The sequence below is a fragment of the Siphateles boraxobius genome, unplaced genomic scaffold, assembly GCF_051911475.1.
Source record: "Siphateles boraxobius isolate OS27281-9 unplaced genomic scaffold, OSU_SipBor_1 65, whole genome shotgun sequence".
NCBI classification, from domain to species: domain Eukaryota; kingdom Metazoa; phylum Chordata; class Actinopteri; order Cypriniformes; family Leuciscidae; genus Siphateles; species Siphateles boraxobius.
In genome coordinates this window covers 8,621,426-8,909,783 of record NW_027509192.1, presented here as the reverse complement: position 1 = coordinate 8,909,783, position 288,358 = coordinate 8,621,426, and the positions used below count along the sequence as shown (strand labels likewise).

The window sequence follows — 288,358 nt, the reverse complement described above, 5'->3', positions numbered from 1 at the left end:
AGCATTTAAAGTACTGCATGTTCAATGTTTTCTGCTTAAATTATCGTTAAAAAAATTTTTTTAGTAACGATTTATAATGTTTTTGTAGAAATATCTTATGCTCAAGAAACACTTCTTATTATCAATATATGTTTCCATCCTGAGTTGCAAATTTAACATGCAAATTTGGAATATTGCATAAAACATTTGCGAATAAAGCATAGTTTTCATCCGATGTGTTCAAGAGAACAAAATCGTCACTTCCTGGGAAATTGGCACATAATATGCATAATAAAAATGGAAGTTGCTGCAATCAGGGAAGCCAGTGTGGCTCTTTTGTCTACATCATATATGACTTGCAACTCAGATCACGCAGACAAAATTTAATAAAAAATGTCATGTTATCTTCTGTTCGGATGCTAGTGTTTGAATGAACAAACTAATATTTGAGATGCTGTGCGATGAGATCGATTCGCTGGTTAGTCCAGTTATCACATTTACTTTTAAGGCAGTCACGTGAGTTTTTTGTTGCGCATTGAGGGATTTATTCTTTAAATTCGGTTTCTATTGTAGTTATGCGCGTCTTCTTATCGTAAAAAAAAAAAAAAATTATCTGCCATATACTAGGGGTGGGCGATATAGCCTCAAAATTTTATCAAGATATTTCAAGAATATTTGCGATAATGATATTTGAGATGATATAAAAAAAAAAATTGTTGTTGAAATTTTTTTTATGTTTATCTCGCCTAAATGTTTGCTCACTCATTGCGTTTTTACAATGTGGTAATTTTGTTGTTAAGAGTTTACACAACACAAGGGAGCTTGATTTCAATCTTTGAATTAAATGTTAAATGTGTGTAGGTCTAACACCAGTATTCAGAAATACTACAGAAACCTAATAAAGTAATCAAATGTAAAATAACACATAGTCTTTTAGTTCTGTTTCCTGATTAAATTAAATACATAGGCTAATAATTCTCATTCATTACAATTAAAGCTATCTTTTGTTGTTTTGACGACACCATTAATGACAGACGCATAGCCTATGGCGGCTGTCACTTTTACAGCTAGTGCACGGATCCATTGCTGTTTCCATTAGACTGTCTGTCACACTGTCACATGCGTTTTATACATAACCGACTGTGTTTATGAGTATACTTACCAAGACCGGAAGTTTAACACAATTTTGTATTTTTCTCCCCATTAAAGCGATATAATCCGCGAAAAATAACTTAAGTTTCTCGCGAGCTGTACTCTATGTATGCACGCAGTGCAGCTCTCTCAGAGAGTGCACGAGTAGCTTACTGGATAGTTTAAAACCGCTTGAATGTTTAAACTGATAAGAATTAAGAAGACTTGAATAAACTTTAGTTACGATGCACTAATGGCCCGATTGTGCAAGAGACCATTCAGTCATGTCCCGACTCCTAAACGCGCGCGCGAGAGAAGACGCGCGTTGGCAGCCCCGCTGAACACTCAAGCTGTTTGTGAAATTGCTAAATCGTCATCGGAGGCTGACAGGCTGCTCTCGCACTCAGACAGGTGTTGTTGTTGTGCGTGCTAGGGAACGTAAATGTGCCATAGCCTACGTCATCGCGTCCCTATATCATTGATATCGCGATATGACACTTTTTTATCATGTAAAAATGTATACCGGTATTATCGTGGACGGTATGATATATCATACCCCTATACACTATCATTCAAAAGTTTGGCATCAGTAAAAATGTTTTTTAAAGAATACTTTTTTTCAGCAAGTATGAATAAATTTGAAAAGTGACAGTAAAAATATTAATAACGTTACTATTTCAAATAAATGCAGTTCTTTTAAACTGTTTTTCATCAAAGAATACTGAAAAATCTATCATGGTTAAGCTGCAAAAAATTAATGGGCACAACTGTTTTCAACATTATCTATGTTTCCATCCACCTATTTTTATGTGAATTTTGGGATATCGCATAAAAACGCTGCATGGAAATGCCAGCACGTGCATAAATTCTATAAATGCTAATTAAACGTATTTTGAATTCAAAATGAAAAATATTGCCAAATGGGAATGAGTTTGCAGCAGCGAAAGATTGTAAGTACATGTAAGTAATGGTATTACTTGAATCATAAATGTTACATCAAAATATAAAATTGTTTGACTTTAGAAAACTTCAAAAATATAATTTGTGTTTCATAAAATAAAGTAAAAACCATAGCACTTATTTTTTTAAAGACACGAGGTAGAGTAAATAGTGACTGAATATTCATTCAGTGATGAACTATTCCTTTCGAAGGTCACCAGATAAAACCCACATGAACAACACCATACATTTGTTCTGTTTTGTAAGGTGGTAAGAAAGCTTACCTGCATCAGCCAGTTTAGTGTTACAAAACTCCCATTTTGATTTCACTGGCATATAATAATAGAAATAAACAAACACTTAATTTACAAATAAGTACTTTCCAAAATAATTATTACAAATATTGTTTTTGCTCAGGCTTGAGTCAAGTCACCTTCATTTATACAGCGCTTTTAACAGTATGGATTGTTTCAAAGCAGCTTTACATTGATAATAGAAATTACTTTAAATACACTTCTGCTGTTGGTAAGAAGGTGTCTTGTTATTTTAAAGGGATACTGTAGATAAAGTCCTCCTGTGATGAAAATAAAGCTTTTAATGTTGATTATATGTCTATGTGGTGTTTTTAATGTGCTTTAAGACAAACCATGTACAAATGCATGTCAACACCATGTCAACTGGTGTTTCTGAAGTCACAAACTACATTGTCAACGTCTGATCGTCAACGAGTGTATCTCTGCACTGGCGTGAGTGCATATTAATAGAGCCGCATATACTAAATGAGGCAAGGGTGTAGAGTTACATTCAAGCAATTTTAAGGCATGAAGGTTTTTTTTCCAAGGAAAACGTTTTTTTCTTCATGTTTTAAGGGATACAATTATTGACTACAGAGGGACTTAAAAAAAGAAAGAAAAGCAAACATTGATTTATCCCTAATCCTGTACAATAACTATGTTTTGAAGAGATACGAGAAAATAATCAAGCACTGGATTATGTGTCTCTCATTACCATGGCTTACATCGAAAAACTGTTACTCCAGGACAATTGGGTGCATTGCATCTGTCGTTAAAAGAGCTGTGGCTTACAACTTATCGGCAGACGAATACAGACTTGCTTTGTTCAAAGATATTTTTTAAGTTAACAAATGTACTGTATTTCTATATAAATTATATAAACGTATTTCCTCTTAATAACAACCTCTCTTATGTAAAAAACATTTAATTGCTAACAGAAATTAAATATATTTAGGTCTCATAGATCAGACTCAAGACACATTTTTCTTTATTAAAAGTGTACATATGGAAACTGTCCATATGGAAAGAGTCACTGTTACAAAACTTAATCTCACTTCCATGATGCATTGATTTCACATGTTGGTTTCTTTCTCACTTATTTGATATCTTCAATTTGGAAAAACAAATTAGTTTAAACACTTAAACAGTTCTTAATGATCTTAGAAAAAATCTGTTAAACTACACAATTTAATAACTAAATGTAATGATTAAACATAATGAATCTAAATATTACACTATGTGCCTGGGGGGCCTGATAAACCCATGTTTGCCAGTATACTTCCTATTTGAAAAAGAGAGAGAAATAAACGCTATTCAACTATATCTAATTATTCTGAATACAAAGGCAGTGACTCATTTAAGCTGACACATGTGTGAAGTATTTAATTTAACTCTGATTCATAGGCTTACATTGTTCAACTGACATTTGTGAGAAATTAAGAAAATAGAACAAAACGACCAAGTTGCAATAATCACATTATAAAAAGTAAAACATAAAAGCAAGTTGTGACTAAATGGGTTGTGTCGTCAGACTGGTGTTGTGAGCAAAAAAAAGTGCAGGATCACTCCTAACTTTTAGGACGCTGATGCCCCTGGGGTAGGTGGTTCTTTACCACAAGGTGACAAGCTGACAAACTATGTTCACAAAATGCCTTTCATTTTGTAAAGACAACTAATCTTGTATTGACAAGTGACATGATCCAACCATTCATTGTCAATATGCTTCACTAAAAGTATTTTCATTCCCATTTTATTTTCCAAAAAAATGTTTCCTTTGACAACCTCGATTGTGCATTACGATGGCTATCACAACATCCCTGTATATATAAGACCCATTCAGTATTAGCAGGAGCTTTATTGCATTGTTCAGGAGATAATTACCCTCCTCCATCCCCAGCTCCTCTCGTCTAGTCAGCCTTCTGATCCTCTTCGAATCAGACTTATTGAATTTGTGAATTATATTGTACATTAAATTATTGAACATTGCGGCACGGTGTGTATCAGTGGGGATTTCTTTAAGACTGCAAGGGAAGCTTGGCTTCCCCTATAATGTCAAAAAATGAATTGTCAAAGTACTATTGTGATAACATTTTATTGATTAAAAATGCATTTGAACAAGTTCATCTCGAAGACGAGTTCGTTCAGAATCAGCTACATATAGCAGGTTGGCTGACTCGATTTTTCTTCTCATTCATTCCCGGAGCGTCACAGTGGATTTCCCTGTTGAAGCCAAGCATCCATTGACTTCAATGGGGCTGCTTTGAGCAGTTTTTTTCAGTGCTTCAAAACTAGACTGTCATTGGATAAATGCTGCGATTATGTCCCGCCCACGACACTCAGCTTCTCTGGGGTGAATGGAGGAGTGGGCGGTCCTGGACTCCGGGCTTCTGCGTGATGATTGGAGGGTCTGTCGAAAGACTGCATCTCCTTTTGATTGACAGCGATTTTGTACTATAAAAAGTCGCTGACGCTGAAGCTATTCGAGCTCTGTCCCATCGCGGATTTTGCAAGGGTAGTCGAAAGACAAACTGCTGCAACCTATTTCTTGGTATTTGCTTGGTGAAATTGCTAGCCAAGTTTCATCATACATATCACACAATTATACACCACATTCCTTGTTTAAGTTTAACCTAATTCCCACATTTCCTCCGTCGAGTTTAATACATTTTTTAGATAGTTTGTTCTATTGTGAAGGTTATTTGGTGAAGGTCAACTGAAGGTCTTCAGATTCTAAATATTTTTTTTTTGTTGATTTTTTTTTTATCTGCAGTCCTAGCTCTTCCAGTTTCCCTATTTGAATTCAATTACATACTACTGCCACCTGCTAGTATGGAGACTTATTTCCTCGCACACAGAAGCAGAATAAATGTGCCAGTTGGTTGTAGTCTTTGCGTTGTGATCAAACACAACGTTTTGGCCCAGATGTGACGCCACAGTTTTGTGCACACACACACACACACACACACACACACACACACACACACACACACACACACACACACACACACACACACACACACACACACACACACACACACACACACACACACACACGTCCCACCCACTATGCCACTGAGCAACTTATATCACAGGGAAACGCTGCGTGAAACTTTGCGCGTTAAGTTCATATTCTGAGTCCATCTGCTTGTCTGTAGCAATATAGTAGCCTGCAGCCTTCTCAATAAGGTGCAAGCTTTTTATATCACTGTATTAGTCCATTAAGCTACGTTAGGCACTCTATATTCCAGCAATCCAGAAGTATTGAGGGAAACCCTTGTACTGAAGCAAATCGCCGCGATATAAAGTTAACAAATACACTTACATTTCTATAAATTAGTTTTCATCATAGACAATAAAAGAAATGGACACAGCGACCCCCTTGGTTTTTATGAATGAATGGCTTGCTCTAAATGGTATTCGTCAACAACACAGCTTGGATCCCCTGCTGGTGAGGTGGACTAACAGCAGATGGAGATTATGATCGGTAATCTACTGCTTTTCCTGCAGTTCCTGGATGTCAATGTTGAATTTACCGTCGAATTTGAACCACTGAATTTGTGGAAGCGAAATTGTAAAGCGAAATAAAATGGACCGAAAATTGCCTGTTGAGTATTATAGGTTGTATTTTTAAAACGTTTGAATATTTTGGAAGTGAAATATGAAGGGTGAATATGGATTATTGCTTTTTTTAATAATGAAAATGTGTTTGAAATGTTTTGAATTGAAATATTCACAGCTTAAATATTCAATCATGTCAAATTTGAGCCAAAAAAAAAAATGCAAGTCCTAAAAATACAATGCATTAAAATGCAAGCATGGTTAAGGCAATGCATATTTTTTTCAAGTAGTGCAATTCAACAGGCTTTTTGTTTCAAAAACATTTGGCATTATTTTACTTGCATATAAACACCACAGCCTACCTGAGTATTGTTGCTGACCATGTCCATCCTTTATGACCAGTTTACCCATCTTCTGATGGCTACTTTCGGCAGGATAACATGCATGCCACAAAGCTTAAACTGGTTTCTTGAACATGACAGTGAGTTCACTGTACTCTAATGACCTCCACCCTCACCAGATCTCAATCCACTAGAGCACCTTTGGCATGTAGTGGAACAGGAGATTTGCATCATGGATGTGCAGCTGACATCTGCACCAACTGTGTGATGCTATCATGTCAATATGGACCAATATTCTCTGAAGAATGTTTTCAGCACATTGTTGAATCTATGCCACGAAGATTTAAGGCAGTTCTGAAGGTACTGGTAGTTTAGCTAGTAAAGTGTATATGTTTGTTTATATATAGATCATTGGTAAAACTTTAGTTTGGGGTCCAATACTCACTAGTAAAGTTGCTTATTAGCATGCATATTATTAGGATATTGGCTGTTTATTAGTACATATTAATGCCTTATTCTACATGACCCTATTCTACGTCCCTGAATCCTACTCAAAACCTAAACTTAGCAACTACCTTACTAACTAGTAATAAACAGTAATCAGGAGTTTGGGGCAAAAGTTGTAGTTAATAGATAGTTAATAGTGAGGATTGGACCCTAATATAAAGTGTGACCAGATACATTTTCTATTCTTTTAATATTAAAGAAAAGTTTTTTTTAAAAAGTGCACAACATTAGGTCAACCTATGACCCATGCAATAATGAGCTAAAATAAATCATGTTAATTACAATAAACACTGTGAAATTTTTATAAAATTGCAAATGCTTAACAATAACAAACTCATCAAGGACTTATTCTGACCATCTTCCATAGTTTATCATCTCCAACAGAGATCGTTCCTCCTCCATTAGGGAATGGTCCAGTTCATGAATTCTCAAACCAGAGACATGGCCATTTAAAATGTAATCAGGCATTTCCACTACAAAAGAGTCATTGAGCCTTTAATCCAATAATATAAATTGTGCTCTCACATGGACTAAAAGCATAATCTTATTAGACATCTTGTGTGATCAAATGTCAATGTGATGACAATCTTGTTTTTTTAAACTGGGAGCTCTGCAGACGATTTAAAGCTCAAGTTCCTGTGGTTTAGTCTCTGCCTGCCAGATTCTGTGCATAATTACGTTTGCGACGGATCTCACGGTTTTTCAACAAATCCTAGTTACGGGCCTTCCACTCTTAGCATAAGCCTATTTCCACAAAAAGCTGGCTGCTTGAGTTAATGGGTTACACAAAGATTTGTTAATTACCAAGATCAATATCATGCCAAATTGTTCAACAAATGCAACAAAGTACCACTTGTTTGCAGCGCACTTCATTGCACACATATCACATTACAGCAAGCACTATTGCAACACAAGCTCAATGCTGAAACCTGAGGCCTTCACAACAAGTAAAATGACAGTTACAGCCTTTGGGTAGCACACGAGTCAAAGGCGTTGGGGAGTCATTTTGGACCGTGTGGATTTTGCAAATCGAAAAAATTGATCAGGACTCTGCGTTGACTTGTCTGCAGCTGCCAGAATGCATAAAAAGTGGAATTTATGAGGCATTCCTGATGTAAGTTGTTTTTATTGGAAAACCATAGGTCCCACCACCACTCATAAGTCAAAACATTAGTCCAAGTAAAAAAGCAAGTACTATAAATCAAGATGTAAGGAATGGGATTTGGTGTAAAAGGACAGCATGAGTAAACATGAGGAAAAGGTCCTAAAACATCATTAGGACTCAAGCTGAGCCGAGGGAAACTTGAAATATGACATATCACATACAGCTGAATGAGAGTTGAGTGAGATGATTTAGTGGGAAATGAACCTCTTAAAGAAGTGAACTCCTAACACTAAATATTTTAAAATTAACATGATACAACCATGTAAATCTGTCCTTATAGACTATCAAACTTACAATAAAATAAAATAAAAGATTTAGATGCACAAGTTGCCAAAAGAAAGAGCAAACAGGTGTAGTTATCAGGTTTCTCGCTTGTTTTATGCTTCTGCCATTTGATCTCAAATGGCAAAACAGGTGATAATAATGTGAACTAGGCCTACATGAGTCCACTACTTAATCGGATAAGGGCGACAGTTATGCTACTTTAAGTGCCTTTATTTAATGCAACAAAATAACACCTCAGAATTTTCGTATGTGCCTTGCCTTGACAAATCAGTGAGCTCTCAGGTAGCTTTTTTTTTCCTGTGAAAATCTTCAAAAAGGTCAAAGGAGATAGAAGATATTTCAGGGCCTGCCTTCAAAGTAAACAGTAAAAAGACGACAGGATTCCAGTGAGAGCGCATGGTTGTTTCAGCTCCACAGGACACAATATGACCAACTTGACTGAACACAACATTTATTATTATTTGAAGTTCATCTGCAGCACATTAAATACTGAAGTAACACAGTGGCGTATAATCTTAGCTTTAAAATCATGATTCATTCTTTAAGAACCCGAAAAATGTTGGGCTACACAGTGATGTTCGCCATACAGTTCACCCAAAAATGACTATTCTGTCATCAATTTTTTCATAAATTAACCTTTATGAATTTCTTTATTCTGTGGAATAAAAAAGACAACATTTTCAAGAACTGTACTGTTTGTTCATGTCAGTGTAATTGCAATGAACGGAGACTGGAGTTTCAAAAAAGTAACCTTATAGTTTTTATGGTCCAATGACTACATATGCACCATATGTGAAGTCTTTTGAAGTCATATGATAACTGTATGAGGAACAGACCAACATTTTTGTAATTCATGGAAAATCTTCTCTTCCAGTGAGCTGTAAACTGCTTTGAGTGTATCGTTGGATCAGCGAATCAAACAAATCACTCACAGAACTAGATTGAATGCTAAATTGGAAAGATCAGATTCAAAATGATGCGTCAATCTGACATGAGATTCTCTTATGAATTTGCCTAGGTGAGCTTAAGTCGGGATTTTCATTGAATAATTTATTTAAATTTAAACCAAATAATTAAATTTGTTTTTGTTAGTCGAACAAAGCTATTACACAGCTCAGAAGTCATATGATGCTTTTGCATAATTTATAACATTAGAAGGTATATAAAAAAAAATTATGTAGCAGAGAAGAAAGTAAGTTATAAAAGTTTGAAATCACATGAGGTTAAGCAAAGGATGACAAGTTTAATTTGGGGGGAATTAATCCTTTAGGGTTTTAAGCTTTTTCTGCTGAATGATTGATTTTAATGTTATGTCTTAATCTTTGTGGGGAAAACAAGAAACAGAGCTAAAAGCAACAGAAAACGTTAAAAAGTAAAGCAAAATATCCAAATAAAAAGTCTGTCTCTGCATGACCAATCTGTGAAATCAGTAATAGCCCAAAGAGAATGCAAGCCATATTGAAAAATCCCAAAAGCCTTCAAAAAGAGGGCTGGCGAAGGGAGGTGACCCTAATTCAGAATTAGATTATGTCAAAGGATTTAATTAAACACTGACACCATTCAGCGTCGAGACTAAAATAACAACAACAATAATGACACGTCAACAAACAGCAGCTGAGAATTGGAGGAAATCGGTGATGTCATGCAAAGAAGGGGAGGGGTTTAATGATTTAAAACCCAACAGCCAAGTGACAGGCCACTCAGAGGCCCTGATTTAAAATGGGCTGGCTAATATACCAACATTTTATTTGTGATTTTGAGTAATACTTGCCAGTGGTAAGTTAAATCAATATACAAAAGTGACAAAAACTAATCCAGTGACTCAAATATAGACCATCATAAATAAACAATATGGTAAAATAAGATTTTTTTTTTTTGCAGGGTTTCTTTAAAAAAGTACCTAATTTTGTGTTTTTTCAGTGCATGTTGTGAATGCACAGCTGGTTTCCTTTCTCAGCCAAACAGCTTTACATAATTAAAGCTGTGGGAAAAGGAGGTATACCGCACCTTATATAAAAGAAAACAATCAAACAAAAGCGCCACAAGACATGCATAAACAAAGGCTCAATTTGTGGAGGAAAAACATAGGAGTCTCTTGCGCTTTAAATAGTTAAATATAAAAATAGTGTGGTGGTTGATAAACAAGGTTAATCGCTGCTTAATATGCGTTCAATCTCCTCCAGTCTCTTCAAGGCAGCCGCCCTTTTCTTTTCTATATCTTTAATCTCTTTTGTGGATTTGCTGTTAGTCCTCTTGTCAGGCTGGCCTGCATCCAAATTCTTTGATTGGCCGTGGCCATGGCCACTGACGCCTTCAGTGGGGGAGGATTTCCTCAAATTCTTCTCTTTCCTGGCCCCCTCCCCTGCTCCTGAAGCAACTCCTCGCCCTTCCTCCTCCTCTTCCTTTTTGTCCTGTTGATGTTGATCTTGCTCTTTGTCTGCCACACCACTGCCTTCTGTCTGCACAATCGGCTGCCCCGCGGCACTCATGGCAGCCATTTTGTTGCGTACAATGGCGAGGTGCCGTCGAATGTACTCTTCGTGTGGGGCCATAGCGAGTGTCTCTACCAGACAGCGTTCGGCACGCTGGAGCTCCCGTTCTTCAAAGTACACCACGCAGAGGTTGTGCTTGGCCTGCACGTTGCTGGGGTCCATGTTTAAGATCCGTTCGAAACAAGCCTTTGCACCACGTGTATCCTTGCGGTGGTTCATAAGGATGTCTCCCTTGAGGATCAGGCCTTTGACGTGCTCCGGGTGGTACCGAAGCAGCTCGTCAAGCACTGGGAGAGCATCCAGTTCACGTTGTGACTGAGAGTAGAGCAGAGCCAAGTTAAACAAAGCACTGCGGAAGCCGGCTTGCAGTCGAATGGCGTCCCGCATCCAGCGCTCGGCCTCTTCATTTTCGTTAGCGTCCATCGCCAGCATGCCCAGGTTGAAGTAGCCGTTAGCATCATCCGGCTCCTCTTTCACATAGGTGAGAAAGCGACGGTTTGCCTCTGGACGAAATTTTGCCTCACCTAAAAAGAAGAAAATTAAGACAGACATAGGATTGGTGCAAATGTTACAGATTAACCGTTGGATTTAATTTTGGATTCAGTCTAATCGCTAAACTAAAGTAGAGTACAGTTTAAGTAGATTTCTGTTTTGCTACTTATATTGTGGAGGAAAAAAAGTGTCAAGGACAAGAAACTAGGGATGTCAAATGTACCAGTATTTCAGTACCAAGTTGAGACCAAAATAGTTGGAAGAAAACAACAACAAAATTATGCCAAAATGCCCTTTTTGTTGAGTATCCTTGCAGGCTCAATGTCTTAAATGAACGTAAAGAGAATGTGTAACAGATCCACGTCATCTGCATAAGGTCTTAAAGTGACAACAGCCTAACAAACCCGCTTTTGTCTGTCATTAAGGATAATTAAAGAACAAAAGAAAAAGAGAAAAATCATTCGCTGCTCATGACTGGATTTTTGTAGCTTTAATAAGAATTAATCCATATTTAATTTATAATTTATGCAGTGAAGAGTTTGATGAGTTTGAACTTTATTCAATATCTGTATATATCCTACCTGTTAGCAAATGCAAGGTTTAAACTTTGGTGGCAATGCAGCACAGCCCTGTCAACTGTCCCAAGCAGGGTTTCCGTTGTCCGGTAAAAAAATGAAATGTCAGACAAAATTAAATCTCTCCTGTCAAATTGTTCGATTAAAATTGCCTAATAATCCCGCCCCCCTAACATAATCTGAATTTGAGAATAAGCCTAAAATGTATAAAGCAAAAATACAACGATCTTTGGCTATGTTATAAATATAAAGGTAGAGGCTCTACCGTTTGAAAGTTATGAAACAACATCGCATGCTGCATTTCAAATAAAGCGCACGCCTAAAACGGCTGTAATATAGGCCTAAACAACCAACGATTGAGTTAGACGTTTAAAATATGGCCAGGCCCAGGAAGACTAGCCTTAAAAGCTTTTTTCCAGAGGCCAGACGATGGTGAATCAGGAACATCTCATTATAGCCAGTGGTTCTAATCCGCGCACTCGTACAGTTTTTTTTTCTTTTTTTCTCTCTCATCAAAACTGAATAGCCTAAGCCTATGTTCACCAGTGGTTACAGTCTATATCAAGCAGGGACACGTTTGTGTGCATTTTATTTTGTGATTTCACCGGAATGAATAGAGAGTCTCCGCAACGGCGATAGATTGAAACGCGCGTCCGAGTGAAGATTGTGCAACCTGCGCAGCACGTCGTCCATGCAACTGATAGCAGCGGACACGAGCGCTTAGCTTGATTTCAAAAACAACAGATTTTAGCGCTAGATCTCTTATTTAATAGCGAACTAAAGAAATGATCTGCTAGTTAACTTGAGATGTTTTATTTATTTGTATTAGGTACATCCGTGCCTCAATGTTTCAAAAAGTGAATGTGTATGAAACCATAGTAAAAAACGTTCATGTTCATGTTCCGGTCTATTTGAAAGTTAAGCTAATAATAACATGCTACATTCTATACGGTCTGATTATGCAATTTTTTAAGTTACATAGACTGCCTCCAGTTTCCCTCAACTTGACTAATTAAGAGGCGATATTTGACCGGCATATCATCAAAAAGTCCGTAAAACGAAACCTCTGCCGGTCACTATGACCGGCACCATTTTTTTCTAGCTAAAACTCTGGTCCCAAGCATTATTCACATTTGTTCACATTCACAGAAATATGCATTCATAATTCATACTAATGCTACCGGCCAGCTGGCGATTGATAACGTTTCATTTACTCGCCAACACTGATTTTTACCCGCATTTGGCACTTGCAGAGTGTTCATTTTAGGCCCATATACATATATATATATATATATATATATATATATATATTAGGGGTGTAATGGTACAGGTATTCGCCCCGAACCATCACGGTTCAGTGCATACAGTCAGACGACGAATACAGTCAGTCACAGGCGATCCACACTCCAGAAGGGGGGCATGTGCACCACAAGAGGAAAAAGAGCAGAAGAACAACAGTGCATGTGCAAATGACTTGAGTGCTTGAAAACAAGTCCTCTAGTGTGCATGGGTCAAATGCGTCTCTGCGCTCTCTGACAAAGGAGTAGGGCTATACTTTGAAAGGTTTGCGCACTCTATTGTGTGCGAAACGAAACAGAACGTGGAAAATAAAGTATAGGAGGGTTAGGCTTAAGCTTTGAATGTTTTTAATATAGTTTAAGTGGAGCAAATTGTAAAACTCCTAATGCACAAGTTTTATTTTTTTATTTTGTACTTTTAGAACATGAGATGCTGTTCAGTTTTGTAGCCGATTGTGACCAAATACCTTTGTTTTTTTATCAGCACTGCAAAATGTTATGACCTATGTAATTCTCTTTACTGTTTTGTGCTTAATAAACTAAAGGAGGCTGTACTGTACCAACTACCTCAGGGAAACGAAATGCCACTAGGTGGAACAAACTGTAATTAGCCGTACTGTCATGTCAAAATAAAATAAAATAAACCTGGCATTGTGGATTTTCTGCTTTTTCCAGTTACACTTTAGTTTAGGGTTAAATTCTCCCTATTAGTTGCTTATTACTAGTTGCTTATTAGCATGCATATTATTAGGATATTGCCTGTTTATTAGTACTTTATTAAGTAGGCACATATTAATGCCTTATTCCGCATGACCTTATTCTACATCCCTTAATCCTACCCCACTACCTAAACTTAATAGCCATACTAACTAAAAAGCAGTAATTAGGGGTTTGAGGCAAAAGTCATAGTTAATAGTTAGTTAATGGTGAGAATTGGACCCTAAACTAAAGTGTGACCATTTTTAATGCAATAAATTATCAGTATAATAATGATAATAATCGCATCTTTAAAAAGAATGACTAATTATTAATATTTTATTTTAAATTATAAGTCATGTCTTAAGAGACTGTAAAAAGGTGGGACAAAATTAAATATAATTATAAATAACAATCATTGTAAAGGCAATTATAATTATAAATATATTAGAAATTATAAGTCTTAAGTGACTGTAAACAGGTGGGAAAATGTTTTATTATAATTAAGAACTTTATCATTGTAAAGGTAATTATAATTATTAAAAATATTGTAACTTATGTTGTCTTATGTGGATGTAAAAAAAACAACTGATTCTGTCATAATTGAATCATGTTGTTTCAATCCATATGATTTTCCATTATGAAAGTTATTCATAACAGAATGTACAAACTTTTCCACAAAATGAAAGTGATGTGGGCAAGGAGGTTTCTTTTTTGGTTTCCTTTAACGTTTTAATTACATTAAAGAGTGTTCAATAGCATATTGGGTTTTGCCATGTTATCATAAATGGTATTGAGTATCATGACGATTTACTGGTATCAAGTGATAAGTTAAAATGGAAGAAAAAAAATTTGTAATATAACAACCCAAAAAATCATATTTTTTTTGGAAGAGAGTAATGTTACCAGATGTCCCTGATTCTGCAAATCTTGTGAGCAACTAAAGTAAATTATATTCAAACATCGCTAATCCAAAACATAGGTTATTTAGATTAAGTAAAACCCCATTAACTAGGTTTAAGCATTAAGTCATGACATGGTCATCATTTTTAATAAAGTCTTATTAAATCAGTGTCCTGTCCGAATTATAAAGCTTTCTTTTTTTTGTTTGGAGTAATATGCCAAAAAGCCTGACACTGCTATCTGTGGTATTTTGGCTCTGTTTTTTTACAAGATCTACCTTGTGCACAATCCTATGTTGCAACAATAAGGTCAGAATGAGGGTAAGAAGTGTCGGTCAGCTTTTTATTACCCCATGAAGACTGTTCAAAATAACTACTGTAGGGCAAAAGTGGGCAAACTGTGGAAAGCGGTTTAGATTTAAATCAAATTTATTTGAAAACCAATATGGATGGGCATAACTACAAAACCAAATGAAAGAATAACAGTTGTGTCAAGCAGGCCTGTGAATTGATCGCAACATGCTTCCTCAGTCACATAATTAAAGAGTCTGAACAAGAGGCCTAAAACCATGTGCAAATAGAGCCGTTGTATTCGTCGTATTTACATTTCTGCAGCGTAGGTGTGCTAATCTCCGAAAAATGACAAACTAATGCCTCGCTCGAACTGCACAAATCCATCAGTCTTTTCCTGCTATTCAAAGTTAAGAGTGAAAAAATGGCATAAAACTCAAAGTTAGGGTCAATGAGTCAAATTCAATTTAAACTTATAGCTGCTGGATCAAACGCTAACATTTTCAGGCATGAGAACATGACCAAATTAGGTGAGAGGTTGCTGCCTTCCCTTGAGGTGGCACTCAAAGAATCCATAGGCTAATAACTTGGCTTGTCTAACCTCATGTGAATCAGAAACTGTCGCTTTCACAGAGATTATTATTGAGCACCTTAACGTTTCTTGTAATGGACCCAATGTTTTTTTTAAAGCTCAGGTCCGATTAATAAAAAATTAAGGATTGTATTTTGCAACTTTATTTCTTCAGAACCTAGAGAGCTTTCTAAACATTCTGACGCAAATGCTGTTTCAAAAGGTGGGTCTCATAGCCAAAGATGCATAGTCAAATTCAAAGGCGTCATAGCATGTAGGGATGCATGATATATTGGCCACCATATTGGTATCGGCTGATATATGTCCATTTTTAATGTTATCGTCCCAATAATAAAAGTTGGCCGATATATTAAAGCCCATAAATTAATTATGTAATAAATTATGGTTTATTTCAGCTAAGACACTTTAAATGTGCGCTGTTCATCATGATGGTTTTGAATTTCTTGAAATATGATTGGAATCATTTTTAAAAATATGAGCAGCGCAAGTCTGTCATATAAGCTTCATAAAATTATAATGAGAATATTATAATTGTGTGCTTGGGACATGGCTTTTAATGGTGAGACTTTTGTTTCGTAATCAGGTTCTCAAATTATAAAAAAAAATTGGATATAGATTTATCGGCCAATATATATCGGTTATCGGCTTACAAATATAAAGAATAAACATTTTTTTTAAAGTCACAAAGTCCTGAAACGTATCAATAAAAAATAGCTTAGAAGGCAGCTCACTACGTGATGGGACAGAGCTAATTTCATTGGTTTAAATGGCCTTGGCCCACACACCTGACTCTTGCATGAGAAGTGCGGAGTTGAATAGCGCCAGTTTGTGCCGTGGATTCAGGTCCAACGCGTGATTAAAGTTTCTCAGAGCCTCTGAGGGGTCCTTCATCTCGATATTGACAATAGCCAGATTGTACCAGAGGTCTGCATTGGTATGGTCCAGCTCCAGTGCTCGTAGGTAGGCGTCCTTCGCCTCACTGGGCTTGTTCATTTTTAGAAGAAGCTCCCCTCTGAGTTTTGAGAGAAACAAAAAGACATTTTTGGAATACCTCACAGGACACCTGAAAATCTAATACACATGTACAACAAGAAAGATCAGTTTCTTTAAGCGATATTTTCTGAGCAAATAGTTTGAGTAATTCAAAGGTTTAGGTTTTTATTTTTTCTTGGGTTAGCTTTGTTATTTCGTGAGAACCAAGGCATTCCAGTAAATCCACTTTCAATAGCTTATCTGATGAACTTTTCATTTACAGGATGAGACATGTAGAGAGAAATCACAAAGTGTGAAGGCTAACTACATTTTCACTTTATGCAAAATGTAACAAAAACAGCAAACTCCGATACTGTTTTACTATGGCATGCAACATCAGCTCATATCTATGATAAATGTTTTCTTAAGGATAACAAAAAAAATCCAGGATGGGTGTGAAATCATAAGACACAAATGCTCAATTCTTTTACAAGATCGTATCTCTTGAACATCCTCCAGTGTACACATGGGCTAAAAAACAACACTACTACAACACATTCAGTTTAATTTGGCCCTGTCAGTAAGTTAGCAAATTTACAAACACATTTTTGACCCCCACAGCATGAACGGAGACTTGCCGACTGATGTAGGCTTGCTTGAAGTCCGGTCTCATGCTGATGGCCTGTCTATAGAGTTGGTCGGCTTCCTCCAGGCGAGAGTCATTCGCCCGAATTAGGTTAGCCAGGTTAATGTAGACGTTCAGATGGTTGGGGGCCACACGGGTTGCATACTTCTTCCCTGGAATGATCTGCAAATGTGTTTTGGAAAGATCAGCCAAGGTTGTAAGCATTTACATATACATACATTTGACTCAAAGTATAACAATAATATATTCCAGTATGTTCTTTCTACATTCCAACATGAAATATAGACTAGACCCATGTGAAGTTAAAGGCCATAAGATCGGGTTCAAGAAAACTGGTCAAGACATGGATGGAGCATTTTTAAATAGCCAATATGCTTTAGGTATATCACAGCAATGAACCATAATTTGCTACAATACAATCTGGGCAAATTATATTGAGGGGCATTCTCTTTCCATAGAGCATCTGATTGGACAAAAATATGTGCAGGTCAGGATGAGTCATCAATATGTTCAGCCCATTTTCCTAGTACAAAAACACAGTACATTTTGAATGCGTACAGTGTTCAAAAGTTTGGGGTCAGTAGGGTTTTTTTTCCAGTAAGATTCATAACTTTATTCAGGAATAGGGTAACCACCGGGACAATCCCAAAATAGGGAGCTTTGTCCCTTGTACTGCAAGACGTAAGCAATGTCCCGCATTTTACTTGTCTGTATTATTATTTTTTAATAATAATAAAAAATGGGATTGCCGTTTAAAAATCCATTTGTACAGCTGTTATGTTCTAGCTAGAGCCTACTTTTTACCTACTAGCCTGTTATTTAGTTTACATTTAGTAGACTGAATAGGTCCTATAGAGTAAAACACATTGTATCACTCGAACCTGGGCAAATTGAGTGATGGTCACAGAGACGGTCACAATTAAAGTTATCATCCAATGTGATGGCACATAGACTTTTAAACTAATGTAAATCAATATTACATAGTATAATAGTAGTAGATTTATGTTTCAACAAAAATATTTCGCAGCACAAACGTTTTCAACATTGATAAAATTTAGGAGTACATGGGCATATAGATGAATGCAAATACACATGGAGTGAAAGCCAGAAACTATTAGTTATTCATCATTTTTTTGCCTTCTATTTGTAGAAATGAGAGAAAGGTGGACTGAGATCACACCTTTTAACAGTCCCTGTGAGTCAATAACTCACAGGCCAAAAATTACCTTAAATTATGATCATCTTCAAAATTACAGATGAGCTTGTTGGGTTTTGTAACATTCAGGCAGTGATAGTTTATCACTTCTTGCAGTAGGAGAAGAAACCAGGAAAGGAGGAAACAGGTTCTCTTGTGACAAGACTAAGTCATTTCTGAACTGCAATGAAAACTACTAATAAACACAGAAGACTACTTAGAAGATTATTATGGTTGGGCGATATATCTAGCTTGATATAGCTAGGCAGTCAACCAATAACATGGTCATGTTATTTTATTTTTTTAAATCAACATTTTATACAAATTTATAGGTCATTTCTGTACCACTGAGCAGAATTGCTAAAATTATTGAAAAGTAAAAGTATTTTATCGTTCATATTAAAGTTTGTTGACTATCTAAATATAACAAAATCTCTCCTTTCTTTCCTTATATGGGAATTTCATACCTGTGGCATAAGAGATTTTGCGATCAGATATGCCTCCTCTGCCTCTCTGGACCTGTTTAGGTTCTTGTAGGTTCTCCCAACATTCATGTGGGCCCCAATGTCATCTTAGAAGAGGACACAATGTTTAATATAAGTCATAAATCAAGAAAATAGTACAGACTAAACATCAAAGACAGAGTACATAGTGGAACATGAACTATATGGCTCGAGTGCAACAAATTATAACAGTTACAGGCAGCTGACCAGTTTAATACACATTTGGGACGAGAAATCGGCAGGAAACACTGGGAGGAGAAAAAGCACCTCCTGTGAAAGCTCTCCCTTTACAAGCTTTTATAGCCATATGGCCCACGTAACCTCGAACAACACAGAGCTAACCTTTAGCGTTGGTAGGTTTCGATGTGTTAAACTGATAATGCTACCAGCATTTTCTGAGAAACGTCTGATCACGCGGAAGCGGTACAGAATTTTTGTTATGAAAAGTAAACTGACACGTATAGATAGCCAGCCCAGGATTTCCTCATCCATTAATGTGCTTACAGAGGTAATCTTGGAAAAACACATCTTGGGTGGTGGATCTCTGAAGTCATGTTAGCTCAATAAACCAACATAACTTAAACAATTAAAGTCAATAGTTTAATGACTCTGGCAGCCACGGTTGACTTTCTCAAAGGTAGCCTGAGAACGATACAGCAGAGCCAATACAAAACCTAAATCCACATCTTCTCACATCAAATCCTTAAATCCACATATTCTCAAGACAATAAAGTGTGAAAGCAGTTTTATAGGCCAATGTTTTCATACAGTCCCATGAAATACTACATAAACTGCTTCTTGTTAGCTTATACACAATTTGAAATTGTCCTTACCAAAATGCAACCTAACTTAGATAATACATAATAAGGCAGAATTTCCCACACCTCCCTAAAACAATATATCCGATGGAGAGTTTTGTTTAAAATAGGCTCAATGTTAACTTCCTCTGCCAACATTTTTGAAAGAACTGTTGGAAATATTATGAATTGAAGTCTGTTTAGTATTTTGTGTCTGTGGAAAACAATTTGGTGCAAAATCCTTCCCAAAGACAAACTGTCACTTATCATTAGCACTTTTGTCTAGAATGACTCCTTAAAAACAACTTCAAGTCTACATGAAAATATAATTGACCATTTACTTTCTTAATGGTCTTACTGTCGATGATTCATTGGTGCATGTTATCCCCCCCCCCCCTCTGTCCTAAAAAGTTTTTTTCATGATCTTAAATTAAAATGCAACAACTTGCTCTTCCTCAAAAATTGACTTTCTTTTCTGCTGATGTCATTAATTACTCACCCTCATGTCGTTCCAAACCCTTAAGACTTACATTCATCTTCGGAACACAAATGAATATCTTTTTGATGAAATCTGAGAGTTTTCTGTCCCTCCAATGACAGCAAACAACTGAAACTTTGACGCTTCAAAAAGTTCATAAAGAGATCGTAAAACTAATCCATATGAATTGAGTGGTTTAGTCCAAAATTTTCTGAAGAGACTCGATTGCTTTATATGATGAACAGATCTCATTTAGAATTTTTTTCACATATAAACATTGATTTACGAACATAAACAGAAGCTCAACTGAACCTGCTTGACACGCAAGAACAAACCTCTTGCGGAAGCTGAAACAACCTGTGTAACACGAGAATGAACCACATTGGTTCTTGAGGAAGCTCAACCATGCTGCGTAACACACAAGAATTAACCTCATTGGTTCTTGCTGAAGCTCAAACGTGATGCGTGACAAGAGAATGAACCTCATTGTTTCTTGAGGAAGCTCAAACGTGCTGCATAACACGAGTGTGAACCTCATTGGTTCTTGGAGGTCAAGCGAACATGCTTGAGCTTCTGTTAAACTGATAACTGATGTGTGAGTTGATGAATGTTTCTATGTGAATAAAAGTCTAAAGTCTGAAATCCCTCTATGGAGGGACAGAAAGCTCTCAGATTTCATCCAAAAAGATCTTCATTTGTGTTCCAAAGATGAACGAAAGTCTTTCAGGTTTGGAATGACAAGAGGACGAGTAATTAATGAAAGAATTAAATTTTTTTTCATATTGAATATTCTGTTTCATGCAGAATTACGCGAGTGAAATGATCATGTTTACTTTGAAGATGCTTAGGTAACCTTAAAATCATTACCTGGTTGAGTCAATTACCTGGTTGCACTTTTGTGGCCTGAAGAAAGTATCTCAACGCTCTCTCATAACTGTTCTGATTCTCCAAGGCATGTCCGACATTGTTCCAGAGTTTAGCATTGTTTCTGTTCACCTGGAGGAAAGCAATTTTAAAATGTTTCATGCATACCAGGCTGAGATTACAAATCATATTTTCTAGACATCATTTCATTGTACTCTTGTTAACGTCTGGACTCGTCCTTTGATATAAGGCAGTGAGCTGGATTTATTCAAAGTAATGGCCTCAAAATACAAGAATATAATATGTATGAGTCTGTGGCCAGATGTGCATCTATAAATGAATAATGTGTCCTTGGATGTGTTCATACTTTCAGTGCAGATGTAAAAAGCGTGTATTCAGACTCCCAGTCCCAGTTTCTGTTGAAGGTCTTCAAGGCGTGTGTTGTGAGAAGAAATCCCACGAGCAACCAAGACATTTTCTTTAGGCCTCTGGATAACATCACAAAAACAAGAGAATTCGTCTCTGAACAAGTCACTCAAAAGGAATAAAGTATAAGGATTTGTTCAGAGGACCTTTACCCTCTTTGGGACAGGAGTTTGAATCCATGGGCCACCAAAATACAAAATCCCATGCTGGGCACATACAGGACCCTTTCGGCAATAACAAAGCCCACAGGGAAAAACAGGTTGGATGCAGGGATGAAAGGAAGGACGATCAGAGACAATGCCTAAAGGAGACAAAAAGACCAGATAAATAATTAAAAATATTTGTATTAAAGGAATATATCAATTGCATACACATTTCTTGCTTTCAAAGGAAGTGAATTAATAAGTTAATAAAAAAGAAAATATTACTGTGCCATTTTCCACCCTTTCGCAAACTGAAAACACAGCTCCTATCATAGAATTTAAAACTAAAATTAGATTAATTGTTTATTGATAATCTTGTAATCATTGAGTTGACCAAAACTTAAACCAGTGCATTAGCAAGGGAGCAAAAGAAGCATTCAGTACTTTATTAACAATTATTCCTGTGTTCCACAGAAGAACGTTACGTTATTTTTATATCAGTCAGGTTTGATACAACATAAAACATAATTTCTTTGTAAACTTGCATTAAGATGTCAAGGTATAAAAGTTGATGTCTAAAAGTCTCACTGACATTTGAGGTCTGTGCAAGCTTTGAGATTTTTTTATTTAACTAATCAAGACTATCAGGCCTTTAAACACAGTCCATATCTCCATACAGGAAAGTGTTCATTGACCATTCAACAATGAAATGGACTGTTTTTTCCTCTCTCTTTGAAATCTAATGAAAGGAAGTAGAAACGCCAGTTGCTCTGGCATCCAGTCAGGGATTTGTCTAAGTGGCAACCCTGAGTGGGCACAAAAATGGCCCAGTAAACCAAGAAATTCCGTGAGCAAAAAAATCTTGGATTTAAATGTTCTCATTGTTTGGTTCAGACAAGCATGTGCAGGTCTGAATGCTAATCACTCTGGTTTCATAAAGCTTTGTCTGAAACCAAGACCTTAAGTTTGATTAATCTGGAAGTAAACCCAATTATACACGATTGACCTGTAGAACAAGTGCAAGAAATCTACCGAGCTACGAAATCACGATGGTCCAATTTCTCTGAATGGTGATAATGTTCTTAACAGATATGATTGATTAAACAAAAATGAGAACATGTAAATGCAGTGCTCCTCAAACATGGTCCTTCTCATCAAAACCACATGCAAACACGCCTGTCTTGCACAATGCATGCCAGGCCGCAAGATGTAAGGTTGGGATTATAGGTTTTATTTACGAAAAGCACCTTATGACAAGGTGATGGATCAGGATTTTTTGAAACACTACTTTTTTGAAAAACCGCTGCAAGGGCACAGCCCTTGGACACCCTGTTTTGAAGAACAAACTAATTTTGTTTTGTCTAGCTACGCCTAATCTCCCCCTTTTTATAAGCAGAAAAGTGACTTTTCAAAGCGTGCTCAAATGTATTAGTTTTATCTTCAAGAAAACCACAGGGTGTAATTTAGAGAAGCCTTTTTTAAATCGCACCGTCCCAAAAAACAGAGGCGTTTATCTTGCACTGTGCGGTCTTGAAAGTGAATTGCAGAAATTGGTTTTGGCAGCCGCTTCTGAGTACGTCAAGAATAAAACCGTCAGGTGTTGCTTACGTAGGGGTGGATTTAACAGAGCCGAAAGCAGCAATACAGGGAACATCATATTTATCCAATTTGCTTGATGCTTCAGATGCCAAAATCAATCATGATGAAAGAAGTTTCTGCACAAACAAAAGCTTTGTCTGTGGTTTTCCTCAGCTTCAGCGCTGTGTGCTGTTTGGTTGCTTTGGAACATGCAAAAGTCAAAAAAAAAACTTCACAGTCAAATTAGCCAAACTTTCACAACAAAAGTGTTTCCTGTTTGCTCAGAGTAAGTGTCGAGGGTCTGCACACAGGGAATCATTAAAATAACTAACCATGGCCAAATAAAACAGATTCGGACCAATATCCTCATGCAACCTGTTCTCTGTCTCTTGACCACAGTGTCTTTGCGCATTGTCTGCTAATGATTTGCCCCCCCCCCCCCCAGTCTCAAAGGTCGGCCTCTGCCAACAGAGCGAGGAAGTTCACCAAACTCTGTTGACAGCGCGCAGAGACGCGAATGAAGGATTCTTGCCACTGTTACACAACAAATGAGTGGAGAGCTGAACACACAAGACAAGGGGATTTCAACTGTGACATTGTGAACACTTTTGAGTGTGGAATCAGTCAGTGATTGAACACATGTAGACATCAGAGCTGCAGTCCCAGACTATAAGACGATAACATCTTTTATGGCGGATGGAAAAAACGCAGCTCTTTTGGGCTGTAAAATGAGAAGAAAATGTTGTGTGAGACTAAACGTTTAAAAACATGAAATAGTTGCAAAGTTCAGTGAGGGGGAAATCTGTGTTCAGACAGATGACATTAATCATTCACTGAGAGTTGAGACAGTTTCCAGGAGTGGTAAAAAAATGGTCCAAAACGTACTGCACTGTGGGTATGAAACAGTGTGAACAATTTTTAAGTGCAGCTTTTAGACTTAAACTCAATGATTAATACCCTGCCCCATAAATGTACCATTTTGGGTTATAATTACCATCTGTTTATAATGAAAGTTTGTGATGTACATGTATTTCTAGACATCAAGTGCCTTCTTTAACTTCCATCTAGTTAAAACAGTCAATCGCCTTTTCGACTGAGGCATAAGCAATTTTTAGTGTTCACCAAATTACGCATAAGCTGAACCAGGCTGAAAAAATACATCTCTTTAGAGTGATTTGAGCTTAAACAGCAAAAATTATGTTGTCAGATTGTATTACTGATTTGATGTGATTGAAACGTAATCCTAACACACAGGATCCAAAATTAATTTACACGCCAAGCACCAAATTAGAGTAAAAAAAGGCTTTGAGAAGAACGTAAAATGGAGAAGTGCACCAGTTGGGCTGAAACTTAAGGAACTGCAATATAATACTTTGTCTAAAATGAAATAAGAACAATAGTGCTTATTGATGAAGTGACACAATCAATTCCAATCCAAACAATACATTTGTACTTGAGTTGAAAAAAAAAGGGAAATTTATCTAGGATGACTAAAGTTCATTTTCACATACATAGAAAATTCCTCAAATTTAGGGACTAAAGTAACCTGGCTAAAGACAGACCTAGTCTCATTGAGACGTGGGTCTGGGAACCACATGTTCATTTTCTAGTATTTGAGGCTTGGTTTACGAATGCCCATTTATTGAGCCGTTTATTGGGTGCTACGAATGTCTATCAAATGCGCCTGTACGTAGCTCATAGCCAATCGTTTCAATTATACCAGATGACGTATGTAGATCGACAGAAATTAGACAAGGAAGAAGACGATGGGTCAGAGATTTATGTGTACACGATGGCATTCAGCGACTATTGCTGTTTGTGCTGCACCAAAAGGTAACTTCACGTCTGCTGCCATGTTGGATCCATAGGTATAAACAAACTGCTTCGGTGTGTTGCATAGACGACGTCATCGTCTTGCCGCTCCCTCCCCGTTCCGTGATTGGTCCCCTCGCTGAGGCGAAAATCTGGTCCATGGAATCCAGACTGCCTAGCAGCGTGAATAAAATCGCGCTGCTCGCAAGGCAGCATTGGGAAACCCAGGCTAGGACTAAAGTGAAAATATGAGAAACATCCACAATGGGCTTTAAACTTTTTTTTTTTGTGCTACTCTCAAAAATAAAGCTTCTTTATTGGCATCTATGGTTCCATGAAGAACCTTAAAATTTTCATGGTTACATGGATGTTCATGTTAAAAAAAAAAGTGGTTAATCTGTGACCAGTTTTGGAGATTCAAGTGTATAGAGGCGGTTCTGCCAATTGCCAACATGGAAAATAGCTGTGTGTGACTTTGAGTGGAGTGACTTGCATGAAAGGGACTTCAAGGGATACCCAGCAAGTTTCTAATAATTTGTAATCACCATCATCATGTTCAAATCCTGTCATTAGTGTGATGCCATTGAAGCAGATACGTCTCACATCACTAGTTCTTTGATTTTGATTATATGAATAATGATCGTTTTAACTTACACGATACCATGATGCATATTTAATTCAGTATTGGGTTTACTTGGATTCTGGATATGCATGGGTCATCCAGTATGGATGAAAAAAACCCTAAATTGTTTCTGACAGACTGTATTAGACAGGTCAGTATTATTTCAAAATGTTTTTGAATAAACAATTTCCTCTGTTTTTTTCTCATGTGTTTATATAGACAACCGTTAAAATCCCCCCTGAAAGAATAAGCATCTTCTCATTCATTTTGTGGTTACATACATGCATCTTCACTTAACAAAAAGTTCAAAATAGATCTTCTTGTTCTTTCAAGTCAAACATACTCAAATTTTCCATTAGCCCCACCCACAAACGTACCATCATGACGATCTTGGCAGAACTGTGGCCGTACCAAAGGCTGTGAAAAGCAAGGAAGCTCAGCAGACCATAGAATACCAACGTGGCAAGGTTGCGGGGGTCCAGTAGGGACTCCACGAGGGGAATAGTGCCCATTGTCCAGTCACAACACAGCTCAGAGGGGTTGAGCAGCAGCCAGGCGTTTACTGGCAGGAGGTAGTTGAAAGTCAGCTGCCTGGTCGGGGTGGAGCTGACAGCAGCTGGATTATCAAACCTGATGACAGATGGAAAATAATTAATGAGTTATTCCTCTCCACTAAGACATACCGCACCAATAGACATTATTCATTCGGAAAAGGTTGCATTGATAAAAGGAATACAGATAAGAAAATGCTGGTTTTATGTTTCACCAAATCAATTAATCAACTAGCTAAAAAAAACTGTTCTGCTGGCTTAACATATTTTCAGATATTTAGGTGGAGATTAGTGCAAAAACCTTTATGTTTCATACTACTAATAAAAAGTTTAAGGCAATATTAATAAGATTTTACAGGATATTTTTAAATATTTTTTATTTTCCCTTCAGATATCCAGAATGGCTGGTGAAATACTCTAATAATACTAGTTTATTACTGTGCAAGTACTGTGAACCATTAACCAATATCATAAATATAATTTCATGGGTCTACGTTCAATAGATCACAACTGTACCACATTGTCTGAAGATCTGAACGCCTGAAGAGAACTGCACACAACTTGAATTCTTGGGAAGTATTGGGAAAAGTTTATAGTTTAAATATAAACACTGTTCTCAAATTACAGTGATCAAAAAGTGATCAAGTTACAGTAAATCACCTTTTGAAAGTAGCTTGAAATAAAGATTGTATCAATTACATCGTTACACCAATAGATGGCGAGTCTGGCAATAAGTGACTGTTAGACAATAGCCGTGTTAGACGCCAATTTTTGGCTCTGTGCAGACCAATCGGTGCATGACATCAAAGTATCGCGAGAGCGATTTGAAAGCATACGAGGCTTCATACACCAATCGTCTGCACAGCGCCGCTTAAAGACGAAACACACCTAGACTACGTCCAAAAGCTTAAAAATGCTGACTTCGGAGAACGCATTCCAAGGTAAGAAGGCATCAAGGCACGTCCAAATCCAATGTTAGCTTCACTTCCTGTCTCCTGAGATACCTTCATCTGATCGATTTTTGCAGGCAGCACAGATTCTTTGCTGCCTTAGATATCCCACAATCCTGTGCTTTCCATTCTGTGGCATTTGAGCTAAAAAATGAAGATGGCGTCTGATGTACGCTTTTGACCAACGTTTTCCACTACTGATGTAATTTCTAGCGAGAAATTACAATTGTAGTAGTATTAAATATTTTCTTAGTTATCACCAAAGCTCGCTCTATTTAACTGTATATCAATAAACCATTACGTTGCCACAGAAGTCTGTCCGAAATCAGTTTCGTGAGGTACCCAAATGTATTTGTCATTGAATCACTTATTCAAGAGATTCATTTCAAAATGTTGATTCATCCAGTAATGAAACCAGTGAAGTATTTATGAGTGAGTCATTGAATCATTCACTCAAACCGATTAAAAAATAATTCAAATGAATAAAATATATTTTTGAAATAGACAGCAGCATTGAAATGAAAATGCTCTTTACATTCCAGTTCAATTTCTGAATTCGAATTTAGGTTGCAAACAGAAATTCTAATTCAAGGAAGAACTAAAAAAAAAATACATTTTTAAATAAAATATGTTATCTGAACAGCCTTGTTTTAAAGGTTAAAAAAGTTTTGAAAGTCTTGAAAATGGAAATTACAATTTTGGAATTGAAAGAAATCCCATTATTAAATTCCGCAACATACTTCCCTTAGAGTACGTGTTCAGATCATGATACTGCAAGATAAACATTTCGAAGCAAATAAAAACTTTTTTCTTTAGTGCATTCATTTAGAGCATTTTTTGTTGAATTCAGCCCATGGCGATTATTCTGCAATGCATAAAACCACAGAGAGATTTAAAAGGGTCCAAGACAAAACAACCAGACTGAATGATAGGCATCAGACAGCTAAAAAAAAAAAAAAAAAAAAATTACCAGAACAACAATGCTGTCAAGTTGGCAACGCTGATCTGTGGCAACAGGCCATTAACTGGTATAAGACTCACAAAACGGATTAAATAAAGTGTTGATGTTCTTTGAATCACAAGCATTCAAAGACGGTGGCCTTTACCGCATTAAACAACAACACTCTCTGGTTAATAATGATTATAAACACCCTATAACAGGAAATGAAAGCATCCTGATTGAATTAAAAACAGGTTTCAAATTGTACATTTTTTTTTTTGGCAGCACATTTAAAATATACACATCAGTATACAATGTCCATGGGATTTTAACCTATGACCTTGCCGTTGATAGTGCCATGCGCTACTAGTCAAGTTACAGCAAAAAAAAAAAAAAACACTTATAAAAATAAGAAGTGCAGAACACTGATATGGGCTTTCAGTCTTCACTAAAAAAAAACACTTGCTATGTTAATGTTACTCCTTTTAAGCTCGAAGCTAATATTTTCCAAAGGCAAAATATTTCTGCTGTTTGAAATGGACACAAACCGAAGTTTATCACTTTGGCTTTCATAGAAGGGTGTGTTTTGGGAGAGAGGTTTGAAGGGTGCGAGAGCCAACTTCAAGTATTAAAACCCAATAAAATCCTTTGCACAACCCTGTCATAAATCCAAAATCTTGGAAGAAGAATGTTTTTGTTTTGGCTGGGGCATTCCAATATTATCACAATATTCCAAAATACAACACAGGGACAAAATAAACTTCGAAAGTATGTTAATCCAGTGTATTATGTCTCTAGAGAGCTGTGCGATAACACTAATTCAGACGGTCGGAGACAGTCGATGGATTATGTCTTGGGATTAGCGATCGCTTCCGTGACAAATCCAAAAGGATTTTTACTCAGATCCCAATCAACTTCCCCGGGGATGACGATCAGAGGACAGGAGTATGTCAAGGCATTTTACACAGAGCTCTTGGAATCAGCGAGATGCTTCTCTTGTTTAAGGGTGGGCAGAGTGATCACTATCTAAGGACTCTATAGGGGTGGTTCCAGATCAGATGATATATAGATCAGTTTCAGTTCAGGGCCAGGCTGTTGATGGTTATAAAAGCATCATGACGTCCCTCATTATTTTAAAAGCTTAATATATACAATTAAGAATGATTTTCCCATAATATGATACCATATTTACATTCATTAGTCACATCGTTCCCTTGCTATTTGATGCTGGTGCTATTTTTGCTTGGCCAATGAAACCATTGCCATTTCCTTTTTAAAACCAAATGTGCAGTAATAAATCTTTTTATTAAGGCAATAAGCCACTCGGGATTGTGCATTACTCCATGCTTGATGTGACAAGTTTCCAGTGACAAACCATTTGTCCACGCTGGATACAATACTGCTGAGCATTGTAGGGCTGCATGATTAATTAAAATAGAACCGAAATCACAATATGGTTTAGTGCGATTATTATCAAATCAAAGGCTGTGATTTAATAAAATAAATATATGCACTGCATGTTTATTAGGGGCCAAACACCAAAGATTCTTTCTTAAGAAAAGTCTTGATAGATTCCTCGGGTCATGCAGGGAACATAGATACCAATTTGGCCATAGTCAGCCAAACTTCCTGTCCACCATATTGATTTTCTTTAAAACCCTAGTTTTTCCGAACTCCTCCTAGACGTCAGATCATCTTCAGACTGTGCCAACAAAAAGTTACAGATTTTGTTTCGATACGACAAAACCGTTTTCATATACCACAGCAACAAAGCATGATCCCAAAATGACTGAGCCTTAATGCTTTGGCAAATTGACACCAGACTTAACATGTGTCATTGTCACCCCACTCTGACCCCACTACATCAATTTGGTCAGAGCACCACCTATTGGTCGAAAGTGATGAATCATTAAATCATTACTAGTGACAGCATTTAGGATTTTTCAGCCATTTTGCCTAAAATCATCTTAAAATGCTCGTTGTTGAAATTGGTCTGATGCTTATACCTATTTTGGTTGTGCTTGGCCCCAATAATTGCTGCTTGCAGCTATATTTATTATAATTTTCATTATAATAATTACAATTTGGCAATGAATTTTTTCGTTTGAACTTTCTATTCATCAAAGACTCCTGAAAAAGTATCACGGTTTTCACAAAAATATTAAGCAGCTCAACAGTTTTCAACATTGATAATAATAAGAAATGTTTCTTTAGCAGCAAATCAGTATATTAGAATATTAGAATGATTTCTGAAGGTTAATGTGACACTGAAGACTGGAGTAATGATGCTGAAAATTCAGTTTCACTTTTAATGTAAAGTGATTGTACAGAATTGAGGTTTCACTGGTCTCACCTGGTGAACACTGGCAACTGGGACTGAATGACCTGCACCCTGACGATGACCAGCAAAAGTGTGCTGATGATCAGGACAATGAGCTTCAGAAGGGTCTGGAGGACAGCGTAGGGAAAACCATCTTTTCCTCTCACCACCTGAAGTAGGGTGTCAATCAGCATGGGCAGAGTGAACTGTATTTATAAAAAGTAAAAAAAAAAAAAGGAGAAAATGACTGACATGATTAAGGAAATAAAATATAAATAAATATATTTAGAACAAATGACATAGAAATACATATTTAATGATTATATGTGCACTTTATTTATTATAACCATCAAATAAATGTAACGTTTTTACAATTTAATTTTCATGTATACACAACCATTCAAAAGTGTGGGGTCGGTAAGATTTTTTTCATGTTTTTGAAAGTCGTCTCATACTCAAGGCTGCATTTATTTGATAAAAAATACAATCAATTTTTGCAACTGAAAATAACTTTTCTTGGTCAACATGAAACATTTCTTATGCAACAGTTTTGCTGCCTAATATTTCAGTGGATATTTTTTTTTAGGATTCTTTGATGAATAGAAAGTTTAAAATAACAATTTATTTGAAATAGAAATCTTTAGTTACATTATAAATGATTACTATCAATTTTGATGATTTTTTAGTAAAAGTATTAATTTCTATGAAAAAAATCATATTGACCCAACTTTTGAATAGTCATGTAGCCTATATAAAATTGTTTAAACTATTAAGTAAAAAGTTTAAAGTATTATTTAGTAATAATTAAATAAGAATAAATTAAATACAGTTTGTAATAAATTAAATCTAAAATAAAGAACATACATTAAACATACAAGTATTTAATTACATAATTTTATATTTTCAATTATTTAACTAGTAATAATTATATATCTTTCAATAACTCTTATATAATGCTTAGGGCTTTTTCCATTTTTGTTGACAAAATTGTAGAGAAGACAAGACAAGAAGAGACACAATACATGCTGTATTGAAACCCATACCTCCCATTTGACCACGACAGCTTAATCTGTCTGCCAGCAGGTTAACCACTAGACCACAGTCCCGACTATTTCACAGCGATAAATGCTACGTTAGAGGTCGCTGCAACGAAACTTTCACACGCCACATTGGCTCTGCTCCGGATACATTAGCTTAACATTACATTTAATACATTATCGTTTAAACGCTGTACCTCTAACGACTTAGGCCGATTAGATTAATGACTTAAGCTACATGTATTTCAGCGAAACATCAAAGTCAATGGGCTACTCGTGCATATGGGTTGAATTAGAAGGATAGCTGAGGGCTGCGTACGGGGTGAACGGAGCATAGATTTGTCCAAGGCAAAGAGCCACAGACCTCAAGTTCCTGTCAGAAACAACAGCTGCTTACATTCATTCAGTTGCGAGCTCACATAAGACGGTTATGCCACAGTCCATTATGTAAAAATGTAATTGCATGATGCAAAGCGAATGGAAGGCTGTCAAAAGACCAAAGACCCCGGAGAACTTCCGAACACTAATGGACAGAATGAACGCAATGTCGCTGAGTGGCTTTCACTTGATATTCAAATACAGATGCTAATCGGCTGCTAGCTGGTAACAATAGATATACAATTAAAATGGAACATTGGTAAAGACTCTTTGAAGGGACACTGCATCCTTAATGCCTGTGACATGCAATGTGTACAGCATCTAACTCACGTCAGTGCGTCAAAAAAATTCGATTTTTAAAATCCTGCAGCTTGTTTCAAACTGTATAGGCAACAGGGTGTTTTCACATCTGGTAAGACTTGTGGTTAACAAAACTATGAGACTTTGCCGTTTTGTTTCACTGCTATTAGAAATGAGAGATGTTGCCCTGAAGTTATTTACTCAACTGTCACTTACAAAATAGTTATGTCTTGAATAGCCTTTTCCGGGCAGAAGGTACTAAATGTCGTATCAGATAAGAAACCTGTATAAGCTGTTGGTTATCAATTGGCTGATGCCTCAGTGTTGATTTTCACACTCTTCTTCGAAAAACTCAACACAGACATGCCCTCTGGGTTTTTTAAACGTATTTTATATTCACACCAAAATAACTAGTGACTGTCAAAACGCCAATGAAGTATATAGGGCAAGTTGTTGAGTGATTTTCACTGCGAGAGATGGATTTAGAGCCTTAAACCCAATATGTTTTACACTACTACAAAAACGGCACAGGAAATTGCTCCCACTGATACAGCAAACTGTTTTATTTGCTTTACGTTTAATTTTTGAATTTCTTCCACCGCAACGATATGCCCATTTTGTTTCAAGGTTTTTGTTGGTATTAAACTGTCAAGATAGTGACAGCAACAGACAAAAGGGTGCAAATATTTCTGTAGTCATAGTGTGAGGTTGCAGCCCCATGAGGACATGTTAAGTCTTTCCATCTGGGTAGCGGTTTCACTCTCCCTCTGTCTTTCTGCCAACAAAATAGGGCTTTTTATATAATATCAAAAAGATAAGGATGTTTTATGACTTCCCTTAAAAGCAAAATAGTTGTATTTTTTTTGTGTGTACTTTCTAACAAATAAGCTTTTGATCCTAAGACCCCATAGCAGATCATATTGGCTTTAACCATGCAAATCACACGTCCTTTATTTACGAGAAGACAAATAAATGTAATTCTTACCCCTTGGGCAACAAAGACCTCGTAAATACAGCATATCCCAATTACAGTAATTCCCTGCTCCTTGCATAGCGTGGCAACGGCAACCAGGAATACGGTTGAAATGATGGGAGTCCACACTGAAAGAGAAAGTTGAAGACACAGGAAAGTGATATGACTTAAGTCTACATCTCATGTGAGCGTGCTTCATTTTTAACATGTCGGATGTGCTTTTGAGTAACTTTATGCATCTTTCAAACATCATTCAGATGAAAGAAAGTGGAAGAAAGATCAGCAAAGGAAAAGAGCCTGGTGTTGTTCTTCATTGGGAAATTGGGGAATCTCGTCCCCCAATTCTTTTCAAGAGAATCAGAGAAAAAAACTAAACAAACAGAGATGTCAATTTAACATGTTAATTTAGCATGATTAATTATCACAATGTGGTATGCCAAACCACTCCCAACATCAAAAGCAGTTACATGACTGTGTTCTTGTGTTTGAAAACAGATGAATGGAGTGCAACGGAATGGAATAGAACAGACCATGGGGATCTAGAAATTGTTTTTAAATGTATATGGTGTCTTAAATTGTGGCACTCGTGCTGTAAGATGTGATGCAACAGTCAAAGACATGAACAAAAATAAGAAATAAGACTTAAAGTAATTTAGAATATAATATATTGTTCACTTTATCTATTCAGTGTTTTTGCCTGTAATAATATGGTAGCTTAATATATGCAATTATTTGCAATTCATCAAATTTAATGATTGGCATATCATATAATTAATTTGATTATTTTTATTATTGTTCATTGATTTTAATATAAAAATAAATATATAGTTCAGAAGCAGCAACAGTGGTGGCTTAGTACTGTGCCAACTGAGACATTAATGATGCGGATTATAGTTCAAATTATGACCTATAATATGTAAAGAACATTGGCTTAGAATACAATACAACACTTTCATGCACTATTCAATTATGCAATTTCTTTTAAAATAAAGGCAACGGCTTATTTAAGATGAACAAAAGAAATGAAAATGAAATAAAATAAGAAAATAATCACTTGTCTTCACACCTTGGACAAGGTAAAAACAAAAGTATTGTGACGGATTAACATTCTTGTTAAAAAAAATATCAAGAATCACAGTGGGAGGTTGACAGTATAATATAATAATTGTTGTGTAGTACATCAAGTCAGAAACAACATGCCAGTTTGATCGATCTGTGAAAGTGGAGCTGTGTACTCAAGACTTCTGGGTGGGGAGCTCGGTGAGCTTTTGAATGGGAGGCGAGTCACAGCTTGCGCGTCATGTACTAGAAATGAACTTGTTGCAACGTGAATGTATGCATGGATTATGAGGTTATGCCATGGCAACACTTACCGATGGAGTGATCGGCTCCTTTTGATTTGGTGTACGCCAGGAAAGCAGCCAGCAGGAAAATGGATGACAGCAACTCAGCCCTGCCAACAACACCTGTTACCTGCACATACCGAAGGAACACGGTTAAACATTTCAACAGCTCGATGTGCAAATCTCTCAACACTCGTCACGGGGGGTTTCATTTGATCAAAATGTGCTAAACTCAAGACTGCAACATTAAATCTCTTAAAACTTAAGCAGGTTTTTGCAGTAGTGCTTCTTGATATGCAATGTATGAGATTGGACGGGGATATTTACGCCATGAAGAGTCATGTGACCGGTGCAAGAGGAACCAGTTTTAAGCAATCAATCATAGGTGTAAAGCAGTAATAATTTTTCCCTTTCATTCATCCTGTGAGAACCTTTGCTAAAAATACTACAAGCAGTTATATAAGATAATCATGTTATAATTAACAGTTATATAATGTTATAAACAATCAGTGGGGAGTAAAAAATTGGGACCAAAAGTGCAAAAGCTCTTAACTTTAATGTATTTTTTTATTACAAATAATAGTGTACACTAGAGCTGCATGATTAATCGTTAAACGATCGCAATCTTGATTTAAACACCCACGCAATCTCATTCCTTAAAGAAAATCAATTTGGTAATGAAAGTATTCATTGAATCATTGATTTGAACTATGAGTTATGCATATAACTACTGTTTCCAGAAGGAGTGAAACGAGGTACAACACATGACTATGGGATATCATGCTGTTGCCCCATTTGCTGAAGACCCTTATTCGCACCTGAAAGGCCGATGACGCATGGGGATGTGGGCGGGGTTACCTGCCCTCAGCATATAAATGCAGTAACATGGGACATATATTCACACCCCGCAAAGTCGCTGAACTAAATTGTAAGGGACCAGCATTGCCACATACCCCTTTTCCAAGAAGCGGCGGCATCTTGGGAAAAAAATTTAATAAAAATAAAAAAAACCTGCGGTGAGCAAGAGTGAGCTATCGTCGCTGCAGTGACATGTAGTCGGTAATGCAGCTGCACAAACATCTTAAACCATGCCCATGACGTTTCCCTGCCCCTCCTAGAATGTGCACACACCCCTGCAGGCAAAACCAACTCCTTATATGCTATAAACATAACCATGCTTTCTACAATCCAATGCGAAAGACATCGCTTAGATAGCGGGTTCCCACTGGCCAAGTTGGAAAAGATGACAAAAAGCTGGTCAGATGAGCGCACAGCCAGCTTCTGCTCAATTTACCTGCGTACAACTAGCACAGGGCACAGAGCAAGTCTCCTGTCTTCCTCTTGAGTCAGAGATTTTACAGGGCAGGCAGCTCGAATGAGAGCACACTCCCGACATGACTTTAGGAGTACCCGCCGCATCCAGACTCAACACCACCATACGCAAATTGGATGCAAAATGAACAGCACATGAAATTACCAACATGCTTCGCTGATGCCAGTACCAACGACAGGGTAGCATCCTTAGATTCAAGGATTCTAAAGGCTCAAATGGAGGTTCACACATAGCCTCCAGACCTACCATAAGGGCACCTACCATGTGCGCTGTCTGCATGACATAATTTTGGTGAGCAGGAAGGTTCGTGGTGGACTTCTGCGCACCCTGTCCGCATCCAGCCCAGTATTTCCCGTGTATACGGTGCACGTACTACAGCGCATGTGCGAGTGACTTGATCGCTTGGAAACAAAGTCCACTAGCAAGTGTGCACTCGCCAAACGTGTCTTTCTGCACTAAGGGCCAAAGGAGTATACCTGGAAAGGCTCGCACACTCAACTGTGCGTGATACAGACCGCAATGCAGAAGTTCCACGACGGTCCACACACTGTCCGTGTGACGTAATCATCATCATGAGAATCCACAGGTGTCTGCGCACAGAGTCCGCATGCAGCCCAATTTTTGTGATTGCGCGGACAACAGCGCATGTTTGAGTGACTTGAAAACCAAATGCACTAGATAGTCTGCATGCACCAAGCGCGTCTTTCCACGCACACGGCCATGGGAGTATACTTTGAAAGGCTTGCCCTCTCTCTCTCTCATGGAAAATGAAGTATACTCGGGCCTTTAAGGAACCGAAAGGCAAGCAGGTGTACACTTTGCCACAGCAACCTTAATCCCCTCATGAGAAGTCGAATCGACCATCCAAAAAACTTCCAGCGTGGAACAGGAGTGACCTTCCTTCGGATAAAAAAATCAGGTCGATAAAGGTCTTCCCTCGCACCAAGCTTCAAATATGCACAACGCATTTCAAAATCCAAGCACTCTGTAATGTATGCACTTACCTAAAGGATTATTAGGAACACCTGTTCTATTTCTCATTAATGCAATTATCTAATCAACCAATCACATGGCAGTTGCTTCAATGCATTTAGGGGTGTGGTCCTGGTCAAGACAATCTCCTGAACTCCAAACTGAATGTTAGAATGGGAAAGAAAGGTGATTTAAGCAATTTTGAGCGTGGCATGTTTGTTGGTGCCAGATGGGCCGGTCTGAGTATTTCACAATCTGCTCAGTTACTGGGATTTTCACACACAACCATTTCTAGGGTTTACAAAGAATGGTGTGAAAAGGGAAAAACATCTAGTATGCGGCAGTCCTTTGGGCGAAAATGCCTTGTTGATGTTAGAGGTAAGAGGAGAATGGGCCGACTGATTCAAGCTGATAGAAGAGCAACTTTGACTGAAATAACCTCTCATTAAAACCGAGGTATGCAGCAAAGCATTTGTGAAGCCACAACACGCACAACCTTGAGGCGGATGGGCTACAACAGCAGAAGACCCCACCGGGTACCACTCATCTCCACTTCAAATAGGAAAAAGAGGCTACAATTTGCAATAGCTCACCAGAATTGGACAGTTGAAGACTGGAAAAATGTTGCCTGGTCTGTAGGGGTCGACCGATTATCGGCGACGATATTGAGCATTTTCATGGTTATCGGTATCGGCCATTTTCAAAACCGATTTGCCGAGAAAATAATTTAATTTTGAAATGCGCTATATTTGGCTCTGACGCAGCCACCTCTGTCGGAACTCACCACTCTGTAGACTAGACCAATGCAAAATTTACTGTATAAAGCGGAATGTCACGGAATTTGTCAACTTCTTGATGAATTCATAAAAATCAGGTCAGTACAAATGAAATCGAATTTCAAACCACAAAAAGACTATTTAAATATGAATCCTGCGTGTCTCTAAATGAATGGTGCAGACGCGTGATTTCTTTTAGCCTGGATTGAGTGCCAATTTCAGCTCGAATGCCAACGGAGAGTTGCTAGACCACACTTTGCTGCAAAATATTTTTTTCTGCCGCTAGGGTGCGTCTAGATTTCTAGGCTAGGTGAAAGGTGCATTTAATATTATTATCCACGTGGAGACATTTCCCCGCAATGTATGGAATACCATCAGGGCATGCACATGGGGGTGGCCCGGTGGCTAAAGCCACTGCCCCTCTGCCCTCATCGACTGAGGTGCCCCTCTTCCCCACCCCCACCCCCACCGCTCAAAGCATTCCGCTAATCCGCTCCAGGTTTTCTCGCTCGCTCTGCAGCATCACTCACAGTGTCTGCGACGCTCTCTTGAAACTGAGAGTGAACACGACAATTCACGAAAGCTGTCGCATTAACAGGTAGGCTATGCAAGACAGTGGTTGAATGTGAAATTAATATTTTTTTTAGTTTTGTTTTTATTTATGTCGGTAATGTTTTGCTTTTGGTCTTCTACTAGTGCTGACAACTTGTACAACATATCTACCGTTACGTTCATAGAATTACCTGCTTGTCTAATCAAATTATTGTACTCTCGAACCCCCCACAAAAAAAAAATGCATTCACAAAAAAGAAGACAGAGACAGAGAGAGAAAGAGCGAAGGCTGCTAAAGGCAGTTCAACACTGCAAACATGAATTGAAAGCTCCAGCAAGCCAGCAGTTAAATAATCATATAGAACAGTTAGCAGACAGTTTGTCAGTTTAATTCTTGTAAGTATATTTCCCATTATAATCACTTGTCTTAGTTGAGACTAACACATCATAGGCTCTAAATGAGTTGTATGTTAGCATATTATATAGATTTATGCTGTATGCTAATATGAAATTAAATGTCTATTGCTTATTACTCCAATGAAGAAGAGGTAGAGGCAGGCTCAGAGAGTGAGGGAGAGCCCATTGAGCATCAGCCAAATCAGACACTTACAGGTCAGTGTTGTTAAACTGGCTGACAGTAAAGGATTCTAAGTATGCTAGAGTTTGATAAGAAAGATAGACATTAAATTATTTGAATGGAAGAGTAATTATATTAGACGAACATAAATTGAATTAGCACTAAGCCTAACAATTGTATTTAAAATATGATTGTAACAGGTTTGTTATTCATTCTCTATATTAAGATGAAAACTGCCTCAGAATCAACTCAACAGAGTAAAAGTCTCTGTACTGAGACAGAAAAAATTCTATCAAAACATCTAGCGTGTTCGAGCTCCCTTTCAAATCCATCAGCCAAGGATATAAGCAGGAAAATGCTCGCCTTGTGCTGGAACTAAAGAACTCCGCAGAATCGCTCAAAAGGAGTGCGAATGTCCCCATCCGCACAGTCCGCTAATGGAAGGCGCAAGCAGAAGTGGAGCGTGCCATCGCCAATCTGCAACACCGAGAAGTGATGGGGGCGGTCCAGACCAGTCGTGCTGGGCTGGGCTGGGGAGCAGCGCAGCAATTCTGGTCCAAAGCCACCAAGAGTCAGCAGAAGACAATGGTGGTGGACGAAATCACCAGACTAGAGAAGGAGCGCTTCCATCTTTAGGCAATATCCCAGGGCACGCAAGGAGCCTGGACGAGATGGGATGCTACCATCAACAGGCGTATTACCTGGGCGGATATCTGGAGGACGCCTCAATCCAGGCTCAGTTTCCTGTTAAGGGCAACCTACGACACCCTTCCATGCCCTAGGAACCTCACACTGTGGTATGGTGTTGAAGTGGGCTGTCGTCTGTGCGGGAGCGCCAAGGCAAGTCTCCGACACACTTTGTCGGGATTCAGAGTGGCACTAACCCAGGGACGCTTCAGGTGGCGCCATGATGCAATCCTGACGAAACTGGCCGAGATTCTGGAGGGCGATAGGGTGGCAGCAAACCAGTCACCGGCAACAGAAGAGCATGCCCTGACAGGATTTGTAAAGCCTGGCGGTATACACCTATTGCCTGCTCAGAAGAAGTCCAGCATGCTCGCACCTAGTAAAGAGTGGCAGATGCTGGCAGACCTTAGGAAACAGCTGGTCTTTCCAAGAGAGATCATGACTACCACTCTCCGACCAGACATAGTCATGTGGTCCACAGTGGCGAAGCGAGCCCTCCTCATCGAGCTAACCATCCCCTGGGAGGAGAATATGGCAGCAGCCCACGAAAGGAAGCATCAGAAGTACGCAGAGTTAGCAGCGGAGTGCAAAGACGGAGGAAAGAAATGGGGTGGGGATCATCACCCCAGTAAAGGGCAGCCGCAGGGGGTGGCGGGGAGACGTCCCCAGCATGCCACCGGCCCCCCACCTGGAGATGTACTGGTCGTGGGGGCGAAACATCTATGAACGGCGGTGTCCAGCTGATGACCCTGCAGCTGTCCCAATCGGCACCGGAGGTGGTGCATCAGGCTTGAAAGCCAGAGCATCTGAACTTTGGACGAGTTCACATGCTCAATGTCACAAATTTTCCTATTTAATTAGTGACCATGAAATATTACTCATTCACTGAACGTCAAAGCGTTATCAAATTTTCCTCCTAAACTTTATTTACATTTTCCACATTTAAATTAGATTATGATGAGCCGTTTTATAGTGTGTCTGATTTATACCTCAGTTTGTGCAAATCGACTCATAACTTTGAAACAAAAGATTTGTTTGCTCAGATCATCACTTCATATGTTCATGAAAGATTCCTCGTGGTAAATTTCAACTTTTTATACAAAGCAATGTACTATATATGATTTCAATAGACAGTCTAAAGAGAAGCACAAAGGCAGATGGTATAACAGTTTAGAGAAAGACTAAGATCAGATTATCACTACAGTTCTTATGTCACCCGCACAGGGACTGATCCCCAACCATTTCACTAGCATCACAGATTTTTAACTGATAAACAACCCCTAGTTCTATAGTAATGCACTCTATTCAGATAGTACTGCACACTGTACTCTGCTTTATACGGTAATTTATTCCTCCTCTCCAAGAATTTTGACCTTATGAACTTCAAACGAGTGATATCTCATGCTTAAAAAGAAAGGACAGCATACAAAATAGTAAACAAATATTGACTGAAATGAAAAGGGCTCAATTTTAAACAGTGTTTGATGGTAATGTACAATTGTTTACATGCAATGCACACTAGGACATTAAGCTCTATCTATTACTGCCATCATGAGGCGGCATCTGCAGAGTCGCTTCATTCATGTTGAAGTGTTTGTTCTTCAACTTTGTGCCAAAGTTCATTTCCTCAAGCAACAAAGGCAAAATGACCAAGGAGGAAACTTCAACATTATAACAAAAGGTCAACCAGAAGCATCATGATCAATAAAGCAACTTTACATGAAAGTATCAAAAACTAACTGGAATCCATTCACATGTCAGATACATAAAACATGTTGATAAATCTGTTAGAGTGACCCTATTATTTTATTGGAATGATTCCTAATTTTGCTTTGAAGGTCTCCTTCAATAGGTTTAAATGCATCCAAGGTCAAAAAACAGATACATTTTCTCATAAAATAGCAGCATTACCTCTTTTCTCAGTGTCTGAAACAGTTCAATCAGGGATATGGTCTTTCTCAACTCCTTTCTGAGAGCCTACTCTGCTCTGATTAAAGGCCTAAAGGTTAAAAGGCCCAGTCTGTTGTGATTGGTCTATTCTCCTCTGCTCTGATTGGTCAGATGACCAAGTCTGTTGTGTTTGATCCACCACTTACAAAGCATTTCGGAAATGGCTATTACTATATCTAAATTTCAGCTCCAGATTTTCCTCAGCACTTGATACACATTGGTATGAACAGTGATGATGGCGTCCATATCAATTTGTACCGGAGTCCTCATCCTTTGGAAGTGCATGCAAAGTGCATAAAACAGCATCTTCTCAACATACCAACAACACGAACCAGACTTTTCCAGGCCTCAGCTACAGAATTTGATAGCGAGTCAAAGTAGTCGTTCGTGTGCAGCCAATGAAGACCATAGACTGGCATTTGCACATTTGTTACAAACCTACATAGATTCAAGCAGGAAGTAAGATTGGAATTACTGACGACTCGTTTCAGCCAGTTCAGGAATGCTTCTTTCTTTTGGGAGACAATAACTCCATTTATAACGCACTTTGATCTTTGAAACTTTGCCGACCTTTCACATTCACAAACAGCATTATTACACTACATGAAAGGTAATATCTGAAAAAGCATAATAGCGGTACTTTAAAATGACATAATAGCAGTTACTTACAGCCTCTGTGTGAATGGGATGGACAGCAAACAGCAGGGCCGCTATGAGGCTCGTGCTTCGGTCCAGGAGCAGACGGCAGAAGTGGAGAAAGAGGACACACACCACGGCATGAAGAACCACATTGAGGAGGTGGTATGATGAGGAGCTCAATTCGCTGAACAGGTAATTGAGGCGGAAGGTGAGAACAGTAAGCGGCCGATAGGACTTATGGCTCCTCTCCTGGAGAAAAAGACAAGGTTGGATACGACGAGCCTCCAAAACAAAAACATATCGCCTTGAGAAAGCAAGCTTAAGTTCTTCACTATGCAAAAGAAAGATGTACTACCTCTGACATAGGTGTGCCCCAGAAGTCATTGAGGAAGAGGTTCTTCAGCGGTGTGGTGGGACGAAGGTCTTTGTTATCCAAGATAGCAGAGACATCATCGAACACAAAACCACAGAACAGGCTGTTCCAGTAGCAGCCCACCACCAGTCCAGTCAGAAGACAGATCTCCTTCCACGACACTACAGCCATCGCTGATGTGAGACCTCATTGAGCACTGCAAAGGCAGACAAGTAACAACTGGGCCTCCTGACACGATTACAAAATCATTTGAATTCAGGCAATGTTGCAATAAATCATTCAGTCCTTTGTGTCAACTTGTTGTTTCATTTCATAAATCTGATTGCTGATGCCAGGCATTTTAAAACTGGCTTCATATATTCACATGGGAGCTTGGTGAAAAATATGGTATACAATATGTCAAGCCAAACACACCAAGGATCTCATAATGAGAGCAATTTTTAATTTTAATGATTTTATAGCTCCATCAATAGGCTGAGACGAGTCAGATTTATGTAGCCTCCCTAGAGTAACGTACTACATAAATTTACGAATTTTTTTTACTTATTCGATCTAGAAATTATAGCCTTTTTAGTAAACTAAGCCACACCCTACATTCTTCATTGCTTCAGGTAGTAAAAAATGTTTTTGATGACTGTTGACAATGACAATTTCTATTTATGTGCTCTACAGTGCCATTTACAATCTAATTTATTTTTAATTGCAAAGAAGGTGTCAACATTTTTACAAATTTTGTTACTGCCATTTACGGTTTGGTTGATATCTTATATTGTAGGGCAGAGGAATATGTTACTATTATTTAATATTTTAAAACTTAATTTAAACAAACTCAGCAACTCAAATAAGTTTAAGAAGTATTAGAATTACTACAAATGAAATAAAAATAAAGCTAAATAAAAACATTTTTAAAAAAACTCAATATAATAAAATTTTAAAAATCCACAAAACAAACCACCAAAACTTAAATTAAAATTAATTTTACATTTATTTAAAAATAATTGTACTAATATTTTAGAGCAGAGCAGAAACAAACAAATATGTAATCACTGTAAAAATCCCAATCCTTTTACATTTTAATTTATTTTGATGACCTTTCCATGCCAGGAAAACCATTTTAAAATCCCCTTAAATTCCCATGACCTTTAAATCCCTTTTTAAATCAAACTACTGCATTGCGAGTTGCGACCTTTTTGCAACCATCTTGCAACCCTAAATACACTCTCACTGATAAATCAGTAGAATGAATGATCGTAATAATAGAATAATTCGTGCGGATTGAACGGAGCAGAGAAAGGCGCACCCCCATTAATCATGACCAGCCCATCTAGCTATCAGTTAGCATGTGTTTTCATTGAGATGAATCGGATAATGCATACATTACTTTATCAAAACATCAAAGCAACATCCATCCCTAATAAATAACATGAATGTACTGATGATTATTTTTTTTAAAAAGGTTTAAATTTACAAGACACTGGTCTGATCAAAGATCAAGTCTGACTTAAACTGTTCCATTAGCAGTCAATGACTTAAATCATTTAAAAAATCAATCTCAATCTGTCATTAGTGATCGTCAGGATTTAAATAGATCGACAACTCACCTTGTCATGTCTGGTAAAAAACTAAATGAAAACAGAATGTGTGTGTGTTTATTTTGGCTGAAGCAGCAAGTTCGATCTAAAGCATTGAATTAACAGGGACAAAATCGCTTCCGGGTCAGAATTATTGGCAGAATACAAGTAATGAATAACAAATCGTTAGTTATAGTACTTTATGTTTCGGCAATATCAGTTCAATGAAAATATATCTACTAATAAATATTTTCCATATTATATCCCTAGAAAATTAATGTACAGTATAATATAATATTTTATGAGCGTCACATGGCGTAAAATCAAGAACCCACGGAGACGAGTTTACGACATTCCGCTTTACGACTGTTTTGCTGGTTGCTTAGAAGCAGTAGAGAAAGGGGAACAGAAGATGGATAGGCTGTTTTATCAATAAGGTCTGAATGCGTTATTTACAGTGTCTTTTATATGAATGTATACAAAATGTGCATGTGTGACATTAACAAACGCATTTTCATAATGTAGCTAACAAACAAAACAAAATGTGACCAGTTGCACAGTGCTAATCTTGTGTTTCCTGAGGTCTGTATTTCTTGCTAATATCTAGCTTGTCTTTTGACCCTTTGTTTAGTATTATACTATTATTCTGCGTCTTTATATGAGGGTGTATTCATTGTGTCCTGTGAGAAGCTTTTGTGGATGGATAAGATTAGAATATTTTACATTAGCATGACATTTCTCTGTAGAAAATCTGACCTCACACTGACATTTACCAGGTTCAACTGTTGTTGAGTCCAGCACTGCAGGACATTTGCACAGGAGCTGAAAGATGCCTGCAGCCGCAGACTGGAAGCTGCTCATGGGAGTAGACCCAGAGGATCTGGGAGATGATGATGAGAAAATCTGTCATTTGATTTTAAAGGTATGTGTATCTAATGATCAGGAAATGATAACAATATTATTGAATTATGTCTTATGTATTTAAAAATGTTCTGTATTGGAAATTATATTGCTGGTAAAAAAGTATTTTAATAATTGTAATAGTATTTCCTATATTTTAATTTATATATATATATGTATGTATACATATATATACTCTCTCTCTCTCTCTCTCTCTCTCTATATATATATATATATACTCTTTATATATATATATATTCTGTCTATATTTACATATATGTGTGTGTATGTATGTATATATATATATATACTGCATATATATATATATACTGTATATATATATATTATATGTAAAAAAAATGGATCTGGATATATAGCAAACATTTAATGTATCCTAAATCATAAATCCACATTATATTATTATATTTTTTATATATATTTTCCCAAACTTTTGAACGGCAGTATATATATATATATATATATATATATATATATATATTAGTATGCTTACCAAGGCTGTATTTATTTGATGAAAAATGCAAAACAAACCGTAATATTGAAATATTACAGTACATTATAATACAGTATAATATTATTTGATTTTTATTGTAATATATATTAAAATATAATTTATTCCTGTAATGCAAAGCTGATTTTTCATCATCATTACTTCAGTCTTCATTGTCACATGATCCTTCAGAAATCATTCAAATATGCTGATTTGCTGCTCAAGGAACATTTATTATTATTATTATCAATGTTGAAAACAGTTGTGTAAAAAAATAATCAGGATTCTTTGATGAAAAGAAAGTTCAAAAGAACAGCATTTATTTGAAATAGAATCTTTTGTAACATTATAAATATATTTACTGTCGCTTTTGATCAATTTAATGCATCCTTGCTATCTAAAAGTATTAATTTTTAATGATAAGAATTATTACTGACCCCAAACTTTTGAACGGTAGTGTATAATGTTACAAAAGCGTTATATTTCAGATAAATGCTGTTCTTTTCAACTTTCTTTTCATCGAAGAATTCTGAAAAAAAAAATGTACACAACTGTTTTCAACATTGATAATAATAAGAAATGTTTCTTCAGCACCAAATCAGCATATTAGAATGATTTCTGAAGGATCATGTGACACTGTAATGATGTAATGATGCTGAAAATTCAGCTTTACATCACAGGAATAAATTACATTTTAAAATATATTCAAACAGAAAATATTTAAATTGTATATATTTTACAATATTACAGTTTTTTTTTTTTTAGTTTTTTTTTTATTAAATAAATGCAGCCTTGGTGAGCAGAAGAGACTTATTTTAAAAACATAAAAAATCGTATTGATTCTAAACTTTTGCACGGCTGTGTATACACTGTATATTTAGTGTAAAATTGTTGGTAGGTTGTTGGAAATTATGCCAAAACTGAGGGACGGTTGTCATTTGTGTAAAAAATAAAGATAGGTTTATGTTCATTTTACTGTTTACACATTAAAAACTGTGAACAATTTTCAGTGTTACTATGTGCAAATGCAAAGTTACAATGCTTGGGTATTGTTTTTATGTAAGGTTGCATGTTAAAAAATAATTCTACCTTTCCAGCTAAACTAGAAAAAATGTTGAACATCTCTATCCTGGGCTTTGCTTCCAGACTAACATCTGCTTATTGGAAGGTGCTAGGGACAAAAACATTCTTCCTGCAAATTCATCTGACAATCATGCTTTTCCTTCCCATGTAGGTCAAACCACGGGACCTGAAAGCAGATGATTCAGAGAAAATGATTCAGCTCTTTAGAATCTCACGAACACTCCTGAGGGTAAGACTAATGCACCGTCACCACACATCTGCTGTTTCATTTGGAAACCTTTGAATTTCTTTCAATTCAATTATCTGGTCATTGAAGTCTTGCCATCTGCAGTTGCTGTTATGTTAGATGTCTTTCTGACCCTCAGATGAAACTTGATGAAATTAAATGTGCCTATGAAGTTGTAGACAGTGCCGGTGTGGACCAAGCAAGAATTGGTATGTACGGTCATTATTAGATTTGCATTTCCTACTGAAAATAAAAGTGCTAGCAAAGAAACAAAAGAATAGTGTGATTAAAAAATGTATACATTAAAATAACATTTCCATTCATAAATCTTGCATTCAAACCTAAGGCTGAAATGATTTAACAAAGCTTGAATGGAGTGAATGAATGTGAATGTGCATTAAGCACTAGAGCTTTGCAAGCACTGTTTTAATTCTATCAAACAACATAATCATATTTTGTGATTTATTGTAATAGCATGTTGGTTCAATTTATTTAGTAATATATTGATGCTTGCATATTGACTGATTGCAGAAAATGAGCTGAAAGCTAAAGTTCTAAAACTGGAAGGTGAGCTGGAGGTAAGGGAGGAATTTGACTAATAATTGCATACGAATGTGCGTATGTGCGGTTTGTGAACAGTCCGTGTTCAAGTACTTAAGAGGATTACTGGCTTAATTCCCTGTGTGTTGCTTTCTGGTATAACCATAATTGTTCCACAAATCACATTTCCTTTAATATGTTTATTGTTGTGAAAAGAAGAGAGATGTCATTGAGCTGCACATCTCACCAGTGTCACAGATATACACAGATGGAGAGTTTTGTTCTTGAGCTTTATTCAGATCCGTCTCACTTCCTGTCCAGATGGCCCAGCACGTGGTGGGAGGGGGGGACACACGTTTCCTCCGGGATGAGATCCACCAACTGGAGAGTCACCTGGAGCGCAAGGAGAGAGAGGTGACCCAGCTGGAGAAAGAAATGGGCAAGGAAAGGAAAGTCAATGAGGAGGTAGGCAGCGCTTTCCACGAATAGGGTACTGAATATTGCCAGAAACACTTATTTTTCGTTAACACTTTATTACAGTGTCCCTGTTACACATCACATGTATTGTCTTTAGTAATAACAGTAAATTATGCATAATTGCAAGCAACTAACCCTGACCCTAATTATCTAGGAAGTACATGTTGTTCATTATTATTACTCAGTTTATATACTTATTTGTATAATTACACTGTAGCCTAAAATACGTCAAACATTTAGAGCTATTCAATTTCCTATCAGTTAAAGTAAAGAAAAAATATCTATTTTTACAGTAACTAGAGTTGATGAACGCTAAAATTTGTGTAAAAATTTAGAAAATGGAATGAGAGATTATTCATTGTCTTCCTTCTATGCTGTAGAAAAGGTTCAAGTGATGATTTTAAGGAATCATACTTTTTTCATAATAAAGAAAAAAATTAAGTGTGCATTCAAAAAATGGGGCACTGTTTAATGTAATGTTTTAGGTATTAAAATATAAAATTATTAATTGAATGAATTGGTTAATAATCAAACCGAAGATGTCCTTTTTATTAAAAGGAATAGACCATAAAAAGTAAAAATATAGAATAATAATAGAACAATACTGTAGCTGCAGGTGTAGGATTGATAACAGACTGATGCATGTTTTCACACAGCTGGCTGTCCGTGCTGAAGAGGCAGAGGAGAAGAACAGGAAATTAAAAAGAGAGGTATGTCCAATCCTTTTCTGGGCCTGCAAAAATGCTTAAATCTTACTCTTTCTGTTACTTCCAATTATCCATTCCATTATATCTCTTACATCACCTTCTCTTCTCAGCTATTTCCCTGACTGACCATTTCGTTTTTTTTTTTTATGCATGCCTGTTATTGTTTTCTTTTTTTATCCTTTTCGTTCCTTGCTGTCATGTCTTGTCACTGCCCCTAAAGATAAAGCAGCTTACAAAGAAGGTAAGACCCCAGATTAGGCAGAATTAGAGTAGCCAATCTATTTATCAGAAACATGTTCATGTCAAATGGAACTGCACCTCCAGTCTGATCTGGTCTGGTAACCAAAAGGTGGCCTTGAAGAAATTCAAATCACCATCTGGTTTGGAATATGATAAACTGTTCCATTAAGTTCCATTCATTTAAAACTAACATTTTTCCCAAGGAGTCATTTTTACTTGCCCGCCTTAAAACTGTTTAATTTTAGTGATGTATTTGTATATATACATTTGTCTTTACAATACAGTTTTCTTTACAATTTACAATACAAATTTATTTATTTATTTTTAAAAACAGCTTAGAACAAGTAATTGTTATCGCCGTTGTTAAGTTATTCATTTGGAATACTATTTTAAAATGATTTAGCTATAACTTCATTAACATTCTTTTGCTGGAAAACAGTATATGGCATATAATGCAGCATATTACTGATTTGTTGATCATACTTTCATTCTTGCAATTTCAATAAAACCTCACCTGCATTAGCCGGTTAGATAATTTTATCTTGTATTTAAGTCAGGGTAGCTAGCATAGCATAAAATCAGATGTACATGATCAATATTACACTCTCTCCTCGATAGAGCAAGCTATAACTGTCCTGAATCTGGTCCATCGGGACATTATTATTCCTAAGCCCTTAGAGACTGTTCCACCACTGTGTAGTTAAAGAAAATGAATCAATGCAAGTCTAATGATTGGAATGAGTAATTCAAAAGTCCTGCTATAATTTGCAACCTTGTAATGTTATATGATATCCAGTAGTATTAGTAGTAAATCATGTTAGACAGCAGGATGAGTAATGATTTGTTCATTATTGCAGAACGAACAGCTGCAACAGGATGTTGAATTCTACAGAAAGGAAGTAGAACAGAGAGATACTCTTCAGACCAAAGAGGAGAGCAATGAGATTCAGAGGAGACTTACTAAAGCCAACCAACAGCTCTACCAGTGCATGGAGGACCTGCAGGTAATTCCCACATGACCTTCAGGTTGCCACATAACGCCATCATAACATGACAGGATCAAGCTACACCTCTAATGCTTTTGGCAATATTTTACACATTTTTACACCTAAACTGGAGGGTGAAAATAAATTCAAGGTGAATTTTTATTTATTTAATATAATTTATATATATATATATATATATATATATATATATATATATATATATATATATATATATATAATACACACTATTACTTTAGTAGCATTTACATTTTTTTATGTTTTAAGTATTTAAGGTTTATTTTAATTTTAAAAAGTAACCGCTATCGAAGAAAGTCGACTTATAAAAAAATATACAACATATAGCCTATACATGTATATGTTTTTGGAATAGTTTATCAGTTTACGCTTTTGTTTATCAGATTATATCAATATTGATATGTAAATGTAGCATCAGTACCGAAATGTTTGCAGGTTATTTTACATTAAGTGTTTTGTTTTCAATCTTGGTGGTCTGATGAGGAACCCCTGCCTTGTGAACCTTAAAACGTATTGACATTGTACATCAAACTCAAAAGTAGCAAAAGTAGGAGAAACATGTATGTGTCACCTTTTAAAGTACATTTCAAATGCAATCTCCTGTTATGTGACATCTTTGTGATCAACATATTCTCCCTATTCCCAGCATGCCGAAGACATGGCTGCCAACCTGAAGAGCGAGAATGAGCACCTGCAGATGAATTTGGAGGAGTCTGTGAAGGAGATGGAGAAGATGACGGATGAGTACAACAAGATGAAGATCGCGGTCCAGCAGACGGATAGCATCATGGATCAGCTGAGAAAAGAGAGAGATCATGCCAAGCTTCAGGTGCTTTAATCACGTTTATAAGATGGTTAAGGCCAGTCCTAGATGCTGATTGGTCAATTAAGTGTTCCAGTCCCATGAAAACATAGATTCTACTAGCTACATTTGGCAGAAATAAATACCTGCGATTGAACGACAGAGTGGTTTATGATGAATGTGCATAAATGGGTCTCTCTCTTTTATGATTAAAAAATATAATTATTGCTATTATTATTGTAAAAGGATGTCTTTTCACAGGTCAGAGAGCTAAGTGAACAGATCCAGACTCGAGTTGAAGAGGACGACCCAGTTATGGCTGCTGTTAATGCAAAAGTGGAGGAGTGGAAGGTGAGTCAATGAACAGTTTGTATGCAAATATGGCAAAGTTTCTTGGTAGTACACTGTTATTGTTTTCTTGTGTTATGTGGTTTTACCTGTCTGAAATTGGAGACATTTTCTGAAGTTCTGAAGAATACGTTAAATAGGTGCCTTTGTGCCCTACTCTTTCAACCAACAACTTCTGAGTTAATGATCCAAGAAAAACATTTTTTATTTTTTTAAACATTGTGCTGTCACGCATCTACAATGGAATTTAGCTTGTATGTATTCTAAGGAATATAGATGAAAAAATACATGGGCTTTTAAAATGTTTTTAAAAAAAATTATAACAGTGTATATCGATATTTTATGTCAAAAACTCCCAAATGAACCCAAACGAACATAACTTTTGTTAAATCTTTGCGGCAGACGAGTAAATCATTGAATAGACATTACAAAAAGTGAAAGATGTTCCTGGAAAATACATGAGAATATTTTCTAAAGGCTAGTTCACACTGCCCCAAAATAAAGAATAAACTCCAGACACAAATAAAGATCACATAATCTCATTGGTAAAGCAAAAACACTCAAAAGCACTTATGCTTTTAATATTTATGTTGCATAACAAATTAAATTATAGCATAATGATACTATTATGACTCTGAACAAGTTGACACAAATCAACAATAAAAAAAATTTGTTAAGAATGTTTTCACAAAGCCTATGATCATTTACTTTGGAACTACTTTTTCTTTGAATAGATGTGTTACCTGATGGAAAAGATCCAAAAAGTTGAATAGCTTGTAATTAGAGTTGCTCAAGTTTCTGTCTGGTTTGAAACTCAATGACTTCAGTGAAAATCAGTGCCTAATGTCTAACCCGCAGAAGGTATCATACATCCTAGCAGGGCCGTCCCTAGAGGGGCGAAAGGTAGTGACAATTCTAGCGGCCCCCGCAATTTCAACTGAGGGGTTCCCATAGCAACATTCCGCACCGGGGGCCCTGGATACCCTAACTACGGCCCTGCATCCTTGCAACATATAAACCAGCAATGTCCCTAAACAGTCAAATACAAAATACACAATGAGTCTAATGAGGGAATAAAAAGGTCTATTCTTTTGGTAGTTTAGGAAGTTCTACATGCTGTAACTGTAATGTGTTTGTGTCGGTTTCAGAGTGTTCTATCAGTGAAAGATATGGAAATTTTGGAGTATCAACAGATGATCAGAGATTTGAGGGAGAAACTTCGAGCTGCTCAGATGGACTCCGACAAAAGCAACATTATTGCACTGCAGCAGGTCAGTCATATATCATATATCACAGCTCTCTATCCTGAAAAAGGGTGAACACTAGGGGAGTCAATATGTACTTCTCAAATGTTCAATTTGTCATTTATAATATGTAATTATATGTTTGTTGTCAATAAGATAAATAGATTAAAAATGTCAGTAAAGATGTCAAAAGATTTGTATTTTAATCAATGCTGTTCTTTTGAGCTTTCTATTCATCAAAGAATCTTGAGAAAATGTATCACTGAAATATTAACCAGCACAACTGTTTTCAATATCGATATTAAGAAATGTTTCTTGAGCAGCAAATTAGCATTAGAATGATTTTTGAAGGATCATGTGTCACTGAAGACTGGAGTAATGGTGCTGGAAATTCAGCTTTGCCATTACATGAATAATTTTCAAATATTTTCAAATAGAAAACAGTTATTCTCATTTTTAACAATATCTCACAATATCACTGTTTTTACTGTATTTCTGATCAAATAAATGCAGCCTTGGTGAGCATGAGAGACTTCTTTCAAATACAGTACATAAAAAGTCTTAATCCCGGCCCCAAACTTTAATTCTTTATTTAGTTATTTGTTGAATTGAATATTATATTTGTAATATGTAAGCATACATATTACATTTGTGTTTTGATAAAAAAAAAAAAATGAAATTATCGACCAAGATTAATTTCATTAATCAGCTGATGGCATTGTAATACTCACTTAGTCATTGTTTTATATAACATTAATAAAATGAGTATTAGAAGTTGGCCATTGATAATTGTAACAAACTTGTTTATTGTGAAATTGAATTTACGTGAGTAAGACGTGAATGAATTTATAAGGAATGGAACAAAAACCCCAAAGTGTAGCTATAAACTGCTCAAATCATCTGGATTCAGTCAGATTTGCTATATAGAAAGTGTTTATGTGTTTGTCATGTGGAACGTAGCCCGTCAGATGTATTGATTTAAACAATGTGTCCCACTTTTATTTTCTGTTTTCTTCATAATAGCCTGTATTGCAAAAGATTGTGTTGATTACACCGGTCTAGATAGAAGTTTGAGTACATGACACATGCCAGAAATATTTTCAGTGGCAGAACTTGCCACTGTGATGCTTCTATGAACACAGCATGAATGCTGTAACCTGTTAATATGAGCGCTGAAACTAGCCGCAGATGTGAGATGTGTGAAACAGGCCTCAGATCTATACTAATGCATTGTCAATTTGTCTTAGTTTGTGTGCTTTATTATGTCTGTCTCTCTATTTGTGTGGTTTTTTTTGATGCACGGTCCTTTTAATCGTTACTGCTTCCTTTAAAATGCTTCATTGGCTTGCAAATGTTTCCTCTCTCCTTTATGACTCGGCCGAGTCAGGTCATTTATGAACTGTGTGCTGTGAGTATCTCTGTTTCTCATTTCCTTTGCTTTATGTGTCATTCATCTGTCTTCATTCATTGTTTCTGTCATATTGGTTCATCTCATTCTGTCCCAGTTCAAAGACGTCACTGACTTTGTGTTTGACTTCAAAAGGCTGTGCAAGAGAGGGACAACCAGATCAAGATGCTGTCAGAGCAAGTTCAGCAGTACACGACGGAAATGGAAAAAAACGCTCTGCTCGTCGAGGAGCTGAAAAAACCGTTGACGAAAGAAAAAGGTCATGTCAGTAGGTTGGAGGACTTGAGCAGTAAACTGCTAGTGGCTGAGAGGAGAGCTCTGGAGGCCGAGCGGGCCGCCCAACTGGCTGAACGTGACGCCAGGGACAAAGACAAAGAACTCAGTGACACCCTCAGTCGAATCCGTCTCTATGAGTCTGTGAGTTTACACCTTGGGACTTACCTTCAGTATTGTAAAATTCACTGCCGTTACAAAGTCAAAATACTTTTTGGGGTGGCTATAAATAGTCTGAGGTTTGGTTGAGAATTAGTTACTCTAATTTTCAATAGCATCTTCAACTCAATTAGGTCACAAAGCATCTTAACAAGATATTTTTCTTGAATCTACAAGTAGAAGTCGCACTATGCATTTAGGAACAATATGAGCCAAAGGATCTGTTCCTTATTAGCTCACTTGTACGTTTTTATTTTTTTTTATTTTGATGGAATCTTCAAAAAAAAAGAAAAGAGGAAAAAAAGGTCAATAAATGTACATAAATTTAAATGTAAATATGAATTAACTCGTATAATTAATTGCTCCAGCAGCTTCAAAAAAGTTTCAATTAATATGATCATCAACAGTTTTATTCACACTTTGATCTGTCACACTTACCTTTGTTACACAACTCATATTTAACGAAAACAATATGTGTGGATAAATGTCATATTTATACTTTTTAATTAAATTTTAAATTGAAATATAAACATTTTACATTTAATGAGTATAATAATATATGTGTGAATATGGTTATCAACAGTTTAATAATTTTTCTTGTTCTGTTGCATCTATCTTTGTTACCACTAGCTAAAGATAATGATATTTATGTTTATATAATTAGGTTGTATCTGAGTTAATAATGTAATTAAAAAATGTATCACACTATATTCTAGCAATACAATTTTGGGTGGCTTCTCAAATAGAAAAGTTTTCGTGCAACTTTTACAACGTCTGACATAAGTATCAACACTTGATCACTAATAATTGAAGAGTTAAACATTTAGAAAACAACAAGGGGACACTTTAGCTTATAGAAAGTTATTTTATGCCTACATAGATGTATGTCTTGAAGAACTTCACTGTCTTTCAGGGGACGGATGGTTTGGAAGCTGCGATCACTGAGATCAAAGAATGTAAAAATCAAATCCGAGTGAGAGACCGGGAGATAGAAGCCATGATAAAAGAGATTAACCAGCTGGAGATCAAAATCAACAATTTACTAGACGAGAACGAAGACCTAAGAGAACGGCTGGGTAATTTTCTACAACCTGCTTATTATTTTAAGATTGCCATCATGTATCTGTCTCAATTACTGTATCTCTGTTTTTATCTACACCTAGACATAAAGACTGTTTTCATATCCCATACTGATTTTGCTAAGATTATAATCAGCTTTGACCCCCATTGGAATCATATTCCCTCACCAGGATTAAATCCAAAGGAAGAACTGGATTTGAGTGAATTTCAGAGATCAAAGGTTTTGAAGCAGAGACAGTACAAAGCAGAGAACCAGGTTCTGCTGAAAGAGGTAAAACTTTATCTCTATGGTCTGACTTCGGCCCGTTATCCCATTCTTTTGACTTTTAACGGGACTCTCCTTAGATTGAGCGCCTTGAGGAGGAAAGGCTCGAGCTGAAACAACGCATTCGTGCGCTGGTTAAGGACAAAGGTGAGATCTTAACTCCAAGATGCTGAATATCAGTCATAGACTCATGTTCTATTCACATAAGATCATTTGTTTGCATTGTAACTTTATATAATAAAACCTGACAGCACATTTCCTTTTTTTAAGGCATATCGGTAGTCAGTAGCTCACTGCTTGATGACAGTGTTGAAGAAAAGCCCAGCAGATCTCTTAGAGAGAGGCCTGTCTCTGGATCTACCGATGAAGAGATCAAACGCACAGTAAGCCTTTTTAGAGAACGATGAGTTTTGAACATCTTAAGCTTTAAAGCTAAACTAACAACCTGTTCGTTTCTCAGAACGAGCGTCTACAGAAAGAGCTGAGCAACAAAGAGAAAGAACTGGAGCTGAAGAGAACGGAATCTGCCCAGTTCAAGGCCAAACGTGAGAAGCATCACTGTGACCTTCCAACACTTGCAGTGTCAGGTGGTTTCTGTGACTATAAGGTTTCTCTCTCTCCTGCAGTGAATGAAATGCTGAATGAGAATAAACAGCTGGAGCAGGGAATGAAGGAGATCCTACAGGCCATCCAGGACGCTCAGAAGAAAACACCCACACCCACTGGCGTCAATATTCCCAGCCTGGAGAGACTCGTCAGTGTACGTTCACCAACGTTTAGTGGGCCCACACTGAATCTGTGTAGTATTGCATTATTTCTTTGTAATATTTAATATTATAATATAAAATAAATAATATTCTTTATAATTCACACATATAAATATAAATTAAGTAAATATTAATAATAATAATGTTCTCATTTTTAAAAAATAAATAATAAATATTATAACTATCCATGTGAATTCATAAATTTAAATATAAAAGTATACATTTAATAAGTGATATAATAATTGAGGAAACAAGAAATTTATGTGTGAAAGATATAATAAATAATGCTTTTAATTTAAAATAATATACATGTACAGTGTATATATTAGTGCTGTCAAATCAATTATCTAACATAAATGTTTTTGTTTATGTAATATATGTGCGTATATATGTGTGTGTGTGTGTGTGTGCATATATATATATATATATATATATATAATAAAATAAAATGCATATACACATTATATAAGCAAAACTTTTATGTTAGATGCGATTAATCGCGATTAATTAGAATGGACAGCACTAATTTATATATATACCGTATATATATACTGTATATAAAATTATGCATTTAATGAGTAATGGAATATTTAATTGAAAAAAATATAGGTTTGAAAAATAATAGTAAATAATAACATAAATAATAAATGTCATATTTATGTAGTTGTAAATTTTATATAATAAATAAAAAAATATATATAATTATATAAATTGTAACTTATATGTAACATTTCATTTTTAATTTATAAATAAACAATACATGTCATAATTATGCATTTAAAACAATACATTTAAATATAAAATTATACATGTAATTGTCTGTAGTCAAATGTGTTTAACTGAGCTTAGAGTGATACACTCTTATTGGGTGCTGTAACGATTATCAAATTAGCTTAAATTTGACCTTTTATTCAAAATATTTAATGAAAGCCATTACAAAATGTAATTAAAGTGAGGGGAAAATAGATGAAAATGCAAGGGGAGACAGGCACTCAAATTTTGCGGAAATCTGCAGAGCTTTCATCATGATAGTATCCTGTCACAACATATATGAGTGATAATTGTGTTTATCTTAAGGTGTTGGAGATGAAGTACTCAGAGGGAAAGTTTGATGCAAGCCTCCACCTGAGAACGCAGGTAGATCAGCTGACCGGCCGCAATGAGGAGCTACGCCAGGAGTTGAAGTCTGCGAGAGAGGAGGCAGCAAACACTCTCTATCTGTTAACGAAAGCTAATGAGAAGGTATTTACTTCAAATACCAACTCAAGCATTTACTGGATTAAAAAATGGTTTTAAATTCACTGGCACACCCTCTTTTTCATGTCTTTTTTGTAGGTTGCTCACTTGGAAAGTGAGGTTGAATCGATGAGCAAATCAACCGGCACTTCCATCCCTTACAAGACATTAGCTCTGCCTGAAGAGATGACGCCAACTAGTGTCGAGGTCATCAACGCTCTCAATGAATACATAGTACAACTCCTACAGGTGTGTGTCAGTCCGGTAACTGTATTGTGTTGTAATAGAAACCAAATGTAAGGTACATAATATTAAGACTCCCAACTGTGGATGTTCAGGAGATCAAAAACAAAGAAGATTCCATTGAGCCGCTCACTTCAGCTCTGGAAGAGTATAAAAGGAAATTTGCGGTGATGCGCCATCAACAAGGACTTCTATATAAGGAGCATCAAAGGTATGCCAAGCTATAAAGATCATTTATATTGTAAAATATCATATATATAAAAGGTATGCAGAGCCAAAAATATTGTTTATATTGTAAAGTAAAATATAATGTAATATACTGTAATTGCTACTCTGTATCATTCATACATATGAATGGTAATCAATAAAGGATTTTTTTTAATTCACGGTGTCTGTCTGCTCCAGTGAGAGGGAGTCTTGGCAAAAAGAGAAGGACTTTTTTGCAGGACTGAAATCCAAACTTGAGGAGCAAAGAGAGGTGGATTTAGTGAAAATCAAAGAGTACAATGTAAGTCTCTAAAAGACAAAGTCATTAAGTTTCTAATTTGTCCTTTTAATAATTTCCATTATCTGTTTGACTCATTTCCAGCACTGGCTAGAGGCTCTTGAAAAGGACCCAAATGAGATCAGACAGGAGCTGGCTGAGACGGCTCGGAAAATTATGGTTCTCAGGGTCAACGAGAAGTGTCTGACACGGCGTTACACGACTCTGCTTGAGCTCGAGCAACACTTGAGGAAGGAGAACGGCAAACTGAAGGATGATTTCAGACACATGGAGGCCGTGGTAACTGAAAGAGTCGGCTACCTGCAGAGGTTCAAGGTATCAGGCAACACTCTTACAGATGAAAAAGAAACTTATGAATGATGGGATTTATTAGAGGCCGACTGATTTCCGACTGTCTCAGGTGCACGCCCCCCCCTCCCCTGGGCTCTGCCCACTTTTACAGCATTTTTCAAATATTGCCTGTGGGTGGAGTCAGGCTCTGACCAGGGGTTTAGTTACCTTTTAACATGCTATATAAAAATATCTGTGGGGGGACTCTGGGGACATCAGAGATTTATTTTACATCTTGTGAAAAGGGCATTATACAATCCCTTTAATTGAATTTGTAGGGCCATGAAAAACAAATCTCCCCTCCAGACATCACTTTTGGCCACTACTGTATATGAATTGTAAAACTTAATGTCAGCGAGAATTACTGAAATGAAATAAACACTTTATGAACTCTCAATACAATATTGACAAATAATAAACATTTATAAAAATAATGATTGTATTTTTAATGACAAATTTTGTTGTTTTAGTATTGTTTTGTTGTTTTTCCAAGTAGTCATCTTCGCTGAGAGCTGTAACTGACCTCTGCTGACCTCTGTAAACTTGTTTTGCCCTCAGGAAATGGCAGCGTTTAAAATAGCCGCATTGCAGAAATCCCTTGATGGTAGTGTTTCAACATCAGAGCTGGAGAGAGCCAACAAACAATACACTGAGCTCACCATCAAGTACAGAAACCTCCTACAGAAAGACAATCACCTTGTTCAGAAGACAAACACACTGGAGCACCTAGAGGTACATCTTTTGGCAAATTATGTAAAGCAATGGAGGTCTTTCTTCATTTTTATTATAGCACTCTCCTTCACTTTCAGAGGGAGAATGTGTCTTTACACGAACGCATTAACTCCATCAATAAAGAGCTTGAGATCAGCAAGGAAAAGCTTCACACATTGGAGCAGGCCTGGGAAAACTTCAGCACGACTGGTAAACGTCACTGCTAATTGATAAGACAAAAGCAATGTTGAGGCATTGTGAAATATGTCATTGAATAAAAAAAGTTTTCTCTTCATTATCCTAAAGTTGACATATTTCCCATGATTTCGGGTGTTCACAGGTGGTGAGAACAGCATGGACAAGGCAGCCAAAGCCCTGGCCAACAGCGAGATTGTATCTGTGTCCAGACGCATCACCATGCTGGAGATGAAGGAGCTAAATGAAAGACAGCGAGCCGAACATGCTCAGAAGATGTACGAGCACCTGAGGAACTCCCTCAAACAAGTGGAAGAGCGCAACTTTGAGCTAGAGACCAAGTTTGCTGAGGTGGGTCTGATTTATCTCTTGCATCCATTCCGAATACAACCATATAGAAACATGCCAAAAAACCACTTTCAACACCTTAGCATGAACATTTTATTTTATTTTGTATAAAACAATATGTTGAACATTTAATAAGCTTTTAGGTTATTTTAATAAAGTTGAATATTAAATGTTGAATAATTTTATTTTATTTTTTAATGTGTTTAATTTTAACACAATATGTTTAACATTAAAAACGCTTTTATATTAATAAAACAGTATGTTGAACATTAAATATGCTTTTATATTAATAAAACAATATGTTGTACATTAAATGTGCTTCTATTTTATTTGAATAAAACAAATAAAATATTTGGTAAAACGTTTAATACGTTTTTGTTTTATTTTAGTTAAACAACTTTTTTTTTAAACAGTATGTTGTTTTATAATCTCATTTTATTTTATTTTGTAAAACACATTGGCCCTCATTTATCAAAAGTGCGTACACCAAATTTCCAGCGTACACCCAAAACCACGGTGACTTTGAGATTTATCAATATGGACGTTGGCGTACGGCACGCTCAAATCCTACGACAGCTCAGGAGGTGGTGTACGCACGTTTTGAGTTAGTGCGGAAATGCGCCGAAAAACCTAACTCAACAAAACGCACTGACAAACTAAAAGATATGATATATTATGACCCACTGTAAAAAAAAACAACAACAACAAAGTAATTATAAACTTCAGTGTTTATTTTTGTGCAACATGGACTTCAATGTTTCATTTGTGTGACTTTACCAAAGCATTTGATTTGTAGGCATATGTATTCCTTCAGTTGCGAGCCTGTGCGCTTGACCTGACGTTTCAGGGTTAGGTGGTGCGCACGGACTGGGTTCAGTAATGAAAGGCTTTCAATGACCAAAAAATAATTCAGAATGACAAAATAATAAAAATTATATTCTTCTTCTGTTAAATAATAATAATAATAACGACATTCTTCTTCTAAATAACAATAAGCGTCAATAATAATAAAAAAAATCATATAAATAATAAAATCTTCAGTGCCAAGACGCGCCTCTTTGTGGCGATCTTTAGATCTGACCACTTTTTTTTCACCTACAATAAACAAGAAAACTCATGCTTAACTTGATCACTTTTGTTCTATATTAAGCAATAAAACATTCTTAACTCTGCTGGAGTGCGCTTCTCAACCCCCACACTATTAACAGAACTCGTAATTTAGGTTGAATTAATCCCACTTTAACCTTTAATCCCATTCTTTAAACTCCCAAATAAAACAATTTTGTTTCTTTCCTTTTCCCTGGTGATGGTCTCGATCTCCACGTCGGAGAAGTTTCTCTTTTTTGACGTCTTCCGTGTGTCCATGGCGTAAAATGAAGGAGTGGGGGAAGCGGAGACTTGAATATATAGGGTGTGTTATTCTAATCACGATCGTTTTCAGCCGTGCCATTTATCAAGGGCAGGTATTGCGTACACCTAGATTTCAAAGGTACGCACAGCTTCATAAATCAGGTGGTGAGAGGAGTGTAAGCATAATCTTTCGCCAACATATACTCCCGTTTCTACGCAAGAATGATAAATGAGGGCCATTATGTTGAACATTTAATAAGCTTTTATTTTATTTTATAAAGCAGAATGTTGAACATTAAATATATTGTAAAAACAATATGTTGTACATTAAATGTGCTTCTATTTTATTTGAATAAAACACAAATAAAAATTTAATAAAACATTTAATAAGCTTTTGTTTTATTTTAGTAAAACAACTTTTAAATTTTTTTAACAGTATGTTGTTCTTTTAATAATCTTTTATTTTATTTTTATAAAACAGTTTGTCGAACATTAAATAAGCTTTTATTTTATTTTGTTTCCTTTTTATAGCTTTTATTTGATTTGATTTGATTTTTTAAAACTGTGTGAACATTTAATACGCTAAATTTTGCATACTTTTCTGTATGGCGGTGTAGCTCACAAAACTAAACCTGGAGGCTCAGCGGATAGAGCGGGAGCTCAGGGACGAGCTGGCGGACAGCGTAAGCAAACACATCAGCGACGCCGATCGCAAGCGAATCACCGAACTGGAGAAAACAGAGGCAGAGCTGCGGATTGAAGTGTCCAAGTAAGCACATGCTTGCTATTACAACAGTATCATGAGAAAATGTACACAAACATCTGTTTTAAGAAGTTTAAAACGTTTGCAGATTGAGGGAGGTGTCAGATGTCGCTAAAATGCAGGTGTCCGCTCTGGAGGCCAGACAGCAGTCGAGAGAGAAGGAAGTAGAAAGCCTGAGGAGACAAGTGTTGGACTACCAGGTATGTTTTTCTCTTTTCAGCTGTGCACCCTTTTGATCACGCCACTACATGCACATCTCCTCTTCAGGCTCAGTCCGATGAAAAGGCCCTTATCGCCAAACTCCACCAGCACATTGTAGCTCTCCAGTTGAGCGAGACCACAGCAATCAGCCGGCTGGAGGCCGCCAACACGCGCCTGAAGAAACTCGAAGCGCAAAAGCTCAGAGTCGAACAGCAGCTGGATGCCCAGCAGCAGACGCTGTGGCACGCAAGGCAGGAGGGGCATCAGCGGGCCAGACACCTGCGCCACACCATTCAGGCCCTCCGCAGACAGTTCTCAGGAGCCTTGCCGCTAGCCCAACAGGAGAAGTTTTCCAACACCATGCTCCACCTGCAGGAGGACAGGGCACGGGCCAAGGAGGAGGCGCAAATGGCGGCGGAGGAAAGGAGGAAAGCAGAAGGGAAGGCACAAGAACTGGAGCTAAAGCTGAAGGGGTTGGAGGAGCTCATAGCAACACTGAAAGATGCTAAAGGAGCTCAGAAAGTAGGTTGATTGAGTTGTAATGTGATTCTTAAAAACATGCTTTCTTTGTTATATTGAGTCATTTCTTATTATGTATTATTTATAATAATTTTTCATATTTATTTATTAGATATATTTATATCTTGTATCTTTTCACTTATATCTATTCACATGAGTTAAGTTACTCATATTAATAAAGGAAATTGTTCCCATAAACAGTAATTTCCACTTAGCTGCATAATTTACAGCTTAATATCAACCCCTACAGGTGATTGAGTGGCATAAGAAACTGGAGGAAGCCCGTCTGTTGGAAATGAGGCAGAGCAGAGAGCTTAATACCCAGCGGGAAGAGATCAAATATTTTAAGAACATTATGGCGGAGCAGGAACGCACCATCAGCAGCCAGGAAGAGGAGCTGGTGCAGCAGAATAATGTCAGTATTGTATTTAAACAGGTTTCTTCTCTATTTTTACACTGTATAGAGCATACTTCAATCAGGATTTCTAATAATATTTGTTATCCTTGTATCAGCTTCTTGAGGAGCGGCAACTGATCTGGGATCAGAGAGAGGTGCAACTGGAGCGCCAGCTCGACTCCTATGAGAAACAGCAGAATGAAATCCTAAGCACAGCTCAGAAGGTGGCAGACTTGACAAACGTTTGTTACTGTATTGTGGTAAGGTGTTTACTGAACTACACTTTAATTTACACTTAACTTGTCCTGTTGGAGTTTAGTTTGAGGAAGCCACAGGCTCTCTGCCGGATCCAAATCAGCCTTTAGCGCACCAATTAGACTACGCTCTTGGAAAAATCAAAGAGCATGTTCGTACCATCCTTGAGACAAAAGCCACCTGCAAAATTTTGGAAGAGGTACTTTTTTATTCATCAAGTGATTGTGGAAATTTTACCAATTGCAAATCTTGTTATTGAAGATTATCTTACAAGGAGTTTCTCTGAGCAGAAGCTGAAGGAAAAAGAAGCTGCTTTGTGGACATCAGAACAGAACGTTTTATCTCGAGACAAAGTGATCAATGAACTGAGGCTTCGCCTACCAGCCGCTGCTGAAAGAGAGAAGCTTCTGGCTGACCTGAGCAAACAAGAGGACTCTGAGAGCCAGCCCGCCTTAAAAGTCGCACACCAGACCATAAATAACCTTCAAGGGCGTCTGGATCAGAAAGAAGAGGTTCTCAAGAAGTACCAGAACATGTTAGCAAAGGCTCGTCAGGTGCCCATTTAAGTTAAAAACTGAGGCTTCATAAACTGGTGATCTTTATTGCACAATAAAACGCATAAAAGCTCATATATCTTGATTTTATATTTTCCCAGGAGCAGGAAGAGATTGGAAAAAGACATGAGGAAGAGGTCTGGGCTCTGCATCAGAAACTGGACGTGTATATGGACACATCTCTGGATCGTTTCAAACAGACAGCTCTGGTACCTAGAGTATTCATCATAAAGCTCAATTTGGGATAGCGGGCCAGAAAGTAGAATTAATGCACATAATAAATATAGTAATGTCATAATAAATCATGCCTGCTGTCAACTTTAGTAGGCTATACTCAGTTTTATTCTTCTCTAGGAGCTAATGAAGAAACCCACCATCACCGTACCGACCAATAAGCACTTGGTGCGGTTGGCAGAAATGGAGCAGACGGTGGCTGAGCAGGACAATTCGCTCTCCTCACTGACACACAAGCTGAGGGGTGTCATTGCAGAGCTGGACCAACAGAGGCAGCTGGCAGCAGCACAAGCCATGGAACACGCTGCAGAAACAGCCAGGTGAGACATTAAAACAAGGGGCCCTATTTTAACTATCTAAGCGCATGGTCTAAAGCGCACAGCACAAGTGCACTTCAGGGCATGTCCGAATCCACTTTTCCTAGTTTAACGATGGGAAAAATGGTTGAGCGCCCAGCACATGGTCTAAAACGGTTGTCCCTATTCTCTTAATGAGTATAATGGGTGTGTTTTGGGCGTAACGTGCAATAAACCGATCAGAGTCTCATCTCTCATTCCCTTTAAAAGCCAGTTGGGTTTGCGCCATGGCGGAATTTGCAAGCGGAAAGAGGAAACGTATCTGCTTGTGCGCACAACCATCTACGGGACAAGCTGGATTCCACCATATCTTTATGTACACAATATTAATATTTTACATTGTAATCCTTTTATTTTTAATATTTGGCTAGTTTGTGTGCTGCTGCACGTCTCAGTGTGTGTAATAAGCAGAATTCACGCGTGTTGTGCTCCCGCCTATAGGCGTATATTACTAATGCGCCCTTTAAATAACAAAAATAAATACTGCGCCATTGACTTTAGACCAGGTTTTTGTTGGTCAATGGCACAGTCTATTTCAGTTGCCTCAAAATAGCAATGCGTCAACAATGTGCCCAAACACACCTCGTTTTCAGGCCAGCACGCCCATGGTTGCAAATGCATTTGCTATTTATGCTATTAATGCTATTTAAAAAAGGTGGCACAGGACGTGAAAATAACTGCGTCGGGCTGAAACTAACAAAAAACACTTGTGTCACGCCTGGTGCTGTTTTGCACCCGGGTGTATGATAGGGCCCAAGGCCAGAAACAACCCCACTTTTTCGATATTGATTAATATCAAGATGTTTATCTCGTGCCACTTTTAATGGTCTTTCATTTCCAAGACTGGAGGAGAGACATGTTGCCCAAATGAAGGGTCTGTCCCAGGAGGCAGAAGAGCTGAGAGCTCAGCTCGTTCAGATGGAGAAAGAGCTGCATTACCTCCGTACGGAACTAGAGGCCCAGAAAGAGGCCAATGTCAGATCACCATCCAACACCATGAAGAACCTTGTGGAGCGGTTGAAGACACAGCTGGCACTCAAGGAGAAACAGCTGAAGGTACCACACAGTGGACAGACAACTAGTGTAAATGTGAAACCATTGATTGGTTAATTTCATGGGTGATATAGTCATTTCAATTGAAATCCACGCTGTTAGGAATGTTTCTTGAGATGCCTATGAAACAGCGCCACAATTTTGCTAATGTGATATCACCTTAATTCTTCTGGATAAGTTTTTCCGCTGTGATGTTTGAAAAGTGACTAAGATAAGAATTCGGTCCCTCATCTGCAGGCTCTCAGTAAAGCTCTCTTGGAACTTCGTGGAGAGTTGACATTTCAAGCAGAACAGCAGATCATCGCCAGTGCTGCTCAGAAGGAAGACACCCTCAATGTTCAACAGATCGTTGACAAGCAGACCAAGGAGCTAAGGGTAAAAATAATTCCTACCAGCTTTTAAAGTGGAAAAGAAAATTATTCCCTTATCTGTTGTCTCTATACTTTAACTGGCACAAATACGTCTGTCATTTTGTAGAAGCTCACCAAATTGCAAGGTACAAATAAAATAAAATATATAGGTTTCATGGAAGATTAGGAGGGTGACTTAAACATTGAATGAATATATTATCACTTCATTAAAAATACAAATTGATCTGAATAAATCACTTTCAAAAACCAATTAAATAATTTATTTAGTTAATGATTAAAAAGTTTGCTAAATGTAACAAATAAATATATTATTTAGAACTCCGTTGCTTTTATTAATCATTTGTCAATCAAGTTGAATTGATGGGAGCAACCAACAGACTTTCAACTTTCTGGTTTTTAAGACACCCTTAAAATTTTAAGATACTGAATTGCACCCCAACCAAGCAATTATATATCCCCGTGTTCCTCATCAGGCATGTGTGAGGGACCTTAATGAGGAGCTCCAGCTGGCTAAGGATGGCGTACGAGCGGCAAAAGCCAGAGAAAACTCGCTGAAAGAGGAGCTGGAGAACTTGAACATGGATCTTCAGAGGAGCCAAAAATCACATAACAAGCTGCAAAATGAGAAAGAGGCCCTGGAAGATCAGCTGAATGAGCAGAAGAAGAAGGTCCAGAGGCTCAGCAGCGGCCTACAGGTCAGACTGCATGTTTTTCCAATCCAGAAAGGTTCTTTACCCTTGTGCACTTGTACCATAAATATTCACAGTCACAAAATTCCTGTCTCGCTGATCTTGAGTAATCCTACCAGCAGCAACAAGCACTTGGACAGTGAGTCATCGGCCCTCTTTTCTCTGCAAATGAAGAGCTTCTGCTCAATGTCTGGTTGAATAGAGCACTTCTTTGACAGCAGTGAATACGTCTAGACACCATTGTGTTGCTCCTCGCTTTTACTCCTACCGGAGTTTGTGGTCCCTGGGAAGAAAAATAACAGGGGATTTGTATGTATAATCATAGTCCTATAAAGTAAATAAAGTTAAACATTATTATATAGTACCTTTGAACTGTTTACAAAGTGCTTAAAGGGACAGTTCACCAAAAAATGAAATTTCTGTCATCATTTACTCGCCGTTATGTTGTTCCAAACCTGTTTGAGTTTCTTTCTTCTGTTAAACACAAAAGAAGATATTTTAAAGAATGTTGGTAACCAGACAGTTGACAGTAGACTTTGACTACCATAGTACAAAATACTATGGAAGTCAATGACTATTGTCAACAGTCTCTTCGAAAATATTAAGTGTTCAACATCGATAATTATAAGAAATGTTTCTTAAGCACCAAATCAGCATATTGGAATGATTTCTGAAGGATCATGTGACACTGAAGACTGGAGTAATAATCCTGAAAATGTAGCTCTGCCATCACAGGAATAAATTACATTTTGAAATGCATTAAATTAGAAAACTGTTATTTTAAATTGTAATAATATTTCACAGTATTACTGTTTTACTGTATTTTTGATCAAATTAATGCAGCCTTATGCCAAAAACATTTAAAAGTCTTACATACATATGAAAGGAGAGAAAGAAAATACAATTGTCACAATTCCACGACTGTAAATCAGAGCTGATGATTTGTGTGTGCAGGCTCAGGCTGAGAGTGATGGACCCACAGTAGAGGCTCTTCAGAAGAAGATTCGTAAGTTAGAGCTGGACAGGAAGTATATCTCAGACCCCGCAGACAAGAGGAGCATACTGAAGGAGGACAAGGTGAACTAGAACTGCAAATATAGTTAGTTAGGCAGTTAAAGATGAATTAATGGCAGAAAAATTTGTGGAAGAATCCTAAAGAAACCTTTATATCTTTCAATGGTAAAAAACAGTAGTCAACATTTGAAGTGGATCAAAACCTTTCATCAAAGTTATTCATGAATTTTGAACAATACCCGTTCTTGTCTTATGACAACTTTTTTTTGATCCACTTCAAATGTTGACTACTGTATTTTATTTGATGTTACATGTTTGTTTAAGCTCTTATTCTTTCATACCCACGTTTAATTTAATATTTTTTGGTCACAGTCTAGCTTTGTGACTAAAATTGGTTATATTTGAAAAAATATATATATTTAAATCATCATATGTAATCCTGGGTGATTTATTAACATATTAATCATGTATGAATTATTTCTATATTTGCAGTCTTCTAAAGAAGAAATTGTGAGGTGGGAGGAAGGTAAAAAGTGGCAGGCCAGGGTGGAGAAAGTGCGGAACGTTCTCAAGGAGAAGGAGAAAGAAGTGGATTCTCTGTCTAAACAATTATCAACGATCAAGGAACTTTACAGCAGGTCTGTGCCATGACACTAATCCATCCACATAGTGGACAATTTCAAATGATGCATTAATAGTTTGAGAAATCTTAAATAAATATGACCTACATTTATGCAATAGATGCAAGCTTAACTTTACCATTTATTAAAAGCAAGAACCAAAGTTGAAGATTTCCACATGTTTATGTTGGGTGATGTCCATGAAGGTTGGAGCAGGAGAAGTTGGGTCTGCAGAGGAAACTAAAGGGCAGAGGAGTGACCGCAGATCAGGTCGTTGGTGCACGGACCCTTGAAGCTGATAGAGAGACTGAGGAACTACATAAAAGAAACGCTGAACTGGAGCAGCAAATCAAAGCCATAAAGTGTGTTCCAAATCGTTCCCCTTTGTATCAAAGCAGTATGTGCAATTTTTTGTATGTTGTCTTGATGAATGTTAATATGTATGGTTGGTTATGAAGGCAGCAGCAGGCTTTACCCCGTGATGCTGCAATGGAGGATATTACCATCAGGAACCAATATCTTGAGGAGAGGATTCACTCCCTGGAAAGTCAACAATCTAAAGAGTCTCCATCCAGACCATCTGTAGGTGCAACTCTTTCCATCTTGCCATCTTTTAACACTTTTTCATTAATTTCACTCCACTAATATCACTCTCATGCTTCCTCTCAAACCCGTTTCCTTCTCCATACCTCTATTTTATCAATGATAATGAAGGACAAACATCTGGCATCACAATCTCAGCTCAGTTCTTTATCAAAAGTTTGTTCTATGACTTTTGATATCAGTGAAGCTGAGCAAACTCAGTCTCCATTATTAAATGACACAATCCCTGGATCAACTGAAATTGAAAAGGAAGTAGCAACTCAAACTTGCTTCACAAGTCCAGCAGAAGTGAGTCGAGATGAACAGAACAAGGAAAATTGTGTTGTTGATTTAGAACCAGAAGATGTGGTGAATGAAATTGAAAAAGAGGAATCTGTCGAGAAAGTAAAAAACGAACCAGATGAGGCTCAAGGAGGACAAGATTTAGTACTTTCGGAACATGCACAGGAAGAACTGAAGACTAATAGAGAGACAGAAGAGATAAAGTCAGGGCTGACACATCAAGAAAATGCTTTGGAAGAAGATCAGCTGGAAGATAAACCAACTGATAATGGAAATACAAATGCAGAAGAAATGTTGGACAACATTAGGATTCGCACAGAGCCAGAGACTTCAAAGGTACAAAAGGAGGATGATCCACAAGACAGAGGTAATGAACAAGAGCCTGAAGAACAACATATTAAGATCACAGAGTCTTTAAAATCTGAAGGTGATCCAATACATTTGAAAACATCTGCAGGGTCTAAAGAGGTTGAGGAAGAAGAAACTGTGCTCAGCAGTTCAACCACATTTGATGCCAAACTAGTGCCTGAAGAACCAACAATGGAGGAGACCATGTCCACCTGTGGACCACCTTTGGAAGATGTGGACCCTATTTTAAGTGAGGATGTTAAAGGTTCCCCCACTAAGGTGCTGAACGCTGATGTTGTTGGAAGTAAACTTGATGTCTTGGATATTCTTCGACCTGTAGAATCAGACTTTACCGTCTTTCATGACAAAGAGCAGACAATGAAAAGCAGAGTGAAAGCTCGAAAGGTACTTGACGCATAGGAGTTCCCACTGAAGTGCTAGCACAAAGCTTCCAGTTGTCCGCCCTATAGCAGTGTTGGCTTTGAGCTTGTGACTTTGCCTTTCCAGACCTGAAGTGTCTGCTTTTGTCCCATAGCAACTTTTTCTTTTGTATTGCACCCTCTCCATCTTGCATCTAAAATGTTTTTGTTGTTTGGTAGTTGTTTAGCTGTGTTTTCTATAGCATCAACATCTTTGTTGTTTCTGTAGACGTCTGGCCGTGGTACTGGTACCCCATCTCAAAGAGAACATGAATTCCAAAAAGAGAACCTCAGGTTGTCCACTGAGAATCTGGAACTTCGTTTCCAACTGGAGCAAGCAAACAAGGACCTGCCTCGATTAAAAGTACAGTAAAATCAAAATTATTTATAGTATGTAAAAAAAAAAAAAAACATTTAAACAACCTACCAACTGCATAACATAATTTAACCTGAATTATTATTCAATCTGTTGTACGTACTTCCTTTCCCTGTAATGAAAGGATCAGGTGTCTGACCTGAAAGAGATGTGCAGTGTTTTGAAGAAGGAGAAAGCTGAAGTGGAGAAGAGACTCAGCCATATTCGTGGGGTTGGTAGCAGCATGTCGGAGCTCTTAAAACACTGATCCTCTCATCTCCCTTATTCATGATATTTGCTCCTCTCATACAGTCTGGCCGCAGCGGGAAAACCGTACCTGAGCTGGAGAAGACTATCGCACTGATGAAGAAGGTAGTGGAGAAAGTTCAGAGAGAGAATGAGAGCTTGAAGAAGACATCAGAGGCCAATGTAAGGGAGCAGCTTGCAAAACTGGAACAGGACCATGTGAAACTTAAGGTACATTTTGTGAACATGTTCAAAGACACACTACCGTTTACAAGTTGGAAGTTGCTAAGATTTTTCAAATGATTTTGAAAGAAGTCTCTTATGACCACCAAGACTGAATCAAAAATACATTTATATTTTTTTTAAATTTAAGATAACTGTTTTATACTTCAATATATATTTTAAATGTAATTTATTCCTATTATCAAAGTTGAAAACAGTTGTGCTGCTTAAAGGGATAGTTCACCCAAAAATTAAAATTAGCTGTTAATTTAGTAATTGTTTCTTCGGTAGAAATGTCAAGAAGATTTTTAGCTGAAACCTTGGTCCTTGGTGGTTTATATAAAGTCAATGGCTACCATCACTTTTGGATTAAAAAAAAACATACAGGCGAAACCAAATTAATACCCGTGGCTCCTGATGATACTTTGAGGTCTTATGATGCGAAACGATGAAAATTTTGCTTCAACCGTTTAATTTGTGGGAACAATACAAGATTGTGATAGTTTCGTTAAAGTACATCATTCTTTTCTACATTCTGTAATAATGTGCAACCCATTTTTTTTTTTTTGTTACAGTCAGAATATGTAAAGCTGAAAGGAAAACAAGAGGAACAGCTAAACGCAAGACTTGAGTCAAAAACCAAGGGCATTGAGAAAATCATGATGGAAAATGAACGCTTGCGAAAAGATATTAAAAAGGTTTTTTTGTTTTTTTTTATAATTTCCATTACCTTCATGTATGTGCCCTTAATACATCACATGTCTAAGATACATGATTTTTTGCTAAATTGCAGGAAGCAGAAGCTGCAGAAAAGCTGAGGGTCGCAAAGGCCAGCCTTGAAGTAACCAACGAGAGACTAAAGGCGGAGCTTGAGGAGACCAATCAGAGTCTGTTATTAGCACAGTCAAAGGGGTCATCTTTAGAGGGGGGAGACAGCAAAACCTGGAAATCTTCAGTTGTGACTAGGTAGTAGATTTACTTGAGTACTACTTTATCAATTTCGTATCCATGTAAGGTCATTATTCATTTTTCCCATCACAGGTTATTTGAAAACAAGATGAAAGGTCTTGAGAGCGAAATCGCTAAGAAAAGCGCCAGCATATCAGAACTGAAGGTGCAGCTAAAAGAGGCTAATGAGAAACAGCATGCCACAAAAATCACTGTCAGCCAGCTGAAGGAACAAGTGAGACGCCGATCTGTATAATAAAACACTATAATACAAGCTGAAATACACTAAAGGTCTTTTGCACAGGTTTTGACCTGATTTGAGGGCAAAAGGGGGCTTTGAAGGTGTTAAAGTGTTTTTTTGTGTTCGGAACGACTTGAAAGTCTGGTAGTGTGTCTGGAAGTCGTCAAATGGATTTTCGAGTGTTTTATAACCTGTTCTGTTTTTAAAAGCTGTGTAGTGTATTCCAGCTTTAACATGCGCACATTGCCTTTTATCCAGAGATCTTATAACCTAATGTGTATCAACAGGTGGAACTTCTTAAAAATATCCCAGTGGGATCGACCACCGACAAAGGGCTTGCCAGAGAGTTTCAGTCAGTGAGGTGAAGCACTCAACAGGCAGAATATCCATAGACTTCAAAGTACATAAAACAACTCAAAACTCATTAATTGCCAAATATCCCATTTAGATTGGCCAATAAACAACTTGAGAGAGAGAAAGCTCAACTTCTTCACCAGATCCAGAGGTACGATGAGCAGCTTGGGACCAGCAAAGTAGGACCAGGTAAGATCACCATTGAATTTTTGAAGAATTTCATATCATTGTACAAGACGACATGAATGCATATATCATCAGCCTGGGTCCCGTTTTGTAGGATTCAATGAGCTCCAGGAACAAATTAAGGCGGCAAATACTGAAAAGAAGAAATTACAGGTATTCCTAAAAAAAAAAATCTCTCTAAATAATCTGCTGTTTTTAAACCGTCGCATTCTAAATGCTTTCATTTTAGGATGAAGTAAGAAAACTGACCCAAGAGCTGAAAAGCTTTGACCCGACATTTTTCGAGGAACTTGAGGATCTTAAATTTAATTACAATGAGGAGGTGAAGAAAAACATCATCCTAGAGGAACAGCTGAAGAAGCTGTCGCATAAGTTTGGTGTGGCGATTCCTGTAGACGTGTCTATCAGCTAACAGACATCAGATCATTTTTCAGGTCATCACATTGTATTGCTACTGCTTATTTAGAGCTAAATATGTACATGTAACAATATTATTTCACTTAATTCTACTTGAATATAAAGTTGAAATGTTTTATAAGTAGACATAGGAGATTTTTTTTTGTGTCAAATATTAAAAAATGTTCATACAAAGTTAGGTTTTACAATATTTGTGATTTAAGGCCTTACCAGCAAGCAATGAAACATGTATAATTATCAATCACTGCCTCATTTTTGAGACCCCTTAGATGTAATAAACATCAGTTTGCTTTGTTTATTTATATACATATTCCTGAACGTCCTCTGAAACCTATTTAAACAAACGGGAAAAAAAGAAAAAACTATCATTCTCTAAAAGAAATGAAAAAGTGCAGAATATAAAGTAATCACAGCATTCACATATATCTAATACCCAAGTGCATATATGAGCAAGGTGTCAATGGGAATTCAGAACAGGCAGTTTTGGCTAATATTGAGTGTTGGGAAACCAGTCTTCACTCTGGTTGAAATCAGATGTAGTAGGAATGTTTGGTAGTTATATTTTATGAGATTAGGGTTCAAACTGAATGTCCTGTATGCAGCTGAAGAGTTGTCCATTTATGTTGGAGAATGATTTGAATAAGTCCTTCCCGGAAGCATCTGGATCCCATGTTGTTGCATCAACGTGGACGACCACTGGTCTGGTGTTCAGGAAGGTGTCACCAACAGGCCATTTCAGACCGAGATGATGGCGGTGTATCTGAAGATAAGATTAACATGATTTATTCAGAAGAACATGTGGATAATGGCAACAGCAGCAGAATTATGTTTACTTGGGACTTGTCCACACTAATACGTTTTTGTTTGAAGACTTTTTACGTTTTGGCCTTCCGTCCACACTGAGGGGCTGTTTACGTGACACTGTTTTCAACTAAAAACATAAAACTTTTTATGCGTTTTGGCTTTAAGTTTACATGATAATGATGTTTTGGGTGCCTAAAAACGCAAACTTTTGAAAACGGTTTTCAAAGTGCACGTTTTTGAAAACGGTCTCCGTGTAAACAACAAAAAACATGATTCTCTGAAAACAATGACGTCATGCACGTGTATTACGTGTTCAGTCTATAGTTTTTCATCGCCATCTAATGGCCTGGCAGCAAAATACAGGCTTTTTAGTTGTTTTCGCAGATTCGTGTAAATGGGGATCGTTTGACTGGTGTCGTCTGTACGCGGAAAACTAACAGGAAAAATTAAGCATATCGTTGTCGTGTGAACGTACCCAGAGATAGCGTTTTTGTCCTGCGAAAACGGCACTTTTTGAAAACGCTTTCCCAAGTGGATAAATGTATTGTGTGGACAATGAAAACAATGACGCATGTTCCTTTGCACCCACTTCATATGGGGGTCCTTTAAAGATGACAGAAAATGTACTTGCATTTGCTGTCCTGTGACAAAACATCAGAGCAGTCGCATTATAGACCAAACATATGATGGAGAGGGAGTGCAACCTGGACGCATAAGTGAATGGAGAGATATTTTGCTGAATAAAAGGATCCTGTCAGAAGAATAGCAGAACTTTTTCATGTCCGTTCCATCTGTTTCATCTCAGTGAGCTTGTATGGGGTTTCGCGTATGCACAGTAAGGTGAATTCAGAGTTTTCTGACGTTTCAGTGTGGACGTTAAACTTTTGGAAAACGCTAGTGTGGACGGAGGGCGTTTTGAAGCCAAAACTCTGTTTTCAAATATATCCGGATTAATGTAGATGTAGCCTTATAAACCCTTTGTTTACCTTAACCAGTGTCCCGTCATCACAGTGCCAAACAATTCCCTCCACTCGCCCCTCTCTGCATTCCTGAAACCAGGAAAACAGCTGCTGGCATTCCACTGGAGGAGCGTTCCGGATGCGCAGGACCCCGTGAGGCACCAGTACATGGACTGGATGCTTCTTACTTCCCAAACCTACAAAATCCCACAGTCAGTTGCTTCCAAAACCAACAGAAATACAGTTGGTTTCTTACTTCCTAAAACTCTTACACTACCATTCAAAAGGTTTTTGAAAGATATTATTACTTTTATAAAAATTGACAGTTATGACATTAATTGATACAAAACTGATACAGTATTTCTATTTCAAATACTCCTAAAATAAATTGTATCACAGTTTCCGCAAAAATATTAAGCAGTAGAACTATTTTCAATAAGAAATGTTTCTTGAGCAACAAATCATCATATTAGAATGATTTCTGAAGGATCATGTGACACTGAAGACTGGAGTAATGATACTGAAAATTTAGATTAGACATCACAGGAATAAAATACATTTTAAAATATATAACAACAGAAAACATTTATTATAAATGTAAATACTATTTACAATTACTGTTGTATTTTTGATCAAATAAATGCAGCCTTGGTAAACATTAAGAGACTTATTTAAAAAAAAAAATTAACCCCAAACTTTTAAACTTTATACTTGCCATATGGATTTCCGTTAACATTGGTCCCGATAAGTTCAAGGGTTTGCTCCATGAGGTCAGCCAGAGGAACGCTGACAATTTCAAGCAATCCTTCATCATCCCCATGTGTCTTCAGGACAAGGGCAACACCAACATTATAGTTGACCACAGAGGCGTGCCAGCAATACTGCTTGTTGGTTTGATCCACCGGAACCCAACCTTCATAACAAAGAGATATAACTACTGTCATCAGCTGCCTTTATTTTCAAGTACAGTATAACATTGCATCAAGAAGATGAGAAACAAGAGCATGTTTCAGATACACCAACCCACCGGGTATGTGTCCATGTTCGTCAGGCACTGGATGGCCATTCTCATGCTTGACTCTGTGAGCAGCGATCCAGGATACTGGCACTTCTCGTAAATCTTCATCCATGTTCCACACAAATCCTGTTATTTAACAGAGAATCAAAATATCTATACAAGTTAAATAGCGAGACAAGATTAATTTTAAAAAAAAATCTCAAATAAAAATACCTTTACAGGTCTTCTGTGAATACTGATACTTTTTGAATCTCTTGTCCGCCTGCTTGGTGGGTTTCCGATCCAAGCGAGCCCAAATATAAGGTTCCCCTTAATAAAAAAAAGAAATTATTACTTCTATTCAGCAAGGACAAATTAAATTAGTCGAAAGTGACAGCAAAGGCATGTATAATGTTACAAAAGGTTTCTGCTCTTCTTTGAACTTTCTATTCAACAAAGAATCCTGAGGGGGAAAATGTATCACTGTTTCCACAAAAATATTAAACAGCTGTTCCTACTGTTCTTCAACATTGATAATGGTAAGAAATGTTGCCTGAGCACAAAAAACAGCATATTGAAATGATTTCTGAAAGAAGTTAAGATTCAGCATGGCAATCACAGGAATTACATTTTAAAATAGAAACGTTTTTTATAATACTTAGTAGTACTGGATTTACTGTATTTTTGACCAAATAAATGACGCCACAGGTTATGACTCGTTTATGAGCCAAATTCTACCTTTGTATGTGGTGACATAGCAGCATGTCCCATCAATCTTCTCAGTTGCTTCAGCACAGTGAATTCCTGAGGCAAGAGCAGTAGGGTGCACTTTCTCAGTGGCCACCACCTGGAACTGCTGTACGAGAATACGAGAACATGTACAATCTGATAATAATCAATTCAATCTAGGTTACCATATACAATGCATGATGACATTTTATGTGATACGTTTTATGTGATTGTATATCACTTTTAGATCAGCCCGTTGACATGCATATATAGCTTTGGGTGCAGTTTCTCCCTTCAATGCACCGACTAAAATAATAATTAAAATATGTACGAAAAATGATGACGCTGGCAGTAAGCATGCGCCATATTGTAATGTATTTACAATGTTTATAGGGTTTTGGTGATGAGACAACATGTAATGGAACAAAAATGCAGCTGACCTGACCATTTCACCCACCTGAGAGTCGCGTTTTCTGGATGGTTCGTTTCTCACTTCCGTCAGGAAAACACAAGGGATTTTCTGTTGCACTGAACCCAGACGCCGCATTATCACCGCTGTTAATCACCTTTAATAAGGGGTGTGTTGCTTTACAGACTGAATATGGATATGTATGAGATCAACACATTATCTGATCAGCCATTCACAAGCGCCTAGAGCTATTTTGTTGAGATTTCCTCTCATTCTGTAGAATTATGTAAAGTTGATCTTTGTCGCCATCCATTGGAACGGAGAGTAAACGGTTTGTTTTTATATTGTGCAGGAATAAAAGCCCGTTTCTGCCTCGACGCAAAAAAAGCTAATTGCGACTTTTTTAATATTTTATTTTTAAAACCGTTTTACACATAAATAAACGAAAGATGAGATGTCTCATGGGGGCGCCATCTTGAGATTCACTGACTCTAGTCGTTAATCGGTAACCATCGTACGTACTTTCGCACGATGAATAAATCTATCATCGCTGATTGAAGCGAATTTCTGCGTTGTCATTTGATATTTTGAAACAATGTTTTTGTTTTGACTTCATGCTCCATTTCAGTTTTGAACTCAAGATAAATATAGCCATTTAACTAAACATTTAATCTGCATAACTGAGAATTCACATTCGCAACCATTTTTACGATTCTAACATCACATGTTATACAAGTTTTTTTTTAAACTGTCCTCAAAGTATTATTTTTAATAAATCTCTTGTGTAAACAAACTGTATAAACAATTTAATACCAACAACTTTAATGACATGAGTCTATGGACAGCCTCTCAAGAGCATATGCATGACTTCTCATTAAATAACATTTTATATTACAAAGGCAGAATTTTATCTTCTCGTGCCCTTTCAAAGCACACAATTAAGCCTATAAATATATACACATCTTTACTATTTCAGTATAACAGTTTTAAATTTTGTACCAGTTAACTTGTTTTAGGCCAGAAAATACCATATCCAGGCAAAGTTCCATAGGTGGGTCTATAAAGCACAAGTTAATCAGTATGAACCCACTATAAACTATTTTTTCTAACTGATGCCATAATCTATTTGATATCTCTATCAGGCTTCATGCTGAAGGCTTCCAGGCGCTCGCTCTCGGGCAACAGGTTGTTGAGACGCTCCATCAGTGGGATCGTCTGGTCAATGCCCATCTGGATGCGTCTCAGAATCATCGACATCTCATTGACCTTTTGGATCTGTTCGGCGTACTTGGCGTAACGCTTTTGCCTCTCCTGCATAATGCTGAATAGCGCCTCCACTGACAGATCCATCTGAGAGAAAAAAAGTTTAGCATTTACAGATAGCTTGTAAACAGTATAATTCAGTAGACATAATGGTGAATACCTCTTTGATCCTCTTGACCAAAGCATTCTGGTCAAAGGCAACAGCCTCCGCACACTGGTGAAGATGATCCTGATATCGGACGCACAGCTGCAGTACCTGTGCAGAATCCAGCTTTTCTAAACAGACAGTGCTGGGGGAGGTTTGACCACTGAGCACACCTAAGACGATGACACCAACAATTAGGCCTAAACTGTGATTCATAACATTATGAACTAAGGCTGAATTGATACAGATTTCATGAATCGTTTCGATTCCAATTAATTTGAAAATTAAAGAAAGCATGGTTGTTAGCATCAGATTAGTTGGCATTTGGACTGCTGCTTACCTTTTAGAAGAGGCTGAAAGGTGGGAATTTCCTGTAGCTTTATTACATCTGGATCATTATGGATATTCCGTAATGACTGAGTTCCTTGGGTAACAACTACTATGTCATCCATTTTGGCTCTTTGCTTGGCTGGAGAGGGAACAACTGAAACAACAAGACAGAACTTACTGACAGGTAATGCTGGGAGAATATACACAACATAAGAAACATCTCCATTCTAACAGATTTATGTCTATAATTAAAACTGACAAATTACAGATAATGATGTCATTCCCATGTTTAGTACCTGAAGCACTGAAGTCTGAATGTTTATGTTCAGCATCTCCACTCTGTTCAGCACCCATGATGCACTTGGTCTAAGCACTGAAGAAAAAAAGACAACACAATATATATATATATATATATATATATATATATATATATATATATATATATATATATATATATATATATATTAACGAGTATAATACATCTAATAGTCTAATACAGAGGTACGATACAAATATGGTTTTAAAATTGTATTTTGTTTAAATGTTATGATTAATAAACTACATGCTTTACTTACCTTGATGTTGATGTTTTTAGTTGTTTAACAGCTGTCTACGTGTGTCGATTTCATTCGGCTGACCGTTTTATTGAATGAAAGGTTTGCTAATGTGTTACATTGTAGATTACGTAAATTACAGACATCATGAGATGCCAAACCACAATACTGACTACAGAGAACGTGTACGTTGCTATATTTTTTTTAGTAAATAAGGTTACAATCACTGGAGGTACAAATGAAACATCCGGTCTAATAACATGAGACGCGTGATGATGACGTCATGGGTTTGTTTTCATGTGACCATTCAAGCCATAGACATCAGATCTCTACGTATATGATGTCTATGATTCAAGCATTTACGATTTTATTTTATTTTTGTTTCAGTAAAATGAAAAGCACTTTTCACACTTGTATCTCTCTATTCAACTTACAGAGAAAGCGAGAAGAAAAACAGTTACTGGCAGTTTAAACAATTCGCTTAAAATTACCTGATATTTGAAGCAGTATATGCTTATAATGATGATTGACATATGAATTAATTAATATAATTTGTAGAGCCAACTTTATATACACAAAAGTGATAATGTACATCCCAATATATATTTAGAATTATATAAATTATATATTATAATTATTCTTTCTAAAATAGATTTTTTTTAACAGTAAATCGTGTGTAAAGGAAAATGTTTACTTTCTAAATGTATTAACTAGTCAACATGTTTAAATCAGATTTTGTCTACATTAGTTATTTTTAAACATTCATGTGGTGTGAAAAATAAGCTGCATTAATAATACATTTAAAAGAATTTGCCAAATGCTTTTTCAAAACTTTTTGATGGACACCTTTCCCTGATCCTGCTTTTCGCAACACAATAAATTATTAAATAACTAATGTGTAGATTTATTTAAAAAGCCAAATTTGTTATTAAATAATATAAACTATTAAGAATACTGTAATACTGTTACATATTAAATATCTGTGGAATTCCTTAGGAAATCTTCCCCTTTTTGTTTTATTTGTTTATATATCCAGTTGCTGGTCTCCGCTACCTTTGTTTTCATTAGGATGTTTTTTTGTTGTTGTTGTTGTTGTTGTTGTTGTTTTTTACACATTCATATTCAAACTGTTCACTTAATTCTTTAAAATTCGGCTCATTTCTCACAAATAAATCAAAAGCTCTCGATTTTAAGCGTATCTCATCCATCTCAACAATCTCATCCATTTCTCCATTGAGCAAGAACATGAGCATGAACCATAGACTGTAAAAAATAGAAAAGAACATTAGACAATGCAGCAACATGCAATTGAGAACCACCCCTTACTGGGATCATGAGCCATGTCGGTGAATCGCAATAAACCCTGTTTGATTGGCTATTCTGTATGTCAATCATTCTGCCGTGAAACGTAACCTCCATTCTGATTGGCCAAAATAAGTGCAACTATTTATCCAAAGATCTTATTGGTGGAAAATATAGGTTAGTGGTCCGACAGTCACACGAAGGAAAGAAAAGTAGGTCAGAGACTGATTCCGTTTATGTCACAGTTCCTCACGGACCGGACGTCAAATAACCGAAATAAACTGTGATGATCAGCTATTCCTCCGGTAAGTGTGACGTTTTAACAATTATCTCTAAGTATCGCGTAATGCTTATCGATGTATTATGTGCGGTTTTTTGTCCTCTCGAATATTGATTTCAGTAGGAGGGGCGTCTGTGACATTTCTCAGGTTGAATACCTTAGAACCGATGCAGCTGCCACCACAACAAGATCAACCATGGTGTCAGTGATTTAGTTAGAAAGCCATCAATCATAGCAGAACGCAACCACAAAGACACCCGTCATCGATGTGAGGTTAATGATCTGCGTCGCCTTTAAGTCGGTTGAGGAATAGAGGGAATAGAGGGTGTGCTTGAGCCTCCTGTGTGGGTTAGTCACTTCTATAGCTACTTGCATTTACATTATCACTGCTGTATTCGCCTTCTTAATTGGGGCTCTCGGATCCTTCTGGGCTGGCTGTCTATCTAGACAGCATTTTGTGTGGCTTAACGTTAGTAGGCTCTCACAAGTGATGCTTTCTAGTTAACGGTAGGCAGCTCGCTATGGTTTGAGTCCGAGCTAACTTACATGTTAATCAGTAGCGTCATTGTGCTTCCGACTACCCAAGACCGATTTACTGTCGTTGTAAAGATACCAGTTTAAAGGTTGTGAGGTTTGCCACCATCTATCTATATGTGCGTTTTTTTAACCAGTCTGCGTAAGGAATAAGAGCGAGAGACAATTGACTATATATATATATATATATATATATATATATATATATATATATATATATATATATACATTTATTTATTTGCTTACACACACACATAGTGGGGTCCAAAAATCCATAAAAAATCTGTCATTTTAAGGGTGGAATATTTAAAGGGATAGTTCACTGAAAAATGAAAATTGATCTTTTTGATGAAATCTGAGCGATTTCTGTCCCACCGTTGACAGCTACGCATCTACAACTTGTTGACGCTTCAAAAAGACCATAAAGGGATCGTAAAAGCAATCCATATGAATCGAGTGGTTAACTCTAGATTGCTTTAGCAGTTCCGCATCACAATCCGTACACGAAAACTCGCTTCCGGGCACGTAAAAACGTCAGAGCAACCCTTAACGGATTAGACCAATGAACTTTTGATATGTCATTTACTGGGGGAGGGTCTTATCTTCGTTTCTTAGCTTTGATTGGTTCATTTTTGGCCTATGAAATGCTCATAAATGGCGATTTGCTGAGGCGGCGCTGGGTGGGGAACTATGTTACGCGTCACAAGATTCCGTACAGTCATTGTTGGGAGCGTAACATGAAACCGTACAACAATTTGTGGGTGGTTTACATTATAACTATGTATATAAACTTAATAAAATGTGTATAACACTGTTCATTCATGTATTCATTAGCTAGATATTTGAGATCACTGGGTTGAAAAAACAAGATGTTTACATTTGTCCTGGGGGACTTACATTAATTACTGCTATGGGCGGTAAAAAAGCGTTTAGCAAAAGCTGTTTCTAGCGCCCGTCAAAGTGCAGTTTCTTCTGCTTAAGCTGCTAGCTTTAACTTTGTTTATGGACACCCTACCTCATCGTGCAGGGTGTCTTATAGTAGTTAGATTTCATTATGACACAATTTACTTCAGATTTGACTCTTTGGTTGACTTTAACGTCCTTATATCGCTGATCTGCAAAATATTGTTCATTACGAAAAATGGCGCGTTCAGTCACCTCAGGTCGTTTCCAAGACCTCGTGAACATAGTTTTTAAACCGCTGTTTAAAATGGGGTTTTATTAACCTTATAACACACATTTTAGGTTAAAAATGTTCAACACCAATAACCATTACGTTTAACTTCAATACTATAGACCACATGACCAAAACTTCATTCATTTCATTCGCTGACTCTCTTCCCTCCTTCACCGGAGTCTACGCGAGATCCCCGCCCACCGCCATTTTTAAACGTCACTCGGGTGTCCTTGTACTTACCGCTGAAATGTCGTCTTCAAAGGGCGTGGACTTCGACAATGAGTGAAGAAGATCAAATATGAAAAAACACTGTTTCCAAAGGTATATATAACTTTATTTGACCTGGAAGCGATTCATTGTACATTTGATTCAAAAGGTCACTGTACGGATTCATGTTACGGAAGCGCCGCTGTACGGATTGTGATGCGGAACTGCTATTTGAACTGATTGAATTTAGGCTTTTTTCACATTTGAACATTGATCAGTGAACATAAACGGAAGCTCAACCAAACCTGCTTGACACATGAGAACAAACCTCATTGGTTCTTGAGGAAGCTCAAACATGCTGCGTAACACACGAGAATGAACCTCATTGGTTTTCGCACTAGAGTGCGGATCGGGCCGAATTTTTTTGTCCGAGCCCGGCCCGCGTCCGACAGAGCAGTAACCGAACCCGACCCGAGCCCTACAGGCATAAAGATATTTATGTCCGAGACCGACAGTTAAAATCCCATTTTTTTTCTCATACTAATGACACATGTGCATTTGTTTGTGTGGAAAGCCTGCTTTTATTAAGCAACTGTAGGAAGACATTCGGAAATGTCAGCAGGATGAGTGCATCAGCGCGCACGGAGAAACGAGCACACTTAACACAGGCGCGCATGCACGTGTTTCGTTGTCACGGCTACATAAACAAATTTCCGCACACAGGAAGACAGATGTTATGGTAATATTTTACATGTATTTTAATCACAAAAACGAACGTTTGCATCACGTGAAAGCATCAGGCACATTGGCTACCATCATAATAAGCTGTTTTAAATTTAAAATGTTCAATGCCATATCGCGCTGATGTGACCGAGCCGGACCCGAACCCGAACATAATTTCTAAATATCTGTCCGAACCCGGCCCGTCGGGCTCGGGTCCCGTCGGGCTCGGGTCGGGTATCCATCCTCTATTTCGCACGTCAAGCGAACATGCTTGAGCTTCTGTTTACCACAACTGATGTGAGAGTTGATGATTTAATGTTTATATGTGAATAAAAGCCTAAATGCAGTCTGTTCAGTGTATAAAGCGATCGTGTCTCTTCAGAAAATGACCTGTTTGTGACACTGACCTTGTAAACTCATTTTTACAAAAGGTCAGATGTTCTGTGCATCACTCTTAGGTTATGTTGGGTAAAATTCATGTTCATTTTTCAGCTCAGCGTTTTCCTTAAACTTTTATACTTCTAATATAATTTGTAATGTCAAAAAAAGGGAAAAATCCAAAATAGAAGTTGCAAACCGCTGTATAGTGCAGGCAGGGCTAGTTGTTACATTTGTGCTTTAGTGAATATTTCTGAGCATGGGTTTATATTTGAAAGATAATTTCTGTACAGGCACAAACCTTAAACTATTAATTATTTTAAATATTAATATGTATTATTTAAATGTAGTTAATATATTTGTATTTATTATTAATAGAAATATTATTTTTTTACTAGTATATTTTAGTGTAATATTAATGAATTAATATCGACAACAAATAGTACTTAATGAATTTAAAACAAATGTGGCAGCTTGTCCCAACCTGATATTTGTAAAAACTACTATAACTTAAAAGACAGTTTGCTTTCAGTCATGACAAATCGAACAAGTTATTATGTGAAAGTGCTGCTTTCATATTGTAAGATGGGTGTGCTGCATTCCTAAAGTACAGCATCAAACTAACATCATTAGGGCGTTCATCACTATTGACTTCCAGAATTTGTTTTCTTTCCTTTAATCACATCTGGACTTTCTTCCATTCATCCACACGTCACGTTTGTCCTGAATTTGTCTGTAACTGTTACAAAAAATTGAGGCTCATTATTGGGATGAGTAATACAGGTAATAATGCAAGAGAGGTTTAATATGCATAGGCCTAGTTGGCTTTCGTCAAACTGAAATAATCTTGAATTCAAATAAACTGAGATGACCTACTTTTATCTTTTTTGCCCGTCACTTTCTTCCTTTTTTTTTCTCCTTTATTTATGGCAGTCTGAAGTCAATCCCACGCATTCAAGAATAGATCATTTAGAGATGGGTAGAGTGCTGGTGATGCATGTGCTATGCATCTGTATGCTTGAATAAAACCAGTTATATACCCAATAACACTTTTTGTTTAACTATGTGAATTTGAAAAATGACTGATGCGTTGTCGCATGTAAAACTGTGCTCTTGCTCCACAGTGGGCTTTAAAACGGCTGCTGGAAGGGTCTGTGAACACTATTTCAGCAGAAAATCCCGTTTGAACACAGGGGAGTCCTGTTTCATTTACGGAAGGAAAAAATCGGTCTTCTGGTCCTTTCTTTCTGCCAGTTGCGTTTCTGTAATCTAAATGTGGCCTAGATTGCGAGCTTTCCAAGGGTTTCCTGGCAACCAGAGCAGGTCATTGATGAAGCTCAGTCATTCCTCCTGGTGTATGTGTGTGGGAGTATGAGCGAGATTGTTTTTCCTCATTTGTTTGTTAATAATAAGGTAGCGCAAGCTACCTGTTGACAACTTAAAGGGATAGTTCACCCAAAAATGAAAATTCTGCCATAATGTTTTCACCCTCAAACCTGTATGACATTTTATTTTGAGAAATGTCTGTTTTTTTTTTTGTTGTTGTTTTTTTGTTTGTTAGTTTTTTATGGGGTCCAAAACTGTTTGGTCAAAAAACAATGGTTCTCAGACAAAGTGAAGTCAGCTATTTTCTATTAATGAATACTGACTGAACTCATAACCTCAAGTGTGACGTCTATGTGAAACTGAAATATAGTTTTTTGTCGTTCGAAACCATTTGGTAAACGCAGCTATATTTTTTCCACAGGATCTTACCACAGGTGGAATGCCATGTATTGAACACAGCTGATTGACTGAATCTGTACAGTGAGCATCTTTTGTTTTCTATACACGCACATTGATATAATTTATAGCATATTGTCACCGTTTTGAAGAACTGTAATGTTCTTAGAATATTTTTTTTGTCCCTGTTTCTCTTAAGATGATCTAATGGCAGACCAAAGAATGGACATCTCCTCCACCATGAATGAGTTCATATCCCAGAGCTCGGCAGATCTCATCAGCAGTTCCATTGGCACCACGGGCATGGACTACACCCGCAAGAGGAAGGGCAGCACCACCGAATACCAGTGAGTAAACTCCTGATAGTAGATAGTATAGGATATAGTCATAGTAAAAAAAAAACAGTTATTGTACTTTGCAAACTAGGTCTAAGCAGTTCCTTATTTTTTTTAATAAAAATAAAATAGTTACAGAAAACCGTAATGGGGACGTTTTTTAATTATTTAATTTATTTTGCACAAAAAAAAACTGAAATAATTTTAATTATTTAAAAAAAAGTGACCTGTTTTTCAGCACATCTTTTTTCCTCAAATATCAAAAAAAAAAAAATGTTTTTTTTACTCATTGTCTTAATCATAAAGTAATTTATGAAATATGTAAGTTATAAAATAATTTTAGAGTAAAATATTGGAAACACAGTAAGGTTCCATTAATTAAATGGTTAATGCATTAACTAACAATGAGCAAAACATTTGTTATAGTATTTATTAGACTTTAATGAAATAAAATAAAAAGAACAGCTGTTCATTGTTTCTTCATATTAGCTCTGGTCTTTTGATTTTAATAATGTATTAGTACAACTTGAAATTAACATTAACTAAGACTAATAAATGCTAAAAAAGCATTTTTCCTTGTTAGCTCATGATAACTAATGTAGTTAACTAATGTTAACACATGAAACCTTATTGTAAAGTGTTACCAATAGACTTATATTTATATAATAGAATGTTATTTTTAAATATTTATAAATATGTTTTTTTATTTTGTTTTACAGAATTGATGGCTTTTCATTTGAGTGAGTACAATTCTCACATAAACTTTGCCCAACTGAGGTCATTAAAAATAATTTACATAATTTGTTGTAAAAGCTTGTGTCAATGAACTCTGTGGTGCTGTTCATTTTCACAGTGATAGCATGGACACAGACAAAGATAAGACTCTGGGAAGGTAAACATGAATTACATGCTGTTATCTTTAAATTCACAGTTCTAATACATAACGAGATTAATACATAAATTATTAATAAGTAATAAATAAATAAATCTTTTCTCCTAAATCCAGGGATGAACAGCAGGGCCGGATAAAAAATGCCAGGTATGGTGAAGAGGCTTTTCTTTGCTTAGTTAATATGTTATATGTAAATGAGATCTGTTGCTTGTATCTTTTCAGCTGATTTTATTTTCTTTTTTTAGGGAGGCTCACAGTCAAATAGAGAAGAGGCGCAGGGATAAGATGAACAGTTTTATAGACGAGTTGGCATCGTTAGTCCCCACTTGCAATGCCATGTCTCGCAAGTTGGACAAACTCACTGTACTGCGCATGGCAGTCCAACACATGAAGACATTACGAGGTGAGTTTTCTAGCACAGCATGGGCCAAAATGGATCTAAATGAGCTCTTATGATTTTAAAAGCAAACTTTTTCCATATTAATTATGTCTGACTTTTCCCTTTCTTTCTTTTTCTTTTAGGTGCCACCAACCCATACACAGAAGCCAACTATAAACCAGCATTCTTGTCAGATGATGAATTAAAGCACTTGATTTTAAGGGTGTGTTTAAAATATCAACTCCAAGGCTTGCGAGATTTGATTATATGGAAAACTGGTGAGGATCTGTTTTAAAACTCTTCTCTCCCCTCTTTCTACAGGCTGCTGATGGCTTCCTCTTTGTAGTTGGTTGCGATCGTGGAAAGATTCTCTTCGTCTCGGAGTCTGTTTATAAAATTCTCAATTACACTCAGGTATATTTTCTTGACACTGATCTCTTGCTGCAATGCAGTAAAGTTTTTGATGTTAATACAAACTGTTTTGTTTTGAACCATCAGAATGATCTGATTGGCCAGAGTTTGTTCGACTACCTGCATCCAAAAGACATTGCCAAAGTGAAAGAGCAGCTGTCATCGTCAGACACGGCTCCACGGGAACGACTCATCGATGCCAAAAGTAAAGTTTGTTTTATTAAGTGTTTGCAGTCATTTGATTCACAGTTAAGTCAAAGGCACTTGGACTGATGTTCAGTTCTCTCTGAAGCTGGTCTACCAGTGAAGACTGACGTCACTCCCGGCCCCTCCAGACTGTGTTCAGGGGCTCGCCGATCATTCTTTTGTAGAATGAAATGCAACCGTCCTTCTGTCAAGATGGAGGACAAAGACTTTCCCTCAACGTGCTCCAAAAAGAAAGGTATTACTAGCTTTGCTGTTTGTTTGCATGAGTTAAAAAATCGTATGAAATAAAATTCCGATAAACTTCAGTTCATTAGAATGTGGAAGAAATGGGATTTAAGTGACTTTGAACGTGGCATGTTGGTGCCAGACAGGCTGGTCTACTTCCTGGACTTCGGGTTCGGTCCATCTATCACAGTTTCCATGTTTGTGGAGTAAATATGTAGGCTATAACATTGGAAACATTGGCACCTGCTATTTTTAAAAAGCTGTGCAAACACAATCAACGTACACTTGCGTCACTGGTTGATCCTATTGTGTTGGGTTATGCATATGGCACACTTAACTGTCATCATCTGATTGGTTGTATTCTACAGGATGTGCGGGAGGCGTGTGTGTTGCGTTATTTATCGGTCCGCCTGGAAACCAAGATGTTGTGTTGCCAAACTCCCTCATGGAAGAACGCAATCGTGTTTACACCTGTGACAATTAGCGCTTATTAGGATCAACTAAATGCTGTATTTTCTAAAGTTTGCAGCATAAACTCTTTAAAATACGTCCAAGAGATTTGCACGCCGGTCTGTTATTGTAGGGACATCGAACATGACGTATAACAAAACGAACTGTGATTGGATGCTTTACATGCCAGTCAGATGGCCTCTCGGCGGTCCTTGGCCAATGAAAGCTGCTAGATAGAGTCCATTCCTTCTGCCATTAGTCTGAAGGTCCCTACGCGTGACTAGACCCTACTCTTTGCTAATGTAGTTCCCCCAAAAGGTGTTCCTAGAACTAAAATCGTTCCCAGTTCCTGCGGTGCAAACTATGGGAACTATGAAAATGTTCCTCCGCTGTGAAAGCCCCTTTGTTTTAGTCCCCTCTGTCTGTGCGGATGTCTCCACTCTTTTTTGCACAAAACCATAAGAGAGACAGGGTCACTGAGATAATGCCCTTTTAAATTCTGCAGAGGTCACATCTCTGGTTTGAGTTTGGCTGGATCAATGAAAAAGGTGTAATTTCAAGCATTTTCCTGATCCGAGTGGGCTGGCAGTTTTGTGTCCCTTTATACTTTTGATTAATATAACAAGCATACAATGCATGTTATAAGGAGGTGATGTACACCAATGTGCAGAGCGTTTAATATGATACATGCTACCAATAAGGTTTCATTATCTAATAGTTCTATCAAAAGGCAAAAAGGCACGCATATACAGTATGCAAAAACATATGCATGGTGATATGCATGTTCATTCATCGAAGGTTTGTCTATGAATTAGCGGAGAGAAGCCCTTTTATAAATATTGGGTGTCTGTCTTTGCATGTGTCCACCGTACCCGACCTGCAATGTCTCTGAGGTCCACTAGTGACACTGTCTAGTGTCAGCAGGGGGAATAAAAGTTTATAATGATCAGTGGGAGACCAGACTTCTTGGAGCCTGCTTGGACCGGTGTTCTTTTAAATATTTCAAATGCATCGCTCCAAAGACTGATGGGTAAATCTCTTCTCTCTACAGCAGACCGCAAGAGTTTCTGTACCATCCATAGCACTGGCTATCTGAAAAGCTGGCCGCCCACCAAGATGGGTTTGGACGAGGATAACGAACCTGATAATGAGGGCTGCAACCTTAGCTGTCTAGTGGCCATCGGCCGCCTTCATCCGCATATAGTCCCTCAGCCCATGAACAGCGACATCCGCGTTAAACCCACAGAATACGTCTCCCGCCACGCTATCGATGGCAAGTTCGTTTTCGTCGACCAGAGGTGAGAAGATGCCTTTTGCTCTATTTCACATCATCTACAAGTGTGATTCGTTTGTGAGATTTCCTGAATGTTTACTGAATCTCTCTGGGCAAACCACTAAGATTTAATATGCAGTTTAGTATACACTTTTAAGGTGCTTCCACTAATAATGCCTGAGCTGAGCAGATTTGGTTACTCTCTCAAATGAGACTTGAATTGTCACAGAAACCTCAAGGGTCTACAAGTATTGATTTCAGTTCTCACATCAGTGAATTAGCGTCTCATCTAATCTATTAGCTCATCACTACAATTCATTGTTTCCTTTTAGGGCGACAGCCATCCTGGCGTACTTGCCCCAGGAGCTTTTAGGGACGTCGTTTTATGAGTATTTTCACCAGGACGATATCGGTCACCTCGCCGAATGCCACAGACAAGGTTTCGGTTTTATTTACTTGATCCTCTCATTCATACCGTTTTATTTTACTGTTATAATGCCAGTCGGTATCACATTTGTAATAAATGCTCACTTTTTTTATTTCAGTGCTACAGATGAGAGAAAAGATTAATACAAACTGTTACAAGTTCAAGATTAAAGACGGCTCTTTCATCACTCTAAGGAGCCGCTGGTTCAGCTTCATGAACCCCTGGACCAAAGAAGTGGAATATATAGTCTCTACAAACACTGTGGTTTCGTAAGTGTCGCATCACATTTCAGTTGTGAATGTTTGTTTCATTAAGAAGGTGCTAGGCCAAAATGATTAAAACAGCATATACCTTGGACCAAGCAAAGGAAATGTGCTCACAGTTTACATACTTTTTGATCTAATAAATTTGCCTTTCTTAGACTACGAAAAATTAAAGCTGAGCCCATTTACTTTCTTAATAAATCACCCTGGTGTTACTGTACACAAATTAACAGTGCAAGTGATTCTAAAGAATATAAATGTTTATAATGCTTTTTAAAGGTATTTTAAGTTACATTTACCAAAAGATTTCTGATGACATCATGAATAAAAGAATGTATGTAAATAAATCTATATTTATTAAAAACAAAAAATACTAATATCTATGTGTCATATATTTAGTAATATAATTCATATTTAGTAATATTCATATTTTGTAATATTTATCATGAGATATATATGTATATATATTTATATGATAATGTTAATAATACTAATAATAGTGCAGAATAGTTTTGATAAAATCATATATATAAAATAACATTTAATGTCATAAATTTTTATTATTATTAAGAATAAAAAAATATAGTATATAGCATTATTTAATATACTTGTGTGTGTATGTTTGTGTGTGTAAAATATTATATAGTTATGTTATATTTCTGTTAATGGAGTTAGTACTAATACATATTGTTGATATAATATTACATATATGAATTTATGCAATAATGACTTTTTATAAATTTATAATTATTATTATTATTATTATTGTTTTTTTCCTAATAATAATAATGTAATTCATATAATCTGATATTATTTATTAAATAGTACTAAATATATTATGTTATATATATATATATATATATATATATATATATATATATAACATAATATATATAAAATAAATTGAAATCCTGCTAAATATTGTTTTACACAGAAATATCACATTTCGAATGTAAATGGATTTCAAAATCTATTTCTTGTTGACTTTAATGCAGAATAATATTGTTGCTCGTTTCAGGGGCAGCCTGCTTGAAGGAGCAGATCCTAGTTATTCCCAGACAGCCTCGTCCCCTCAGAGCATGGACAGCGTTTTAACGTCAGGAGACGGTGAGATCATTTTCCAGCTGTTGAACTGCAGTTTCTCAAACGCGCCTGTTTTTAACAATTGTGTATGATTATGGCAGGTGGAGGGAAACGCCCTCTTCAGACTGTTCCTGGTATTCCGGGAGGGACAAGAGCGGGCGCTGGCAAGATAGGACGCATGATAGCCGAGGAAGTGATGGAGATTCAGAGGTACTTGCAGCATCTGGCACATTTAGGTTACACTGTCACAAAAATGATATTGATTCTATAAAATGATGTCCCGCCCCCAGGATTCGAGGCTCCTCACCCTCCAGCTGTGGCTCAAGTCCTTTAAATATCACTGCCACTCCCCCACCGGACACCTGCTCTCCAGGGGGCAAAAAGGTGAGGCACTGTCCTCGTAAATATGTCCTTGACCACATAGTATTAACTTCTTTGTAGCTGTGATCGATGCCACCCACCCTGCTGAGAGCCACGTTTAGATGAGTATGTATATATGTGAGAACACAGAAAACATCTGATCATAGTGATGTGGATAGGAGAAGGCGGAGTCTCGGAGCCACACCTTTACATAATCGCCATGGACCACTGGTAGCTCGAAGATTTTTACCAGCCAGAGCGAACTTTCCTGCAATGTTCGCTTTGGCAATCTGTTTCTTCGAATCGGAAACTCTTCTTGTTTTTCTTTAACATTTATCTCCTATGTTATAGATTCAAAATGGTGGAACTCCAGACCTGCCGTCAGCAGGAATTGTGCCTGGACCCGATTCGATAGGATACCCATATTCAAATAATTCATTAATGAGTGAGTACACGAGTCCTTCTCGCTTCAATGAATCGCATATAGTATTCTCATGCAAGTGTACTAAACGAATCTCTCCGCCTGCAGGTGATAACTCGCATCTTAGCATTGACATCATGGAAGAGCCCGGATCCAGCAGCCCCAGTAATGACGAGGCAGCCATGGCTGTTATCATGAGTCTCCTAGAAGCGGACGCTGGCCTTGGTGGACCTGTGGATTTCAGTGACCTACCCTGGCCTTTGTGAAACCGCAGCAGACTCTGGCCACAGGATGCTTGTTGGGTCCAGGGCTAATCAGGTCTAAGCGCAGGTCACCACAGCAGAGGCTCATGGGACAGGAAGTGCACCGCAGATGTGTGCGGAGGCTAAAGAGGCTGTGGTGTTAGAAACAGGACCTCATACTCAAAGCGCACCAAATGGTTCAGCTCCATACTTCCTGCCGAATGAGGATCTGTGCATTTCCCAGCTCACACGGTTTTATTCCCGACCTGGCTGTTCCTCTGTAGATATCGGCCTGGATTATTCCTGCGGTACCCATCAGCAAACATGGATATCTTTCTATACATATATATATATATAAATATATATACCATTTTGTGTTTTAAGGTTTTTACACTACAAAAGTTGTTGAAATGTTAAATATTCTATATGCAGATTGTAACTAATATTGTAATTCTATTATGTAAGATTTCTTTATGCAAAATATATATGGTTAAAGTGTAATGTATCAGCAGTGGATATTTTTAAAATAAAAAAATCTTGTCTTCAAAAGTTATTTTTATTTTTTAGATGGGCACTTTACGACCTACTATTAATATATGATTCATTTTTATCTTTATAAATAATAAATATACTAGCTGGCACAGATTATCGATGTCCTTAGGAAAAGTGCTAGAGATTTTTCCTCATCAATCTCTTCTCGTGCCTGCTTTGGCCAATGTCTCTCTCTCTGCCTTTTGATTGGTCCTTGGCTGGGATATTTTTGTTCTATGTTGCCATCCAGTGGTAAAATCTTTAAGGGAAATGAAATGTGTTGTCAGGGGAAAGAGACTATAGCTTGGCAGTTGAGTTCTGGATTATAAAATAAATTAAAGCCATTTTTAATTATTTTGTAGGTCAAGTAAAAATTATGCGCATGGTTTTGAGCATTCTCAATTTAATTAGCATGGCGTACAATTGATAGAACTTTAATGGGATTTTTAAAGGTGATTCTCACATAAAAATAACATTAAAAAATGTTGGGGTCAGTTAGTTTTTTGGTTTTAAATAATCCTGAAAAAATACCTGTCTCCACTAAAATATGAAGCGGTATGACTTTTCAACATTGATAAGAAATGTTTGAGCAGCAAATCAGCATATTTGAATGATTTCTGAAGGATCATGTGACACTGAAGACTGGAGCAATGATGCTGAAAATTCAGCTCGGCATCACAGAAATAAATTAAATTTTAAAATATATTACAATAGAAAAAGTTACTTTAAATTGTAATAACATTTTACTACAATATTACTGTTTTGAACAGTAGCATATGTATATAAATATTTTTGTTTTAAATATTTCATAATAGATTCAGATTCAAAGTGCATTTCCACGACAATGTTGTACTAAAATGGAAAAGTTTTCCCTTTTCTTTTTTAGTGTACAGGCGACAACGTTTGCCAAAACAATCTCCGTTCACAAGGATCTGCAAAGGACCATAACTATAGTTTTCAAAAACTTGCACTTTGAAACGTTTTCTGGCCCCTAAATTTAAATGACCGGCCAAAACGCATAAAAAGCTTGCAGATTTTAGTCGAAAATGCTGTTGAGTAAAGGACCCTTAATTTTAAAATGTTTGCATGACATTTTCATGACAATTTTTGCATTACATGAGAATATTGGGGGGCAAATGTGCTTAATTGTCAAAAGAATGCATATTTTAAAATGGATTAATTTTGTTTTTGGGTGAAAACATGGGATTCACCTATAAAATTCCTTTAAAATGATAAATGAGTGGCATATAGTAATTTCTATATTTAGAAACAACTCTAATGAACAAAGCATGTTGATTTCATGTTTATTAAAATAACATTTCTCAAGTGGTACTCAAGAACTTCTCTCAATGCACCGCAATGCAGCTACAAATAACAATAAAATAAAAAGTACGGTACAATAAAAACGTGACATCACTTCAGTACTCATTCAGAGGAAATGCATCAAAGTGAGGCTCCACAAGTGCTCCGTTGCATGACATGACAAAACCAGAACGCTTAAAGACTTTACTGAAAGCATTCTGATTTTATCGCGTTATGTCGCTCACTTGCAGCGTGTTCCAGCTGGTTGTGCTCCTTTTTATTGCCAAGTTAAACAGCAGAAGTCTCACAGCACCACAAACATAGTACAATCTATGGAAGCTTGTTTCTGCCACCAAATAAAAAGGTAATTGTGACTTTTTTTCTTGCAATTCAAAGTTGTAAAGATGCTTTCTGTAAGTTTTCTGTACACAATTCAGATTTTTCCCTCAGAATTCCAAGTTTACATCTCACAATTCTGATGTATCTTGCAATTCTGAGTTTATATCTTGCAATTAAGTTTATGTTTTGCAATTTTGAGTTCATCACACAATTCTGACGTTTTCTAAGAATTGCAAGCAAAAAAAGTCAGAGTTGTGAGATTATTTTTCTCGTTGGTATAAATATGCTTCCATAATAATCACTTCAAATACTAATCAAAGGTGTGATTATCAACTTTGAGTTCTTAAATAAAAAAACTCCTTTGGTCAAGTTCTGTGGGAAAGAATGGCATAGTGTCCAAAGGTCATGTGCTGCCGCAGCGATCAGTTTGACACTCGTAAGGCGGGAGAGGACTTGAAAGGCAACGTGGTCTTGGCTGACCTCTCTCTGCAGTGCTGAAGTGGCGGGTGGGTGTGTGCGTGTGTGTGTCTGGGGGTCAGATGGCCGGGGACGAGGCCTCGGGGTCTGGCTCGTAATGGGGGCTGGGCTGAGGGTGGTTGGGGAGGATGTCTAGTTCGTCCACCTGAGGTCCAGGGTGCATGACCACCAGCTGGTCCTGAGGAATGTCTGCAGCGGCTGCAGCGAGGTTTGTGATGGACTTGCTTTTCACGCACTGGAAGTCTACGTGTCGGCTTTTGCCTTCCTCTTTCTCCCAGGACATCCGGATGAAGGGCCGCTGGACGTAGTTGTAAATTACCTCTGGACGCCCGCCGGGTCGCTTCTTTACTTTCTCTTTGTAGGTTGGGTATCCTAAGTGCAAACACGTACGGCATTAACAGGAATGCTAATACAAGGGATAGTCCACCCTAAAATAAAAGTTCTGTCAATTTTTAAGAATGTTGGCGACGATGTTTCGGTTTCACAGACTTCCATTGTATTGGAACCGAAACTGTTTGGTTGCCAACATTCTTCAAAATATCTTTTATTATGTTCCACAGAAGAAAGCCTGGTTTATACTCGCCGCATCCGCACGAGAGTGAAGCATTTAGTGATGCACGACTTCGAGACGATTCTGGCCGAGCAGTTACGTCTGTACCATCTTACCGGCACCCAGTTTGAGCTTGTCTAAATTAATTGCTTACATTTACAAAATGAGCCTACAACAGCAGAAATTTAACTTTTTAATGAAAACAAAGGTCCATGTTTAATAAAAATGTTTTAAATGTTTAATGGAATTAGAAAATAATTAAGAGATTGTTGTTTCATTTAATTTTATTCATAATGTGACGTTAGAACAAAATATGTGGATATGACAACAATTAATAATCTCAAGGTTTACTGGGTTGTTCATGTTTTTTGGGGGTCTTTTGTACTGAGGGTTTGGTGAAGTGTGATAAAAACAAACATCGTCACACGTGTACCTTACTTCTTACCCTCTGCTTCCTGATAGTTTAGAGGACAATTACTCAGAGTCGCCCCCTGTCGTTGCAAAGAAACAGAATGGCGATCAAGTCTAGAATAAACGTCACGTCCGTTTGGAGAGAGGCTTATGCGGCGGTGCCGGGGGAAGTATAAAAAAATAAGTATTAAAGTATAAAAAAGGCTTTAGGATTAGTTAAAGGTACAGTTCACCCAAAAATGAAAATTCTTTCAGTAATTACTCACCCTAATGTTGTTCCAACCATGTAAGTTCGTCTTCTGAACACAAATTAAGATATTTTTGATGGAATCTGAGAGCTGTCTCACTCCTTCATAGGCTTCTAGGCAATTTCATCTGCCGGCCCAGAAAAGTTAGTAAAAACCTTGTTAAAATAGTCCAAGTGACTACAGTGGCTCAACCGACGAGAATACTTACTGTGCGCAAAAACAAAAAAAACACGACTTTATTCAACAAGCTCTCCTCTGCCACTCTTACGCCATTCACTTTGTTGGGCTATTCAAAAAGTACAGCTCTTCCGTGTTTTACAGCAGAACGCTGGTTAACTATTGGCTGAGCACGATCACATGATCACATGCATGCATTATTGCGTGAATTGCGTAGCAGACTAGCATGGAGGAGAGTAGATTGTTGAATTAAGTTGTTATTTTTGTTTGTTTTTGCACACAAAAAGTATTCTCATTGCTTCATAACATTAAGGTTGAACCACTGGAGTCACATGGACTATTTTAAAGGGTAACTAAACACAAACAACTTTTTTTAGTTAATTATCTGTAAGAATGGAGCTTCATAAATGCTGTTCATTGATTCGAGTAAATTTTTTGACATTTGGGTAGAAAGTGTTTTAATTTTCAAATATATGGTGTAAAAGCGTCTGAGTGCTGCCCTCTTCAGGTTAAACGGAAAGCTCCTGCAGTAGGGGTACTCTCTGACGTAGAAAACTCTCTGACGTCACTCTGTCACGCCCTTGGTGCGAGCTCACCACGCTCTTGGTGCGAGCTCACAACGCCCTTGGCAGCCCCTGGTATAAAAGCATCTGGTTCCGTCAAAACTACTGTAGCGAGTCAGGAGTTGGAATTACGAGTATTGAAAACGATCAGGATAGATATATATTAGCATCTAGATAGCATAGCGTTTATATAGTTATAGCTTATATAGCATATATAGCATTTATATAGATTATTCCGTGTAGCCTAGGTAGTTAATCTCGCCTATCGCTCCAGTGTGCAACCTGCATTTTACGTGGGATTGCTTCTCCAATGCAATGGAGGTGGAAATGGGCTTCTCCACACAGCTCGCACTGCCAAACGCTGCTCTTCCTGCATGAACTCCACCACCGTAGCGGCGTCATGATGTGAGTGAGCATATGTTTTTAATCACAATTTATGTTCCTTCTTATTAGGCTAAAGTTAATCCTCTGGTGTCGACAAACGCGCCGGCGCGATTTGCTGATTATTTTTTTTACAAAGCAACAAAATATAATGAACGTAATAGTAATAATAATCCTGGAAAAAAATACCTCAAAATGACTGAATATAAGAATAATCGGATGCCGATCGCGATGCGGGAGTTAAGACCGCAGTTTGAGCTGGTATCCACAGACAATTCACCCTCCTCCACTTCAGGTGACGGTGGGGGAGAAAAGTTCTCGACTTAAAATGACCGCTCCGTTGCAAAGCTACTTGCGTCACTCCATTTTAGCTAGTTTGACAGCAGCTGTCACTGCGGGTCTCAGGTGCACGCCCCCCGCTCAGCCCCGCCCTCGGTTCGTCACCTCTATCTCCGCTGGGCTCTGCCCACTTTTCCAGCATTTTTCAAATATTGCCAGTGGGTGGAGTCAGGCTTTGACCAGGTTACCCTTTAACGATGTCTTTACTAACTTTCTGTCTCGGATTTCATTCAAAATATCTCAATTCGTGTACCGAAGATGAACGAAGCTCTTGAGGGTTGGGAACGACATGAGGGTGAGTAATCAATGAAAGAATTTTCATTTTTGGGGTAACTATTGCTTTAATGTGTAAACGAGCAGAAAGCAGCTGAGTGCATTTTTTTTTTCTCCCACAGTTTCTTACCTTCGATGCCTAATCGAATTTTCTTCAGTCCTCTGTCCTTTAGAACGGACTTGGCAACGTCTCGGTTTTCAATGTATTTGAAGAACCGGTATAGTTTTGTGCTGTATATAACTGCGTTACACAACAGACAAAAAAACATTATGACCTTGAGTGCAAAAATTACACATAATCCTACTAATACATTCCTTACAAAGCTACACTGATCTTTGATAGATCCGGTCTTTTCGGACTAAAGACAAAAAACTCGTTAGCATGTTGCTAGCTTTTGCTTCTGAGTTAATAGCGTGTTGCCATAATCTATATAATGTTGTTATGCAGTGTTCTATGATTGTTGTTATTAGTATTGCAATGCAGATGCTAGAGTGTTCTATACAGCTATCAGTGTTCACCCATTTTATTGTCTACAAGGGCAAAATCATAACTCACAATATATCATTCATGCCTGTACAAACGCACACACCACTAATGACCACGAACAATCAATTCTTATAAATTACCCATAATGCAGTAGCACTGTGATTGACAAATAGGTAATAGTGTGTAATTGAGGTGCAGGTGAAGTAAACTGACTCTGTGAGTATTCCTCTCCCATCTGTGGCGGATACTCTTCATCCCAGTCGACCACGTCGTCATCCGTCAGCACCACCACATGACACTCCCTCTCTCCGCTCTGAGCGCTGGCCACCATCAGGGGCAGCACCATCTCCTCCAGATAGAACTCAAACTGCCGGCGGGCGCCATCATTAGACAGCTCATGCATGAGCGCACCTGCAGTTGACATGTTCCAGAGCGTTATTCAAATCGACTCATTACGATTCGGCAGCTGACTCACTGATTCAATTTAGCCATATAAATCACATGCACATGATACTTCACATAAATAAGCCATAACATAAATGCTTACAATGTAAACAGTTCACACTGACAGCATCTAGTGACCCATATCTGGCAATCACATTGGATACGGCACTGACCTACTTCTGTTCTTTCGCATCTACCATCCTCAGACATCCAAAATGCTCGGAATAATGTCCAGTTTCCCCGTTGCCGTGACAATCAGAGGGTTTTCCAGCACAAAAAGCCGAATCGGTTTAGTTCATTTGTCATGTTAATGAGTACTCACTGAGGTCTCTGCATTTGATGGTGCTGTAGTCGAACGCGATGCAAAGGTAGTCGCATGCCTCTCTCAGCTCCGGGATGGATATCCCATCAGGACAACGGATTATCCCTGATTTGTAGTAATCCTGCCGGTTAAAAGGGAGAGATGCAGAGGAAAAACAAACAGGCGGCCATTACTGAAGCAGCACTTATTCCAAAGATAAGCAAATGGCTCCGATGCCAGAGACACACACACACACCCCCTGCTTTTCCCACTCTTCACACGCACTGATCCATTTAAAGCCAGCCAAACGTGGAAAGAGCTTAGCACACAGACAGCATGAAACCGCTGAACAAAACACTTCACAGAAAAAAGGGAAAGATTCAATATGGCTGTTATTTCTGTAGTGCTGTCCTGATTTTTCCACTGAGCTGAGCCTCATGGTAGAAGCTTAACTCTTTCAAAGCCGCAGAGACGGGCTTGTAACGAATGCCATAGATGTCTAAATAATGCTGGCTGTGACTGTCACCTAAAATCCACCTTATTATTTATTATTATTATTAATATATATATATATATAAACACCATTAAACAATGTAAGATGCTACATATAAAATGTAAATTCTAAATATGTAAATATATTTTGTGTGTATATATGTATATTAAAAATTATTTATAATAAAATCATATTTATATAATAAAATAATTACATAAAATAATTCTACAAAATAAAATGTATATATTATCAATATGGTTATCTTATATTTTATAGAAAATTTATTTTTCTTTAATCTGACAATCCTGAAATCAAGAAACTTTACTATCATAATTATTACAACTATCAATATATTATTCATAAATCACATTTTAAAATATTATACACAGCTCTATGCTTACTTTTAGATAAGGATGCAAGATATATCGGCCACCATATCGGTATTGGCCGATATAGGTTCCTTTTTAATGTTATCGTTATCGGCCTGATGAGAAAATTCGGCCGATGTATTTAAGCCGATAAATAATGGATTATTTCCTTCAGCTGTGACACTTTAGATGGGCGCTGTTCACCATGATGGTTTTGAATTGCTTAAAATATGATGTAATCACTTCAAAAAGGAAAATAATTATAGTTAAGTGCAACATGCAAGTCTGACATATCGGCTACATAAATTATAATGAGAACATTATAATTGTGTGGTTGGGATGTGGCTTTTAATAGTGAGTCTTTTGTTTTTGTAATCAGCTCTCAAAAATTTTGATTTATCAGCCAATATATCAGTTATCGGCTTACAAATATAAAGAATTATCCCTAAAACCCGTATGCCCCAAAAACCTCTGAAAATCTCATGCAAATACCACTTGTGTTTGGGAGATTTCAGGAAAGCGAAAAAGAGTATTTCACAATATTACCCATTTAAATTCATCCCCTTTAGAAACATTGCCCCGCTACAATCTTCGAAAAACCGCTTTGTAACTTTTTTAATAAAAAAAACAATTAAGGCTCACTGTTCAAGCCCTGAATGTTTCTATTATTATGCAGAATACATTTGTAAATTTTTGTGAGGACTGTGCTAGTTTTGTGCAATAAATATTTAAGAATTTCTGTGAGTTAAAAAAGAGCTGCATTTCCTGTCCATCTGTCTAATAGTGGTGAATATAAACAACTTCAGACAACCTACAACTAGTGGATATTGAAAATTTGTAGTTTTGTACATTCATAATATAAAACCCCTGCAATTTTTTCCCAAGATCAATAATCATCCAGGATCAGAACTATTCGTTTTACTAATAAACATGAATAGATTTTGAGGTCAGTAAAGTGACGAGGCCAGAAAGGGGGACTAAACACTTTGAAGATAATAAAAGAAAACAAAGAAACCAGAAATTCTGTTAAGTTGCCATTTCTATATGTGAAATATATCTGCAATAAACAAAACAGTACGCTTTATGCTGAAGTCATGTGAATATTGATACTGCAGTCTAATATGGCACTTAATCAATATGTGATACACTAGGCCAAAGAGATACATTTAAAGCCTCAAAGCTTTTAAAGCATAGTGCACTCACCAAAATGGCTCTGAACATGGTGGAGCTGATTCCCTCAGCAACCTCATACTCTCCCTTTTCATTAGGACGTGTGAAGTTGTGTTCACGTCCAGATCCGAACATCCTTCAAGACAACGCCCACCAGTTAACAACATTGACACAATATGTCAAATTGAATGATTATATTTAAGTAATAACAAGCAGACAAATTGAAAGAGGTGACCGAAGTTCATCCTAACCTGCCAAGCATAGTGTTGGGTTGAGCAGTAAAGATGGCTGGGTCGACCACAAAACGTGTGTTATCTACAATAAGAGTAACTCTCTCTGCAGTCCTCAAACTGCGGGGTCCCTCCTTGACGTTTTCACACACGTAGATCATGTCAGAGCTGTGGGTTTTACTGTGGGAGTCGCCATAAAACAGGATGGAGGTGCATGATTTCTGAGGCCTGGGACTCGTGGAGCGCGATGAGCAGCCAGAATCCCGTTCACGGTCTGAGGTATCAATGTGAGAGATAGACAGGAGTCAAACAATATCAAGTGAACCTTGCCAGTACAGACTTAAGTCGGAGACAGCATGAGTAACAGACGCCGACAATCACTAGATTACAGTATGCCACTTCTCAGACATTCCACAATGCGACAAGTACGGATTCGATATGTTCAATCGACGAAAACAAGCTCTGACAGACTCCAAGAGAACAAGTGGTAACACTGAACCGACAAAACCCAAAGTGTCTGTTGTCGCCTGTCTGCATCTTTCAGTGCAGTGTGAACTGTCCTTTATAATCAGTCATGTATACAAACAAAAAAATAATTCAGTGACAATTTTTCATAGTTGTAGCTAGAGATTTAGATAATCTGATGAATTAACTATTAAATAAATTTAAAAAATGACAACCATTCAAACCTCTTTTGTAGTTGCTAAGATTTTCCTAAATTATAAATGAATACTCAATTAAGCATGGATGCATTAAATTGATCAAAAAGTGACAAAGACATGTAATATGTTACAAAAGTATCCATTTCAAATACTTTCTGGTCTTTTAAACTTTTAAACAATGTAGTATCTGCATTGGAGATTTGATTGACCTTCTCATTGATAATGATAAGATTTTTTTCCTGAGCAGCAAATCAGCATATTAGAATGATTTTTGAAGGATCATAAGGACAGTAATAACGCTGAAAATTCAGCTTTAGCATTTCAAAATATATTTAAACAGAAACAAATCATTTTAAATAGTAAAGACATATTTTTTTAATGTTTTTGATAAAATAAATTCAGCCTTAATTCAGCCTTAAAATACTGAAATGGTGTAGTGTGTAATACATATAGGTTCTGGTCATTTAATTAATAGAATATCATCAAAAAGTTGATTTCAGTAATTCCATTCAAAAAGTGAAATTTGGATATTATATTCATTTCATTAGAGGCGAAGGGAAGGAAAAATGTGGTAGAAAAAAAGTGTACAAGCAATAGGGATAACCACACCCTGGAGAGGATTGTGAAACAAAACCCATTCAAAAATATGGGGGAGATTCACAAAGAGTGGACTGCAGCTGGAGTCGTGCTTTTGAGTGCTTCAGGAACCACCACGCACAGACGTATGCAAGACATGGGTTTCAGCTGTCGCATTCCTTGTGTTAAGCCACTCTTGAACAAGACACAGCGTCAGAAGCGTCTAAAGACAAAAAGGACTGGACTGCTGGTGAGTGGTTCAAAGTTATGTTCTCTAATGAAAGTAAATTTTGCATTTCCTTTGGAAATCAAGGTCCCAAGTCTGGTGGAAGAGAGGAGAGGCACAGAATCCACGTTGCTTGAAGTCCAGTGTAAAGTTTCCACAGTCAGTGATGGTTTGGGGTGCCATGTCATCTGCTGGTGTTGGTCCACTGTGTTTTCTGAGGTCCAAGGTTAACGCGGCCGACTACCAGGAAGTTTTAGAGCACTTCATGCTTCCTGCTGCTGACCAACTTTATGGAGATGCAGATTTAATTTTCCAACAGGACTTGGCACCTGCACACAGTGCCAAAGCTACCAGTACCTGGTTTAAGGACAATGGTATCCCTGTTCTTGATTGGCCAGCAAACTCGCCTAACCTTAACCCTATAGAAAATCTATGGGCTATTGTGAAGAGGAAGATGCGATACGGCAGACCCAACAATGCAGAAGAGCTGAAGGCCACTATCAGAGCAACCTGGGCTCTCATAACACCGGAGCAGTGCCACAGACTGATCGACTCCATGCCACGCCGCATTGCTGCTGTAATTCGCAGAGCCCCAACTAAGTATTGAGTGCTGTACATGCTCATACTTTTCATGTTCATACTTTTCAGTTGGCCAACATTTCTAAAAATCTTTTTTTTGTATTGGTCTTAAGTAATATTCTAATTTTCAGAGATACTGAATTTGGGATTTTCATTAGTTGTCAGTTTTAATCATCACAATTAAATGAAATAAACATTTGAAATATATCAGTCTGTGTGTAATGAATGAATATAATATCCAAATTGCACTTTTTGAATGGAATTACTGAAATAAATCAACTTTTTGATGATATTCTAATTATATGACCAGCACCTGTATATACATACCCTTTATTCTGTTTTAATTCATTTGTATTACAGAGAATTAATTATCTGTCTATAGTGAATATATATATATATATATATATATATATATATATATATATATATATATGATTAATATTAGAATACTAAAATAAATATATTTTGATAGAGTTTGTTATAAAACTCAAATGCATTTAAATTGGTACAGAATGAGGAAGCCAAAACTCACCAGTGAGGTGCTGGCGTATGGGTGAGGTGACGTTCCTGATGCAGGGGGTCAGCTGTCCTTCACCTCTCTCGTGTGAAGAATCCCTGGAGCGATCTCCAGAACGCCGCCTCTCCCTGGGGTGGTCCAGGGGTCCTCCACTGGCTCCGTGCAGGCTCATTTTCACCAGCTCACCCTCCAGCTGAGCTCTACGCGGCTGACCACTGCCAGGAAAAGACAACACACAGTCAGACACACACGTGAGCATTCGACAGCTGAGGGAGGGGTGGCCCGAGTGCATCTCCGCAACGTGAGGAACTCGGCAAGCGCTTACAATAAACTTGGATGAACTCTGAGCTCAAAAAGAGATGCTGAGTGCAGGAAGTGTGATGACAGCAAAGCCACAACTTCTTTAAAACACACTGCATGAAACAAAAAGACAGCAGCGCAGGTTCACTTTCAGTACAGCCTCATCTATCAACAAGCCACTGTATTGACCCGTGTAATCACGGAGGATTCATTCCCATTTGTCTTTATTTTATTCCCCTCACATGCTGTGCTTGTGAGAAAAAGTCACTAGGGTTTAATTTTAACCTAATCCCTTCAGGTGATTTTAAAAATTCAATACTTCATATAACTGAATTTGGAAATCAAGGACAAAAACTGTGCTGAAAATGTAAAATACAAATAAATCCTTTATAAACACAGACTGTATCATCCAGACTGCCTATGCCCAGACCAGGTGCTGTTAATTTTTTCTCATTCCCCAGGGGACTGAAACAGGATCATTACAAGACAAATGCCCTTGAAGCAAGGAGACTGGAGTACAGCATAGACCAAAGCAGAAACACGGTTTTAAAAGATGGTCTTCGCATGGAGCAGATATGCCTCTTTCTTCCCCTGCACTAAAACAAACCATAAGAGTCCACTGAAGCATGCACAGGCAGAATATTCTGTTTGAATAAATGATTAATAGGCTGGAAATAGGTCTTGATTTATCCCAGCAAAAGTGCGGCCCAATATGACAGTACCAGCCAAGAGCTTTGTGACCCCATTAACCAACTCAAGCGTGACCAGTGCCCACAGCACCACCATACTCAACAGCAGCTACAAATTCAATAAGTTGCGCTGCATCTGTTTTGCTGCAAGTTCCATTATCCCACCTGCTTCAGAGCACACATACAATGACCTATAGTATCCCACTGATCAAAATGAATAAAATCAGACTGTTTTTACTATTCAGTGTAAAGTGTAGTCACATTAGTCTTTGAGCATGCAAAATTACTCTAAATTCAACCAAGAGGTCACTATGTAATGTTTAATGGTCAAATGTCTTTTGGGAATCTTTAACGTCTTTGCATGTGCTTGCGTTTCCATAAATATGAATAGAAATTGAATGGACTGCAAATACTAGTGTGTCCTTTACAATCCCTGTCAGACATAGATAATTGCACAGACACTAACACTTCTCTATTTAATCTAAAAACACAGACAAAAAGGTCTCTAAAGACCTGCACACTGTGTTTACAGATATAGTAACTTGTTTCATGTATTGTTTGCATAATTAGTGATAACTATTCTCAAAATAAAAGAATATACTTATGTGAGATATATATATATATATATATATATATATATATATGCATAAATAATATTAAAAATAAGTAGTTATTATAATGACAAAAATAATAATTATAAAATATTACTAATATTGGTAGGTATAATAATGTTACAAAAATGAATGCAATTAGTTTTATTATATACAAGCCCTCTCTTAAACGGAATAAATTAAAAATCAACAATTAAAATAAAAATCATAATAGAACAGTATATAAAATATGAGATGAATCATAATAATTATAGTCTATTAAATAATAATAATATTACTATTACTAATACTGTTATTATAAAATGATTTTTGTATATACACACTGCATTTTTTATTGCTATAGTCTAAAGATTTAAGATTATTTGTGCAAAAAAGAATAAAATAAAAACTCATGAGAAAATACAATGTAGTAAATAAAATAATGGTATAATAATTATTACTATTTTATTATTATAGTATCAATTAATTAATACAATAAAGCTGTATTATAATGGTGATTATTCAATAAGAAAATGATGATGATGATGATTACTAAAATTGTTATTAAAACATTATCATATACAAACCACATTCTTTTATTGTTGTTATAGTCTTACAATTATTTATTTGCGCAAAACAGAAATGGTTAAAATATGGTTTTGGATATGGCTTATGAGACACTTCAAATACAACAAAATCATCTGATTCGTTTGTTAAAAAATAAATAACAGTCTCACTTCTAACTGCTATGCAAACAATGGATCTACCAACACTTCTCAGCAGCTTCCTCAGTCCTGCCATCTGATTGATGTTTTAGCACAGCCATTAATGTGATGCTGAAACCTGAACTTCAGCTGCAATAAGCGTCTGAGCAGTCTGACCATTCCCTAAGCGGTTCACACAGAAATTCATTCAGCTCACAGGCTCGCGTTCATTCAGCTTCTGAGTATTGTGCTGCGTAGAGATCCTTTCATGCATCCACTGCCAATCATATCCACAATTCTCAGCAACATAATTACAAGTCAAAATCTTGTTTTGCTTCTCTATTGCATCAGCCCATAAATGTGCCAGGCAGAAGTAGCCTACAATGAATTTGGATGAAGGCATGTCAGTGGTGTCTCCGGACCCCTTAGGGGACAAGATCTTATTCTTGACAAGCCAAGCCAATTGATGATCTGTCCTTCTTCATGTCAATCAGCATGAATAAAAAGACCAAATAAATGCATTTTAAACTTGACTTTTGTTCCAAGTAACTAACGGTGCACAATCCATACTGTTACTTACAGAGAAAGTAGCATCAATAATTCAGTGCACTGCTGACACCGCTCCTCTAATGTTAAACAGCAAGACAATGCGTTCCTGAAGGGCACGGCATGCAGATATGGTTAAAATGACGCATACAACTAATTTCTAAACGATAGAATATTTGATGAGGGAACTGCATATTCCCTATAAATAAGACTTGTTACGCAGAGGTAACCCTTTCTTATAATCTCACGACTTTCTAAAGGGAAGCGACACTCTTTCGAGATTCATTCACAGAGTCGCGTATACATACCCGCCGGTCTTTAAAACAAAGCAGCAGGGCAGCAGCTGATGAATGAAAGCACAAAGGACGCGCGCTCCTTCGCACAACGAGGGCTTGCCAGGCGACTTAGCATCCTTGGGCATTACTTTTAAACTTCAGCATAATGCGAGCACTACGGTGTAACTTATTCGCTGCGAACACAGCCTGTAAATGCTGTTCTCCGGGAAGAAAGGACGCACTCAGGTAGCATCGGCGCGAGACACGGCAGGACGATAGCATAGTAACCTGACGGAGACGTTCGCGCGAGCATGAATGGCTGGTCGCTTTTTCCGCTACTGTGGCACGCGGAGGCTGCCTCGATGACGTAGCCCGACCCTTATAATATCTCCTGATACTGTAGATTCTCTCACGCACGAAAACACAATAGGCTGATGAAAGAAAAAGCGTGATGGGAAGGAGCACGGCAGTCATGCCAATGCGAAATGAACTCAGTGATCATCTCCGCAAACGCACGAGTGTCAAGGAAGGTAAAAAGTGTTATCCAAGACTTATTATATATTATTATATATACTAAGATAATTTAAAGGTGAAGAAAATGCGGGTGTTGTAAAGCACAATCTGCTATCACGTAGACATAAAATCAATCCAAATAGTACTTTGATATCAAAGTAACCATTTTTAATAACCATTCACATAAATGGTGCTCTTATAAGGAAAATTAGCCATTATATATATATATATATATATATATATATATATATATATATATATATATATACACACACACACACATATACAGGTCCTTCTCAAAAAATTAGCATATTGTGATAAAGTTCATTATTTTCCATAATGTAATGATAAAAATTAAACTTTCATTTTAGATTCATTGCACACCAACTGAAATATTTCAGGTCTTTTATTGTTTTAATACTGATGATTTTGGCATACAGCTCATGAAAACCCAAAATTCCTATCACAAAAAAAAAGCATCATGAAAAGGGTCTCTAAACGTGCTATTAAACTAATCATCTGAATCAACTAATTAACTCTAAACACCTGCGAAAGATTCCTGAGGCTTTTAAAAACTCCCAGCCTGTTTCATTACTCAAAACCGCAATCATGGGTAAGACTGCCGACCTGACTGCTGTCCAGAAGGCCATCATCGACACCCTCAAGCAGGAGGGTAAGACACAGAAAGAAATTTCTGAACAAATAGGCTGTTCCCAGAGTGCTGTATCAAGGCACCTCAGTGGGAAGTCTGTGGGAAGGAAAAAGTGTGGCAAAAAACGCTGCACAACGAGAAGAGGTGACCGGACCCTGAGGAAGATTGTGGAGAAGGACCGATTCCAGACCTTGGGGGACCTGCGGAAGCAGTGGACTGAGTCTGGAGTAGAAACATCCAGAGCCACCGTGCACAGGCCTGTGCAGGAAATGGGCTACAGGTGCCGCATTCCCCAGGTCAAGCCACTTTTGAACCAGAAACAGCGGCAGAAGCGCCTGACCTGGGCTACAGAGAAGCAGCACTGGACTGTTGCTCAGTGGTCCAAAGTACTTTTTTCGGATGAAAGCAAATTTTGCATGTCATTCGGAAATCAAGGTGCCACAGTCTGGAGGAAGACTGGGGAGAAGGAAATGCCAAAATGCCTGAAGTCCAGTGTCAAGTACCCACAGTCAGTGATGGTCTGGGGTGCCATGTCAGCTGCTGTTGTTAGTGCACTGTGTTTTATCAAGGGCAGGGTCAATGCAGCTAGCTATCAGGAGATTTTGGAGCACTTCATGCTTCCATCTGCTGAAAAGCTTTATGGAGATGAAGATTTCATTTTTCAGCACGACCTGGCACCTGCTCACAGTGCCAAAACCACTGGTAAATGGTTTACTGACCATGGTATTACTGTGCTCAATTGGCCAGCCAACTCTCCTGACCTGAACCCCATAGAGAATCTGTGGGATATTGAGAAGAGAAAGTTGAGAGACGCAAGACCCAACACTCTGGATGAGCTTAAGGCCGCTATCGAAGCATCCTGAGCCTCCATAACACCTCAGCAGTGCCACAGGCTGATTGCCTCCATGCCACGCCGCATTGAAGCAGTCATTTCTGCAAAAGGATTCCCGACCAAGTATTGAGTGCATAACTGAACATAATTATTTGAAGGTTGACTTTTTTGTATTAAAAACACTTCTTTTATTGGTCGAATGAAATATGCTAATTTTTTTGAGATTTTTTGAGAATTTTGGGTTTTCATGAGCTGTATGCCAAAATCATCAGTATTAAAACAATAAAAGACCTGAAATATTTCAGTAGGTGTGCAATGAATCTAAAATATATGAAAGTTTAATTTTTATCATTACATTATGGAAAATAATGAACTTTATCACAATATGCTATTTTTTTGAGAAGGACCTATATATATATATATATATATATATATATATTCGTACGTGTATGTATGTGTGTGCATATATATATATATATGCACACACATACATACACGTACGAATATATATATATACACATAAACACACATATATACACATGTACGAATATACAAACTGTGTGTGTGTGTATAGAGAGAGAGAGAGAGAGTTTTATTTATTTTTATATATATGTATATATATATATATGTCCATGCTTCTTTTACCTTTAATTTAATTAATAGACAAAAGCTTTTACGGCCATTGTTTCCAATTACATCTGACAAGCTGTCTATTTCTCAAAGGGCAGCAGGTGGCGCTGACACAAAAACGTGCAAGTTGTACATTATGTACAGAGGTGCTCTCTATCCTTTTTCCTCATTTAAAAAAAGATTTGAATAGTACCTTTGAAAAGTAGTCTGACAAGAAATGAAAAGTTTAAAATCATGTACACTCAGTGCATATCAGTGGTATAATAACAGCCGTTTAACTTTACATGGAGCGGGTCAGCAACACAATGAGAAGAAACCAGATAAATACTCAAGGCAACATTTGCTAGTATGGTGACAGTGAATAGTGTATTTCTCCAATGGCATTGCTAAATTTTTTATTTTGCATGATGCAGTATGAAAGTCACTAACAGGGTCACTAAGAAGATGACCATATCAGACAGCACTGATAAACAAAACATTACTGATTACACTTAAGTAAAATTGTGCAAGTTGTGTTGCCCAGGAGCTAAATTGTACTATAATATACTATAAACAGACCCTCATGATAAATGCACAGCAGATATAATATTAAAGGCTGTGATATTCCTTATAATACATCTCTTAAGATCCCTTATTATACATCATAATGCAAAGTTCCCTATAGAAGTCAATATAAACACTAAAACAACCAGCTTGATGCATTTAATTATAATATAAACTAGGATTTTTTGCTTCAAATTATAGTTTGTAGTGTTGTGACACCTCCTAGCTGGTTGGCTTGGTTCATGGCTTATAATGCTTTAACAAAGTCTTTTTTTGATATCCCTATGGGAAATATGAATGGAAAAAATACTTCCGGAACCAGCGCAGCTGAAAAAAGTGTTACACTTTTACACACCTATGTTTCTACTCCAATTTGTAGTTGAAAAAGTAACATTTAAAAGGTGTCAGTCATGAAAAAGTAACAAAGCTGCAATTATTATATACAACCCCAAATCAGAAAAAGTTGGGACATTTTGTAAAATGCAATAAAATCAAGAATCTGTGATTTGTTCATTCTATTTAACTGTTTATTAACTGACAAAAGTACAAAGAAATGTTTTCCAATGTTTTCACTAACCAACATAATTGTGTTTTGTAAATATGAACAAATTTTGATTTTGATGGCTGCAACACACCCCAAAAAAGTTGGGACAGAGACAAAATAAAAGTGAAAAGATTATCCAAATTAGATTATCCGACTCTTTTGAAACAGTCCACAATGAGCAGGTGAATTGGTAATAGTTGAGGGTATCGTGTTTGGGTGTAAAAGTGCTTCTCAGTCTTTTTAAGCAAAGATGGGTCATGGCTCATCACTTTGTGCCAAATATCATGAGAGAATTGTCAAACAATCAAAAAATCCCATTTCTCAATGCAAGATTGCAAAGCATTTATGCCTTTCATCATCTTCCATACATCATATTGTCACAAGATTCAGGGAATCCAGAGAAATCTCAGTCTGTGTTGGGTAAGGCAGTAGAGCTCTGTTGAATGTGCGTGACCTTTGAGCCCTCAGATGGCATTGCACAAGATACCATCATGCTAATCTGTCAAATACAGCCACATGTGCTCATGAGTAATTTGGAAAACCGTCTTCACTGAACACAGTCTGACTCTGCATTAAGAAATGCCACTTGAATCTCTGTTACGCAAGGAGAAAGCTTTACATCAGTTCTATGTGGAGATGCCGGCGAGTTCTCTGGGCCTGAGCTCATCTCAGATGGTCTAGAAGACAGAGGAAATGTGTGCTGTGGTCAGATGAGTCCATGTTCCAGCTTGTTTTTGGGGAAAAATGGACACCGAGTTCTCAGTCCCAAAGACGAAAGGGACCAACCAGACTTTCACCAGCGACAGGTGCAAAAGCAAACATCTGTGCTGGTATTTATTGAGGTTAGGGATGCTAACCGATGACCGTTTGACCGATGGTTGACCGTCTCAACGTTAACCGATCAAAGTTGTCGGTAGTCGGTTAAAAAGAAAAGTGATCTCTAAATTAGGCTATTATAGACAGTGGACTAAACGCCACTACAGTTAGCCATCTTATTCGAAGATATTTTTGTGTGAAGTGAACAAATCCCTCACACTCAATTTTTCATAACTCGCCTGTTTGTACTTAATAAACCAATAAAAACATTTAGCGCGAGGTCACAGCATTTGGGTTCGCACGCTCACAAGGTTTGCGAAAAGTAAAGGCTACAGGCTAAAACACTGGAGGTTAGAGCAAGGGCAGACGACAGGATGAAGCGTGCAAAGAAACGTAAGGTTAGTGTGTGGGACCATTTAACCAAAAAGAATGACACAGTAAGTTGCAACTTGTATGATACAGTGCTTAAATACAGTAGTAATACATTACATCTACATTTCAATGGTAACAGATGGTGTGATGATCATCATCTTTCTTTATTATTGTTAGCACTAACGTTACCTCAAACTAAGCGGAGTCTCTTCGGAGCGTCATTTTCTTAAATGAGATGCTGCAATGTTTCAAATGAGCTTCTAACGCTAGACTAACGCCTTTATTTTCTACGCGATCGCCTTGTACCCAAACCATTTCAGAACTAAGGAGCCATTTGTCCTCCGATTACATACAAGCTCCTCGGCCCCGCGTTTGCAGGACTCATGTTTCGCGCTGTAGGGGATTTTAAAAAAGTGACGTGAGTGGAAGCGCGGCGCCGGGGCAGTGTGTGTGTGTGTGTGTGTGAGCAGGAGGCAGAGAGAGATGCGACAGAGTTGCGAAATTGCAGGCGCGACTCGAAATGGCTGTTATTTCAAATAGCGTGGCATATTTTTTAAACTAATCGGTTAACCGGTTTCAACCGGCTAATGAGGCTCGGTGGTCGGTCAAGAAAATTTTTAGTTTTCGCCGTCCCTAATTGAGGTGCATCACTGCAAACGGTTTGGGTAACTTGCATTATTGTGAAGGTACCATTGAGGCATATATTTGGATTGTACAGAGACATAAACTGCCATCAAGATGACATCTTTCCTGGGAAGCAAGACAATGCCAGGCCTCATTCTGCACGTGCTAAAACTGAGTGGTTTCTAGACACTCTGCACAATAGAAGGGATGTGCCGACCAGTTTACTGCAGTCCAGATATGTCTCTTATGGAAAATGTATGACCCATCATGAAAAGGAGAATCAGGCAATGATGACCACAGACTGTTGAGCGGCTGTCTTGTATCAGACAAGATTGGGCAAATATTCCACTAGCAAAACTACAACAATTAGTATCCTCAACTCCCAAATGATTAAAAAGTGTAATTAAAAGGAAAGATGAAGTGACACAGTGGTAAACATGTCTCTGTCCCAACTTTTTTGGGGTGTGTTGCAGCCATCAAAATCAAACTTTGTTCATATTTACAAAACACAATTATGTTGGTCAGTGAAAACATTGGAAAACATTTCTTTGTACTTTTGTCAGTTAATAAACAGTTAAATAGAATGAACAAATCACAGATTCTTGATTTTATTGCATTTTACAAAATGTCCCAACTTTTTCTGATTTGGGGTTGTATTTTTGTTCACACATCAACTGTAAGCACCATAGAGGAGACCAAAAGATTGATTTTGGAATTTGAGAACAGACCTCAAAATGAACATCGATTAAATTAAATTAACTGATATAATCATCAACCCAGCCTTAATATGAACTATATAAAAAATGGATTTAAAGGCACAGTGCATAGGTTTCAGCGCTTGAGGTCGCTTATTAAAATCAATAAAGGCGTAGCTTTATGATGCCGTGAATGAGCATGGAATCATGGGAGTTGTCTTCTCCACCTCCACACTCGATGGAAAGCAATTTGATGTGACCCAGGCAGAAACCATGTTCATGGGTAAGCTAATGTATTGAAGTTTTATGATACGTTACTATCGTATGATGCAGGGCGGGTTGAGAGCCAGAGACATTTTTACATTGCTGTCTGCCACTGGCGCTCATTTTGCTTTGTTGTTTGTTTATTTTATGATTTAAGTTAAGTTAACATAAGGGTAACGCGAATATGATGTCATTGACAGGCGACGCAATGACACGGGCCGTTACACTGGTTAAAATTGCTGATTTCTCTGGATTTAAATTTTTTGGGAAACATTTGGGAGAATGGAAGTACACAAGTCAACAAAGTATATAAAATTGTTCTAGAGATTTCTAGTAAAAATCTTACATATTGTGCCTTTAACATTTAAATTAAACCGCAGTGGGTTTAATTGTAGAAGAAATTTCAAATCCACATATTAAACCCCAAATGCACCTATTGATGCTAATGTAGTGGACTAGACAAACTATAGGAAATCCATGCAGCAAGTGGACACTCCTATGACTGGAAATCTTTGTTATTATCCAGTCTTACCTTAAGTGTCTGCAGATTCTCCCAGACCGACACGCTGTCCTTTGATCCCAATTTTCTGAATCGCTAGAGTGGCTGTCATAAGAGATAGGGCATGCTGCCATCTCAAGAGAGTTGATATTACTGGACCTATATGCCTTCAGATCTCATATCCTAACAAAGCAAAAAATTTAAAAAAGTAAAATAATTAGTTTTTGTTCTAACTGTTCCCCAAATTTGCCTTTTCTTTTATTAATTTCTTCCGTCCAAATGCATACTTTATGGACAAACACACACCTTTCGACATTGTTGACACACAAGCTGAGTTTTGACTTAAGATCCTTGAATACATGATCCTTGTCAAATGGATCCTAAAGGAATGTAATAATATAATATAATAAGAAGAAATATAATCATATAAGAGAAAAATCCTCTAAAAATCAAATAAGATCCAACTGGATAAAGTGAGATTGTGGGATTTTAATTTGATTCATTGAGCCCTACTGGATATTGCGTAATGTTTATGAACTCTAACGTTACTTCTGTACTAGAATAATGTTTAGCTGATGGATAGTCGAATGAAATGGGACCTATATAGGCAGTAAAACCAAAAATTGTTTGAGCTAGTATGAATAAAATGTTCCAAAAAAGCCCACAAAACTGACAACGTATTGCAAGTTTGGTAACCTGATTCACTAAGCTAACGTTATCTAGTTAGCTTATCAGTTAGCTTTTAAAAGTGGGCGCTAAACAAACACAGACGATCTCTCACCTGACTCTGCTTAACGCTGAACTTTCTCCTCGATGTGTACGCTTCTGTGTCTCTGACAAAAGTTAATAGCTAGCATGAATTTACTTTAGTTTGATCTTCACCGTTCACGACGGGATACAGTGTTTACATCCTCGGAAGCTACATAGCTAACCAAGGAGAAGAGACTGACTGTGAGTTATCGCGAGAACACACGAGACGTCGCCGTAGAAACCACCTTGCGTCCAATCAACTGGTGAGGAGAATCACGCTGCTTTTAAAACATTTAAATTACTGCCATACAAGGAGCCATACAAAAATAGAATGCAGAGGATGATTATAATAACAAGAATACAACAAAAACGACAAAAGATTACTTTTTACAATTACAAAACATAAATACACATTTAAAAAGCAATTGTTTTACGGTAAATAACCTAAAGGTAAAGTGCATGACAAGAAAAAAAACTAAAACAGGAGGCCAACACAAAGAACAATGATTTTTTTGTTTTTATTTTAATTTTATATTGTCATCAAAAATAGAAAACACATTGAAAAATTACGTTTTCTCTATTTTATCTTAAGATTTGGTCCTCGTTTACATTTTTCTTTTGGGTTCAGTTAATCTATGTTACAATCAAATAACTCATAAATACATAGAAGTGCTTTGAGCTTTAATATTATAGCCTACGGCTTAGCCGCCAAAGAAAACTGGAAAACTACATAAAAAATATAAATAGTTTGTGTATAGAAAAAATAAATATTGTTAATATAATAATAAAAGGTGAACAGAATGGCTTCATTTAAGTCCCTGAGTATAGTCCAGATTAGGTGTCAAATTCTGTTTTTACGATGGGTTCATTAGTTTTTCCAAAACGGCAATGATGTCTTCAGCTTCCCTTGGATTTAGATCCTTGGGGAAAATATCTGGAAGAATTGCTGTTCTCTCTGCGTCAGTGTTCTTGATTGCAGCCGTGTGGATTTCCCGCAGTTTCGTCTGAAGCCAGTCTTGCCTCAGTTCAACGTGTTTATGCACGCCGAGGTTATGCATAAGTTGGACTTCATTGATGGCCCGTTTGCTTTTGAAGAGAGAAAAAGTACATTATAGCTTAATATAATCGAGCAACAAAAAATGGGGGGGGGGGGGGGGGGGGGGTATTCAAGTAGCGGCTAAGTAAGTACCTCAAAGGCTTGCTTTCGGCATTTGTTGAATAGAATAATATACAGATGGAGAAAAATACAGCTGTTTTCTCCAAAAATCCAAGATTGATGCTGGAAACCATTTTATGAACCTGTGAAATAAAAGATAAATGCATTTTATAAATGCAACAAAATTCTATTGATCTAAATATCAGTCAGATTTGAAATGAAGCAACACCGCAATAAAATACTCAACTCACCTTATTGAGTAATAGGTTGCGGGAGTTCGTGCATCAGTCTATCAGTTCATTAGAGTTGGTTCACAGTTGACAGGATGAGCTCGCTTTATACCCCTGCGCCCATTGATGAGACGCCTTCATTATTGGTGATGATGTCACCCCTTGCCCTGATGAAGAATGCGCGTGACAACACCTCTACAACACCACCCATAATTCACTCTTCATTACCTCTCTTGAAATCCCGCCCCTAAAAATTTAACTTCTGTCCGTAAATTAGAGAGGTACAATTTCCTTAACAACAATTAGCCTATACTCAAACAAACACATAAGAAAAAAAGAACAACAAGAAAGTTGTTAATTCCAAAAGACAACCGAACTGTTAATACCAAAAGAAAATCCAAAGAAAGCTTGTTAATAATAAATCAGGTAACAAAAAATTAATGATTATTATATTACATTACATTACTGTACATTATGAATCTCAATTTCAGGAAATGTAATCTGTTAGTTGTGCTTTGTTAGATCAGTTATGTAAAAAAGCTCACAAAGGTTTGAAAGATAATATATACACACACACACACACACACACACACACACACACACACACACACACACACACACACACACACACACATATATATATGTCAGGCAGACAGACAGACAGACAGTTAGATAGATAGATAGATAGATAGATAGATAGATAGATAGATAGATAGATAGATAGATACATAGATTTCAGAAAATAATAATTTAAGAAAAGACTGTTATTGTAAAATAACACTTCTGAAACACTATAGCCTATATATCCATGTATGTGTACATATATATTTTTCAAAATTATTCGGTTGTATTTGTGTTATCATTTTAATTTGTGTGTGAGTATAGGTTATTATATATATATATATATATATATATATATATATATATATATATATATATATATATATTACATGAGAAATTTGCGTTTTATATATATATATATATATATATAAAACGCAAATTATAATAATTGCACTCACCAATAAAAGACCAATAAAAAGATTTCCTCTGAGACTACGCAAAAAAAGAACACATTCTATAAATGTATTTGCAACTATATGTCATAGCAGCTACTCCATGTTTTCTCCATCAGAACGCTCCAGTCACAGGTGTCCAAAGAGGCACCCGGAGAGCCTACTTTTATGGCCACAGATGACAGATTAGGTAACTATGAGCGAAGTTTTCTAAATGTAGCCCATGGCTATGTCATGACACAGAGAGTGCTTTTGAGCACATAAGCAGGTCTGACCCGGATATCTTACCTCGTGGTGTGGTCAGGGTTTCTCCTCAATCTATATGCCTACAGCTTCATGACTTCAGAAAAAATGGGGTATGACGACAGGGAGCAGGCAGTCTGATGACACACGAGGCAATAAGCATCTCCTGAGTCTGTAAATTAGAGAGTACAGGGCAGATCATCACCCAATATCTGTGTTTTAATGCAATAACCAATAAAGTGCATGTAAGCTGAATCCAATACTGCTTATTCTGGAGATGCCCACTGCATCTCATGCATTGCACCTGTCGGTGAGAGTACTGTTTCATCCTCTGCCATTCTGTAAAACAAACTTCACAGGTGGCAAGCAATTAAAGTTGTTTACATACCATATTTGCAAGATTTATGGCTGACAAGGCCCGCGTGTTGGAGATGGTTGACCCGGTCCTGGTCTTTTGCGGGACTGATATGGGCCGAAGTGGGCATGGCCTGTTTAGATGACATCCATCAAACAAATAGACCTTTGACCTTTGCATGGGATCCCTAGCACAGTAATAACAATCCTAAGCAGTATTTAGACCTGTAGTTGTCATTACCTCATGCTTTATCAATGTAGATCATGTAATCGGCAGTGTGTGTTACCACTACAAATGATTATTCAGGAGAATTCAGAGGGAGAATATCAAGTCACCTAAGGACACCCAATGCAATCATGCCACAGGTGTAAAAGCCATGTAGGTCCTCGAGACACAGTGAATTGAATCTATATTAGGTGCCACCATGTGGCTATTTTTGGTTTTTCTCAAGGTTTATTAAGTGGCAAAATGTTTATTACATGGGCTGACTTGAAAACAAATCTCGACTAAAATGAATGGCATCTGACACTAGGGGAAATATTCAAGTCATAAAAGGGTGTATTTGCATGAAATACTAGTTTAAGGTCTTATGTTATTTTATAAAATGTAATTAGGGCCCGAGCACCAATGGTGTGAAGACCCTATTGGAATTGCTCTGTTTTTGTGTAATATGTTTTTATAGTGATTTAACAGTATTCTGATGTAGCACATTAAAAAAATCAAATGCAACAATGTTTTCTTTCCATAGAACAAATTTTAAAATATTTAAAAGACTAGTGTAAGAGCAGAGCAGAACAGAAAATAATAGAACACAGAATAAAACAGAATAGAATAGAAAAGAAAATAATAGAATAGAGACAGGGCTAGCGTGTATTTCTGTATTTGCTATGAAACAGTATACACAGAATGTATCAGACTACAATGTATTATAACCAATGAAAATAAAACCATACTACTCTAAGAATGTGCAGTATGCAATGCAATACTCAGAACAAATTATAAATAGATCATATAAAAATCACAATAAATAAATACATTAAAAAAAGAGAAAATGTATTTTAAACGATTCTGGGAAGAACTGAATCCAAATTTAGGCCTATGTAGTTTCTTATGTGAATAAACCTTGAACTTTGTGACATTTTCTAACGAAGTGACGCTAACTGAATCAAGCTTACGTGCCTAAAGACATCAGTAGCACATTTAATGCACGTTCACATGCGATATTGCCATTGGACCGTAAAAAGACTGGCAGTAAACATCATTTTAGCTGCTGTTTGATGACGCCATAGACCACTGAAGCCATTTCTTACAAGAAAAGCTACAAAAAGCGCCCTTTATGTGAGAAAGGGATTTCTCCAGCAGTGAAAATAGTTGCCTGACAAGCCGAGTGACGCACAGAGAAGTGCTGCTTATTCATGAATGGACTGAAGATATAAAGGTTACGTAGCTCTTCGTCTCACAGCAACGGTGTGATTTATGAAATGGCACATTTTCAGGACACACAACTGTGAACAGTTTTTTTATATGTCTTTCTTCTTCAGTGTCTTCAAGTCGTTTTTACAAAATAATTTTGTTTAATAATAATTTTGTTAAGTTATTTAAATTTATTTAATAAAATTGCAGTTGATAGATACTGTCGATGCTTACTGAGCATGCGCAGTGGCGCACTGCACTGAAGCAGTAATTGGCGGAAAAATATAAGAGCGTATTTTGTTAATTGACAAAACAGGTAAGTACATGACATTTTTCCTGTTGATTTTGTGCCAAAACAAAAAAGTACATTACATACGTTTTGAATTTACTGCAATGTAAAATATTTAGTCGCTAAGGAGGAGCAGTTGAAAAGTTGCTTCCTGTAACAATGTTGCCGAAAATCTGTGGAAAATGACGTCGCTTTACATTGTAGAAGTCAATTTCAGCTACAGTGTTTCTCATGTTTTACAAATGTTTCACAAATGTAAACACAATAATGCCCTTGTACTTTTAAGGTCCATCTCTCTGAGAGAAAAGGTGACCAGCTGAATCCTCAGAAGCCTGTCAGGTAAGAGATATACACGATGTGGCTCATAGGCGCTAGTTGATAAAATTTGATTCCATACATTTGAATTAAATGCATATTATCACATTTATACTATTAACAATTATACTAGAACTTGGTAGAGCATTCATGTTTTTACATCAGGTTACATGGTGGTTTTATAACACTTTACAATCCGTTAATGTTGGTTATTGCATTAACTAACATGAACCAACAATGAAAAATACATTGGTTACAGCATGTACTAATCTGTTAACGTCAGTTGAAAATACAACTGTTCAATTTTCATATTAGCTCAGATCCATTAACTAATATTAACAGATACATCTTTAACAATGTATTGGTAAATGCAGAGGGGTGAATACTACCTGAAAACCATACTTGAGTAAAAAACAGATATCTTACAGCAAAAATTCAAATACTACTTGAGTAAAAGTAAGGATTAAGCCAGGATTAGTTTAGCTTTTAAAAAACAATCCTTAGAAAAAAAAAACATTACTGGTGTGCATCTTGAGACAAAACAATGGCACTGACATATTTTAAGAGATATCAGTGCAAGTTGCTTTCAGTTAAAACAGCTCAAACATGTATTTTAGTCTGGGACTATCAGAAGTTAATGTTTCTGACTTTAACAGTACTTAAGAATTTTACTCATACTGAATGTAGGCTCAAAGATGCACTGCGATATTGCAATAAATCAAGGTCGACACAACAGCTTCTTAAAGGGATTGTTCACACAAAAAATAAAAATGTTTTCATTATTTACTCACTCTCAGGTTGTTCCAAACATGTATGAATTTCTTTCTTTTTTGAACACAAAGGAAGATATTTTAAAGAATGTTAGTAATCGAACAGTTGACGAAAGCCATTGACTACCCATAGTAGGAAAAAAATACTATGGAAGTCAATGGTGAACATCAACTGTCTGGTTACCAACATTCTTCAAAATATCTTCTTTTGTGTTCAACAGAAGAAAGAAACACATATAGGTTTGGAACAAATGTCTACAGAAACTCAAGTCTCAGTCTAGTTCAAGTGCTCAAAAAGGGCATAAGTAAACCAATATTCTTACAAAAGATCTCTTCTATATAATGGATAAATAAAATAATGTTGAGTAAAATTTACTAGTCAAAGCCTACTTGCACTGGACGTGCTGGTTTCAGCCTCATCACCAGCTGCAGCCATGTCCTCATCTCCAATGAAACATCTGTGATTCACATACCTGCTAATGCACTCATATTCATGTAAAGTACTTGCCTTGTTGACGAGTTTGGGTGAGTAAGCGCAAAACGCATATGACGATGTCAGTTCTTTTGCAGCAGAAATAAACTGCTACAGAAAACGTAATGTGGAATGCAAAATGTAACTACTCATCACAAATGTTTTGGAATAAAGAGTGCATATACTTATTCAAAAATGTAGTCAAGTAGAGAGTAAAAGTGGCTAATATCTTTGATACTCAGTAAAACTACAAAGTAGCCAAAAAAGATACTTAAGTACAGTAACAAATTACATTTACTCAAATACTTTAAACTACTGAGTAAATGCTGAAATTAACATTAACTAAGATTAATAAATGCTTTATTAGTATTTTTCATTTGTAAGTTCATGTTAACTAATGCAGTTAATTAATAGTGACAAATGGAACCTCATTGTTAAGTGTTAGCAGTTTATTGCACCAGGCATATTGAGCATGTATGTATATAGAGATAGATATGTATTATGTAATTACATAATTATATTTATACAGTTGCATATACATTCACATCTGTACATAGGGATTCTTTGAAGCCTCTAATGGGACATAGAGGTGGAAAAACGTTCCATCTGTTTTGCCTTCTCTCGCAAAACCTGTTGTGAGCTTGGACAAACACTTCCTGAAAACACCAATGACACCAATTTCCAAACATAGTAACGTAGACAAACAAGCTAGAACCCATTTTTCCTCAAAACAAACTTTATAATATAAATTGATGATCTCTATGAGCAGGCGGCTGAGAGACAAATCTGAAGGGACCGTCTGCAAAGTGTAAAACCCATAAAACGTTACTACAAAAATAGTCATTAACTTCACTGTTACACACTGTAGTGTCACCAAATTCAGTTTACATATCAATGGTCTCCTACTGGCATTACTACTACACTTAGTTTGATAAAATGTGCTTTTGCACATTCTATATTATAAAAAATATTCAATAACTTCACTGTAACACCAAATTCAATTTACACATCACTGCTCTCCTGCTGGGTATACAACAGTTTTGGCAAGTAATAGCACATAAAAAATAAGTAGGCCTATTCTTTACACAAATTATGTTGGTACGCAGCTAACAAACTTGTTACAACCATAGCTTTTGCATGGTAATTTGCTTACTGAATTTGATGGTAGTATGGAAGTTATTTCATATTTTTTCTAATAACAGTGAAGTTATTGATTTTTCATAATAAATAATCATAAAACTTTTTTATCAAACTAAGTGTTGTACTATAACCATCAGGAGAGCAGTGATGTGTGAACTGAATTTGGTGAAAGTTATTGCATATTTTTCATAATATAAAATGAGCAAAAGGGTTTTGCACTTTGCAGACGGCCCCTTATTCGGATTTGTCTCTCAGCCGCCTGCTCATAGAGATCAATTTATATTATAAAGCTTGTTTTGAGGAAAATTGGGTTGTAGCTTGTCATCTACGTTACTATGATTGGAAATAGGTGTCATTTGTGTTTTAACAACGTTTAGCTCACGAGTTATTGATCAGGGAAGTTTGAATCTGTGAATATATTGCCAACTTTACTGAACTCCTTGAGCCAAGCACTGACCGCATTTCTTTATATTTGAGTCCAAGTCCAAACACTATGAAACCCTCCATTGTTAACGTATTATTTGTTAACATTGTATCATTTGTACCAATGTTAACGTACGGAGCTGTCCGAAACACTGCCAGCGGGACATTAAACAGAAAGTATTTGTCCGAGCTCACAACAGATTTGGTGAGAGAACTAAATCTAAATCTAATTCTGATGCATTGCATCTTTCTAAATTTTGGTCAAATAACCTGTTGTTTATTGCTACTCTCTGATTTTGTAGAGGAAATGGCTTCGTTCCCAACAAAGAGGATTTTTCCCATTGTTGAAAATGCTTTTAAAGCATCCAAGAAGCATAAAAACAAGAAAATGAAGAAAGAAAAAAAGGATAAGAGCAAAACCAAGTGTGTGCCCAGCTTCTTGTTGCATGATGGCTGCTGTGAGACAGATTCTACTCAAAAGCAAGAGACTAAGAAAAGAAAAAAGGCAAGGAAGAAAAACAAACGTGAGGAAGACTTCCAGAAACCTAAAATCAAAAAACAGCCCAACAAACCCGAAGATACGCACCAAATTGAGCCTATTATCTTCATCTCCCCTGATCAGGAGACAAAACAACAACATTCAACTGAGAACGATTGTCATAGAAGAGTGAAAGAGATCGGGAAGATTAAAAAGAGAGTCATCTTCAACTTGCCAACGGAGAAAAACCAACCTGCAAGGAAAAATTACAATGAACTTGGAAAGAAGCAGTTTGTGGGCGAAAGCAGCTTGGAATCCAGTACAGCTGAAGAAATGAACAGCCAAGATCTGTTTATCACACAGAAATCATTCTTGGATCCATACGTGGAGATCTCCAGCAGCTCAAGCTGCAATGAAGCCACTATTGTGAAGAGTTCATGTGGGTCAACAGCTGAAGCGAGCACTCAAACCGAGAACTTCTTTACCTTCCCAGCGCTCTCCAGCTCTCTCAGGTTCCAGCAGCAGCAGAACACGTCCATGTGTTCGGAGGAACCGGTGGACCTGAGGTTGCCGAACAGAACGAGACAAATGCACAGGCCAAAACATCCCGCTGTAGAGTCTGCAAATCCACCCAAGCTGAAGATGTCAGACACGTCGAGTGAAGATGGCGATGCAGGATCCAAGAGCAAAGGTGATCTACTCCAGCTGAAAGTCGTTCAGACTCGCTTGAACGAGTCTTTCTTTTTTAAGGTGAAGGGGGAAGATTCACCAAAGCCCATGTGCCCTTTGATGAAGTTCACGGAGAGTGTTGAGAAAAGAGGGAAGAAGTGAAATCGTACCAAGCTAAAATGTTACAGATCCGTGATGGGGGGGAAAAAGTAGAGTTCTGTGCACATTCAAACTAAGACACAAAGCTTTGGTATTTGCGGTTTTATTCTGTATTTTTACATTGTTCGCTTTGATGTTAACATCCAGTTAAATGTTCCTGTATATGAATCTTCGATGTCTATTGTTTACAAGCAAACATTGTTCACAAAAATGCAAAACATTAAAATAGGTCTCATGTTGTGTGGGGAAAAAAAGGAAACTACAGTCTAATTGTGTCTAAATAATTTGATTCCCATCCACTTCCAAAGATGAAAGAAAACATAAACAGGAATAGTTACAGGCAGCAGCAGGCTGTAGAAACACACACTGCTTGCACTCGTGCAGCCTTGTGGGAAATTTTCATCCACTGTCGCGGAGTAAAACAGTCCAGTCAAGGATATCAGCGGCACAAGAACAGTTACAGTAGACAGGGAGAAAAACATTGTGGCAGAAAACTAATATTTGCTTTAAAACTCAAGATTCAGTGGGTTTTTCAGTCGTATGGATCATTCGCGCATCCTGTGGGATCATGTTAGGAATACCATCAATGATAGGATATGCGATGCCAAGATCTTCGTTTATTAATTCATTGCTCCTTTCGTCATACCTTGAAAAAAAGAAAGAAAGAAAAACAACACGAAAATACATGTATTAGTATTACAGATAATGATAATATGAACATCCCTTTTGCAAATATACCACGTTAAACAAAGTTAATGACAAAAAACAGTTAAATAAATAGTTAATACAGCATACTTAATTATGGAATCGCCATATAAAGGAGGATGCTTTCATATATATTAGTTTATAATTCTGTACCACTTTTGTCTCTTTTTTGGAAGCTAATTGAAATGCTAATAAATAATTTTTGAAATTATAAAAGATAAATATTTAATTCTAAGCATCCTACTTTTTAACAAAACAGTCAACAGGCGCAAGGAAAATTAACCACCAGTGGTTACATAACATCAGCACTGCTAATAACTAGCATTACATAATGTAATAATATTATGCATGATAATAAATCATACCTCAAGGGTTTTTTGGACAGTGGACACACAAGAAACTCGAGGAGGGACACGTCAAACGACTGACTCTCACTGCCCTTCACTCCATCACTCCGACTCCTCTGTTGTCCTCGGGACTTCACTGGACGCAAGAGTGTGTGGACGCTCACAGATCTCTGCACGCTAAAAACTCCAGTGGCAAGTGTCCTTAATGCATGAGACATATCCTAAGAGAGATATATGCCTGGAAAACTCAAAACTAAACTTGTTTCACCCGTTTGACAGATGTCAACAGTGAACCGGAAGCGCTACACTTGGCGCGTCTGTATATGTGTCCCCTGTTCTTTTGCATTCGTGAGAGGTTCCGATGACAAAATGTTGCCCAGATTAGTTTAGTTCAAAAATGTCATACATGCAAGATAATAATCGTATATGTGGTTTCATCTGCACTGCACGGGACAAAGAACATCCTTTATTTATTATAATAAATGGATATTATATGGATATTAGTAGTAATAATAATGATACAGTTGGCATTGAGCCATTAATTTAGATTTAGAACAGACATAATTAACAGTAATTGTGAAATAATGCCATCGTTATACAACTTTTTCTTTTGCATCACGTTTATTATTATTATTATTAACTGCACTGATCAAAGTAATAATAAAAAAGTAAAATTTAGCAAATACGATAAATGTAAATTAATAATCTAAACTACTACTAATAATAATAATAATAATAATAATTCAGTTACCAGTGAGGTATTAATTTAGATTTAAGATTATTGACAATTAACAATAATTGTCAATATTATACAATGCCACTATTATACAATTTTATTTATTTTGAAGCACGTGTATTTGACTAATATTACTGTTATTTACATTGATCAAAGTAATTATAAAAAGTAGAAGTAATAATAATATAAATGTAAATTAATAATCTAAACTACTAACAAGTGTAATCATAAAAATCTAATCAAATTTTATGCTAAGAAAAACGATATATATTTTGCAATTAAATTAACTTAAATTAAATTAAATTAAAGGCTCATTGCAGACTGAATTAAATATCAATTATATCAGAAACAAATCTAGAATGATAGAAATAACGTGTTGGTTCCAAGAAATTATTGTGAGAGGGATGAATATCCATTAAAAATAGATTTATTGGATATAATTGTTTGTATGCCTGAAGAAGGTCGTAAGACCGAATGTTTGCAAATAAATTGATCTTGCACAGTCTTTGAGTGTGCGGTTGCTGTATTTTAACAATTTTCCATGATGATTTAATATAGCAGCACTTCTACAAGACTTTTTGACGGATGAGCGGTGGTTCTTTTCTATTTTTTCTATATTGGATAGAATTGTAACATTTTATTTATTGGATAGAATTGACACATTTTATGCCTCGTTAAACAAAATAATTTCATGAAACCAGTTTGTGACGCTCTTGCCTAACACAATTCAAAACAGAACCAGAAAACCCCAACACGTGACACTGAAGAGATTTCTCATGACCAGCAGATGTCGCCAGTGAACCGTTTGTTAAACATCACACACTGTTGCAGCAGCGACGAAACTTGAGTTTTAAGAGCTGTTGTGAAAAGAGCTGAGAGTGCATTTAAAAGTAGGCTGATACAAAATATAGTATATACAAAAATATTGTATATTGGCCATTTGACTGAGCCTGTGATTTTGAGGGGAAGAGAGCTCTCAGAAGCCTTATTCACAAACAACAGACTCAAGCAAAAGTCAAGTGTTTGATCAACCTCCTGATTTCTAGAGGTGACCAGAACCTCCTCAAAACCGCCCTCTTGATTTTATGAGCTACTCTCTTGAAGAGCTGTTTTCTCAAGACTCGACCAGGTTTTTATCAGCCATTCATTTGGCATGTGTTGTTGAGGCAGACCTCTCGAGGTAGATTAGGTTTCCTCGATGATGATGATGATGATGATGGAGGAGGCCCTGTTGACCATGTTTGTGTAACGGGTCAAATATGTGTTTCCACTTGCTACATTTATTTTCATGTATGGCCCCTTTAAATCGCATTCTCCGCCCAGATCTGGTAGTAGGATGAACTGGTTCCGGTAGGATCAATTAGATTCGCGCCAGCCAAGAGAGTGAATGGCTGCGGTGAGTGAGTGCTCCATGAGTAAAGCATATTGTGATAAATGTATAACCATTTTATGGGTTAATACGGAGTTATATGTTTGTTTAGAAGCATGTTATATGATTTGTGTTCGTGCCACTGTTATATGTATTGTAATATCAAGTTTAATGTCCACCTCCAATATAGAATGTGCACGAGGGTGATTTGTGAAGCTGATCACCGCTGTTCTATGTTATTCAACAGGTACAGACCATAAGTTTAAAATTTGTTGATTTATAACTGTTTATGTAGTTTATGTAAAAGGGTCAATTAGATTCGCGCCAGCCAAGAGAGTGAATGGCTGCGAATGTGCACGAGGGTGATTTGTGAAGCTGATCACCGCTGTTCTATGTTATTCAACAGAATAAAAATCCATCAGAAAGCTTGATTTGGTGTCCATCGTAAATGAAAAACAACACAACGCAGAAACTACACTGTTACAATGGTGCCGTGATCGTGACTCTGGAAGCAGCGTGGTGAACGACTGATCGGAGATTTCCGGAGAAGTTCGTGCCGTGGGTGACGAGAGTTATCGCGTCGAAGCTGTTTGGTGCAATACCGATTTTGTCCACAAGGAGGAGCAGAGGAACACGTTTCACTGCTGAAAGCAACAAAGTTCTGGTATTGTGGTATCCATTTGAAAGCAATATTGACTTATTTTACAATAATAACCGTTGAAGATTGAACTGAGGATATTTTTTTTTGTATGAACTAAAAAAAAAAAAAAAAAAAATGATGACTGAGGTTTACTGAAAAATATTATTGGGGAGACTAAAAATTAGCAAAATTCATTTTGACTGGACTTTGAACTCTGAACTCTGATTTTTTTTTCTTCTGAAAGTGCTTTTCTGAAGTTTTGAAACAAGAAACATTTTTTTTTTTTTGTGAGTTATTTATATATATATATATATATATTATATATTATATATATATATATATTTTTTTTTTCTTCATTGCTACTGTCAATATAGGATATGGATTCAGACAACAGTTTTGGAAGAGGTAGAGGTCTATTCATGTTTTCTCCTATGCCGTCAGTTGGGAGAGGCAGACTTGATTATACTCCTGTCACGTCTACTCCAATGTCTGCCTTAGAGGCTGTACAAGATATAAATGACACTTCAAGTCTTCAACCTCCCAAGTTAAGTGAAAGTGGACTGAAACAACCCAGTTTGAGAGGGGATGAGTCGATGGAATTAATAGTGGGGATGGTAGAACGAATGGGACGCTCTATTGGGGAGAGCATCGCTTCCTGTTTAGGGTCTAAAGTGTGCAGTTCAAGTAGTGCAGACTCATCTGTTTTGAGCAGAGTTCTAAAATCTGAAATCAAGGAACCTGTTTGTTTCAGGGGTGATCGGGCTGAGCCATACACTATACATGAGTGGGAAGCCATAGTGCTGTCATATTTGCGCAAAATAGGGATGCCAATCGAAGAACAAGCTGATGAAGTCATTAGTAGGCTTTTGGGGCGGGCTCGTGAAGTTGTGAGGGTGGGCTTGCGTAGTAACCCTTCCATTGATTTGTGCAAAGGCCCGAGTCCTATTTTTGATTTGTTGAAACAACATTTCAGTGACACAGCTTTTTCTAGCATGCCATTAGCTGATTTTTATGGTACACTTCCACACGCTGGTGAGGATCCCTTTGATTATTGGCTGAGGCTGAATAGGGCCATGGATATGGCTGAGGACTGTCTAAAGAGACGGGACAAGAAGATTGACAATCTATCCCATGAGCTCACTGTAATGTTTATCAGACATTGTCCTGACCCTGAGCTTTCCATTATATTTAAATGCAGACCTGTGGAGCAATGGACTGCGGCTGATGTACACGCACGTTTGGAGGAGTATGGTAGGGAGAGACGATGTGGCTCTGTTTCTAGAGCGCCCCCTGCCATTACTCTTTTGAAACAGGAAGTTGCTGTCCAGCCTCATGAATCAAAGGTTAACAAAACTGTTAAACCTGACTCCGTTATATGTCAAGCTCAGCCTAAAGAACCTGTTGAAGCCATGGAACGAATCTTGGCAATGTTGGAACGTGTCTTGGAGCATGGGCAATCAAATCGTCAGGCTGGCACAGAGCGGCATGCGTTTAAGTCACAGAGAAACAGAGTGAGGCCTACCGTACCGTGTGAGGTGTGTGGAGATGTTGGCCACACCACTCATTTTCACTGCAGAGCAAATCATCTGTGTTTTCTTTGTTACAAAGCAGGACATGCACGTGCAGAGTGTCCTAAAGTCAAGGCCTGCACTGCTAATGTGATGCCTGAGACAGATGCTGTTCCACATTCGGGAAACGACTAGGCCTGCATGTGGAGGGGGTGAGTGCAAGGCCAAATGATGACCCCCCATCGTTGTTGGATTACGACCTGGAATCTGTATATAAAAGTGTATGTGAAGAGTATAGTTCTCAATGTACAGTTGTCTTGCAAAATACTCAGAAACTTCAGCCATATGATGATCTTTTCTACACTTCAGTGATTATTGGTGGAAAAGTAGAGGCAAAAGCGATGCTTGACACTGGGTCAATGGCTTGCACCATGAGTTCCAAGATCGTACCTCAATTGCTGAGTACTGGTGTGTTGTCAAACCCTTCACTTGCCCCAACAGATGTTGTTTTGGTTGGATGTGGAGGCACCAGAACGAACCCACTTGGAGTGTGCGAACTAGATATGAATGTGTACGGCTGTCATGTCACTGTTCCAACTTTGGTAGTCAAAGGTCAGGGTGATGATCTAATTCTTGGGAGTAACCTCTTGAAACATTTGATTCTTCAGCTGAGAAGTTCTTCAGAGTTACTAATAAGTGTGTCTGAACGTGAGTGTGATATCAATGAGCAAAACAAGTTTCTTGATCTTCTAGCCAATGTGGAGAGGTGGAAGAATGGTACTGTCCCCGACTTAGTGGGATCGGTAAAGATCAAAAAGGCAGTGTCACTCGAACCCATGACTGAAAACTTAGTTTGGGGCAAACTGCAAAGCACTTATGACATCTCAGCTGGCAGTGCTGTCATTTTGGAGCCCAGTAGAGTAAAATCAAGGCCAAGGACAGTGCTGGTTGGAAAAACAGTTGCTTTGATACGTGAAGATGGATGGGTTCCCCTTAAAGTGATAAACCCTTCAGACAAAGCAGTGACTTTGAAAAGGAATTCTACGCTTGCTGATGCTTTTCCTTGCATGGCCTTGCAGGATTTTGACTGCTCTGAGTTTACTGATGGTTCCTCATTTGATTTAGAGCAAAAAGTTCAGAGAACAGCTGATGTTTTAACTGACAGACAAGATGAGATGAGTGTAACAGATGTTCTGAGTTTGCCAGTCAAATCTGGGCCAAACGTCTTCTGTTCTGCTGATGACACGGCAGTCTTACAGGACTTGGGCTTAGCTGACTTGGATGTGGAGTCTTGTGATGTGTCTGCAGACTGCAAAGTAAAACTGGTGCAGCTTATCTCTCAGTATCATTCTATCTTTTCCAGACACAAGTTGGACTGTGGAAAGGCAACCGGCTTTGTTCATCGTATCCGCCTGAGTGACGAAAAGCCCTTTCGGTTGCCGTATCGACGCCTTGCTCCGAATCAATATGACAAACTTCGGCAAGCTTTGAATGAGATGGAAGAACGTGAGATCATACAAAAATCTAGTAGCGAGTTTGCATCACCTCTTGTTCTAGTCTGGAAAAAGTCAGGAGATTTGAGAATATGCACAGACTTTCGTTGGATTAATGCTCGCACGATCAAAGACGCTCATCCCCTCCCCCATCAAGCAGATGCTCTTGCTGCGTTGGGTGGGAATGCTTATTTTTCAACCATGGACCTCACATCTGGCTACTATAATGTGGAAGTTCATGAAGATGACCGGAAATACACAGCGTTTACATCACCTTTTGGGTTATACGAATATAATCGTTTACCGCAGGGCCTGTGTAACAGTCCGGCCACTTTCATGCGGATGATGTTGACGATATTCGGGGATCAGAATTTCAACAGCCTATTATGTTATCTGGATGACGTCCTGGTGTTTGCACCTAACGAAGAGCTGGCGTTAGAGCGCCTGGAAATGGTGTTTAAGCGTTTGAAGACTCACAATCTCAAGCTTGCTCCGAAGAAATGTCACCTCTTGCGGAGTTCTGTTAAATTTTTAGGTCACATCATCAGTGCGGACGGTATTGCTACCGATCCAGAAAAAGTCACAGCCATTGCTTCTGTCACTGAGGATGATCTCATGATTGAGGGTACCAATGTCCCCTGCCAGCAGAAAATAAGGTCTTTTCTGGGTATGGTAGTGTTTTACCAGCAGTTTATTGAAGACTGTTCGGCCATTGCCAGACCATTGTTCAGTCTCACAACTGGAAGAAAGGCTCCTCGTGGAAAACGGAAGCGTCGAATGTGTCGGAGAGAGTTGTCTGCTTCGGACTGGACTGAGGAATGCAGTCGAGCGTTTCACAAATTAAGGCAGGCTTTGCTTGATCAAGTCTTGTTGGCTCATCCCAATTTCAGTGAGCCCTTCCTCCTCTCAGTGGATGCTTCTAGTAATGGGCTTGGAGCTGTATTGTCACAGGTTCCTAGCAATGGAACGATGGCCAGGCCTATAGCTTTTGCGAGCAAGTCGCTTACCTATGCTCAGTCGAGATATCCTGCACATAGGTTAGAATTTTATGCCATGAAATGGGCAATTTGTGACAAATTCCATCACTGGCTCAGTGGTCAGAAATTTACTGTTTGGACTGACAACAACCCATTAACATATATCCTGTCCAAAGCAAAACTGGATGCTTGTGAACACAGATGGGTTGCTAAACTAGCACCATACCAGTTTGATATTAAGTACATTCCTGGTCCAAAAAACATAGTTGCTGACGCCCTGAGCCGAGAGCCCTTTGTGCACCCTAGTGTACTCCATCGTCTGACAAGAGTTCCTTATGATAAATTGCTGGCTGAAACTGCAGCTGTGCACACAGGCTGTGTCCAAGATGTCTTTCGTTGGTCTACTCACCCCCTTGACAGTTCTTCCGATAAGGGAGGAATGGCCTTTGCCTGTAATACAGTTAAAGTTTCCTTACCTGGCACAATGTCAAAGCAGGAAGTGGAAGCTGTGCTGCACTCATGTAGGCATAGTAATAACTCCAAGTCTCATGCCTTGTTACTGCCTCACCTCCCGCAAGCAATAATGCCATCTGAATCACCAGACGTTGATGTGCTCTCCCATGACTATCTAATGAAGAGACAACAGGAAGATAATGTTTTGAGCAGGATGATTTGTTTTGTCGAGAGAGGACGGAGACCAAATAGGAGGGAACGAATGAATGAACCAACAGCTGTCTTGAAACTTATGAAACACTGGGGAAAGCTGATGATAAAGAATGGTATGTTGTACAGGGTGTCAAAGAATGGTGTCACCAAGAGAAAAACCTACCTGTATGTTGTGCCTGACGCAGTGAAAACCATGGTTCTGAAAGGCATTCACGATCAAGCAGGACATCAAGGTCAGCAGCGGACTCTGTATCTTGCTCGGCAAAGATTCTTTTGGCTTGGCCTGGAGAAGGATGTGAATGAGTATGTAAAGTGCTGTCGTCGATGTGTGATCAGCAAGACACCTGAACCGGAAGGTCGTGCACCGTTGCAGAACATCATTACGACAGAGCCTCTTGAACTCGTCTGCATAGACTTTTGGTCAGCGGAGGACTCTGCCAACCGGTCCCTGGATGTTCTTGTTGTTACAGATCACTTCACAAAAATGGCTAATGCCTTCTTGTGTCCAAATCAGTCTGCCAAAGCAGTGGCGCATCAACTTTGGCATAACTACTTCTGTGTATATGGCTTCCCAGGCAGAATTCACTCTGATCGAGGAGCCAACTTTGAGAGTGCCCTGATTGCGGAGCTGTTGAAGATCGCTGGAGTCCAAAAATCGAGGACAACTCCATATCATCCTATGGGGAATGGAGCTTGTGAGAGGATGAACAGGACGCTGGGCAATATGATACGTGCTCTGCCGGCAAAGACCAAGCACAAATGGCCGCAAGTACTCAAATCTTTGACTTTTGCGTTCAATTGCACCATCCACGAAACCACGGGGTATGCTCCTTTCCTGTTGATGTTTGGGAGGATTCCACGCCTTCCCATTGACCTGGTGTTTGGAACTGTTCTAGACGATCCTGATGTTGTAAACTATGACAAGTACGTCCAGGCTCTTCGGAGAGATATGAAGGAGGCAATGTGCGTCGCACAGGCATCTGCCAAGAAACAGCTTAAGAGACATGCTGACTTGTACAATAGGAGAGTCAAGGGAGGACCAATTGATGTTGGTGATAGAGTTTTGCTTGCCAACAAGGGAGCACGTGGAAAACGGAAGCTTGCTGACCTTTGGGAGGACACGGTGTACACTGTTGTTGGACTTAACGCAGATAGTCATACCTACAGAATCCAGCACAGTGGTACTGGTGTTGTGAAGACTGTACATCGTAACCTTATAATGCCAGTTAACTTTCTTCCACTTCCTGATGATGACTTGGAAGGTGAGCCGTCCGAAAACCACCTAAGTGGCTCAGAGAGGGTTGATTCTGAGGCTGCAGATGTGTCTGTGGATGCTACCAATTACAGGACACGAGAGTGGGTATCACAGCTACCTTCTGATGATGCAGACTTGGACTATGTGGAGGAAACTGCAGATGTTTTTGAACCATCACAGGCTGTGGATGCGACTCAGGCTAATGAATTAGACCATAATGTGATTGACAGCTCTAACACTACCCATCTGGGACCAGAGGGTTATGAGGAAGTTGAGAGTATGGACAGGAGTGTACCTGAATCCGCTGCAGAGCAAGTTGATAAATCTGCTCCTGTTTCTTTGAGTCTTTCAACGCCTATTGGTGGTCGTTTCGAGGGAAACAATTCACTGTCGAATATCAGTGTTCGTAACTTTCCTGCTGGAAGTTCACTAAGTCGTGTGAGATCCAGAGCTGGTAGATTGTTTAAACCAGTGACGAGATTCATTGAGATAATGAACCAGCAAAAAGTTCTGGGGTAAACGTGAATATGTTGTTTGAGTGAATATCTTATCTTTTTCTTTTCTTCTATTCTTTCTGGTATACATTTTGCTATATTGGTTGATGCAAATGTTACTGTAACGTTTATATTGATGTTTTAAGAAGATTGTGATACATTAATTTGAGACTGGAGTGAGGTCTCGCTGCTGAGCAACTTATGTGTTCAAATATATGAATTGTGATAGTTTAGCTAACATGTAACGGGCATGTTTGTCTAAGAGTGCCTAGGGGATTGGCCACCCCTCTTTCCACCTTAATTCCTGTGGGGAATAGTGTCTACACTGAATTGAACTGACAATTTCATGAAATTTTGAACACTTTCTATGTTTTTTTTTCTCTCTTACTAATGTATATGGTTCTTGAGGTTATGTGCCTGATGTTTTGTAGTCTGTAATTTTTTATTTTTTTGGTCATTATTTTGGAGCTATTCTGTGCAGAAGCAAGTGGAATTCAGCAGGGGGGAATGTAACGGGTCAAATATGTGTTTCCACTTGCTACATTTATTTTCATGTATGGCCCCTTTAAATCGCATTCTCCGCCCAGATCTGGTAGTAGGATGAACTGGTTCCGGTAGGATCAATTAGATTCGCGCCAGCCAAGAGAGTGAATGGCTGCGGTGAGTGAGTGCTCCATGAGTAAAGCATATTGTGATAAATGTATAACCATTTTATGGGTTAATACGGAGTTATATGTTTGTTTAGAAGCATGTTATATGATTTGTGTTCGTGCCACTGTTATATGTATTGTAATATCAAGTTTAATGTCCACCTCCAATATAGAATGTGCACGAGGGTGATTTGTGAAGCTGATCACCGCTGTTCTATGTTATTCAACAGGTACAGACCATAAGTTTAAAATTTGTTGATTTATAACTGTTTATGTAGTTTATGTAAAAGGGTCAATTAGATTCGCGCCAGCCAAGAGAGTGAATGGCTGCGAATGTGCACGAGGGTGATTTGTGAAGCTGATCACCGCTGTTCTATGTTATTCAACAGAATAAAAATCCATCAGAAAGCTTGATTTGGTGTCCATCGTAAATGAAAAACAACACAACGCAGAAACTACACTGTTACATTTGCACGGATTTATATGACCACTGTAAACATCAATGGGACACATCCCCCCAATTTCCCTAAATATCAAAGCCGTTTCTTGTCAATATTTCTGCTGTTTTGAGCTGATGGTGAAGTAAGAGGCTCAGGAAGAAGAGCGCTCCAGAGCTCAGTTCACCGACCTGCCAAGCATGTCAAATGAAACAAACCCACCCAAAGACAGACTGGTGTGTTCTTCGCTGCATTGAATGAATCGATTGCCTCTGCTATGTGTAATCTCACTAGGCATTTACTCTCTTTCTCTTTCGAAGATGTTTACTTCTGTGTAGGCTAACAAATACGTTAAATTTACCTGGTTAGATTTGTATGGGTTGGTTATGCTTAAAGTAAATACTCCTTGACAAACATGTCCTCTATGGTTGGGTAAAATGTGTTGAAAGTATGAAAAGAGACAAACCTGAAGTCAGTTATGCAAATGTCTGTGTGAGCCGAAGTCAGTTATGCAAATGTCTGTGTGAGCCGAAGGGTTCTTGCCTTTGGCTGGGATTTTTTTATCTATATTAAACTGTGCCAGTGATGTTTGCTTGTAATTCTCTGGTGAGGCCTTTTCAACTAAAACAGTTTGTTCTTCGTCAACCGATGTCAATTAGACAATTTCGCTAATGCCTTCTGTTATGATTTCCTGCCAGCAACCATTCATATGGTTTCACAGTTGCTAGTGAATCCATTTAATCAAGCTTGAACTCTTTTTTGCTCCATTATCCACCACAGCAGGAACGCTGAGCAACATACGATTGCATGAACTGTCATTATTTCCTTTCTTTTCGGTTTCCGTTAATGCAGATGGTGCCAATAGCGAGATATACAATTGAACAGCAATATGCTTCTCGAAATGTGTGAGTGGGCCAGCACACACCAGATGGGACTGGCTAATTTCTCGCACACAAAATAATTAAAAACCATACGCTTTTACCTCATTTAATTCAGCTGATTTTAAGGATTCTAAATCTCTCTGTTTTTTAAAATGTGTTCAGTATAGGAAACATCTTCATTTATACACATTAATGTTACACATTTAAACACATTTACAACACACATACCTATAATCACACATTAAAAACTCCAGGTAGACTCTGGAAGATATATTAAAAGTTATCTCAATTGTTTTAATATTTTTATGGCATTTGGAATGAAATGAACATTTGCTAATGATCCATTAAGTAACATAAGGTAATAATATTAGCTCATTTTCTTAATTAATCTTAATCTTAATTACAGTGATTATAAAGGGATACTGAGAAAGTCTTGCTTTTTTGGAAAAGCAAAATTTCACGGGCAAAAAAGGTCAGTTGTCCATGGTTAATAGTGTAGCGATGTATGAATCACAACTCACACAGGATTCACTCTCAAACCAAGCAGCTTTCTGTTGATCAATGCCGTGAATCCGCATGACCATCTTGTACACATTTCGAAATCTGTGTGGGGAAATCTTTCATCCTCGTGCAAAATTCCAGATTGTGTAGAATCCTATTCAAATCACTGTATTTTGTTAGTGAAAACTCAATGAAAAGAATTAAATGTGACCGTATCTTACGTTGTTTACCTAGCAACATGACAAACACTGCAAACAACAGAAATATTACTACCCCTGCTAAAAAAAGCTAAAACCAGCCTATGCCGGTTGGCTGGCCTTTGCTGGTTAAAGCTAGACGTAGCTGGTTTAAACTGGTCGAGTTGGTCTCCAAGAATTGGTCAAATGCCTTCTAAAACCAGCCTGCTAAAAAAGCTATGAAAAGGCTGGAAGACCAGCTAAAACCAGTCAACCATCTTATCAGTACCAGTACGTTTACACGACAACTATGTACTAAAAATGGAAATGTTTTTCCTTTGCGGTTTTTGCTTACAGACGGCAATGTTGTCAAAATGATCCCCGTTCACAAGGATACGCGAAAACGATTAAAATCGCTGTATTCTTTATGCCATACCAGTAATTGGCGGTCACTTTGTAAAGAAAAACTATGAGCCTATAGACTGAACACATGAAGTCACCATTTTCACAAATTTTCATTTTTGTAGTTTCGGAGACAATATTGGTATCATTTTCAAAAGTTTCCGTTTTCAAGGCCCCAAAACACTGTTGTCGCGTAAATGAATGGCCAAAAAACGGTGTAAACAGCCCTTTAGGCAATTTTTTTTTCAGGACAGATGCCCTTTGAGGTAATTTTCACTACATTCCATTATCAAGGGTCCACTTACACAAAACCGTTTTCTGACGCATATATCTGAGTAAAGATGCTTCTCAAACAAGAACAAATGTGAGGGATAGACTTCTTACTACTGAATTTTTTTTCCAGTGTTTCGTAAGCAGAACAATCCAAAAACACATTAAATAACAGCACAACCCACTGAAGAATGTCTATCCCTCAGCCTTGCTTTCATTCCCGTAAAAACAAAAAAAGAAGGAAAAAAATTAAAAGATAGCGCTGCTGTGAATAAAGTCTATTGCCGTGATCTCATGCGAGTGAAAGGTTGTCCTGCCATCACGCCAGTACACACTTCTTCAAAGAAGATAAGAGATGTCGCTGTAAGAAGGAGGGCGGATTGCGAAAATAAAGCAGGGCTGAAATCTCTTCAGTGGGTTGTACTGTTTTTGGATTGTCCTGCTGTTCTAGATAGATTTTTTTTCTTGTTTGAGAAGCCATTTCACTCGGATATGCTACGTTACAATAGAGAAGAAAAGTCGATCGCAACTTCCATTTCATGCCTACTGTTTATGTGGTGTGAATAATGTAACTGGCAAAAAAGAAAAAAACAATTCCCTGTTCATTATAATGTTGAGATAAACAAAATTTCTCCATGTTCAGTATTCTTATTGTTTGCCTCATTTGACCAACATTTGTAGAAGAAGCACTATAGCAGATAGTGGAAGTTTCCTTATGGGAGAATAGAGTAGGCCTAATTGAATAAACTCAGAGGGTTTGGCTTCTCACCCTGTGGGATTATGAAGTTCAGAAGTGCTAACCCAACAATTTTAAGGACTGATAACAAGCTCTTGAAATGCTCTGGGGTTCTTACACTTCTAATTCTCTCATCAATGAGACAGTGAAGCGGGGGCAGTTCTGCCTTAATACCTTTGATTAATGATCATGCTCAGAATTTATACTGCTAAATTAATTCTTCTGGTTACTCAGCAGTAAAATACAGCAGGGGAAGGAGAGGGTTTATCATCAAAGCCAAATTTATGGATGTATTACACCATTCACTACAGACTATGATGTTATTACATTAGTTTTACAGTCTAAAAGAATTTGAATAACAGAAATAGCAAATCCTACCTTCCCTACCAAATGTGCTGAAATATTTGTACCAAACTGCATTCACTCAGATATACATTTTTGACATCATCTTCCATTTCTACTCCAGGCCAAACAGATCTTATAAAGAACTTTTGTGTACAGCCATTGTGTTTCCAGACATAAAATACGTTCATTTTACCGCCTCAGAAGGTCAGTCGGAATAGGAGTTTTATCATCTTAGGAGGCAAACTGTATTTCTGACAGGTCTGGAAGTGCAGAGAGAAATAGAAAGACGATGAGAAATTGTTTCATATGATCGTCTCAGTGTTGATGTGTCTTTTTTCCCTTCTTTAAAAAAAAAAAAATCAATACAGACTATTTCAGGGATGGAGGTATATTTGAGACTTCCGGACAAATGCACTTCTAAAACTAGATTACCTATTTCAGGGGATGTAGGAGATTCATTCAAGTTGCTTTACCAAGAGATTGTCAAAAGAATGTTGAGACACTTCTGTGGCTTAAATATAGCAAGCCATGATCTTCAGTTCCAACCCGATCTCATGAGAAGACTATTTTACAAGATCGCAATTTAACATGAAATTGCATGTAAACGTGTGGCTTTTAGAACGAGCATTTTTAGAAAAAGCATGATGGCCCACTCCTAACCACTGTGTCAGTGTCAGTGGGGCGTAAGCAGATGGATATGAATGAGATTGTACAAATTCATGCAAATTAGCCACCAAATCTCCAAAATGTAAAAAAGTCGCATTTTCATATAAATGTGTTCGATTTGTATTGTTTTGTCATCCAGGTTATTTATAATAACCTGGATGACAAAACCAGTCTTATGGGTCATTTTTTTGAAATTGAGATTTATACATCACATGAAAGCTGAATAAATAAGCTTTCCACTGATGTAAGGTTTGTTAGGATAGGACAATATTTGGCCGAGATACAACGATTTGAAAATATGGAATCTGAGGGTGCAAAAAAATCGAAACATTGAGAAAATCGCCTTTAAAGTTGTCTATTTATGTTCGCGATTGTGCTGCATTCACTCACAAATAGCATATAAACGTTTTATACATTTACGGTAGGAAATTTACAAAATATCTTCATGGAACATGATCTTTACTTAACATCCTAATGATTTTTGGCATAAAAGAAAAATTTATAATTTTGACCCATACAATGTATTGTTGGCTATTCCCACAAATATACCCGTGCTACTTAAGACTGGTTTTGTGATCCAGGGTCACATTATACGAAAAAAAATAAGTATGAAGATCCACTGGTAACCTTAACCATCAGTGAAGAAGATCGTACGAAGCCGTGCGGATGAGATTGCCATATGCGTGTTGCCAGTTGTCTTTGGAGTTCCAGCGTTTCCAATGTCATCCCTCCCCCATCCCACTTTTTCTAGTAAACCTTTTTAAACAGAACGACTCGTGAAACTGTTGTTCCTTGTTAAAGCAACGTGTGTGTCTGCACTTTAGAGATTTGAGGGATTTGGATAGCTCAAGTGAGGTTGTCAAGTGTTCCCGACTTTGATTAAATGGGTTTTGTCCCATGGTAGATGGTATGACAGAAAATGCACCATACCAGAGGTTTTTTGAGTTTTTCTCAAAAGCAGAAACTGTGAATGTGGAAATTTAATTTCTGCCAGAACTCTCTTTAAATGAATAGAAAACCATATGAATAGAGATTTCTGCTTAAACCTAAATTAAGTTTTTATACCATTGCATATACCCTTTTTTCACCATTGTTACTTTGATGAAACCTTGTTTTAACCAGCTTTAGGTGGTTAGATGGCCTCCAAGCAGGTTAGACTTGTGTTTTAGAGGTTAAAAACACCAAAACCAGCATAAACCACGAAAAACGTTCATTTCATATGTAAAATTCAAGCATGAAGAGTTAAAAGTTTTTAATATAATTTATAAAGATTATTTGCATTTATAAAATATCCTTTTCTACATCAAATAATCACAACCATCATTCACAAACTTGAGAAAAAGTAAAACACTTTAAATTAGTGCTACACAGTAGCAAAATGACTAAATGCTTAAAGACACAAGAGACAATCATACAGAAGAACATTTGAAGGGACACTTCACTCACAAATGAAAACAAATTTCTGGCATCATTAACTCCTCATTAAACCATCATGTCAATCCAAACCTGTATGCCATTCTTTATTCTGCATAACACAATATTTTAAGCGTTATTTTTGTTTCTCCATACAATGCAAGTCAATGGTCAAAACTGTTGTTAATCAACATGATTCGAAATGTCTCCTTTTTTGGTTTGCAGAAGAAGGAAGTCATGTAACGTTGTAACTCGCTTCTTAACCATCATAGTACGGTACATTGTTGAAGAAAATAACTAGCTAGTCACGACTGTTTCCCGAAACCATATCGTCACAAAATGTGTCCTTCAACCACATTGGTTAATGATGTCACGCAGGTGGTGGAGTAATAACTTCTTTTAATTAATCAGTTTGAGATCGATTTAATGCCCGATTGTTGCCATAAAGTATGGACATGGCATCATGGCAAATGCACACTCTTCAAAAACGCACTTTAAATCTCTTGACAAACTAAAAGACGTAAATTAAATTTGCATATATTTGAAATGAAAGATATAGATTGTATTGAATGTCAGCATGTTTATTTTGCTCAATATAAGGATTTATTAAGCCCACATGTCATGCAAACAAGAAACTATGCTTCTAAACTCAGGCCAACCACACAACTTTGCGATGCTGTTTGTGAATGTTCGTTGGAACTATGGTTTCAGGAAACACAGACTTGCGGAACTATGCTGATAACAACAGAACTTGTGACCATGGTTGGCTAACAACGCTTTTGGGAAATGCGCTCCAGGTTAGGAGCAGCATGAGTATATGATAAAAGAATTTTTATTTTTGGAGAACTAACCCTTTAAGCATCAGTGTTTCTAAACCAACAATCTCTCTGGTCAAAATTAAATTCAGGAGACGTTCCATGAAGTCTTTGAGGTCCGGCACAAGACATGAAGATGTTTACAGTGTTAAATAACAGAGAACAGCACCCTGTCCTCCAGCTGATGACACAGCGATGTGTGTAAGGGGACACAGTATATCCAGTGATATGTCCCTTAAGACGCCATGCCTATAGAACTTTCCCAGGCAATATGTTGGTAATTGTCCATTTTTGATTGCTGCACTTCTGAAGGGCCAGCTGATATCCATGTTCCACTTCCACAATTTCCACCAATTCCAAACATCGCTTCGACTTCCTATTCTGAATGGAGCCTCCCTGTAAGACACAATAAACATCAATATGAGTGAACAATGACAAAGTTGTTCCAGGACCAAACAGGATGTTGATTTAGGAACATTAAGCAGGATACTTCTCAGAAAACCAGGTTATATGATTCATGAATCTTAAAATCCCTCAGAGCTGAATCCAAGAGATTCTTAAAGGGATAGTTCACCCAAAAATGAAAATGCTGTCTGTATTTACTCACCCTCATGTTGTTCCAACCCTGTAAGAACTTCGTTCATCTTCGGAACACGAATTAAGATATTTTTGATGAAATCTGAGAGCTGGATCACTCCTCCATACTAGTCCATAGGCTTCTTGAGGGATTGAACTTGCCGGCCTCGAAAAGTTATTAAAGACATCATTAAAATAGTCAAAGTGACTACAGTGGCTCAATATTAAGTTTATCAAGCGAAGAGAATACTTTTTGCGCGAAAAAAAAAAAATAAATAACGACTTTTTTTCAACTATTCATTTCCTTCTCTCTGGGCCTCGAGTCAGGTTACTAGTTTAACAGCGTATGATCTGTTGTTGTACGTCACACGCATCACCCACATGACCAGCGTCGGCCAATAGTGAGCCTACGTGTGACGTAGCTCTACGCAATTACATTAGTTTAACTAACTAGAGGCCCAAAGAGAAGGAAATGAATAGTTGAAATAAAGTCGTTATTTATGTTTGTTTTTGCGTACAAAATGTATTCTTGTCGCTTGATAAACTTAATATTGAGCCACTGAAGTCACTTGGACTATTTTAATGATGTCTTTAATAACTTTTCGAGGCCGGCAAGTTCAATCCCTCAAGAAGCCTATGGACTGGTATGGAGGAATGATCCAGCTCTCAGATTTCATCAAAAATATCTTAATTCGTGTTCCGAAGATGAACGAAGGTCTTACGGGGTTGCAACAACATGAGGGTGAGTAAATACTGAGAATTTTCATTTTTGGGTGAACTATCCCTTTAAGTGAGAAATCAAAGCTACTTTTACACCTGAAGAAACATTCTTCTTTTAGCCAGTAAACACAGTATGAAATACACCACTAAAGCCCAAAGCCTTTTAGAACAATGTCAAAAGGAAAGTGATGTTCCAAAAGTGGTTGCATTTGAAGAAGAGCCTCAAGGATTCGGAGTCTTACAGTATTGAAGGAGGCTCTGGAGACAGCTGAAACATGAAAGAGGAGGCCGTGGGCGAAGTGTCGACCTCGTCCAATCATCTGCTACCGTATGAAATCCAACTCAGACAAGTTGAATGAAACGCCAAATGTCTCGCTTCACAGGCTAAATCATATTATTGAAGATACACAGTTGGAATATTTGTTACTTTTGTGCCACTTTATTATATTCATGGCTGTAACATTAGCACATGAAAACAAAATGTGATGTGGTATGGCGCATTAAGTTATGGAAGTTTGCCATGGCAAACATTTTGAACAATTTAGATGGTAGAGTACAAAGTGCATAACTATGTCAAACTTTAGACACGCTATAACAAAAAAAACATATACTTTTGAAATCTCTGAAAATATCATTTTTAATTCAAGTAGTATAGCTCCACATAATTTTTCGTGGTCATGTAGATTATAAACCAGGCATTATTAAGACCACTGTAATTATAAAAGAATCTGGCATGCATCATTTCACAGGTGTGTGTCACTGATAGGGACCACTACATCTACTTCAATTATGTCCCTGAAATAATAATATCACTGTTTTCACCCTGACTGCTGGTGGTGCCAAATGCCCTAAAGAGCTAAATAATATATTTCAGCTTGGTACCTGTGTCAGGTAAGCTTAACCGCGCATTCATTCACGACCTGCCAAGCGCTATCCTGGATACAGACAGATTGTCAACAGACAATGTGAGTCGATAAAGACTTAATTAAAGCCATTTCTGATGCTTTCCAATGAGCCAAAAAAGCCAGTTCACTCTTTCACTGGCTTTGTCATCAATTATTCATCACACCTAAAAGGCCACAATGGATTTGGTGCACCTGATTCCATTTTAAGAAACTCCTGAAAAAAAAAGAGGAAGCCGCCATAAAGCCTTTATCCCACGGAGCTCATCTGAGACATAAAACCACGTCCCGAGGGTTTGTGTGAGAATTGATATCGCTCATACTCTTACACCTTTCTCGATAGCGCGTGTTTGTTCATTTACTTCGACATCTCTCCCAAGGGGTTAGCATTACCCTTTCCTAATAACCTGTTCTGACATTTCCACCACACTTCAGCTAAACCTTTTAGATGACACCGCCTGCTGTGACATATATTAATTCATCCACCTTTTAATAGAGACGCATTCATTACGTGGACCGTGTGCAGATGAAATCAAGATGTCTGCTACAATCCAGAACGACGCTTGAATTGAATTAGGAGAGCTTTACAGCACACACACACACACACACACACACACACACACACACACACACACACACACACAACTCACACCTCTGAATTATTAATGCTCAATATCCAGAAAGTGTCCATTGCAGTCACACAGCCGGAGGGCTAACAGATGCTGCAAATTGACAGCGAATTTTAAGGGAAAGTTTTGGACTAGTACTTAAATGTTCACAGAACACAGAACACAGTTCATCAAAATGAACGAGTCTTTTTTCGAGTTATTTCGTTCATTCAACGAACGAAATGACTCGAAAAAAGATTTGTTCATTTTGATGAACGAGTTCGAACAGGAGAGTCACGAACGTGCATCACAGAACAGAGCAAGGCGAGCATTTGTGCTTAAAAAACTTAAACTTTTTTATTTATTTTTGAAATGACCGATCGTTTCGCAAGATAAGACCCTTATGCATCATCTGGTGTCGTTTAAAGCCATTTGAAGCTGCACTGAAACTGTCATTTGGACCTTGGACCGTTTGGTACCCCATGAAGTCCATTATATGGAGAAAAATCCTAGAATGTTTTCATCAAAAACTTTAATTTCTTTTCGACTGAAGAAAGAAAGACATGGACATCTTGGATGACATGGGGGTGAGTAAATTATCAGCAAAAGTTTTTTACAAAGTGAACTACTCCTTTAAAGAGGACATATTATGCTTTTTTACACGTTCAACTTTCTTTAATCTGTATTGTTGCTGTTAAAGTCCCCTCCAAATGGAGTTATTCTCTATATCAGTAAGCATCGTTTCTGAACTCCATGAAACTCTGGTGGAGTTTCGTTAGTAGTGTAGTGTGTTGAAACTCATGGTTAAAGTAAGGGGGAGGCATTTACGAAACACACTGAAAGTGGTTGACCAATTGCAACACACTGGTCCAGCTGACCAATCAGAACACATTGCGCATTTCAGAAGGAGAGGCTTCATAGAGACAGGAACTAAACAGAACGTTACTGACAGACTAGAAAGAGAGGTGCTGCAACAATGTCAAATACGTGAAAAATAATGTTTTCCAGCATGAAAGTCGACTCCAAAACAAACTCAAGACTTAGAAAAGAGGCATAATAGGTCTCCTTTTAATTGAGCTGTGCAGTAAGGTCTACGTGTAATAAGCTTTGTGTAGAATGTAATGGCACACTATGAAAAAGTGAAGCACTTCATTCAAAAACAAACCAGACAGCACAAACTGACCATTCCAATACCATACTTATTTAGACTTATCTAGGCACCAACCTATGCAATAATCATACAATTCATCTAGAATATTACTACTTTACAGAGCATGAGAATAATGAAGTTTTTGAGCATGTGATTCATTGTTCCCTTTGCATGTATACCTGAGTGAAGAGCCAGGAGAGCTTCATGTGCTTGTTGCTGGCGTAGCTGCATTCCAGCAGTCGCGGCCGGCCGTTCACGTCCACCAGGCACTTGTTGTCATCGTCGTCGATGGTCGGACTCAAGCCTCCGATATGCAACTGCTGAGAATTTGAGTAGTACACATTCTGAAACAACAGAAGAGAAAAACAACTTTTAAATTATACATGTATAAAAGTGTATAAAAATATGTATTAAAAATATTCTAGGCTAATGTTAACATAATAAAAAGTGTAATAATTAAGCAAGAGCAGGTGTGGTATATATATAGGCAAAAATTTCCATGTAAAATTTAATGGAAAAGTAAAATACAATGCTTTAGATTAACAGAAAATATAATCCACAAATGGAAAGTACAGGAATTATACAATTGTCAAAAGTTTGGGGTCAACTTTTGAAGAAGATTGGATATTTTAAAGAAATTTATTTATTTTAAAGAAATGTAAAAATATTTAAGAAAATATAAATTTCTTTAAAATATCCATTTTCACAAAGATTTCTATTTCAAATAAATGCTGTTCTTTTGAGCTTTCTGTTCATCGAATCCTGAAAAATCACAAAAATATTAAGAAGCACAACTGTTTTCAACATTGCTAGCGTTACATGATCCTTCAGAAATCATTCTAATATTAACAATGTTTTCATCCACCTATTTTTATGTGCATTTTGGGATTTCACATAAAATAACTGGATGGAAACGCCAAGTTGCACATAAATTCTATTGAGGGGGATCGATTTTTTATCCAATGAGAATATATGCGCATAAACTACGATAGAGACTAAATAAATCCCTCGATGCGCAACAAAACAAACTCATGACATTTGTATTACAGAAACTTTGCACCAATTTCCTAGGCAGTGACGGTTTTGTCCACATGGGATGGAAATGTGATATTCCAATTTTGCGCACAAGTTAAATTCACAACTGTGGACGGAAACATAGCTATTGAAGACTGGAGTAATGGCAACTGAAAAAATGGTAGTCATATTTCACAAAATTGCTGTTTTTACTATATATTTGACCAAATAAATGCAATCTTGGTCAGCATATAGGACTTCATTATAAAATCACACCAATCCCAAACTTTTAAAAGGTAGTGTATGACCATCAGTTTCAATTGTTTGTACAATTAACATTTCATAAAAGAAAGTTTTGAAAAGAAATTTGTACATGAACACTTTTGTCAACAAATTTTAAAAATGTTATTTTATTAAAAGCATAGGCCTGAATTGCAATAACAAGAAAGTTGTAATGCCATGACATGTTTCATCATTCCGATTAATTCATTTGGGCCGTCTGAATGTCTGTTTATAAATCGTGCGTTATTCAGCTCTGTATTACATAGGCAATAGAATGAATTATTCATGTTTGTTAATGGTGTCTTTCCTGTGACATCTCTAAGACGATGTGGCTCAGTTCCAAATCCCAGGGTTGATACCTAGTATTGCATCTTAATGGGCTCAATAGGGAAGAATAACTTTTTTTAATCAAAAGACTCTCATTTGTTAATTTCATACACCGTTCAAACATGGGATGAATGCCAAATGGCCACTTCTACAAAGCATTTAAAGTGTGTGTACATCACTGGTGATGGGAAAGTACATACTTTTAAGAACGTAGAAAGAAAATCTGCAAGTAATGTGACATTTTACTATTGCGCCTTGATAGCACAAACCTCTTTGTCATGTTCTTTTTGCATTTCTATGCAAGTATCAACACCTAGATAAATACATTTCTTAACTAAATTTAACTGTTACTTTTGGGTTTATACATTTAAAACTCCTCTTCAGTAGTGCTAGGGTTTCTGGGTAATATTAGCAAACATTAGCAACATTAGAAAAAAGCATGCTGCACCGGCACATTCTTCACAAGTGCACTGGAAATAATACTCCACCTTTAGCAAACTATTTTCATCATAAGATGATTTGGCATCCACTATTCTCAATACTACATACTATAAAATATGGAAATTATTCAGCCCTGATTTTCGCTTTTCACTCTATAGCTTATTTTCATTTATTTTTACCTACAGCAGGTAACTGACGTTCTGACGTATTGTGAAATTAAATGTTCTACTTACAGAAGCATTGCATTCACAATTTTTTTTAATACATTTATTCACATTTTCATCACTGTTTGATGGCATGTGGGGCAAATGGAAAGAACTCAGACAAGGAAAGTCTCTGATATTCAACATTTGCTTTGAATCACTAATGCACATTTTGTTGGAGCACGTCCTAAATCAATAGCCCTTATACTTTAATCCCTTGCCATACTGGGAAAAACAAGCATTTTCAGAAAGAATTCATTTCATGCAACATGCCCACACTTTTTCTTCAGGGTTTGGATGGATTGATATTTCACTTTAAAAGCCAGAGCTTGGAGAAGTGCTAAAAATATAATTGATTAGATATCTCATGCAGTGCATCAAAGAAATGCAAAAACATAGATTAAATTGGTTGTTTACAATCTAGAGCGATTTTGGCAATCAGAACTTATCAGTTCTAGAATATCAGAACCATTCTCCTCTTCTCTTCAATGCCAAAACATATTTTTTTGAGAGCTACCATTGCTTTGTGTGTGTCGACTTTTTTTCTCCCTTATTTTTTTCTGTAGTACACCTGAGCCTACAGTAAAATGAAATCAAGTTGTTTGACTTTGGAACGGCACCAATGCAAAACGGCTCAAACTTTTGTGAGGCACCTTGAAATGAAAATCTCTGTGAACACAAAGGCTGAACAGGCAGCAAGTGTATCTCCACGGACATGTAAAACAACTAATCATTCATTCACAATGGAAACAATGCTTATCCTTCGGGATCCTTTGATGAGCACTGGAACTGTGACGGGAAGGAATGGAGGGCTAAAATGGGATGGGGAATAATGTAAGAGAGAAGAAAAATGAGGACTCAACTTGCAAGGGACCCATTTAGCACTGTTTCTGCTTGAAAAACCTTGCTTTTTACTGCTTGGGAGATTTATGGCTGTTGTATGGGAACAATGTCCCTTTTGCTGAACGAATGGGAGACAACGCACTAAAAGAAAGAGTAAGCATGTCTATGCTCCATTTCCAACATGCTCAAATCCCAGAGCAACTGCCACGGTGTTAATACGCTTAGCTGAGGTATTGTCTACCAGCCCATTCAAGATAAAACAAATCCAGCACCACAAGAACAGAGACGGTGATATCCGATCAGAATGCTTAAAATGAGTTTTAGTGTGCAAATAGACATGAGATGCACTGTAAATCATGCAGAAATATTCTGGCTGGTGAAGAAGTAAAATGTGCATATGTATACATGTATACGGTATATACACACTATAAATTTTTTTATTATATTATGAGTTAAGACAAATATTTTATTTTACACAGTTCAACTCATTTTTTAAAAAGTCAGTTTAATGTAATTTAAGTTCAAATGACTTTAGCATCCATGTTCATTGTACAAAAATTTAAGCCAGCAACTTTTTTTTCATTTAAACTGACTTTAAGCATTCTGATAGCATGTGACCAGTACATATACATGTACATGTAATTTATTTGATTTTATTGTAATTTTAACAATTTATACATATAAAAATAATTATTTTTAGAACAATTATATAAAATCCATCCATTCTCCAAATTGCTTATCCTCTGTAGGTGTTTAAAAAATGAACTTCAGGAACAAACAGGAACAAACAGGAACAAACAGGAACAAACAGGAACAAACAGGAACAAACAGGAACAAACAGGAACAAACAGGAACAAACAGGAACAAACAGGAACAAACAGGAACAAACAGGAACAAACAGGAACAAACAGGAACAAACAGGAACAAACTCCAGGAATTCAGTAACACAACCATACAAGGACGACGACCAACAAACACTGAGGTAAAACACAGGGCTTAAAAGAACTGGGACTAATGGGATAATTAACTGAACACAGGTGAAGAAACTGAACACAAACGAGGAGCGGGAAAAACTAACAGGACTAAACCAAAATCACAAAGACAGGGGGAAACAAGATCACAGAACATAACTAAACACATAGAAAACGTGACAGTAGGGTCGTGGGAATTCTATAAAATATTTCATATTATTATTAATAATAATAATGTTGTTATTATTTAAAATATTATATATATATATATATATTTATATATATATATATATATATATATATTATATATGCATTATTGTCACAGTGGCTGTAATGATGCGCATGACGAAGGAGTAGAGAAACAAAAAACTTCAAATGAATAAATCCTTATTGGAAAACTCGGGAGATAGCTGGAGAAACAGTAAGCACAACCACTTCTAACATAGACAATACCAGACAATGAAACAAAACATGAGTTATCTAATTAAGAACCAATGAGATTAAAAAGAAACTAAGGAAAACAGGAACAGTATATTATATTATATCATCGTACAATAATAGCAGTGGAGCCACTAAAATGTCCTATAATTTGCAATAGTGTAATTTTGATTTCCTCAACAGATTCTACAAAGTTTTGAATCAGCAAAAATAGAAACATTACTGCATTGCTTGGCACCATTGTGCTGTTTCCAATAAGAAAGGCTGAAGCACACACGATATGAATTCAGCAGGTGTAAGAGACCTAACTAAGTAGTTAAAATCATGCTGACAGTGCTGTTCTCTCTCTTTCCCTCCCTCCCTCTCACTCACTCTCATTTATATATCTCTGACACACACATTCACATTCTACAATTCTTCCTCACCTAAATGATGCCTGTGGTGGTGAAACAACCCTCCCTGCTTGTTTTCCAAGTCATTGCTCTTTATTGAGATTCATTATAGTGACTATAGCCCTGGAATCTGTCTAAATCTGAAATCCCCCGGTGAGTCGATGCTTTATGGAGAAAGCTGCCTATTTTTACAGGATATCATTTGTTGAGGAACCTGGTGGTGTAATGCACTCAGAATATAAAAAAAAAAAAAAAACAGACTGGATTGCCTCAAGCAGCCCAAATGCTCAGAAATTCATATTTCGGGCATCAGCACAAAATAATGAAGAGGTTTTATGCAATATAATGACTGGTATGGGTTGCAAAAAAATTGACACACTGTGAAACACTGAGCTCAGTTGTAACGGGAAGATAGGAAAGCACAAGCCAAGCGCATACAAGGAGATGCTGAAGCCAAATATTCATAAAAGAGAAATCTTCATAGAGGAAATGACTCACATTTTCACCATGAATTAAACAAGTGAAGAATGCAGAGCCTTTGTACAGTAGATGGGAATAAGGATGAATGGCTAAAAAAAATCCAATCTTTATATTTTCAGGCTTTTGATATCTCAATATTTATGTATTCGCTCTGAAATGGTTTAAAATATTATTTTTTTCAACAGCCGTTGTTGTCAAATAGATTCAAAGTTTTTAACCCAAGAGCTAAAATACAATGAAAAAAACTAGTTAAAATAAATCAAGGCATGTTTTCCACACTGTTTTCACAAAATGAACTGAAGGAAGAATCTTTTTACATATTTATATGTAAATTTCGTGACACTTTAAGTTCCATTAATGTTAGATAATGCACTAACTAACAATAATTAATACATTTGTTGCCGTATTTATTATGTTAACATTGGTTAATAAAAATATTAGTTAATGTTAGCTCAGATCCATTAAATAATATTAACAGATAAAAATTATGGCTAAGATTAAAAAATGTTTTAGAAGTATTTTTCATTGTTAGTTGTGAACTAATACAAATGGAACCTTATTGTAAAGTTTTACTGAAAATTTTAATTAAAACTTTTTGATTCAACATTTCATTTGATTCATTGGAATGGACTGTTTTAACTGACCCACATAAATGAATTCTTTATATTTGAAATCTGATAACCGATATTTTGGCCGATAAATCTAAATCAAATTTTTATATATTTTTGAGAGCCTGATTACAAAAACAAAAGTCTTACCATTAAAAGCCAAGTCCCAAGCACACATTTATAATGCTCTCATTGTAATTTTTTGTAGCCAATATGAAAGACGTGCACTGCACATTATTTTCCTGTATTTTCCTTTTTTAAGTGATTCCAATCATATTTCAAGCAATTCAAAACCATCACAGAGAACAGCGTGCATCTTAAGTGTCTCAGCTGGAAGTAATAATACATTATTTATTGAATTTAATATATTTACCAACTTTTCTTATCGGGCCGATAACGTTAACATTAAAAATTAACATATATTGGCCGATTCCAATATGGTCAACTTGTTACATTTCCTGTTCCTGTTTAACACATTATTTCCTGTTCTGGATTTCTAGGCCAAAATTAAGATCTTAAAGATGTTTGGCTGACACAGTGAGAAACATGGAATGACAGAACAGGAGACATGATGGAGTCAGACATGAGCACTTATATATAAATGAATTACACACACTCTGAGGGCTGAAAAGTATGAAAGCCAGAAGGTGCAGTGGACTGGACACTAACCTGAGGCGTCAGGCCGTGGCAGATGTACAGGATGGGAATGTTGTCGGTGTCGGGACCTTGATCCACACACAGATCCGGCCTCAGGCTGTTCCTCAGCTACATGCAAACACACACACACACAACAAAGATTAACTAAATGGACCGACACATTAGACCAGGGATGGGCAACTTCGGTCCTGGAGGGCCACTGTCCCTTCAGAGTTTAGCTCCAACCCTAATTAAACACACCTGAACAACCTAATCAATGTTTTCAGGATTACTAGAAAATAGTTTTTGTCAGGGTTGGAGCTAAACTCTGCAGGACAGTGGCCTTCCAGGACCGAAGTTGCCCATCCCTGCATTAGACCCATTTCACACTGCAAAAACCGCAGTGAAAGAGATGAATTAAGATCACAAAAAACATCTTTCTTCCTCTGTCTGCTAATGGCCAATGTGTGTGAAAATGGCCTGGAGCTCAGCTTTCTTTTATCTTCACAATGGAGCTGTTAATTATGCTTTTCCACAAAATAATGGCAATTAGGAAAACCACTCTGTTGGCCTTGCATTGTGATAAATGATGAAACAGCAAGGAATGAGAAAGAAAAAGAATTCTCAGTACAAACTATCTCTATAACTCAATATTATGAGAAACAATGTCATCTATCAGATATAGTGATGTCATGTCTCTAAGTGCTAATAAACTGCATTGTGTTCTGTCAAGCTAAATTAATAAATTTGACTATGTTGTTATATAATTATGCCGTCAGAACGGTAACCGAGTTTTACAGTTTAATTTGACAATTCTCCAAAATTTCTCCTGAAATGACAAGATGTCTCTTAGAAAAATAATTTGATGCTTATATTTATACAAATATCTACCCTATGTATTTGAACAATTGATTGAAATAAATGGTAATGGTAATATTTTTGAGATTTTATGAGAAAATTAGTGAGACTTGTCTTAAAGTAACTGTATTCTATTTTAATATATTTTAATTATATGCGATGGTAAAGCTGAATTTTCAGCATCATTACTCCAGTCTTCAGTGTCACATGATCCTTCAGAAATCATTCTTATATTATGATTTGCTGCTAAAGAAACATTTCCTATTATTATCAATGTTGAAAACAGTTGTGCTCCTTAAAACTTTTGTGGAAACCTTGAAACATTTTTAATGGAATTTTCGAGGAATAGAAAGTTCAAAAGAACAGCATTTATTTAAAATAGAAATAAATGTTTTTACTGTCACTTGTGATCAGTTAGAAACATCCTTGATAAAAGTATTCACTCCTTCAAAAAGAAAATATGCATTTTTGCGAATACAGCAAAGGTAAGTTGGAAAAACAATTAAATGTATATATTGTAAAATTATAGATATAAAATGAAAATAAAAAAATGATGTATTTCTGTTGAAATGTTTAGAAAAATGTCTATATTTACACACAGTAAAAATTGCCATCATCTATTCGTTAGATACTATTTACACATTTACACAGTATATACAAGGGACACAAATGACACCGGTTTTGTTGACTAATATTAGAAAAGAAGTGGATACTTACTACACCAAAAGCGATGGTGTCTGTGTAGGTTCTCATCTCAGAATAAATATTCTTCAGGAACCAGCTGAAGGGTTTACAGTGGAGTCTCTCTCTAAGAGCTTTTCGGTCTCTGATATCACCAATATCGATCCCTGAGTCCTGCACACACAAACACATGCAATCATGAACATACAATAATTTAATTTATAGAGATCAGAATCGAATGGCTGCTAGAACATGAAAGCTCTCATGTACATCTATCTCAGCCCTTCAGGTTCAGGCACTTATGCTGACTTTAAGTGAAGTGATTCTATATGCAGCTGCTTTTCAACGCGTCATGTACAGCTCAGAAGTGAGAGCTCATTAAAAAGCCTTAACGCCAACTGTAGCTTAAAATATTCATGGTCATTACATCTCTCAACCCATTACATCTTAACTCAAAATGACAAACCAGCATGTGTCCTTTAACATCCATCACATTCATGTACTGATAAATGATTTCCATTACACGAGAGTAGATGTTAAAACTTCATGCTGATTTGTACTCGGCTTTCGCCAAGATAATCACCAACTAAGACGTAGCTTTACAGTAACCTATGCTTCTCCATCCATTTACGCTTCTTTCCATCCAGTGACGTGAATCTTCTGTCTGGTGTTAATACAGTGTATTGCGCGTCAGCACACACAACGGCTGCAACCACAGTGTGGTCCCCCATAACAACCCTCTGGATTGAGCGGAGTAGGGAACATCTCTAGGGTCTTCAAGTGGGCACCTTCCATCCTCAGTGTTTCGTCGACTAGCCCACGACACCTCAAGAGGGCTCGACAGTGACTCTGGCGTCCCAGAGTCACCCCCCTCCGTCCCCTACTCAACTCAGCCCAGCTTACTGACCTCTACTTCCCTCTTGCTGCTGAGACCTAACCACAATCTCACAATCTCTCCGCAACCCAACCATACGCGCCAACCCGTTTGACTAAGGCTGTCGAGCCCCACTGGTGCGTTAATATGCAGTTTCAGTGGCAACGGTTCCGTATGGCATACCACCTACCACAAAACACAATATCTGCCCAACCACCCGTCATTCACGCAATATACACAGGAACGTAATGACTGTAAATACTATACAACCTATACAAATAAACCAACAGTTGCTGCTGAGACCTAACCACAATCTCACCGCAACCCAACCATACGCGCCAACCCGTTTGACTAAGGCTGTCGAGCCCCACTGGTGCGTTAATATGCAATTTCAGTGGCAACGGTTCCGTATGGCATACCACCTACCACAAAACACAATATCTGCCCAACCACCCGTCATTCACGCAATATATACAGGAACGTAATGACTGTAAATACTATACAACCTATACAAATAAACCAACAGTTGCTGCTGAGACCTAACCACAAACTCACAATCTCTCCGCAACCCAACCATACGCGCCAACCCGTTTGACTAAGGCTGTCGAGTCCCACTGGTGCGTTAATATGCAGTTTCAGTGGCAACGGTTCCGTATGGCATACCACCTACCGCAAAACACAATATCTGCCCAACCACCCGTCATTCACGCAATATACACAGGAACGTAATGACTGTAAATACTATACAACCTATACAAATAAACCAACAGACCTTTCAAGTTTTCAAGAATTCTACGAAACCGTAGCATGGCGGCCTGTACACAGCCAGCTAGAATCTTTCCGTCTCAACCACAGCCAGTTGCTGCTCCTTTCTGCTGCTTCAGATAAGTTCTTTACTGTACGACGCAACTCTTGGCCACTGAATCCGACGTCTCTGAGGAACCGGGTTGTAGAGTGTGCCACAAAACCACGACAACCCACTTCCACTGGATAAACCTGGACTCTCCATCCTCGCTGTTCTGCTTCAGTGGCCAGATGAGCATACCGCAGTTTCTTCCTCTCATATGCCTCATCTACCGCATCCTCCCATGGCACTGTTAACTCTATCAGTTGAACAATGCGTGCTGATCCAGACCACAAAACAATATCTGGCCGTAGGTTAGTGGTGGCAATCTCAGGTGGAAAAATAAGCCGTTGATCAAGATCAACCAGCATCTTCCAGTCCCTAGCAGCTTCCAGTTGTCCTGGGCGAGAATTGGTGTTAGCACCTTTTCTTGGTGGTTGCTCGCCTGGTCGGAGGAATATTGTCTTCTGCGTGTAATGTTTTGCTAGAACAGGCGGCAATTTATTGGTCATACTACGCTTGCCTTCCAATGCTAAAGCCAAACATCGCAATACTTGGTCATGGCGCCAAGTAAACCGACCCTGGCTAAGAGCCACCTTACATCCTGTCAAAATGTGCCTTAATGTGGCAGGTGATGAACACAAAGGACAAGATGGATCCTCTCCTACCCAGAGGTTTAGGTTCTGCGGTGATGGGAGAACATCATATGTTGACCTAATAAGGAAACTGATCCTACTCTCTTCCATTGACCAAAGGTCTTGCCAGCCCATTTTGCGTTGTTCCACACTCTCCCATCTCATCCACTCTCCCTGCTTGGCCTGGGAAATGGCCTTTATACATCTCATCCTCTCCTCCTGCTTTCACACCTCGTTGACTACCAGCTTCCTCCTTTGGGCTGGGCCTGCCTTGTGCCATTTAGGAGGAGCTAAACTGAGCCCAAAACCCCCTCTTCCATGCTGTACCTGTCCCACGATATCCCCAATTTGAAGGTCAGCCTTTGCCTCTACTACAGATTTCTTTGCTGACCACTTTCTACCAGTTTTTACCACAGGGGCTGTCTCCCTTACACATTTGTCACGTGACTCTGCTAAAGTCATTTCCAGTCTGACCTTGGCACACTTAAACTCCTCGGTTAAAGCAGAGACTGGCAGCTGCAATACTCCTTTACTATAAAGTCCCACTCTGCTGAGGCAGCGTGGAACTCCCAACCATTTCCTGATGTATGAACTTATTAACGCTTCCAGCTTATCCACTGTTGTCAAAGAAACCTCATACACAGTCAGTGGCCACAGCAACCTTGGCAGTAGATCAAACTGAAAGCACCAGAGTTTCAGTTTGCCTGGTAGAGCACAGCTGTTTATGCTCTTCAACCCTTCCACTGCTTGTCGTCTAACTTCTCCCACTTGAACTGTGTCCTTTAGATCCCCATCGTACCATCTCCCTAGACTCTTCACTGGCTTCTGAGAAACTGTTGGTATTGCCTCACCATTAATGAAGAATGTTTTATCTACTACCTTGCCTTTAATTATGGAGATGCTCCTTGATTTAGAGGGCTTAAATTGCATTCGTGCCCATTCAATATTATCTGTTAACTTCCCCAATAACCGATTAGTGCAGGCTACTGTTGTAGTCATGGTTGTCATGTCATCCATGTATGCTCTGATTGGTGGTAGTCGCATCCCAGAAGCCAAGCGCTCTCCTCCTACTACCCATTTTGATGCCCTAATGATTACTTCCATTGCCATGGTAAAAGCCAGTGGAGAAATGGTGCATCCTGCCATTATTCCAACCTCTAAGCATTGCCATGTAGTGCTGAATTCTGGAGTTGAGAAACTAAATTGCAAATCTCCAAAATAGGCTTTCACTAAATTTGTTATCGACATCGGTACCCTGAAAAAATCAAATGATGCCCAAAGAAGCTCATGTGGCACTGAACCATATGCATTAGCCAAATCCAGGAATGTCACGTGGAGCTCCTTCCTCTCCTTTTTAGCTGATTGAATTCGTTGCCAGATAACACTGATGTGTTCTAAGCATCCTGAGAATCCTGGAATGCCCGCTTTTTGAACTGAAGTGTCAATGAAGCCATTCTTTAATAGGTAGGTTGACAATCTCTGAGCAATAATGCTGAAGAAAATCTTTCCTTCGACGTTTAATAGTGAAATAGGGCGAAACTGACTGATGCTTGTAGCATCTTTTTCTTTGGGTATAAAGACTCCCCCTGCTCTGCGCCATGCTCTAGGTACAACCTGCTTTTCCCAAGCCACTTTTATCAATTTCCACAGAATTCGTAGAACTCCTGAAGCACTCTTGTACACTCTGTACGGAACTCCATTAGGCCCTGGAGATGATGAAGCCCTTGCCTTTCTCACAACCTGCTCTATCTCTTTCCACTTAGGTGCACAGACCTCCATTTGGTATTCTGGTGGATTGACAGGTGGGATGTCTGACGGAATAGACATAGGCTTATGCCTTTTTGCATCTGTATGTGTTTCCTCCAAATATCTCTCTAGCTCAACCCTAGATGCTTTTAAAGTGCCATTCTTCTCACTGGTGAATAACTTCTTTGCGAATTTGAATGGATCTTTATAGAAATTAGCCCTCGCACGCTCCTTCTTTTTGTAGCGTTTCCGTAGGCGCTCAGCTCTGCGTAATGTTGCAAGCTTATCTTTTATGGCCCTTTGTAAGAGATTGAGTCCCTCCTTCTGACTTTGTTCCGCTCTTTTCCATTGCTTCCTCAGCTGTCTCCTTTCTCTAACTAACCCTTCAATTTTCTGCTGCCGTCTAGACAATCCAGGAGTAGTTTGTACTTTTTCCTTCCTTTTTTCCACACCAAACCTCTCACTTCCATATGCGTAAATGATGTCCCCAAATTTATCCAGCTTCTTTTCAACTGTACCAGTTAATCTTTCTAATGCAAAGCATAGATCTGTGTTTACCGTGTCCCATGCAGTTTTCTCACAAGCTCTTGGCCATCTAACTCCAGGCCTATGCCCGTTGAGGTATAGAACTGTAAGCCACTCAAGGCTGTGTGTCTCAGAAAATCTGCCATGGTTAATGTGTGTTCTTAGGAGCATAGGAGTGCCTAAATAATCCCCTTTAACCATAGTAAAAACTACTGAATATGATAAAAAACAATGTTTAATGGATAATTACATTTAACTCCATGCTACCTATGGTTGTAAAGTGTAGTATAAATGGTTGTAAAAATGTAGCATATTATATAGCATATATATATATTGTAAGGAACTCAGCTTTTTGGAAATATTAATAATCAATAATATCTTATTATTATTAATTATAAATATTTGGGTCAGTTAATTGGATTAACTTGATGTGGCTGAATTAATATTACAATCAATTAATCAGTTCTTCCAACGAACTCTTTTGATTATTAATTTATTCTAAGAAAAGGGTATCTTCCATGGCCACCGAAGAATAATTATTTCTTCGCCTGTACAGTACTTTGAGCCAGTAGCAAAAACCGTGATCGTAAAGTGACTTGTATTGCAAACAAAACAGAACCAAATACATATTATGTACAAGTTTTATTAACCAAATATAGATATTTATATGAATATAAATAAACTAAACAACATACACACATGAATACATAAATAGGTTAGTGATAGGATGAAATTGGAAACCGGAAGAGGGTCTATGAGAAGAAGCATCAGAATTTCATTTTCACATTTCATTGAATTGAATACTTGCATTTGTAATGGGAACAATTCTTGAAGTTGTTGAAAATTGAAGTCGTTGATGGTTCCGGCAGTGTCAAGTGGAAGTTGGTTGAGCGTTCTCTTTCTCCAGGAACGCATGACTGGTTTGGTGAAGGCCTGGGACTCTGTTGAGGCCACGCCGAGCACCCAGGAGGAGTGAGGAAGTCGGAAGGATGGGTGATTGGAGTTGTTGTTGGTTGGAGTCTTTGTTCCAAAACTCTTGAGATTGTCCTTGGTTCTTTGTGAGAGAGTCATCTCTCTCCTGCCTGTGCCCATATCTGGTTGGATTGAGGCCTGCTGGGCCCTGGGGCCCCCGTGGAGGGGGAGGGGGTTCCTCAGAATCACCAGAACAGTGTTGCGGCTGGATGAAAGAACTAAGAGAGGGAGGTCACATGTGGACTGTCTCTAATAAGGCCTGGAGAAGATCCTCCCCTAAGGGTTGAACTCGACCAATCAGAAAGGGGACATGTCTGAGAGGGAAAGTGGCTCTTAGTTGATTTATGGATCTTTGTCCCTAGCAAGATTATACCTTCATTAATGCTAAAATAGCTATAACACATCCACACTGCATTCTAGAAGAAGGTGATGTACATCAAAGTGTGAGTCATTAAATGAGGATTAGTTAGGTAGGAGGCATTATACAGGTGAGGTTACATTGATCGTTAGTTTGTTGTATACCAGGATACATACCATAATATATACCTAATAGTACACGAGACAGTAAACCATTTAAACTGTTTCTTTCACAGTTTTATGCATGTTCATTTATAGATCAGTTAGTCTATGATTAATGCAGCAAAGTCTGTTTTAAAGAGGGTTTCTGTTTCATAGTCTCTCTCTTGACTATGTGGCCACATTCCTCGGAGGTCGTAAAATCTCCTTGTCATTCCCTGTAACATGACACTGTTTCTGCCCTTGTGTTTGTTCATTTGGGCTGTGTGAGGAGTTTCATAAACCTTTGTATATAATGAATAATTAGTATGTGTCTGATTGGTCCATACCCTACAGATCCCCCCTCTCGATCGTTGTTGTCCCCCCTCAAGGACAACCACGAGCGAAGTTGGAAGTGCAGAGAGATCGGACACACACTTGTCATAGAAGGCTGGAAGGCCATGGTGGCCTCTGGTTGCTCGTGTCTTCTGGAGCGGTGGTCGTTCCACGGCTGGTGATGTGGACAGTAGCCAAGTCCAGGTCTCTGCAGCAGGTGTTGAGGCAGCAGGTGTTGGGACATTCTGAAGTTCATTAGTTTTGGGGCAGGTGTTTCCTTGTGGTTGCAGGAAGTGGTTAGGCCTCTATGTAGCATAGAGAGGTTTTCAAGCTGACATGGTGCTGGTGGCCGGAGGTCAGAAGGTGGTTGTTAGCCTCTCAGTCAAGAGAGGTCTGAAGGATTGAAGTGTTGTTCTGTCCTTATGGTGGTGCCGACGCAAGCTTGCCTAAGCTGGGGTGGGCAAGGAGTCGGAAGCTTGTACCTTACAGGACTCCTCGGGTGAGTCCTGTGCAGGGAGCTATTTTGCGTGTGTCAGCGGCTCCAGTAACTCTGAGGCAGGTGCGTCCAGCTGTCCTTGCGGAGCCTCAGATTGACACCTGTGTGAAGGGTATGGAAGAGGATGCTGTCATTGACAGCCGTTGGACTTCCTGTGGTGTTTGCAGGTTGAGGGTGCTGTCCTCCATGGCTTCTCCAAGGGGCTTGGCTGGTACCTGGGTTGTTGCCATGGTGACAGTTCTATGCTGGTCCTGGGCATGCTCAGTCCAGCTGCATTGAATCTGGTTCGAACCTCAGTGTCTAGCTGGTCTGTAAGGCTTTGGGCACAGGTCCGCTCCTTGTGGGACGCTGTGATCTATTATGTGAGGTTGTTTACCTTCTGTTTTATACCCATAAGGTGGGGTAAGGAGATGAGAATCTTGATCACCCCGGTGTGGCTGTAACTCTGGCTTGGGTCATGGGCCGTTTGTCCTCTTCTCTCATGGTGCAGTTCCGTTGGCTCCGGTGCCGTCGGATGTCAGCAGCCATGGGTTGAACAGTGTTCCTCGCGATGGCTTGTCAGTCTTTTCGTTCTCCTAACCGGTTAAGGTCAGGTTAAGCAGAGGATCTGCAACATTTTGGCACACCTGTGGTGAGAGACTAATGCATGACCCTAGAAAGTTCAGAGCCACGGTTTAATGGGTTCGCTAGATATGTAGCATAAAGCTAGGTATTTCATGTGTAGCTAGCTAGTGAAGTGTGTATTGTATCCTTATCATCTTAGCTGTGGATGTTAGGAGGCTAAGACTTGTGTGGTTCCGAGAGTATTTCCTGGAAAGGGCATAGCCGAGATGAAATAAATGACTTAAGATGGTTCTTATGACTAAAATATTTCTCTTGACTTAACTGGTGGTTCACTACGGCTTGACGAAGTGAAGAATAGGAGGAAAAAGGACAGCTTTCCTATTCAAATTATGCTTATTATCTATCCTCAGGACTATAGTTATGCCCTAGTAATCGTTGAAGTTACTTGTGTTGCAGGGTCATAAAAATTAGTGCACTTGTTGAAAATAAACAAAATCACAAATAAAGGTGTCTCTGGTTCCTTTCTGGGCCCTATGGGAAATGGAACCACATTTGAAGAAGAGAAGAAATGGAAATAAATCATATACATGACAGAATAGACAAGTGAATAGCTGACTGCTATTATTATCGAAGTAAAATAAAAATAAAAAGGACTTAAGTAAGTGATCAAAACAGCGGGAATGATCTGAAATTGAGAGTAATCAATAGCACTAGTGACTAACCTTTAGATTTGCCTGGACCAACACTCCATAGTGGGTCACAGCTGTTGCGTGTTTAAGACCACACCGTGTGTGTCCCTCCAAAGGTTTAGTCAACATGCTGATGAAAATTCTCATAACTATAAGAATTCTTCTCTAGCTACACAGCTTACATGTAATTAAACTTGGGTTTAATTGAAAGGGCATCTGCAAATTTAGCCTACAGCGCTCAGCAAGGACTATGCCTAAACTAGTGAAGGTGAAATTCAGCTGAGAAGAATTGAAAGTAAGGAAAGAGAAAAATTAGAAACCCTAAATGGGGTTAAAGAAAGTATTTTAGAATACTTTGCGCTGTATACATAAAAGCTGTAATTAAGGCTTCAAGTAAATGATGCTAACCGCTAACTGTAGAAGTTATTATGTAGCTTAGCCTAAGCTGGATGGATGCTAGGTTAGCTTAGCTTAGCCTAAGCTGGATGGACGCTAGGTTAAGTTAGCTTAGCCACCTAGGCTGGTTTGTTTACAAGATGACGTCACGAGTTAGCACTTCCTGTGACAAGTCGTTGTCATGGGAACCAGTGCATGTCAGAACAATTCAACAGTCCATGAAGAATGTCTGCACATTTTAAATGAGTTATGCATGTTTAAACGGGTTAAAAGGGGGCGCCTATACTTTAAGTCTTTCAAGAACTTGATGTTACATTCAGTAAAATGCAAATGTGGTTTGGCATTTGCAAATTTTACTCATGGAACTCTTCTCTTCACTGTACGCAACTTATTCTATTTGTTTACAGAGTAAGGAAATAGATTTGCTGTAAGTCAAAGCTTGTCTAAGCCTATATAGTTACGTCCATCTCGTGCATAAATACTGACTTTTCAGCGAGTAAACAGTTTTGATCGCTAGGTAGCTCTCTGCTTGTAGATGCAGCCAAAATTTAGGTGAATTTACATCAACCTAACAATAATTTGTAAGGTCTTTACTTTGTAGAAAGGGGAGCATCACCCAGGTCTACGTGTATATAACACTGTACTGAGATTCCTTCGTCAGAAACAGATTAAGCAATACTGCAATTTGGATTCCTTCAACCAAAGCAGACTAATAAATACCGGTACAGTTTGCATGCCGCTGAGATGAGATTCCTTTGTCAAACAGACTTACGCTTTAATGCTGAAATTACCGATACCAGTTAAGACCCTTCTTTTTTTATTTTTTTATTATTATTATTCTAAGTAGAGATGTCAATTCCAGCTATCGTTTTATCTGCATTTAGACAAGCCAGCAGCTAGTGATCAAAATGTGTATCGCATATCATGTCCCGTTTGGATCGGAATGATCAAATAAGCACTTTTAGGATAACAGTAGTTACGAAGGGGCTCTAGGTCATGCTAGTTTTCCCAGCTTAGGTGGTTTGTTTACTATCTGGCATTAGGGTGACGAATGCCCTATTTGGAGTTTGTATTTCCTGTAACAAGTCATTGTCATGGAAACTAATGTACAGCAGTGTATATTTCACCCAGCGGGTGGCACAATGTCTGTATGTTTCAAAAAGCAGTGCATAGTCTGTTGGCACGTGAGGCTTACACCTACATTCAAGATTTTCTTTAAATCAGTAAAATTCAAATTTTACTAATGCAAACTCTTGCTTCCTTTTGAGCACACATTTTCATCTACTTTAAAAGTTTTATGTCCTATGCTGACTAGGAACTTTGTAGCAGAGTCGTGCATTGTGGTCATGCCGTGTGTCTTCTGGGTTTTGAAGTTCAGAGTCAAAAGGTTCTTGAAGCTGGTGTCTTCCTCCATCACAGGTTTGTTGCACGCTCCGAGGTAGCTCGCTTGATGTCTGTGGTAGTAGCACAGGGACTTTCAGGGTTACCCTGGTTGGTGTCTGGGACCGCGCCCAGTCTAGATTCAGACTCTTAAGTTTGAGAATCCTGTTGTGATGGCTTGTTCCAGCTGCTGGTAGTTAGACTGGATGTTTTCTGGCTGCCGAGCCAGAAAGCGTCGCAACTCTGGGCTGGATGTGATCCAGATCAGATAGAGTCTAGCAAGCTCTGGTGTAAATGCAGGGATATGTCTGGCCATTCGGTTGAGGTCTTTGAGTGTCACTACAAGCGTCGTTTCAAGATTCTTCTGAATCAATCCTTTTCCTTCCACGGCTGCAGAAGCTTTAAGGAAATTGTCTGATGACATGTTAAGCAGAGGGGTTTGTCTCCCCCCCCCCCTTTTGTGCAGGGCTGGGGAAGCCTACGCTGCTGATGCGAAGTTCAGCAGGGTACATCTTTCTCGTGGGGTCCATTTGCAGTTGGTTGGACTGTTTCAGTTCTATTTGGACCACATCGAGCTGGTCTATAATGTTGCAGCATTGCTGAGTCAGTGTTGGGACTTCAGCTCTGGCTGCAAGCCGATGGCTTCAGCGTCTCTCTCTTTGAGTTCAACCAGTTCCTCTCTCGTCTGTTGGCAGGTGCTCAGCAGCTGTCAGAGCCGCTTGAAAACTGGTGATCTCTTTCAGTTGCTCCACGCTGTCAGGGTCTCTGCATCTGTCCTGTGCCTTCTCCCGTTAAGCAGGGTTCGTTCTCTGTGGAGTCCTGTGGCTGGCAGCGTTAGTTAATTTACCTCCTGTTTGAGGCCTGCGGGAGCATGGCCAAGGAGAAGATAATGCTGGTCAGCTCTTGGTGGCTCAGGCTGGGTGTCAGACGTCTGCTTGCGTTGTTGCCTAACTGTTCCTTCCTCTGCCGTGGCAGGTCGTTGCCTGCTTCAGGCTGAAGGATGTCCATGACACTGCTCTGCCGGGTCTTCAGGTGGTCCTGGTGGCAGGGCCGGGTGTCTGAGGCCTACTGGCACACTTGTGGGAACACGAGAGAGAAATGGCAAAGGCAAATGCAAGTTTCTACAGAGGTGGTGAGCTATCTGTGTGGGAGAATGGCTATGTGGAGCAGCTACAATTTAGTGTTGGTGAGCACACACAACAAACAAAAAAAAAGTTTTGAGTATCTTAGTTGACTACTTTAAGCAGCATCGACTGATGACTGGGCTCTTACATGTCATAACCTATTACTCAAAAATGCTGATGGTTCTTCTCACATGTTGTGCTACGAGAGTAACAGATAGAGAAAAACCAAAATAAAACAATAGGTTGAAACCAGAAAAGAAGAGGAAGAAAGGAGTGTTTTACCTATTTAGACCTATTTAGCTAGGATTTAGGTAGACAGGAGTCACTTATGGGTTATGCTGCTGTTAGACTAAGCTACCAGGGACACATCAGACATCTCAAGGTCCAAAAGAAGAAGAAGAAACAATGGGAAGTGTTTCCAGTTCTGTCTGGGGCCTACTGTGCGTTTGTGTTTAGCCGTACTTCATGTATTTAGCTTGGTGCTAAGGAGTGAGGATGGGTAAAACACAGACAGGAAGTAGGATATTAATGACCTGTGTAACTCGCTATGGAAACAACAGTCACTAGATATTGTAATCCTATAGAGAGAGAGAAGATGAGGATAGTGACTAGTGATCTAAAATAAGGTAAAGGTAAAGTTAGAACGTCCTTATAGCTCTAAGAAAACTAAAAGGAAAGGGAAGCGTATCAAGTAATTTAATTAAATTTCAAATTTAGTTAAGCCCTTTTTTTTTTTTAACTGAATATAAGAATTCAGACTGAAACCAAAGTAAATAACTAAATTGAAATAAAATCAAAAAAAATGTATGTAAACATTGTGTGTTCTCATAGCTCTGGTAACTAAGGGGGAACTTGAATAAGCAAATTGATTTAATTAAATTCACAATTTAATTAAATTCAACTTAACTGAATAGGACGATTCAGGCTCAACAGGTGTAAATACACAAAATAAAATAGGGGTAGATTTAAGTAAAAATAAAAGAAACACAAATAAAAACCCAAAGTATCTGGGTTTCAATCTGAAAGTGAAACCAAGAGGAAGGGGTCGAGAGAGAGAAAGAGAGAGAGAAGAGGGTGGTTTAACCCTCTTATGAGACGTGCTTCGTGAAGCTCTGACACCAGGGTGAATCATTCGTCTCAAATCATTCGGAGTGTGTAATGTGTATCACTGCTAAGGTCACGTGATTTTATTAAACTGGGCTTCGTTACGCGTCATAGCTGTTTCGAATTTTTTTTAAATTTCAACGGTTCGTGAACCAGTGTGTATCTGATCTCTATGTGATCTCGTATCACTTTATAGATTCGTACACATTTAATGACGCATTTGATTTAGGGTCTGATTGACTTTCAAGTCAAGCTTTCATAAAACGAGCCCTACAGTTTACTAAGATATTGTGCCTTGAAAGACACCTCATACTAAACGATATTAGGTAGCTCGCGGATTGCCATTACCTGATTACACCTTTTGATAAAACCTTTGCGATTGGTTTGTAAAAGGTGTTCCGTTGATTTGAGTTTCCTCTACACTTACACTGTTCTGACCAGCAGGGGTCGCCAGCGAGGGCGCTTCAAACAAAGAGTCATTTGTGACGCAGTTGACTCCTTTGATTCAAAGCCTCGAAGAGCTTTGACTCTCATTACTCGTGTTCAAATCACTCAGTTCAAATCACGCAAAATCTATAGTCTTTGGTTTAAGGTTATACTTTACGCTCTAACGTGTCTAAGTTTTTAGGCGGTGCTAAAACTATCACTCGAGGTAAGTTAGAGGGTTTTACTTGTAAGTTAGGATTGAGGGAGCTATTGGCTACAACCGTCGCTTGTTTACACGAGGGTCTGTGAGATTGGTGCTGTTGTCAGAAAAACTAGATAGGAACGCCTGCTCGCGTTCCGGACGCAATGCCAACCAACAACACAGATCGTTCGGAGCAGCGTACGAGCTGTGCTGACAGTTTGCACTGAGTCTCTCGCTTAGACACGACGTTGCGTGTGAGTGAATCTTTTTAACAAATCAAAACAGCACCGTTCTTTCACAGACAATGGCACATTAATAGTTAGCTGATTGTTCTAATACGAATTCGACGCGATTGTTTCATATGAGCGCTTCAGCGGTTTAATATGAATACAATGACGCAACGCATAATAAGGCCTTAATCGGTGATTGAGGAACATCGCTCAGATCACATTCAAAAATGCTGAAAATGGAGATTTCTTCGTCCATATCAGGTCAATTTGTTCTGGTACCATTTATGTGCGCGGCTAATCTGAGATTTCTTCGTCAGAGAAGGCTTATGCTCGATTTATATCTGAAATTAGGCTTTCTTCGCTAATATTAGGAGTTTCTTATCGTACGATTTAAATATGCATTATAGCATTTGTGAACTTTCTGCCATTCGTAGGAAGGCATATTCAAGCTATAGTTTTGCTGATTTACCCAGAAACTTGTACGTGCATGTATGAGATGTTAATAAAAACTTATGGGACAACATATGATTGATTACTGTCTGCTTGCATACAATGTTTAATACGATGCCTTAAAATTTTCCACCATATATGTAAGGAACTCAGCTTTTTGGAAATATTAATAATCAATAATATCTTATTATTATTAATTATAAATATTTGGGTCAGTTAATTGGATTAACTTGATGTGGCTGAATTAATATTACAATCAATTAATCAGTTCTTCCAACGAACTCTTTTGATTATTAATTTATTCTAAGAAAAGGGTATCTTCCATGGCCACCGAAGAATAATTATTTCTTCGCCTGTACAGTACTTTGAGCCAGTAGCAAAAACCGTGATCGTAAAGTGACTTGTATTGCAAACAAAACAGAACCAAATACATATTATGTACAAATTTTATTAACTAAATATAGATATTTATATGAATATAAATAAACTAAACAACATACACACATGAATACATAAATAGGTTAGTGATAGGATGAAATTGGAAACCGGAAGAGGGTCTATGAGAAGAAGCATCAGAATTTCATTTTCACATTTCATTGAATTGAATACTTGCATTTGTAATGGGAACAATTCTTGAAGTTGTTGAAAATTGAAGTCGTTGATGGTTCCGGCAGTGTCAAGTGGAAGTTGGTTGAGCGTTCTCTTTCTCCAGGAACGCATGACTGGTTTGGTGAAGGCCTGGGACTCTGTTGAGGCCACGCCGAGCACCCAGGAGGAGTGAGGAAGTCGGAAGGATGGGTGATTGGAGTTGTTGTTGGTTGGAGTCTTTGTTCCAAAACTCTTGAGATTGTCCTTGGTTCTTTGTGAGAGAGTCATCTCTCTCCTGCCTGTGCCCATATCTGGTTGGATTGAGGCCTGCTGGGCCCTGGGGCCCCCGTGGAGGGGGAGGGGGTTCCTCAGAATCACCAGAACAGTGTTGCGGCTGGATGAAAGAACTAAGAGAGGGAGGTCACATGTGGACTGTCTCTAATAAGGCCTGGAGAAGATCCTCCCCCTCCCCTAAGCAAGATTATACCTTCATTAATGCTAAAATAGCTATAACACATCCACACTGCATTCTAGAAGAAGGTGATGTACATCAAAGTGTGAGTCATTAAATGAGGATTAGTTAGGTAGGAGGCATTATACAGGTGAGGTTACATTGATCGTTAGTTTGTTGTATACCAGGATACATACCATAATATATACCTAATAGTACACGAGACAGTAAACCATTTACACTGTTTCTTTCACAGTTTTATGCATGTTCATTTATAGATCAGTTAGTCTATGATTAATGCAGCAAAGTCTGTTTTAAAGAGGGTTTCTGTTTCATAGTCTCTCTCTTGAGTATGTGGCCACATTCCTCGGAGGTCGTAAAATCTCCTTGTCATGCCCTGTAACATGACACTGTTTCTGCCCTTGTGTTTGTTCATTTGGGCTGTGTGAGGAGTTTCATAAACCTTTGTATATAATGAATAATTAGTATGTGTCTGATTGGTCCATACCCTACAATATAATTATTAAATGTTGTTAATTGAGAAGTGCATATTTGTTTCCACAAAAATATGAACCAGCACAATGGTTTTGATTGGTTAAATGAGCCAGTGTGTTGTGATTGGCAGCACTTAGAGTGTGTATTCGGGAAATGTCCTGCCCCTCCATGACTGCGAGCTCTTCTCTAGTGTAAATATGAATAAGGATGGGGTCAATTTCAAACCAATTCAGACCCTGACAATGTTATCAAACAAGAGGATCATGCAGAACGGATTTCATGCACAGACTCATGCAAGTACGGATTTCACAGGACGTTTCAGAGTGGAATGTTTTTTTGAAATTTTCTTATACATTAGAGATACAATGTTATCCATCATTTAATTGTGATTTTTATCAGAAAAACAAAGGTAATACAAACCGTAATCGATTACAAAAGCTACAGAAAACAAGTTGTTCTCCATAAAATGTGCAGCGCACAGATAAACGTTGGGATTATAATGATCAGGAACAGTGTTTAAAAAATGATCATCTAAAATCATTAAGGCTTTGTCCCCTTTTTTGAGTATTCCGTGGATTCTGTTAAATAAATTATCTCCCTTTGGAGTGGACTTTGAGCTTTGTAACCTTGCAGATCTTTTTTATGCTTAAACAGCAACATTACATACTAACTAAAGTTGAAAAAGTGTAAAAGCATAATAGGACCACCTTGTTTTGGATTACTGATTCAGAAATATTGCAGACTCTTAAATAGTTCTTGTACATTTTATATAATATGGTTTCTTTTAATTCCATACTTCTAAAAACTATTTTCAAAGTCTTTAAAACGTGTCCCATCCAGTCAATTATTCATAGGTTTAGTACCTGTTGTGGAACGTTCCAGGCCATGTAAACGTGGCTCTTGAACTCGTCCATCCACACCTCGGCCACTCTCAGAGCGTTCCTGCGTACGTGAGTTGCCAGGTCCTCCGTGTAGGGCTTGTGGGCGCGCTCAATATGAGCTATTCTGGAACAGGGCATGACCTCCACACTTCCTCCGCACAGCCATACCTGATTACACACACATGAATGGAAGGACGAAGAAAAATTAGCTCTCCAAAATGCCCTTTAACATCCATTAGGCAGTCTACAAAAAAAAAAAACACACGAAGTTCTTATGATTCATAAGGGAGTATGTGAGTCCATTTAGCAGAATAAACCAAATTACTGGGAAAAAAACCCCACATAAATCAAACTCCACAAGGAACAAAAAGCACTTTTGTACTTAATCAGAAAATTTAAAACGGGTTTGTAGAAAAAATAAGCTAAACAATACACTTCAAATCAAGGATGCTCATTTCCTACAATTATCATCTAAAAGGTTACTCATTTCCACACATCGGAACTCTTTGTTCAAACTTAACTCCCCAAACTGCTCTTCATTTACAAAACAATATAGAGGCTTTTTAACGCATGACAAGAAGAATATCGAAAGAACCTATTTGAAAGCTCAAACAGACCATTTAATATAATTGAACATATTTCCCTGACATTTGACATTGAGCAATATAACAGTGCAGTAACCGCTTTTTGTGTCAGTAAAGATGGGAGAAAAACCACAAACCACAATTGTTTTCCTGGAGTGCTTTCATATACAGTAATACACATTTGTTCAATGCTTTACCCTCAATTACTGCATGTTATGCAGCTGAAAATGGAAAGTGGCAGCTTATTTGTGTGTTGGTTTGATTCGCTACATGAGTGCATCCCACCGCACTCATGCAGAGCTTCTGAACCGGGAGCATCTCTCTGTGCTTTGTACGTCTGTCTAGTAAATCTTCACTCGGGATTATATAGGCCACATGCCAGCATGCTGCACTTCATTCAAACATTCACACCCAAACACTTGCATTCAGGCCTGGTTTGGTGAAATATGAAGTGCAACATCTGGCTGGGACATATGTCAGGGTCGTTTCAGTGCAGCAAGCAATTTGAACACGTGTTGCATATATTTAAATGCATCTAATTTGCATCAAACAAAAAGTTGATTTATCAAGAGATCCTGGTGCCGTATTTTGAATATGATTATGTCTTTGAAAAGGAAGGGGGGGTTCACATTTGCTCTGTCTGATCTGCTTGTTTGGCAGGATTTTAACGCCAAGACTCGTTTGGTGGGATTCAACAGGAAGTGGACAGATGTGTGTTGTTCCTATTTGCCAGGAGAATGATTTATATGCATAATCATTGACAACAATCCCAATGATCCATGACTGAGCCGTCTGTTCTCCCAAAGCATTAAAAAATAATTTCTCACATTTGCATACAATACCTGCTGCAGACAGAGATATTCAGACCGTAATCACACAGAGGCAAATTTTGCAAGCATGAAAAGAGAATCAAACCGGTTTTATATTGTCTGGGAGACCTTTAAGACTTGGTCTCTTTCCCAAAAAATTTTTACCAAGAGTGATCTAAAACGCAAAAAAAAAAAGTTATTAAATAAAAGCTAAAATGTATATTAAATATTCTTGTTTTAGACTAAAAATATAATAATATGAATAATAATATTCAAAAATAATAAAATCAACATTGGGTTAAGAACTATATAACTGAAAAAAAGAGAATAATATTATTGTTTAAATAACAATAATATTAACAACCCCAACAACAATAAAAATTAACACTAGATAAAAAAACTTATTTCGTGATATATTCTCTGAGAAAAAAATATACATTATTAATATTAAAAAAATAATAAAATCAACACTGGGTTAAAAAAATATTTCATTATATATTTTCTGGGGTGAAAAATAGATTAGTATAAGAATAATTATATTGTTGTGTAAATCAATTACACAAGATGGCGCCGCGGATGGCTGCCTCGGTGTGGAGCTCTCCAGCTATTGTGTTGTTTTTGTTCGTTTGTTCTGCGTTTAGTCATTCTTTTCCTATCAGTTTCACCAAAGACGAACTACTGGACATTAGGAAACACACACCAGAAACCTTTTCTACAGTTTTTGATTATTCGGACGTTTTGCTGGACATTCTCGTCGGAGGGGCAGCGTTGTTGTTCAAACGCGCGTTCAGACGCAAACGTGGGAAGCGAGCCGGCGCGCTGGTTAAACTCCGCGAGCGCGGCCTGCGCACTGCACTCCCCAGCATTCATCTCGCGAATCTCCGATCCCTTCCTAACAAAACGGATGAACTTCTTCTCCTCACCCACACTAACAAGGATTTTTTAAACTCTGCTGCTTTGTGCTTCACTGAAACCTGGCTGAGTGAAGCCATACCGGACAACGCAATACATCTGCCGGGCTTCCAGCTGTTCCGAGCGGATCGCATCGCGGAGCTAACGGGGAAAACGAGAGGTGGTGGATTGTGTTTCTACATTAACGAAAGTTGGTGTTCAGATGTAACAACACTGAAGAAGATGTGCTCTCCTAATTTAGAGGCACATTTCATAAACTGTAAACCCTTCTACTCGCCTCGGGAATTTTCCTCTTTCATTCTCGTGAATGTTTACATCCCTCCAGACGCGTGCGCGAGCGCGGCGCTACAACAGCTGGCTGAACAAATATCTGAAACGGAACAAAGGTACCCAGACTCTCTTTTAATCATTCTTGGGGATTTTAACAAAGCAAATCTTTCCCGTGAACTACCAAAATACAGACAGCACGTTACATGTCCCACCAGAGACAGTAATATACTGGACCACTGTTACACCACAATAAGAAATGCATATCACTCCGTCCCACGGGCAGCTTTGGGGCTCTCTGATCACTGTTTGGTTCATCTCATACCGACCTACAGGCAGAAACTGAAATCAGCTAAACCTGGAATAAGGACTGTGAAAAGATGGACTAATGAAGCAGAGCAGAATCTACAGGCCTGCTTTGATTGCACTGATTGGACTGTTTTTGAAGCTGCTACCAATGATCTGGATGAGCTCACAGATACTGTAACATCATATATAAGTTTCTGTGAGGATACATGCATTCCTACCAGGACATTCTTATCATTCACTAATGATAAACCATGGTTTACTGGGAAACTCAAACACCTTCGTCATGCCAAAGAGGATGCTTACAGAAGTGGGGATAAAATCTTGTATAACCAGGCCAGAAACAGATTGACAAAGGAGATCAGAGTTGCTAAAAGGAACTACTCTGATAAACTGAAAAACCAGTTTTCATCCAACGACCCATCATCAGTCTGGAATGGCCTGAGGAACATTACCAACTACAAGTCACCATCCCCTCGATCTGTGGACAATCAACACCTGGCTGACGATTTAAATTCATTTTACTGCCGGTTTGAAAAGCCCTCATTCACACCACACACCCGGTCTGATCTGCACTTCACACATTCAGCATCACCTCCTGTTCTCCAATTATCACTCCCCCCTCCTGCCATCCAACCTGAGCTTAAGGTCTGTGTGGAGGACGTGAGCCGAGTCTTCAAAAAACAGAAGACTAGGAAAGCCTCAGGCCCAGACGGCATCTCATCTGCTTGTTTAAAAGCCTGCGCTGACCAACTGGCCCCGGTCTTCACGCAGATCTTCAACAGATCATTGGAGCAGTGTGAAGTTCCCTGCTGCTTCAAACGCTCCACTATCATTCCTGTCCCCAAAAAACCCAAAATCACTGGACTTAATGACTACAGACCTGTCGCTCTCACGTCTGTGGTCATGAAGTCGTTTGAAAGACTGGTGCTGGCCCACCTGAAGGACATCACTGGACCCCTGCTGGATCCCTTTCAGTTTGCTTACAGAGCAAACAGGTCTGTGGATGATGCAGTCAACATGGGACTACATTATATCCTGCAACATCTCGACAGACCAGGGACTTATGCAAGGATCCTCTTTGTGGACTTCAGTTCGGCCTTCAATACCATCATGCCTGGTCTTCTCACAGCCAAACTGACCCAGCTCTCCATACCATCCTCGATCTGTCAGTGGATCACCAGCTTCCTGACGGACCGGCAGCAGCGAGTGAGACTGGGGAAACACACATCCAAGACACTCACAATCAGCACTGGTGCTCCCCAAGGGTGCGTTCTCTCCCCACTGCTCTTCTCCCTGTACACTAATGACTGCACTTCTAAAGACCCCACTGTCAAGCTCCTGAAATTTGCAGACGACACCACTGTCATCGGTCTCATCCGAAACGGTGACGAGTCTGCTTACAGACTGGAGGTTGAACAGCTGGCTGCCTGGTGCAGTTATAACAACCTTGAGCTGAACACGCTCAAAACAGTGGAGATGATCGTGGACTTCAGGAGGAACAGCTCAGCACTCCTCCCACTCACCATCATGAACAGCACTGTGGAAGCAGTGGAGTCATTCAGGTTCCTGGGCACTATCATCTCTCAGGACCTGAAGTGGGACAATCACATTGACTCCACTGTGAAAAAGGCCCAGCAGAGACTGTACTTCCTTCGCCAGCTGAGGAAGTTCAACCTGCCACAGGATCTGCTGATTCAGTTCTACTCAGCCGTCATTGAGTCTGTCTTGTGCGCTTCCATCACTGTCTGGTTTGGTTCAGCTACCAAATCAGACATCAGGAGACTACAACGGACAGTCCGGACTGCGGAGAGGATTATTGGTGCCCCCCTGCCAAACCTCCAGGACCTGTACTCTTCCAGAGTGAGGAAGAGAGCAGGTAAAATCATCACAGACTCCACTCACCCTGGACACCACCTGTTTGAACTGTTACCGTCAAGACGGAGACTCAGATCACTGGCCACAAGAACATCTCGGCACAGGAACAGTTTCTTCCCACAGGCCATTTCCCTCCTGAACAGTTAACACTCCTCCCAAGGCATATGCCTGTAAGTGCAATACTCCCACTGTTTAGTGCAATATCCCACAACTCAGGTGATACTTATATGTAGATTTATTTATTTATAATATTCAAAACACTGTAAATAGGTTCATAATCTGTAAATCTGAAAATGTCTATTCTGACTAAACCCAACTGTGATAGTTTTATTCTCATATATTTATATTTTTATTTTTTATTCTTATAATTTGTAGTATTATGTTTCATGTTGTATTTGTATATGTCCACTGGAAGCCTCAGTACCAAAACAAATTCCTTGTGTGTGCAAGCACACTTGGCAATAAAGCTCTTTCTGATTCTGATCATCTACAACACTGGGTGAAAAAAAACATTATTAATATAATAATAATAATAATGTTTCAATAATAACAACAATATTAAAAATTGACACTGGGTGAAAAACTGTATATAACTGAAATAATGTATAATAATAATAATATATAAAAATAGTAAAATTAACGCTGGGTTAAAAAATTTCATCATATATTTTCTGAAAAAAATGATAATAATGATAACATTGTTTTTTAAATAATAGTAATAATAATAATTATCATCATCAACACGGTGAAAAAACTTATTTCATGATATAGAAAATATTATATTATTAATATTATAATAATAATCATCATTATCATCATCACCATAAATTAAGCGATAAGCGATATCACACGTTTTATAGGCTGGAACATTTATCGTCACATACAGCAAACATCTCCTCACTATCCGCTAGCTGCCTGTCCCCTGAACACACTGTAAAAAAAATTGTTTTTTTTTCACAAAAGGCAAGAAATACAAACTGGGCAAACCTTTTCTTTACCTGAAACAAAACTGACATGATGTGGCAACAGATTGCAAAAAAAAAAACTACGCTGACATCTAACAATGACAAAGACAGTATTCATTCTCCATCACCGATAAACAGAGCCCTTTAGCGAGGGCTAAGAATAGAAGAGCACAGATGTGTTGACCTTTTATTGAGTGTGCACCCTCTTCCAAAGCGCAAAATAACTCCCGTCAACACAATGTCAATGAGGGCCAGCAAAAGGTAAAAAATCTTTTGCTTCAGACAGTGCCTCCAGCGTGAGTTTGACTGACAGGGTGTAAAAACCGTCAATCCAAATATCTGCAAATAAAGTATTGCAGCATAGAAGATTGTTTTACTACAAAAACAGTAACACCTTCATCTTAAGAATCATAGTATTCTTAATCATAAGATTCATAATATTATTATAGTATTTAAAATAACTTTTAATTTAGAAGCAAAAATGTAAATTACCAAAACTTTTCAGAGAATACATCTTGAATTAAATTTATTTGTCTTACAACACTGGCAAATTATTTATTCTTTAAGCATAAAATAAAAACTTTAAAAGCTGAGAACATTTATTTATTTACGATACATTAATCATTCACAAAGAAAATTGGTGTCCTCAAAGGTTGGATTGTTCCTCATTTTTTTAATTAAGGTATTTAAGATCAATTTCCAAAAGATGATTTTTTTATTCCTCTTTTTAGTCAACTTTAGTGGGGGTGTTCACTTATGCTAAGCACTGTAGTATTTATTGATCCAAATAGACTAAAAACGCAAGGCCCATATTACATTTATTTTTTATTTGTTGCAAAATGTAATAATTGTATTTATTGTTTTAAGAATTTAAACTAAATATTTTTCTAAATAATATTTAAGCTAAAATAAATATATAATATTCTTAAATATTTTTGAGTGAAGCGTAATTTTGAATGTGAAAAATATCTTGTTTTTTTCCGCTGGGAATGGCATTCCGTTCAAAAATTTAGGCAATTTTTTGTTGTTGTGTGGATTGACTTGCATGGATGAATTGTTCGCTACAACACTAGTAATGAGTGTTAACAAAGTAAATAGAGTCCATTTTGATTTCATGAACACATTAAGACTAAAAATATATTATCCATCCATCCATCTTTTATATATTTTTTATATCTTTTTTTATATTATTATAGTCATTTTATATTTAATTTTAAAAAAATATATTATAATAATGATAATAATTTTGGAGATTCGGAGGCACAAAGGAGCTTAAAAGATGAGAGTGAGGAATTAGGTTGTAGAGACAGAGCTGTATGAACAGATGTTGAGAGCCATTATCCGAAATCCCGCTGCAGACACGGTGCCTGCCTCTTCCTGAGACATTTCCATTTCCTCTCTGCTCATTGAGGCCCTTAGTGAAAAAAACAGATTTTTTTTTTTTTTTTTCAAATGTCTGTGCGTGTAATGGGGGGCTTTGATCCGCTCTGTATTGTGAAGGTGCATCTCACATGGAGTGATTGGAACTTTGCTAGGCCAAATCACAGTAAGAGCAAGTGGCTGTGTGTCTGCTGGCTAGCTCATTCACAGCCTGGGCTTGGATTCTGGCTGCGGAGGCAAATTACAGTGCCGCTGGGTTTGATGGGAGTCGGCAGAGGTCTCGATGGGGCTCTGTACATGTGTAATACTGAGAGGTTAGGACCCCAACAGTTTGGAGCAAAACGTCTGTATGGCAGGTTATCATTAGCAGGCTGCAGAGAGCTCCACTTTAATTGTGTGTGATGATACACACTAGGGCTACACAATGTTGGAAAAAACATTTCACACACACACACACACACACACACGCACACACGCACACACGCACACACGCACACACACGCACACACACGCACACACACGCACACACACGCACACACACGCACACACACACACACACACACACACACACACACACACACACACACACACACACACACACACACACACACACACACCCACATATCCATCTGCCCTTAAAGAACAACCTGTATAAAGCATATTTTCATCAAATGAAACAGCATTATTCATTGGCATGCGTCTACTTGTCTACTCAAACTCCAGACATCCTGTCTCCTGCTGTACTTTCAAAACTCTCGTAGGCAGTCTGAATTGCTCTTACCCTGATCCCCAGCTCCACGTTTTCCCCTCCATAAACTTCCATCCCTTCATCCAGCAGACCAATTTCCTCAAAATACTCCCTATCGACTACAAAGCAACCAATCAGAGCGGGACTCCTGCAGAGAGAGGAGACGTACACAATGAACTCAAATGAGTTATGAAAACATATTTTACTACATTAAGGGTATATAGTCCTTTGGAATTGGCATTGAAAATTGTCTGATCCAATTTCTTGAGTCACCATTTAACACAGGAAACAGGTTGTTAAGAGGGCAAGGAGAGTGATTTAAAAAAAAAGAGTGCTGTCAAATCGATTAATCGTGATTAATCACATAGAACATAAAAGTTTGTTTATATTATGTATGTGTATACTATACACACACACAGAAATGTATACATACAAATATATACTGTATATGTGTGCAAACACACAGACGCACACACACACACACACACACACAGACATTTATATGATGTATCTAAATTTAATAATATATATACACACATATTATGTAAACAAACTTTTATGTTAGATGCGATTAAATCATGATTAATCGATTTGAAAGCACAAAAAGAACACATTTGCTATATTATATGGGTTAATTGTGTATTTTGTAAAAAATAAAATAAAAAATGCCCTTATTTAATTTTGTTTCACTCATATTTATAATAATAGTCTAAAAGTCTATTTTCTTCCTGTTTTGCATATTGTTTTATTCTTTCTGTATAATATTTTTTGAATTTTGTTTATAAATGTTCTAAATTTTCCATACATTACATGTACATTTATCTGTTAGTATTTTGTTCGTGAGAAATAATTAGTATTCTTATAATAATTGAGCATGACTTCTCATGTGTGTCCCAATCTAACCCAAGAATATACTATTCTACTCTTCTGAATTTTGCAGTTTTGTCAGATATCATCTCACAATATGGCGTTAGTTACTTCCTAAATTAGTTTATATTTGGTACAGTATTTCTTGCATGCAGCAACGAACATATCGGAATGTCCGATTCGCTGTCAAATGATTCTTAAGAATTCCATCAAAACTAAGGTGTACATAAATCCATGTTAAGCTTACTTATGAGTTTGAATCAGATTGACTCAGCAAGTGAATCAGAGCCATTGCTGAGTTCACAATTGACTCCTTCACTGAACCATGAGCCAGTTTGTGGCTGTCTTAATGGAAATGAACCAGGAACCGGCTGATTGTTAATATTCCAACATGTAATTAAAGATATGTATTCAAATCTGATAATCTAAAAAAACATTCAGAATATATTTGACAACATTTACTGGTTATTGATTAGGATATGAGGTTCACTGTAAGGTAACCTAAACAATAATTCTGTAATTTGTCAAAAAAAGGTCCTAAATGATTTTTAAGTTTAAAGGCCTGTCTTAAAACAAAAACTAGTTATAGATAGATCAGAAGCTGTCTTTGTAGAACCATTGAGCTGACACTGATTGTATCTTGCTTGAATACCTGATTGGAGCAGTTTGATTCTTCTGTGTCCACCAGGATTTGGGAGGGTTTAGATAGCGACACCAAAGTTCCCAGTCGAACCCTTGAGCCGAGAGGGGATATTCTTCGATCTCAAACGTGTCGTATTTGATGTTGTCGAATGATGGCGAGATGACCCGGGTTCTGTCCTCTTTGATTCTGTGAAGGATTGGTTCAGCCCTTAGATCAATAGAAATAGAACATGCTTTAAGTTCAAGGGCAGTAGGTTTTTGATGGATCTATCTAATTTGTCCCTTGGAACTCTGAAATCGTAGAATACAATGTTTAATGAAGCCCCTTTCATGCCACTGCAACTGAAAGGTGATTTCACACTTGATTATTAGAGCTGATTGTAGTTTTCAGAACCCATCGATCTAAAACTTAAAATGTCATTGTCGGAGATTTAAAAGACCATCTCAAAAGTGAAGACAGGCATTAGCGTTGCATTTGAACTCGGAAAATAGCCTCAGGCAAGCTAAAAGCTGTACTATCCACTCTATAAAAACCACATCGAACCCTAGAGAAACTTCCAGATGCATCCATGGACTGATGGAACGCAGGAGGAATTTCGAGCAGGAATAAGCTGACATCCATAAGATACACTTTGGACGCTATCTAAGCCCTTTAAAAGGTTTTTTTCCGACATGTTGCACTGAGAATAATTAACAGGTATGCGAGTTGACAGCTGTGCCTAGAACAGTAATTGCAGTAGATAGGCACTTCTGCTAATATTCCTGCTCTCACACCCACAGGGAACTCACACCGCAGTAATAGCTTTATTTTATTTTTTTGGAGAATAGATTGATTTTCTATTTGTTCGAATGCCAAACAGAGAATGGCATTCTCAGAAACCTATGCAAATAGTTTTGTTGCAAAACTTTATGAATATTTTGTACTTTCATGCTGTTTAGTCATATCAGACTTGGTACAAATAGGCTGTAACAGAAAACTGGACGTGAAAATTAGATTTATTCAAACCTTTGGGCCTCTTTCATGAAACACATGCAATTTGTTCAGTGTAAATTGTTCCTAAAGCCAATGTTACATATATTGCCTTGATCAATTCAATGTGGAAATTTCCATATTAATGGTTTTATGAACAATTTTCACTGATTATAATTTTGTTTAGCATTTTCTACATTTTTATTCATAGCCCACATCCTACTAAAACTCTACCTGCCATCATTTGGTATCATAAAAATGTAAATATAAATGTAAAATGCTAAGTAATAATGTTTGGTCATGTTTTGGTCAAAATCAGTTTTACTGAACCATTTTGATCAGCAGATCAGCAAAAGTTTTGTACAATATTGTACATGTAAATTTAAATACTTTAAAAACCAAATCCTTCAATTCAGTCATACTACTCTTATTTCATAAGTGGTGATAAAATTACACCTGATCCGTTAACCAAGAAAAATTGTATGTCAGTGACTGACAGATTTACAAATGTAAAATTTTACCAACAACCTGGAGATAAAATCATTAAAAAAATAATGATATATATTATATATATAAAAATAAAAAATAAAATTAATAAATATAAAATATTTAACATGTAAAAAGTTTATAACTTTTATATTATATGAACTCTCAATCATATTTTGAATACATCAAAATGTTAAAGAGAAAAAGTAAACATTTTTTTTTTAGTTATAGCATTTTCATGCTCACTTCTGGCAGAAAATAACCTAAAAATCAAGATTCACTGACCATCCGATGTTGAACTCCACGTGAGCATCAAACAGGGCCACAATGGGGGCGGTCGCAGCTCTCCAGCCACTGACCCGAGAGCGAATCAAGCCCTCCTGTTTCTCATGCCGAACCACTTTAATGAACTTGGGACGCTGCTGGTTGGTCTCATCCACAAACCTCTGCAGGTTTTCCGACAGTTCAGCTTTGAGTCAATGGAAGGGAAAGAGGGATTAGTTGAAAAACCTGCAATATAAACACTCATACCTCATACCTGTGGTTTACTAAATCACCCTTGTGGCCTCTAAGAAGGTTTCAGTACTCGCGAGAAATGAAGCGGGAGACCCTGGTGACACATGCACCTGACTTTTATTACATTCTAATCAAAATTCGTTTATATAGACCCCCCCTCGACCTCTCAGGGAATTACGAACATGTACTGAAGCGCTGCAAACATCAGAAACTAATATTTGCCAGGGGTCTGTGATATTTGAAGTCTTCACCGCTGTCTGCTGGGGATTACTCCCCTCCCATCTGTCTCCCGTGCTGTTTGTTTTTATTAGAGAGAAAGCCATCATCCTGTCTCACCATGGCAACCAGATGGTGTGACGTGGGGCCACTGCCAATCTGTGAGAGAATGAAATGTCCAAACCTCTGTACCTCACGTTAACCCCCCTGCCCCCTCGCTATATCCCACACACGCAGAGTAAAAGGTCACTGTAGCATAACCACTGTGAAGTCATTATTCTGGAAAAACCAAATACTTTAGAGGTGACTGGGAGCAAATAAAAGGCTTTACTTATATGCCTGAGATAAACCCACCTCAGTAGTGTACTTTACTCCACACCAAAGCAGTTATCTTCAGAAAATAATAATTCTTAAGCCAGCAGTCTACACCAGGGTCTTCAAACATTTTAATGCGAAGGAAAAACAAATCATTGATCCCCTTGCTAAAATATAAAAGCATATATATATATATATATATATATATATAAATATATATATATACATACATACATACATACATACATACATACAGATCCTTTTATACTGTGAGTGAAAAATAATCAGTTCAATACTATATGTAGATATCTGTTTTCTTTCTTTCTTTTTTAAATACTTAATTGTTTTCACTTATATATCTGTAATATAAAATACAATCTTTATAATTATGTTTTAATAATTTTGTATTAACACCTGGTGTTTTAAAAAAAAAATATATATATATATATATATGTATATTTAATAACTTTTATTACATTGACAGAGTATCTTATATTTAATAAAATTATATAATATCAAAATATTACCTGTTCAATATTAATATTATTAACAATAATAATGTTTAATATCTTTAAAACTTACAAAATATATACGATACAGTGACCTAAAAGTAAAAATATTTTTTAAATGATGATTATACAATATTAAAATATGATCTCTGAAATATTAATTATTATTGACAATTGGCATTTATTATTAATATATTTTAAATATTAAATGTATTTATTATTATTATTTATTTATTATCATTTATTTTAGTAAGTTGACAGGTATATATTTTTCCACAACTATTAATGTGAACAGAAAATTATTTGTATAAAAAATGTATTTGCTAAAGCAGCTTTACAGAAAATGTGCAAGTAAAATGTAAAAATAGTGAGGAGAAACTCACTATGTATGTCACAATATGTAAGGAGATACATATGTTAAGACATTATTTTTCCAGAAGGGAAGCGTTGCATTTTTATGTATACAAACCCATTTATACTATATGTGATACTGTATGTGCTTTTATAATGTCCTTGCACGTTAATAAAAGCTACTTAAATGTCCTAATCAAACTAAGGCTTACTACTTGCTTATTCTAAGCCCTGTCTGTGAAACCAGGTCATAATATGCAAGTTGGCACACTGCCTTAAATATAGATTTTAATTGATTAAACTGGTTGCTTCAAGACCAGAACATTTGTGAGAGAAAAGTCTCGCTTCGGAAACCAAAGCATAAAACATTTAGATGTGCAGGATACTGGATACATGTACATCTGCTGCCCATAATCCCCGAGTCTTATCATGTTACAGACCTCAGATATCCTTTCCACATGAATCCAAATTCATATGCATTATTCATCGTAATCTGTCATACAAGAATCAATCCCCACTGAAGGAGCCCCTGTCTGCCTCTGGCAAATCAAAAAAAGCAGTGCTGGGACAGCAACAGGCCCTCACCGTTGTTGCTGTTGTCATCCACAAGGATTATCTCCCTGAGCAAGTGAGAGGGCGTCCGATGGATCACCGAATGAACGGAACGCAGGATGACCGACAGCGCCTCATTCATAAAGATGAAGATGATGCTGACTTGGGGTAGACTGGAGGTGTATGAGATGTTTCTGCACCTGCGGGAGGAAAAACACAAACATAAATAGAGGATCAACACACCTGGAAGAGAAGACTTTGCGTGATTAAATATCTCTCACTTTTTCTTGGTTATAACTTTAATCGGACGGGTAGCATTTGAGAACAGAATTGAATTTTAGTTTGAAGAGTCTAAAAGGGGATGATGTATTTTCACTTTTTGATTTTTAGTTTTAAAAATGAAATTACAAAAAAGTTTTGATTTTATACAACCATTTTACATAGGTGCTATACATAAATCACATAACCATAGGTGTTTAATTCAAATTAAACACCTATATAGGTGCAACATTATAAAACAGGTGTTTTTAGCTAAATTAATTAATTGGCTTTTATATTGTACATACAGACAAAATAATTTATTAAAATATTATCTGTAAAAAGTGTACTTTTTATTATTGTATTGTATATATATATATATATATATATATATATATATAATTTTTTTTTTTTTACTAGGCCTATATATATTTATACATTTTATAGATTTAATATAAAGGATAATATTTTCTATATTTAAACTTATTATAACAACAATATAATATTTAACTTTCGATTGGGTTTTATTGACCAAGCTGTGACCAGGAACTATTTATTAAATTTAAAAAAAATCTTCACTTCTTCTAAGTGATTTCTCTGTTTTGTTCACCATGAACAAAATGATACAGGAAAATCAATAGTTGCAAAAGAACAAAGGGCATTCACCCGTCTGGCCTGAGGTCTGGGATGGCTCTGTCTAGAGAAAGCCTGTCGCTGAGGTAGCCGTTGTAACCGTAGTACTGGAACTTCTTCAGGGCCACCTTGCGGCTCTCTGGGCCGAGGTCACGACCCCAGCGTGCAAAAAGAGAGTCTGAGAGGGACATGTCGGCTGTGTCGTCTCCGTCTTTTAAAGGTTTCTCTAGAAGTTCAGGCAAAAAGAATAGTGTTAGCAGTGTAAGCCCAAAGGCTTCTGGGTAAGGGTGGTCAACACCTGGGCTGTCACAAAGTCTTTAACAATATCTCATGTTCACTCATGCTGAGTTTGTAAAATCAAATAAATGTACAAATTGCATATAATTCATAAACTACAATAACAATAATTTATTTAAAAAACAATAACAATATTATTAATTTTCAACATTTTATGTTTTAATATTTTAATTATTTTATTATTAGAATTAGTATTATTATTGCTCTTGCTGTTAAATAATAATAATAATTATTTATAAATAAATTATTGTTATTATTTACTAATAATAATTTAAATATGTACTAATAATAAGTATTCTTATTATTATTCATACATATTTAAATATTTGTTGTTTATATACATATTAAAATTATTATTATTCAATAACAACAGTAATCATAATAATAGCATACATTTTCCGAAATAGTATTAATAATAATTGACATATTTAATAATAATTATTATTATCAATGCATAAATATTAACAATGCCAAAAAAACAATACATTCTAATATAATTAAATATATTACACACACACAAATCAATGAATCAATCAATATTTATTTATAAGCATATTTAAAAACAACCAGTTGACCAAAGTGCTGTACAATGAATGAATAAATTAATGAATAAATAACTAATATGAGGAACAACAATGAAAAAAATTATGTTTTTTTAAACATGATATTAAGGAAACATCATGTGTTTTTACTATGTACCATGGTAAATCCATATTTTTTGGACATGTGACAATATCATATACTATATAGTACCTGGGAGTACTATATCATGGCATAATTTAATACTACGGTATTATGGTATGATAACACCCTACTTTGCAATGGAAGACAGCCAGTTGCAGTTTGGAAACTATTACCACGAAAAATTATGATTTCATTACTTCCGTAACTTCCATTCATCAACTTGGCAATCCCATCAAGGTCTTAAGGAAAGCTAATCCTTCTTGCAGAAACTCTCCATCAAGCTGCATAGACAGCAAATTCCTTTACATTTACATCCGAAATCATAAATAATAATCATTTTTAAAAAATCAATCCTTTTTATTTCTAGCTTACTTTGTGAACATTATCTTTTTCTTTTCTTTTTTCAAACAGCAACAGTGATCTCAACATAGGACTGTGGCTCGAATTAGTAAAATAGAAGGCTAGACATGCAGCTTGAGAGTCACTTTTACAGTAAAATAGAGCTTAGCCTCGTTCCAGATCAATTCAGCATAGTAGCCTATATTCAAATAGAGCCAACAGAAAACAGGCCACAACGTTTTACTGGCTGGGAATCAAGCTGCAAGATGAATAACAGTATTTATGGTCCAAAAAGCCTCCATTATTGTGTTTAGAAGTTCAGTTCACCATGTAATTCAGGTAGTCTCAACATGACCACACTGATATGCAGAGTAAATACTCTAAATAGGTGTCCTCGGTCGTTGTGCTCGAAATGACTTTAGATTCAGACGATAATCTATGCAGTTTCAATGACACTGGTGTTTTGTATCGTGCTAAGAAAAGAGGAGAGAGTCAAACAGAGACTGAAATAACTGCAGAACCTGACAGATCAGTGGGAGTCGGTTGAAAAAAAGGATATTTTCTTCATATGATGTGAACAAAAGGAAGAACACTTTAAAGTTTGTTACAGCACCTACTGTGATATTCATTTCAGCCTTGTCTTCTGGACAGCAGTAGGTATAAGGAAATCACACTGATAATAATTAAATTAAATACAGAAATGCTAAGCAACAAGCCAACTTAAGTTAGGGACTAAATATGCTAAAATTAACTTAGCCATTAATTTTCTTTAAATCATCACCCTCTCTGACATTTGTTCTTTTTTATGTTTGGAATAAATACAAGTTAAACATGTATACTTGCGACAATCCAATGTTATGAATAGGTTCCAACTGGGCTAATTACCTATTATTCTATATTGCCGTATATCATAATAGCTTCTCTCAACAGACAAAATCCCCTCTAGTTGCCTTTATATTATTATTATCATCATCATCATCATCATCATCATCAAATAAATACACATTTTTTCATCATCATACACTTTGCACACAGCAATACAATAATATAAAACATATTAAATAAATATATAATGCATAAAATAATTATAAAACATAAACAATCCTTTAAATTAACAATTTAAAAACATTCATAGCTTTACAACCTCCTGCAGAAACGCCAAAAAATGTTTTTTTAATACAATAGCCATTTTCAAACCACTTTGTCAAAGCAGTATGAAATAAATTGCTAATAAAAATATTAATTCTTGCCAAAGTAGTATTAAGATGGTCTTTACTCACCAAATATAGAGCTAATTATAATCAAGTCCACAAAAAGAAATACATATTTTTCCACCATCATGCACTTTTCCCCCTTTATATTAATTTATTTATTTACGATTCGACACCATATCAGCAGCAATGGCTATATTCATGGCAAAATCAACATTATTTCAATTCTAAAAAAACTATTATGATTACAATATAATTTCTCCCCAATCTTTTTTTTTTGTTGTAAAAATAAATTCTTATTTTTCATCATCACACAATTTGCACCCAGTAATACAATATAAAATATAGAAAATAAATATTTAAATAGCAACATTTAAGACATAAAGCTTTGCAATGACCTCATGCATTGACAAAAATGCAATTGTTTTTAATGCAATCACTTTTTTAACAGTAGTTTGAAAATGGTTAAGACTTATTCAATGCAGTATGAAATACGTGACTAATAAAAATATTCATGCTTGCCGAAGAAGCACTAACATGGCCTTTACTCAGCAAATAGAGCTAGTACACAAAAACTATAAGCTCATTTTACAAGGTTGTTTGAAGTCAATTATTATAATCCTCAACCGCTGTGCTCAGTAAAGTCGATGAGACAAACCCCTGCACTTCACACCATATATGTACTTACAGCCCAGATTGTTACTAGATTAAGTTCTCACTGCTAAGTAAATTACTTTTTCATCTCTTTGGCTATCAACTAAATAAAAAACACTGTATACTACAGATTAAATATTTAAAAAAAGGGGTATAGCAGAAACAGGTAGGCTAGTATTTCCATTAAAAATATCTCTTTACCAAAACCTGGCTTTCTTTTTATCTGTGGAACACAAGAGAAATTTTTAAAGGCCAATCTTTTCAATATAATGAAAAACAACGAGGACTGGGACTGTGAAGCTTCAAAATGACAAAAAAGCACCATTAAAGTATCATAACAGTGGTGCACACCAAGTCTTCCGAAGTCATATGCTAGCTTTGAGAGAATACATTATCCAATAATTTCCACAGAAGAAAGAAAGTCAAACAGGTTTGGAACGACATGAGGGAGAACTATTCCTTTAAAACACAGCTAGAAGAAAGGATTAATGTTGTGAGAGAAATATAGTAGGAAGAATCCAATCCAAAAGAAAGTAGTTTCTCCTTTTAAAATGCGAAAGCCTCGGGAGTGTTGCGTCACAACGGACGGCTAGCATTTCTGACCTCGCCTGTGGCATGCCGTCTGCCTGTCAGTGCCAGCTCTATGGACCGAATGTAAAACAAGACACCCAGCATGTAACCCAAACTATTGAAGAGCGCATGCAAACAGCCTGCAAATGCAAAAACATCATGTCCTTCTGACATTTCTAAGAATCTCTTTGCCACAAATGAAGGGTTCACATGAGCACGCATGTCACTTGTGGTTTGTGTGCATGTGTATTTTTCTGAAGAGTTCTGAGGATGACTCTGACTCACAGACCCAAGACGACATCGCAAGCCAAAATATGAGAACACTCACATGACCCTAATGAGTTACATAGCTAACCTAATGTTTTGCTGTCAAATCCATCTCTACAGACCGATGAGGTCTTTTTTTTTTTTAAGTCAGCGTACTTGCTTACCAAGGAGACAAAAGACAAGTGTAAAATAATGCATGCTTGAGATGAGTATAAAATATATCTAAAATGCATATAAACTGTATTTAGAATAAATGTATATTATATAAAATAATTCTGTAAAAATCTTGATACCTAAAATGAAAAATGTTGCCTTGAAATAAAATAAGTTTAAGTACAGTACTAAAATGAATAAATACAACTTTAAAGTCCCCCTGCAGTCAATACAATTTTATAAATGTCTTATTTTAGTAAACGATACCCAATGACAAGTGGAATATATTCAGCCATATATGTTTGAACCAGAAACTGATACAGAAGAGTGAATTATACAGGGTCGTCTAAAAGTCGATGTATCAGAATGATAATGCATTTATGTTACGCTCTTTAAAACGTCGGACACATAACGGTAATTAATATGATTAGCTTGATTGGCTTATCATATTAAGCTTAGATTGGCTTGACTTCGCTCTATCTCAAACAGCTAATAATGTGTTGCTAATGTTACATATACCATGTTCCCCCGTTCGTATCTCAGAGTCAGACAGCTTTGAGTTAGAAACGCTTTGAATAGGCATAAAGTTCATCATAACATCGTAGTATACAAAATTTACTTAATTCACCTGCTATATTGTTACATGTACTCGATTTTACCTGTCCCTTCTTAAATTTGTTCTTGCGTTCACTGTGGAAAAGTCCCAGCCCACACGTTGACGGTATTGGTTACATGTTTGTGACATCAGAAACACCAGATTAGACTGGATTCTCAAATTCACATCTATGTGCTCTCGAGCTTTACTCTTTTACCTTCATACAAATAAGGCACCCTCCTGCAATGGGCAGGTGTATCGTGGTTAATGATCACCACCCAAATGGCATTGATGTTATAAATTAGTATAGGCTAATCCCACACATTAAATTTAAACATTTTCATGTTCTGAAATCTTGTTGCTGTGGGTTTTAAATACATTTCCAAATATGTGAAGTATAGCCTATAGCAGACTAACAGAGAAAATGAAAAATACCACTAAATAGGCTATTTTACTTGACCCTCGGTCTAAAACAAATCCTTTAAACTTAATGGTATTGAGAACAGAAAAAGAATGAAAAATATAGCTAATAGGCTAGCTTACAGTAAACGTCAAGCTTAAACGAAGTAATTTAAAGCTAAACTGAAACAGAAATGGGCGTAATAGCCTACCTCTCCCATTGGTCACAAATCCAAATATTTACATATTCATGATGTATTTGGATGCTAAACTATATTTATTATTTAAAAGCTTCGTAGGCTACTTCGTGTTCCAATACCGACAACAACAAACATGCAAATAAGATTGGCATAACAGCACAGAACGGCACAGATTATATGATTTTATCCTGTTTTTCCTCTGTTCACAGAAGCGCTACAGGTGATGATGAATCCTCCTGTTCTGTTGTTTATGCTGTTATTTGTGCATGCAGGCTAAAACTAAACCCCTGGGAAAAAATGTTTGGGTATTTTTAATGGGACATAGTCACAGAAACTTGTTCATTCTAATTTGTTTAAATTTTAATTTAACATAATCTTGTCGGTTAATGAATGGAGAATGATCGCGTGGGTTGAAGGTCGCAGGAACCCCCCCCCCCCCCAGTTTGAATCCAGTGAATCCAGTTTGTTGATAAAAGGAAACAATCCTGATATATTTGTTGCACAGGAGTTGAGAAAGAGAGCTGAAAACATAACAGTTTCATTGTGTGAGTGCAAGAAGAATTGCACAGGTTTTAGCCAGATTGTAAGACACACACGACTTGCAGGCCGTCCAAAACAATCCTGATCCTCCAAAAAAGTTCAGTATAGGCTAGGCCTATGTGCTGCAGGAGATATTGCTGCACATCTCTATTCTCACACAGTAAAATAAAAATTTAACACGTATTTTATCTCGAAAGTCTATCCATTAGCTATAAAGTTGATTTGTGAAGGTTTAAACAAAACAAAAGGTACTTATGCAGTCATTTAATGTTCGCTTGCAGAGCAAAATGCCATCTTAAAGCGACCTGGATTCTTTTCTTTGTTTAATGACGATAATAACTCCTTACGAGCATAAGAATTGGATTACCACAAATGATTCATGCTGAATTGGTCTGGTCTGACTCAGTTCATCATTGATTGTGAGAAAGCAGTCCAAATTTACTGGCTGTGTAAATTAGTGGGCGTGGTTCATTATACTATAAGCAAAACGCCGTAAAATAACGCGTTCTCCGTACAACCAAAATGTCATATGGCGAGATGAACGGCGTAAAAACTAGCGCTTTTCATGCACAATAAAACACTGTCGAATACGGTGTCATTGACGCATTTCGGGGTTTTTTTTACGCTGTTTGTAATTTTGCAGCGCAAATATGGTTTAAAGCACCGTATTTGATGGCGTTTTGCTGTAAATGCGATTACTCTATAGCGTAATTCTGACCCTATTGGCGTAATAATCTCACGCACTGTTGAGCGCGTTTGCGGAGTTCGCCTCGCTTTTTTCCAGTCTGGCGCCTCATGAACACACACACACCAGAGAAAAAACTTTGCAGGTCCTATGGCTGAGAGAGCCTACTCGAATGAAAACTGCTTCAGTGAGCTCAATTATAGTAACGTCGCATTTTATTGTCATTTTATCCTTTAAAATCTAGACTATCCAGACTCATTTTATGGTTTTATGACCTAATTGGACAGTGTAATTGCCTTCATTTGGAATATTTCTACGATCCGCTGGCACTACCGTTTGTCTGAGTCTTCAATGTTAGCTGCTCTGCTCTGTTCCGGTTTGAGCCTCATCCACAATGTGAGCCGGTAGGACATATATCTTGTTTTTCTGTGTCTGGCTCTTTCTATTGCCTGTTCACCTGCTAGTGATGGGTTTGCTTCAGTACTCGGCCATTGACCTGCTCCGGCTGCGTTGTCACCTGCCTGGACCTGCGCCAGAGGCTTTCCACTTTCAGCCGGACATTCCAGCCCCATCGGAGATACATCCACTGCACATCCACTCCACATCTCAACAGCAATAAAGTCCATCAGGTCCAGCTCTCATCGCCGTCCACGCTGTCGACCGCACTACCAACCGGGCTGTCGACCACAGCCTGCCAACCCGCCTAGCGCCTAGCTTGGTCGGCTAGCACCACCACCAGCTGTGACAACACCTCACTCAACTTCGCTCTGCTCAACATCCACTGCTCAACATCCACTCACTGACAGGCAAGGGACATCTTATCCAGGACCTCATCTCCGATCGTAAACTAGACTTTGTTTGTTTAACCGAGACATGGCAACAGCCCAACAACTTTTCTCAGCTCAATGAATCCACTCCTAGTGGGTTTGTTTATATCTGTCAACCCCGTGGCTCAGGCCGGGGAGGAGGTCTTGCGATAATTTATCGGTGTTTGTGCCTGTTTCCAGCTCGTTTGAATCTGCTGTCTGCAAGTTTTCTGGTCCCACTTCAACCATCATTGCTACCTTCTACCACCCCCCTAAACCGAATACTGAATTTTTAAATGACTTTGCTGCTTTTCTCACACACTTATCCTCTCTCTAACCAAACACAATACTGCTGGGTGATTTCAATATCCACATGGACAACATTAATCTGCCTCTCACCAAAGACTTCACCTCATGCTTAGAGAGTTTTGGATGTAAGCAACATACCACTTTTCCCACACACTCCAAAGACATACTCTAGACTTAATCTGTTGCTTTGATGTCACCTCTTCTGTTCTTACAGCTGTTGAACTCTTCATAACTCACCACTTTCTCCTCTCGTTTATAGTGAAACTCACTCTCTTTATCTCTAAAATACCACGTTTTATTTCATTTTGTAATATAAAAAATAGCAACCCTGTTACTCTCACTTCAAGTATCCACTGCCTCCTATCCACCCCTGATGATCTGGTCTCTCATTACAATACTGGACTCCATAATAGTCTTAATTCCCTTTCTTCGTTAAAAACCAGATCTTTTTCTTTTTCCGTCTCATGAAAGCCAAAGGTCGGCAACTAGCGTCTTCATAGAAAAACTGGTCTCACTATTCACAAAGAAATGTACAATAACAACATCTTACGTTATAAGGACTCCATTGCTAGCACTAAAACCCACTAATATTCCAGTACAGTATAATCATTGTACAGTATAATCATTCCAGTACAGTATAATCAAACTCCAAGTCACTGTTTTCCCTACTTAACAATATCAATCAACCCCAGGACTCTCTCCCTCCTCACTTGTATACAACCTCCTTCTGCAACTCCCTTATGTCCTTTTTCACTGAAAAATATCAAGAACGTCCACCAGCACCTAGGATCAATACCTCACCTCAGCAACTCAGCCGACTTTCACCCATCCACACACTCATTCTCGTCCTTCCCCCTCATTTCTGCTATCATCCACTCCTCCATCACCACTAGAACTGTCCCTACATCCCTCAAAACTGCTGCCATTACCCCAACTCTAAAAAAATCTGGTGCCGATCCCTCCAACTTCAATAACTTCCATCCTATATCCAATTTACCCTTCATCTCAAAAATCCTTGAAAAAACAGTTGCCTCTAAACTTCATTGTCACTTATCCCACAATAACCTGTATGAACAGTTCCAGTTCGATTCCCGCCCACTACATAGTACTGAAACAGTACCGAACGACCTCCTTATGGCAGCTGATTCTGGGCTCCTTACCATCCTCATCCTCCTCGGCCTGAGTGCAGCCTTTGATAACATTTGTCACACAACCCTCTTCAATATCTTCCGCAAATTTAACATTCACTTCCACTGTTATGCTGATGACACACAGCTCTACCTCTCAACCAAACCCTCGTCTACTCTCCCGCCCACCTCACTTACTGATTGCATCTCTGAAATAAATACCTGGTTCACCCAAAATGTCCTTAAATAAAAAAAACTAAATTAAATTAAAGTAAAAAATCCGTGGTTCTCCTCATTGACACTAAATCGACTTGATCCAAAACCGACAGTTTTTCTCTCACTAGGGCTGTAGTACTTGGACTCGAGTCCGGACTCGAGACCTTTTTTTTTATGGTCTCGGACTCGCTGGTATTCGGACTCGGAATTGTCTCGGTCTCGGCCACTGGTCTTGCCAAATATGGCTTTTGGTCTCGACCGAGTCCAGGTGTCTTTATGATGTTCCCAGTAAGCACACATAAAAGCCGTTTATTTGCGCACCGTTTATTTGCTCTGGTGTGAGCCACGATTGCTCCAACCAGCCAGTCATCGAAATAATTCAGCACGCACACTCCTCGGAGTCTCAGGGGAGAAAGTGCCGCATCCATGCACTTCGTAAATGTACGGGGTGCTAGGGACAGACAGAACGGCAGAACTGTGTATTGATAAGCCTGCCCCTCGAAGGCGAATCTCAAGAATGGCCTGTGATGGGGGGCTATCTAGATGTGAAACTATGCGTCTTTCGGATCCACAGTGAAACATTGCTATTATGAGGTATCAACTAGAGGTGGCACGATCCGCTTTTTTTGCCTCCGATACCGATTCCGATACCTGGGACTCAGTATTGGCCGATACCGATCCGATCCAATACTAAAATAATAATTAAAAAAACAGTGCCAAATTACCTAATAAACTGTATCTGTATGCCTCACTGTGGGGAAGAGACTGGGATTATTCTTTTGTTAAAGGCATCAAAGCTTGACTTAAACATTATTTTCCTTACTTTGTAAAAAGATACAGACAAAATATATACTATATAATTAAAATACATTTATTTTAAAATTTTAAGTGCAACTTTTGAATGAATCAGCAACATATGATACATAGATTGGACAGAACAACTAAGGCTATCAATAAACTGCCATCGCGCAAAAGTATTGTAATACAACGAAACCTTATGCGCTTCCCGTGCGCAGAATGAAGCGCTCGAAGCAACATGGAGTCACGGCGCGCAGCGCGTCGCATTGAAAAGTTCAAAGCACAAAAGTAAGATATACATATATTTCTTTATTTATTCATTAGTTTGAGCCTTTTAACAGTTTTAAATTTCAGTTAATGTGCGTGTGAAGAGCAATTATATCGCTCTCTACTCCAGTGTTGTGATCACTGAGGAGTTGTGTTGTGATCTAACAGACACCCGGTTGAAAGTAACATGTGAAACTCCAGCACGTTAAAGTCCTGTTATGCAAACCATAGACCTTTATCTACATATCTACAGTATAATAATAGGAACATTGACTCATCTTGGAGAGAGTTTCATCGTGTTGACTGTTTTACCCGAGCGCGACGCGCTGTTTGAATGCTGAGAATGACTGACAGCCGCAGCGGAGGGAAGCACTTAGGTGAAGATTAATTTAACGATTTAAATCTGTACCTCACATTAAACTATATGTAATGGCTTCAGAAATCTTGGAATACAGTACACGAAAACATTACAGTGCTTTATAATGTTTTTGTGCCTTTTGTGTTGTATAACAATAACATACGTAGGCTATACAATATCGGATCGGATTTGGATGGTCTCGTCTGGCGATACCCGATCCGGCAAATATTGCTAGTATCGGAGCAATACCGATACTGAGTATCGGATCGGCGCATCCCTAGTATCAACATATGCCATCATTCTGTTTTCTTTAGATTAGAAGATTATATGATATCAAGGAGAATGTCTATAATTAAAATTCCTGGGTGTTGTGACGCTGTTTTTGCTTTTAGATCAACAAATAATAACCCAAAATGATTGTCTTGATAATGTCATGCATAAGACTTTTTTTTCCTGTCCTGGACCCGGTCTTGACTCGGACTCGAACCTTTTTGGACTCGGTCTTGTCTTGGACTCTAACCTCTTTGGACTTGGTCTTGGTCTTGACTTGGACTCGACTAGTCCTGGTCTTGGACTTGTCTTGGACTCGACAAAGGTGGTCTTGACTAAAGCCCTATATCTCACTATAGATAACTCTTCCGTTTCACCCTCTCCCCAGGTTAAGAGTTAGGGTGTCATCCTTGACAGCACATTAGCTTTTCAACCTCACATCAATAACATTACCGGGCTACTTACTTCCACCTACGAAACATCAATCGCCTCCGCCCCTCCCTTACCCTCCACACTGCTGCCATCCTTGTCCACAGTCTCATCACTTCCCAACAGGACTACTCCAACTCTCTCCTTTTCGACCTCTCACACAAATCCCTCCATAAACTTCAACTGGTCCAGAATTCAGCTGCCCGCATCATAACTCGAACCCCGTCCATCCACCACATCACTCCTGTCCTCCGACAGCTTCACTGGCTCCCGGTCCAGTTCCGTATCCAATTCAAAGTCCTCCTGTGTAGATTCAAGGCCATCCACAACCTTGCTCCCCCATATCTGTATAATCTTCTTCAGGGTTACACTTCCTCCCGCTCCCTCAGATCCTCTTCCTCTATACACCTGTCTGTCCCCTCCGCTCGTCTCTCCACGTCTCTGGAATTCATTACCACCCCAACTCAGAAATACTGATTCATTCCCCCATTTCAAATTGCAACTCAAAACACATCTGTTTAAAACGGCCTATTCTACTTGATGTCAATGAATGTGTTATTCATTATCTATTGTTACTTTTAAATGTTTTATGTATCCCTGTATGGTGTCCTTGAGTGCAGAGAAAGGCTCCTTAAACCTGTTAACCGTTGCCAGAGCGATAAAATGTATTATAATTAAGTGAGGTGAGCACACAAAAAGGATTTTTTCACATTGTCTAAAAAGTTTTTTAATATACCATGAATAAATGATGCCATACTACATAAAACAGTCTACTGTCTTTAAAATTTCATACAGCAATTTAGACCATCGGGCAATGTAAACAGCTCTAAACACACTTCTGTTTGTTGTTTGTAGCACCACAGACCAATTTCGTTCACGTTATTATGCCAGTGCACATATTTGGCACAGAAACGATCATAAAACAGTTTATTGCTTTCTTTCAATGCAGTGTATCTTAATCCAAATAGCTCTTGTATTTCAACACATCTGAAAGTCTCTCTTGCTGTTTTGCACATATCTCAGTGCCGGATCGTCTCTCTGCACACTAACAGCAACATTATACATTCAGGCCAGTCAAGAGCTGCTAGAAAAGCTTTGCATAGCAGAACAAAATGACCAGATGCCCAAAGCCATTTCCACAAGCTGTACAACACAGCAAGAGCATCTTTAACCATGACAGATAGTGGTGTGAATGGCTCTGAAATGCTCCGTCAATTCTGGTATTATTTTATTGGTATTACATAAGGGGTCTTTTAGACAGCATTCTTGGATATATTATTCCATACACATCTTTATATTTTGTAAAGCCTTAGTTATTCCACGACCATCATTACTTCAACGTTATTAACAGATTTGTATATTTATATTACTTTTGTATTATACTTGTACTTTTTTATATTACTTATATTTCTTGCTGGTACGTTATTTCCTTATAGATTCAAAAGTTTAGAGTCAGTAAAATGTTTTTGATTGAAGTCTCTTATGTTCACCAAGGCTTCCAGCAACCATTACTCCAGTTTTCAGTGTCACATGATCCTTCAGAAATTAAAAAGTAAAATAAAGTAACATATAAATAAAAATCTTATAACTGTACTATTAGGGCTGGGTGATAAAACGGTATTGGTATTTATCAACGGTACACCATTGTCGGTAACAATATAAAAAATGTTAGATATAGTGCTCTGTATTTTCACAAAAATGCGTGCACATTGCTCGTGGATCTTAGGGGCCATTCACATATCACTGTCTCCTTCTTTCCAAATCGCAACGACTCTTGTGGGATGGGCTTTGACACCTATGGGACAATCCTGGCCCACGGAGGCGTATGCCAGCGAGATAGCGTCCACTATCCATCTGGATAACCTCTGCTTTGTTACCGGAACCCCTCTGGTGCGGTCACCAAAGCAAAAAAGAAGCTGTTCTGTCTGCCTAAATGGCGCAGAACGCTCTAAGTAAATTTTTAGAGCTCTAACAGGACAAAGAAGGTTAGCCTCCCCATCATCCTCTGAGGGGGGAGCGCTAATAAGGTAATGACCTGAGCTTTGAACGGAGTTGAGAGCACCTTAGGTACGTAACCATACCTTGGCTTGAGAATGACTTTAGAGTGATTTATCCCAAACTCCAGGCAGGAGGGGCTCACAGAGAGCGCCTGTAAATCACCCACTTGCTTGACTGATGCCAGAGCCAGCAGCAGAGCAGTCTTCAGCGAAAGAGGCTTGAGATCAACCGACTGTAGAGGTTCAAACGGGGGGCCCTTCAGGGCGCCAAGAACCGTGAAAAGGTCCCACGCCGGTACAGTAGGAGGCCTAGGAGGGTTTAACCTCCTGGCACCTTTTAGAAAACGAACGATCAGGTCGTTTCTCCCCAATGACTGGCCAGAAACAGGAGCACGGTGAGCTGCCATGGCTTCCACGAAAATCTTGAGCGTGGATGGAGAGCGACCCGCATCCAAAAGCTCCTGTAAGAAGGAGAGCACCACCGAAACTTCACATGAGTGGGGTTCAAGCCCTCTGGTAACAAGCCAGTAAATACTTACCATTTTAGAGCATAAAGGCGTCTCGTAGACGGCGCTCTAGCCTTAGTGATGGTGTTTACAACCCTCCCTGAGAGGACCCCGGATTCCCGTTCAGGGATCAAACCTGAAGGGCCCATAAGTCGGGGCGAGGGTGGTAGATCTTCCCGTTCGCCTGCGAGAGGAGATCCTTCCTCAATGGCACTGGCCATGGGGCAGTGTCCACCATCCATGCCAGCTCTGGATACCACGCTCGGGTTTTCCAGAGGGGGGCCACTAGGAGGACTGAGCATCCGCTCTCCCTGATCCATCTGATGACCTGATAATCCAGTAAGATTTTTGTATATACAAGGTGTCTGACAACAGCCGATATGATCTGATCTCACCAACATCAAGTCCCTCGTGTAAATAACTAGCTTAAAACCTTTTTTTCGCTGAAAATACTAACTTGCCTAAGATTTTCCACAGTACTGTTATGCAGATTCCTCTGCTATCTAATATGTTCATGGCACTTTGCTTTTCCTGGATCTCATAGACCTGTTTCCTGGCTTCCTCCCTTTTCATTACACAGTTTTCAAAGTAGACTAATTATACTGATATGGACCGACCTTATTCCCCTCAAAGCGATTATATTAAGCGCATATTTCAGATGAAAGACATCAGAAGTTAGCGAGCACTCAGCGAAATTCATGTTTCTGATATGTTTGTAATTACTTCTTCCTTTTCCAAAGAGCAAGAGTGAATCACATTTAATTGTTGATTTATTATGCATATTTCTTATACAATGGCCACAGGAACATTGTAGAGCTTCCCTTGCTGAAGAATTTTTAAAATACACAATTCTTCCATCATAATAATTAAACTAATGTTATTTCCAAGCAGAGTAGAAACCTGCATGCATTAATATTGAATATTAGTGGTGTAACGATACCCTCATGTCACGATTCCATACATATCACGATACTGAACTCACGATACGATATTATTGCGATACTCAAAGACATATGGTGAAAGGTTAACAAATTTTTTTACTGTTGATTAAAATGGTTAAATTTGGTATTACATTGTGGGTGTAAATGAAGTTGGTGGTAACCCAATGCACAGGACAATGTTGACACCAGAACAAAAATATTCATGATTCTGAAGCTGAAAATATTGTGACACGATATATTGTTACAACCCTATAGAATATGCAATATTAGGTGTACTCATTTTAATGATTTAAATGCAGCTGATCCATTCCAAATTCACTTTATTTATTAAGATTAATATTTCCAGAAAAACTCATGGAGATTTTTGGGGTCAGTGATATCTTTTTTTTATTTTTAAAGAGATTAATATTATTATTTAGCAAGGATGCATTACATTTCTTTAGAGTGACAGTTAAGACGTTTATGATGTTAGAAACTATTTCTATTTTTAAATAAATGCTGTTCTTTTGAACTTTCTGTTTATCAAACAATACAAAAAAAAATGTATCAAGGTTTCCACAAAAATATAAAGCATTGATAATACATGTTTACTTGAGCACCAAATATTAGAATGATTTCTGAAGGATCATGTGACACTGAAGACTGTGATGCTGAAAATTCAGCTTTGCAATCACAGGAATAAATTACATTTTGAAATACATTAAAACAGAAGACAGTAATTTTAAATTTCACAATATATTAGCCAACTGTTTTTACTGTATTTTTGATCAGTAAATGCAGCCTTGGTGAGCATAAGAGACTGTAAGAGGACTAGAGAGGAAAAAGGAAGAAAAACAGTGGGGAAAAGGAGGCTTGGCCTTTAAAACCCAGATATTCATATCTATCTTCCCTGACCATTAATGCCAGACCATAACTGGCAAGCAGCATTTTTATTTATTTATTTTTCCGAGTATAGGACATGAATCCCTTGAAAGTAGGATGGCTACAGGGCTAATGTCCCAACCACCGTCATTAAACAATATTGTGTCCTGAGCCAGGGCAACCCAACACTACAGAATGGAGAAACAGAAGGTACGTGTCCTGACAGTTTAATCGCTCCATCTGCACACATTCGCCTTCCCCTCTATCACACTCTGAGCAGCTTATGGAAGAGGACAGCTTGCTGGCAAACCCAGGAAATATATTTTATTCAGTTTCTCTGAGAGTTTTTGCAGCCTTCAGGGGATGGTGACACGGAGAGCAAATGAGGGTGGATTCGATGACCTGGCCCAGCCTGGAGCCAGAGCCGGTCCTGAGGAGAGCGAAGCAGAACGCCGTCCAGGCCGGCCATCTGTCTGACCACAAGAGAGGCAGAAAATGGCCCACCATTGAGCAATTGCATTGCTAAGTCATTTCGAGATGAGATCCCTTCAATTAAAATGCATTCAAATTATTGGCCTTAAGGGATAGTTCACCAAAAAGTGAAAATTCTGTTCATTTATCATTTTCTCACCCTCAAGTTGTTCCAAACCTACATGAGTTTTTTTATTCAAAAACAGCTCTGTTCACAGTGACCCTTTCGGTACATGTCTCTTTAAATGATAATGAGCAACAACTTTTTGGCTTTTTGAGGATTAAAAAAAAGTGAATGGATTTTTTTCATTGCATGGTGATTGTGTCCACACACTGCAAAGACACATTTATTTGTAAATACCATATAAAAGTGTATTTTGCATCCGATGACCCCTTTAAAAGCAGTTGGAGAGTTTTTGAATGCATCAAAAATAATGTAGCACGAATTTGGCTATACTCCTCAACATCAGCTCTCACTGTCTTTGATCACACGCAAGAGATATCGTCCAGGAATCGTACAATCAAAATGCTAAAAAAAAATAAAAAATAAATGAAGATGTCCGCAAACCGCATTCATCAGATCGTGCTCTTTTAACTTCCACTCCGTGTGTGCACGTGTTGTCTAGTAACGAACGTGCTTGCAGCGGGAACACATAATTTACCCGGAAACAACTAATTCTAATTTCTGATTGGCTGGTAGCTAGGATTTAACTCTGTATAACTCGAGACAGATGCTATGAACTCGGCAGAGAACTTCCCTCCGTTTGCCTGCGCCTCGTCCATTAATTGTATAGCGGGACAAGTTCCCTTACTCCTCAGCGTGAGAAATACAAGGTGTGGCGTGTGAGCGTGTGGACTGGTTGAAATGCGTGAGACTTGAGAGCCCTGGTTGATGGGCCCCATGTACTTCTATAGTATTTTTTTCCCATACTATTGAAGTCAATGAACCACCAGGTTTGGTTGGTTACAGACATTCTTTAAAATATCTTATTTGTGTTCAGCAGAAGAAAAAAATTCATACAGGTTTGGAACAACTCTAGGGTGAGTAAATAATGACAGAATTTTCACTTTTCACCCTTTAGTATTAAAAATCAGTCATCCATTAACATTTATAAAATACTGACAAAACTTCAACTACACAGTATCATTTGAACAACCAGTCAGTACTGATCAAAATCTTACAGTTAGTTGACGATGTAGGTGTTTGACTCACTAAAAAAATTTACTCAGGAGTTAATTGTTTAGGAATTGGACCACACAATTTTTACTGTATGTTTTGGATTCAAACTAGTTCACAAGAGTAATTTGTTCAGAAGTCAGACTACACTGGTTGAACTGTATGTTTTTGATTCATTAAAATAATTGACTCACAAGACTCATTTGTTCAAGAGTCAGACAGCAGGCTGCGTGGTGTTTTTGATTCATTAAAAGAACCGGCTCATAAGAGAAATTCATTCATGAGTAAGACTACACAGGTTACACTATGTTTCGCAGTGTAGACTTAGTAGTGGTGTTGCGGCGACACTGAATAAATAATATTTTAGTATGTAACAATATTTTAGTTCAGTATATCATCCACATCAGCAGAAGAAAACAAGTGGGAGAACTGTTGACATAATATAATTTTGGTTGCTCCATTTATTTTCTCAAAATACATGCCCTTGCAATATGTTCCTTTGCGACCAAAGTTTCAGAAAATGTCTTCCACAAATACAATGGACAGAAGACTGAAACCATCGTACAGTGACCCCAATTAGGCACTGAATACAATTGACGACAAATGTACTGGCATCCTGCTTCTTCAATCAATCGAATACAAATGTCTACCTCTCAAAACGTCAGGCCTAATCAGATCACATAAAACTGTTAAGAGCGCATAGGTGTTATTCACAACAGTGGAAATGACCAAGCTGCTAAGTGAACTACTCACTGGTGATGAATGCCATTTTGGCTGCTCTTCTCATTAAGAGCTGTTATGTAAGCATCTGCTGGGTTAAAATGTCCTGGCGGCGCCATGACGACAGCAGATGAGACATCCAAGTTGACAGATCCTGTCGCCTTCTTTAAGGCACATTAAATACCCAACTGAAGCTACAAGACACATAAATTATTAGATCAGACAATGGCCGTGAATGTGCTGGCAACCAAATAATCAATGAATTTTTTATGATCTGCCGTGGGATATATTACACCTGAGTGCATGCTAGTACCCCACTTGAGAGGCATGTACAATTATGCAGCAACCAAGTCGGTTTCAATTGGCATGTTACTATGAATATCCCATCTCCACAAATCTGAAGTGCTTCAGATGTTAGAAGCACTTGATGCCTCCAAGATGCCACTGATGTAACCGAAACGCAATGGTTTCAAACTTTACAGAAACACGTTTGAGCATGTGAATCATACATGTATGCCAAAGTAAGCCTTACTCACAGACAAACAGCCGTGATGATTTAGTCATAGTCTGACAAGACAATACCACAAATACTATAGAGACTTAAAAAGATAGTTCTGAGAAATTCTGTCTTCAATTGCCCACCCTCATGTTATTTCAAACCTGTTTGACTTTCTTTCTTCAGTGGAACACAAAACAAGCTGTTCTTGGAGTATTCATGACAATTACTGATGAAGGAATCATTCTTTGCCGTCAGATATTCTCAATGAATCAGTCTGATTCAATCATTCAGAGAATGATCTGGTTATTGTGTTCAACTTAACACAACACAATGATCCGATCGGAGCAGTAGTGAAGAATAATGACTTGGATTTCAATGTTCCTTACAGAAATGTTATATGGTGGTGCTTTTGCATCCTATTTTGATGTTGAAAGCTTCAGTTTTTATTCATTGTGTGTGCATTAAAAATAAACAAGCACGGCCTTCCAAATTTCCATAGGAGAAAAAAGCCATTGAGTTTTCAATCAACATTAAGGAAAGTTAAATGGTAACATGAAGTCATCATTAGGTTTTAAAACAGCATGAAGGAGAGTAAACTGGTTAGCTGACAAATTCAAAATGGGCTCATTGGAAAAATGTGCTTCTACCTACATTGTTGCAAAACTCCAAAAATGTACCAATCCATACAATTCACTGCAGTTTCCAGCTTAACACTAATGGCAGTAAAACTTTTGTTCCCTTTCGGTGTCACTCCCGAGTTACGTTGGATGACGACGAATGGGGTTTCGCTTAGAAAGCCTATCAACTTCGAGTATTACAAAACGAGCCAATGGCAAAGAAATGCCATGGGTCTGCGGGATTTGCATAGCGTAACTCCGCCCCACCTCGTGGGTATAAAAGGAGGAAGCCGGCAACATGCAGCTATATTTTCGCTTCGGAGCCAAGTGTAATTCTTCACTCCCTAAGCTATCTCTGATTGTCAGCTTCTTACAAGACGAGCAACTATCCAGTGTTGGTGTGACGGCGATCTCCCGGCGAGTGCACACTTCCTGCCTATCTGAGCGTGGTTTGCCAGTGAGTGTGTTCTCCGAGGGCGCTTCAGCAATGAGTTTCTCTCACAAAAAGAGCTTGCACGCGGCACGTCTTTTTAAAGATGCCTCGCCCGTGCACTTCTGGTTGCGGTCGGCTTGTGTCTGACTCTGATGGGGACGAGCGCTGTCTAGTGTGTTTGGGTATTAATCACGCTAGAGCAGCACTCGTGGATGAGTCATGTTCTCTCTGTGGGAACATGACCATCGCAACATTTAGATCGAGACTCAATGATCTCGCAAGAGTGAGAGTCCCCTCATCCACACCCCGATCTAGCGCCTCCTCGAGAGGCTCTACTTTGGCTGGTGGCCAGGGTGATCTGAGGGTGACTGTATGGAACAAAGCGCCGACTATTTGTCCGTGCCCCACAGCACCTTCACCAGTGTTGCAACCCGCGAGCGTTCAGGGGATTCCCGCGGGACCGTCGTTTGAGGTCCCGCGGGTTTCCTTTGGCGCTCCAGAGGAAGACGTGAGGTCAATCGCAGCATCAGAAGGCGGGTCTGATTCATCTGGAAGTGACGACTCGCCACAGCTGCCACCTTCGGGTGTGAATACGGCTGTGGCTCAGTCTGATCCAGAGATGACGGCCATGCTTTCCCGGGCGGCCGCGAGCATTGGTTTAGAGTGGACCCCTCCACCATGTCCTGAGCGCTCGCGGCTGGACGATTGGTTTTTGGGTGCAGCTGCGGCTTCCCGTCCTCAGCCTGCCCCAATACCTTTCTTCCCGGACGTGCATGATGAAATCTCTAAGTCCTTGAAAACCCCCGTGTCTTCCCGCGACCGCTCGCTGGTTTCATCCGGCTTTCCTCCCCTCGATGGGGCAGCTGCCCGTGGGTACACTGGGCTCCCCCCGCTTGAACGCTCTGTTGCGATGCAGCTGTGTCCTCAGAGTGCTTCTTCTCACGGCGAGCCTAAGCACCCATCCAAAGCCTGTAGGTTTTCGTCTACCCTAGTGGCGAAGTCCTACAGAGCGGCGGGACAGGCGGCTGCCTCTTTGCATGGCATGGCCACTCTGCAGGTCTACCAGGCCCAGATGCTAAGGGACATGCACGAGGGTAGGACGGACCCAGGGCTCTTTGATGAGCTGTGCGTCGACACCGACCTCGCCCTCCGGGCAACGAAGGTGACCGCAAACTCCCTGGGTCTGGTGATGTCCACAGCTGTGGTCCAGGAAAGACATCTATGGCTGAACTTGGCTGACATGCGGAATGCTGAGCGGTCCCGCCTGCTCGACACCCCCATGTCCCAGGCCGGCCTATTCGGCGGTGCGGTGGAGGATTTCGCCCAACAGTTCTCCACCGCCCAGAAACAGGCTGAGGCTATTAAGCATATTCTGCCCCGAGGGCCCGCTGCTGCCTCCACCCAACCGACCGGGCAGAACCCTCAGTCTGTTCGGCGCCGAGGGCGCCCTCCTGCGGCTCCCGCCCCTCCCCCCCGGCCCAAGCAGCAGCATCCACCCGGGCCCGGTCGCGGAGGAAGTCGTAAGAAGGCGCCCCAGCCCTCTCCAGCCCGGCCCACCGCTAAACGCCGGGCCAAGCGCCGCTCCTGAGACGGGCTGCTCAGGGATGTTGAAAGTTACTTCACAGAAGATGGTAGCAGGACCACTCCTTCCCCCGGGCCGGGGGAGAATCTTTTGTTCTCCACTCCCCGCTGCTCACCCACGGGTGGGCAGCACCCTAATGTGGTTAAAGAAAGAAGTGACATTTCCTTCCCTGAGCACACAGAGTTCTGGGACGACACGGTGTGCCGCCCCCGAGCCGTGCACCCCTCGTCCTCCTCTGTCCCAGAGCCGGTTGACAGTGAGCGCCGTCCCCGGACCGTGCCGCTCTCATCCGCCTCTGTCGCCAGCCCCCTGGCAGAGCAGACCCCCGTGGAACATTCATCATTCCCTGGTCTCCTCTGTCAGGGCACGGTTAATAACTGTGCCCCCACACCGGGCTGCTATGCCGTCCACGTCTGGGCCAGTCATTCCGCCCTGCTACACCACCGGTGGGAAGTCTTTGGTTCGCATGACCCCGCTGGTACAGTTCTTTGGAGTCTGGCTAGAGCTTCCTCACCGGTCCCGCTGGGTCGCGAGGACGATCAGGCTCGGCTACGCGATTCAGTTCGCGCGGTCTCCTCCCCGCTTCTGGGGAGTCCGCTCCACTTTGGTCAGTGGCAACGCCCCTATCATGAGAGCAGAGATCGCTACCCTGCTGGCGAAGGGTGCGATCGAGACCATCCCTCCGGCCGAGATGAGGACCGGCTTCTACAGCCCGTACTTCATTGTCCCAAAGAAAACCGGTGGGTTACGGCCAATCCTGGACCTGCGCGTGCTGAACCGTTCCCTTCACAGGCTGCCGTTCAAGATGCTCACTGCCAAACGCATTTTCAAATGTGTGCAGCCCAAGGATTGGTTTGCAGCAATCGACCTGAAGGACGCCTACTTCCATGTCTCCATTCTCCCTCGACACAGACCGTTCCTACGGTTTGCTTTCGAGGGGCAGGCATACCAGTACGCGGTTCTCCCTTTCGGGCTAGCCCTGTCCCCTCGCGTCTTCACGAAGGTCGTCGATGCAGCCCTTGTTCCCCTTCGGGAACACGGGGTTCGCATCCTGAACTATATCGACGACTGGCTGATCCCAGCTCACTCTCGAGACCAGGTATGCGAACACAGGGACCTAGTGCTCCAGCACCTAGCTCGTCTGGGCCTTCGGGTCAACTGGGAGAAGAGCAAACTTCTTACCTGCTAGTACTGGACCTGCTCAGGTGTCTTCGCTTGCTCGCCATTCCACTCCACGGACTGGATACGTGCGATTTCTCCTCAGGTGAGCTTCTCCGAAAGGCCTGAGTTCCTCCAGCACTCCTGACGTCGGCGCCAGTGTCTATTGCCTGCGCATCGGCTAGATGCCTCCCGTGTGCATGGTCCCTCCTCTGAGCGACCCACACATGTGTATTTCCACTGTAAGCCTCTCTGAGCATGTGTCTTTCCCTTGGCAAGCCACCTTGCCACCCCTGGGGTTGAAATATTTCACCTGCGGCTGGACACCCCAGTGTTCTCCATATGCATCCCTCCGGGTCATATGTGTATTCTCTAAGTCCCCCCCCCCCCACCCCCCCCCCTCTGGGTTGGCAATAATTGCATATTTTCCTCTAAGCTATGGGATATGCTCCCCAGTGTACCTTGGTATTCCTGTGCTAAATAGGAGTCCTTCGTCCATGCCAGTCTCATGACAAGGATCTCAGATTTACGCAGGGCACTGGAAGACGGCCGAGAAGGTGGCGTGATTAGACCGGTAACCCAATTCATCGTCATCCGACGTAACTCGGAGTGACAACGAAAGGGAACGTCTAGGTTACTTATGTAACCCTTGTTCCCTGAGTAGGGAACGGAGACGCTACGTCTGCCTGCCACTTTCCGCTGTACCGCGGGGATCGCCTGAGCTCAGTCTTGGCTCCTCAGCGAAGAAACATATCTGCATGTTGCCGGCTTCCTCCTTTTATACCCACGAGGTGGGGCGGAGTTACGCTATGTAAATTCCGCAGACCCATGGCATTTCTTTGCCATTGGCTCGTTTTGTAATACTCGAAGTTGATAGGCTTTCTAAGCGAAACCCCATTTGTCGTCATCCGACGTAACCGAGACATTCCTTTTCACACAAATTATGATTAAAAAAATTTATTTAACACAGGCTAGTTCCTTACACTATTCTATGCTATGATGACCTCAAAATACTTTGAACATAGTGCTTGATTTGTAAAGGTGTGAATCTTCACCTGCCTCACGATTCCATACAAGTCAGAGGGTAAGGATAACGATTCGGTTATAAAACGATTCTTAATGCATCACGATGCATCTTTTCCTCCAATTCTTTTATTAACCCTCTGGGGACGGATTGGGCGGTACCGCCCAAAATGACATACTTTTACAAATGTGTAATTATCTTAAAAACTATTAATGATAGAGAGGTGCGGTCTTTTTTGCCGTCTTCCTCAGATTCCGCTGAAAAAAGTGATAACTAACTTACCCGGCTTGTATACACACTTCCTTGTTGCGCAATACCACTTCGTCAAAGGCCAATGAAATCGATGTTGTTTGGCAGATTAGCGAGCAACAACCAATGGAAAAATTGCCGATGAAGGAATATTTTTCTTACCCAATCATAGGAAGGTTCCCATGACGTATTCTAGCAAATCGGAGGACTCTGTTGCCTTGCAAGGGGTGGTACTATATACTATTACGCAAACAGCGTTGAGTGGCAGAGACGACAGAAAGCGAACGGACGCCTCGAGTATAAACAAGGCTTTACGGAGCGAGAGCGCACAGAGAAATGAGAGAGAGACAGAGCAATTATAATATATATATATATATATATATATATATACACATACAATTATAGCATTATTTATTGTTTTAGCACTTTTATGATGGCAAGCAGTAAACGATTTACGGTGGAACAAGCTCTGGAACAATTACTGGAGAGTGACGAGGAGAAAGCATTGCTTAGAAGATTCTAAGCATTCCTAAGAAAAACGCCTGGGACTATTTGTAAATAAAGTAAAATTTTTCATTGTTCTTTACACATTTTATTTAACAATTACACATGACTGTCAAGCAAAGGCTTTGACAAATATATTTTTTGTTCAAAAACTGTTCACTATTGTTGTGTGATGTGTGATTTACAGAAAAATAAATGCCAAAAATTTATTTTACGTTTTTGAAATTCTCTAGTTTATGGTACATTTTCACTCATACTTCCTTTATAAACATATTACATGTGTGCTTATGTTAGCTTAGGGTCTTCTGAATCCATAGATACCAAACAGATAGTGTTCCATCTCCATTACAGATAGTTTATAAGCCCAAATGTAAAAATAGAGAAAACGGACCAAAAAGAGCTTAGTCCCCAGAGGGTTAATAATAATTACTAAATTAATAATCAAATATAGTTATTTTTGTTATTATATCTTTGTTATTAAAAATAAGAACAAAGATGCAAAAAACAAACAGCAGAACAAATACAATATAAGAATGAAAAATAAATTAACAGTACTTTACATTTTTTTCATTTAACATCTATTTAACAGAAGCATTCGGATAAGAAATAATACAGAAATGTAATTATTAATCAAATGTAAAAATAATTTAATATGTATTAATTACAAATAAATTGATTATTATTAACTCTGCAAAATGTTTTTAGTAAAGAGAACTGAGTGATTCCCTCTTTCCTTTTGTTGCTTGATCAACATTAATAACAGTTTTAGACGGCAGGTTTATTATGTTAAGACCTAATTCATGGATCTAATAAAATGTTACACATTCGATTTTTGTCTGTCTTATTGCGCTTTATAACATCCTGCACTTTGTTTTCACATTCATGCATGATCTTTTAGTAAAAAATCAAAATGGAAACAGACAAACATTTATTTTCAATAAAACAGCTCATTAATATGTATTATATGCCTATTTAATTTTATTTATTTTTTAAATCGATGCTTTTGCTTGATGCATCGATGCAGAATCACATCAGCCATGCAATGCATCATTAAAAAAATTATATTCAACACAGCTCTCTTGATTTGTAAACTAATACATTTTGACATCAGATTAGCATCACATAACCTGCTCCATATGTTTGGTTTTTCTAACGTAGTGTGGTAGTAAACTTACTCAGTAGCTCACGTGGTACAGCACTGCACTTGAAATGTGAAGTATCACTGCGGTCTTTGACAAGCGCTAGCTTGGTATCACGTACATTAACCTCTTTAACTGGAGTGTGCTAACAGCCTTTCAAAGTCAAGCCGAAGCTGTCAAACGACACAGCTGGGAGTTCAAGCAACCCTGCAGAGTGTGAAATGGAGGCAGGTCTCACAATTAGCAGTTCTTCTGGGTAATTATAACATTTGAGTCACTGGCGATACCTCCATGCTAGCTTGACATGTTAGCTACAGGCAAACTGCCATAATGTAAATGTATATGAAATGGTCTCTCTTCCTAGAGGTTTTCACTTATAGAATACCGCCCACAGTGCTTTCAGCAGAAATGACTTTAAAACTTTTCGTTGCTAATAATTTGGTGGGCCTGCTGGTAATGATGTGCACCACACCGAGCTAAATGATCATGTCAAAGCATTTCCTAACACATTCAAAGAGCTTGTGAATAATCATAATAACTAACAGGACTTTAAGACAATGTAGGTAAGTTTGCTGTTCTGATTCTGGATGGATTCCACACTCCGACACAGACAATTAGGGCTGGGTATTGACACAAATTTCACAATTCGATTCGATTTCGATTCACAAGCTTGCAATTCAATTCAATTTCGATTCGATTCAATATTGATTATTTTGGATATCAGGTAGGCTACAATACATGGCAAATTTTCTCAAGGAAAACAAATCTCTTAACTATGCTGTAAACTATGGGAGTCAGTAGTAGCCTACTAGGCTTCATTAGCGTACTATAATATTGAAGGTAAAAATTCACTGATTTGTGTACAAACACTTAAAGGAGCATTGCGTAGCTTTTTACTTAAAAAAATCTTTAAGATAGAGTTTTCATTTGTACATTTATGAGCCAACCATAATGTAATAGAAAGAATGACACCTTAATGTCCACCACGGTTGCCTCTATCAGCCTGTAGGCTCAATTGTGTGGGGAGTAGTCGGGTCCGAATTGGTGGGAAAATTCACAAAATGTGACGTCATGCGCGTTCTCGTCTACTTGGGCTTACATCCGGCCATTAGTAAGCAGCGGCAAATCCGGCAATCGCTAGCAGTATCGTGAATCAAATGGACTCTGCGGACGGAAAGAAGCAACCAGCCTCCAGTACAATCCAGACACCCACGGCAACTCCTCGTAAGTTTTAAAAAAAAAGCCTCATCTAGTGCTCATCTAGCCTCATCTAGATAGAGAGTGACCGGCGTCGGGCAAAGACAAGAGTCAACATTGGAGCGGCTTTTGATTCTTGGATTCTTGGAGGGAGCTCCGGTCAGCGCTGGGTATAAAAACAGACCCCGAGCTGGCTTTCTTTTTACTGCAAAGGTAAAACATAGTTACAGGCCATTTTGCAATATATTATTTTATTGTTTTTGTGTTTTTTGTTTTTATTGTTTACGAGTGTGCGCACCGAGAACGAGCATGAGACTGGCTGCAGTTTCTCTAACGGCCACTGGTGTCAGTAACGGTTCGAAATTTCAGAACCTACGCAATGCTCCTTTAAATTACACTTTTATTTATTTTTATAATAATAAAGTTATATGAAAAATGAACATTTAAATGGTGGCTAAATAGATTTATTCAAACATGCATATATTGAAGAACATTAAAAATTATAATGAATATGTTATATGGTTAATATATTTAGGAAAATGCTCCTCTCTAGAGTAAATTTTTCTAGCTGACTAACGAGTTCATGGTCACTGGATATTTTTTTTCTGAAGTAAATGTGAGGTTACATGACATGGTTTACAAGCTGTTTTACTGACATCTTTCCACGGTTGAAACACTGATTCCATGTAACATGATACGGATTGTAGTACTCTATCTTTTAACACACTTTCAGATGTACATTCATGTTTATTTCGCACTGTAACTGGTATTATTAAGGCTGAAGAGAAGATCATGTAAGCTCCGCGCTGCTGCTTCTCTTGAGCTGAGAACAGGATGACTAGCCCAATCGATTCTTGGGACTTAAGAATCGATATAGATTCATAAAAATGAGAATCAATTAAAATCAAGAAATCTATATTTTTTACCCAGCCCTACAAACATTTATTCTTTCATTGGCAAAAAGAAAATAGTGGTTATTTGGGGCGATTTTCAATATGTCTTGCTATTAATCCATGTCATTGTGCAGTGAATTATTCACGAATTTCAGTATTTCCACAATCACTTTCTCATTAAAGCAGAGTGCTGAAAGGAATGAATTTTATGCAGAACTGAGGTTTTTAAATGCTCAGGGTTGTTTCATTAGGAACCTTATCATGTAGGACTAAATTAAGTTAATAGAATCATTTCTTTGAGCAAGTTTCACAAAGCAAACTTTTAAAAGTCAAAAACTAAAGGCAAAAAGTCATCAAGTCATAACGTTTGTTGTGATTAAAGCTGTCTGTTATAAAAATATAAATAATGTGATTATTATTATTGATGTTATTAATAAAATAATGCTTATTTATCATATGAGCACAACAGAAATATTTATTTTGATGATGATAATAATCATTTTCAGTAAAGCTGCTTTGAACGTATTTTGAAAAGTGCTATACAAACAAACTTTAATAGAATTAATGATTATCATCAAATTATGTTTTTAATTTTAAAATATTGTCAACCAATCTTGTTTATTTGCAGGTTTAAAGGTGCTCTAAGCGATGTCGGGTGACATCCCTTCTTGTTGACGTTTAAAGTATTCTCAAACAAAACGAAGGCTAGCTAGACCCTCCCTCCTCCTCATCCGCGCACTAACCCCCAAACCCTTCTTACCGGTTATTGGCTGGAACAGTTTGTTATGTTTCGTGGTGCAGGTTAGCCCAGTTTGTTTTTGTTGCGGTTTGTGGAGCCTGGGGTGTCTGCAGAGACCGTGTTTTTTTTACAGTGTGTTCAGGGGACAGGCAGCTAGCGGATAGTGAGAAGGTGTTTGCTGTATGTGACAAAAAATGTTTTGGCCTAAAAAACGCGTGACATCGCTTTGAGCACCTTAAAATTAGATAATTTAACAATAATAATAACCAGAACAACAATAATAATACAATTTAAACCTGGTATAAATGAAGAAGAATTTTTTCAGCTTGGGGTAGAAGGTGCCCATAAAACCTTTGAAAATTTTAGCAACAGCTCTGTTCTAAAAATGTGTTCAATTAATTTGATTGCACTCACAATCCTTGAATCATGTCAGAATCTAACCAATCAGATATCTTGTTTAGCAGTCCTCGGTCCTTGATACCAGTATTACAAAAGGCCACAAAAGCCCATTTTCTTTTTGCGGCATCTTATTAGACTTCCTGTCACACTGATAACATTCACTGGCTTGTATTAAAAACTGTAGAAAATTAAAGGACTTGCAACAAAAAGATGCTCCAAGAAAACTGGGGTCTTTCGGTTGCTTTGAAACTGAGCTAGTTATTGCACGTCTTGCACGGCCTTTTGTTCACATGGCCGGCCGTGGGCTGTGCTAGTAATTGCATTAGCACTTTCTAGGTGACCTAGAAGTCGCCAGGATGTTCATACTAGTGCATGGGCGGCCCCGGATGGCCATGTTAATTGTCAGAAGTTCAGAACACAATCAGAAACAGGCTACATGGCAGTGAATGTCCCTCAGGTGATATAATGCATTGCATTATTATATGTGGGCTCCAAATCTCAAATCTGTGTCTAAACCATTAACAGGCTTTGCATAAAGGCAAGAGTGTTTTTTCCCTCTAGAACAGAAAGTTTGTTGATTTCCTTGCAAAAGGAATGACTTTGGCCTCATAAATCAAACGTTACAGCTCATTGCCTGTAATTTCTACATGCAAAACACAATCCTGGAGAGAGAAAAATGATGATTACAGCCTCATCCAGCTTCGCCACTTCTGCTAAACAAATAAAAGCACAAGATGCTCTAGATGAAATTACTGTAGTGACTTTGCAAACACAGAAGCAGAAAAAACAAAGTGCTCACAAAGGCCAACAATTGCTTGAAAAAAAAAACCCACAGAGAGAAACAAAATGATGTGACAAATTTCGACACATAAATTGTGACATTTAGTAGAACAGTGTATTCATGTTTATAAACGTTATATAAGAATAGCATAATTTAATAAGAACTGTAAATTGATTAAAATATTTAATTAAATCAAGTACACTATTTGGACATTAATCAGAATAACCTTAATTGTATATCAGAAATCACAAGAAAATGTACAGATTTTACAAATATATATTTGTCAAAGGTTTCTATTTACAACATGTTTTTGCAGTGTTGAGCTTTGTAGCCAATCAGCAATGAACGCAATGAACGGGTTTTTGTTTAGCGCGAGTTCTGCATGCTCACAAATCCTTTCATTACAACACAGTATAAATACGATGTCAATAAGAGATTTATTGCAAAGCTTCTTTGATTACGGGGAGTTTCCACGAGAGTGCAGCTTTGTTTACCTTGCGTTGTAATTGATAGCTTCAGTGATCAGGATGGTAGCAATCTTTGCTCGCTTTCTGTATATAATATTTTTCATGCTGCTAAATACACATTGCAAGTGTGTCACAAGTTTCTGGATTGGCAAACTTATTCAAATGCACGATTGAATCTAATTGACAGTGATAACCATAGCAATGGATAAAGGATTTTTAGGAGCATGGAGCAAGTTGCTTTTTTAAAGTGTAACTGAAATAATTCATCAATTGCAGCGACGTCCTGGCAAGATCCTTGATTAGTTTACTAGGTTTCGTTACTAGAGAACGACATTCTTGCCCGCCAGCCAGTACTTGTGACGTCACGTGCAAAGTATGAATTGCACACATTAAAAAAAGTCAACACTCCACAATCTGTGATTCTGTTGAGCTACTTATTTATTTAAATAAAAACATGTTACATAAATGCCAGATCAGAGAGTGAAATGTGACAGAAAAAAAATATCTAGGGGCCACGTTTACAAAGTGTCTGCCAAGTACTGACTTACAATAAATTTTCCAGTCACAACATGACAAATACAACCGACCAGAACACATATGCGTGTGATTTACACCAATTGTGCCATGGTTTATTTTGTCCCAACCAATTTCTATAAAATAGCTTGCAGCTGGGAATGTGTCTAATACAAAGGAACATCTCTATTGTTGAGCAGAACAGAAGTCATAATTTGTATTTAGATCCATAAAAAAACTACAAAAACCGGAGACAATATAAGAATATATAAAGATGAAGTTATAAAACTGAATAAGAACGCAGTGCAGGATGTGGTTTGATTGTTCAGTTAAAATTAAGTACATGAATTTGAGATTCCAGCTCTAAAATTTAAGCATAAAAAAGGTAATTGCGTCTTTTTATTTCTGACTAATTCTGACTTTTGTCTCACAATTGTGAGTTATAAAATTACATATCTGAGAAAAATTCTGAATTGTGAGAAAAAAAGTCACAATTACCTTTTTTATTCCATTGCCGAAACAAGCTTCCATAAAAATCTGATTGAGGCACGTATCTGTTAAATAGCCTTATACAAACATGATGTGAAGAAACATCTATTTTTGTGTAAGCAAGCCGCATGACACATCAACTTTTCCAAATGCATCAAGACAGTCATACAGGTCTTTTTGCCAACACAATGGCTCTCCAGCTTTAGCACCATGATAACAAGAGACAGCTCCACTGATCTGTTTTCTGCTTCTGTTCAGGAAGCATTATTGTCCTGATGCACACAACTTGAGCACAATTGTCAGGATGCTGTGTGGCGCATATGTGATTAGAGTTTTAAGATGTATCTCCTGCTGTGGGCGATATACTCTTGCACTCTCTAACCAGTGCAAAGGTTAATAAAGTCACAGAGAGACATTTGAATTCAGTCCCTCAGGTGCGCCTACTGGGTGAGCCACGGCCCAGTCTCTACGAAATCCTCATGGGTCAGTGTATGAGATGTCCAGCTATGACAGACAGTCGCCATGGTTTGTTTTCGGCTCTATGACAAACCTAAAGGCTCTTTCATTGTTTTAGTTGAGTAGCTAGTGTTTTCTCTTTTCATTATGTATACAACATAACTACAATAATATCTAATGTAAAAAGTTTAAAACAAAATCAATAGTTTGTGGTAGGTACAATTTGTTTGATGTTTTATGGTCACCAAGGCTGTTCATTTATAAATACAGTGAAAACAGTTAAGAATTGAAAAAAAAAATATTACCATTTAAAATGACATTGATATATTTTAAAAAGTTATTTATTTCTGTAATGCAAAGCTGAATTTTCAGCATCATTACTCTAGTCTTCATTGTCACATGATCCTTCAGAAATCATTCTCTGCTCAAGAAACATTTCTTATTACTATCAATGTTGAAAAAAAGCTGTACTGTACTAATATATATATATATATATATATATATATATATATATATATATATATATACACACACATATATACACACTAAACAAAATTATAAACGCAACACTTTTGTTTTTGCCCCCATTTTTCATGAGCTGAACTCAAACGTCTAAGACTTGTACACAAAAGGCCTATTTCTCTGAAATATTGTTCACAAATTTTTGTTTAATTTTTGTTTGTCTAAATCTGTGTTAGTGAGCACTTCTCCTTTGCCGAGATAATCCATCCACCTCACAGGTGTGGCATATCAAGATGCTGATTAGACAGCATGATTATTACACAGGTGTGCCTTAGGCTGGCTACAATAAAAGGACACTCTTAAAATGTGCAGTTTTATCACACAGCATAATGCCACAGATGTCGCAAGTTTTGAGGGAGCAATTGACCGTTCGCAAAAGCCACGCCCCCTAGTTATTGTTACTACGCCCATCAAACAAATGGTCAAACACTACCAGCGCCACAGATTGCCATGACGGGAAGAGGTATACCCGTGCGTGTCAGTGACCTTTTTTGAAGCAGTACCTCCGCGATATCCTCCAAATCGAGGCAAAAGGGGTTACAGTATGCAGTAGAGGGATATATTCAAAATATAAAAATAAGCAATGAAGGAGACACGACTACTATCGAGGCAAATGCTTATTCCGGTCTCAAGCGAAATCTGAGAAACCCCATGACCTGTACCTCAAATGCAACCAGCACAGCCCTTGAAGAAGTTAGAAATATGTAACTTGCGCTGCATATTTAGTAATTTTGCCTCAGATACAGGATTATACATTCGCTTTAACAAGCAGGTTGTTCATTACCACGGCAACCGCTTGCGTGTCATGCTGAATGCGATTTTCGTGTTTAAAAAGTAACTAACGTTATGAGACGGAAAGATGCAGATAACCATACATTATTTAAGGTTATTTCTATTCGTTACGATATTGATATATGAACTGATGTTGTCAAGTAAGCGTCATGCTTTCCCCGTTGCGAACGCGCACTCCTCTAAACTGTAGTCTACAGGTGCTGCACTGCTAGTGACTGCTGTTCATTTCCCCCCGAAAATATCATGTTAACAACAACCCTTTAGAAAACGTAATTCCTTTGTGGATCCTCTTGATCTGCTTTCTCCATGTTTCTTTGACTAATCTCAGTGTCTCAGTCTCACGCACGCTGCACGCGAGTTAACCATGTTCAACACATTTAACTGGAAGTGGGGCCGTCCACACTGTTTTTATCCATTTTAGACACCGCTCACGTTGTGTTTTCGGCTTTGGAAACGGAAAGAACACAACTCCTCCAGACAATCTCTCTGGGTATCTAGTGTCCGATTTACAAACGCCGTGGGCGCACCGCTTCACCATCTTGCTTGGAGTCAATGTTTGACGGACCTGCTCACATAGTAACGGTTGCTATGGACAATGGCCGTTTTGGGGGAGGGGCCGGCGAAAGGTCAATTGGCATGCTGACTGCAGGAATGTCCGCCAGAGCTGTTGCCCGTGAATTGAATGTTCATTTCTCTACCATAAGCCATCTTCAAAGGCGTTTCAGAGAATTTGGCAGTACATCCAACCGGCCTCACAACCGCAGACCACATGTAACCACACCAGCCCAGGACCTCCACATCCAGCATCTTCACCTCCAAGATCGCCAGAGACCAGCCACCCGGACAGCTGCTGCAACAACCGGTTTGCATAACCAAATAATATCTGCACAAACTGTCAGAAACCGTCTCAGGGAAGCTCATCTGCATGCTCGTCGTCCTCATCGGTGTCTCTCGACCTGACTGAAGTTCGTCGATGTAACTGACTTGAGTGTGCAAATGCACACATTTGATGGCGTTCGGCACATTGGAGAGGTGTTCTCTTCACGGATGAATCCCGGTTTTCACTGTACAGGGCAGATGGCAGACAGCGTGTATGGCGTCGTGTGGGTGAGCGGTTTGCTGATGTCAAAGTTGTGGATCGAGTGGCCCATGGTGGAGGTGGGGTTATGGTATGGGCAGGCGTATGTTATGGACAACGAACACAGGTGCATTTTATTGATGGCATTTTGAATGCACAGAGATACCGTCACGAGATCCTGAGGCTCATTGTTGTGTCATTCATCCACAACCATCAGCTCATGTTGCAGCATGATAATGCACGGCCCCATGTTGCAAGGATCTGTACACAATCCCTGGTAACGGAAAACATCCCAGTTCGTGCCTGGCCAGCATACTCACCGGACATGTCACCCATTGAGTATGTTAGCGATGCTCTGGATCAGCATATACGACCTACAATTGAAAATGTATTTTTCCTTGAACGACACAATATTAGTGTGCCACATTTAACATGCACAAGTATGGAGAGCATGAGAAAAGAGAATTCAGAAACATAACGTCTGACAGAAGTTTACCTTATAAACATTTAATATGTGCAGTTTTAGAAAAACAATTACACTGTCTGTCCTCAGAAAACACAAAATACATGCATAAATTCGTACATTTCATATGCACAAATACACAACGCACAGATGCTGAAGTGTAGTCCTCAAATGTATTTAAAAGGACAGTCACCAACAAATAAAAATTCTGCTATTTACCAACCCAAATGTCAAGTGCGTTCCTAAGATTAAAGAATGATAATAAACTAACAATATTTTAAATGATACAGAATTTTTGAGTGAACTGCCCTTATAAAAGCTCTAAATTTACATTTATATCTTACCGAGTAAAAAGCAGTTATTTGTAATTTATAATTAGCAGTCCGTAACTTTTGGCACTCTAGCGGTTAAGAAAACAGCTACTTCGCAGCGGTGTGACCCGACCTGACTAAAATAGTTCCAATATAAACACTTATTATAGGTTCACCGCGATTCAAGATAAGACAAAAACATGGTTTGGAAAATGGATTCATGATGTACTCGCTCACTCACTCGCTCTAATTTGCTTGTTAGATTATTAGGGTGCGACCTGTCAATAAATATGTCCCTGCAACGTGAATGACGCTCATATTCACGCTTGAAGTGTGAATGTCTGAACACAAATATTGTTGGCCCTGCTAATTCTGCACCGGCTTCTTTACAGTAATTGCACAGCATAACATCTTTATCTTGCTCGTATTGTAGCCATGGAAAAGCATCAAGCCATTCTTTTTGGAACATGTGCTATTTAACATTACCTGACAGGCTGTCACTGATATTATGAAACGTCACTGTTGATACGTAAAAAGGGCATTTGGGAGTTGTAGTGTTTAGCTTCGATCGTGTGTGTATATATATATTAGAGATGCACCGATTGATCGGCTGGTGACCGGAATCGGCCGATTTTCACGTGATCGGCCATGACTGGCGACCGGCCGGTCAGTCAGCCATATTCCGATTTTTTTGCCGGTCAAATGCACTCGGGCACCACATGATTAAAGCCCCGTTTCAATACAAGCGACTTTGTCGCTGCATGTCGCCAGTGGCTGGCGATGAGGTCGCTAGTGGGCGTTCCCACTACTGGTTGCCTTTATGAATGACATCCAATGATGTGGAGAAGAATCATGCGCGCTCCGCTCCTATTGGTTGTCGCTTCCGAAAGTCGCTCTTAATTTGCATAAAGTTAAACAGATCTCAACTTTGTCGCGTCGCCAGACACGCCCCATCCGGTAGCCAACGGTCGCGACCGCGCGTATCGCCGGAAGACGCCCGCTCACCATCGAAAATGAATGGTATCGTGTCGCTTGGTCGCGTGTAGTGTGAACGCAGCTTAACATCGCGCAATAACATCAGCATCACACGTAAACACGGAACGCACATGTAGGAAACCTCGTGAATTACGGCCGTTACTGGGGTTTCCCGGTGTGCATGTTAATCAATGAGTGCATTCACACCGAGAGCAGGAGCAGCGCGTGAGCGTGGAGCAGGAGCGTCGCGTGAGCAGCAGTGAAGTGGGGTTTCGGGGCAGTGTCTATTTTTGCTGCGCTACTCGCGCTCAATTAAAGGGATTTTGTTTAGCCTGGCTGGACATGTGGCACACGAGAGAACAACTGTTTGCTAAATCAAACTTGCCATTGATGTAACTTACAAGTGATTGCAATAGGGCAGGCCTGTGTGTGTGTGTGTGTGTGTGTGTGTGTGTGTGTGTGTGTGTGTGTGTGTTTTGAGAAACATCTTTATACTGCAAGGCTATATTTTATTTTTATTTGCTATTTATATATTATTATGCAATTACCTGTTTTCATACAGAAGTTTAGTTTCCTAAATAAGTAAATATATCACTTTTATTTTTTTAGTTGAATATATGGAAATAAAAATGGTTCTTCCATACCATAACACTGCAGATATGTGTGAATTTCCCAAACCAGGAGTAATAATTTATATAGTTCTATTTTATTTAATTTGTTCAAAAAATGTTCTATGTTATATGTAAAATGTTCTATTAAAGAAAAGATAGAAAATAAATATTTGTGTTTGCTGTAAAGTGGTTAGAAAAAATTTAATCGAAATCGGCTAAAATCGGTATCGGCAGGCCAAACTCATGAAAAACCGGAAATCAGGTTCTAGAAAATTGTAATCGGTGCATCTCTAATATATATATATATATATATATATATATATATGTTATAAGCTTGGCATCAGGGTTTATTTAGCTAATATTACCAGGGAAAAAAGTTGCAATTTCTCCAAGCAAGTAGCAAGTAGTCTAATTTTATTTGTTGCGGCCAAATAATAGCTAGAAAAGCCTCAGGAGACTTAACATGCTACAGGTTCTCCGAGATATTCAGGTAACTGTCATTCATTCAAGCAAGGACATCTCAACCCCACACAGTATTTGGTCTCGCTCGGTTAGTCAAGGACAGCCGATTCAGTTTTTCACCCTGGGTCATTGGCTCAGTGAGTGTTTCTGCATCACTATTCAGGAGAAGCACCAGTCGAATGTTTGCTTGGCTAACTGCTACAACAAACGAACATACAGGCCAAAGTGCTGACTAACGTGTCAATCAACTAAGGCGATTCTTTCTAACGGATCAGATCACTGGACTGAATCACAAGTCACCTCACTGTAAGTTTGTATCTGCATCTGTTGTTGTCAGACTTCAGTAGGTGTAATTAAAAAGACAAATAACTTTGTCATTCATTCCAACCTCCTCCCTCAGCTCACATCTGACTGGATGGTGGAATAAAGTTGAATGGTTTCTCTGAGGATTACTGAAGCTCTAGCTTGATTATGGGCTGTTCTCCGAATGACAAACATATGCGAGACAAGCTGACAAATCAGTGCAGTCGGATGCACCCTAAATGGAGCTCACTGACAGAGGGGAAGAAACGTGTTTATCAGGAGCTGACCTCATCATGACAGGCAAACAAAAGCTACAAAAAACAGAATCAAACGGAAATGCCTCCCACCACGCATTATGATTAAACCATATTCTTGACCCCAAACATGACTTGAGGGCACTTTACACGCTTAGCTTGTGATATTGCCTCCTTTCGTGTACAGACATTTTCCTGTTGAGCAAACACAACGACGCCTGCTTAGGCTCAAAGCATGTTGCACAAGAAGATTAGTATAAATAATGCATTCTGTGTTTCCAGTGGCGTAACTTTGCTTTGAAAAGTGGTGGGGACACCGCACAACTCGTTTTGCTATTTGTTTATTTAATAACAAAATTTACTTGGGGACTGAGTTCAGAGTTGGAAATACACTTAATTTTCACTTTGATGTAGGCCTACACACATGCATGTATCACATTCACAAATATGTCTATAAGCATCCGAATAAGCAAAACGTAACTTTCACAACACATCTAGGTTAGCCTAATAAATATATCAAAATACGCAAGATCAGTGAACTTGGGGACTGTTCGTTTTTTTATTTAAGGGGCTACCGGAGGAGTTTTGAGATCTGTAGTCAAAAAAGACTTGACCCTCCCTTCGCCTGTTCGCCAGTAGGCTAATAAATTTGTCTATGATCCTCCAAAATGATTGTGAAAAAAGGCGACCCTCCCTGATAATTTTTTGATTACGTTTGTGCTTGGCATTTTCAGATAGCCATTGTTTTTTTTTTTACAACCATGACAAACGACTAAACTCCTGTTTTCTCATCTTAGTAGCAGGGCTGTAACGATAGACCAAACCTACAATTCGGTTCGTATCACGATTTTTGATTTTAGATTTGAAAAAAACAAAACAGTGCTGAAGCAGTGGTGACGCCTGACGCGTTCATGTAACATGGCGCTGCCAATAAAATATCTAAAAGCTGCCACAAAGAACCAGCAAAAGTAATGATTATGAATGTCAAATATAGCAAGGAGACATTTTAATTGTTTATTAATAAACAAGTGTTTTCGGTGTCAGTGTGTCGGTTGCAAAGATGAAGTTGACGATGCTGACTCGCGATCTTCACAGTAGTGAACGCGCTAGAGAGAAATGCACATTTCATGGATTAAATAAGCAGAGAGCAGTCATTTTTCTTTCGTTTTGAATTGTTCTGTTTACAAGTAGGCCTAGACATTTCAGGATTTCAGTATATTTCTCAGGTCTGTGAGAGGCAAGTACATTATACGCTGAGTTTCGGTTCATTTATGAGACGAGAGTCCAGTTCACGTGCCGGCACCTCCGTGATATTTTATTTAACTTTTAGGCTATTTAACCAGGAGAGTCCCATTGAGATTTAGAACCTCTTTTGCAAGGGTGACTTGGCCAAGACAGGCAGCAGTACATACACATAGGTACAGACAAATAACTCAGAAGCGTTAACATTTCATATAATCATTTAAAATAATGTTTACAGTCTAAGAACATTTAGCCTACATAGTAAGGCATCTGCCTCTAAATCTTTCATTTTGGATTTAAAAGCATTTAGCGAGATTAACACAATGAGTTTCAAGTCCTTTTGCAAAGTATTTCATGCTGAAGGTGCAGAATACAGAAATGCCTTCTTTCCCGTTTCCGTACGGGCCTTGATGATCTATTTTCTACTATAGGCCTATTTACTTCTTATTTATTAAATCCAGGTAATTGGTTGATGAAACATCGATTAAAATTAAGATACAATTAATAAAAAACGAAATTCACTTTAAAGAAAGGCTTTGTGGTTTCTGTTTGAGGTCTCTGTGAAGTTTTAAAGTCGCTTTCAGAACGGTCATGTCCGTAACGGAGAACTCTCACGTCCGTAACATTTTTTCCTCATAAATGCGAACACGAAAAATAAAATAAAAATAATATTTTATGTTCTATGGATGCCGACCATTCTTCATCCGGTTAGTATTAGTATTTGTTTTGTGTAGTGTAATTCATAGAATTACTAAAAAATATTTTGCCACCTAAAAGTTAAAGATTTTTTGTGTCATGTCTCGTGTATTTCCCTCATATTAAATATAAAACGCATGTGTAGACTGATATTTTTCTAATGTCTGGACTCCTTTTTTAAGGGAGTATGGATATATAAATAGACGTTTCAGGATTAAACGCATTTTCTGAGATTTTATATTTCAAGTTTTGACTGCAAATGTCACGTCCATAACGCTGAAATTGCCCAATTTTAAAGAATTTATTCTCAACTATTTTTTTTTTTGGTGTAGGTCTACTACTATTTTATTATGTTCACTTCAAATAATACTAATAGTAATTTATAAAGAGCTCTACGTCTTACACATCACACTCCACTGTTATGGTGGCAATTTCAGTAGATTTACTCACTAACATTGTTGTGGAAACACAATAAGAAACTAAAATATGGTAGTATCGTGCTACAGCGCACATTCTATCAGCTGCAGTTCTGGCGCCTCAGTCCCAATACTGTAAAACTCGACGTACATTCACATCACATGTTAATGCAGCGGTAGTTACACGCAGGAAACTGTTATTCGCTATCACAACAGATATTCATCATTGAGAGGACGTAGAAAAGCTTCTGACCGCCGGAAAAAAATTCTTAAATTAATGAATTCGATTATGATGGATGCCGATTTGTAGATTGTGCATTTCCTTTAATATATACCTTCTGCAATCTATTTTTCAATTACTTTTAAAAAGTGGTGGGGACAATATCGAGCATGGCAAAAAGTGGTGGGGACATGTCCCACCCGTAAATTATGCCCCTGTGTGTAGCATGTAAGTGATAGCTAATATAATTAAAGCTGCAAGCAGCCTTTATCGGTGTTCAAGCAGTTAAGGCAGTTAAGCTCAAAAGCATCAAAAACATTAGGTTTCATGTAGCAAGCATTTAACCACTGACATCATAGATGGAATCGACCATGTTTTAGCATGATTTACCCTGTTATAGCCTGGTTTACCACAATTGAACACATTCCAGTATTATTTACCATGAACCTAGCATGATTTACCATGAATCTAGCATGATTTACCATAGTTTACCATGATATACCAAGTTCTAGTATGATTCACCATGATTTACCCTGTTCTAGCATGGTTTACTACAATTGAACACATTCTAATATGATTTAATATGATTCAAGCATGATTCACCATAGTTTACCATGATTTATCTTAGTTTACCTTGATTTACCATGTTATAGGATGGTTTACCATGATATGCCACATTCTATAATGATTTATGATGGTTTTAAAAATTATGATATGAACATTATATGATTGTAGATGGAAAAGACCATTTACAGCTAATACAGGCAATTTACCATAGGAAATATATGGTTTTGAAGCTTTTTAACAGTCATAGCGAGACCTTTCCAACCAAAGCGAGTCCGATCTCCATGAAACTTTGCATGCTTCTTCACCATGTTATGACAAAGAATAGGCCTAGACTGGTTTGGTTCCGATCGGGCGAAAAACCAGGGACTAGTTCGCAAAAGTAGGTTTTGGACAAAATTCGACATAGCGGAAAATTTTTCTTGCCTAAATCGTAATTGGAGATATAAATTTTGTCCGCTTGAGCCAAGCATCACAGTGGTGTAAAAAGCTTGAGGCTATGACCAACGGTCGAGGAGTTATGAGCAATTTAGTACTTTTGGTTGCTGTAGCGCCACCTATGGGCCAATCGGGGTCATACTCTGATAGGTTGTCCCCAAATTGAGGCCTACCATCTGGCCGAGTTTCAAGTCTCTGGGCCTTACGGTTTGGGCTGCACGATGCGTTTTAGGGGGGGGGGGGGAATTCAAATAGCAATTACAATAGGATTTCAGCACTTCGTGCTTGAACACCTGATTAACTCTAATAATTTAACTCTTAAATGTTAAAGTCGTCCTCAAACACTGCAGTTGTAGCTGAGGCCTGAAAGAGTTTGGTTCATGCTGTCAATGTCGAGAAGATGCTATTCTCTGCGCTGTGAAAGCAAATTCACTTTGCATGCACTTCCAAAGAATGAGGACTCAAACTGATACAGTAAATCCGGTGCCATAGTTACTGTCCATATCACTGTGTATCCAATTGCTGAGGAAGCATTCAATACTTAAAGTCCCCCTGTGGTGAAAATCCAGTTTTTAATGTAGTTTATATATGTCTATGTGGTGTTTTTAAAATGCTTTAAGACAAACCATGTGCAAATTGATAAGTCAACACCATTGCTGATTATTTTCTCCTTAAATCTGCAGTGATAAAAAGAGAAATGGCCGTGGTTTGAAAAAGCCGGTGTTTCTGACGTCACAAACTACAATTTTATCAATCACGTCAATGTGCCGGTAGCTTTAGCATTTCATTAACTGCTGTGAAGCAGGGAAGTCTCAAGAGAAGCCAGGTTATCGCAGTATATTTTTCTGATGATATGAAAAATTGGGTACATTTAGCAATATAGTGGGTGAATTATGTATGATGTATTATGATGTTATGATGAACAATATGCCTTTCTCCACTGATGTTCTAAATTGTTCAAAACGTTTCTAAGGATGCTGATTTTTAGAAAGCATACTGAGATGCGGAATGGGTTTATGTAACATTAGCAACACATTAGCTCATTATTACCATTATGTGTCCGACGTTGTAGAGAGGGATACATAAAACGCATTACCATTCTGATAAATCGACTTGTATACGACCCTGTATGAGTGAATGGAGGCGGGTGCTCATTTTCATAGTCATGGATTCGCTTATACTACATGAAGCAAGGGTGTAGAGTTACTTTCAAGCTATTTTAAGGAATGAGTAAAAAAAAATCACAGGAAAAAATGTTTAAATATGTAATTTTGGTGATTCAATTTTTTTTAAGGCATACAATTATTGACTACAGGGAGACTTTAAATTCAGATATAGTTTTGTTTCCAACACATGCTATAAGCTGTAGACAATCACAACAGACTGGGCCATCTAACCAATCAGAGCAGAGTAGACTCTCTGACAGGAGGGGTTTAGAGAGACCGAATCCTTGATTGAATCATTTCAGACACTGTGAGAAAAGAGGGGATGCTGCAGTGTATATTATGAGTTAAGTGTTGATCTTGGATGCATGTAAAAAAAAGAAAAATTGTAGGAGACCTCTAAAACAAAAATTGGAACCTTTTAAATAGTATAATGCGGGCACAAGATATATTCAGAAAATAGATAGGGTGAATTTCCATTTCATAGATATCTAATATTGGTGCATTTCATAGATATTTAATATCTGTGCATCCCTACTTTTATCTTGCGTGCAGTTGTGTACATCAAACCTTTCAGTGGTTACCATGTACCCTGACCATAAAAACTAATGTTTTTTCACAGCAAGACTGCAGTAAATGAACTGATGGTAATACATTTTCACAGTCTAGACAGAGAACGCCTTGCCACCTCAGAGACAACTCATTTAATTATCAAAATCTGATTGGTGTCTAAGCAATTACTTGCCTTTAATTAAATACAACACATTTAAACAGCCAATCAAGACATTCTGAAACAAATTACAGACTGAGGAAACAACTTTCCACAGCGAAATCTTAACGCTCCTTGTGACCTTCATGTTATCAATATCCTCTTCCCACTTCACTCCTTCCCTTTGGCATTTCTCCTTCATTTCCCATCAGCAAGTGAAGCATAGTGTTAAAATGAGCCCTTGTGTGTCTTATCCTATAATGAGAGAACCTTGGACAAATAAAGAACCTTTGATAACGATAATAATATCAGGTGGTATTTAACAGAGGCAGTATGATAGAACAACACATGCCTGCAGGGTGTGCATGCAAAAACATCCAGCGTTAATTGTCAGGTAATGAGACAGTCGAAAATAAATTAGCGGGGTAACACTCAGCTCGAAAGTGTGACTCGTGAACTTATGAACTTGTGAACAGGCACGGAGAAGAGAACACAATAGTATGAAGATGGTATTTTTATAGCACTCAGACACCCTGCTGATCTCCAGTGCAGAGCTGTGTGAAGAGCGGTAAGTTACAGCACTGCTGTTCAGATGTACAGAAAAAATCAGCAGCTGTTTGCACAGCAATCACCCATGAGCAATCGAACAAGACTCTACTGTACTCGCCAAAAACTGGATCCAGTTCTTGGCCAGGCTTTTGAAGGCTTTAAAGAGGAGGGAAGCATGTTTAATTGGCCATGAGCAGATCGAAACCCCTGTTGTTGGGTTGGAAATCTGTGGAATGGATTTTATTGTGGAAAGTGTGTCAAATTAAGCTGTACTTCATTTTTTTTTAAAATTAGACAGATATAGACCTGGTTTTCTTACTTTCTCGCTAACTCTACAGCACCTTACACTGCATTTCAAATGACACAACACCAAAACACGTAACCCTGGCTGTCACAAACAAAGCCATGTAATAAACGTGGTATTTGCATAGTGACCTTCCACTAACCAAAGTTCACATTTGCTAATTGAAATTGGGTTAGAAGGGAAGAATTGGCTAAATTTTTTTCTCTAAGACAGCACATCAACACCGTTGCTCATGCCAACACAAGCTGAAGGTCTGTTTTCAGTCTCTGCCAATGACAATGCAATCAGACAGTTCAGATGGGCGTGAAAACCGGACTCTTCCCTTTTAATGGATTTTAGAGATATAAGACTCTCTGGCAGGAGCCACTGACTCAGTTATCGTAAAACTGGAGGAGACTGCAAGCAAATCTGAGGCGCCTTGATTACCTATGACTTATGTCTTTGACTTATAGTACAGAGGAGTAGTTTATATATGGGAATTGGGAGTTTGAATACATTAAAGATGAAATGTGTAATTTCACTTCCCAAAGGGATTCCCAAACTTTTTGGTCAGCCCTTTGAACTAAAATATAAATATAAGTAGCCCCCGATTTTAAAGGGCTAGATCACCAAAAAAAGAAAATTCTGTCATCAATTACTCACCCTCATGCCGTTCCAAACCCATAAGACCTTCCATCATCGTCAGAACACAAACTAGGATATTTTTGATGAAATCCGAGAGCTTTCTGACCTGTTGTCGAGCTAATCAGGAGGCTCAATCAAATAGCACAACATTTTGACAGAACCAAAGAAGAGCCACATTGTTTACATTTTTAAAGGAAATCAGACGATGAATGGCTATGGTTTTCTCTGTATAGCATTTTAAAATCCAAAAAACACATTTCACTTAAAATAAAATACTTAACGTCAAGCTAGGAAGGCATCACAATGTGATATCTTCTTGCGAAACTGTAGCATGATACACTCAATTGCTTAAGTGTCTTACCGTGTAGGTGTGCAGGGTATATTTTGATTGACATTTATGGCTTCAATGTGACTGCTCTTAGCAAGAAGCAAGCTTTAAGACCTTGAGCTCAGCACAGGAGCTGTATATAGTACAGGCCAACATATCCCATAAATCCAGTCAAATGCATCTCAACAAGATTAATGCATGCATCAATGCATTACAGAAATACAATTCCTCACACAAAGCCTGTTAAGGCACAAATGTGAGTTTATTTTGGAGACAACACCCTCTTTTTTCATTCCAAGGCCAGAATTTATAACACTACTGAATCAGATTTACATCAACAGTACACTAATGATGATTAATCATCCAGGATGAGAGGCTGGTCAAACTCTTGCAGGATATCATCACTCCCCAGCTGTCCTGTTTGAGTCCAGCAAAGCAACATGATGGCACCAGCCGCAGGACTGATGTTTACGTGAGGACTTTGCCAAGTGCTAAATTTATGCCCCCCTCTCTAGCTACAATAAACCTGAGTTTACACTGCACCAGCTGAATACAGAGATCTGTTAGGAGATGAATACAGTCCAGACAGAGGTTCTATAGTATTATGCAATGCAATGCATCTCTATGAATATGTGATTCATGCATGTGGATGTATATAGAAGTAGAGACAGAGACATAAAAGAGGCTCAGGCATCAGCAAAGCCACTTTAAACCTGTATTGATTTTCATGTCTACTGAAAGTGCGACTGTTAAATAAGCTACTGTAAAGAGAGAACATGGAATTATTATAAATCAGATGCTGCCATATACAAACATCATTACCTTGTATGTGTTGGTTAACAACACTCTCCAGCCTGTCCAGTCTCTCTATAATCCTCAGGGTTTCTCCTCTGTTGTCATCATCAAACTTTTTCTCGTGCGTCCTCCCTGCAACTTTGACGTTGCCGTTATTAGACACATAATTGGTGATCCATCCGACGTAGAGCAGACACAAAATATTGGTCATGCCGCTTAAAATCACGCACGTGGACACCAAAGTTTTGGTTCTTCTCGTGCATGCCATCGCAACATCCCCACGTGCGCAGCGCGCGCAGAAACAGGCACAAATCCTTCACGCGTTTGTCGGCGGTTTTGCTCTCATACAGCCCGGCGTAATGATCTCCCGTATAACGTTTCGGCTTTGCGTGTCCAGGACATCTTATGTGACAGGAAGCAGCAGCTGTTCGGATAGGCGCTGATGTCTCTCGCGCTCGTCCGCACTGTTTGACAGCGGGTTTACAGCTCGGCTACACGCGCACGGCTTGCTTGACGGCGTCATAAGCCAGGGGTAGGCTACACGCGCATCATGTTGACAGCCAATGAAGTTCAACAGCAGTAATGGAACTGGTTTTTACTCAGATTTTACATTTGACATACAGTGGGGAGAATACCAAATTGTCTACTAAGCGAAAATGTCGTTGGTCAAACATTGAAATGTATTATGTTATGCTAATTTTTGTTTGCCTAATTTGGCTAGCTTATTACAAGCGCCCAAATGATTGAACGCACGGCCTTTGACTGACAACAAATATGGAACAACAAAAGTAACGTTTTCTCCTCTTTTTAAAAAAAACTCTTTTTGTTTTGTTATCCTACTTATTCAATATTCATGATGAATATTTATATTCATATTTTCTATCAGTTTGATATCATAAGTTAGTTTACACATTGCTGTGGACGGTATATTTTTATTTTTAACTGTTGTTGAGATGTGTTGTAAATAAAATCATCAATAAAACAAAACCTCTATTAAAACTAAACCATTCTGATGAAAGTTTTAATTGTGATCCTACTTTATTAATGCACGTTTCTGAGTTTATTGTGTGCAAATCATCTTTACAACGTTATTCAAAAAAAAAAAAAAAAGCTTGTTTCTGAAATTATTCTCCTTTTCAGATGAAATACCTGGAGAAAGCTATACATCATCTTTCCAATTCATCTCACCTGTCTTTGCTCATGGGAACCTCGCACCTTTTTTGACTTTTTCAGGAGGGATCACTCTTACTTCTCAAGCCACCTGACTCCATTCCGGTATATGAAACTAAGTTTTTACAATCCAATCAATTACAGATGGATAAAATGAAGTCTTTCCCTAAATTATTTCTAGTCGATTATCCTTTATCATACAAATACAAGTTATTTAAAGTTATTAAACAGTTATAAGATATTCTATGGGAAGTCAATCAAGCTGTCTTGACATAATGTCTTGATAGATGCGCAATAGTTTGTGATTTATTGTATTAAATATCTGACAGCGCTCTTGTGATTATTTTTCTTAGAGCGATTAAAGGCATTTTAATGAAGGCCTTTAAATATTTAGAGGATTTCTGTTTGAAGGCAAGGGGGGCCATATTCCCTTCTCTGTTGTATCCTCTTAAACGGTCAGGTTGTAACTCAAATGAAAGAGTGCAATCGAAACAGCCTTCAAAGATGCTCCTCATCAGCCTTCCCTATTCAGGGCTTTCAGGCTGATCAGGCAAGCAAAGGGAAAAAAGCATCAGAGAAACATTACGTTAACAGATGGAATCAGAAGCAAACTACCCTGAGGTGCTGGCTTTGATCTTTGTCTTTGGCTTGCCAACTTACTCTTTCACCTGTTTAGTTTACCCAAATGTATACATGAATATCAGTCACATGACCTCTTACGTCATCCGCTCTTTTTCCAGTTGACTGCCGCCATCTTGACTACCTGCTGGGTACTGTCTACAATACTGACGGCATTAGCTAGGAAGCAGATTTTCTCTGTTTGTTTCACTTTATACATAACCAACTTTGTTTATGTAAACCCTGTGTGTATTTGACAGTATTCGCGGAATAAGACTCGAAAAATAACTTCGTTCAGTAACCTGTCGCTATTAATAGACAGGCTTAGTGCGCGTGCGCTTCGGGTGTACGCGCTCAGAAAAGCGCTCGTTAGAACCGCGCATCAACACGTGAATGACTTGTTAGCACATGATGCAAATAATGAACTTACGTGAACTGCATTGTCCCGTTCCTTTGCGTTAACATTTGTTGTGAATATACGTCGCGTTGTAGCCTATGCTGAGACGGAGGAGCCAGAACTGCAACTGATAGAATGCACGATACTACGACATTTCTTCAAAAGCAGATGGTGAATATATTTTAATCCACGATCATAAATCGTGATATCGCACAGCCCTAAGCTAGCGTAAGCTCATTATCATTTACATCCACTCACCACAGACAACATGAACACTGCTGAGAGAGTTTGCATACACAAACCACTGTTATAACATAAAAGCAAGCAGCTGCGTGCATGGTTGGGCATGATATGATTGAAGGATTTTGACTGAATGCGAGCAAAGTGCGCTCCCTTAATAATTCCTAAAAAGCTGACATCAGTTAATCGCGATCTCACATCTCTGTTAATATCAATTAAGCTGACTGCACAATGAATCTTTCATAATATATACACTTTGTTTGTTACAATTAGAGGATGGGTCCGCATACAGAGCTTTGAACAAAAAGTCAGTTTTGAGCAGTGAGGGGATTCTATCTTAAATGCTTCTGATTGGCCTTTGCGTTGAAGAAAACAACACGTATGTCTGTTTTTGGCCACCATGCTCAACGCTGCAAACGTGTTTTAAAAGGAAACTCTGGCCTGTAAATCGTTTCTATTTTGTTTTAGTTCTTGTTGCTTTTCTGCAAAAATGTATTAGTTTTTATATGTTTTATTCATAGATATTTATAGTTTGCGGGAGTCCCGCGAATCGTTTTATCGCTGCAACGCGCACACACACAGAGAGTGCATTGCCGCTCGTACTCGGCCATCAAATCTAGTCCCGCGCCGCACTCTTTTGCATTGGGAGTGCACATCTCTAGATCAAGGGCCCGGCCCGAGGATAGTGACGGGAAATATCGGCCCAAGTTCGGACTCGGCCAGAGAATAAGCTCTACTTCCTTTGCGACTGACGTATCGATCTTGCCGAATCAGGTACTCAAGATGGCGGAAGACAAGTTTTAGAATTGAGTGACGTCAGTGAGGAGACGTTGGTGACATCATCTGATATTCATGTATACAGAGATATATACCAGATCATAAAATGATGCATGAAATATGAATGGACACTGAAATATTAAACGATAGTGAATTTCTCGGCAGAGGCTTAGGCCTGTAATTACTTACTAGGGGATCTAGACCAAACGTCTATGAATGACTGATCTTAAAAGACAAAATGTCACGGTTCGTTTTAGATTTAACAAAAGCATGTTAAAAAAAAAAGGTGAGAACTTACAGTGTGTCTTCTGGGAGATGCGAAGACCTTGAGTCTTTATCTACTATATTCTGCTCCACCTGCTGAAATAATCATATCGCTTTAGAAAGCACCTACATTTTTGGAATCACTATTCAGACTTGTTTTACACTAAAATTATCTGTACATCTTTAAAACAAGATAAATGTACTCTGCACCACCTGGTTACTGACACATCCAGCCGTGACTTCCTGGGGCAATGTATTTAAGCATGGAGCCTATGACTCAGCTATGCATAAGATCAATGAGACAGAATACGCTCCGTTCAGTCTGCCACAGCCCCCACTGCAGTGAGATATTATTGGGCTGTAATTTAAAATGAGAGGTCTAGGGTATATCGGCTATGTAACAGAAGGAAGGAGACACTGCCTGGAATATCAATAGCAATGGTGGTTCTTGCCCAGAAGAGCAATGTGAAATTTCCTTAATCAGAATCCCTAGTCCTGATGCAGAGCATGCGACGGTGCATTAATCTGATTGCTTTTCATGAGAACTAGTTGACCTACTTGGTGAATGTTGAAACATGTGGACGATTATGCACTGCATATTTTTCCCCCCTCGAACCAGTCGGCAAACCTCGTCTCTCAGCCGATTCAAAAGAAACCATTGGTCATCACAGTATTAAAGGAGACCTATTATGCAAAATTCACTTTTGCATGGTGTTTGGACATAAATGTGTGATGGCAGTGTGTGTACACAACCACCCAGCAGTGATAAAAATCCACCCACTCCTTTTTTTTTTAAATCCCCATAAATCATAAGCAGTGTCTCCCAACGACCTGTTTTCAGAATGTGGCTTTTGTGACGTCACTAAAGCCACAGGCCCCGCCCACGAGTGTTGACAGACAATGCCGTTCTAACATAGAACCGCCCTGGTTCACAGCGAGTTGAGAGATGTACACATCCGCCATTGCTGCACTGACGAGAATGTCTCCCAAGCATTGTCGTGTAGCTGGATGTATTAATCCACATAGCTCTTTTTATTTACTGGAGTGATAGGCCTAACATTATTGATCATGGCAGTAATGAAAGTGAGAGCGCGCCCTTTATTACAGTTCATAGGAGTTGTTTTACGGATAACGTTATACAGTTTACCAGTTTATTAAGCACCCCCTGAAAAGCAGTGTATAATATTTGTTTATTGTTAGTTGTAACGAGTGTTTTTTTGTACTTCGATGTGTATGTTGATAATAATGAAAGGGAGAGAGTTTATGGAAAATACTTTAATGCGGACTTCTTATAACGTTAGCGGTGTTTATTCAGCTCTTACAGTGATCTTCTACAGTGAAATTGACGCTTCATCTTTTGTGTGATGTACAATAAACTTCATTGAACTCATCAGTATATTTTTACAACATTTGGACGCGGTCCGCTACAACAGGCTTGCACTAATGGTGGATAACCTTAAAAGAAAGATGGAAAAACAGGTTATAACCGTAATTAAACTACTATACCTGTTCAGTTTCCATACAGCATATATTATCTGGCTCTGTGGGCATTATTGTCCGACTCCGGGTCGAAATGAACAGGGCTACTGAGTGTTTATGTTTTGATATTATCAATCCGTGAGATGAGAGATCGTCCTGACACACGTCCTGCGAGCTTGTGAGGCTCCGCCCTCTGGCCCGGCAGCAGCTGCTCATTTGCATTTAAAGGGATATACACTAAAACGGTGCGTTTTTCTGAGCCTCAAAAAGTGACAATTTAAACATGCTGTAGAAAATTATCTGTTGGGAATTTTGAGCTAAAACTTCACATACACACTCTGGGGACATCAGAGACTTATTTTACACCTTGTGGAAAGGGGCATAATAGGTCCCCTTTAATGCTGAAACAAATATTAACCTCATACCCATAATCTAAGTTAGTATAGTATCGATAGCATATCCTGATATAGAGCATTACTGTTTGCAATGATCAGATCCATCCATGATTTTTTTCTGAACTCTTGACAGAAGTCTGAACCTTTGCTGAAAGACTACATTGAGGTGACCAATAAAATCGGTCACGGGGCGGGGCGGGTTTACGTTTAACTAGTTTTGGGGGGAAAATCATGGAAATCCTCCTATTGTTTTTAGTTGTTGTTTTACTGCTGTTTTAGCTTATTCTTATTTGAGACAAATGGTATTTTCCATTGACCCTTGATTTTGACAGACATTATTATAGAATAGAAATATTACAAAAAGTATTCTCTTCGCTTGATCGCTTCATAACGTTAAGGTTGAACCACTGTTATGTGGACTATTTTAAAGATGTCTTTACTAACTTGGCCTTGAAAGTGATAATAAAGTTACAGTCTATAGGGGGTCAGAAAGCTCTCGGATTTCATCAAAAATATTTTAATTTATGTTCCGAAGATGAAGGAAGGTCTTATGGGTTTGGGACGGCATGAGGGTTAGTAATTAAAGACAGAATTTTAATTTTTGAGTGAACTATGCCTTTAACTACTGAAAACACTGTTTCCAAGAAGCTGTGGTGTAATTGGTTTGAATCAAAAGATTTTTTAAAGATATTATGAATGTTTTCTTATCTTTTTTTGCTAGAAATAAATTATTGACAATACCTCAAATTGTTAAATTCATCTGTGCAGAAAAGATGCTCTGAAGCTCAAGTTCAAGTGTAAAACTGTTCACTAGCAATTTTATGTTTCAACCACAGAGGGTGATAGAAATCCCAGAATCCCAGAGTTCCTATAAAGTCACAATGAAACAGAAGTAGCAAAAGATTTTTTCTTCCATATTGTGACACATCTGAGTGTAACAGATTATTTGAAAAAGAAAAAATGTAAGGCAGGGACTTCTGGGTTCATTGCTTCTGTGCATTGGTTTTTGATTGGATTTTGAGATGTGGGCATTGCACTCAAAAATATTGGCAGATGAATGTGAGCTTGCAGAGATGGGGTCGAAATGGATCAAATGACTGCATACATCACAGTGTTGTTTTAGTATTATTCGGATAATATTATAGTTTCATTCATATTTTGAATTTTTTGTCATTTTTATTAGTTTCTGTTTTTTACATTGTTTATAATAATTTTTATTATTATTATTTTGAGTTATTTTAGTAGTTGTGTTAAACTAAATAAAAATGAGAAATAAAAATCTGTTTTTAATATATATTTTATTTTATTTCTGTTAACATTTATTTAGAAGAAACAAAAATGTTTTTAATGGTTTTAGTTTAATATGATAACCCGGTTTAGAAAATGGATAGGATGAATTTTCATTACCTTAAATTTAATATGTGCAAAGACTGGCCTGACCAAACACCATTGTTCCACTTAATCTTCATAACCCCTCACCCAGGCAGACTCCGTGATGTCTAGATTCCCCTCTGAGAATTACCACCATTTTGCTCACCTCATACACTTCAAAGACACTCTGTTGTGAGATAGTGCCTGCACAGAAAAGTACAGGCTACAAAAAACAGACATGCAGTCCCATAAAAATGGAATTCTCTCCACTAATTCATTGACAAACCTGTCTAATAAATGAACATGCATTTCCCCAGTACATTTTTGAATATTATTACTGTTATTGCCTTTTTATATTGTATAGTGTTATGCATGCCTGATGATAGAACTGCTAGTTAATTTTGCCCCATCTAGTCTCCTATTAAAATATTCCTTGTTTGTTGACTCACACTTACATCTGGTTGACATCACCTTATAGAATGCGGTGTGTGTTTGTTATATTTATCAAAGTATGAATGGACACAAATTGCCAGCTTACTCCAATCATGCAAATGAGTCAGCTTTTTAAACAAAGGAACTTTCCCTCTTGAGAATTGCACCTTTCTCATTGGCCAAGCCAAAACTTAAAGGTGTGACCTCTGTGGAACTTAAAAGCCAACACATAGGCTGCATCCGAAATCAAATACTTCCCTATATAGTATGCTAAAAACAGTAAGCCAACAGAGTAGTATGTCCGAATAGTATTCAAAAAACAGTAGGCGAAAAGTCCCCTACTTGTGAATGACCTACTACTTACAGCGAGACTCTGAAGTGTGAATTCGATGGACACTTTACTATCCCATGAGGCCACGGGAGAGGATTTATGAATGGCAGTGAAGCGACGCAACTGACGTAGGTTGTGTTACAGTAAAAACATGGAGGATGCGTATGTCTGGATTACATTCATACTATATAGAACATACTTTTTCGACGGTCGCAAAGTAAGTTCAAATTCAAATGTAGTTCATTACTTGATTTTCAGATTTTAAAATATATTGGCCCCCCACTTTAGTTTTTTAAATTCCACCTGATTTCCTGAGTTTACAGATTCAGGTAGGCAGGAATAGTATTTAAGCCTTTAGTTATATGATTGTTATTTTTAGTTGTTAAGCATGATATTTTTATTTCTTATGCATCTGTTGTGATTATTCTATGATTATTTTAATTCCTTTTCTATGTAAAGCACTTTGAATAACCATTGTGTATGAAATGTGCTATAAAAATAAACTTGCCTTGCCTTACTGTTTCATAGTGTAGCATGACTAGTTTAACAGCTTTAAATAATGATTAGCCTGGCAAGATACCGTTTTAGCTTCTCCAAGACTGTATTAGATGTCATTTTATATAGTGGAAGGGTTTGGGATTGCAAATGTGGACTTCACATTGCAAAATCAATTGAGAATGCTAATGTTGGGTCATACTGTCCTGCAGAGAGATTTTTAGTGAGTTAAGCGGTGGTCAGATCAATTCAAAAGCGGCTGAGGTTATTTAACATTGAAATATTGTGCATACTCTGATAAAAGTGGGAAAGCAGGCTCAATTTCATCGAGAACAAGACATACTGATAATAATCTTTAGCTACAGTATGTGTTTCAGAAATAATGCACAATACAGTGAGACTGTCAACATACAGTTTAATTTATGAAACGCATTACTTCTATTACAGATGCAAACTTGTATCATATTCAGTGAATTGTGAGACCGTCTCTGTTGTGCAAGTCTATTCTCTGATATGAAAATCTGTGTGCTTAGTTTGTATTCATGTTCCTGGCAGTTTTAAGATATGGGAATGTTAGAAGTTCCTGCCTGAGAGAATCTTGTTTCCTCAGAATCCATTAAACAAAGAGAGGCCGGCTTTCATCCCCATTCAGACGGTATGATTACACTGTCATCGAGGTACAGCAAGCTTTGTGATAGGCCATGCTACATAATTTCACGTTCTCTAAGAAAAATGATTAGGGTTCCCATGGTCATTGAAAACCTGAATTTTAAATTGTGATTTCCATTCTTCTTTTTTTACGCAACCATGAACAGATGTGTACTGTGTGTCCTTCAATAAAACAAATCTGCTGATTGAGGTTGAATATTTTTAGGGAAACTTTATTGCAGTATTTTCTTCACTATTTTTCAATCAGGTAGCCTATATTTTTCATCAAGTTCATTTGGTTCAAAGGCATTCAGCAGATACATTATTTATGGAATGAGGAACTCAATAAAACTTCCACTCTGCGGTAATTTACTTTATAAAGAGTGTACGGGAGAGCTAATGCATTTAATCAAGAGAGGGCCAAATGTCGAAACTAATATAAAAATTATTAAATTATTTCAACAGAAAAGGATGCTCTTAAAACACTGGCACATTTACTGAAAATGAGTCAGTGAATCATAACATAATCTGATAAACACAAATTGGATATGTCAAGGCTCTTTTCATCTTAAACCATGCATCACTAATCATCAGGATATTTCTGCCTTCATTTGTGAAATGCTTTTTCTTTCACATATTATAATGCAAAAATCAACTAATTTCCCCCTCAACCAAAAACATCTGGCAGAATTGATTAAAATTATTTTAACTCCAAAAGCCATTGTTAATATGAATTATCTAACAGTTGAATCACATATAGTCTATATTGAAGGCAAAATTGAGGCTGGTGTATGATTGTTCAGTGATTACATAATGATGACCAAGCGATTTCATATGCGCTATTTATGGGTAAACTGCTTCCTGTGAAAAGCGTAGCCTTTACAACAAATGAAACTAAATTGAAACACTCAGCAAGCACTTAAAAAAACATGTTGCCACTTGAGAAAAAAAAATCAGAAGCCATTCAGAATCATATTCCATGCCAGCTGGAAGACTTTATTGGGTCCTTTCAGTGCCTCACCTCATAATATGTTGCAGAGGCATACCTTTATATGTCATATTTGTTCGGCTTTTAGTTTCAATGTGCTTTTGTGTGAATGTGTATGAGAGAGTTTGAGAGGATATGAACCTTTTAGGATTGTTGGCCATTTTGCCTAGTCAAGTACTTGACAGATAAGTACTCATGTACTCATGGGGTGTTTAACTATAACTTTCATTGGTGAGTTCTTGGGAGCTTATGAGAGATTCGTGAACAAATTAATCATTCAAGTCTTACCTTTTCAATGAATTGGTCTGTTCAGTTTACAAAACGGTTTCTCTAAAGCAACGTAAGCCAGTAAATTGTAGAAACTATGTCTCTATGATCTACTTAGGCTTAATGCTTTTAAATACAGATCTGGTTGTGGTTGATCTGGTTGCAGCAGATAGGAAGTTAGTCAATAAGGACTTTTCATCACAGAAAACTATTGTGTGGCTTTAGAAGTCTTAGAATATAGCACACAAATCATATGAACTATTGTATTTTGTGTTGAATTTGCGTCCTCTTGAAGCATGAAAGCCTAATTTATTGTAATTGCATGTAAAAGAGCAAGGAGCACATTATAACATGTTTCTCCTTTTGGTTTCCACAGAAGAAAGAAAGTCATAAAGTTTTGAAATTACATCCTTTTTCTACACTGGGTTCTCTTGGAGTGTTCTGTCATAGTCTGTGTTAGTTGTGATACTGGAGCAAGAGACTTTTCTTTGCCTTCACAGTTTATTTGCTGTAAGTTCTGGCCTTTTTATAATAAACTCCACAAGTAAACATCCTCTGGACAATGTCATCCATAATGGAGAAATTCAACCACTGAGTTACAGGGTACAGAAGGGGTTTCTACTTTGAAAGTCTGAAGCGAGACAGACATTGGCTTCTTGCTTCTGTACTAACATCTTATGTTTGAGAATATTATATGTGCAGTATTTGCATTGCACCTGGTACAAATGTAGGATAGCCATGTAAGATACATTTTAATCATGGTGGCATGCTTAGTCCTATTGGGCAAAGCCTCAAACCCCTGGCAGAGAATGATGTCCAGTCTCTCATCCATTTCATGGCATTGTTACTGCTCCGCAGAGCGTTGTTAGAAACAGAAAGCTCCTGCTATGGTGAACAAGGGAACTCTTTCACTGTTCTCTATACTGCCATATACAGCGGGGTTATAACTGAGCCTGAGTCTTGGTTCCTTTACAACTACAACAGAGAGAAGGAATAAAAATATTTACTCTGAAAATGATTTAGTAGATTACGATTCTTTACTTAATGATGTGGTGAATCATAAAATCTGCAGTTTGGTCTTGATTAGGTCTGTAATTATGATGATGCTGATGAGCTACTGGGCCAACAACCACATCCGTGCTGGATTAAGGACTCAGAACTACCTCAATTGGACTAGAAAAACTGCACCTCCAATGAGTAAAATATATTTTTTGTTGCAATTCTATGTAAGTTCATAATACAACTATTGACCAAAGAAATCATGGACATGATTCGAAAGGGTTATGGTCCTGAAAAAAATAATCACACTTGTGCTTCTCAAATGACCACATTGGAAATGAATGGGAAACAAATTTCATCTAGTGAAAAGGTTTGGTATACTTTCCCCAAACCTTTCTTACTGAAAGCTTTAATTTTTTGAGATATCCACTTCAAATTTGGAACAAAACTTGTCTATTATGGCTTTGATTTTCTCGCAGTTTTAGAGTAAAACTCAACTGTTCACTTTCTTAACGGTTTTGTTCACTTAAAACATAACTGACTGTGTTTACCTGAATACTCAAGCATGACATTTTGACATTATTTACATTCTGTCAGTAATTACTCACCCTCTGTCACAGTGTTGGGTTTGTGTTCCCCTGATGTCCACTAGATGTCCTCCGTTCCCACGGTGTCCTTCACTTATGAACTACATTTCCCACGATCCTTTGTCTCATCATTGCACTCAGCTGTTCCTTATCACTGATCATTGCACTCAGCCAATTCCCCATTATCATTGTCGATTCCCTGTGTATATAACCCTGTCTGTTTCAGTATGTGTCACGGAGTCCTTGTTATTGTCCCCACACTTCCGTTTACTGTTCGAGTCGGTTCCTTGTGTATGTCTTCTTGTTATTGGATTGCCTTTTCTGGATTTTGACCTTTGCCTGGACTGTTGTGAGTACGGATTACCCTTTAAATAAAGACCGCTATTGGATCACTGAATTCCTTGTGTGTGCTTGTCGTGACAGAAGGACTCCGTCGTCACAAGATCCAGCGGTATGTTTCTCAATATCTCTTCCCCAGCCACCGAGCGGGAGAGAAGGGAGTTTTTTAAAGGGACCCGATTAGTCAAGTTTCGCGGGACCTGTGGAGGTCGCAGTGGAGGATGTGGTCGAGAGCCTGTTCACGTCCCGTCTGCCCAGTCAGAGAATGTTCACGTTCCGTCTGCCCAGTCAGAGAATGTTCACGTTCCGTCTGCCCAGCCAGAGACTGTTCACGTTCCGTCTGCCCAGCGAGAGACTGTTCACGTCACGTCTGCCCAGCGAGGAGACTGTCACGTCACGTCTGCCCAGCGAGAGACTGTTCACGTCACGTCTGCCCAGCGAGAGACTGTTCACGTCACGTCTGCCCAGCGAGAGACTGTTCACGTCACGTCTGCCCAGCGAGAGACTGTTCACGTCACGTCTGCCCAGCGAGAGACTGTTCACGTCACGTCTGCCCAGCGAGAGACTGTTCACGTCACGTCTGCCCAGCGAGAGACTGTTCACGTCACGTCTGCCCAGCGAGAGACTGTTCACGTCACGTCTGCCCAGCGAGAGACTGTTCACGTCACGTCTGCCCAGCGAGAGACTGTTCACGTCACGTCTGCCCAGCGAGAGACTGTTCACGTCACGTCTGCCCAGCGAGAGACTGTTCACGTCACGTCTGCCCAGCGAGAGACTGTTCACGTCACGTCTGCCCAGCGAGAGAATGTTCACGTCACGTCTGCCCAGCGAGAGACTGTTCACGTCACGTCTGCCCAGCGAGAGACTGTTCACGTCACGTCTGCCCAGCGAGAGACTGTTCACGTCACGTCTGCCCAGCGACAGACTGTTCACGTTCCGTCCGCCTTCCTGGACTTGGACTATCCGGAGCGTCTGGCTCGGATCCTGGACATGCCCGTGTCTGCTGTTCCAGAGCCGGAACCAGTGTCTGCTGTTCCAGAGCCGGAGCCGGAGGCAGAACCATTGCCGGTTCCAGAGCCGGAGGCAGAGCCATTGCCGGTTCCAGAGCCGGAGGCAGAGCCATTGCCGGTTCCAGAGCCGGAGGCAGAGCCATTGCCGGTTCCAGAGCCGGAGGCAGAGCCATTGCCGGTTCCAGAGCCGGAGGCAGAGCCATTGCCGGTTCCAGAGCCGGAGGCAGAGCCATTGCCGGTTCCAGAGCCGGAGGCAGAGCCATTGCCGGTTCCAGAGCCGGAGGCAGAGCCATTGCCGGTTCCAGAGCCGGAGGCAGAGCCATTGCCGGTTCCAGAGCCGGAGGCAGAGCCATTGCCGGTTCCAGAGCCGGAGGCAGAGCCATTGCCGGTTCCAGAGCCGGAGGCAGAGCCATTGCCGGTTCCAGAGCCGGAGGCAGAGCCATTGCCGGTTCCAGAGCCGGAGGCAGAGCCATTGCCGGTTCCAGAGCCGGAGGCAGAGCCATTGCCGGTTCCAGAGCCGGAGGCAGAGCCATTGCCGGTTCCAGAGCCGGAGGCAGAGCCATTGCCGGTTCCAGAGCCGGAGGCAGAGCCATTGCCGGTTCCAGAGCCGGAGGCAGAGCCATTGCCGGTTCCAGAGCCGGAGGCAGAGCCATTGCCGGTTCCAGAGCCGGAGGCAGAGCCATTGCCGGTTCCAGAGCCGGAGGCAGAGCCATTGCCGGTTCCAGAGCCGGAGGCAGAGCCATTGCCGGTTCCAGAGCCGGAGGCAGAGCCATTGCCGGTTCCAGAGCCGGAGGCAGAGCCATTGCCGGTTCCAGAGCCGGAGGCAGAGCCATTGCCGGTTCCAGAGCCGGAGGCAGAGCCATTGCCGGTTCCAGAGCCGGAGGCAGAGCCATTGCCGGTTCCAGAGCCGGAGGCAGAGCCAGTATCCGTTTCAGAGCCGGAGGCAGAGCCAGTGCCGTCTGCCTTCTTGGATCTGGAGCGTCTGGTTCAGATCCTGGACATGCCCATGTCTGCTGTTCCAGAGCCGGAGCTAGTGTCTGCTGTTCCAGAGCCGGAGGCAGAGCAATTGCCCGTTCCAGAGCCGGAGGTAGAGCCAATGCCTGTTCCAGAGCCTATGCCTGTTCCAGAGCTGGAGGCAGAGCCAATGCCTGTTCCAGAGCCAATGCCTGTTCCAGAGCCTGTTCCAGAGCCAGTGCCTGTTCCAGAGCCAGTGCCTGTTCCAGAGCCAGTGCCTGTTCCAGAGCCAGTGCCTGTTCCAGAGCCAGAGCCAGTGTTTGTTTCTGTGTTTGTGTCTGTTTTTGTGACTATTACAGTTCTTGTGCCTGTTCCAGAGCCAGTGCCTGTTCCAGAGCCAGTGCCTGTTCCAGAGCCAGAGCCAGTGTTTGTTTCTGTGTTTGTGTCTGTTTTTGTGACTATTACAGTTCTTGTGGCTGTTCCTGAGCCGGTGTCTGCTGTTCCTGAACCGGTGTCTGCTGTTCCTGAGCCGGTGTCTGCTGTTCCTGAGCCGGTGTCTGCTGTTCCTGAGCCGGTGTCTGCTGTTCCTGAGCCGGTGTCTGCTGTTCCTGAGCCGGTGTCTGCTGTTCCTGAGCCGGTGTCTGCTGTTCCTGAGCCGGTGTCTGCTGTTCCTGAGCCGGTGTCTGCTGTTCCTGAGCCGGTGTCTGCTCCGCCCTGGCCGCCCGAGGGGTCTTCGCCGCCCTGGCCGCCCGAGGGGTCTTCGCCGCCCTGGTCGCCCGAGGGGTCTTCGCCGCCCTGGCCGCCCGATGGACTTTGCGTCTCGCCCTGGCCTCCCGATGAACTGTGCGTTTCGCCCTGGCCTCCCGATGAACTGTGGGTTTCGCCCTGGATGCCCGATAGATTTTTTGTTTTGCCCTGGTCCCCGGTTAAACCCTCACCCCTTGTTCCTGTCTCCCTTCATGGACCTGGCCCACCTTCCCTCCCCCTGATCCTCCACCGTTCCACCTCCCTCCTGAACCTCTTGTATTGTGTTGTGTTTTCTGTGTTTTTGTTGTTGTCATGGAGCGTCTGGTAGCCGCTCCGTAGAGGGGGGGTTATGTCACAGTGTTGGGTTTGTGTTCCCCTGATGTCCACTAGATGTCCTCCTTTCCCACGGTGTCCTTCACTTATGAACTACATTTCCCACGATCCTTTGTCTCATCATTGCACTCAGCTGTTCCTTATCACTGATCATTGCAATCAGCCAATTCCCCATTATCATTGTCGATTCCCTGTGTATATAACCCTGTCTGTTTCAGTATGTGTCACGGAGTCCTTGTTATTGTCCCCACACTACCGTTTACTGTTCGAGTCGGTTCCTTGTGTATGTCTTGTTATTGGATTGCCTTTTCTGGATTTTGACCTTTGCCTGGACTGTTGTGAGTACGGATTACCCTTTAAATAAAGACCGCTATTGGATCACTGAATTCCTTGTGTGTGCTTGTCGTGACACCCTCATGTTGTTCCAACCCCGTAAGACTTTCGTTCATCTTCTGAACACAAATTACGATATGTTTGATGAAATCTGTGAGCTGTCTCACATAGGCTTCTAGGCAATTTAATCTCCCGGCCCAGAAACATTGGTAAACACATTGTTAAAATAGTCCAAGTGACTACAGTGGCTCAAACTTAAGTTTATCAAGCGACGAAAATACGTTTTGTGAACAAAAACAAACAAAAATAATGACATTATTCAACTATTCATTTTCTTCTGTGTGGGCCTGTGACGTGAGTTCACGAGAGTGCCACGACGCATGCGCGAGAACTGAGAAGATGACGCTCACAATCATTTGATGGGAAAGTGTGAAAGGCAAGCCTTTGTAGTATAAACATAATATATATATATATATATATATATATAGACTCTATCCATTCATACATGTGCACTGTTCCGACACTTTCATCTGTGACGTATTTGTACCTTAAAAAGTTATTAGATCCAGTAAAGATGAAATAATCCCAAATCAGTGTGGCAAAGTCGTTTCTTATCTATTCTAAAATCCAACTGTTTTTGTTGTTATTTTTTATCATTTTCTTATGATGAGACCGATTCCTGAGGAATAAATGGGCATTAGAATCTCATCACAATCAGAGCCGAAGCTACGGAGATTAATATGTGGTGTTTTGTATCTTATTACCTGATTTCACAGCTGCTTGTGGCCTCAAACACACGAAACACAGGGCAACGAGTCCTCAGGATGGATTAACTCAGTTCTGCCTCTCTCATTAACTCCATCCCAGACAGCAAGACACTGCTTCAGAAAAGGGCTCAGAGCTCTATGAAGCCATAATTATCATCTCTACAAAGAGATTATGTGCCGCATGCAGAGATGGGAGGCAATGGGCTGTAAACTCAAATCATTAGGCAGGCAGAGAGAACCTGAGGAGTAATTCAGAGACCCAGGGAGTGGGTGAGCTGTCTCCAGACCCCACACTACACTTACACACTGAACTACACGCACTTACATGCAATTCCCTCCCTCTGAGAGGTACACACACAATACATTATGCTGAGAAAAAAAGAAAATGGAAAAATAGTTTTCTTGCACATGTTGCCTCCACCCACCATATGCTACATCACAGGAATTTGATTAATTGTTCTCACAGCCACTTTTGCTGTATTGCAGATTGATTGACCACATGTGGAGAGCTTCATCTAAATAGACCCCACTTCTTCTCCATATCAAAGCCATTAACACACTCCAATCACTACGGAGACCTACGACCGGCCACTCGCAGGTACCGGAAAGTGCTTCAACAGTGTAGAAAAATGTCTGGCCATCTCTTGATAACTACCTCTATTATTACTAGCTTTCAAAAATCTTTTCAATTTGAATTCCGAAACCCTGGAAAACATTTAGCATTTTCAAGCCATTTCGAATGAATTTTTCTAATGGTGGATTTCTAGCACTAATACAATCTAAGTTTACATGTTTGACAAGTAGAACTGGTAGCTTGTCAGCAACTTGTAGCACAGAGCACAAATTCATTTTTAAGGAAATGAAAGGGTGTAATTTATGATGTAGAACATTCTTTATAAGATGTACAGGACATTATAGCATTGTTCGAATGTTATCAACTTATGCTGTAGAACTAAACTGGAAAGTCTCTTCTGTACAAATCAGACAGACCAGCTTGTTAGCAATTTTAAGCAATGTTTTTGCACAAAAATTCCAGTTTGGGGTACACTTGTGTGTCATTAAAAAAGTTGTACCTACAGGCCATTGGAGTCCTTCTGTAGCATTGTTAGCTTGTTAGCAACCGTTTTAGAGTGCAAATTGATGTGTCCCATTGTATGGTTTTATGCTGTAGAACAAAACTGGAAAGTCTCTTTTTGACAAATAGGCCAGGCCAACAGTGTTTTTAGAGTGTATATTCACATTTGAGGTATGACTGTGCATAATTTATGCTGTAGAACAAAACTGAAAAGTATCCTCAAGTAAAACCCTTATTTTACTTATAAAATGAGAATCGCTAGTCTAAAAACACATTTGAAATCCTTGAGTCAGCTAAGTTCTTAGCCTTCAGGTTGGACTAGAAATTGAGCAGCTCTTTTTGAATACAAACAATGATTATACTGTAATATTGAGGATAACTTCACAGGTCCAATATTAAATGTTCTGAACAAGTATCTGATGTGGAAGCTCATGGAAGCTCATAATACTGAGGACATCAGTGTGCTTGTTTGAAAAGCAAATGTCAGAGGAAAACATGTTTTAATGACAATACTGGCCAAATGGAAAAAGGTCACCACAAAAGGTCAACAGACAGAGATGTGGGATGAAAGGAAACTTTGAAGTCTTGTGTTCATGCCTAAATAAAGCATAAGAAAGCCAAATTGGCCAAAAGGCATCTGAGGAGAAATAAGGCAGCCCCTCCTCAACAATATTTCACAAGCAAATGTTATTTAAATTCAGACTGATGATTAAGGAAATGTATTCACTCATAACATTTGCAATGACACTAGTAAATTCTCTGAGCAGTTTTAAATGGCAAGCCTGTGTCAACTCTTATAAATTACCTGAAAGCTTTAAAAAAAATTCTACCCCATGCATGCTCCATGAATGATATGCTTGCTTTGATCTTTAGTCATTACTTATGCCATACCATGTTTTTTGCATTGCATGGGATCATTAAAAACAAATTAAATGACTGTGGCTTGACTTTTACCTGGTACAGAGACTGTATCAGCATATCACCCTGTGTGTGTGTGCGTGTGTGTGTCTGTGTGTAGCGTTTGAAGTTCATCCTCTGACATGATGGATAATTGCTATAGAACGAGTGTTTATAGAAAGAGGTGATCCACGTCCTGAGAGAGAATGAGAGAAAGAGAAAAGGATGGCATAGTGATAAATTAGGCTTATGCGAATGCATAAATATGTTCAGGACGCTCTTCCAATCCATTAATGACTGTCAATAAATTCAGGTAATGACGCCAAGTCAAGACTTTGGCAAAGGTCATCTTGACTTTAGAACTTCGGAGCCTATAAAGCACAAACATAACACATTGTGGAGTTTTTTTTGAGCCGTAAATTCACTTTAGCAACATTTTCATAGGTCAATGATAATTTCATCCCTTCATAAAAAATCCCTTAGATTCACATGGTATGGGGACCAGATCCATATCTAGGGACCAAAATATAATAGACTCGGGGCGGCATCCACTTGGACAAGAGCAACACCTTGGAAACCAGCATCATAGCAGCAAGTTTTCTATAAGCACCATTCACATCTTAGAAGATATAAGTTTTTAATATTCAATAATTTCCCCCATAATGTCTTTAGTAAGAACAAATAAACATATGTATTAATATTTATAATATTCAAATAAAATATGTCCTTACAGTCATTATAAAGTTCACATTTCAAACATGTGAATCACTGACTTGTTTTGTCACTATGATTTGAACCGCACAGAACGGTTGCCTCACTAAGTGGTTCTTCTTATGGACCTGAAGAATTGTAACAAATTGTCTTTAGAATTATTCTGCATAGAAGCACCATAAAGCCATTCTGATGTACCTGGGGGCTTTGCTCACTGCCCCTGTCATCCGTATGGAAATGCTTTTCCAGTGTAATGGTCGCAAATATATCATGACTCCATATTTATTCAAGCTCTGTTATTCTATAACAAGACAGCATGGATCACTGCAGTCCTGTCGACCCTCAAGATGAATGGTTTCATTTAAACAGGTAAAACTCACACTTCAACAGAAGAACAAGAAGAGACTAGGCCAAAAAGTCATATAACATCAAGTTCTGCATGAAATAGTGATATATCTTGTTCCTATCTTGACATTTTTCCTGACTATTAAAGAAATGTTATGTCATGATCCATTTTACAAAGACCAAAGCTAACAAAACCCTGTCAAGCGCATTTCCTAGCTTGAAATGGAAATTGTCAGATAACTTTTTTTATCCTGCCGTGTATACAGTGAAACCAAAAACATCTTCCATTTCAAATGAGTTAGGAATAAATGACTGAAGCTCATTGCAAGAGTGCCTTTTTAATTTCACTTTTTTAAGTTAAGTTGTTGTAATATACTGTATGTATGTATGTATGTATGTATATATATATATATATATATAATTGAATTTACTTTACTTAAAGTTGTTCATTTCATATCATGTTTAAAGCTGTACAACAATGCTCTTTTAAAGATCAAACTTTAAAAGGTACCTGTTTAAGAGAGCAATCCATTTATTTGTTCTTCTTTTTTTTGTGCTGTTGGAAACCCAGGGCCTGATTACTTATGATGCAGTTCAGCTGACTCATATTAATTATTCATGAGCTTTGGGCATTTCTTAATAGTTTTGTTTGTGATGCTTTATATTCACACAGAAAACATGAAACAAGATATTGATTCAGACACATTGCATGGGACAGTATGCATTTTAAAGCATCATTCAGAAGACACCAACATATTTTGCCAATAAGGGAGCAGCCACAGTAGCATGTGAGATGCCTTAAAATGTAGCATAGCAATAAATATATCAGATTTTTAAATAATTATAGTGCGCCAGAATTTTAGTATGAAGTCAATGGGTCACGTGGGTTGTGGGCAATAGAAATGTTTACATTCAGTAGATGTAATAGTGTTATTTAATATTTTTATTTTATGTATTCATTTTGTGAAGGTGACTTACAATAACCCACACAACAGTTTTATAGTGGAAACTATAAAAAAAGTATTAAAGAACTACCTATATAAAGTCCTTTGGTTCTTTTACCTAAAGAACTTGTTTAAGTTTAAGTTTAAAAATTATATGATCAATAAGTTATGACAACATGTGTTTTACATTGATTTAACTCATCAAAATAAGTTAAGCAATTTTCAATATATTTTTTAAAAATAATTTATACAAGATTCAACAAAATTTTTAAGTCAGTTTAATGTAATTTAAGTTGAAATGACTTAAACATCCAAGTTGATTGTACATAAAATTTTAAGGCTGAAACTTTTTTTTTACAGTTTAGAGCAAAAATAGATTTCCTCATCAAAATATATTTGAATATTTTTGTAAATAAATTTAGTAAACAGTCAAAATTAATATTTTTTTCTTATTTTATCCTAAACTTTCTTTTTTAAATGTTTTCCCCAAAGTGAAACTATGGCTGGATAGTATGCTCCAAGCAATGTTATGTATAAAGAGAACAGAAAGAGTCTGAGTACCAAACCTTGAGGTACCCCAGCAACAAGTTGATGTGATTTTCACAAAGCTCTTCCTCAAGACACCTTGAAAGATCTACGGGTAAGGTAGGACTCAAACCAGCTTAGTGAAGTTCCTGTGATGCTCAGTGTCAAGAGGATGTATAGAAAAGGTAGAGAAAAGACATGTTAATGCCACTGAACAATCAACTAACAATGTTTATGTCATGATATACAGTCACATCACCATTACTTGTCCTGCACACACTTCTCAATCATCTACACCTGCCATCATTCACCTTCATCAACTTCACTCCATTTAAGCCTGCTTCACACAATCAGGATCTAGTCTATGACTAGTGTAAAACACTGTATGGACTACTTGCTTGTAGTTTCTTCATCTCTGATAACGCCAGGTATTATCTCCTGTCTCCAGTTCCTTCAGTGACAATCATTTCAAAGCTTGCGTGGTGAAACTTATCTGGACTGTTTGCAACCTCCACCTCTGCTCTGTTGCCTGCAAAACCCTTTATTTGTTCATCAATAAACCACATTTGTGCTTCACCGTATATCTATGATTCTGTGTTTCCTCACAGTTAACAATTTTATACTGATATATCAGGTACAAAAATGTTTTTGTTCAAAAGAATTTTCTAAAAGCCTATTAGTCATATTATATGAGTGAGTTGTAAGCCATAAATTGCTATTCAAAAAGCACTCTCTATATAATTAAATATTTATACATCTGTGCATGAGTGATTGAATTGGCTCACAAAAAGAATAAACAGTTTTAATGAGGAAAAGATAGCCAGAGGCAAACTACATCCAAGAAAAAAACAAGACTACTATATGTTGGACATCTATGTTTGTACAGTAGATGTCAGGCTCATAAATTTGTCTGCCAGAAGAGATATTGCTGCATGTTTTTAAAACATAAGTCACAATAAGAAGTTCTAATAGTGATTAAATATGGATTTGGATTTAAAGGTCAATATATTTCTATGCTTTATCTGTCATGGTTGTCAAAAACAGGACGGAAGCAATCGCAGGTCAAACTCAGTTCTTTATTGAACGGTGAAAAGCACGACAGGAACACGGGTGTGGACTGATGACGCAGGGACCTCGATGGTCGAAGACGAACCCGTGAAGTGCAGTGGAAACCCAAACGACAATCCAACGAAGAGATGACGACGAATCCAACAGGAACACCACACGGAGAGACAAACATCCAACGATCTGACAAAGGAGATGAGAGAACTGTGAGAATATATGGTGAGATGAGATCGGCTGCAGCTGGTGATGTGATGACGATCAGCTGGAGCGGATCAAGGAATGACACTCATTCACGCCCACTACACACGTGCTTTCATACAACAACATAAACACGAGACGAGAAGGAAGCAATGAACTTGTATACCGTGACATTATCGACATTAACAGGATTGTAAACAATGTGTAATGACAGAAAGTATTCTACTTGCATAACAATTGCTCTGACTCATCTTTTTTCCTGTCTGATGTATGTCAATACAGTGTGTGTGCCTACAACTGTCAAACTATATAACCACCGCCAACAGCTATAAAAAAAGTGTTAATGTTGCTTAGCCTAATATCTATTGCTAATTAAACCATGTTAGCCTACACTTTCAGCAATCAATAATGTGCGGCCTGTGAATGATTTTAGGATTGTTATCTGTTATCTCGCTGCTCCTCTGTTCCACTCTTGTAGCTGCGCTAAAAAGAAACGAAGTGAAATGCCTGTGCACTAAATCATTTTTGACTAGTCAATTTCCTTTAATTCACCTCTTTAATGAAGATAAACAACTTTTGTGTTGTTTTGAGTTTGTAGCTTAAGTAAACCGAGCTGAAACAGATCTGCATAACGTTTGTCAAACTGAAAATGTTTTCTTTTTCTTTTCAGAGCTATGCTTGTCAGTGGCACTAATGTGTGGGAGTGAATGGATGAGCGATATAAAGACAGAGAAATACTCTATTTGAGGTTTGGAGGATCTAAATCAAATCTCTCATGGAAGAAGTATTTTCACAGATCAGGGCTTTTTGACCAAGGAGCAAAAGTTCAGAGCCCATCTTCCATTTTTTGCTGATTCCAGGCAGAGATTTTATTTGAATGAGTTCTGTCTGTTTGCACTCAGCTGACAATGGATATGATTTCTCAAGCAAACAACTCAAAGGCAGTTTGCTGAGTCTATAGAATTTTTATTTGAATAGAGAATGTTCTGAGAAATAGACATATCAAAAAGGCTGTGAAAATAATTAAATAATTAAATATTAGCCTATATTTATGCCCAACTTGTATCCACAGAACAGAAGTTATTCAAAAATAACAATTTGCAATAAATGTATTATTATTTTGCTATACTCAATCCTACTGCTCAAAATACCTTTTTATTAAATAAATAATATATATATATAATAAATTGTTAGTCAAGATACTCAAGCTCAGAGGATCATATCGCTCTCATTTCTTGACTTGTTTTAAATCGGACACACTGTAAAAACAATTGTAATTAAGTTATGACAACATATGTTTTTACATTGCTTTAACTGATCAAAATAAGTTAAGTTATACAATATTCAACTAATCTTTTAAAAGTCTGTTTAAAGTCATCGCTGGTGGGTATCAGAGCACATCTCAGATTCTTTATCAATAAAAAGTTTTTTGTTATAAATTGCAGCATTGCACACATTATACAGTATAATGGACAAGATAAATAATGTGTATGTTTGTTTTTCCAACAATTTCAGTTACGTTATTTTCTCTTATAACGGAGTTCTTTTGTGATTCCTCTTCATGGCAACAAGACTAAACCTTTGAGAGAACATTGCTAAGTAAGTAACTGAAGATCAGGTGACAAAGAAGCTGTGACTGGGGAAAGCAAGCGGTTCTCTTGCACCTGGTTGATCCAGAGCCAGAGTTTTGTCCTTGGAACAGTCATCCTCTTAAACTGGAGAGGTGGTGAGACGTGTCTGTTTACAGAGAACAAATGCAGTATTTTTCCTCACTGTAAGTGCTAGTATTATACCTAAGAAGCACCTCAGATGTGCCACAAATTCAAAAATGAATGAAGGAAAGGGTTACTTAGCCACATATAGCGATATAAAGCAGAACAATTGATGTTGTGACATTATTTGACCATATTTGACTGTCGTGTTTTTGCTTCCTCTTTGCTGAATAGTTTTTAGTAAACAAGTTTCTGTGATGAAAAGTACTTTGACCTTCTTCTTCAGTTTAAGTTGATGGCATGATTGGGTTTCTAAACCAATCAAGCCCAAAAATATATTCAGTTTCTTTGACAAAGAGATATAAATGTCCTGTCCTCCAGTAATACTAAGTAATAATAAAGAAGTGAAGCTCATGAATACACAAGGAACAAAAGGTTAATAAGGCTGATAAATGTTTTATCCAATAAGAAGACGTGCATAAACTATGATGGAAACACATTTACCCTATATAGTGTGGGGGGGGGGGGGGGGTTCTGTGACTGGGGCCCAACATTTGGTTCTACAGGTATTATGTCACTTTGTGTGGGGGGGGGGGGGGGGGGGGGGGGTAAACTAATTTAGCTCCTACTTCAGAGTAGGGTCTAAACCATCACTATAGGAACTATACGGGACGCTAATGTACGCGGATTGGCCAAACCCATGCAAAACACTAGCACCTGCCATTTTTAAAAAACATTTGTAAACACACACAGATTATAGCCTATAAATTTACTCCAGAAACTAACTATACGATACGGCATGCTAATAACTTTTCATACACGGTCTAGTTTCTATGTATAACAGTTCTATCTAATAACGTGTTATACTAGTCGTAAACTAGAGGAGCGCGGAACACAACGTAACGCGGGGCTAGTTGTAACACACTTGTTTTAAATACTTCCACACATGCCAGCATGACGAAACTTGGTGTATTTACTAGTTGCCATATCAACACTATATAGAGAAAAGAAAAGATTGCACCAAAATTCAGAAATCTTAAGATATCACTGAACATTTATTTAACCATAGCAAAAGTACGTTTCTTACTTAAGTTAATTTGTCATTTCTATTTTTTGTGTTTATTTAAAATTAGACAAATCTGATATTATTTTAATCTCCAATCTGTTGTTTAACAGTTGATATAGTTCTTTAATGCTTCGCTAACTAGCAGTAAACACTAGCAGGGTTTAAACCCAAGTTGTGCAGTTGCGGCATGTTGTAACACTGCGTTGCAATGTGCCCCTATTAGAAATATGCTATTATATTCTATACTTTTATGAATTATATTGAGAAAACATGAGAAACATGTAAATAAAGACTGAGAGTCCATGTTCAGAAATTATTAATTATTATTTTGTTTTGAACTATGCTGCATAGCTGTGTTTTCCGGTGTGTTTGTTGCCAAACTCAAAAATTCGGTTATATTTTTAATTATTAAAAAATCCCATTATTTTATATGAAAAATGTAATAATTGTATTTTATTAAGAAAATATTTTGGTTTGACTTGTGTATTTTTTTTATTAGATCAGATAGTATTTTAAGCTGTCATATATGGTGATGTTACAATGTACCCCACCAATGGCAATGGGGCATTTCACATCCATTCTTTCAGAATCAGAAAGAGCTTTATTGCCATGTGCTTGCACACACAAGGAATTTGTTTTGGTACTGAGGCTTCCAGTGGACAAATACAAATACAAATACAACATGAAACATGAAACATAATACTACAAATTATAAGAATAAAAAAAATAAAAATATAAATATGAATATATGAGGGGTAAAAACCCACTTTCGGGGTAAATCAAGAAAAAAGTATACACTGTATTAATAAAACAAAACCACATAATTGTATTACATATTTGGGAAAATAATGTGGGAAAAAATAAATACTCTAAACCCTAAGTAGATTTACACAAACTGAGAAAGTCAAAAAGCTTTGACTTTAAGTTGTGCCCCGCTGTCCCCTAATGGACACGGAGAATGCGAGCACTGTTTGTTTGCTCAGGCTCTTGCGTTCACAGCGCCGTCAAAACGACGAGCACGGCTCGTTCTGTCGCTTCAGAGATCCGACTGTCGGTGCGAATGCAACAGAAAAACGTTCCTTTGGGAACCATTAGTTCTCGGGGAACCACCCTGGTGGTTAGTACCTAAGAACTAAGTTCCTAGAACTATCCGGTGGGAAAGCCTCTATAGTTCCCTCGACAAAACCCAATTTTCCCATAGGCTTTTGGATTCTCAAAAAAAAAAACTCTTTGTCCAAAAAAATTTTGTCCATCAAGATATTTTTCACAGATGAAGCCTAAATGCAGTCGCCAGAATTTGTACAAATCTATAGGCTCATTAGGCTATAAACGAACTACACCAAGGTCCCTCTAATTCAATTGGCCAAGCTTCCGACAACTCTTTTCGTTTTTATCTAAATACATTTTCCCATTAAGTAGTTGGAATAGTTTATAAGAGCACAATTATAAAGTCAACACAGACCTTATTTCAGCCATTTAACCAAAATCTCAGTCAAAAAACCCAACGACTTTGGGACGATGGAGCCGGACGTGCTAAAATGCTAACTCGCTTCCGCATTTTGACCAACAAAGTGATTTCATACCTGCACCACTCTGTAAATCCCTCGATGCGCAGCAAAAAACTCAAATGACTTTGCTTCAACTGTGGATGTGATTGGATAACTGGACTAACCAGTTGACCAATTTCTTCACACAGTTTCTCAAATTATTATTTGATCATTCTGAAATGCCTGAGCCAAAGTCTGTCATCAAAATGATTTGGTTTAATTCCCTCCCAGAAGAGTCTCATTCGTTCCCAAACACCAGCATCCGAACGCGAGATAACATGACAACGTTTATAGCGTTTCATCTGCACAATCTGAGACGTAAGAAAAAAAGAGCCACAGTGGCTTTTCCGACTGCAGCAACTTCCATTTTATTACAGATATTTTTCACCAATTTCCCAGGAAGTGACGATTTTGTTCTCTTGAACAAATGGGGTGGAAACACTGGTTTATTCGCAAATGTTTAATGCGATATACCAATTTTGTGCATAAGTCAAATTCGCATCTTTGGACGGAAACATAGCTAATGTAATGTCTCCGTCCATTTACCAACCAGTAGCCTATACATTCATCAAACGTTCTTGTTTTATGTTGCACAGAAGAAACTGATACAGATTTGAAACGATATGATGGTGAAATAAACAGATTTAAATTTTTAGGCGAACTCTCTTTGTCAAACTTCATCATTCAACATGTTATAAAGAAAGAGTATTCTGTATGAATTTCACTTCTAATCTTTATTTGGCAATGTTTAAGTGATTTTTAGACTTTAACAACAACAGTTTTTTTTAAATGGTGAAAAGACTAGTTGAATTTGGTCTACTGCAAGCCACTGCAGATTTTTACCTGAAAAGCCTTGTGCGTCTAAAACTAGCTGATATGTAACAAAATAAAGTATTGACTGCTTGTCAGAAAAAAGAACACAATCATTTGTCTCCACTGAGAGGCAGGAACCAATCTTGAGAAAGCAGGCCAAACAAATGATGGTGTGTTTGTCTGAAATAACAGAGTGTCTGCCACGGCAAGGTGAATACTGCAAACAGTGAGGAGAAAAGCTGTCTGCAAAGCCTCTCTGGCATGAGATACTTCTATTGGATCATCAGGAAGCAACAGAACGCAGTTTGCCGTGAATGTATTTTCCCACATCTCTATAAATAATTATTTATTGATCATTGAAGAAACTATGGTTTATGAAACTTGCTAGCCTAGACAAACCTCTCCATCATTGAGTCACCGATTAGTATTTCAGAGCTGGGTGAAAATGCAGTGCCACGCCTGGCAAGAAATGTAATCATTTTTCTGTCATTTATTTGGCACATGATTTAAGAGACTGCTGCAAGATGATCCTTGACTGCTTTATGCAGGGACCGTATTTAGGGAGAAAGTAAAAAAATTAAATAAAGATGGCACAAATAAACATTAACATGGCACAAAAATGTCTTGCACTGCCTTCTTTTGTGTGCCGCGGAAGAAAGTCATACATGTTTGAAACAACATTAGGTTGAGTAAACATTTACTTAGCCTCATGTTGTTTCCCTTATCAAGAAAATGTTTTATGAGGCAGAAATTTCAAATTACTTGTATTGATGTGACTCAAAGGTGGTTATTTCAATTTCCCAGACTTCTCAACTGTGAAAGGAAGCAGAGATAAAGCAGTCAGTGTTTAGAGTGGTCATGTCGACTCTGATCTGCTATAAATAAAAGAGCAGTTTTTGATTATTTCTGCATCAGTGCACAATTATTGACCGCAACATACAAAGGTTCAGTCCTATTCGTGTTACCTTTAATAGTTGATCTTTTGAATCTATTAAAATACTTCTGTACGAATAGAGCATAAAAAACAGGCTAAGTGTTTTTACAGGTTTTACCGTTTTCATCAATATTTTTGATCCAGTTTCCCAGAAGTTACAAACATTTTTAAATGTGTCTATCTCCTAGAACGTAATGTTTAGGCGTACACTAGCATATTTATGGCTTCATTTAGATTTTATAAGCTCTGTGAAAGTTCCGATTTCTTTAACCTTGATTGTTTTATTGTGTAGGCCTAGGCATGAAAATTCAAAAAGACATGATACAAACAGTATTAATTCAAATGAAGCACGGCACAGTATTTTCAGACAGTATTATTCATCTGGAAATAAACAAACATTTTATAACTCTGAGCAGAAAAAACAAACCGTTTGCCTGAGGGCAGCAAGGAAAGTGGGAACTGGCTACAGGGTAATTTGTCATCTCTGTACAAAGCAAAAGCCCCCAGGACCTTCATACTGAGACACACTCATATATAAGGACTTGCTCACAGTGAGAGGATCCTGAAAAGCAATATACAACAATTCTCATTCAGACAAAGCAAGAGACTGCCACCTATTAATCATCTTAGGCCTGGACAGAGAACAGCAGCTTTTCTTTGAGCACGTCTCCTATTGTCAACCTCTTTACGGGATTTGGAGGAAATGGGTCATGACTTCCTGCGCTCATTTTATAGTTGAACGATCTCACCTCCAAAGGTGAGGTTTAACAAGAACTTATATGAGCCTGTGTGTGGGGAACATAAAGTTTGAAGGGAAAATTCTCCAAGAGAGGCTGGTGTAAGGCCATTCAGGGTTGGATTTATAGAGTGCTGGGGTGGGCTACGCCTCCAAAATTTCTCAAAATTAAATTCATTAAAATGATTATTGCTAACGGAAGTGTCACAGAATTGTGTTATTCATATTCATTTAGGAGTGAGTATGCATCTTTTCTAACTACTGATTTTATGTCATGTCTAAATTTGTTTGAGTTTGTTTAATGTCGGCATGAAGATGCAATAGTCTTGCAATTTCATGGTAACTTGATTTTAATTATAATGAACTGATGTTATTATTATCTCAGTCATAAACAAAACATTTGGCCTCATTCACTAGCAGTTTAATATAATAGGCTATGCATATTTATGTACGCAGAAAAAAGTTGTCACACAGATTTGAAACATACAGTATGAACATTTGTTTTTACCTTTTGTTTAATGTGGATGATTTTAAATAAATGACTCATGTCCGGAGCTAACATGTCCGTAAGGGTTTTCCGTACAACCACTTTTCATCTCCTGCTCGCACGTGCTCGGGCAAGCTCTTTTAAGTTGGTTTAAGTCAAAATGTGCCATTCACAAAACCAGTTAAACAATTTCCGTCTATGTATAGATTATATCCTCTATTTCGTATACAGTATGTCAATCATGTTTCGGATCACCATTTCCCAGCTGCATTTTGTCATGTATTTTTATACTTATATTTTATGTATTGTATTTTGAAATAATTAATACTTTTGTAGCCATTTATCTATTCCATTTTAATCAAAATATGTTTTTAAAAATGATAATTTAGTCAGAGTACAGGGCTACTTTTGAATCGCTATCATTGGAGGAAGATTTTTTTTCAGTATGAAAACATTATCTTTATTCAGTTTACATTAAATTATCTTACCAGTAGGGTTAAGCAGATAAACCCAGACACCTTGTTCACATCAGTCTAGATCCAATTTCCTTCATTCATTCATTCAATACCAGTCTTTTTACCACAAGATCAGATTAAATGCAGTCTGAGAGTGTTGCTGAAACTCAACAAGACTGCACCTGACAGCCTGAGAAGTGGGAAATGATGAATATCTGAAGTTTTCTGCTCTGCTAGAACAGCAACACTAGGCAGTCTGAACCGAGCAAAGGCACAGACAAAGAACAGTTGCACACTGCATATCAAAGATCATCTCCAGCGATCTATTAATCCAATTTCACTGATAGCCCACTGGGGAATGGCATTTTCTCATTCTACCATTTGTCTTATGTCCACAGTTTCATCATGGTACAAACACTGCCAAAATGAGTTAAAGTTTTGCTAACAATCAGTCAAGTGAAGCTTTCGTTCACTCCAAAAAAATTTATTTTCCTCTTCCTTTTTGAAGTTTGTAATGGAGTGCATTCGACAATGTCCCTATAGAGAATCAGTGTGTGATAAAAAGCCCTAGTGAGCCAATTAAACCTTACAGAGCAAATAACAAACATAATATAGCATGCGTAACAATCTCCACATGGAGTGCATGCCTTCAGTTAACTAATAAATGTTTTATCAAACCATTTACACTGCCTTTCTCTATAGAGACTTTCTCTCTGCACTAGCCTACTACTGGACTTTTCATTGTTTTTCTATTTACTATTCTGTTTGTGTAGACTACAAATATTGCTCTGAACATCTGAGCCACTAATCTTGAAGTTGATCTGTGAATGGTGATACATGGTTTCTTATCTTATTTATTAAGTTTATAATGGTGTTTTTTCCCTTTATCTTTCAGCAGCCTAATATTAAAGAAAAAGTAAACTTGACCTTGTTTTATGCAATGATGGTAAAGTAGAAAGACAATTCATTGACCAATGGAAAGCAGAGAAATGTCATAGCCTACTTGGCCTAAGTTTTAATAGTTGGTTGATAAATCAGTGGCTCCATGTACAGGCAGGCTAGTTAAACCTTAATTTGTGTGCTGCCTGATTGGGATAGTTTTGATAGAATTTTTGGGTGGGAGGATCAAATCTGGGCTGTTTTATGATGATTTTGGTGGGGTTTCATATGTTTTGGTATCCAGTTACCTATAGACTGTAACTTTTTCTGCAGTTAAAAATTAACAAAATTTAAATGATGAGATAGGCTGCATCATCAATTCTTCTTCCAACACGTGTTTTTGTCTTACCCGGATTCACTATGCTAAGCCTATTATTTATAAGTGTTTATATTGTGGATGGTTTTCGAAAGTAAATTGCGTACACACATCACTCGCCCATGTATGGGTCTCTTCATGTCTCTGCCTCGTCATATCCGTAAATGGAGAAAAGTTCCGGCTACTTTGCAGCATGATTGGTGTGGGAGTGGCATAGGTTAGTTGTCAGCAACGAGCGAGAAAGGTTGACATGGAGCAGCTATCGCACACCTCCGTGGAATCGCCCGTTTAAATACAACAACACATCGAAAGAGGAGAGTCTTCTGGCAAAAAGAGAACGCTACAGAGTAATAAGACGAGAATCAACATTGGCTTGGCTTTTCGGAGGTGGCGGGAACTGAGGGATTTGAAATGTTGTAAAAGCGACACGGTGAGGAACTATTTTATTGAACAGTCAGCTATATGTAATGTAGCTGTCTCTAACAGAGTTAAAAAGCATTATCTACTGTGAAGAATCACATCATTATGGGTTATAGCGCTGTGCTTGAATTTATTTTCAAAGACGTAGCGTGTCTATTAGTGTGCGAGTCATCATGAGATCCTTTCCATTTAAACTGCTTATATCTCTGAAGCCTATACTTTTTGAGTTGTATGAGCAGTAGGATCCTCTTTCTTTATTTTTGTAGGAATGAGAAAAAAACATATCCATCCGCAGTCATGCAGAGCTGAACCACAACCAAAACAATGTTCTTCCGCAAAATGCATGCAGTTTTGTTTTTAACCGTCAGAGGGCCAAGAGTTAACTCAAAAGCAAACATAAGAAACCTTACTTTAGCAAAAATAAATTTTAATGTCCTTGTAAGTTATAGATAATTCAAAGACTCTCAGTGTGATCACATTGCGCATTCCACCCATATTTAAGGTTCATGTGGAGAGTGAATCACTAGAAATCACATTGAATTACAGCTTCTCTCCGGTATGCCCAGGGCTACATGGTGGATATTATGGTTAAAAATATTGAAATTCATTTGATCATAGAAGCATATAGGGTGAAAACTCAAACTATTTTTGACAAAATTTTTGTTCAGTGTGTGGATGAATCTGCAATAAGAGGACTTGAGAGAAGTGTTATGTTTAATGTGAAGTTAGATTTTTTTGTGTGTGTGGAATGGAGAATGTTCAAAAGAATCCATGATCAAAGGGCAAGAGAAAAAGAGAAGTTTCAAAAGCAGTTCTTCATGTCTACTTCAGACAAACAGGGTAGTTTTGTGTTCTCGTGTCAATATAGTGCCAGCATGTATCCGTTTTAAAAGCTAAAAGAAGATTGTTAATACTACTAAATAGACTAAATGCATTTTATAACATTAGCCTTAGGCTTAGTCTACCTTACAAAAATTACAATGGTATAAAAAAACAATGAATTAATGCATGTTAAATAAAATCACCCTGAAAACCTTTTTTTCAGTGTGAAAGAGATCACATTACCTATTGTGATCTGCAGTAAGTATTTTGGTAGAATCTAGTAACCATGGTAACTCTTTGTATGGGGTATATTTTTGTGTACAATTAAAATATTCTATTTGAATGAAACAGTGAGACAATTTTGGTCATTTAAATTTCACAGTTCTGAATACTATGTATGACAAATTCTATTCTTTTAAATGTTCCCCTTCTGGGAGTCGAACCACGGTCTGGGATCTGAAAACAGATTATCTGAATGCTTATCTTCCCTAAACGTATCCCATCCATTCCCTATGGTAGTGCTAATCATTACCGATGCGATATATTTTTGGCCACAAGTGATTTATGGCGCTGTTCCGAGTTGGTTTTCCTGCGTCCTGTTACTATTTAATTCATAATCATATCTATGTATTTAATTAAGCATGGCATAAATCATCTTGCGCCCTGCACCCGGAAAGAGTTGTTCTCGTTTGAATAAAATAACAACTATGTATGTGATTTAGTTCCAAATAAAAAAAGTGTTTAAACTATAAACAAGCTTAGTCATACCCATTGATTTCCATAGTAGGAAAAAAAAATCTATGGAAGTCAATGGCTGCCATCAACTGTCAACATTCTTTTAAATATCTTCCTTTGTTTTCAACAGAAGAGAGAAACTCAAGAGGTTTGGAACAAGTTGAGGGTGAGTAAATTACTAAATTAATTTTTTTGGGTTCACCATCCCTTTAAAAAAGAAGAAGAAAAAAAAAGAATCTCTCTCCCCGTCGGGGAATCGAACCCCGGTCTCCCGCGTGACAGGCGGGGATACTTACCACTATACTAACGAGGAGTAAGGATCGAATACTTATGGACTTTTTTATAAAAAAAATGGTGGAACAACGTTTGCAAATGAAATGAAAGAAATTCAGAACTTCGACCTCAGATTTTAGATTCTTTATAATTCTTTTCTTTTTTTTCAATCGAAAAGCGTCGTCTACGGATTTTCGGTGAGAAACTATGTTAATCTTTCAGCCTGATGTTGAAAGGGTTTTCTTAGAAAAAGTAAATCAAAAGCGCCACCTGCTGGATTGCAAAAAGGGAGATTTTCTGGGGTTCTTGTGATGAATAAAAGATTCAGATTAAAGACAACAAAAAACGAAATAATGATGTTCCACTTTATTGTAACTTTGTCTTCACATTACAGAGAAATGTCTTACATGTACATAAGGCCAAGAGTGAATGTGTTAATGTGGAAAGAACGATTAAATGAACAAACAGACTACAATGGGAATGCTAAGCAAACAGAGTGAAAATTATTGGGATAAAATCACAATACAAAAAAAGACATTATCCATTCAAGACTCATTTACAGTACATGTCATGTTTGAGATTAAAAGTTCTGAATAATAATCCTCAGGGTCAGGGGTACGTGCAAGGTGATCTGTACAAATATTCTGGAGAGGGTTACATTAAACCAGTGATTTGGGGATGATATAACCATTGGCCCTTAATCTGTAACAGATTACCAAGTCAAATTATGTCCAAGTGTGTATGTAGTACATACAGCAACAACTCCAGCACCTGAACGTAAAGCACTTCACGTATCTTAAAAATAAAGCACATCAAAGTCCCTCATGCCTATAGTAGCTCAAATACATAAAAACCTGAACAAGGTGATACATGAACGCCCACTACAGGTCCTACTGAGGCTCCAATCTCCCATGTACCATAATTTTTGGACAAAGGCTATGTATCCTCATCCTGTCTGTGACCCTTTACAACATAAGCTTCCTGTCTGGGTGCTCAGAGCGACCCGCCCTCTGGTGCCTCACTTCCAGATGTTTGCTCTGGACTCGGTCGAAGTGCTGGAGCAGTTCACTGTAGTCGATGTGCGGCTGGGCCAATCGTTTGTCCTTGACTGGTGCCTTTGGGTGATCTCTGGAAAATTAAAACACGTGAGACCAGGCCGACTATTTAATCTAGAAGATATCAAACGTTTTACTAAGTACTATGAGTACAGACCGACTCTGATTGTTCCGTGTGGTTCTGGTACTTACACTGTCCTCATGAGTTCAGGGTTTGGCACACAGCTGAGCCGATGCGAGAGCAGCTGGAACGCCTGACTCTGAGGAAGCAACATCAACAGGCCGTACAGAGCCTTGATGAGATATGGGTTATGCTCTACATCCAGTAGCTGAAGACGAAGGTCTGCAAAGAGAATGAGTGTTAATGTGGAGAGACAGTTTGAGAATATATGAGAAACAGTTTGAGAAACACTCACAGGTGAAGATGGGGCTCTCGATTAGTTGCACAAGTTTATCCACCTCCATGAGGAAGTCCACAGTTACCTCTAGATCTCCGCTTATCAGCTCAAGTAAAGGTGTTTTTTGTGATTTAAAGTAGGTCGCATTTAATTGAGTGACAGTAAAGATGCTAATAACAGATTTCTGTTACAATACATTTCAAATAGATGCAGTTCTTGGGAACTTTCTATTCATCAAAGAATCCTGTATGTAACAAACAAAAAAAAGTGTCACGGTTTTCACAAAAATGTTAAGCAGCACAACTATTTTCAACATTGATAATAATAAGAAATGTTTGTTGAGCAGCAAATCAGCATATTAGAATGATTTCTGAAGGATCATGTGACACTGAAGTAATGATGCTGAAAATTCAGCTTTGTCATCACAAGAATATATTACATTTTAAAATATATTAACACAGAAAAGTTATTTTAAATTGTAATAATATTTCACAATATACATTTTTTTACTGTATTTTTAATCAAATAAATGCAGGCTTGGTGAGCATAAAAGACTATCAAAAACGGGGGGAAAAAATCTGGAGTCAGTCTGGAATAGAAAGATATATGATAGAGTGTTTACAGCAAGGATACAATTTCTGGATGAGGTCGTAGGCATGCCGATAGTTCTGGGTCAGGAAGCAGAGGGACACAGTGGCCACTGGATTGTGACACCAAGAGCGATAGAGGCAGCAGAAAAGAGCACAGCTTTCCTGAAGGGTAAAAAGTATAAATGGAGAACAATAATTAGTAGCACAATGTGACTGGATTTCACGAGGCATTCTTAGTGCGTTGGATCTGTTTTAAAGATTCTAGACTTCAAAACAAATGTTACCTGTGTGTGCAAGTCCTTGAGCTGGTTCCGCAGCTGGAACAGTTCGGCTGAGGTAAGCAGAATAGTGTTAAGTGTCTGCACCATGGTGGAGGCAAACTTCAGATCTTCCTCCTTGAGTAAGATGTCCGCCATGGAGTGAAATATGTTCTCCGCGTGCAGGAGGAGACATAGCTGCCTGTTAGGAAGAAGAGAAAACTTACTAAAATAATCTATGATATTGAAAGATTAGTGGTGTCCTCAGATTGACAGAAGTTTATTTTTGAACTACTACAATTCGCACAGGTTTAAATCATTGAGGAACTAGGTTTTACCTGATAATGAAGGCCCCTCTTACTTCTAGAAGTTTCCGCTCTAAACTGAAGCGCTTGAGCAAATTAATCATGAACTTGTAGAAGTACGAGTTCATGCTGGGAGTTGAGGGAGACAAGTCTGTCATCTTAGATCCTGTCAAATGCAAAAAAATGTTAGTTTGATTTCACAAATCACAATTTTAGTATTATTTGGCTTTTCTGGTTTATAGCCAGATATAAATAGTACCAGGAATTGGTTACCCACCAACCACCATTGGCTGTCCATCTTGGACCCCACCTGGAATATGGAGCTCTGTTTTGCTATCAGAGTTGTCGCACAACCCAGAAGTGTCCGTCTGCCCAGCAGGTGATGATGCAATTTCTGCTAAAACCTCCAAGTCTTTTAAAATCACCTGTGAGACATATTTGTTCTTTAAAATGGATTTCGCCTTGGTAGATCGCCACTGAGATTTGATGAGTTATGTAACTTACTTCATCAGACTCGTCTGATAGTGTCTTCAGTAACATGGGGAACAAACTATCTGTGTGCTTGAACATCTGCCATGGACATACAGTGGAATTAATCACTTTTAGCATTGCATGTTTTAGTTATTACCTGAAACTGCATATTTAAAGGGATAGTTCACCCAAAAATGAAAATTCTGTCATCATTTACTCAGCTTAATGTTATTTCAAACCATGAGTTATTTCAAGTATGAGTTTCTTTCTTCTGCTGAACACAATAAGATATTTTGAAGAATGTTGGTAAACAGACAGTTGTGGGCACCCATTGACTTCCATAGTATTTTTTTCCTACTATGGAAGTCAATGGGTCCCGACAACTGTCTGTTTACCAACATTCTTCAAAATATCTTCTTTTGTGTTCAGTAGAAGAAAGAAACTCATACAGGTTTGAAACAACATGAGGCTGAGTAAATAATGACAAAATTTTCATTTTTGGGTGAATGATCCCTTTAAAAGAACATTTTTAGAAACCTTGCGAGGGGTCTTGATGTACAAATGGTACAGCCACTTCAACACAGCGATGCGAGTCATCATTCCGGTGGATGAATCGTGTAAATGTCTGTCCAGTACTTGCACTATGCCATCCAGATCCAGATTTACCACAGATCTGTCAGAACTACACAGCATAGTGTAAATCAGACATCTTGCAGAACTCAACAGTGGCTTCTGATGTTGTAAACAATTTGATGTTGCATTTATTCTGAGGAGTAAACCACTGGTTGACTCCTCTATTACAATTAGCATTAATTAATGAAATATTTCCTATGTTTAATGAGTTACATCATAAAACAGAAATACATATAGTGTTTTCTACTCAGGGAATGTCATAAAAGTACCTTGCTGGAGTGAAGAAAGAGATGTTACTGAAGCCTACAGACTCCTGAGACTCATTTAGGGAATCTAAAATCAAAAACAGACATATTAAATCAAAGCAAAGCAGGCAATGTTACTAAAAGTATTGCAATGTACTTAACATTATGCATTTCTTATACATTAGGAAAACAATGTGGAAACAACTCCTGGCACTATCAAGGAAACGTTATTTTATTAATTACACTATCATAGGATCTCATAATCCTCCAAAAATCATTCTAATATCCTGATTTGACTTTCTTATGATCAATGATGAAAACATTGGGAACTATTATACATTTTTTCAGGATTCTTTGATGAATAGGAAGTTCAAACGCACAGCATTTTTGAAACTATAATTTTTGTAAGAATGTAAAATGTCAATTTTAATCAATTTAATGCATTCTTGCTAAAAAAATAAACTGACCCGAACAGTGTAAATAAAGTACCTATTTAGAAAATATGAAGGAGCATGTGCAAAAAGAAAAAAATTTGGATGCATTGGCCGGGAATCGAACCCGGGCCTCCCGCGTGGCAGGCGAGAATTCTACCACTGAACCACCAATGCGTTCCTGAAATGTTATTGTCGCCCTCTGGCTTCCAAAGTGAGGCCCCTGTCAAAGACAATTACCATACTTGATCAGTAGGTGGCATGTTTCCATCCCTCCATTCCTCTAATTGATAGCCAGGGGGCGACATTGTCCTCTCAGATATGCATTGGTGGTTCAGTGGTAGAATTCTCGCCTGCCACGCGGGAGGCCCGGGTTCGATTCCCGGCCAATGCAGTCGCCTTTTTCTTACCCCTTCATCTTAAGTTTCTTCCACAAATATAAATAAATAATTAAAAATATAATAAAATGTGCCAAAAAATATATCATAAAAAAACATGCCATTCAGGTCTCCCTCTTTCTTTGGAGTCTCATCACTTGGAGGAGAAGTTTTGGTCTGTGATCCTTCATCATCTTCATCGTCTTCAGGGGTCACAAGCTTCATCAGGCTATGATTACATGCACTGGCAGCCTCTTTAGTACCTGGAGGGAGTTTATTGAGGAAATAGATCTGAGCGGTGACAATCTAATATTAACTAAAAAACATTTAGCTGAATGGCACTGACTGCACACAAAACATCTCAAATAAAATGCAGTGTTGAGACTGAGGGTATATGCAAACGCAGTGTAGGATACTCTTTTTGCGGTCGTCATATGAAAGGCAAGGCAGCACTGCTGTCAGTATGCCAGAGGAATACGGCAGTACAACTCTCCCAGCAAGCTGGATGAATTCCCTCATCCATGTCATAGACGTCAACTGGATGAGATCATTAGCTGCAGAAACACAAAATAGATAATTACACTACTTACCTATACACTCCTTGTACATATTTTTACATCTGACTCACTGGACTTTGATTCATCAGACACTTGACAGTGGATGACTAAGATGTTGGCCATTTCTGCAAATTTGACACTGGAAGGATTCTTCTTAATTTCTTTCAGGAATTCCCCCAAAACCACCTCACACCTATTGAACAGCAAAGGTTAATGCTCTTTAAAAATGAGAAAAGGAAAGGAGGAAGAGGGAGAGACAATCTCAGGTAAAGGTGGAGATTGTGAGACATACATCCGCCTGATCTCTTTGCTGCTGTCTCCAAGAATCTGGAAGAGTCCGTCTAGAAATTCTGGCAGATAATCCAGGAGGTTGATATCAGGAACTGACTCCAACACGTGGATCTGGAGCAGAGTCAAACCATCACAGGAAGTCACAAAAGCATAATGCAACTATTATCAGTGCTGTTATCGTGAAGTAAAACTAAAACTATTAGAGTGCTGAACCCACCCAGGAGATAATGAATTGCCGGGCATACTGGTTGTTCGAGTAAATCCTCTCACGCAATAGAGGGACAAAAGCCACTAGGTCAAATTTGTTGCTCTCCGTTACAATGTCCTTAAAATAAAAGACAAATGGAAATCAGATTATGTCACTATTGCAACTGATAACTGCTGAATCCACACATTTCTCATCAAACTCACCTTAAGAAGCCGATCCAGGAGCTCAGATCCACTCTTTACGTTTGGATCAGGATCTGCAGCAAGCTATAAGTGCAGATCACATGCGAGGTGAGTCTGTGGGTCAACTCAACAAAAAACTGACTTTACAGCAAGAAAAAGTTATAATAGGAATTATGTTCAAAATGTCAGTAACACAATTAAACCCTGTTTTCCCTATCATTTAGTTATTGCTGTCTTTTAAAAAAGATTATAACAGAAACTTTTTTACCAGTGTTAATTCAGTATTATTTGTATGCCATTTATATATATTTTGTTATTAAGACTTTTGTTTCATTTTAGGAACCCAAATGAATGATCTTTTTGGTGAAATCTGAACGATTTCTGTCTCTCCATAGACAGCTACGCATCTTGCTTCAAAAAGTTCATAAATGGATCACTTTATATGATGAACAGATTGAATTTAGGCTTTTATTCACATAAAAACATCGATCATTGAACATAAACAGAAGCTCAATCAAACCTGCTTGACGTGAGAACAAACCTCAAACCTCATTTTGCTGAAGCTCAACGTGCTGCGAAACAAGAATTGGTTCTCGCTCGCCAAGCGAACATGTATTGCTGTCAATCGAGGGACAGAAATCGCACAGATTTCCTAAAAAAAATATATGTGTTCCGAAGATGAACGAAAGTCTTACAGGTTTGTAACAACATGAGGGTGAGTAAATTATGACTAACTTTTTAAGTTCTTTAAGTTTCTGGCCTAATATACATTTTATTTTAGCTTAATTTCAATGGCCAAAAATGGCCAATGGTTTCATTTAGTGTTAGTTTAGTTTTTAGTTTTTTTTAATACATAAAAATGAATAAAAACTATATATATTTATATTACAGTTTTAGTTACATCAGGTACACTAAATTAGTATATCACGGTAAACAAAAAGAAATGTTGTCGTTTAAGTTTTTAATATCTTATTTCAGTTAAAGTTTTTTATTTGAAATAACAAAAAATGTGTTTGATGGTTTTAGTTAACTATAAAAAACCCTATGTTTGGTGACAACAACACTGCTTTTTACCCCAAAGAAATATTACTTTCTATTCAAATACTTTATGGTACTTAAATGGTACTGATTACTAAACTATTTAAAACTAGCATGAAATACCATGTGACCCATTTTTAACCTTTCATGCATGCATCTAGACATAAAGGGGCATGAGTTTACCTTGCTGAGCCCATCAAACAGCACATTGAAGTGGGGCAGCACTGCTCCTCTGGCAACCTTCACTATATTGTAAAGTGCCTCACAGGCGTAGTAGCGCAGACGGCTGTCAGAGTCATTGAAACAGGTAAGAACCGGATCAATGAGTTCCTTCAGATACAATCCGGAATCCTGAAAAGCAAAATCACCACATTTTCTTTGGAATTTCATGCATACTGAACGTCTTGCAGTCAATTTTAAGAAGCACCAATTAATCAAAGTTCTGTTTTGCACAATTAGTTAACATACTTTTCCCAGGGCAATGGAGCACGCTGCAAGCCCAATGAGGCCTCCTTTTCGGCTGTGAGGGTGCTGGGACAGTGCAAACTCTGTTGCCAATATCTGGATGACATGTCTGATCTGTGCAGAGTTGTTCTGGGCTACAAATTCCCGTACAAGCCTGGCAGAAGATTGGGGGAAAGCATTCTAATAATTCATTTGAAAATACTGGCTGGGCTTCAAGAGTAATTGTATTTATGTAATAGATGCTGTTTGGACTATTGAACATAAGCATAACTAATTAGGTCATGTGGCATGTCAGATGACCAGCTCTCCATTGGGCAAAATAACAAATACCAATGACTTATTACCGAGAGAAACTAACTATAACGTTACATGTTAAACAACTGCATGCAGTAGAATGTGTATCGGTGCAATTATAAAGAATACACAAGTCTAACAGGAACTGCATGCAAATAAATATATGTATATCCATTAACAAGCACATCCTCTTATTTATGAGTATTTTGACCAAACAGATAATAGGTTATGACTCACTTTTCAATCTCAAGAGCTGCCACCTTCCTCTTCTCGTACAGTTTGTCGTTGAGAGCTCTCACAATGTTTGGTGTCAGTGGAGAAAAATCCTTTTCGGTGTTCATTTTTTCAAAGTATTTCAGAAAAATCACTTAACTTACGCATAGGACACAACTATGAATGTTAAAACTGATCTTTTAATACAGCTCAGTGAGTGAATAAAGAGAAAGTCTCATTAGATGACAGTTCGATCAGTGTATGACGGAATACATGTGTTAATGTTACATCTAAGAGATTTTCGTCATCACGCGCTTGTCTTGTTGCAAACAAAAACGGCGCCCTAAAATCAGTTTCCGAGGCAGAATATCATCACAAGCATCACTTATAAAATAACAGGACCTGCTGTCTGCGACACTGAACTGAAAGCGGAGAGCAGATGATGAGCAGTTACAACCAAAGCAGAATAAAAGTCTTAACACTTCTATAACTTAAATAACGTTACTTTAGAGCCGATGACCCGGAGAAAAACGCGATTATTTCTGTACAGAAGATAAACCAGATAAGTGTTTCCTTGCCAGTGTTGACAGAAGCAGATCGCAGTGTTTTTCAATGTAAGAAATTGACCATAGCCGCCATATATCACGGCTCACATGACTTCCTACAAATATATACGGCTGGTAAATCGAGCTCCGACGAATGGATTTGTTTTGATTACGTCAAGAGTCACATGTTCTTTGAAAACACATGACTGCTGAATTCGGAACAGCTACCTACCATACTACTTTTACTATTTCTGCCACAGAAAGATATGGTAAAAATAGTAATATAAATGGCTGAGGTTTTATTTCTTGAAAAAGGCGGTTGTTTGTATATTGGTACATATAATATAGGCCTATATATGACCTAACATAGGCTATATATTATTTATATATGTTATCTTTTTAAGAATATATGTTTATTAATCGTCAATTTATATATTTATTTGTCTGTTTGTTTGTTTGTTTGCCTGTACCGACTTCAAAAAAAATAATTTGTGGTTTAACTTCTGTTTAACTAACTGACAGAAAGTGCACTGGTTAGTTAGTTGTGTTCGACTTGAAGCGGCGCTGCGCAGACCAATCGGCGTATGACATCAAAGTACCGCGAGAGCCATTCGAAAGCATACGGAGCCGTGTGCTCTCTAACGCACAGCAGGTGTGATCAGCAGGTGTGACTCATCAAATTAATTTATTTCAGTTTCATCCTGAAGTATTTAATCCATGTTTACTCCAGTAAGACCCCTTTGACATATAGAATAAATATTAGGCTATTTAAAATAGCTATTTTCTAAAATTATTTTCCAAACATTCATTTAAAAAAAAAACTCTAAATAAAGAAGGATTTGTGACACAAATGGCACGGTATCAGAAATCAAAGGTGTGAACTGCTTACTTTATTTTATTTGGGGTGAAATACAATATCAGTGTTTTAGTGTAAGATTTAACATGTAATTTTTCCTCACACAGGTGCTTCTGCATATTGCAGCCTTACTTTGTGCTGTTGGGAGTGTTTCTGGTAAGGTAACATGTGATGGAAATGGTGTCATCTACAGTGAAGTCTAGTTATTAAAGCCATTTTCATCCAGGTGAATGCGAGATATCACAATGTTCTGACCCAACGACCTGCATTTTGTCGCAGAGACAAACTTGTAAATGTGCAGTTGGCTACTTCGGAGATCTCTGTGACCAGGGTAAAGGACAGTCAGTCTTGCTGAAAGAGACTGCTTAAACCAGTTGATTTGCAGCTGTTTTAAACTTAACTCCCAGCATTTAGTTGGATTCATGAAAAGCTTAAGAAAAATGTGTTCTTAAACTTCAAAACGAAATCCTAAGATGTTCATTTGAGTAATAGAGCAGTTATTGAACACATCTTAAGTTTTGAAATATGTCCATTATTATTATTTAAAAGATATTAAATATAAAATGACTGGCTCTACCTTGGAGGTTGGAGGTAATCAGTTTATCTAAGTCAGAAAATAAAGAATATGGCAGTTAAAAAGATTTTTTATTCTTAAGAATGTTTTGTGAATCTGACCTTTAGTCTTACAAGTTAGTCATCTAACTTTTCTTCTAAGACTGGTCATAACCTTTTTTAAAGTTACATAAAAAGGTGGATTGGGCTAGTTTGAATCTGAAATTAGCCCTCACTAATTGCTAGTTGGTCAGACTTTTAAGACAGTCTCAACTTGGTTTAAGCAACTGGCCCCAATCTCTTTGCCAAGTACTATAGCTAAGACTAAACCAGCTGTTTTCTTTGTCATGTTGTTTTAACTGGACAATTTTCTTTTCAAGTCGCAACAATGAATGTGACGTGTGACAAAGACTTCATTTCCATCCTGGTGGACGAAGAGTTCTTCAAATACTACAACGTGGAAGTAGAAGCGGTTCATTTGATTAATGCCAGCTGCCGTGCACATAGAGAGGAGATCTCTGGATCAGCTTATTTCACAGTGCACACACCAATGGACCAGTACACTGCCTGTGGAGGTAAACCTCTGGAGGTAAAGTACTGTTTTTCTCATTTAACAAAAAAGCATTTACATATTACATATTCCTAAATGGCATCTACACTTCTTAACAGAAGAACATAACACACATTGTTTACTCTTTAACACTGATGTCTGACCCACCTGTCTACGGAAACATTGTGAGAGATCCGGTTGTGCAGATTGAGTACAAGTGCATCTATCCATACATCCGCAGAGTTAGCCTGGAGTTTCCAATCATCTCTTTCTCTAGGTAATGCTCTGATGTTAAATTACATTGATAAAGGAAGTGTATTCAACTGATTTGATTGTTTTTAAAGTGAAAGAATGTTCAAGATGGATGAAGTGGATGCCAAGGTGGAGATGAGTGTGTTTAAAGATCACACATACACTGAGGCTTTCACCAGCCCCCCTACTATTAAGCTTGGCGATCAAATCTACGTGCAGATTCAAGTGACGGAGCCAGAAGAATTCTTCCATCTGAAAGTCAATGAGTGTTGGGCTTCGCAGACTCCTCAAGCTAATGATAAGTCAGGCTTTAGCCACACACTGCTGGCAAACGGGTGAGCTAGTATTGGAAATCGTTTAATTTTTAAATGTTAAATCCAAGACCAAGTGTCTCTAATTTGCATCAATAACCAACACACCAACATGGCAGTTCATAACTTTTTTGATTCGTTACTAGGTTTTGCGAAATGGTAAGGTGTGGACTCATTAGGAAAAGACCATTATCAGTGTAGTGATGCATGAAGCACCACTTAAGGTGCATCAGTGACATTTCAGTATAATGTAAATCAATGGTGAAGGGGGGGGGGGGGGGGGGTATATTGTCAATATTGTAGCGATACATGAAGCACAGCTCACTCAGAAGTCACTTTCAAACCAAGCAGCTTTCTGTTGGTCAACATGACAAATTTGTGTGACCAACCAACACAAGCAAGATCACAAATTTTTTTGCACTCACACAAAACTCCAGATCATACAAAATTCAATTTAAACTACTGGATATTGAATGCGAAATTTTGCCGAAAAGTGCGATTGGACCTTTACTTGGAGGCCACTTCCAAATTATAGTGGTAAACACGGCGAATTTGCTTAAAGGTCAACGAACTTGAATCAAATGGGAGATCTGCAATGGAATGTTTCGTCTCACTTGTCCCTCATGCATAAAAAAACTACGAAAATTCGCCAAACAGTGGTAAATGTGACCGCAGTCTAATTCATATGAATTCACTCAATCTAATTATTCAATCTAATAATCTGCTTGCGTCCCAGTGATGGTTTGGTGTAATTTGGGTGTAATGGGTGGAGCTGGAAGGTCCAACTACACCCTATCCTTTAGTTTACTCTATCCCTCCACCCTTTAGAAAGATAGATTAGCTGGACTTGGTCAGCTCAACCCATGACATCCAGAGAGGGGGAGCTGGATGTCATTTGGCTCTGCAGGGAGCACCACTTGCCTCCATGCTTAATTTTCTAATATTTGTACATTTCCATACGAACCGCGTTGTGTAATTTTGTACGAAATCACCACCTTGTAAAATAGTTAAGTTTTCTCACAATATTGAGTTGCAATAATTTCTAAATAAATATGTCACCCTTCAGGATATGCCTTTACGTTTTCCTATTTTTCTTTAAGGTGCGTAAAAGACAAAACGACTTCATTTGGTAATGGTACGCCGCACCCTGCAGGAAGAAATGGTGAGGGGTCGACTGTCCGTTACTCGTTTGATATGTTTCGGTTTATACACGAGCCCCACAGTTTCTACCTGCACTGCACTGTGCATCTCTGCACACCTGAGGATGGGCGGTCTTGTATTCCTGTAAGCATTTTTTTTTAACCTGTTAGGATTTGGACAATCACGTTTTCAATTTTTAACCTGACCTGATTTATTTTTAGGAATGTAAAACTATATCCAAAAGAGAGGTTGTTGTGGAGGAGCAGGCTCAAGGCCTACTGTCTTATGGACCAATCAGACGAGAGTTACCAGTTATACCCAAGATAAGTATGTTTATATATGGTTTTTAATATATAAATATATGTAGTAGCAATGCTTTTTATCATTATTGAAATTTATGGATTCTCATTTTAGATCTCCTCACATTGGCGCTTCCATTGGGAGTGATTTGGACTTTGGGCATCTTCTTTCTCATCCTTATCAGCATCGCTAAAGCTGGAATAAGACGACTCATGACAAACACCTAAATAAAACTCATTTTCACCCAACATAGTGATTTGTGTTGGGTACAAAAGCTACCCCAAGAACACAAGCTAAATTATGTTAGTCTTCATGATGGGCCCTTACACATTCTATATGCTCTGTCAAGACTATTCAGTATTAGACCTAAAATAAGCTTGAATGTGATTTCCAGAGACGCATAATGATTAATCAGGGCTACTATTAATTTTTTTCCTTTGCGTATCGAACTTTATTTTTTTACAGTACTGAATATGACCAACAGGTGGCAGTGAGAACTAAAATTGGAACAAATTTGCTTATTTTTTTCGTTCTGTTAATAAACCGATTTCTGTATTGTTCCCTTCATCTGGGGTTTCTTTTTGAATATGTGGTTTGTGTATTATAAAAGCAAAAACATCACAGGGGTAAACCGAGAAAGTGGGCAGGGAATCGGGTGCGGCTGCGTGCTGCAGATCAGCATGAGATCCTGATGAGATTTCATGCTCATATTTGGTGCCCTGCAAAAAAAAATTAAGGATCACTCCGAGGACGCGCCGCCTGGTTCTCGACATATCTAGATGGGTTTCCAGGCGGCACTTACATCAACATAGACAATGCAAATATCAACAAGTAGTCTTTTATTCAATATTTAATGGGTATAGTAGTCTATAGCTGCTGCTCATGCTAATGTTATAGTTTAACGTTACAAGCGTGCAGACCTTTACAAACTGTTTGCACGAGGGAAAACTTGCCTGGAGAAGAGAAACGTGCGCTAAATTGGTGGGTTTGTAGTCAGAGAAGAACAATGACCTTGTTTTGGTGGTAAAAGACTGTACAATCTCTCAGGTTTCCATTTAAGCGGGGAGAACATTGTGTGTTCATTTCTCATTGCTGTCCCGGGAGTGGAGAGATGTCACCCCGCAGGAGTATATCGCATCGCTCGCTGAGACCCTTTAGTATGATTTTAATCATGCTGTTTGTCAACATTCCTGAAACAGCTGCGGAAGAAGAAGCTTTCAACGCAGAGGTTTGTTGACTACCTCGTTTTTAGTGTTGTGCAAAAATACACGAAAAAAACTGTGTGGCTTTGTTATCTGTTCATACTGCTCTATTCGGTGCTCAGGATCGGAAAGTAGTGCTATCAAATCGATTAATCGCATATTTTATTAAACACGTTTTGCTAATATATGTGTATTTATACATTCATATGTATACACTGACGCACAGATATTAAATATGTGCGCACATATATTATGTAAATAAAAACTTATGTTAGATGAGATTAATCGCGATGTATCGATTTGACAGCATTAGAAAATTAGTTTTAGGTTCAGTTGAGGGGGAAAAGCATCACATTTAAGAAAACTTTACAATTAGTGATGGGTGTTTTTTTTATGACATTCCTACTTTTCACTTCTCAATCGGTTCTTTAATGTCAGGTTTACATAGCCATTCACTGTAAACTGAGAAATGCAGACAATTTACAATTAGACATCCCAAAACAAAGATGAAAAAATATCTATGGTCATATAGATAAGAACAACTTTGAATAAAAATTATACTGTATTGATAACAACAATAGTAATTATTATTATTAAAAATATTAATAATGGATATAGCTTTTTCTTTCATAGTTTATTGATCATTCTATAATTGCGTCAGAAAGCAAAAATAAAAGGGTTCAGAATATTGATTATTAGACACAACCAATACATAAAAATAAGCAGTAGGCCTATCTGTCATAAAAAACAACAATCTCTGTCTGTCTCTCTTTACGCTTAGAACTTTATTTATGAGGGTTTTTTATACGTTTTTAAATAAAAGCACAATTTAAAGTGTTTTTTCGCTCCTCATAGGCTGATATAGGTTTTTATTGGTTTACATGTAAATCTGGGGCTGTATTGCAGAAACAACTCAGAATCTTATCCTGTCTGTTTACTAACCATACAATATAACCCCTGGTGAACATCTCCAAATCTATCATATGGTGTGTACGGATGTCCCTAAGGATGTTTACATCTGTCCTCACTCATAGCCTGACAATGTGGCAGAAGTCTTAACTGTGAACATATTCAGATTATTAATATGTAGTGCTTAACCAAACATTCAAAGGCTTGGCCTCTACAGTGTCTCTGGTGCATTTTTTTTTAATATGGTTTGAGTTTAGACCAAGTTTATGTAGGTTAACATTTCCCTTTGGAATCTAATGGATAGTTTCGGTGTAATCCCATCCTCACCACACTACTTGGTAGTAGTTGTTTCAATACATTGTCCACTCTCCAACTTTATCTGTGTCTGTTGTTCCCTAAAGTCATGGCTGAGGACATATGGCTACCTGTCCCAGGCTAGCAGACAGATGTCCACCATGCAGTCAGCCCAGATCCTTTCTAGCGCCATCAAGGATATGCAGCGCTTCTATGGCCTGGAGGTTACCGGACACATGGACTTGGCCACTCTGAAGTATGATTTCCTCTTATTCAACTGCCCATGGAACAACAACAAGAGCTCAGTCTGTTTTAATTGTGTGGAGTTAACTGAGAAAATTGAAAGTCTTATGAGTTACTGTCCTACAGTGTAACTAGGTCATGTAGATGATCCATAATACTTACTACTTAATTATCAATAAAATGAATATTTTTAATAACAACAGTAATAATAATTTTATTATTATTAAAATAATTTTTTTTCTTTTTTTTCCTTTTTTTCTTTTTTCTAGAGCCATGAAAAGACCTCGTTGTGGAGTGCCTGATCATTTTGAGGAGTCAATGCAGCGAGGTGCTCGGCGTAAGCGGTATGCGCTTACTGGCCACAAGTGGGATCAGGACAAGCTGACTTACAGGTGAATGAAACATCAACACAAAAACAAATTCAACTTACATTGATCAGGTTAATAATGACCAGAAAAATGTCCTTATTTCTTGCTCAAGTATTCAGAACCACTCACCCAAAGTTGGCCAGGAGCAGACCTATGAGGCTATTCGCAAAGCCTTTCAGGTATGGGAGAAAGTAACGCCTCTGCGGTTCGAGGAGGTCCCATATCATGAGATAAAGAATGGCAGTGAAGGGCCTGACATAATACTACTGTTTGCCTCTGGGTATCATGGCGATATGTCTCTCTTTGATGGGGAAGGAGGGTCTCTGGCACATGCTTTTTTCCCAGGTCCCGGAATGGGAGGAGACACACATTTTGACATAGACGAGCCATGGACCTTGAACCAACGGGAGGGCTCAGGTGCGAACAATTTTCTGCAGTCATTTTCCTACTTCAAAGAAAATTTACTTTATATTAGCTAAGCATTTACTTTCTCACAGAACCTTTAGATGTTAGCAGCATTTAAATGTCTTAAAATGTTCACCAACAGATTTAACCATTTGTTTTTTCTTAGTATATGGTGTAATAATTTGGTTCACTATTTTTGTTTGTGGTTGTAGGTGTGGACTTGTTTCTGGTCGCTGTTCATGAGTTGGGTCACGCACTGGGGTTGGAGCACTCCAATGACCTTTCCGCCATCATGTCGCCTTTCTATCAGTGGATGGACACAGAAAGCTTCTCATTACCTGAAGATGATATAAATGGCATTCACCAGATCTATGGTAAGCTAGTCTGATATACTTTCTGTTTCAGTTAATTTATCTTACTATCCATTATAGTTAGTTCATTTAGAATCCATGATATGAATTCACATTCATTTGTGTGTGTGATACTGCTTTTACAGAACAGTTCTAATATACTGATACTGTTACACATGCATGGTCTTTCTCCACTGCTTTCGTTCACTTAAGACACAACCAACTATGTTTACTAGGATACTAGCCAAGACAGGCCTGTTGACATAATTTTGTATGAAATTGTCCTTAAAATTTAGTATTCGTGTGCTGTCAGAAGCGGCTTTCTGGACATTCACTTCACATGTGTGCGCACACAGAACATCTCACACATTGCACGAGTACTGAATTGAGCTCTTTTTCGCATCTTCTTTGCGCTTGAATGTTTACTTTTGCATGTGTTTTTAAGCCTTGCCAATGATAAACTTTCATGACAATGCGGCACTGGTCCGATCAGAACAGTAATTATATCTGCGCTAATTTAATTTTTTTGCCTCTAAATGAATCACTGGCGAGTGAAATCGTACAATTTACTAGTCATTGGCTAATTAAATTAAAAAAAGATTTAGTGTCGTTTGTCTGATGTAACAGTGAAACCTACAAAAAGAGCCTCTGAAAAATCCCCACCACTAACACAAACAAGCGACCCAGAGATACATGATACATGTGGAACTCCACATTAATGAAAGTAAGGAAAAATAAAGAAAGTAAAATATTTAATTGCTGTCAATGTGAATGCCCCTTTTATGCAAAAGTACAAATGACAGTCAAAAATTTTGCAGTCAAAAATGTGTATCTGATGCAACTCTGAGTTCTCACAATGTAGATCATAATTTAGTTATCCACATTTTCTGTTGTATGAGCTTGAGACTTCAGTCCAGTTGCATTGGGTTCTGCACCAACGAATTTCTCAGTGTATGTGTCTTTGTTTGAGTCTGTTTTCTCCATTTGAAAGTCTTCCACTGCAGGCTGAATGAGCCTCATGGGCCTTCTGGTGCTGGATGGAAAAGTGTGTGACGCGTTCTGAGTCTATTCAGTGTGGAAAAGAGTATGATTAGCTAAGTGTGAAAATACATTATGGTTTGGTATTTACAGGCCCTCCAGAGATTGTCATCACTCAAGCAACTCCCACCACAACCCTATTTACAACCACTGCCGAGCCAGAGCCAACCACTACAGTGGCCCAACCAAAAACTACCAGACCCTCGCTGCAGCCCACCAAGCCCTGGGTGCCTCCGGTCAACCCCACCCATAGACCCTGGCCCACAGCACGCTCGGATCAGGATGCACCTGACATCTGCGAGGGGAACTTTGACACGGTCACCATGCTGAGAGGGGAGATGTTTGTGTTCAAGGTTTGAAAGAGTGATTTTCAGTAAATGCAGTTATAGTGGTTCTTGATTTAAAAAAAAACATCTTAGCAACTGCGTAGCAAAGTGCTACAAACCACTTTGAACACCTTAGCAACTACATAAGAACATTGTAAAATTGTTTGTTTTTGATAACAATTTGGATCAGGTGTCTGCATGATGGTTGAACTTTTCCAACAAAGCATACAAATCCACACATCTTTCTGTTGAGTAATATGATTAAATGAATGTTGTTTTACTTTTTCAGGGTCGCTGGTTCTGGAGGGTTAGAAGGAATCGGGTTTTGGATAATTACCCAATGCCGATCTCCTTCTTTTGGATGGGGCTTCCAGAGAACATAGACGCTGCCTATGAACGGCATGATGGGAAATTTGTATTCTTTAAAGGTCTGAGTCGTGAATTCGATATTTAAGAACTGAATTTTTGTGAGGTTTATTCTTTAAAAAAAAGAAAGAAAACAAGTCCTACTATCTTATGCAGGGTTTGTTTCTCCCAGTGAAGCTGCAGATTATGATCCAAACAGTAGACAATGTGCATCTTGTTTGTATGAGAATGATAGACTATGACATCTTGAAAAATGACAACACCAAAATCATTAAATATTTCCTAGATATCAATCCTCTTCTCCTTTAAACATCTGTTCTTGCTGTAACAGCATCTTGAAGTCAAATTATGTCACTTGTAAAACACTCTGAGAGGAGAGAAGGAAAGTCTGGCAGCATCACAGGACTGCGTCTGCATTGCGTCAGCTTCAACTCCATATGCTGACTGCCCTGTTTTCATTTTGAGAGAAGAAACTTGGAGAAGTTGCTGTAGGGAATGTGTAGTGGAAAGAGCCACAGTTGTTGTCTTGTTTTTATGCAGATTTTGAGACTTCATATTTCAGTTGTGCATTTGCTTGAAAGGAAATTTGCTTTCATGCAACACAAAACATCTTTTGTGCAATCTCACTAGTTGAATAGAGAGCACTGTGATATCATCTCTCAGCCATGCAACCCCTCCCTTTCCCTCTAATGTGGCTCTTTGTGTTTTGTATCAATCCTGCAGGAAGTAAATACTGGCTTTTCAGAGAAGCAGACGTGGAACCTGGATACCCTCAGGACTTGTTTCGTTATGGTCAAGGCATGCCTGACAGAGTGGACACGGCAGTGTGGTGGGAACCATCTGGCTATACGTACTTCTTCAGAGGAAACAGGTAAACATGGCGGGCCCTTATGGAAAAGGCCAGATGTGTCAAGAGGTTGGGAGTTAGATATCAACAGAGCCGTCAATAGAACAACATAGTATTTCATTTAAACTTGCTTTAGAGTGCAGTTTGATCTGGGATTATCATTACTGCAGTGTGGAAAAAAAGGTTTAATAATGTATTATGTTCAAATGAATTAGCATAGCTTAAAGATAAATGTAATACTGTATATAAAAACTAAAACAAATAAAACTGACTATGAAATATACATAATCTGTATATGTATATATATATATATATATATATATATATATATATATATATATATATATACAGGTCCTTCTCAAAAAATTAGCATATTGTGATAAAGTTCATTATTTTCCATAATGTAATGATAAAAATTAAACTTTCATATATTTTAGATTCATTGCACACCAACTGAAATATTTCAGGTCTTTTATTGTTTTAATACTGATGATTTTGGCATACAGCTCATGAAAACCCAAAATTCCTATCTCAAAAAATTAGCATATCATGAAAAGGGTCTCTAAACGAGCTATTAACCTAATCATCTGAATCAACTAAAAAGATTGCAGAGGCTTTTAAAAACTCCCAGCCTGTTTCATTACTCAAAACCGCAATCATGGGTAAGACTGCCGACCTGACTGCTGTCCAGAAGGCCATCATTGACACCCTCAAGCAGGAGGGTAAGACACAGAAAGAAATTTCTGAACAAATAGGCTGTTCCCAGAGTGCTGTATCAAGGCACCTCAGTGGGAAGTCTGTGGGAAGGAAAAAGTGTGGCAAAAAACGCTGCACAACGAGAAGAGGTGACCGGACCCTGAGGAAGATTGTGGAGAAGGACCGATTCCAGACCTTGGGGGACCTGCGGAAGCAGTGGACTGAGTCTGGAGTAGAAACATCCAGAGCCACCGTGCACAGGCCTGTGCAGGAAATGGGCTACAGGTGCCGCATTCCCCAGGTCAAGCCACTTTTGAACCAGAAACAGCGGCAGAAGTGCCTGACCTGGGCTACAGATAAGCAGCACTGGAGTACCCACAGTCAGTGATGGTCTGGGATGCCATGTCAGCTGCTGGTGTTGGTCCACTGTGTTTTTTCAAGGGCAGGGTCAATGCAGCTAGCTATCAGGAGATTTTGGAGCACTTCATGCTTCCATCTGCTGAAAAGCTTTATGGAGATGAAGATTTCGTTTTTCAGCACGACCTGGCACCTGCTCACAGTGCCAAAACCACTGGTAAATGGTTTACTGACCATGGTATTACTGTGCTCAATTGGCCTGCCAACTCTCCTTACCTGAACCCCATAGAGAATCTGTAGGATATTGTGAAGAGAAAGTTGAGAGACGCAAGACCCAACACTCTGGATGAGCTTAAGGCCGCTATCGAAGCATCCTGGGCCTCCATAACACCTCAGCAGTGCCACTGGCTGATTGCCTCCATGCCATGCCGCAATTTCTTTCTGTGTCTTAGCCTCTTGCTTGAGGGTGTCAATGATGGCCTTCTGGACAGCAGTCAGGTCGGCAGTCTTACCCATGATTGCGGTTTTGAGTAATGAAACAGGCTGGGAGTTTTTAAAAGCCTCAGGAATCTTTTGCAGGTGTTTAGAGTTAATTAGTTGATTCAGATGATTAGGTTAATAGCTCGTTTAGAGAACCTTTTCATGATATGCTAATTTTTTGAGATAGGAATTTTGGGTTTTCATGAGCTGTATGCCAAAATCATCAGTATTAAAACAATAAAAGACCTGAAATATTTTAGTTGGTGTGCAATGAATCTAAAATATATGAAAGTTTAATTTTTATCATTACATTATGGAAAATAATGAACTTTATCACAATATGCTATTTTTTTGAGAAGGACCTGTATATATATACCAGTCATTAATAAATTGCATCTAACATAAAAGTTTGTGTTTATATAATATATCTGTGTGTGCATACAGTATATACACTCACCTAAAGGATTATTAGGAACACCATACTAATAAGGTGTTTGACCCCCTTTCGCCTTCAGAACTGCCTTAATTCTACGTGGCATTGATTCAACAACGTGCTGAAAGCATTCTTTAGTAATGTTGGCCCATATTGATAGGATAGCATCTTGCAGTTGATGGAGATTTGTGGGATGCACATCCAGGGTACAAAGCTCCCGTTCCACCACATCCCAAAGATGCTCTATTGTGTTGAGATCTGGTGAACTCAGTGAACTCATTGTCATGTTCAAGAAACCAATTTGAAATGATTCGAGCTTTGTGACATGGAGCATTATCCTGCTGGAAGTAGCCATCAGAGGATGGGTACATGGTGGCCATAAAGGGATGGACATGGTCAGAAACAATGCTCAGGTAGGCCGTGGCATTTAAACGATGCCCAATTGGCACTAAGGGGCCTAAAGTGTGCCAAGAAAACATCCCCCACACCATTACACCATCACCACCAGCCTGCACAGTTGTAACAAGGCATGATGGATCCATGTTCTCATTCTGTTTACGCCAAATTCTGCCTTTACCATCTGAATGTCTCAACAGAAATCGAGACTCATCAGACCAGGCAACATTTTTCCAGTCTTCAACTGTCCAATTTTGGTGAGCTTTTGCAAATTGTAGCCTCTTTTTCCTGTTTGTAGTGGAGATGAGTGATATCCGGTGGAGTCTTCTGCTTTTGTAGCCCATCCGCCTCAAGGTTGTGCGTTTTGTGGCTTCACAAATGCTTTGCTGCATACCTCGGTTGTAACGAGTGGTTATTTCAGTCAAAGTTGCTCTTCTATCAGCTTGAATCAGTCAGCCCATTCTCCTCTGACCTCTAGCATCAACAAGGCATTTTCGCCCACAGGACTGCCGCATAGTGGATGTTTTTTCCCTTTTCACATCATTCTTTGTAAACCCTAGAAATGGTTGTGCGTGAAAATCCCAGTAACTGAGCAGATTGTGATATACTCAGACCGGCCCGTCTGGCACCAACAACCATGCCACGACCAAAATTGCCTAAACACCTTTCTTTCCCATTCTGACATTCAGTTTGGAGGTCAGGAGATTGTCTTGACCAGGACCACTACCCCTAATTGCATTGAAGCAACTGCCATGTGATTTGTTGATTAGATAATTGCATTAATGAGAAATTGAGTGTCACATTATGAGACACATTAATGAGTCACATTATGAAATAAATGTTTTTATCCAAAACACGTTGGCACTCTTTTATTAAATACTTTTTGCAATCTCATTTTGCCAAGATAACAGCTCTGAGTTTTCTCCTATAATGCCTGATGAGCCCATTATAAGAGTTCTAGCAGAATCCGTCAGGTTTTGATTTTTTATCTGTTGATATTTGATAGAATCCACAATGCCATATATCTGAAAAAGATGTCCAGGACCTCCAGCAGAAAAATATGCCCACAACATTAAAGATCTGACGGTGTATTAAATTGTACACATGGGGTCCTTTTTATCCTTGTGTGCACCAAACCCATGTAGTGTGTTTGCTGCCGAAAAGCTCTTTTTTTGTTTCATCTGACCATAGATCCCTGTGCCGTTTCAGTCATGTCTGACAACTGAATTTGCTGGAGTTTGTTTTTGGAGGAGCGAGGAGGTGATTTCGGGGATGTTGGATTTTTTTGTTTGTTGGTAGGCTTCTGACCCCCAAGATTCAAGTAATCTCTGCAATTCTCCATCTGTGATCCTTAAAGAGTCTTTGGTCCCTCAAACTTTCATCCTCACTGTGCATTAAGACAATATAGACTCACGTCCTCTTCCTGGCAGATTCGTAACATCTTTAGTTGATTGGAACTTCTTAATTATTACCCTCATGGTCAAAATGGGGATTTTCAATTCTTTAGCTATTTTCTTACAGCCACTTTCTATTTTGTGATGCTCAACAATCTTTTGATGCACATCAGAACTCTATTGTTTGGTTTTACTCATTGTGATGGATGATTAAGGTAATTTGGCCTGTGAGTTTCCTCATCTTAAACTTCTGTGAAACAGAAGTCATAGCTAGACAATTTCATGTTCCTAGTCACTCTGGTGTGCTATAAAAGGTACATATTAATGGGAATATACTTCAGAGATATTTTACTTGTCAAAAATTCTAGGGGTGCCAATAATTGTGGCCAACGTGTTTTGGAGAAAAACATTTATTTCATAATGTGATTTCTCCCCCTCTTTCAATTATTTTAGTTCAATGAAAGGTTAGATTTTTGCGATTTTTTTGAATGAAAGATCAAAGGGGTAAACAATGCAGCCATTTTTTATCATATTTACCAGGGGTGCCATTAATTCTGACCACAACTGTATGCCAAAAGTGGTGTTCGGGTAGTAACCGGAGCACAAAAATAACTACAAAATTCAACTGCTTTACGGCATACATCGTTTTTCTTCGTTTGTGATGTCTTTCATAAAATCATGCATCATACTCTACAATGTCTGTGGCCATTGTTGATTCCAAAGCCGGTGCCGGGTAAACAGCGAGCGGATGCGTGCAACAGTAGGCTGCGGTAGGCTAAATTATTTACGACAGCGGTAATGGACAATTCCACTTCCAACCTGTAGGGCGACTGCAGAGGAAAAGTTCCTTGGTGTTGCTTTAATAATGATTAATAATAATGATTAAATTAATAATAATTTTTTTTTAAAGCATATTGCGTAGTCAATTGTTTTATTTGTGATAACGCAATTAAACTTGCCAAATTGTGCAGACATTTTTTTTTTTTTTGGCTAGGCTCTCATAAGAAATTATGAACACATGTTTTTGGTTTTGGTTTTATATGCATTTTTTTTCATAGTATAACTAAACCTGTAGCTGTTGTTTACCCCTTTTTTGCCAAATAATTTTGTCAGGTAAAAAGCTTAACCAAATTGAGTGTTTTGTTCTTCCCTCATATTTAAAATATTTAAAAATTTAAAATAATTTCCTCAGATTTTAATCATTTAATTATCAAACTTGTTGGGTCATTAAAAACAAATCCCCAAACTAATCCCCTCTGTACATTACTTTTGGCCACTACTGTATAATATACAATTATATATGTATAAAATGCATTTAATACATTTGAGCTTTTTCCTTTACGAAAATAAAAATTAAGATTGTTATAACAATAATACCACAATGCAAAACTTATTAATGCTCCTAAATGCCAGCTTGCTTTTCTGTAAGTAAAATGTAAATTTCTAGTTTCTTTCTTTTGATTATGGAATGAGATTTAATCTGGACAGACAAAGTACCATGAAATTTGTCTTTATGACTTGAGCACTGTATTTAAAATTTTGTTCATTAATGATTTTTTGTGTGTGTGTAAACTAACACTTTATGCATTAGCATAGAGAGAGAATTCAAAAATGACAAGTTCTAAATATTTTCCATTATTGCTTTCTCTTGAAGATATTGGCGCTTTAGTGAAGAATCCCGTGTAATGGATAAAGAGTATCCTAGACCAGTGAGTGTGTGGGGTTCCATTCCTGGCTCCCCAAAAGGGGCCTTCCTCAGCGATGATGGAGGTGAGTAAGGCTGGGGGGACGGCTGCCCGAGAAAATGTCACAGCTGAATGCAAGAAAAAGAGATTCCATTAATCCAAAGCTGAGAGGGAAAATGTGACCTCATTGCTGAAAAACTGGGGCGCAATAAGACCTTTGACTTGGAAATGTTCTGCTCTCACTTCTAATTTCACGCCACTGTTCATGATCGTCTTTGGCACATCTTTTTATAGCTTTGGAATTCGGAGCCTGCCTACAATTGGCTAGCATCTCGTTTGATCAAACATTTGGTGATCATGACATGGAATTTTATGTCGTCATTAGTCACTAGTGTATTTATTTACACTAATTCCCATTTTAACTCTTTTCCATGCAGCATACACTTACTTCTACAAAGACACCAAGTACTGGAGGTTCGATAACAAGCGAATGAAGGTTGACGCTGGATACCCAAGATCAATTTTAAATGATTTCATGGGCTGCCGGGTGCACTTTGATGTGGAAACGAATGTAAATCCAGACCACCGATCGCCAGAGACAACCAGCAACAGTCAAGACCCTGACGACAACAGAAATGGTGATGAAGAAGTTACGGAGGACAGAAATGATAACAAAGAGGACGAGGAAAAGGAAGTAGATGTTATTCTAAGAGTGAATGAGACTGATGAGCACATCATGACCCTCATCTTGGTGACTGTGCCTCTGGTTCTGGTGCTGTGCATTCTGGGAGTGATATACATCATAATCACCACACTCCAGAGGAAACAGACCCCCAAAGTGTTAGTTCACTGCAAAAGGTCCCTGCAGCAGTGGGTCTGACAAAGCTTGCACACTTTCGCTACCCAATAGCCAAGTATTTCTGCACATACACACCTTGTCATCCGATTGTTCATGGTGCTCATCCAATCAAAAACCCTCTTCCCAACATAGAATTTGCACTTTTGATAGTATTTTAATTGTTTTGTGGTCATTTTACGGTTGTGTGTGATGTTGCAAGTGAGTCGTCCGTCTGCGAGGTTTCTGTTTTTCTGTTGAGCCCGAACTGTTCGGTTGTACACTGTGGGAAACATTGGATGTATTAAAACAACCTCAGATCAGCACATTTCTTTCACATCCTGTGCTAACCAGCCTCAATAATGGAGGAAACCACAAACTCTGTGTGGAGGTCTTGCAGAAAGTGCAGGGTTAAAAGAAAAGCCAGGCTTAATAAATTGTCTCACGCATATTTAGCAGGGTTTATAGTCTTTTCCCTGTGGAGCCTGGCTTGCATTACACAGATGTTACTGATTTTGGACTTATTGGAGAGAAAAGGGGGGATGGGGGCTTGTAGCCTGCCAGCATTTCCTCTGCCTGAGTTCCACTGAGCGTGCCAAAGACAAGGAGGAGCGGGAATTGAGGAGATTTGAGGCGTGGCTGTACTGTCATCATGACCTACATTAGCGCCCCTACTTCTTTTTCCCCCCTCAAAGTTTGTCTTCCTGTGGGACTTTCCTTTGTTTTCCCTGCCACACTTCCAGTCTCCCCAGTTGTGAGTTTTTTTGTTTGTTTTTGAGAGGCAATTCTGGCCTCGGATTGTGTCCATCAGTGCCTTTCAAGGCTGAATCTGTGCCTTAATAGTGCAAACCGTCACCACTGTGTTGGAAATATAATTTTTTTACTGACCGCCACAGGTTTTTCGTAGTAGCCGCTCAGTTTGAGCGAAAAGCGAAAATGCTTTTATTTGTCCACATGTTTTAAACCTGTGTCATTTTTGTAGTTTATGTCAATATGAATGTCTTTGTGCTTTTTCTAGTGCCAAATGAAAAACTCCCTTGACTATTAATTTGATGGTTTATTTGATTTATTTTTGATTTGCATTGTTTTATATTAACAGTTGAGTAAATCATGCAGGGCATGTATTGCTTTTGTTCACAGATATTATCTGGTATATTTAGCTTGCTTACAATAAAATGGAGTATACGGCTGTAAGTATGCCTTTTTTAACTTCCTCTACTGATTTTGTACTTCCTTTGTTTTGGTTTGAAATAACAATAACAATTTTAAACTGTTAAAACTTTATTTTTATTCTAAGCCTATCAGTTACGTATTGGTAGTGTTGTGTCAATTTATTTTCCTGCTATTGTGCTGAAGGTGCCAAATGTAGCTGTCCACCAATTGAAACAAATTCTAGAAAAAGCCTAAATATTTGAAATACTACAATTTAGAGTTATGCATGTCATATAAATTTTGACCATTATGGCCTGGTTTCACAGACAGGGCTTAGAACAGGGGGAAAAACAGGATTATGTTAGTTAAATTAGGACATTTAAGTTAATTTTATTAACGTGCCTTAGAAAAAAACATTACCAGTGTATTTTGAGACTTGTTAATGATGACACCATCAATCCTAAAAAGATGCTTGTTAGAGTCGATGGTGTACTTACAACATCTACCAGCAGAGGCTAATGGGATCAGCGGTTGAGGCTGCAGCCATTTTGGTAATTTTTTCTTGACGTCAAATGAGGCAAATGCATAATCACCACAATAAGTTCAGACATTCTGTATTTTCATCAATCTATGGGTATCTTAATCTTGCTTATAATTTACTTTAAAGACCTCAATTAGTTATAACAACCAGACCAAACAAGCTACGCCCTTCATTTCTCATTTTATTTATCAAAACAAACTCACAGGACCCCTCGCTTCACTCTCTCCACCAGTATCCTGTTAGAGGATTAGATGTCTCTTCAACTCTCTTCTACATTTCCTCCAATCACATTCGAGGACACGGTGGTGACACTAGCCTGTGGGTGCTGATAAGAGATATGCTTTAGGGGCTTACCTGAGATCAGTTCATGATTTGCCTGAAAACGGCTGTGGTTTGTGTTTGCAAGGCAATAGCCTGCCCTTGATCAGTTGCATTGGCCCTTCACTGGTTCAGAGCTTATCCTGCCTTTATCTCATTATTGGATCCGCTGCTGTTTAGCTGCTCAGACCTGGCATAGCAATGGCATTGGCTTCCAAAAGCAACACGTTAGATGCGCTCCCCCTCAAAAGTCAAAGAATCACAGTAAACT

At 38.2% G+C, this 288,358-nt stretch overlaps 13 protein-coding genes, 1 long non-coding RNA gene and 3 other non-coding genes across 33 annotated transcripts; 7 read left to right on the top strand and 10 right to left on the bottom strand.

Annotated features, from left to right (window-relative positions):
• Positions 1–7,858: 7,858 nt before the first annotated feature.
• On the bottom strand, positions 7,859–44,132 carry tmtc3 (transmembrane O-mannosyltransferase targeting cadherins 3). The gene is made up of 14 exons (XM_077210699.1): positions 43,825–44,132; positions 42,206–42,419; positions 41,881–42,099; positions 34,395–34,494; positions 33,034–33,149; positions 30,367–30,539; positions 25,950–26,202; positions 21,570–21,718; positions 21,359–21,479; positions 21,012–21,123; positions 18,817–18,920; positions 17,147–17,316; positions 16,322–16,548; positions 7,859–11,214 (listed from the first exon to the last, which is right to left on the bottom strand). Exons 2-14 carry the CDS (start codon positions 42,392–42,394, stop codon positions 10,346–10,348), a joined length of 2,802 nt encoding a protein of 933 aa, XP_077066814.1. The 5' UTR covers positions 42,395–42,419; positions 43,825–44,132; the 3' UTR covers positions 7,859–10,345.
• Positions 44,133–44,152: 20 nt separating this feature from the next.
• Positions 44,153–72,710, top strand: cep290 (centrosomal protein 290). 9 transcript variants are annotated; one of them, XM_077210687.1, is made up of 55 exons: positions 44,153–44,231; positions 44,571–44,716; positions 46,437–46,514; positions 46,651–46,720; positions 47,043–47,089; positions 47,373–47,516; positions 48,185–48,238; positions 48,456–48,476; positions 49,333–49,479; positions 50,144–50,326; positions 50,561–50,650; positions 51,796–51,918; positions 53,279–53,299; positions 53,435–53,716; positions 54,645–54,807; positions 54,982–55,082; positions 55,157–55,223; positions 55,347–55,459; positions 55,537–55,621; positions 55,703–55,836; positions 56,921–57,085; positions 57,179–57,328; positions 57,418–57,533; positions 57,728–57,830; positions 57,912–58,142; positions 58,716–58,889; positions 58,967–59,078; positions 59,209–59,414; positions 61,379–61,530; positions 61,613–61,724; positions 61,792–62,247; positions 62,495–62,659; positions 62,758–62,865; positions 62,961–63,095; positions 63,187–63,450; positions 63,552–63,659; positions 63,805–64,004; positions 64,883–65,096; positions 65,331–65,468; positions 65,938–66,159; positions 67,108–67,230; positions 67,660–67,805; positions 67,994–68,149; positions 68,246–68,369; positions 68,502–69,425; positions 69,669–69,803; positions 69,940–70,026; positions 70,107–70,271; positions 70,838–70,960; positions 71,056–71,228; positions 71,304–71,445; positions 71,739–71,812; positions 71,900–71,994; positions 72,086–72,144; positions 72,221–72,710. In XM_077210687.1, the coding sequence occupies exons 2-55, from the start codon at positions 44,624–44,626 to the stop codon at positions 72,401–72,403; spliced, it is 8,256 nt and encodes a 2,751-aa protein (XP_077066802.1). In that variant the 5' UTR covers positions 44,153–44,231; positions 44,571–44,623; the 3' UTR covers positions 72,404–72,710. The 9 variants fall into 9 exon arrangements, with proteins under 9 accessions (XP_077066802.1, XP_077066805.1, XP_077066806.1 ...); XM_077210689.1 differs by having other exon boundaries at positions 44,159–44,231; positions 44,593–44,716; XM_077210690.1 differs by lacking the exon at positions 48,456–48,476.
• rlig1 (RNA 5'-phosphate and 3'-OH ligase 1) lies at positions 70,718–76,582 on the bottom strand. 2 transcript variants are annotated; one of them, XM_077210697.1, is made up of 7 exons: positions 76,355–76,582; positions 75,907–76,024; positions 75,403–75,498; positions 75,199–75,315; positions 74,887–75,084; positions 74,199–74,368; positions 70,718–73,168 (listed from the first exon to the last, which is right to left on the bottom strand). In XM_077210697.1, the coding sequence occupies exons 1-7, from the start codon at positions 76,442–76,444 to the stop codon at positions 72,980–72,982; spliced, it is 978 nt and encodes a 325-aa protein (XP_077066812.1). In that variant the 5' UTR covers positions 76,445–76,582; the 3' UTR covers positions 70,718–72,979. The 2 variants fall into 2 exon arrangements, with proteins under 2 accessions (XP_077066812.1, XP_077066813.1); XM_077210698.1 differs by having other exon boundaries at positions 75,907–76,021.
• A 529-nt stretch (positions 76,583–77,111) lies between these two features.
• On the bottom strand, positions 77,112–78,875 carry borcs5 (BLOC-1 related complex subunit 5). 2 transcript variants are annotated; one of them, XM_077210685.1, is made up of 5 exons: positions 78,620–78,875; positions 78,341–78,417; positions 78,055–78,198; positions 77,730–77,887; positions 77,112–77,656 (listed from the first exon to the last, which is right to left on the bottom strand). In XM_077210685.1, the coding sequence occupies exons 2-5, from the start codon at positions 78,396–78,398 to the stop codon at positions 77,429–77,431; spliced, it is 588 nt and encodes a 195-aa protein (XP_077066800.1). In that variant the 5' UTR covers positions 78,399–78,417; positions 78,620–78,875; the 3' UTR covers positions 77,112–77,428. The 2 variants fall into 2 exon arrangements, with proteins under 2 accessions (XP_077066800.1, XP_077066801.1); XM_077210686.1 differs by having other exon boundaries at positions 77,288–77,656; positions 78,341–78,439; positions 78,620–78,707.
• Positions 78,876–80,085: 1,210 nt separating this feature from the next.
• On the top strand, positions 80,086–92,409 carry bmal1a (basic helix-loop-helix ARNT like 1a). Its single transcript, XM_077210684.1, has 19 exons — positions 80,086–80,205; positions 84,960–85,005; positions 85,121–85,268; positions 85,976–85,996; positions 86,110–86,148; positions 86,263–86,295; positions 86,394–86,551; positions 86,671–86,750; positions 86,849–86,941; positions 87,026–87,143; positions 87,231–87,380; positions 88,872–89,118; positions 89,426–89,532; positions 89,639–89,789; positions 90,802–90,890; positions 90,968–91,076; positions 91,157–91,250; positions 91,578–91,671; positions 91,756–92,409. The coding sequence occupies exons 3-19, from the start codon at positions 85,129–85,131 to the stop codon at positions 91,911–91,913; spliced, it is 1,881 nt and encodes a 626-aa protein (XP_077066799.1). The 5' UTR covers positions 80,086–80,205; positions 84,960–85,005; positions 85,121–85,128; the 3' UTR covers positions 91,914–92,409.
• A 1,301-nt stretch (positions 92,410–93,710) lies between these two features.
• btbd10a (BTB (POZ) domain containing 10a) lies at positions 93,711–114,618 on the bottom strand. Of its 4 annotated transcripts, XM_077210679.1 has the most exons (10): positions 114,403–114,618; positions 113,928–114,001; positions 113,655–113,804; positions 103,549–103,748; positions 100,995–101,247; positions 100,777–100,879; positions 98,734–98,854; positions 98,181–98,378; positions 97,611–97,721; positions 93,711–94,910 (listed from the first exon to the last, which is right to left on the bottom strand). In XM_077210679.1, exons 3-10 carry the CDS (start codon positions 113,753–113,755, stop codon positions 94,597–94,599), a joined length of 1,401 nt encoding a protein of 466 aa, XP_077066794.1. In that variant the 5' UTR covers positions 113,756–113,804; positions 113,928–114,001; positions 114,403–114,618; the 3' UTR covers positions 93,711–94,596. The 4 variants fall into 4 exon arrangements, with proteins under 4 accessions (XP_077066794.1, XP_077066793.1, XP_077066795.1 ...); XM_077210678.1 differs by lacking the exon at positions 113,928–114,001; XM_077210680.1 differs by lacking the exons at positions 113,655–113,804; positions 113,928–114,001.
• Positions 114,619–118,673: 4,055 nt separating this feature from the next.
• LOC143720808 (uncharacterized) lies at positions 118,674–123,590 on the top strand. 2 transcript variants are annotated; one of them, XM_077210653.1, is made up of 3 exons: positions 118,674–118,806; positions 119,357–119,409; positions 122,493–123,590. In XM_077210653.1, the coding sequence occupies exon 3, from the start codon at positions 122,498–122,500 to the stop codon at positions 123,497–123,499; it is 1,002 nt and encodes a 333-aa protein (XP_077066768.1). In that variant the 5' UTR covers positions 118,674–118,806; positions 119,357–119,409; positions 122,493–122,497; the 3' UTR covers positions 123,500–123,590. The 2 variants fall into 2 exon arrangements, with proteins under 2 accessions (XP_077066768.1, XP_077066767.1); XM_077210652.1 differs by lacking the exon at positions 118,674–118,806 and adding an exon at positions 119,011–119,097.
• LOC143720811 (phosphatidylinositol N-acetylglucosaminyltransferase subunit Y) lies at positions 123,584–123,978 on the bottom strand. Its single transcript, XM_077210655.1, has one exon. It carries the CDS (start codon positions 123,976–123,978, stop codon positions 123,763–123,765), a length of 216 nt encoding a protein of 71 aa, XP_077066770.1. The 3' UTR covers positions 123,584–123,762.
• Positions 123,584–124,889, bottom strand: pyurf (PIGY upstream open reading frame). The gene is made up of 2 exons (XM_077210654.1): positions 124,567–124,889; positions 123,584–124,142 (listed from the first exon to the last, which is right to left on the bottom strand). Exons 1-2 carry the CDS (start codon positions 124,764–124,766, stop codon positions 124,010–124,012), a joined length of 333 nt encoding a protein of 110 aa, XP_077066769.1. The 5' UTR covers positions 124,767–124,889; the 3' UTR covers positions 123,584–124,009.
• Positions 124,890–139,987: 15,098 nt separating this feature from the next.
• Positions 139,988–228,485, bottom strand: galnt18a (UDP-N-acetyl-alpha-D-galactosamine:polypeptide N-acetylgalactosaminyltransferase 18a). 2 transcript variants are annotated; one of them, XM_077210670.1, is made up of 12 exons: positions 228,008–228,485; positions 183,209–183,401; positions 182,318–182,484; positions 180,111–180,294; positions 178,380–178,577; positions 176,857–177,008; positions 172,999–173,006; positions 168,994–169,179; positions 153,145–153,282; positions 151,603–151,698; positions 145,114–145,278; positions 139,998–141,374 (listed from the first exon to the last, which is right to left on the bottom strand). In XM_077210670.1, the coding sequence occupies exons 1-12, from the start codon at positions 228,246–228,248 to the stop codon at positions 141,228–141,230; spliced, it is 1,875 nt and encodes a 624-aa protein (XP_077066785.1). In that variant the 5' UTR covers positions 228,249–228,485; the 3' UTR covers positions 139,998–141,227. The 2 variants fall into 2 exon arrangements, with proteins under 2 accessions (XP_077066784.1, XP_077066785.1); XM_077210669.1 differs by lacking the exon at positions 172,999–173,006 and having other exon boundaries at positions 139,988–141,374; positions 176,894–177,008.
• Positions 228,486–258,996: 30,511 nt separating this feature from the next.
• LOC143720807 (uncharacterized) lies at positions 258,997–266,542 on the top strand. The gene is made up of 3 exons (XR_013196640.1): positions 258,997–259,116; positions 260,794–260,829; positions 266,424–266,542. It is a non-coding gene; the product is annotated as an uncharacterized LOC143720807 (long non-coding RNA).
• trnad-guc (transfer RNA aspartic acid (anticodon GUC)) lies at positions 260,905–260,976 on the bottom strand. Its single transcript has one exon. It is a non-coding gene; the product is annotated as a tRNA-Asp (tRNA).
• On the bottom strand, positions 261,288–269,674 carry vac14 (vac14 homolog (S. cerevisiae)). Its single transcript, XM_077210648.1, has 19 exons — positions 268,971–269,674; positions 268,443–268,593; positions 268,158–268,325; positions 266,958–267,020; positions 266,764–266,871; positions 266,548–266,657; positions 266,327–266,448; positions 266,115–266,252; positions 265,821–265,961; positions 264,915–264,978; positions 264,550–264,694; positions 264,046–264,111; positions 263,819–263,966; positions 263,575–263,707; positions 263,264–263,438; positions 263,023–263,141; positions 262,408–262,487; positions 262,184–262,334; positions 261,288–262,064 (listed from the first exon to the last, which is right to left on the bottom strand). The coding sequence occupies exons 1-19, from the start codon at positions 269,072–269,074 to the stop codon at positions 261,902–261,904; spliced, it is 2,349 nt and encodes a 782-aa protein (XP_077066763.1). The 5' UTR covers positions 269,075–269,674; the 3' UTR covers positions 261,288–261,901.
• On the bottom strand, positions 265,428–265,498 carry trnag-gcc (transfer RNA glycine (anticodon GCC)). Its single transcript has one exon. It is a non-coding gene; the product is annotated as a tRNA-Gly (tRNA).
• On the top strand, positions 265,645–265,715 carry trnag-gcc (transfer RNA glycine (anticodon GCC)). The gene has a single exon. It is a non-coding gene; the product is annotated as a tRNA-Gly (tRNA).
• Positions 269,675–270,013: 339 nt separating the features above from the next.
• On the top strand, positions 270,014–274,017 carry zpd (zona pellucida glycoprotein d). 2 transcript variants are annotated; one of them, XM_077210650.1, is made up of 9 exons: positions 270,014–270,365; positions 270,455–270,503; positions 270,574–270,678; positions 271,280–271,488; positions 271,569–271,726; positions 271,794–272,036; positions 273,113–273,296; positions 273,374–273,479; positions 273,567–274,017. In XM_077210650.1, exons 1-9 carry the CDS (start codon positions 270,342–270,344, stop codon positions 273,677–273,679), a joined length of 1,191 nt encoding a protein of 396 aa, XP_077066765.1. In that variant the 5' UTR covers positions 270,014–270,341; the 3' UTR covers positions 273,680–274,017. The 2 variants fall into 2 exon arrangements, with proteins under 2 accessions (XP_077066765.1, XP_077066766.1); XM_077210651.1 differs by having other exon boundaries at positions 270,228–270,365; positions 271,572–271,726.
• Position 274,018: 1 nt separating this feature from the next.
• On the top strand, positions 274,019–287,270 carry mmp15a (matrix metallopeptidase 15a). Its single transcript, XM_077210649.1, has 10 exons — positions 274,019–274,680; positions 275,965–276,113; positions 276,370–276,492; positions 276,581–276,885; positions 277,086–277,247; positions 278,355–278,614; positions 278,877–279,015; positions 279,677–279,824; positions 285,211–285,326; positions 285,679–287,270. The coding sequence occupies exons 1-10, from the start codon at positions 274,564–274,566 to the stop codon at positions 286,119–286,121; spliced, it is 1,962 nt and encodes a 653-aa protein (XP_077066764.1). The 5' UTR covers positions 274,019–274,563; the 3' UTR covers positions 286,122–287,270.
• Positions 287,271–288,358: the final 1,088 nt, after the last annotated feature.

Coding starts and splice junctions, on each gene's coding strand:
- pyurf (XM_077210654.1), bottom strand. CDS start 124,766: ATGTCTCATGCATTAAGGACACTTGCCACTGGAGTTTTTAGCGTGCAG. Junction 124,143..124,566: donor CTGTCCAAAAAACCCTTGAG/GTATGATTTATT, acceptor CTTTTTTTCAAG/GTATGACGAAAGGAGCAATG.
- mmp15a (XM_077210649.1), top strand. CDS start 274,564: ATGTCACCCCGCAGGAGTATATCGCATCGCTCGCTGAGACCCTTTAGT. Junction 278,615..278,876: donor GGGAGATGTTTGTGTTCAAG/GTTTGAAAGAGT, acceptor TTACTTTTTCAG/GGTCGCTGGTTCTGGAGGGT. Junction 279,825..285,210: donor TACTTCTTCAGAGGAAACAG/GTAAACATGGCG, acceptor TTTCTCTTGAAG/ATATTGGCGCTTTAGTGAAG.
- rlig1 (XM_077210697.1), bottom strand. CDS start 76,444: ATGCGGCGTCTGGGTTCAGTGCAACAGAAAATCCCTTGTGTTTTCCTG. Junction 75,499..75,906: donor CTATGTCACCACATACAAAG/GTAGAATTTGGC, acceptor TTTTTTATTAAG/GGGAACCTTATATTTGGGCT. Junction 73,169..74,198: donor ATGACGGGACACTGGTTAAG/GTAAACAAAGGG, acceptor TCTTATCTTCAG/ATACACCGCCATCATCTCGG.
- bmal1a (XM_077210684.1), top strand. CDS start 85,129: ATGGCAGACCAAAGAATGGACATCTCCTCCACCATGAATGAGTTCATA. Junction 85,997..86,109: donor ATTGATGGCTTTTCATTTGA/GTGAGTACAATT, acceptor TCATTTTCACAG/TGATAGCATGGACACAGACA. Junction 89,790..90,801: donor TCTACAAACACTGTGGTTTC/GTAAGTGTCGCA, acceptor TGCTCGTTTCAG/GGGCAGCCTGCTTGAAGGAG.
- borcs5 (XM_077210685.1), bottom strand. CDS start 78,398: ATGGGTGCTGAACAGAGTGGAGATGCTGAACATAAACATTCAGACTTC. Junction 77,888..78,054: donor CTTTCAGCCTCTTCTAAAAG/GTAAGCAGCAGT, acceptor TCATCGTCTTAG/GTGTGCTCAGTGGTCAAACC. Junction 77,657..77,729: donor TGGTCAAGAGGATCAAAGAG/GTATTCACCATT, acceptor TTTTTCTCTCAG/ATGGATCTGTCAGTGGAGGC.
- tmtc3 (XM_077210699.1), bottom strand. CDS start 42,394: ATGGCTGTAGTGTCGTGGAAGGAGATCTGTCTTCTGACTGGACTGGTG. Junction 34,495..41,880: donor ATCCCATTCACACAGAGGCT/GTAAGTAACTGC, acceptor CGGTATGTGCAG/GTAACAGGTGTTGTTGGCAG. Junction 21,480..21,569: donor AAACTCCTGTCCCAAAGAGG/GTAAAGGTCCTC, acceptor GATGTTATCCAG/AGGCCTAAAGAAAATGTCTT.
- vac14 (XM_077210648.1), bottom strand. CDS start 269,074: ATGAACACCGAAAAGGATTTTTCTCCACTGACACCAAACATTGTGAGA. Junction 266,872..266,957: donor TCCTGGATCGGCTTCTTAAG/GTGAGTTTGATG, acceptor TTTTATTTTAAG/GACATTGTAACGGAGAGCAA. Junction 266,449..266,547: donor AGCAAAGAGATCAGGCGGAT/GTATGTCTCACA, acceptor GCTGTTCAATAG/GTGTGAGGTGGTTTTGGGGG.
- zpd (XM_077210650.1), top strand. CDS start 270,342: ATGGCACGGTATCAGAAATCAAAG. Junction 270,366..270,454: donor CACGGTATCAGAAATCAAAG/GTGTGAACTGCT, acceptor TTCCTCACACAG/GTGCTTCTGCATATTGCAGC. Junction 273,297..273,373: donor ATGGGCGGTCTTGTATTCCT/GTAAGCATTTTT, acceptor ATTTATTTTTAG/GAATGTAAAACTATATCCAA.
- LOC143720808 (XM_077210653.1), top strand. CDS start 122,498: ATGGCTTCGTTCCCAACAAAGAGGATTTTTCCCATTGTTGAAAATGCT.
- galnt18a (XM_077210670.1), bottom strand. CDS start 228,248: ATGGCATGCACGAGAAGAACCAAAACTTTGGTGTCCACGTGCGTGATT. Junction 183,402..228,007: donor TGTTAACCAACACATACAAG/GTAATGATGTTT, acceptor CTGAACTTCTAG/AGAAACCTTTAAAAGACGGA. Junction 178,578..180,110: donor GTGGAGTTCAACATCGGATG/GTCAGTGAATCT, acceptor TATTGATCTAAG/GGCTGAACCAATCCTTCACA.
- cep290 (XM_077210687.1), top strand. CDS start 44,624: ATGCCTGCAGCCGCAGACTGGAAGCTGCTCATGGGAGTAGACCCAGAG. Junction 61,531..61,612: donor CTGCGGATTGAAGTGTCCAA/GTAAGCACATGC, acceptor AAACGTTTGCAG/ATTGAGGGAGGTGTCAGATG. Junction 70,272..70,837: donor AGGACCATGTGAAACTTAAG/GTACATTTTGTG, acceptor TTTTTGTTACAG/TCAGAATATGTAAAGCTGAA.
- btbd10a (XM_077210681.1), bottom strand. CDS start 106,783: ATGCCCAAGGATGCTAAGTCGCCTGGCAAGCCCTCGTTGTGCGAAGGA. Junction 103,749..106,670: donor TTTGTTTTAAAGACCGGCGG/GTATGTATACGC, acceptor TTTTCCTGGCAG/TGGTCAGCCGCGTAGAGCTC. Junction 98,855..100,776: donor CCATGTTCAGAGCCATTTTG/GTGAGTGCACTA, acceptor TTTAACCGGCAG/GATTACTACAAATCAGGGAT.
- LOC143720811 (XM_077210655.1), bottom strand. CDS start 123,978: ATGTTTTTCTCCCTGTCTACTGTAACTGTTCTTGTGCCGCTGATATCC.